This window comes from Trachypithecus francoisi, unplaced genomic scaffold, assembly GCF_009764315.1.
Source record: "Trachypithecus francoisi isolate TF-2019V2 unplaced genomic scaffold, Tfra_2.0 Contig01585, whole genome shotgun sequence".
Taxonomy (NCBI): Eukaryota; Metazoa; Chordata; class Mammalia; order Primates; family Cercopithecidae; genus Trachypithecus; species Trachypithecus francoisi.
Window position 1 is genome coordinate 9,398,930 of NW_022681444.1, and position 286,927 is coordinate 9,685,856.

The 286,927-nt window shown below is 49.7% G+C and overlaps 2 protein-coding genes across 12 annotated transcripts in view; one reads left to right on the top strand and one right to left on the bottom strand.

The window, feature by feature from the left end:
- The window catches only part of PRRT1B (proline rich transmembrane protein 1B), a 5,177-nt gene extending 3,823 nt beyond the window's left edge, over nucleotides 1-1,354 (top strand). Inside the window, exon 4 of the mRNA XM_033190133.1 lies at nucleotides 1,162-1,354. Coding sequence (XP_033046024.1) covers nucleotides 1,162-1,311 — 150 coding nt within the window. The 3' untranslated portion in view covers nucleotides 1,312-1,354. The remainder of the gene's footprint in view (nucleotides 1-1,161) is intronic.
- A 21,741-nt stretch (nucleotides 1,355-23,095) lies between these two features.
- RAPGEF1 (Rap guanine nucleotide exchange factor 1) lies at nucleotides 23,096-189,704 on the bottom strand. 11 transcript variants are annotated; one of them, XM_033194513.1, is made up of 27 exons: nucleotides 189,443-189,704; nucleotides 101,653-101,792; nucleotides 100,972-101,085; nucleotides 93,516-93,694; nucleotides 88,450-88,606; nucleotides 79,434-79,522; nucleotides 78,302-78,454; nucleotides 77,747-77,870; nucleotides 77,114-77,297; nucleotides 74,973-75,473; nucleotides 70,525-70,727; nucleotides 67,811-67,966; nucleotides 52,481-52,738; nucleotides 51,530-51,622; nucleotides 49,621-49,709; nucleotides 45,426-45,537; nucleotides 43,163-43,238; nucleotides 38,832-38,916; nucleotides 36,619-36,711; nucleotides 35,524-35,709; nucleotides 33,976-34,060; nucleotides 33,769-33,863; nucleotides 31,319-31,397; nucleotides 31,112-31,213; nucleotides 29,510-29,607; nucleotides 26,557-26,685; nucleotides 23,096-25,942 (listed from the first exon to the last, which is right to left on the bottom strand). In XM_033194513.1, exons 1-27 carry the CDS (start codon nucleotides 189,501-189,503, stop codon nucleotides 25,792-25,794), a joined length of 3,792 nt encoding a protein of 1,263 aa, XP_033050404.1. In that variant the 5' UTR covers nucleotides 189,504-189,704; the 3' UTR covers nucleotides 23,096-25,791. The 11 variants fall into 11 exon arrangements, with proteins under 11 accessions (XP_033050404.1, XP_033050388.1, XP_033050396.1 ...); XM_033194497.1 differs by having other exon boundaries at nucleotides 67,811-67,969; XM_033194505.1 differs by lacking the exon at nucleotides 189,443-189,704 and adding an exon at nucleotides 157,306-158,230.
- Nucleotides 189,705-286,927: the final 97,223 nt, after the last annotated feature.

Consider the following 286,927-nt stretch of genomic DNA (forward strand, 5'->3'; position numbering starts at 1 on the left):
GGGATTATAGGCATGAGCCACCGCGCCCAGCCCATCTACCATCTCTCTAGCCTCCATCCATCCATCATCCATCCATCATCCATCTACCATTTTCCATCCACTCACCCCACTATTCATCCATCTGCCTACTCAGCCACCCACCAATCCCTACCCATCCATCCATCTCTCCATTCATCCATCCATCTACTCATCCATACACCCACTTACCACCCATCATCTCTCTAGTCTCCATCCATCCATCCATCCATCCACCCACCCATCCACCCATCCATCCACCCATCCATCCCTCTATCCATTCATCTATTTATTAGGCCCTGGGAATTCAAAGATGCCAATGTGATGACACTCTAATAGAGACAGAAATAGGGCTGGGTGTGGTGGCTCACGACTGTAATCCCAGCATTTTGGGAGGCCGAGGTGGATCACTTGAGGTCAGGAGTTCGAGATCAGCTTGACCAATACAGTAAAACCCCATCTCTAGTAAAAATACAAAAATTAGCTGGGCATGGGGGTGGGCACCTGTAGCCCCAGCTACTCGGGAGGCTGAGACAGGAGAATCACTCGAACCCAGGAGGTGGAGGTTGCAGTGAGCTGAGATTGCACCACTGCACTGCAGTCTGGGAGATGCAGCAAGACTCTGTCTTAAGAAACAAACAAACAAACAAAAGCAGGCAAGCCTCTGGGGGCCTATGCTCAAGGCTGACCTGGTCTCAGCCCTGGCTTCACTCTGCTGTTCAAGCCCCCAGCCATAAGCAGAAGGCAGCTCTCAGGACAACTCAGAGGTGGGACGTGAGAGGCTGCTGCCTGCTGGTGAATTCTGGCTCCACCATTAGTGGTGTGCCCCCGGGTAGGTCACTTAACTTCTCTGAGCCTTTGTTTCCACATCTGCAAAGTGGGGTCAGCCTTAGGGCTGCTGCAAGGATGGTAGAGGTTGAAGCTGAGGGCATCTGTCAGTGCTGAGCGTGACAAGCACCCGATGGCTGGCGGCCACCACTGCCTTCACTCCTGCTGCCTTTCGAGCTGTGGGCCTGGCAGGTCCCTGACCTTTTCAGTGTGTCAGTTTCTCAAGTTTGTGGAATTGGGCCTGGCCCTCAGTCGCACTGGGAGGGAGTGGGGGGGCTCCCTGTTCGCTCCCACCACCGCCTCCCTGTCTCGTTGCAGACCCGTGCAGCCCTGGGCAGGGGCGACCTGGTCCAGGCCGAGGAGGCCTCGCGGAAGGCCCGCTCACTGGTGCTCTTCAGCCTGCTCTTCGGGGTCTTTGTGTCCACCAGCTGGGTCATCTACGTGGTGGTGGCTCTCTACCTTCCCTGAGGCTGTGGCTCCTGCAGGGATGCTGGATGCCGGGATGCGCAGGGATAACTGGCCGGGCCAGACCCTTTCTCTGCCGGTGGCCAGCTCTCGCCTGCAGAGGGAATCCAGGGGCCAGAAGAGGGCAGGCTTGGCAACCCTCAACTGACTTGTGGCCAGGCCTCAGCCTTCTCAGTCCCCACAGGTGGCCCACTGGAGCCTCAGTCAGTGTCCTAATCCACGGTGTCTCCAGAGCCCGGCCCCAGCTGTGGGACTGGAGCCCACCAGAGGCCCATTTCCTAGGTGCCTCCTCTCAAGGCCTTCGTGGGACTCCTCTTGCCTTCATCTGTGCCCTTGGGAGGCCACTGTAGGGGCCAAAGCCTTCACTGTCTTCAGAGCCATCTGGAAGGACACTGCAACCTCCACCCCCTACCCAACCTCCAGCCCAGCTGAGGTGATCGGGCTGCCAGTATTACCTTTCCCTGTGGGAGAGTGGAGTATGGTCGGTCGCTCCTGGCTGGTTGTTCCTCTATCTCTTCCCCACCCCAGGAGACAGGGTCCCTCATGCTGACCCTACATCCAGAAACCAGGGCCACAGTGTCTGGTCAATCAACACAAAGTGACACCCCATGCAGAGCTTCACATTGTTACTTTGGGGACACTTCCTGGCTCTCTTCCAGGGCCCACGGCAACATCTGTCCACAGCGGGGCTCCAGGACACCCTACCCACCCCTCTCTGAGATGCTGTTGGCATACAGGCAGTGCTGGCAAGAACCACCAAATGATAGAGGATCAGCCGGGTCCTCGTTTGACGAGGGCCACCTGATTGGGGAGCACTTGAACCAAGATTCCTCCACCAGCCTGTAGAGCTGTACCTATGACCCTGGCATCAGATGCCTGGTACCCCAGTCCCATTAGCTGTGGTCCCAAGAGTTACCCTGCATTTTAACAAGATTCAAAACCACTGCAGATGCTGGGCGAGGTGGCTCATGCCTGTAATCCCAGAACTTTAGGAGGCCAAGGCGGGTGGACCATCCGAGGTCAGGAGTTCAAGACCAGTCTAGTCAACATGGTGAAGCCCTGCCTCTACTAAAAATACAAAAATTAGCCGAGCATGGTGGCAGGCGCCTGTAATCCTAGCTACTCGGGAGGCTGGGGCAGGAGAATTGCTTGAATCTGGGAGGCGGAGGTTGCAGTGAGCTGAGATTGTGCCACCGCACTCCAGCCTGGGTGACAGAGTGAGACTCCGCCTCAAAAACAAACAAACAAAAAACCATTGCAGAGAGAGAAGAGGAAGGGGACCCCCAGCTGAGCCACACAAGATTGATAGCTCAAGCTAAATCGTTTGGTTTCAGAGCAGCCATGGTGTGCTGCTTACAACCCTGGCACTGGGGGCTGAAACAGGAGAGTGGCCCAGCCCAGCCCAGTCCCTCCTGCAGAAAGCTGGAGAGGCAGGCATGAGGAAACACGTGATGAGCAGCCTGGAGACTGTGGATTTTGGTTCAGTAAGCAGAGCCCGAGGTTCTGCATTTCTAATAAGCTTCCTAGTGACGCCGAAGCCGGTACTCAAACCAATAGCTAAGTAAGTGGGAAATTATCAAAACTACTAAAAGACATTAAAACCAAGATCATGACATGGATGCCCCCTGGTGTCTCTATTTGACATTGTTGTGAAGTTCCAGCTAATGCAAAAAATAAAAAAGTGACATTTCTAGTAAGAAAACTAGAAGAGAAAATTATTACCTAGCTAGACTATCCAAGAGTCAATTAAAAAAACATGGAACTAGTAAGAGAGATAACTTAGTAAAGTGGTTGGATACAAAATAAATACACAAAAGCAATAGTAATAATCAGGTACACTTGGAAAAATTTAAAATTCAACTTAGTGATGACAACAGTAAAATTTAGGAATAATTTAACAAAAGATCTGGACACCAAATTAAGAAAATTATTTTTAAAAATTACCAAAAGGCCAGGTGCGGTGGCTCATGCCTGTAATCCCAGCACTTTGGGGGGCTGAGTGGGGTGGATCACCTGAGGTCAGGAGTTTGAGACTGGCCTGACCAACATGACCAAACCTCATCTCCACTGAGAATACAAAAATTAGTCAAGCATGGTGGTGCTCACCTGTAATCCCAGCTACTTGGGAGGCTGAGGCAGGAGAATCACTTGAACTTTGGAGGTGGAGGTTGCAGTAAGCTGAGATCAAGCCACTGCACTCCAGCCTGGGTGACTGAGACTCCACCTCAAAATAAATAAAATAAATAAACAAAAAAGACCAAAAAACAAGATGTTTGTTTAGATGTAGAAGATGTAAGATACAAATAGCTTTTTTATAGATATTTTTAGATTTAATACAATTCTGGCAAGAAAACCCAGCTTTAAATAAATGACAAAAACTATTTTAAAATTAATTTGGGAGGAAAAATATGCAAAGATTGCTAATCATTTTTTTTTTTAAGTTGAATGAGAGGGGACTTTCTTCACCAGATATTAAAACTTACCATAAAGCTACAGTCAAAATTGCCACAGAGTTAAATCAGTGAAAAATTACTGAAAATCTAGAAAACATCACAAGTATATGTGGAAAGTTAGCACTTACTAAAAATGGCATTTTAATTGAGTGAGTAAAAGAAGGTTCCTAATAAGAGTTGCTGTCTGGTTGGAAAAAATTATTATTCTAATATTGTATGCAAAAATAAATTCAATATGGATTAAAGAGCTAAGTATAAAATGAAGCTCTAATTGTAATAGAAGAAGGCTTAGGGAAATATTTGTATAACTTCAGGGTGCTGGGGTATGGAAATGGGAGGCCATTTAAAATCTAGAAAACCATAGAAGGAAAGATTGATTTATTTGAGTCCTATATTTCAGGAACATGCAGATTTAAGTCATGAGATATGATTTTTACCCACCGGATTGTGAAAGAATTAGAAAAGTCGAACACATCTAGAGTTGCAGGGGGACTGCTCACTGTCTCACATTTATTACTGGTGGATATGTATTGCCATCATCTTCGTAGAAAAGAGACTGATGATATCTGTTACTAATGTATGTATGGGCCAGGCATGGTGGCTCACACCTATAATCCTAACACTTTGGGAGGCCAAGGTGGGAAGAGTGCTTGAGTCCAGGAGTTTGAGACCAGCCTGGGCAACATGGCGAGATCATCTCTACAAAAAAAAAGCCAGGTATTGTGGCATGGGTCTGTAGTCCCAGCTACTTGGGAGACTAGACTAGGAGGATTGCTTGAGCCTGATGTCAAGGCTGCAGTGAGCTGTGATCACGCCACTGCATTCCAGCCTGGGTGACAGAGCAAGAGCCTGTCTCAAAAAAAAAAAAAAAAAAAAAGTATGTATGTGAGAGGAATTTAAAATTTTTGCGCTTTTAACTGCTTATCACTATTTGCATATTTATTAATTATATACATACAATGTCCCTGTCATATATGCATGGACATATAACTATGGACATAGGCATGCAAAAAACAGAATCTGAAAGATTTATTCCAAATTGCTGATAGTGGCTGCCTTTGGGGACAGAAGGTGATGAGGAGGGTTTGTGCAATGCATTGCTGAATTTTAAAATAGGATGTATTGTGAATTTTTTTTTTTTTTTTTTTTTTTTTTTGAGACGGAGTCTCGCTCTGTCGCCCGGGCTGGAGTGCGGTGGCCGGATCTCAGCTCACTGCACGCTCCGCCTTCCGGGTTTACGCCATTCTCCTGCCTCAGCCTCCCGAGTAGCTGGGACTACAGACGCCCGCCACCTCTCCCGGCTAGTTTTTGTATTTTTTAGTAGAGACGGGGTTTCACTGTGTTAGCCAGGATGGTCTCGATCTCCTGACCTCGTGATCCGCCCGTCTCGGCCTCCCAAAGTGCTGGGATTACAGGCTTGAGCCACCGCGCCCGGCCTGTATTGTGAATTTTTAAAATAACAGAAAATATGCATGACTTTTGACCCGGAAATTCTAGTTTTAGGATTCATAGTCATGAAGAAGGAAGGATCTGTTTTCCTGGAGCTAGCAGTCCAACATGGGAGACAGACATTTAGCAGATAATGTAGCTGCAAACTTTTCTAAAGCGCCACGAAGGAGAGGTAGCTCCTGCAAATCTGAAATGTTGAGTGCAACTGAAAAAACTCTCAGGCCGGGCGCGGTGGCTCAAGCCTGTAATCCTAGCACTTTGGGAGGCCGAGACGGGCGGATCACGAGGTCAGGAGATCGAGACCATCCTGGCTAATACGGTGAAACCCTGTCTCTACTTAAAAATACAAAAAACCAGCCGGGCGACGAGGTGGGCGCCTGTAGTCCAGCTACTCGGGAGGCTGAGGCAGGAGAATGGCGTAAACCCGGGAGGCGGAGCTTGCAGTGAGCTGAGATCCGGCCACTGCACTCCAGCCTGGGTGGCAGAGCAAGACTCCGTCTCAAAAAAAAAAAGAACAAACTCTCATTAGACTGCATCCTGATTTAAGAGATATGAAAATATTTCTTAGAATCATTCAGAGGTGGTTGAGAGAGTGGTGAAAAAAGGTTATTCTAAGCATAAGTTGTCAGTATATTAACATTAAAAGTCAACGAGATGCTGCCAAACTACATTCCAAAGCGGTTGCATCATTTTGAACTCAGTGAGTGAGAGTTCCAGCGGCTCCCATCTTCATCAACCCCTGGGATTTGTCGGTCTTTTACGTTTTAACTCTTCTGGTATGTGTGTAGTGGTATTTCAGTTTGGTTGTAATTTGCATCTCTCTGATGCTCTGATGACTAATAATATTTAGGCTTTTATCTTTTTTTTTTTTTTTTTTGAGACGGAGTCTCGCTCTGTCGCCTAGGCTGGAGTGCAGTGACCGGATCTCAGCTCACTGCAAGCTCCGCCTCCCGGGTTCACGCCATTCTCCTGCCTCAGCCTCCCGAGTAGCTGGGACTACAGGCGCCCGCCACCTCGCCCGGCTAGTTTTTTGTATTTTTTAGTAGAGACGGGGTTTCACCGTGTTAGCCAGGATGGTCTCAATCTCCTGACCTCGTGATCCGCCCGTCTCGGCCTCCCAAAGTGCTGGGATTACAGGCTTGAGCCACCGCGCCCGGCCTTTTTTTTTTTAATTTAATTTTTTAAATACAGACAAGGGTCTCACTCTGTTACCCCAGGCTGGAGTGCAGTGGCATGTCCACAGCTCACTGTAACCTGTATTTCCTGGGCTTAAACAATCCTCCTGCTTTGGCCTCCCATGTAGCTGGGACCACAGGTGTGCACTGCTACATCTGGCTAATTTTTAATTTTTTTTTATAGAGACAGAGTCTCTGTTGCCCGGGCTGGTCTTGAACTCCTGGCCTCAAACAATCCTCCTGTCTTGGTCTCCCAAAGCACTAGGATTATAGGTGTGAGCCACTGTGCCTGGCCTAGCCTTTTATCATGTTTATCAACTATTTGGAGATCTCTTTTTACGAGGTGCCTGTTCAAGTTTTGTGCCCATTTTTATGTTGGACTGTCTTTGTTTTAGAGCAGTTCCATATGTATTTGGGATGAGTCCTATGTTAGATACAGTATCGCAAGCATCCTTTCTCACTTGGTAGCTTCCCTTTTCACTTTTTTTTTTTTTTTTTGAGACAGAGTCTTGCTCTTGTTGCCCAGGCTGGAGTGCAATGGTGTGATCTCTGCTCACTGCAACCTCCGCCTCCCAGGTTCAAGTGTTTCTCCCACCTCAGCCTCCCTTCCTTTTCAATCTTAATGGTGTCATTTGTTGTTTTTTTTTTTTTTGAGACAGAGTCTCACTCTGTCACCTAGGCTGGAGTGCAATGGCACAATCTCTGCTCATAGCAACCTCCACCTTCCAGGCTCAAGCAATTCTCCTGCCTCAGCCTCCCGAGAAACGGGATTACAGGCGCCTGCACCATGCCCGGCTAATTTTTGTATTTTTAGTAGAGACAGGGTTTCACCATGTTGACCAGGATGGTCTTGATCTCTTGACCTCTTGATCTGCCCGCCTTGGCCTCTCAAAGTGTTGGGATTACAGGCGTGAGCCACTGTGCCCAGCCAAAAAGTTCTGTTTTAATGTAGCCAAACTTATCTTTTCCTTTGTAAATAGTATGCGTGTAGGGGTATTTCAGTGGCTTCTGTGGCTTAATAAAATTTCTGTACTCATAGGACATGAAGATGCTCTTATAATACCTTTTAGATCTAGAAGCTATTGCTTTATTTTTTTATTTTTTTTATTTTTGAGTTGGAGTCTCGCTCTGTCACCCAGGCTGGAATGCAGTGGTGCCATCTCGGCTCACTGCAACCTCTACCTCCTGGGTTCAAGCAATTCTCCTGCCTCAGCCTCCCAAGTAGCTGGGATTATAGGCGCCTGCTACCATGCCCAGCTAATTTTTGTATTTTTAGTAGAGATGGGGTTGCACCATATTGGCCAGGCTGGTCTTGAACTCCTGACCTCGAGTGATCCGCCCACCTCAGCCTCCCAGAGTGCTAGGATTACAGGCGTGAGCAACTGTGCCTGGCCTCATTGCTTATTTTCACATTTAGATCTGCCACCAGCCTAGAATAGATTCCAGAGCTCTATTTATTTATTTTTTTTCTGAGACGAAGCCTCACTCTGTTGCCCAAGATAGAGTGCAGTGGTGCAATAATAGCTCACTGCAACTTCCACCTCCTGGGTTCAAGCGAATCCTCTGCCTCAGCCTCCAGAGTAAGCTGGGACTACAGGCACGCACCGCCATGCCCGGCTACTTTTTTTGTATTTTTAGTAGAGACGGAGTTTCACTATGTTGGCCAGGCTGGTCTTGAACTCCTGATCTCACAATCCGCCTGCCTCGGCCTCCCCAAAGTGCTGGGATTACAGGCGTGAGCCACCACGCCCAGCCCTATTTGTCTATTTCTTTGCCACTATCACACTTCATTATGGGGTTTTATATACATATATATTTGACATATTGTCTTTCTCTATTACTAAGGCTGGAGTGCAGTGGTGTGATCACAGCTCACTGCATCTCTAGCCTCCTGGGCTCAAGCGATCCTCCCACCTCAGTCTCCGGAGTAGCTAGGACCACAGGTGTGCGCTACCACACCTGGCTATTTTTTTATTTCTCTGAAGAGATGGGGTCTCCCTATGTTGCCCAGGCTTTTTTTTTTTTTTTTTTTTTTAAGATAGGGTGTCAACCATGCTGGAGTACTGTGGTGTGATTGATTGTACCTCACTGCAGCCTCAAACTCCTGGGCTCAAGGAATTCTCCTGTCTCAGCCTCCCAAGCAGTTGGGATTACAGGGCATGAGCCACCATGCCCCAGAATCACTTCTCTGTTTTTTTTTTGAGAAGGATTCTTACTCTGTTGCCCAGGCTGGAGTTGCCTCAGCCTCCTGAGTAGCTGGGATTACAGGCGTGCTCCACCACACCCGGCTAATTTTTGTATTTTCAGTAGAGACAGGGTTTCACCATGTTGGCCAGGCTGGTCTCAAACTCCTGACATCACGTGATCCTTCCGCCTCAACCTTCCAAAGTGCTGGAATTACAGGTGTGAGCCACGGTACCCGGCCCCAAATTCACTTCTTAATTCTGATAATTTATCTGTAGATTCTGTTGAGTTTTCTATATATATAATGTTATCTATATATAATGAGTTTTTTGTCTTCCTTTTCAATTCTTACCCACCTTGGGTATTTTTCTTGCCTTATTGCACTAGCTGAGAACCCTATTATAATGCTGAATAGGAGTGCTGACAGCAGGCAACCTTGTCATTTTCCTAATCTCAAAATTAAGGCTTTCAACATTTCATCTTGTTAAAAAAACAGATTTTTAAAAATCAGGTTAAATACCCTTCTATTCCTAGTTTACAAAGAGTTTTAAAAAATTATGCATGGATATTGAATTTTATTTTCATGTATACTGAGAAAATGATCAGATTTAATCCATTTCAAATGTTAAAATAGCTTTTCATTCCTGGAATAACTTCATCTTGATGAGGATGTATTATTATACTTTCTGTATTTCACTTTGCTAAAATTTTGTTTAGGATTTTTGCATTGTGTTCACGAGTAAAATTGGACTGTAATTTTCGTTCTTGTTATGGTTTCAGTATCATAATTATGTTGGTCTCATCACAAGAGTTGAAAATGTTTCTCATTTTCGTTTTTAAAAGTGTTGTATAAGATCTGACATTTTTGGGGCCAGGCGCGGTGGCTCACAGCTATAATCCCAGCACTTTGGGAGGCCAAGGCAGGTGGATCACGAGGTCAGGAGATCGAGACCATCCTGGCTAACACTGTGAAACCCCATCTCTACTAAAAATACAAAAAATTAGCTTGGCGTGGTGGTGGGCGCCTGTAGTCCCAGCTACTCGGGAGGCTGAGACAGGAGAATGGTGTGAACATGGGAGGCGGAGCTTGCAGTGAGCCAAGATTGCGCCACTGCAGTCCAGTCTGGGCGACAGAGCGAGACTCCGTCTCAACAACAACAACAACACAACAACAACAACAAAAATATCTGACATTTTTCTTTTTTTTTTGAGATGGAGTCTCACTCTGTTGCCTGGGCTAGAGTGTGGTGGGGCCATCTCGGCTCACTGCAACCTCCACCTCCCGGGTTCAAGCGATTCTCCTGCCTCAGCCTGCCGAGTAGCTGGGATTACAGGTGCCTGCCACCATGCCTGGCTAATTTTTTGTATTTTTAGTAGAGACGGGGTTTCACCATGTTGGCCAGGCTGATCTCGAACTCCTGACCTTGTGATTCACCTGCCTTGGCCTCCCGAAGTGCTGGGATTACAGGCATGAGCCACTGCACCTGGCCAAAATTTGATGTTTTTCTATTCCTCAAATGTTTGGGAGAGAGGTGTTAGCACTTCCCACTGGAAGCATAGATTTATCCATTTCTCCTTGTAGTACTGTCAGCTTTTGCTTTACATATTTTGAGGCCATGTAATTAGGGGTATACAAATTTAGAAATTGTTAAATTTGTTGAGTGTAATTTGTATCTTTACAAAGTGTTTCCTCTGTAACTCTAGCAATGCCTTTTACCTTAAAGTCTGTTTTTTTTCTGATATTAATATAGCTATGCTTTGGGGGTTTTTTTGGTGGACCATATTTGCAGAGTGTATCTTTTTCTGACATTTTACCTTCCACTTTTTGGTACTGGTAACTTAATTTTTATTTATTTATTTAGAGACAGGGTCTCAGTCTGTTGCCAGGGCTGGAGTGCAGTGGTGGCAATCACGGTTCACTGCAGCCTCGAATTCCCAGGTTTGGGCGATCCTCCTACCTACCTCGGCCTCCCCGGTAGCTGGGACTACTGGCACTCACCACGACACCTGGCTGATCTTTGCAGTTTTTGTAGAGATGGGGTTTTGCCATGCTGCCCAGGCTGGTCTTGAACTCCTGGGCTCAAGCGATCCACCCGCCTCAGCCTCCCAGTGTTGGGTTACAGGCGTGAGCCACCGCGCCCAGACAAGACATTTTCATTTGCCGTTTTACATAGCGGGTGTTCCTTTATCCACCTGTTTACTCTTTTTGTTGCTCTTCCATTCTCTCCTGCCAGGTGTGGTCTTCCATTTGGGATCATTTCCCTTCTGCCTGAGACAGTTTAGTCTCTGCTTAGTGCGGGTCTGCCAGTGGTGAATTGTCTGTTTTTGTTCATCTCACAATATCTTGATTTTGCCTGCATTCTTGAAAGGTATTTTCAGTGAGCACAGAATTTTGGGTGGTGGTCCTATTCTTTTGGCATTGAAGAGGATACCATTCCCTTATCTTCTGGACTCAGTCGTTTCTGTTGAGGAGTCTAATTGTGGCTCCTTTGAAGGTAATGGGCCCTTTTCCCCCTTATGGTTGCTTAAAGATTTCTTTTCCTCTTTGGTTTTCAAAAGCTTAACCATGCTGTGCTTTGGTGGATTCTTCTTACTATCCTGCTGGGGGTTCATGAGGCTTCTTGAATCCAAGGCTTGATGCTTCCAGGCAAGGACTGATCAGGAGACATACAGAGTAATTTGGACAGGAAAAGATTAATACAAAGAATAACCTGAAGAGAAGAGAAACTGTGAGTGCTAAAGAATGCTCTAGGGCTGAAGGTGAGTACCCAAGAAAGAAAAACTTAGGCTGGGCACGGTGGCTCAAGCCTGTAATCCCAGCACTTTGGGAGGCCGAGACGGGCGGATCACGAGGTCAGGAGATCGAGACCATCCTGGCTAACACGGTGAAACCCCGTCTCTACTAAAAAATACAAAAAACTAGCCAGGCGAGGTGGCGGACACCTGTAGTCCCAGCTACTCGGGAGGCTGAGGCAGAGAATGGCGTAAACCCGGAGGCAGAGCTTGCAGTGAGCTGAGATCCGGCCACTGCACTCCAGCCTGGGTGACAGAGCGAGACTCCGTCTTTTTTTTTTTTTTTTTTTTTTTTTTTTTTTTTGTGAGACGGAGTTTCACTCTGCGCCCAGGCTGGAGTGCAGTGGCCGGATCTCAGCTCACTGCAAGCTGCCTCCCGGGTTACGCCATTCTCCTGCCTCAGCCTCCCGAGTAGCTGGGACTACAGGCGCCGCCACCTCACCCGGCTAGTTTTCTGTATTTTTTTTTAGTAGAGACGGGGTTTCACGTGTTAGCCAGGGTGGTCTTGATCTCCTGACCTCGTGATCCGCCCGTCTCGGCCTCCCAAAGTGCTGGGATTACAGGCTTGAGCCACCGCGCCCGGCCGAGACTCCGTCTTAAAAAAAAAAAAAAGAAAAACTTAGGACGGCCCAATCCCCATGGCTGGGATTGAGAAGTCACAGAGAAGGTCTGAGTGCAGCCCACTGGGAGGTAGCACTCACTGGGCCCCAGGGCCAGAGCTGGCTCACTGGGCTGGGCAAGTCCCTTTGAGGTGCAGGTGGGCTGAGGCTGGCGGGCAGGCATGCATTGGGAGCTGGGGTGTTGGGAACCTCCTGGCCAGCAGAGTGGCACAAGGGTGAGGTGTACATTACCCATGCCTGGAGGGCCCCAGCAAGGTGGCCACCCTACCAGCACCAGAGCCAAAGTGACAGGTGCATGGTAGGACAGGTCTCCACACATGCCTCTAGCAGACACTGAGCCAGAGCAAGGACAAAAGGCCAGGGCCTTCCTCCAGCAGTGTCTCTCCAGCGTCTCTATTGACAGAACTTAACGTGCTCACTGCAAAGGAGACGTCTTCATTGCAGAGCAGTTAATGAAGGGTGGACTCGGACATGATAACTGGGCAGTGGGTTTAGAAAAACTTTTTAAAAGCCGGGCGCGGTGGCTCAAGCCTGTAATCCCAGCACTTTGGGAGGCTGAGACGGGCGGATCACGAGGTCAGGAGATCGAGACCATCCTGGCTAACACGGTGAAACCCCGTCTCTACTAAAAATACAAAAAACACTAGCCGGGCAACGTGGCGGACGCCTGTAGTCCCAGCTACTCCGGAGGCTGAGGCAGGAGAATGGCGTGAACCCAGGAGGCGGAGCTTGCAGTGAGCTGAGATCCGGCCACTGCACTTCAGCCGGGCGACAGAGCAAGACTCCGTCTCAACAAAAAAAAAAAAAAAAAAAAAAAAAAAAAAAACTTAAAAAAAAAAAAAACAGCTTTATTGAAGTATAATGTATATATCACAAGATTTACTCATTTAAGTATATGATTCAGTTATTTTTAAACCTGCAGAATTGTGCAACTAGCACCATGATCCAATTTTTAAAAGTTTCTATCATTCCCAAAGATCATTCATGCACCCCTTTTGAGTTGGAGTCTCGCTCTGTCACCCAGGCTGGAGGGCAGTGGCGTGATCTCGGCTCACTGCAACCTCCGCCTCCCAGGTTTAAGAGATTCTTATGCGTCGGCCTTCCGAGTAGCTAGAATTACAGGCGTGTGCCACGCCGGGCTAATTTATATATATATATGTGTGTGTGTGGTATATATGTATTCTTTTTTTTCTTTTTTTTTTTTTTTTTTTTTGAGGCGGAGTCTTGCTCTGTTGCCCAGGCTGGAGTGCAGTGGCCGGATCTCAGCTCACTGCAAGCTCCGCCTCCCGGGTTTAAGAGATTCTTATGCGTCGGCCTTCCGAGTAGCTAGAATTACAGGCGTGTGCCACGCCGGGCTAATTTATATATATATATATGTGTGTGTGTGTGTATATATGTATTCTTTTTTTTCTTTTTTCTTTTTGAGGCGGAGTCTTGCTCTGTCGCCCAGGCTGGAGTGCAGTGGCCGGATCTCAGCTCACTGCAAGCTCCGTCTCCCAGATTCCCGCCATTCTCCTGCCTCAGCCTCCAAGTAGCTGGGACTACAGGCGCCCGCCACCTCGCCCGGCTAGTTTTTTGTATTTTAGTAGAGACGGGTTTCACTGTGTTTGCCAGGATGGTCTCGATCTCCTGACCTTGTGATCCGCCCGTCTCGGCCTCCCAAAGTGCTGGGATTACAGGCTTGAGCCACCGCGCCCGGCCGTATTCTTTTTTTTCTTCTTCCTGAGAGGGAGTCTCGATCTGTCGCCCAAGCTGGACTGCAGTGGTGTGATCTTGGCTCACTGCAACCTCCACCTCCTGGGATCAAGCAATTCTCCTTCCTTGGCCTCCTGAGTAGCTGGGACTACAGGTGCCCACCATCATGCTGAGCTGATTTTTGTATTTTAGTAGAGACAGGGTTTCCTTTTGTTTGCCAGGCTGATCTTGTACTCCTGACCTCAAGTGTCACCTCAGCCTCCCAATGTGCTGGGATTACAGGCATGAGCCACTGCGTTAATTTTTGTATTTTTAGTAGAGACAGGGTTTCACCTTATTGACCAGGCTGGTCTCAAACTCCTGACTTCAGGTGATCTGCCTGCCTTGGGCTCCCAAAGTGCTGAGGTTACAGGCGTGAGTCCCTCATGCCCTTTTTCTAGTCTGTGTTTCCACTTCCAGACAACCAGAATCTGCTCTCTGTATCTATAAATTTGCTTTCTCTGGACACTTCATATTAAATAGAATCATGTGATACTGTACCCTTTGCATCTGACTTCTTTCATGTCCATGTTTCTTTTTTTTTTTTGAGACAGAGTCTTGCTCTGTCGCCAGGCTGGCGTGCAGTGGCGCAATCTTGGCTCACTACAACCTCCACCTCCCAGGTTTGAGTGATTCTCCTGCCTCAGCCTCCCAAGTAGCTGGGACTACAGGCATCCGCCACCATGCCCCGCTAATTTTTGTATTTTTAGTAGAGACAGGGTTTCACCATGTTGGCCAGGATGGTCTTGATCTCTTGACCTTGTGATCCACTCGCTTCGGCCTCCCAAAGTGCTGGGATTACAGGTGTGAGCCACTGCACCCGGCAATGTCCATGTTTTCAAGGCTCATCCATGTTGCGGCATGTGTCAGCTCATTCCTCTTGACTGCTGAAGTGTTCCACTGTATGGACGTACCTCATTTTGTTCATCCTTGCACCAGCTGATGGACACTTGGGTCCCCTCCCCTTTTTGGCCAGTGTGAATAATCCTGCTGTGAACACTGACGTACACGTGAGGCGTTCTCTGCTTCTGCTGTGACCTTTCCTCTCTGCTGGTCCACTTACCCTCAGGACTTCCTCCTGCCTGGTTTGCTCCATCCTGTGTCTCTTCTTTTTTTTTTTTTTTTTTTTTTTTGAGGCGGAGTCTCGCTCTGTCGCTCAGGCTGGAGTGCAGTGGCCGGATCTCAGCTCACTGCAAGCTCCGCCTCCCGGGTTCACGCCATTCTCCTGTCTCAGCCTCCCGAGCAGCTGGGACTACAGGCGCCTCCACGTCGCCCGGCTAGTTTTTTGTATTTTTTAGTAGAGACGGGGTTTCACCGTGTTAGCCAGGATGGTCTCGATCTCCTGACCTCGTGATCCACCCGTCTCGGCTCCCAAAGTGCTGGGATTACAGGCTTGAGCCACCGCGCCCAGCCTTCATCCTGTGTCTCTTCATGCTGCACTCTACCCCCAGCATCTTTTTTTTCTTTGGAGATGGAGTCTCACTCTGTCTCCCAGGCTGGAGTGCAGTGGCGTGATCTTGGCTCACTGCGATTTCTACCTCTTGGACTCTAAGCGATTCTCTTACCTCAGTCACCGAAGTAGCTGGAATTACAGGCGCCTGCCATCACCCAGCTAATTTTGTATTTTTAGTAGATATGGGGTTTCACCATGTTGGCCAGGTTGGTCTCGAACTCCTGATCTCAAGTAATCCACCTGCCTCGGCCTACCAAAATATTGGGATACAGGCGAGCCACCGTGCCCGGCCCCCCACAGCTTCTAACCTATCTCCAGTTCCCTAATTTGCTCTTTTTTTTTTTTTTTTTTGAGACGGAGTCTTGCTCTGCCGCCCAGGCTGGAGTGCAGTGGCCGGCTCTCAGCTCACTGCAAGCTCCGCCTCCGGGTTCACGCCTTCTCCTGTCTCAGCCTCCCGAGTAGCTGGGACTACAGGCGCCCGCCTCGTCGCCCGGCTAGTTTTTTGTATTTTTTAGTAGAGACGGGGTTTCACCGTTAGCCAGGATGGTCTCGATCTCTAACCTCGTGATCCGCCCGTCTCGGCCTCCCAAAGTGCTGGGATTACAGGCTTGAGCCACCGCGCCCGGCCTAATTTTGCTCTTAAACAGTCACTGAATTCTTTATATGAGGTTTTTTTTGGTTTAGAATTTCCATTTGTCCTGTTTATATATTCCAATTATTTGCCAATTTCTCAGGCTTGTGTTACTCCTAGAACACAGTTAAGCATTGCACATTCACACCCACCTTTGAGAACTCCAAATTTCAGCCTTCGGGGGCTGATTCTGTCAAATGCTTCTATTTTTCTTTTTAAGCAGGAAATGCTTGTGCCCTACTTTTTGCTGTATGTGAAAAATTAAGATATAACTTGAGACCTAGGGTGATGTTAACTTCTCTAGTTTCTTTTCTTCTTCTTTTTTTTTTTTTGTAAGACGGAGTCTCGCTCTGTCGCCCAGGCTGGAGTGCAGTGGCGCAATCTCGGCTCACTGCAAGCTTCGTCTCCTGGGTTCATGCCATTCTCCTGCCTCAGCCTCCAAGTAGCTGGGACTACAGGCACCCGCCACATGCCTGGCTAATTTTTTTGTATTTTTAGTAGAGACGGGATTTCACTGTGTTAGCCAGGATGGTCTTGATCTCTTGACCTCGTGATCCACCCACCTCGGCATCCCAAATTGCTGGGATTACAGGCGTGAGCCACCGCGCCCAGCCAAACCTCTCCAGTTTCTTTGCCTTTTGTTTCTGGCAGGTGCCTGGGTTGCTAGGTCCAGAGTCATCTTTTTTTTTTTTTTTTTTTTTTTTTTTTTTTTTTTGAGACGGAGTCTTGCTCTGCCACCCAGGCTGGAGTGCAGTGGCCGGATCTCAGCTCACTGCAAGCTCCGCCTCCCGGTTTACGCCATTCTCCTGCTCAGCTCCCGAGTAGCTGGGACTACAGGCGCCCGCCTCGTCGCCCGGCTAGTTTTTTGTATTTTTAAGTAGAGACAGGGTTTCACCGTATTAGCCAGGATGGTCTCGATCTCCTGACTCGTGATCCGCCCGTCTCGGCCTCCCAAAGTGCTGGGATTACAGGCTTGAGCCACCGCGCCCGGCCCAGAGTCATCTTAACCCAGTTTCAGGGACTGAGATGATTGGGAGCCGGCTCCATCCTGTTGTTATACTTGTCGTGGGTGCCCCTTCCACCTGCAGGGCACCTCCCTGAGGTTTCAATTCAAAGCCTGGTGAGTTATGGACTCTCCCCTTTTTCCTTAACTACGCTTTGTCTGAAATTCTGCTCAGTTCCTCGGCACCTCATCTGGAATTGTCAGACCCCTTAACATTACATGGCCCCAGGTGTCAGGCTTCCTCTTGTCTCTTCCTGAAGCCTGGCCCAGTAACTCTTCCTTCTCTCCTAGCTCGCTGATGACTTTAGGCGGGTTTTACTATATATATTACATTATTATTTTATTTTATTTATTTTATTTTTTGAGACGGAGTCTCGCTCTGTCCCCAGGCTGGAGTGCAGTGGCCGGATCTCAGCTCACTGCAAGCTCGCCTCCCGGGTTTACGCCATTCTCCTGCCTCAGCCTCCCAAGTAGCTGGGACTACAGGTGCCCGCCATCTCGCCCGGCTAGTTTTTTTTTTTTGTAGTTTTTAGTAGAGACGGGGTTTCACTGTGTTAGCCAGGATGGTCTCGATCTCCTGACCTCGTGATCCGCCCGTCTCGGCCTCCAAAGTGCTAGGATTACAGGCTTGAGCCACCGCGCCTGGCCAGAGTGGTAATTCTTTAACACGTTAGAATTAATTTCATCAAGGACCACACATAAAGTCCTTCTTTGATTTCCTTTGGAATAGTTTTTTTTTTTTTTTTTGAGACAGAGTCTCGCTCTGTTGCCCAGGCTGGAGTGCAGTGGCCGGATCTCAGCTCACTGCAAGCTCCGCCTCCCGGGTTTACGCCATTCTCCTGCCTCAGCCTCCCAAGTAGCTGGGACTACAGGCGCCCGCCACCTCGCCCGGCTAGTTTTTTGTATTTTTTAGTAGAGACGGGGTTTCACTGTGTTAGCCAGGATGGTCTCGATCTCCTGACCTCGTGATCCGCCAGTCTCGGCCTCCCAAAGTGCTGGGATTACAGGCTTGAGCCACCGCGCCCGGCCTGGAATAGTTTTGAATTTATACATTATCTGGGGAAGAAGTGACATCTTTACAAAAGTTGGCTGGCTGTGGTGGCTCATGCCTGTAATCCTAGCACTTTGGGAGGCCAAGGCAGGTGGACTGCTTGAGCCCAGGAGTGTGAGACCAGCTTGGGCAACATGGCAAAACCCTGTCTCTACTAAAAAAAAAAAAAAATTAGCTGGAGGTGGTGGCATGCACCTGTAGTCCCAGCTGGAGGTGGGAGGATCACCTGAGCCCACGAATATGAGGCTGCAGTGAGCCAAGATCACACCATGGTACTGTAGCCTGGGTGATGGGAGTGAGACCCTGTCTCCCAGAAAGTTAATTTTCCTATCCACAAACATTCACACCTCTCAATTTATTAAGGTGTTTTTTATGGTTTTTAATAAAATCTGATTTTTCCTATAAGGTTTCACACATCTTTTGCTGGTCTAGGACCTTAAGACTTGTGATGCTAGTATAAGTGGGGTCCTTTAAGATTACATTTTTTGAAGCCGGGCGTGGTGGCATGTGCCTGTAATCTGAGTTCCTTGGAAGGCTGAGGTGGGAGGACTGCTTGAGCCCAGAAGTTTGAGACTGCAGTGAGCTATGTCACATCATTGCACTCCAGCCTGGGCAACAGAGCAAGACTCTGTCTCAAAAAAAAAACAAAAAAAACACACACACAAAAAACAAACAAACCAAAAACAAAACAGAAAACAACCCCAAATCCTCAAAAACAAACAAAAAAAGGATTACATTTTCTGGTTGCTTTTTGACTGTATATAGGAATATATTTAACTTTTACCTGGTTGTATAGCTAGCCACCTTGATAGATTTTCTTGTTCATCTCTCAGTTATTTACTTTTCTCAACGTTGGCAAGGATCTCCAGTACAATGAACAGACAAGGAGTTACTGGAATCTTTCTCTTGTTTCTGATTTTAAAAGAAGCACTTTGAATATTTCACAATTAAGTATGTCTGTATAGGATCTTGGAAGGGAACCTTTATCAGATTAAAGAGGCTTTCTATTTCTAGTTAACAAAAAGGTTGTTTTGGCTGGCCGCAGTGGCTCATGCCTGGAATCCTACACTTTGGGAAGCCGAAGTGAGTGGATCGCTTGAGCTCAGGGGTTCAAGACGAGCCTGGCCAACATGGTAAAACCTGGTCTCTACAAAGAATAAAAAATTAGCTGGGTGTGGCAGTGCATGCCTGTAGTCCCAGCTACTTGGGAGGGTGAGGTGGACCGCTGGAGCCTGGGAGGTCGAGGTTGCAGTGAGCAGATGCCATGCACTCCAGCCGGCGGGACAAAAGTGAAACCCTGAATTTTTATTATTCATAATAAAAATAATGAATGGATGTTGCATTTTTAACAAAGGCTGTTCTGTGACTATTGTGGTGATTTTATGGCTTTCTTCCTTTAATTTGTTTGTTTGTTTTTTTTTTTTTTTTGAGACAGAGTCTTGCTCTGTCGCCCAGGCTGGAGTGCAGTGGCCGGATCTCAGCTCACTGCAAGCTCCGCCTCCCGGGTTGAGGCCATTCTCCTGCCTCAGCCTCCGGAGTAGCTGGGACTACAGGCGCCCGCCACCTCGCCCGGCTAGTTTTTTGTATTTTTAGTAGAGACGGGGTTTCACCGTGTTAGCCAGGATGGTCTTGATCTCCTGACCTCGTGATCCGCCCGTCTTGGCCTCCCAAAGTGCTGGGATTACAGGCTTGAGCCACCGCGCCCGGCCTCTTCCTTTAATTTGTTAACGTGGTGTATTTGGGGGAGGTGAGGCCATGCCGTGAAAATAAACCCTGAAGTCTCCATGGCTTCAATTTTCTTTTTTTCTTTTTTTTTTTTTTGAGACGGAGTCTTGCTCTGTCATCCAGGCTGGAGTGCTGTGGCCGGATCTCAGCTCACTGCAAGCTCCGCCTCCCAGGTTCACGCCATTCTCCTGCCTCCGGCTAGCTTTTTGTAGTTTTTTTTTTTTTTAGTAGAGATGGGGTTTCACCGTGTTAGCCAGGATGGTCTCGATCTCCTGACCTCGTGATCCGCCCGTCTCGGCCTCCCAAAGTCCTGGGATTACAGGCTTGAGCCACCGCGCCCGGCCGGCTTCAATTTTCATTCACGTCAAGCAAGCCCAGCGTGGGTGAGTGGGGTGGTCCCTGTCCAGGCTCCCCCAATTTGGGGCTCTGCCATCTTACCACCCAGACTCCAGGAGTACTGGGGGTGGGAAAGAGTAAGTATGGAGCCACGCAACAGTTCTTAAACGCCCAGCCCACAGTGACATGTGTCTGCCTCTCAGATCTCAGGCAGGGGCCTGGGAAGTGTAGTCCCCTGTGTGCCCAGGAAGGAGATGCAAACCAGATGTGTAAAGCCGCAGCGTCTGGCATGGGGGTCAGTGACGTTAACTGATTGAAATTATTCCATCCTTGCGTTTTTGAGATAAGCCCAACCTGGTCAGGAAGGAATGATTTTTATGTGATGCTGGTTTGGGGTTGCTAAGATGATCTTATAAATTTTGTATCAGTATTCATACACTGGACTGACTTGTAATTATCTTGTACTGTCTTTGTCTTGATTCATTGTCAAGGTTATATTCCATTCATAAAACAAGTTTAGTGTTTCCTTTTTCCTTTTTTTTTTTTTTGAGTCAGAGTCTCGCTCTGTCACCCAGCCTGGAGTGCAGTGATGCGATCTCAGTTCACTGCAACCTCCGCCTCCCATGTTCAAGCGATTCTCCTGCTTCAGCCTCCTGAGTAGCTGGGACTACAGGCACCCACCACTACGCCCGGCTAATTTTTGTATTTTTAGTAGAGATGGGGTTTCATCATGTTGGCCAGGCTGGCCTCGCACCCCTGACCTGAAGTGATCCGCCTGCCTCAGCCTCCTAAAGTGCTGGGATGACAGGCGTGAGCCACTGCGCCTGGCCTGTGTGATTTTTCGATTAAGAGAAGTGAATGAGGGGCCGGGCGCGGTGGCTCACGCCTGTCATCCCAGCACTTTGGGAGGCCGAGGCGGGCGGATCACAAGGTCAGGAGATCGAGACCATGGTGAAACCCCGTCTCTACCAAAAATACAAAAAAAAATTAGCCAGGCGCGGTGGCGGGTGCCTGTAGTCCCAGCTACTCAGGAGGCTGAGGCAGGAGAATGGCGTGAACCCGGGAGGCGGAGCTTGCAGTGAGCCGAGATCGCGCCACTGCACTCCAGCCTGGGTGACAGAGCCAGACTCTGCCTCAAAAAAAAAAAAAAAAAAAAAAAGAGAAGTGAATGAGGTAAAGCAGTCTGTAAAGTGCTTGGTACCCCAAAATGCTCACCAGACACTGTTCCAAGTATTAACTCATTGAAACTTTGTGAGACCTTAGGAAGTAGAGGCTGTTATTACCCCTACTTCCAGCTGGGGAAACTGGGAAGCAGAGAAGAAAACCACTTACCCAGAGTCCTTTTGCTTAGCTGCAGAGTCAGGACACAGCCCTTTGCAGCCAAGGCCGTATGACCCCCAGACTGCTGGCAGCCAATGAGGGACTCAAATGGCCCGAGCCACATCTTGACTGCTTCCTAAATAATGCACTCCTAGTGAATGAATGAAAAAAAAAAAAAATGGTTTGAATGAATGCTGGGGCCTGCCTCTCACCCCACAGGGGTACAGTGAGCAGTCAGTCATCATACCTCATTCTCCAGCCTTGCACTGCTGGAGGTGGGACCCAGCTTGTCCATCGCAAGGTCAGAGCAGGAGGGAGGCTTGGGGCCCTCGGCTCAGATACCTTCGGTGGGACTGCAGTTCTTGGTTGGAGCAGGCATCGGAGCCTCCTTGGTTACTGGCTAAGCACGCACACTCTCAGGCCCTGGGCGGGGACACTCTGCGGGTGGGGTGGAAGCCAAGGTGTTTCCTCCGTGACCATGGCGGCTCCCTCGCTGAACCTCGCGGTCTCGCTGAATCTCGCGGTCTGCCGGTCACCAAAGACCAGGGTGGCGGCCCTGGTGGGAAGGCTGAGGCCTGAGGTCCGTACCTGGCATGTTCACTGGGGTTGTTGGGGCCAGACCAGGTTCCTGGCGTTGCTGGCAGGGGAGGGAGATGGGAGTGGAGGACTAAGGAGTGAACTGGTCTCTCTCTGGCCTCTGCGAGCTCATTGGTCGAAATGGACAAAAGCAGATAACAAGGAGCCTGAGGCACCAGTGGCTGAGCAATGTGCCGGAGGACGCAATGAACAAAATAAAGAACCTGGGCTTCCATCACCTCCAAGGTTCCTGGAGGCTCCCGGGGTGGTGCCTGGCACATGGCACTCCGCCAACAGCCAAGGGGACAGTGGATGCCTGCCTGATGTGGGGTCCCTTCTATCAAATCTTGTGATCGGTCCGGGAATACTTGGCCTCTCCCTTTAAAGGGACAGACTTAAGCTGCTGCCTTTCAGGGGCCATGAGGGGAGATGCCTCCTCCTCACCAGGTCTGACCGCTGCACAACCAGGTACAGAGAGATGCGGAGATCCTCGGCTTCCCCAGGGGCCGCCGTGGGGCTGAAAGCTGGGGACTGGGAACCAGGGTGAATATGAGGGCTGGCCCTGACTCCCACCATCCCTGGGTGGCTATGCCGGGGTGCTTGGTCTCAGGTGCTAGGGTGGAAACCCTGGGGCACAGGTGGGCCGTGGCGTGGGGGTGGCTCTGGGAGGACAAGGAAGACAGGGAGGTGGTGAATGGTCTCCCAGAACCATTGGGCTCTGTGCCTAACTCTGCATGGAGGGGACACAGCACACCTCAGGGCAGAGAAGGGACTGGAACCTCCAGGGCCTCCTCACTCCGACTCCTGTAAGTGCAGAGGCTCTGCTGTTCCTTGCTGGGGCTGGGCCCCAGCCTCTGTGCGCTGCCTCCTGGGTGGCAGAGGACACACCGCAAAAGGCACACCATAAAGACAGTGCTTCCGGGCCCTGAGGAGCAGTTCTAGAGCCTGCGCTCCCGAATCCCACCCGAGGAATGCCCTTTTCACCAGGACACTGGGGTGGGGAGCTCTTATGCATGAACCGACCTCCGGGGAACGAGCAATTCTTTGCCCAGTTGACTGCTTCTAGGGCACAAGGCCTAGGAGGGAAAGTTCTGGCAACGTCCGTTTCACTCAGCCACAACTACCCCAACGGCAGCGAGTGGGCCTGGGAATGCAGCTGAATGACCCTCAGCTTCCCAGGAGCCCCACCTGCGAGAGGGGTCTCAGAAAAGAGGTGGTGAGGCCAGCCCGGAGCAGGCTGGGCTGTCACTGTAATTGCACACACGCAGCTGAGCGTGGACATGACATTCGGCAGCTTTCATCTGTGTTTATTTTTTTCATATAAAAGTTACATGTTTGAAATGTCTGCAGGAAGATGCCACCATCAGACAGGTTAGCTGGGGCATATATATTACAATGTAACCCTGTGGAGGTCGTGGGGCTGGAGCGGGAGATGCTCCCCAGAATCGGGTTTAGGTCAGACGTGGTGTGTGCCTGCCCCTCCTTGCCACCCCCGACACCTGCAGGTGAGGACTGACCTCTGCAAGGAACGAGTCTTCCGCCTGGCTCCTATCTGTCTGTGAAGATGGATTCCCACAATCCGCCCGGCTCCCAAAAAGGAACAGATGAGCCATGGCCAGGCCGCAGCACTGAGCACAGAGCTCAGCAATAACCAGTGCCAGGAGCAGGGGGCGCAGGGGCACGCCTGCCATCAATAAGTGAGACATACATCGCACCTTGCCGTCCTCACGCAGGGAGCCCCGGGCACTGCTCATGTGCTGCCTGGGCCCCGCTGCTCAGACCACCAAGGGCTCCCAACAAGGGCCTGGGGAGTTGCTTGGGCACACTGGGGCCAGGCACAGGGTCTGTTCTGAATTCAGGGAAGGTGAAGAGACCCCACCTCCACCCGGCTCAAGCCCAAGAACAAAGCAGACAGAGCTGTGGACAGCACCCGACCACAGACACGGTTCCGCCTGCTGCTGGGTGGAGAGGCCTGGTTTCTGAGGCTACAGCATGGCACTGGCATTGCCTGTGCTACAGAGGGGGACTCCTACGAGTCTCACAAATACAGGGAGAATTTCAGTTCGCACAAACCCAAGGGCCCTGTGTGCAGAGAGGCCCTCACACGCGCACAGCAGCATTCAACAGAGCTGGGCAAGGGAAGGGGAGAGGCAAGGATTGAAATGAAGGGACTTCAAAAAGAAGGAACAAACTAAAAACCCAACCCACACACAATACTGTTAATAAGCCAGCGACTCTACACACACACTCCTTAAATAATAAAGTGACAGGCCCCGGCTGGCCCTGCAGGACCACCGCCAGAGGGGGTCCCGCCTGCCACTGCACGGCTTTCCTCCCTCTATCTACAGGACAAACAAAACATGGGAGACGGGAAAAAACCCACATTTTCTTCTTGATAAATGCTCTTCAAAAACCCATGAAGGACTCAAAGTGACATGGTTGTTTTAAAAAAACCTAAATGATCAACAGATGTTGCTTTCTACGTTTTGCCTTTGTTCTGTTTGAACTGGGCTAAGTAAGCATAGTTAGACCCTGCTGTTCACTTGACCACGTCCTAAACCCGGGACAAGTGAGCACTCATTCATGCACAGCAGACCCGGAGGCATGGGCTGGGGCAGCACGACTGGGTTCCCGCAGTGCCCTGCCTGCAGGCTCATGCTGGATGGAGGCCACAGAGCCGGGTGGCACAGGGCAGGTTCTGTTTGCCAAACACCCCACAAGCCTCGCCCAGATTGTCAAGCTCAGCAGCGAGAACGGTTTTGACGAGGAGGATGGAAAGAGCATCTGCTCTGGAAGCCGCTCTGGTGTGGGGAGAGTAGGGAGAGAGCGCACCTGCTGCAGCTGCTACCTTAGGAGGCTCCTCCGCGGCCAGGCCTCTGCCTCCCTGCACCCCGACGGCCCATTCGGGTGCCTCAGGGATGCCCTTCCCTCCCAGGGGCACTGACAGCACTGGCTGAAAGGTCTGAAGAGCCAGAGGAGGAGCCCTGCTGGCCGGCCCAGGATAGGGCAAGGAGGGAGGGAAAGCCAGGGGATGGGGAGGGACAGGAGATGGAGTTTAAGGCACACAGCGAGCGATGGAGGACGGAGGTGCGGGCCTCTCCCCTCTGAACTAACTCCCCCAGGAGCTCAGCTCTGGCCTCAGTTTGGTGAGGTTCAGAAGACTCCCAGCAATAAAAAGTACTTCTTGGATGATCAAGTCCTCCCTTACTCCAGCCTCCTCTGCTCAGCTCCCCAGGTGGTGTGGGAGGGGCCCAGTGGCCTGGGGTGGGGGGTAAGGGGCGACGGGATGACAGACACTGCTGCTGCTCTCAGGCGGGCGAGGGAGGCCCTGATGGCGCCAGTACCGCAGTGCAGAGCACCGGCTGCGGGGCTGCTAAGGCGTCACTTGCGTACCTTTCCGGGCCTGCTGCAAAGCTCACACCATCCTCCATGCAACAGAAGCGGAAGCGAGAAGTGAAAGGACCTCCTCCCAGTCTACTCTGCGTTCTGCCCACCCAGCTGCTCACCCCCATTCCAGGGCCCCTGGAGGACAGCCCACCCCAGAAGGCCTCCACTCATTTTCCATTTCAGAAGATTCAGGGACCCTGGAGCTCAGGGAAGGGGAGCACCCGCCACTTCCTTGGTCTGCTGATGAGGTCTCTACTGCTCTCTCCCTGGAGGGGAGTGGGTGGAAGGGCAAGAGGGGAGAGATGGAAGTAAAAGCAGAAAACAAAACCAAACCAGAAAACCACCGGTTTGCAAATTGGCAACAAGACCTGCCTGCTGGCTGCACTGAGGCCCACGGGTCTGCTCCCACAGAGGAGGGAGGCAGGAAGCGGCAGGCAGGCTCCAGCTCCCGCCCGGCCCCGCTGAGGCCCGGCCAGCCTCGTGGCTCCGAGGCCGGGACTCCTGCCATGCGCCTAACAGGTCCAAGGTCCTCTCCGGTCTGGGAGCTGCCCTCCACGCCCCTCGAGCATTCTCCTCGATCCCGGCGGCTGCTCCTAGGTCTTCTCTTCCCGGTCTGTTTTTCTCCTTGTTATGTTCCTGGGTTTAATTTTCAGAGACAGTTCCCATAGGGCCTCCTCAGCCAGGTGGTCACTGAAGTCATTGAAGAAGTTTATAATGTCGTCGTTCCTCCGGATGTCATAGTGCCTGGTGCAGGGGATGGGGAGCAGTCAGTGAGCACCTGTGTGGGCTGGACGGCCCGATGGCGCCACCCTCCTGGATGGTGCCGTGGGGACCATCCCCACAGCCTCGCAGCACACGGATGCTGCAGGGGCTGCCGTTAACCAACGTGACAGAGGGGGGACACCAGCACTCAGAGACAGTACCAGCACATGGAGCACAAACAGGGCCCTGAGGCTGGGCTGCTCAAAGGGAAGGGGCCCCAGGTGACCCCACTGCCCCCAACAATGCATGTCAGGGCCCGCCCTGGGGGAGCTCTGGTGCCTCAGAGTCAGGCAGGCCAGGGTTTGTCAGGCGCTTCTCACAGCAAGGTGGGCACCAGCTTCTGGTGTGTAAAATGGGAGGACGAGCTGTGCCATCACGGGGTCCAGGCCCAGGGCCAGACCTGGCATGCAGCCTGGTGGGCATGCTCTCAAGTCATCCTGGCAGAAATGGAAGGGCCTGGACTATATCCCTGCTCAGCAGGGGGTGGGTCCCTGGGTCCTCTGTGGCTCCCTCTCCCCTCGGCATCCCGGGCTGTCTCTCCTTGGGTGTGGCCCAGGGCTCAGCTCTGCCCAGCCCCCCGGGGCGGCGGCACTCACGCCTGCTGGAAGCACCGCATGCTGTCGAGGATGTTGAACTGCTGCCACCGCTTGGAGAAGTTCACTTTCCCGTCGATGTAGTCTGGGTTTCCCAGGTGAACGAAGGTCAGGTCCTGCAGGATCAGCCCCCTGGGAGGACGGGTTAGGACGCCTGTTACTGCTACAGGGAGGCGCTGGTTTGGCAGCTGCTCACTGCGAGTCCTAGCGCCTGACACATGACTCTAGCCCTTGCTGCTTCCAAATCCCAGAGCAAACCAAAGAGCCAGTCTGGGGTGCCTGTCTTTCCCAGAACAAACTCCCTCCTCAGCCTCTGGCCTCTGGCTCCACAAGCACCTGCTGGGGCCCTCGGAAGCCAGTACAGCTGATGAGGAGCCTGAGGGTGACGTGGCTGCCATGGCTGCTAAAGTAACATTAAACAAATGAGCAGTAAAAAAAAAAAAAAAACAAAAAACAAAACAAAACAAAAAACCAAAACCAAAACCAGGGGGCAGGGGCAGAGATCTCCTTTTATTAACAGGTGTGGTGGGCTGGGTGCAATGGCTCATACCTGTAATCCCAGTACTACAGGAGGCTGAGGCAGAAGGATTGAGCTCAAAAGTCTGAAAACAGCTAGGCTGGGTGTGGCGGCTCACACCTGTAATCCCAGCACTTTGAGAGGCCGAGGTGGGAGGATCACCTGAGGTCAGGAGTTTGAGATCAACCTGGCCAACATGGTGAAACCCCGTCTCTACTAAAAATACAAAAAGTAGCTGGGTATGGTGGTGCACGCCTGTAATCCCAGCTACTTGGGAGGCTGAGGTGGGAGAATCACTTGAACCTGCGAGGCAGAGGTTGCAGTGAGCCAAGATTGCGCCACTGCACTCCAGCCTGGGTAACAAGAATGTAACTCTGTCTCAAAAAATAAAAAATAAAATAAAATAAAATAAAATAAAAAAACAGTTTGAAACCAGCATGGGCAACATAGCAAGACCTCGTCCCTACAAAAAAATACAAAAATTAGCTGGGCATGGTGGTGTGCACCTGCGATCCCAGCTACTAAGGAGACTGATGTGGGAGAATTCCTTGAGCCCAGGAGTTCAAGGTTGCAGTGAGCTATGATTGCACCACTGCACTCCAGCCTGGGTGACAGAGACTCCGTCTTTTTTTTTTTTTTTTTTTTTTTTGAGACGGAGTCACTCTGTCGCCCAGGCTGGAGTGCAGTGGCCAGATCTCAGCTCACTGCAAGCTCTGCTCCTGGGTTCACGCCATTCTCCTGCCTCAGCCTCCGAGTAGCTGGGACTACAGGCGTCTGCCACTCGCCCGTCTATTTTTTGTATTTTTTTTTTTTTTTTTTTTTTTTTTTGAGGCGGAGTCTCGCTCTGTCGCCCGGACTGGAGTGCAGTGGCCAGATCTCAGCTCACTGCAAGCTCCGCCTCCTGGTTTCCGCCATTCTCCTGCCTCAGCCTCCCAAGTAGCTGGGACTACAGGCGCCGCCACCTCGCCCGGCTAGTTTTTGTATTTTTTAGTAGAGACGGGGTTTCACCGTATTAGCCAGGATGGTCTCGATCTCCTGACCTCGTGATCCGCCCGTCTCGGCCTCCCAAAGTGCTGGGATTACAGGCTTGAGCCACCGCGCCCGGCCAGTTTTTGTATTTTTTAGTAGAGACGGGGTTTCACAGTGTTAGCAGGATGGTCTCGATCTCCTGACCTCGTGATCCGCCCGTCTCGGCCTCCCAAAGTGCTGGGATTACAGGCTTGAGCCACCGCGCCCGGCCGACTCCGTCTTTATTAAACAAAGAAACAGGCCGGGTGTGATGACTCACGCCTGTAATCCCAGCACTTTGGGAGGCCAAGGCAGGTGGATGGATGACCTGAGGTCAAGAGTTCGAGACTAGCCCGGCCAACACGGTGAAACCCCATCTCTACTAAAAAAATACAAAAAAAAAAAAAAAAAAAATTATCCGGGCATGGTTGTGCACGCCTGTAATCCCAGCTACTACTCAGGAGGCTGAGGTGGGACAATTGCTTGAACTCAGGAGGCAGAGGTTGCAGTGAGCCAAGATCATCCCACTGTATTCCAGCCTGGGTGATAGAGTGAGACTCCATCACAAACAAACAAACAAACAAACAAGTGCTTCTGACTGCAGAGGACTTAAGGCCAGATGAGAGAGACGGGGGCAGCTCCTCCACTCAGGGAGAACTCAGCTTGAGGGAGCAGAGGTGGAGCCATGGTGGGAAAGACTGTTAGCGCTCAGAGCAGAAAGCCTGGGGATTTGTATCTCTGTGAGTTGAGGCCTGGAGGGCAGCCCTACAGGAGCCCTATAGGATGTGCCATTGAACACTCAGCCTTGGGATGCTGCTGAGTCTTGGTCTCTTGGAGATTCTCAGTGTCTACAGCACACTAAAGGCTCTCGTAACTCCTGCAACAGACACTTGTTTGGCTTTGGTTATTCCGCTGCGTCCCTTTGTTATGAAACATATTTCCTCCCACCCATGGTCCACACTCAGGAAGCACTTTCTGAATTTCTTTACACCAAGGCTCTCAAGGTTCCTGGGTGGCTGTGCATCCTCAAGTTTTTCTAATGCGCAGCCACGTGTGAGGACACTGGAATACCGTGTGATGCCGTGTGTGGGGACAGGAGCCATACATCTGTCACAAGCATGGCTGCACATGCTCACGGGCAGGCTACGGAAGGAAACGAGAGCGGGGCTGGGGGCTGGGGAAGGAGAACCCGTGTTCTTCACTTGAGCCCTTCTGTTCTGTTTAAACTGTATTATAAGAAGCATTACATATTATATGATATATATGTATTGTACATTACGTATTACAAGAACCTTAAGTAAAACCTAAGTATAAATGTCTCTGTTAGAAACCCCTAAATTAGGATTTCTCTGCTGGAGCCTGACAGATCTTCCCCAGAGCAATGGAGGCAAACCCAGGCGGGGCTGGGGGCCTGGAGGGGCTGCTACTCACAGGTACGGGATGCACGGCGGTTCCACCTCTGAGAGAGCGGCCCGGTAGGCTCGGAAGGAGGACGAGCTGTCAATCAGCGTGCAGTACTCGGCCAGGCCCTGGCAGGACAGGACAGGACAGGACAGGTGTGAGCGAGTGCTGGGGCAGTGCTGGGACAGAGCCCTGGTCCTCCTCACTCACAGGAGGGTCAACCACCCTCTGCCCACCTCCACAGGTCCCACCATGTGCAAACATCCAACCAGGTGTGGGTCCTGGCCCTGGCCAGCAGGGATTCTGTCCTTTTCAACGAGTGTCAGCCCAACCCCTGGTCCCAGGGGGACTTGAGGCCGTTCTGTGGAGAAACACCCCACAGTACTCATTGTGCCTGGGCAGCCAGCGCCTACGTGTGTACGACGTCCCGGAAGATGGGCTCCTGCCAGCCAGACGAGCTTCCCAGGCACACACTGAGTGGCGTCACTCCTGGCTCGGAGCTGCCTTCGCGCTGCCCTGCACTCAGGGAGGACCAACTCGAGACAGCATGTGACCTCGCCCTCCTCAGGGCTGGGGGCTTCTCTCCTGCAGGGGCGGGGGGCTCCTGCCTAGGAGCCTCAGCCAGCCCTGCCCCACTCAGAAGGCCCCTCTCCTACCTCTTCTCCTGTTAGGTGCCTGTCCCTGAAATGCTGCCTCCTCAGGAACCCTCTCGCAGAGAGGCCGTGTGAATTTCCCACCTCTCCCCATACACTAGCTTACAACCATCCCTAAACATGGGCTTGAACAAGACGACCCTGGGTGGCCTGGCTGACACCTGGGTCTCTGACATGACCCCTGGGAGGCCTGGGTCACATTCGGGTTCCTGACAACCCCCAGATGGCCTGGCTGACCCTCGGGTCTCTGACATGACCTCTGGGTGGCCTGGCTGACACTCAAAGCTATGGGTTTTGCCCCCATTTGCAATAATATTTCCCCACACACGATAAAGGCCCAACTCCTCACCAGGCTCCTGAGGCTCTCGTGACCTAGAGCTGGTCCCCTTCTCTGGGGATGTGGTCCCCTGGCCTCCTCCTGTCCCTGGAGGTGCCAATCCCCACCTGCTCCCAGTTGTGCACTCCTTTGTCCCCTTTGATTCTCTTCCCTTCCCAGGAAACTCCTCCTCCTCTACAGGTGGTGGCATGAGTGACACTTCCTCTGGGTTGGCCCACCTGCCCGCCCTTCTTCTTTTAGCGCTTATCCAGCAGAAACCCACCCAACATCATGCTGGGCTGTTCACAGTGCGTCCCCAGCACCTACCGCAGCGCCCGGCCCGAAGCAGACCCTTCAGAAGAACGGGTTGAGGAAGGGCAGGGAGATGGGAACCCAGGGATGGGCCTGCTGGGTGGCAGCAGAACACCAGGACGTGACCACCCCGGAACCAACCTCGGAGCTCCCTGGGGCCTGAAGAGTGGGGATCAGAGACAGGAAAGTGGGAGGGTAGCTGTCCTGGCCACACAGCATGTCGGTGGCAGAGCACGGGCCTAGGTCCAGCCTTTGCTTCAGTGGGAGCACTTTCTGCCACAGCTGGTTGTCTGAGGGCTGTGTGGCCCCCTTTACCAGCCATCCTCCCAACCACGCCCCAAGGCCACTCACCTCTGAGGTCTGCTTCTGCCACTCCAGCCTGCGGATGGGTGCTGAGTCCAGGGCAGAGAGGATGGCCAAGTAGGAGTTGAAGTTATTCAGCTTCCGCAAGTGCTGCCGAGAGAGGGGCGGCGCCGTGAGGCAGGAGGGCAGGCAGATCCCGGGCTCCCCAGGCAGGGACTGATAGTGGGGGCCTGGGGAGGACTTGGCCACCATTACCTTCATGATCTTGATGAACTTTAAGAGCAGCCGTTCCCTGTCCTGGGCCTTTTCCTGTAACATGATTATGGACCGGACCCTGCATAGACCAAGGGAAAAAGAAACAGCTGAGCTGACCGGTCCCTGCAGGCCCCAGGGGTCCTGGTGGAGACAGGACCTGTACGACTTCCATGCCAGTGGTCACCAGCCCACCCCTACTGAGTACCTGCAGCCTGCCCCAGGCATAGACCTACTTTCTGCTCTCCAGGAGCTCACAGCATCCCGGGACAGAGGCAAGACACCACAAGGAAATCTGGTGACAATAAATCTGGTGACCATAAGGAAATGTGGTAAAGGCCCAAAGGGGGCTTTGAATCTGCAGGTGGAGCATGGGAGGATCAAAGCAGAGCCTTTCCCGACAAGCATGGACCCCAAGTACCAGCGGGCTGGGCAAGTTCCTTGTTTGGCACAGGACTGGCTCGGGGAGACCCGCTAGCACGTGACGTAAGAAGTCACCTTTGGCAGCCACGAGGGAAGGAACTTCTGAGAACCTTAGTAGCAACTAAAGCCGAGACCAAAGCCACAGGCCAGTCTCATCTGTGGGATAAATGCAGCAGGGTGTCACGCTGGCCTCAGTTTCCTGTGGTTCACAGGGACCACTACCAGGGTCACTTAGAGGAGGTGCCACACTTTGCACTGCTTCTTTTTTTTTTTTTCCTTTTTTTTTTTTTTTTTTTGAGGCGGAGTCTTGCTCTGTCTCCCGGACTGGAGTGCAGTGGCCAGATCTCAGCTTACTGCAAGCTCCGCCTCCTGGGTTTCCGCCATTCTCCTGCTCAGCCTCCCAAGTAGCTGGGACTACAGGCGCCGCCACCTCGCCCGGCTAGTTTTTGTATTTTTAGTAGAGACGGGGTTTCACCGTATTAGCCAGGATGGTCTCGATCTCCTGACCTCGTGATCCGCCCGTCTCGGCCTCCCAAAGTGCTGGGATTACAGGCTTGAGCCACCGCGCCCGGCCTTTTTTTTTTTTCTTAAGAGACCCATCTGTCACCCGGTGCTGTGAGTATATCTCACTGCAGTCTTGAACTCCTGGGTTCAACTGATCCTCCTGCCCCAGCTTCCGGAGTAGCTGGGACTATAGGTATGTACCACTGCACCTGGCTAATTTTAATTTTTTGTAGAGATGGGGGTCTCTCTATGTTGTCCAGGCTGGTCTCAAACTCCTGCGCTCAAGTGATCCTCCTGCCTTGGCCTCCCAATGTCCTGGGATTATAGGTGTGAGCCACTGTGCTTGCACCTCTGTGCAGCCAGGCCCTGTGGAGTGTGCCCCCAAGCTTCCTGCACCCAGCCAGAGGCTGGTGTCAGAAGCCAGGCTTGGGGCCTTGTGTGCAGCTTCCGTCTGCCTTAGAAACCACATCCTGTTGGGCAAAACCCTACGCTGGATTGCCATGGCTAAACATGCTTTCCCCAGGACGGAGTGCTTCTGTGGGGAGGACGGCAGGAAAAGGGGAGATGATCTCGGGGCCTTTAAAACACATCAGACATTCTCCTGGAGGCAGCAGTGGGCAGTGGGGGGTGCACAGCTGCTGAGCTCTGGGCGGGGTCCTGCCTGATGCTGAGCTGCTGTGGGGGCTCTGTCGCCTCTTGAAGAGACAAGAGCTCTGCTTTATAAACACACTACTGGGATTCATTTTGCTTTAAGAATTAAAGAGTAGGCTGGGCGCAGTGGCTCAGGCCTGTAATCCCAGTACTTTGGGAGGCCGAGGCGGGCAGATCACAAGGTCAAGAGATCAAGACCATCTTGGCTAACACGGTGAAACCCTGTTTCTACTAAACAATATAAAAAATTAGCCGGGCGTGTTGGCGGGCGCCTGTAGTCCCAGCTACTTGGGAGACTGAGGCAGGAGAATGACGTAAACCAGGGAGGTGGAGCTTGCAATGAGCTGAGATTGCGCCACTGCACTCCAGCCTGGGCGACAGAGCAAGACTCCATCTCAAACACACACACACACACACACACACACACACACACACCACACACACACAATTAAAGACTAAATACAAACATTAATATTATAGAGCCCACTCTTGTGCTGTTTTGTCAGGCAGAGTCAGTGTGAGTGTCAGCCTGAGATTGCCTGGCACTGACAGGGCAGGAGGGCAAACTCGACGCCCTTCCCAACACCACCTATGGCAGACATTGCTCCTCGACCCTGGCACTCTTCCCCGCTGAGCCTCCTCGACCAGGTGGCCACTTCCAGCAAGCCCCGTCCTGTCCCTGCCCTTGTCCTCTGCCTGCCCCTGTCCTCTGTCTACCGTTCGTGGTCAATGCTCGCGGGGCCCCCAGGAGCTTAGAGGAATGAAAGAGGTGGCTCCTTCTCCTACCATTCGAGCTCCCTGCAAAGGAAAACGCAGAGCCCACCCAGACGTGCCACCAACCAGAGCAACAGGGCTTGGCGCTGGGCCCCTCTTACCAGTAGGACATGTTGTTGAAGTGCTCCGTGAACTGGGTCAAGTTGGGGCTCTTTTCCTCATTCTGTTCTTTTGCCCAAAGCAAAACCTCAGGAATCTGCAAAAGGAAAGAAGGCAGCTAGAGGTGGAGCCCCCGGCTTTCCCGTAATGGGGGTTTCTCTCATTCAGGTACAACCAGTGTGGCTCCCCATGGCAGGAGCAGCCTGTACCTCTATTTTATAGAAGAGCTCAGCATCCAGCAGAGTTAGCTGCTCCGCGATCTCATGACTGTGAAAGTCGTGCAAGGTCCCCGGCCTGGAAGACAGAGGCGTGAGAAGAGCCATCAGGGGTGGGGAGGGCGGTGGGGAGAGGTAAGCAGGCCCGGGCTGCAGGTGTCAGAGCAGGAGAGCCTCTCTGCCCAGTAGGCGCGTGGAGGCTACGTGGCGGGTAAGCCCCAAAAGGCTCCTTGGGGCCCTATGGGCCTCCTGCCTCTCTCCGGGACAACACCGTCTGCCTTTCTCTCCTGCTTCTGCCGAGCGTGTCCAGCAGCTTCTGGAATCAGGAGACTGAGTCTCCCTCATGAGCTCATGGACAACTGAGATGCCAAGAAGGCTTGCTCATGGCTGGAGCCCGCTTCCAGGTGGCCAGCAAGAACAGAGATGGTGCCAAAGAAACGAAGGCTATGCGCTCACCGGAAGGAGCCCACTACTCAAAAGACATCTATAGCTGCAAATGGCACTCACCGTCGGTGTAGAGGGGGCGGGCCACAGACAGGAATCTTTTTTTTTTTTTTTTTTTTTTTTTTTTTGAGACGGCGTCTGGCTCTGTCACCCAGGCTGGAGTGCAGTGGCCGGATCTCAGCTCACTGCAAGCTCCCCCTCCCGGGTTTACGCCATTCTCCTGCCTCAGCCTCCCAAGTAGCTGGGACTACAGGCGCCCGCCTCGTCGCCCGGCTAGTTTTTTGTATTCTTTAGTAGAGACGGGGTTTCACCGTATTAGCCAGGGTGGTCTCGATCTCCTGACCTTGTGATCCGCCCGTCTCGGCCTCCAAAGTGCTGGGATTACAGGCTTGAGCCACCACGCCGGCCTAGACAGGAATCTTTATGCAGTTTTTTTTTTTTTTTTTTTTTGAGAGGGAGTCTGGCTCTGTCGCCCAGGTTGGACTGCAGTGGCCGGATCTCAGCTCACTACAAGCTCCGCCTCCCGGGTTTACACCATTCTCCTGCCTCAGCCTCCCGAGTAGCTGGGACTACAGGCGCCCGCCACCTCGCCCGGCTAGTTTTTTGTATTTTTTAGTAGAGATGGGGTTTCACCGTGTTAGTCAGGATGGTCTCGATCTCCTGATCTCGTGATCCGCCCATCTCGGCCTCCCAAAGTGCTGGGATTACAGGCTTGTGTCACTGCGCCCGGCCTCTTTATGCAGATTCTTAGGGATGGTCAGGGTAGCCCGGAGGGCCGGACTAGCATCAACCACTGCCATGTTCATGCTGGGACAACCCAGAACTGACCCAAGCCCAGGGTGTGTGCACTCCTGCCCTGTCCTCTGAAGCCCCATGCCCTGCCGCCCACTTCCTACTCACAAGAGGATCACCACCCAATATGCGTCTCCTGGAGAAAAGGCCCAGCCCCCAGGGACCCACAGGGCTGTTCCTGAGGCATCTCATCAAAGCGCCTGTGCAGAACCAGGATGGGGCTGTGGGGCTGGCAGGGGGGGAGGGTAAACTGAGAAAGGCACGGCTCCTGGGGAAGAGGTGGGGCTGGAGAGGTGGGCTCCTCACCTGGCTGCTACCCCCCGGGCCGCCAGGGGCTGGCCAGAGGTGGCACACCTGAGCAGCTTCTTCTGGTCCACCTTGTCCAGGATGTTCTTCCGGAGCACGCGGGCCAGGCTCAGCTCCCCGTTGCACACCAGACGGAAGACCAGTTCCATCAGCAGCTTCAGGATCTCTTCTGTCAATTCCACCAGGCTGAAGGACCAAAGAGCACAAGGTGAGGAGCAGGAACACAAGGCCCAGGCAGACTCTGGCTTTGCCTTGGGATACACAAAGGGCACAGGGCCATGACTGGCACAGAGCTGGCTGGGAAACTTCTCATGGGAAGAGAGCAGGAGACGAGAGCCTGGGATGGCTGCCTGCATTCTTAGAGGTGTTGGGATGGTCATACCACCTGCCACACACACAAGAGCCATCTGTTGGCACTGGACAAGCGCCAGGGACTCTGCTGGGGCCTGGGCTGCAGGGACAAGTCCCACACGAATCCCGCCCTGGGGAGGTGCTGCTCCCATTGGGCGATGAGACACCAAGACTTCCTGACCTCTCAGACTAGATGCCTGAGGGATGCTCCCCAACTTGCCCTGCTGAGAGCTGTCCACGCGTGGCCATTTCCCAGCCGCACAGCCACTGACCACGGTCATCTCCCCCAGCAGGAGGAAGACAGTCCACCTGATGGAGATTCGTTAGCGGAACCGATATGGCAAGTGCCACGCCGTCAGATGGCCAGCCATGGAAACACTGAGGAGGGAAGGAGAGAGAGCCTCTCCCATTCCAGCCTCCACACAGCCTCCACCATGGCTGGTGGCTGAAAGCATGCCTGCTGGAGACTGGACCTAAGATACCCATGGGAGCAGGTGGGTGTGGCGGGTTCTCTCCTGAGGGTCCACAAGGGACCTCATGAGGAAATCCAGGGCCTGGGCACGGGGTGGAGAGACACCTCACCCACCTCACCCTGGCCTGCTGGGGACAGGCCATTCTCTCAAAGGACCAAGATAATGCAGGCAAGAGCCAGTTCTGCCCAGAGCCGATGGGCAGGAGAAGCAGGTGGATTGGAGCCTTTGCCTCCCCATTGGCCCCCTAGGACCCCAAGGGTGAAGCACTCACCAAAGCTCATCCACCACCCGCACCAGCACGAAGAATGTGTTCTTGCTGACGCGCTTCTTGAATGTGTCGGCGAAGGGAGAGAATTTCTCGTATGTGGAGCACGGGTTAAAGAAATAGTCACGTGGTCGGCCGGGGGTGGCGGGAGTGGAGGACTGACTCCTGGGGACCATTTGCTGAGCGCTCACAATGTGCCCGTCTCCCTGCGTGTAAAGCACTGGCATCCAGAAATGAGGGCACGGGACTAGCGCTAGCGCGGGGCAACAACTGCAAAGCCAGGATTTGAGCACAGGCATCTGACCCCAGGGATGCCCCCGGCTGCTGTCCTCTCCTGCCTGCCATGCCATCTCTGCTGCACCGTCCGGGCCTGCCTTTCTGTTGGGTTCACCCCGAGGTGCCCGTGAGACTACAGACATGTGGAGAGTGCCTTGCTGAACCTTAGGTAGAGAACGGTGGGCCCAAACCAAACACCCTTAAAACCCCAGCTCGCTGGGCAGGTGTGTAGGCCAGAAGTGTCTCCTTCCAGTCTTTCTGTGAGTTTCCATCCTGAGGCTGCCTCCCTGGGCTCTGCAGGGGAGCTCTCGCCTCCGTGACACTGGGCCGGGTCTCTCTTCCCAGAGCTGCAGCACGCTCCACATTGGCTCCCTGTCTCCAGGGCAGCCCTTCTAGCACCCGACCAGCTCTGGCTCATGCCCTGAGGTTGGGCTCTGCTTTGCGGTCAGGGTTTCCTGCCCGGCTGTTGTGCTTGCCATCAACTCTCCAGACCTCTCTGATACCCTCCTGCTCTCTCTCTAGCGATCCTGGACCTTCCAAGTCATGGGGCTCGGGACAGAGCAATGTAGCAGGGACAATGGCTTGGCCCACAGCACAGGGGTCGCCAGCCAATCAGGCCCAGACCTTGATGCTGCACCATTTCCATGATGGCTGAGCCGGGCAGAGGCGGAGAGCCTGGGTGCTGGCAGCAGGGGGCAAGTGGCATATGGCTGCTTTCCCACCAAGCAGCCACATGGGTCAGGTCCTTCAGGTCTCTGAACCTTGGTTTCCTCAATTACACAATAGGAAATTACAGAGCAGTGGCCCCATGTATAGTATGGTCATTTTACACACATCCACACACACGTATTAAAAAATGGTCATAGAGCTAGGTGAAAGCACACATGTAAAGCACATCTCGCCTGACCAGCAAGTCCTCAACATGTGTAAGTGACAGCCATTCGCTGAGCCAGGCCTGTGAGCAGGCGCTCTGAGTGACAGAACTTGCCAGGGACCCGAGACTCTGCCAATGGAAGATGTCCACATCTGTCTTGATAGAGTAGGAATTCTAAAGGCCACCACGAGGGGAGAACGGGAGGCCAGGAGGTCTGCAGGAGACCCCAAGTGGAGCCGTGAAGGCTCAGGGCACACAGGAAGGGGCGAGGGCGCTGGTGGACTCAGGATTTCCTACCCTAGGTGGTGGCGGCTGCCCAGCAGATGGCAGCCGTGGGCTATGTGCTAAGAGGTGGCTGAGGAGCAGCCGACCCAGTCTGCCTTCCTGGAGCAGCAGCTGCAGGTCAGCCTCGTAGGGTGGGCAGGTTCGAACTTGAAGCAACGGGTCACACAAGTGGGTCCTTTCAAGCCCCTGGGGTCCTTCTCAGCCACTACTGCAGAGGGTGACATTTACTGAGGGTGGGCCTGTGAGGTAGATCTGGGGACAGGAGCCCATTCCAGTTGTGGATGTGGCAGTCGCAGAGTCCGCTGCGGGGGAGGTGACCGTGCTGACCCCTGAGGTTTCTATTTGGGTCTTGGTGTCCATCGTGCCCAATGTCCTGGGGCTCAGCTCTGAGAAGCTGCCAGAGCCGACCACGGAGGGGCTCTGCAGGGGCGTCTGCAGGACCGGCACACTCGCTCCCTCCCAGTCCGGGGCATATCTAATTCTTTTTTAGAATCATCCAATGACTACAACTGCCACCAGGTACACATTCCCAGACTACGTTCCAGCCTCTTCACATCATTTCACTCGACCTTTTAAGAGATGAGGAACTTGCCCGAGCTCAGAGCTGGAATGCAGGAGGGTAGAGGTGGGAACCTTGGTCCGTGGGGCTCCTGTGTCCCCACTTCAATCACACTGCCACCCAACATGCTGCTCAGCTTCCCCATGAGGGCTGAGGGGCAAGAGGGCCCTTCTCTCTCTGAAATGCCCATGGCACAGGGCCCGTGGGTCAGGCAGGAAAGGATATCTGTACTGCAGCTTCTTGATGAGCTCCTCTGGGGAGATGAAGGTCCTGTAGGTGGTCAGGAAGGCCTCGCAGTACAACACCAAATCTAGAGGGAAAAGCAACACAAGCTGCTTGTCAGGGTGCAGAGGGCTGAGGGTGGGAGCTGGGGTGGATGTGAGTCCTTGCTCTGAGAGAGGCAGGGGAGACGGCACGGGGAGTGGGACAGGCGAGGGAGCCAGGGGCCTGGGAAACCACTCTGGTGCCTCCGCCTGCATGTCCCAGAGAAGTCACACATCCTCTCTGTCCATCTCTCAAAGGAAATGGCAGATCAGAGAGGGAAAACAGGAATGAGTTTTATCTCATGGGCACTTTCTACCGATGATGGTGCTGCCTGGAGAACCATGCTGTGGGAGCTGAGGCCAGCTCTGGTCCCAGCGGAAGAGGGCACTTAGGCTGACAAGTGATGCCTGCCCTGGGCATCAAAACCCGGAGGCATGCCTGTTCCAGGTAGGAGCCAGCCCTGGATTAGACTCTGAGAGGCTCTGCCTGTCCCAGTCTAATGCTTCAGAAGGTCTTCGCCATCATGGGCACAAAGGAAATAATCTGTTCAAACTTGTCAGCAGGATCCTGAAACGAAATCCTAGGCAGTACTTTTATTTTTAAATTATTATTATTATTATTTTTGAGACAGGGTCTCACTCTACCGCCCAGGCCAGAGTGCAGTGGTGCGATCTTGGTTCACTGCAACCTCTGCCTCCTGGGTTCAAGTGATTCTTCTGCCTCAAGCTTCCAGAGTACCTGGGACCACAGGAACGCACCACTACGCCTGACGATTTTTGTATTTTTAGTAGAGACAAGATTTCACCATGTTGGCCAGTCTAGTCTCAAACTCCTGGCCTTAAGTGGCCTCCCCAAAGTGCTGGGATTACAGGTGTGAGCCACTGTGCCCAGCCAGTACTTTTAGATGGTAGGGTCCAACTCAAAAATCTGGGGAAATTCCACGTTTTGGGTCCTAAGGGATAGGCTGAAGAGGCACAGCCTGGGCCGGGTACCAAGGAGGGGCGTGGTGCCAGCCACTGGGCAGATGTGGGCTGGCAGCTCCAGTCCACCCCTCACTTCTCCACGCCTGCCTCCTCTAAGAGGAGGCTGGTACCAGCCAGGGACTCCCAGACTTCCCAGAATTACAACAGCCTTATTTATTTGCTGTGGTGACACCTTCTCAACTGTGCTATCTCTGATATTACAGAAAAAAGTGGAATTTTAAAACGTAGGACACTGCCTGAGCCAACAGGTGGCCAACAGGCGGCCAGACTCACTCCCTGCAGCCACCCCCCATGGCTGCTGAGGTGTGAGACCCAAGGAGGCTTCGCAGCCGTGTTCCTCACTGTGAAGCTGGGCACACACATGCACGGCTTAAATCTTGTGCTCTGGGCACAGGCCACCTGCTCCCACCTTCTCACTCATTCCCGAGCTGCTGGGTAGAGGAACCTTGACGAACCAATGTCTGCAGATGAGCCATGCTGGCTTGGCTCCTGCCCCCACCCTTGCCCCATCCCCTTCTGCATCAAACAAGAGAGGAAAACCCATGTCTGCTCTTGCACTGGAGGCTGCATGGGGTGAGGCCGGCAGGTGAGGGAGGCTCCAGGCTGGGAATCACAGCATGGCCCATGCGCACCACGCTCGGGCTCATTCCGGGGCCCCCACACCCACTCAGTTCACTGTCAAGCTTGGATTTCTATTTCTGTTCAAAGAGTGCTTCAGGAAGGAAGCAGAGATGGCCAGCATAGACCCACATCTGCTTCTGGAAGAATGGGCCCAAGTCAACTGCCCTTTGCGGGTGCATCATTGCCAGTAGCCATGGCGACTTTGTGGGACTTACTGGTGAGCACTGGGCCACGGCCTGAACATATGCCACATCCTTCAATGCCCAGAGCAATCCCACAAGGACAGAGAGGCCTGTTACCCCACCAAGAGAGGAGGAGCCCGGGCACGAGGCCACACTACCACACCGGGTCTGCGCCCATGTCTGCCCAATTTCAGAGCCCTCCCTCCTCTGCTGTGCCCTGGATTATGGCAGATGGGACAGCACCTGGCTTCTGGGACGGGCAGTGCCGTGCCACTCCTCTAGCGATCACAGGACTCTCGGTGTGGCCCTGAGCACTCTGTGCACCCTAGCTCACCTGGTCTTCGTGACAGCCCTAAAAGGCCCCAAAATTGTCCCTCATTTTCCTCCCAAGGAATTGGAAGCTCTGGGGCTGACAGGTCTGGCACACAGTTGCCAAGGGATAGACAGGATCTAAGCTGAGGCCTGAGGCCAAGGCTGACCTGACCTTCTCCCATGCAGGTCCTGACACCTGAGAGCAGAGCCGCACAACCACAAAGCACCCCCACATGGCCTCTCCCTGCCAAGCCCTGCTCGGCAGGCTGGGTTCCACAGCCCTGAGCCACGGGGCTCCCAGCCACTCGTGCTGCTGGGGCAGTCTATGGCTTGCAGGAAGCACCTGCCCAAGGAGCTTGCTTTGTTACCTGCCACAGGGTGCTTCACCCTCCCAGCGGAGCCAGGGCTTCTGCCTCAGTAATACTTTCCTAGGTACAACCTTAGTTCTGGGGAGCCTCCAACCCTCCTGCTAATAACATCAGGCACAGCTCCCACCGGCACAGAGCCTCCTCTCAGCAGGTCCAGCTAGCAAAAGCCAGAAGCCTCTTGGCTGTCCTGTCTCGGGGCTGTGCCCGACAGGACAGTGGAGTTCACCCTTTGGAGCTGAGGTCTGAAGCCAGCTCCCATTTCAGCCCCTCACTGTGGACAAAAAGGAGATGAAAGTCACTCCTGTGCCCGGCTGAGGATGGAGCCCCACTGTGTCAGGCAGGGAGGGGATTCACTGCAGAGAAGCCAAGTGAGGGCTGTGCTCAGGATGGTGCTGATCACGCCCCCAGCACCGCTGACGTGCAGGGCAGGTTTCACGCTCCCTCACGTAATCCGCACAACAACGGGCACTGTTCACCCCTTCAACAAGTGGAGTCGGCTCAGGCCGAGAAGTCTGGGGACTGCCCAGGGGCCCTCCGAGCCTGTCATGGCACAGCTGGGGCTAGGATGCAGCATCGCCAGATCTGGGCCCTGCCCTGGTCAGAACAAACAAAGGGTAAGGGAACAGTGAAGGGAAGGGCGGAACAGTGGCTGCGGTGAGTTTGTGGGAGCCATCTCTTCTTTTTCTCTAATTTTCTGCAATGTAAATATTTTTTAGTACTACCTCCATAATTCAGAAATTCCCCGAGTCATTCTAGGTCACATGTGTTGGGAAACGTGTTGAGGAAACACAGGGACAGAGTCCTTTACAGAAATGAAACAGTGGGAGGCTGAGACAGGGGAACGGTGTGAACCCGGGAGGCGGAGCGTGCAGTGAGCCGAGATGCGCCACTGCACTCCAGCCTGGGCGACAGAGCAAGACTCTGTCTCAAAAAAAAAAAAAAGAAAAAAAAAAGAAATGAAACAGGCTGGGCTAGGATTTCAAGGTGGGAGCATTTTCATTCCCTCCACAGTTTACTTTACCATTGCTCTGACATCATCTTTTAAATCATTGTTTTCAATGTAAAAAGCAAAGCAGTGTGTGGAGAGATGGGCTGGCCAGGTGGCGCTGGCCCCTGGAGGGCAGGCAGTGAAGGGGGCTGCGGCCGCGCCCCACCAGGTCACTGGCACCTCCTTTCCAGAACATGACTGGGAATGACAGCTCTTTTGCTAGCAGAGTCCACCCAACAGGGCGTTTTAGGGATTAGGGGATGGTCCCTGCTTTTCCAGCCCTCTCAATCAGCACACTGAATGCGTGGTGGGGTGGGGCAGCTGTGTGCTGTGAAACTGAGGCCACTGCTACAGAATCGAAGGTTCCTGGACGGAACAAACTTTCAAGAATTTCCTCGTGGAGTACGTGAGTGAAGTCTGGTCTAATGGTCTGGAATAATAGAGTGACTCAGCAGTCAGGAAAGGGATCAAAAGGTACCTGCATGTTATCTTAAGTTTGGTACTACTGGGTGACATGCCACCATTCAAGGCGCTGTCTGTGGTGCACCTACTATGCGCTGAGCCCCTCAAGGACCCTGGAGGCCCTGCGGTCATTACCTTGTACCAGTGGACGACAGACGCCGCACATGCCTGGAGTTGAACATGATCTACTTGTCTCCCAAGGTGGGCTCTCTCAGCTCTGACTCAGGTGCCCCAGGACTGCTGATCAGACCTGCTCAGGGCTGGCTGCCAGGAGGGGACAGGAGAGTGATGGGAGGCCGAGTGGCACCTGGGGCAGGATCAGCCCCAATCTAGTGAGCTTGCTGACACAAAGGCCGCTGTGGAGAGGGCACCCTACCTTTCCTGTCAGTCTCAGTAGCATGGACCAATAAGATGTCCCCAGATCCTCCGCGGACATCCGGCCCGTCATCACCCTGTAATGAAAACAGCCAAGGAAGGTATGAGGCAGAGTATGCCCTTCAGAGAGTCAGTTTAGGAAGAAATAGGCAGGAATGAGATGACAAAGAAAATGCAATGCAGGAACCCCAAGTCCCCTCTCCTGTGCTCCTCTGCCCAGGAGCATTGTGACTGCACTGCAATGCCAGGGGTGCCCTCCAGACTCGCCTTGTGCTTGGTGACAGGCACAAACTGGACTGAGTCTGGGAGCTGGATGGCCTGGGAGCTGCCCCGGCACCAGGGCACCAGGACATGTCACTGTTTTGAGTACACAACTTGGGTCAGGGGACACAGCGCCATCCATCCTTCTCTGCTCACCAAACCACAAGTGATGCAGGACCCCCCGGGGGCAAGACAGTTCCCAATCTTGCCCAGGATGCCTGTGGAGGCAGCAGGACTATTTCCAAGCATGTTCATGTTCCCCAAAACTGCAGCAAGCTGCCCTAAATCTAAATCCGTCTCCCCAGGTGGAGGTAGAAGTTACTTGCATTGACACAGGTTCTTCCATGGGGCCCTTCATTAGAGGAGAGCAAAGCATTACAGAGAGAGCTGTTCAATGACATCTGATGCTGCACACCTGCCACCAACCCCACCTACCTGTTAAGAAGCAAGTCTTGCTTCCGTGCGGGCAAACAGAGGTCACCCAGCATACAGCCAAAAAGAGCTGTGACCAGGGCCAGGAATGGAGGTTCAGGACAAACCCCCAGGCCTGTTTCTGCCCCTGCCCCTCAATGCTCCTTGCTCTGTCACGCTCGGGGGGACAGAACCAGCCCTCTCAGCTGTGGCACACACTCTGAGACTCGTCCACCTTTTTATTTTGGGGCTTTGGTATTTTACCTCCTGACTCCAGAGGCCTGAGATTGTCTTGGGTTTACCTCTAGGAGTGGGAGTTATGCCTCTGACCTGATTTTAAGGAAGAAATTTATGGCAAGGATCATGAAATGACACTTCTCTCTGCAGAGGAGCCCAGCTGTGTGAGCACCCCCACCAGCCCTGCCTGCGTGTGACAGTCCAAGGCACAGACACCTTCCTGGGCTGCTCCCTGCCATGGCCAGAGCCAGCGCATTCTTGCCTGGGAGTGTGCAAAGGACAGTATCTGCTCTTTTGTCTATGTGTCATCAAATCGAAGCTCCAAAAGAGTTGCCTCCTCGTGCGGGCCAAGGCTGCTTTATGAAGCTGATCCTTTGCACTTCCCGCACTGCACGCCAGGAGGGAGAGGCAGGGCACTCTCGGTCCAGCTTCCTCTCCACTGTCATAGGTTTGGGCCCTGTTTTCACCAACGAGGTTCTGCAGGCAAGGCACAGGACCAGGGAATCCACAGTGTCCAGGCCTGAATTTTCTTTTCTTTTCTTTTCTTTTTTTTTTTTTTTTAGAGATGGGTCTTGCTATGTTACCCAGGCTGGTCTTGAACTCCTGGACTCAAGCTATCCCCCTGCCTTGGCCTCCCACGGAGACACCCAGCTGGTGTCTCCCAGGCTGAAGCTACAGTGGGGCTATATTTTCAACAACAGAAAAAGTTTCCCATTAGTGAGGGCCAAACACACACAGGCTCTGTCTGCAGAGCATTTACATGGATTTCATCTCCACACCCTCAGGAGTTCTGGCATCTTTTGCTACAGAGGCTGCAGAACTTGACCTGTGTAAGATCACTTTCTTTTTTTTTTTGTTTTTTGAGACGGAGTCTCGCTCTGTCGCCCAGGCTGGAGTGCAGTGGCCGGATCTCAGCTCACTGCAAGCTCCGCCTCCTGGGTTTACGCCATTCTCCTGCCTCAGCCTCCCGAGTAGCTGGGACTACAGGCGCCCGCCACCTCGCCCGGCTAGTTTTTTGTATTTTTTAGTAGAGACGGGGTTTCACCGTGTTAGCCAGGATGGTCTCGATCTCCTGACCTCGTGATCCGCCCATCTCGGCCTCCCAAAGTGCTGGGATTACGGGCTTGAGCCACCGCGCCCGGCCAAGATCACCTCCTAGAAGCATCAGGAGACGGCACACTTCTCCTGGAGTCTATCCCTCCAGAGTCCACAGCCCAGAGGCTCCCCAGGGGCATTGAAGAGTTGGTCTCTAAGCCTCCTGGGGATGTTCTGCTTATGACAAGATCACGTTCTCCTCAGCCCCACCTGCTCTCTGTCGGGCCAGGCTGCAAAACCCCGGCCTGGGAAGTCCTCACCTCCTGCTTGAGCGTCAGCCTGGACATAATTTCGTTGTGGTCGATGAGGGACAGCTCATCCACTTCCTCCTCCGACTGAGCAGACTCCAGAGCATCTGGTGACTTTGGGGCCCTGAGGGGAGAAGTGGTTTGTGTTGCAAGTGTCAAACCAGCCCAGCTCCTGATGCCTGGAGGCCAAGGCAGTGCTGGTGTGCACCGCTCAAAACTGCTCCCGGAACACGCCTGCCCCGATGGCAGCTACATCACTATGGACTGGATCCTCAGCTTTGCTACTGATTGGCTGTGTGGCCACAGGACATTCCCTGCTGCCTCCGGATGTCCCATCTGTCCACGGAAGTCATTCCGCTGGGAAAATAAAAAGGTTCCATTAAGCTGTTTGAGCGATGGTCTCAGCCACTCTCTGCCAAGGCCCATTGCACAGTCAGCATTTAGAGAGTCGTCTAAAGGTTAGGAGGAGCAAAGGGGCAAGCAGAATGGGAGAGAAAGCCGCACTGCTGTTGAGGCTGTTCCCCATCTTCTCCAAGGACCGACTCGCCACGGGACCCTTTGCTTGGCACTAAGAAAGAGCTGTGAATCAAGCAGACATAGCCTCTTGTCCCTGAGGGTTCAGTCTAGCAGGAGACAGAATTTATTTATTTGTTTTCTTTTTTTTTTTTTTTTGAGACGGAGTCTCGCTCTGTCGCCTAGGCTGGATTGCAGTGGCACAATCTTGGCTCACCGCAACCTCCACCTCCTGGGTTCAAGTGATTCTCCTGCCTCAGCCTCCTAAGTAGCTCGGATTACAGGCACATGTCACCACATCCCGCTAATTTTTTTCTTTTTTTTTGAGACAGAGTCTTGCTCTGTCACCCAGGCTGGAGCGCAGTGGCGCAATCTTGGCTCACTGCAAGCTCTGCCTCCCGGGTTCACGCCATTCTCCTGCCTCAGCCTCCTGAGTAGCTGGGACTACAGGTGCCCGGACCATGCCCGGCTAATTTTTTTGTATTGTTTTTTAGTAAAGATGGGGTTTCACTGTGTTGACCAGGATGGTCTTGATCTCCTGACCTCATGATCCGCCCGCCTCGGCCTCCCAAAGTGCTGGGATTACAGGCGTGAGCCACTGCGCCAGGCCACTAATTTTTGTATTTTTAGTAGAGACAGGGTTTCACCATGTTGGTCAGGCTGGTCTTGAACTCCTGATCTCGTGATCCTCCCACTTTGGCTTCCCAAAGTGCTGGGATTACAGGTGTGAGCCACCGCGCCTAGCCATTTATTTGTTTTTTTGAGACAGGGTCTCCCTCTGTAGCCCAGGCTAGAGTACAGTGGCGTGATCTTGGCTCACTGCAGCCCTGACCTCCTGGGCTCAAGCCATCCTCCCATCTTAGTCTCCCAAGTAGCAAGGACTACAGGCACAAGCCCCCACCACCATGCCTGGATAATTTTGTTCATTGTAGGGATGAGGTCTCACTATGTTGCTCAGCTGGTCTTGATCTCCTGACTCATGTGATACTCCCGCTTTGGCCTCTCAAAGTGTTAGGATCACAGGCATGAGCCACTGCGCCCAGTCTTTTTATTTTTGAGACAGAATTTAAAACAAGTGGTCACGGTAGCACAGAGAAAGGAGAAGCCCAGAAGGGTACCACAAGCACAAGCAGGGGGTCTGGGCTCGTCTAAAGGTTAGGAGGCTTCTGGAATGGGATGGGTGAGCCGAGGCTTGCAGCACTGAGCCCAAGTTGCTGGCGGAAGGATGGGAGAGAACATTCCCCACCAAGGGGAAGGTGGGACGGCCGGGAGTGTCCAAGATGAGTCTCCCAGGTTAGGGTGTTCTGGGGAGAGTGGAAGCTGGGCCTGCAGATATACCTGGCTTTCCCCTGGCATTTTCTTCCACGTTCCTCTGTTTTATACTGGCCAGTCTTGTGGTCATAGGTCAGTTTATCCCGAGGTATCTGAGATGTAAAAATATGTCTTTATGCCAGGCGTGATGATGGCTCACGCCTGTAATTTCAGCACTTTGGGAAGCCGAGGCGGGTGGATCACTTGAAGTCAGGAATTCGAGACCAGCCTGGCCAACGTGGTGAAATCCTGTCTCTAAACCCTGTTTCTAAAAATAGAAAAACTAGCTGGGTGTGGTGGCGCTCGCCTGTAACCCAGCTACTTGGAGGCTGAGGCAGGAGAATCACTTGAACCCGGGAGGCGGAGGCTGCAGTGAGCCGAGATGGCACCACTGCACTCTGCCTGGGTGACAGAGCGAGATTCTGTCGCAAAAAAAAAAAAAAAAAAAAGTGCCTTCAGTAAAAGAATATGGATGGGTCATATTCAAGACCCATGCCCAGTCTTGATAAGAACCCTGCTCCATATCTCGTCAATGTTTAGCCTGTGGTTTGGCCTTGATGGAGGGACAACATCCCACAATTATTTCTGAGCAGTCAAAGTGTTCATCCTTCTCTTTCACGAGAACCATCTGGAACTCTGAAGATGATACCTTGGGGTCCGGTGAAGCTGGTGGCACCCCCATGAGCTGCATTTGCTTGGCCCACACACTTTGCCCCAGGTATTAACCTAGAAACCACACCATTCCTGGCTTCACACCTGGGGAAACCTCAGTCTGGGCAGACAAGTCAGAGAGACAAGTCAGAGAACACAAGAGTGGCCAGGAGGCAGGCTGGGCAGGTGGCCCTCTTCAACAGGTTCCTATGCAATGCTTTCTCATTTCTTTTTCTTTTGCTATTTTTATTAACTGCCTCTTCAACCTGAGCCCTGAGCCCTGATAATGACAAGTGGGCACTCCCTTGCTCTAAGGTCACCAAAGACCCCAGAGATGGCTAAAGCTTGACCTAAGGATGGAGGAAAAGCTTGAACACGTGGAACATTTCACAGTGAAGGGGAAGTCAATGTGAAGTTGCAGTGGGAGTGACCATTTGCAGACCCCACACATCATATTTCACAAGTGCATACTGGGGAAATTCACTACATATTTCTATACTCAGTCAGGTTTGCTTTCTGCTAATATTGAAAAATGTGGCTGGGCGCGGTGGCTCACGCCTGTAATCCCAGCACTTTGGGAGGCTGAGGCAGGTGGATCACGAAGTCAGGAGATCGAGGTCATCCTGGCTAACATGGTGAAACCCCATCTCTACTAAAAATACCAAAATAAATACCAAAATAAATAAATAAATAAATAAGCCGGGCGTGGTGGCAGGTGCCTGTAGTCCCAGCTACTCAGGAGGCTGAGGCAGGAGAATCGCTTGAACCCAGGAGGCAGAAGTTGCAGTGAGCTGAGATGGCGCCACTGCACTCCAGCCTGGGCGACAGAGCGAGACTCCGTCTCAAAACAAAACAAAACAAAAGTTATAAGACATTAAAGAGCTATAGTGACTAAATGCAATGAACAGCTCCTGATCTTGGCTGCAAAAAATTAAGATACACAAGACATTTTTGTTAGCAACACAACATGCACACGTATGTCTAGAAATGTCCCTGATAACAAGTTTGTAGGTGGAAGGGTGTCTTTTATGCTCCCTATCAACCTGAAAGAGGCCAAGACCAAGGAAGGTTGGCCTGGGATTTGAAAAAGACAAGACAAAGCTATTGTGGGTAATCTGTAAGGTAGATAATCTAGATGCAAACAACGAAGAAGTAATGGCAAACTACATGTGAAGGCCTTTGCAGGGTGGGGTAATTAGTGATTTTTCTTGCTTTCGTGCAGTTTTCTATGCTTTTCAACAGTCTCTACCCTGAGCTTGTATTATTTGAGAATCAGAAAAAAAGGAAGAGGGTCAGGTACAGTACAGTGGCTCATGCCTGTAAGCCCGGCACTTTGGGAGGCTGATGTGGGAAGATCGCTTGAAGCCAGGAGTTGGTGACCAGCCTAGGCAACACAGCGAGACCTCGTCTCTACAAAAAACTAAAACAATCAGCTGGGTGAGGTGCTGCATGCTTGTAGTCCCAGCTACCTGGGAGGCTGAGGTGGGAGGATCGCTTGATCCCAGGAGTTAAAAGTTATAGTGAGCTGCGATTGTGCCACTGCACTCCAGCCTGGGTGACAGATCAATACCCTGTATCTAAAAAACGAAAAAAGGAAACAAGGAAAGAAGGAAGAGTTTCAACTTGAGACACCCTCAGGCCTAGGGGCCAGCTGGGAGGGGCCGCTCAGGCAGGCCTCATGAGTGGGTACGCTGTTCTCGGGGGACCCAGCTCCTCTGGGTCCACTTCCTACCTCTCACTGCTGTCTCTGCTGTCCTTCCCAGGGACGCTGCTGACCGCTGAGGGGTCTCTGGGATGTCCGTCTTTCCCAGCCGGTGGTTCCTGGAAAGAGGAGTGGGTGCTGAGTTCTGGACAGGGGCCCACTGCGGGGCTGCTCTGTCTTCCCAGCATTCCTGCCTGCAAGTGGCCGTGGAGTGCAAGTTCCTATGGAGCAATCTGAGATGTGAACAAATTAACAATGAATGCCGTTAATCACAGGAAACACAAGCCCTGGAGACTAGCATCTTGGGCTTTGGAGAAAGTGAAAGGTGCCACTATTTGTAACATCTGTAAGCTGCCAATCTAGGCAAAGCCACCTCAACCACCTCTTCAAAGAAGACTGTCATAGCCACTCCTCCTGACCACAGCCAGGTGCTGGGCTCAAGGCTCTGTCCGCTTCCACTCATCTGACTTTGTTAGTGAGCTAACACCATCGTCCCCACTCCACGCACAGAAACAGAGGTCAGAAGTCAAGGACCCTGCGCAAGACCACACAGCTCATAAACAGCAGAGCTTGGATTTGAACCCAGGGCTATCTACCTGCAAAGCCTGTGCCCTTAACCACTGGGCCCTGCTGTTGTGAACCACACTCTGCCGATTTAAAGTTAAAGAAGTCCTCAGGGCTGCAGTGCTCAACTGGGTTCGGTCCACAGAGGGCCAGCTGCTCAGGCCCTGGGGTGCCAGTCCCCTCTTCCTCCGGCAGACTCACTTCCTCCTGGGTCCCTGGGCTGGCCCTACTCAGTGACAACATGGCCCTCCAACATCCCTGGTCTGCTGCTGAGGCCTGATGGAGAACTGGGGCAGGACAAATACAGAAATAGTGCTTCGAGGCAAGGAGCCAGTGAGCCCTGGAAGCATCACCGTGGAGGGAGAGAGCCGTGCAAAGCTGGCCTCTCCCTGCGCATGGACTTCGCCATGGGGAGGCTGAGCCGGGGGGTGCCAGAGGCACAGGTCAGCAGAGGAGAGAGCCCCCACGGACAGTGGGTCAAATCCTATTGGAGTGAACACTCTTCAGTGTTCTACAGCTTGCTAATGTCTGAAACAGGGCTGGCTCTGTGTGGGTCTCTGAATCTGTAAGGTGCTGAGAGAACCACCTTAACGGGTGTGACCAAGCTCTTCATGGGCAGGGCCCTGCCCTGGGGTGGATCACGGGGAGTCTTCCACTCCTTATGGGCCTCCCTTCAAGGAACTTGTCCCACCTGGGCTCGTGGGGAGAGCAATTTCTGAAGCTTTGGAACTTGCTCATGTTTGGCTGAAGCAAAACTTGGAAAGTGGATTGCTCAATAGAACTGGTGTACCTCGACGGTCGGGAGCTGGGACAGCAGCGTCACGAGGGTGCTGACGTCAGGTACCTTGCGCCTCCCTCAGGAGGGGGTGTGCATAGCCATGGCAGGGGCCATGGGCCAGACTCGACTCACCCGCTTCCTCGGAAGCAGTTAGTGTTGGAGCAATGGGACATGCTGGGGAGGAGGGAGATGAAGGTCTGAAAGGCCCTATGGGGAGAAGAGTCCCTCCCTCTGCATGAGGGACAGAAGATGAAGCTAACACCAGAAGATGAGGAAGGAACCCCACAGAGAGCACCGGATACACAGCTGGGGCCCGTGCCATGCTGCTCCCAGAGATTTCTAGAAGACCCATCTGGCCAGGCTCTGAGGAGTGCCACACGCATTGAAGCAGGAGCAAAGGGCAGACCTCCACCTGGAAGCCATGTCCTCTCCCAAGGGCCGAGCTGGCTCCCAGCAGCCTGCAGGAGCCCAGTCTGCTGGTGAAAAGGAGGGGGCTCAGCCCAACAGAAGCAGGTGCGGGGGAAGCGGCCTCGGGAGGGCAGGGCCCAAGCCCTGCCAGGCCAGGCCACATGCAGGAGGCCGCCCGAGGTTACTTACTCCTCGAGAGGGAGCCAGCTCCTCGCTGCTCTGGCCAGAGGAATACAGATTGACATATTCACCCTCACCAGCTTCCTCACTGGCGTTTTCACTCTGGGGGAGATAGGATGAGAGGAAAGACACATGGGCCAGGCCCTCCAGCCAGCCCTCACAGCTGGTCAGGGGACGCCACGGCCTGCACTCTGCTCTCCCCAGGTGCAGAGAGCAAAGCTGCTTTTGGCACCTCTTGCCTCTGCGCTAGAGAGGACCCAAGTCTCCTGCAGCTGCTTCTCCAATGGTGTCCGGGGCTAAATCATCCTGGAGAGACGATCTCACTGTAGCGGAGACGGCAGGGGTCCCCAGTGTGGCGGGAAACGATTATGCAGGGAGAGAAGCAACACATCAAGACAATCCCACACACTAGGGAGTGGGGTCCGCTGCCTGCACTTCCTCTGCCCCATGTACTCGTCTGCTCCCATCAGCAAGGCAGCATGTCTCTGAGGTGGACAAAGCGCTACAGGCACTTTAATAGGCTTCTGTCATCGGCACCACATGCAACCAAACAGACGCTCGCCCTCAATCTGTCACCTCCACACTTACAAAGGGGTGTGTGACACCCTTTCCCTAAAAACAGACAACTAAATGGAAAGCTAGTAGCACTTTGTATCTCATGCGTCTGATAACTTCATCACTAAATGGCCACTCATCTATTTGTGGAAAATCAGATTCCTAGATTGATAGAACTTTGAAGAGTCAGTTCTGTTCTGGCAACAGATGGGCTACCATTGCACCTTGTGACCCGCAGTGGCTGTCGGCTCAGCAATGCCGCCAGCAGGTGTGCGCTGGCGCCCCCTGACTGCTAGTGAAGGGGAGGCAGTGTCTTTCAGGAACAGTGAAACCGCTTTTTAAAAAACCATGCAGCCCCACGTGCAGAGGTATGTGTGGGTGTGTGTGTGCGCGCCGAGTTCTCACCGGGTCAGTGAAAGAGGTTTCGGAAGGAAGGCAGACAGTATTCCCATGAAAGCTGCTCTCCTGAGAAGCTGAGAGAGGCCCGTCCACGGTGCTGGGAGGTGGACCGGCCATGGTTGGCACGGCTAAGTCAGAGCTCTGAGACTGGTGGGCAGGTGGGAAATGTGGAGAGGAAGAGGAGGTAGGCGGAAGGAAAGGCGGAACGGAAGCTTGGTGGTGAGGCACGAAATCCTGGGAGTAGGACCTAAACACAGACTTATACTACAGAATCCAGGTGGAGAACAAACAAAAACGAGAATACGGGAAGAAAACAGAAAAGAGAAAAAGTAATTAGATTGGCAGTAGCTGAGCAGTGACAGGCCGTTCATAGTAACTCTAACGGGGCCACCAATCACGCCAAGCGACCCCCAGTCCTCTGGCCACTGTGATACCCACACCCAGCACCTCCTCCCTTGAGAAGGGCCCTGAGACTGGAGAGTGAACAGCGCTGTCCTCGGGGCTGTCTAAATGGCCCCATGCTCCGCTGGGACAGAAAATAAAACCTGCGTGGTCCATCGCTGTCTTGCCTGCTCAGGAACCTCACGGCTAAATTCAATGTCACTGTAATTACTCATTTTGAATTTTTGGACGAATCTCTCAGGTTTTATTCCTTAAGCGTCAAACACTGCAACTTTTAAACACTGAAATCCACCTTGAACGCTTTTGGAAAGGAAGGGCTCAAACCCTAAGTGTGGCTGGCAAGCTGCACTATGGAAATGCTAACGATGTCTGAGTCCATTTCTCTTCCTAACCCATTTTCTTTCTTTTTTTCTTTTCTTTCTTTCCTTTTTTTTTTTTTTTTTTAAAACAAATGAAGTAGGCTGGGCATGGTAGCTCACACCTGCAGTCTTAGCGCTTTGGGAGGCTGAGGCGGGTGGATCGCTTGAGCCCAGGAGTTTGAGACCAGCGTGGGCAACATGGCAAAACCCCATCTCTACAAAACACACAAAAATGAGCTGGGGGTGGTGGTGAGTGCCTGTAGTTCCAGCTGCTCTGGAGGCTGAGATGGGAGGATCACTTGAGCCCAGGAGGCAGAGGTTGCAGTGAGGCAAGATAGAGTCACTGTACTCCAGCCTGGGTGACAAAGCAAGGCCCTGTCTCAAATAAAAACAAATGTGATCTTACACCTTTGATGCCACCTTGTAGCCACAAGGCTATACTCCCCCAGATGCTCATCAGACAGGAAAGTCTGACACTGCTGAGAAGTGACAGCAAATCCCATGGCTTCTGGGGTCCAGTGAGCACCCCAGGCTGGGGCTCTGCTGCTGAAGGAGGGACAGAGGCGTTCTAGGACCACTGGTCAGCAGCCTCCACATGGAGAGAACCTAATGATGTGATGTCATCGTGTCCTACAAAGGCCTGCCACCATACTGCTACCATCATGGGGAGCCTGGAGAGCGCTGTGGGGCTGGCCACGTCCAAAGTCCTTGCAGATATGGATGAATGAATGAGTCACAAAATCAAACAAAACACAGACCTTGCCAGGCTCACTGGCCCACTACAGAGGTCAGGACGTGAGGAAAGTCAAGCCCAACACAAATGTGCGTGCCACTCACTGAAACATTCTCTGTGTTTGCTGTGGTTGGGGATTTTCAGAACCCACAGAAAAGAGGAAGAAGAGGAAGACAAATGAAGTTTTAAACTAACAAGAGGTCAAAGCCACTCATCCTTAAGTTGTTTTTTGTTTTCACTTTTGAGACAGGGTCTCACTCTGTCACCCAGGCTCACTGCAGCCTCGACCTCCTGGGCTTAAGCAATCCTCTTGCCTCAGGCTCCTGAGTAGTTGGGACCACAGGTGCATGCCACCACGCCTGGCTCACTTTTTGATTTTTTTTGTAGAAACGGGGTCTTTCTATGTTGCCCAGGCTGGTCTTGAACTCCTGAGCTCAAGTGATCTGCCCGCCTCAGCCTCCCAAAGTGCTGGAATTACAGGGATCAGCCACCATGGCTGGCCCTTAAGCAGTTTGGCAAAGCTACCCTTTAACCTGTACAAAGAGCTACTATAACTCGAGGGACAACGCAACCCTCTCATTTCCACCCGTGTGTACAGCTGTGGCCCCTTCCTGGCTGCACTGACCGGAGTTTCAAGCTCCTCCCTCTTCTCACTCCTGTGAGCTCCAGTGGCTGCTAGATCTCACACCAGATCCATGACATCTGCCCTAAGAACTCACTACCACTTACACATCTGCTTTCCCCATCTAACCCACAAACTCAAGGCCAACCCTCGGCCATGGTCAGATGAATCAGTGGAAGTGTCATACACGCGACCAGCACTGAACACTCAGGTACCTGCACAAGTGAAGTTCCCTTCATATCCTTCTGTCAGGAGAAGCTCGGGGGGGCAGACACCCTACTTGGTACACCCTGGCTTGCCACCCTTACCTAAGCCCTCACAGCAGGCTCCACGCAACACTTCAATGTTTCACAGCAATTACCCAGGATGGCGCTGCAGGCCTGGGAGCTCACTCTGAGCCTTCCTGGGATGGCAGTGGGGTGAAGGGCTTGGCTTTCTGGGTTTTCCATCTCATCTCTGGAGGATGCCTGCACACAGCAAGGCTCCCTCGCTGGCTGGGAAGGTCCACAGAGAAGACAGCGAGCAGGATGCACTGGCTGAGCGGTGGGACGGCGTGCTGCCTTCAAGAAACCCTTGCACGACTGTTTCAGGGAGTGGCTCAATCTTTTGCAGGAGCCCAAATTCTCAGATCTGCCAGATGTTCGTTCCCAACACCCAGACACTGCCACGAGATTTGCTAAACACTTCTCTCTCACCTTGTCTTGCTGCCGCCTAGTTTAAGAGTCATGCTCCACGCCAACTCCTTCTGGAGTCTTGACACAGCCTCATTGGCGCCATGTAAAGTCACTTTGTGCTTACATGTGCCCTGCAATAACTAGCACCTGATTTACACATACACAAATGGCTTTTGTGTCATCACAAAATGTACCAATTTGGAGAAGTGTCGTCCTAACCAACCACACGGTGTGTTTAGCGGGTTTTAATTCAACAAGGTGAGGGGCAGACTCCCAAAGTGCGGTGCCTCTTCCGGGAGATGGCACAGGGCAGCTGCTGACTGCACGATCTCCAGTTGCCCCTCGTGGCATCTCTGCCTGTGTGCCCTAGTAGAAGTGACTGAAGTTCTCGAGCCTTAGCTCAAGCTGTTCATCTTTAAAATGGGGATGAAAACAGCCCCTCTCCCATAAGGTTTCTGCGGACGTTCCGTGAGACGCACAGCACTACATGCAAATCCTCCGCAGGGTGCTGGTGTGGGCGACCTCTCGGCCAGCAGCAGCTGTCTTCTCCTGCCCTCCAAATGATCCAGGAACTGCTCTAAATAACAGCACTGGGGCATTCAGTAGGGACCTAATATGGATTTGCTGACACGTATTTTAGTAGGCACCTAATACATAGCCTAGGCACCGTATTATTAATTAAGGTGCCTAGAATATTGCCTGACTCACAGCAGCGGCTCAGTTTTGAGCGTGGATGGGTAAGAGACAAACTTCACCCACTGCATGGGTTCAGGTCCAGACACTGGGGAGGGAGGCTCAGGGAGACGACCAGGGGTGTGGACTGCCAAGGAGGGGGCAGCTACCAAGGAGAAAGGAAGGAGAGTCGGCCTCTCTTGGACAAAGGAGCCTGGCCTGGCCTGGCCCTCCCTCTGCAGCTGTGAGCTCACGCTCTGGTATTCAAGCTATGCAGTCATGCTGGGACAAGAGCCAAACTGGAAAGGTACCTTCACGGGACAGGGAGACACAGGGAAAGCCTTCTGATCACCATGAAGCCGTTGTTGTGCCCCTTGGGCTCTGCAGATGCCAGCAGCTGCATCAGGGCTCATGATCACACCATTTTCAACAGGCCCTCATCTCTACCGATTCTCCAGAGCAATACTTCCAGCCCCTTATGATCATACTTACCCACAGGGGCAGGGAGAAAGGCAGGGAGGGCCGTTCCACAGAAACGCCGCCTCACCACAGCCGGGGGTTTATTTCAGGATCTGGCTCGTGCCCGGCTTTGCTTCTGACGAGCTGCTGCTCTCTGTGTAGCAGGAACTTTTATTTATAGCCAGAATACGACTGTTTGGGCTGAGGATTTTAGAACGGGAAGGGCTGCCTGTCTGAGACTTGCAAACTTCTGCAGAAGATCTAGGGGGTGCCAGTTAGGAGAGGGGGTGTATGGCCCCCAATGTCAGCCCTGGTCACACAGTCAGTCGAAACACAGCAGGGATTGCCTCACGAGGACGAGAACAACTACTCCTACTATATCTTCCTGCTGGGCAGATGAGGCGTTGTATGAATCATCTCAATTAACCTACTCACAGTGCCTTACGGTTCTCATAACTGATGAAAATACTGAGGCTGGGAGGGGAGACCACGTGCCTAATAACACAGCTGGTAAGAGGCAGCGTGGGGATGGCTGATATCACAATCAGTTTCTGTTTTCTGAAATACTGAGTGTATCCCAGACATAAGACAGGCCCTAATCATGCGATCCCACAGTTCTGCAGGGTACAGCCTCACCAACTCTGCAGAGAGTTCCTTAGCTGAGTGCTTTATGACGCCAGGCATGCAAAAGCCCAGTGAGCTGAGACTTGATCCATAAGCCAGGATGCAGAGAGGGGTGCACTGGCCGGAGTGCGGCAGGACAGGCAGGGAAAAGGTGGAATCAGCAACCAGCTCCTTTGGAAACACACCCCTGAAAGCAACTGGGCCCCGGAGTCAAAACGATGCTGGAGGCCGATGACCTCATATGCGAGCGTGTGGCCAATTCATTAAAAGGCAAAGCTGCTTGAAGCTGGCCAGGCAGCAGTTTTTTTTTTTTTCTCACAAGTAAAATACTTAGAAAAGGCACCAGTTTTCGGTGACACCTTCTCTCTATTATAGTCCTGGCATGGAAAAAGGACTAGGGGTGGGCCCTGTGTTGCCTTAGCAAGAAAGCAGGAAAGATCTTTTTCTTCCTTTCTTTTTTTGAGACAGGGTCTCGCTCTGTCACCCAGGTTGGAGTGCAGTGGTGCGGTCATGGCTCACTGTAGCCTCGACCTCCTGGGCTCAACTGATCCTCCTGCCTCAGCCTCTCAAAAAGGGGGGACTATAGGCATGTGTCACCAGGTACAACTAATTTTTTGGATTTTGTAGAGATGGGGTCTTGCTGTGTTGCTCAGGCTGGTCTCCTACTCCTGGGCTCAAGTGATCCTCCCACCTCAGCCTCCCAAAGTGCTGCGATTATAGGCATGAGCCATCGTGCCCAGCAGGAAACAACTCTGAATCCTCAATATAACAGCCACTCCACTTAATTCCTCTGCTGATCAGGAAGACCGTGTGCCAGAGGAGGCTGTCTACTCATCAGCGGCTGAGGGTTAGGGACACAGGCCGAGGGACCTTGATCAGAACGGTTGCTCCACAGTGACTTGAGCTCCAAGCCCTGGAGAACTGTCAGCTCCACCAGTTACAGGGAAATGTGGTCATGTAAATGGATGGATTCATTGGCACGGTGAAGTGTTTGGGAAGAGAAGTTGCCAGAAATTGGTTATTACTGTATAATCTTGGCTCAAGCAAGGCTTATGACTTCAGAGTTTTTGGATGCTACTTAGCAAAATAGATAAGCTATTGGACAGCTGGTTTTCGGGTTTAAGTTTTTATTCCTCATTTGTGAGAAAACACATTCAGGGGAAGCTGCTTTTCTAGTGTGGTCTGGGCTTCCTTCCCCAGTGGAGAATCAATGGGAGCTACAGCTCAGCGCCGGCGGTGGGCTCAGAGCACATACGTCCTTCAACTACGGACTGTGAGCCTCACAGTGTGGGCCCTAATTGATCTATTCTGGAAAGAAGTTGAGCTTTTAACTGCTGACGAGGCCCACATGATTGCCTGGGGAGAAAAGCTTATCTGATTTGATTCTTACAGAGATGGGGTACGAACACTCCCAGGACACCCTCCTGCCTCAGGAAAGGTGCTTGGTAACACTCCTTGTTACTCCATTTGGCAAACTATTAGGGAGACTTCTGGCTTTGTCTTCTCTTTCTTTACAGTCCCAATTAACTACTGGTTTACAGAAGGGTCTACCTTACTTTGGTAGGGTCTACCTTAGGCCCAGGAGCAACTCCTCTTCTTTGATGCCCTTGTGTTAATTTGTAACAATAACTACACTTTACATAATGTCAAAAGATGAGTTCCAAAGCCAAGTGGTAGGTTCTGAGGCCAATGCCACCAGCACCTGAACTGAGATCTGCCACAGACCGTTTTGTGTTTGATCCTGGTAAGGAGGCAGTCATCCTTCTCCTCAAAGAAGGGTAACATTAGCATTACGTTGGGTCCAAAAAATATCTTCTCCCTTTTCAAATAAACTTCTTAGTGGAGCTTATTTTTAAAAACCACTTGAATATCCTAAGAAAAAAAGGATGTAAAAGAACAAAAACGTGTTGCTTGGGAGAAGATGGGTGAATGTAAAAGTTCCTTATTAACTTCCTTCTCATGTGACATATTTTTACAACTGGAATCACAGTATCTCCCTTGAAAATACTACGTTTTGGCCAATGGCTTTATGGCAAATTACACTCTTGCAAAACCTCCAATACATTCTAGAATGCTCTGTAATTCACTAAGTGTTGATCTGAATAGCATCAACCCTTTATAGAAAGATTTAATACACAATGAAAAATGATTCAAATTCAGCTCTAGAAGTCTGACAACTATTTTTACTCAGTTTGCATTTCAACAGCCTGACAGGGGCTCTAATTTATACTTATTCTTAGAACTCTATTTAGAGCCTGTAGCTACACTTTGTAACATGTCAGACCATGAAGGACAAATACACGCCTCTCGATGTCCAGCCTACACACTTCTCTTTTGACTGAGCCTTACGAGATCTCAAAATTTATTTGGCAATTAAGCAGTTCAAAAATGTTAACCTAACACTGTATTTTTCATGATGGGGATCTGGATTCCAACCATGGCTCTAGCTTAACTCGGAACAAATGGCTCAGCTTCTCTCTCTTGGCTTCTCCATCTCTAGAACCGCAGTGAATCTCGATCACAGAGTAGTAAGGAAGGCCCTCGATAGGGGGACGGCAGCCCGATGTGGAAGTAAAGGCAAGAGGCACTGGATGTGGAACTGGCCCTCAGGGTGCGTGTGAGCGCATGACCTTTACAAGGAATGGGGGTGCTTTTGGTACCGGCCTTCCAAGAAGGTTTGTTTCTATTTCCTATAATTTTATCTTAAAATTTCTCCTCCGTAATTTTTCCCAGCACCCTGACTGAACTCCCACCTGACAGTCTGCCTGTCACAGATGGGAGTCAGAGGTACAACCACGGCCAGGTGCTACAGTGACACTACTGCGCCTGAAGCTGGTCCAGGGGCACCGACCAGCCAAAATGCCAGGCTGTAAACAACAAAGATTCTCAAAGTCTAGAACCAGGGGGCGGAAACAGCTGCATCAGACTGGTTGCTTTTGAAAGCCCCCAACACAAGGCACTCTCAGCTCTGCTCCTGCTGTCAGGGCTGTGACCAGTCCCGCTCTCGAGATGGGCACACTCCCTACCGCCCACAGTAAGGCAAGGCAGGCTCACTCCTGGGCTCAGGAGGTAACACCGTCTCCTCCAGAGCTGGACATTTCTCCAGAGGTGGCTCTACAATACCCCCTGAGGGTCGCAGTGACCTGGAAGGGGCTCTGGTCTGCATGTACCTCTTTCCACAAGACCGGGTCAAGCTGAGTAGGATCTAATCCAGTCTTCACTCTTCAGAGTAGCACTGGGTCTATCAGGAAGAGTGGAAAAGCACAGGGGGAATGCACTGCAGGAGCCAAACTGTGTTTCAAGGGCTCTGCAGACAGGTACTACCCGGGAAACTCTTGACCCAGACACAACAGCAAGAGCCTCAGGTTAGTAGGGAAGGAAAATGAGGAAGAGAATGGATTCTTGGCCAGAGCCTGGGATCAATGCATCTGTTACATGGGAGCTAGAGGCTAGGCTGCACCAAAGCTGCCAGTTCACAGCTCATGCCTGCTCCTCAGGGGACATGCAATCCTGAGAAGATGAACCGGAGCATTACACAGGAAAGCAGCAGCCTCCCCCATGTGGTGAAAGATCTGATGCTAATACCTCCCTTTCCATGAAATGTTGGTTGTGCATCTCGTACTACATCATGTGGGCTCTTCATCCTTATAAAAACCTTGTGCTCCCATTGCACAGATGAGGAAAGGGGGGCCCAGGGCATTGGGGCGGGGCGGCGTGCTCAGGTTCATACAGCAAGTAAGGAGAAAACATGGTGCAGAAGAAGACGGGGTTGAGCAGGAAGCAGAAACTTGTATGTGGGGAAGGGATGAAGGGAAGGCAGTGGAGGTGTGAAGGGGACAGGCTCACGGTAGAGTGGGGAGAAACAGTGTGAGGGCCTCCTAAGAGCCAGGGAAGCTGGCCCTGGTTCTGCAGGGATGTGGTGACATTTTAGTCTAGCTGCAGGGTTGAGAAGCAGGGAGGGCCTCTGACTGCAGAGGCAGGAAGGCCAGTCAGGAGCTGCAGTGCATCCAGGTGAGACACGGGAGTGGGGAGGAAGCGAGTGGTCACAGGCTGGAGAGAAGTGGACCCACTCAAGGCTAATGCCCTGTGCAGTATCAGTAGGACGTGGTGGGACGGGGAGAAGAGGGGCAGGACAAGAGTGAATGGGCACTGCCTGCCTGTCTGCTATGTGCCAGGCATGGGGACTAATTTTTGACCTCAGGGAGCCCAGGGTCTGGTGAGAGAAGCCTGCATGCAAACAGCTGGAGATCCGCAGAGACTCAACCTTGGACTTGTAGATTCTGCCTCAAAGGGGATGAACTTGTAGACTCTACCCCTAAGGGCACAGATTGGTAGATGCTACCCCTAAGGGTATGCACTGGTAGACTACACCCCTAAGGGCACAGACTGGTAGACCACACCCTTAAGGGCATAGACTTGTAGACTATATTGTGCTGCCAAACCTCCAAGAATGGAGGAGAGTCTAGGAGTCAATGGTGTGAAATAACCTGAAGCGCCTATGTACTACATGAGCTACGCCAGGCCAAGGAGGACCATGTACCAGTGGGAGGCAGAGGCCTCAAGGAGGCTTCGCAACATGGAGACAGCGGCACAGTCCTTTCCCCAAAAGAGGAGCGCTCCATGCAGACCGTGCAAAGGGAGGGTCCGACCAGCCTGTGCACCACCAACACCCCCACCCCATCCAGGGAGGAAGGGCTGCCTTGAGAAATCCCTCTCCCACCCTCGGCTACTGGGTTCTGCCCACAGATGCTCCCTGCTCTTTCTCTCTCAATGTGATCTAGCTCTGACCAGGACAGAAAGCCAGTAAGACAAGATGGCATCAGGGAGGAACGAGAGACAAAGGTCAGGATGGCAGAAACTTATTTTTTCCAACAAAGTTTCCAACAGGTGCCAAGAGCCCCACGGGACTGTCTTCCACTTCCCTCCCGTGGGCCATTTCGTTTTCCTCCTCCTCTCCTTCTCTCTCTCTCTCTCTCCCCTTTCCTGTTTGGCCTTTAGGCCCGTCAGCGTGCCCACGGTCTCTGTGATGGCTCATCCTTGGGGATGGTTTGTGGCCAGGAGGTTGGGGGTGGGGAGCGAGAGAAAGAGCGAGCAAGGGAGAGGCAGACACATGGGCAGAGTGAAAGAACCCTACCACGGGTCCCGAGGAGCTGGGCCTGGCATTTCCCAGTGAGGGGACACCATGGCATGGGGACCGAGCGTCTGCATGAAGCCCAAGCCTTCTGTTGAGAGCACGTGTGCTGATGCACAGAAACCTGGGCCCATCTCAGAAAACGACTGTTTCACCCAGAATGGGATGCCAGCTGCTCTGCAGACCCTTTTTAAAAAATTAAAGTCCTCAGGATGATACACACTTAACTCTCCTTGCCTGAAGTTTTTTTTTTTTTTTTTTTTTTTTTAACAGATGACAGTTATTACAGGCATTTCAATGTAACTTCTACTCACAACTTGGGTCTGCTAGCAGTTTTAATTATCCAGATTCATTCTGGAAGCCAAGATGGTAAAGAAATATTTCAACAGATTTCTAGCACCCAAATAGATCTTTTTGTGACAGTAAATGCCCATAACTTTCAGTTAGCAAAGAAAGAACGTACAAGAAAGTAGTGTGGGGTACGGAGGAAGGTGTTTTTTCTTTTTTTTTTTCCTTCTTTTTTTTTTTTTTGAGACGGAGTCTGGCTCTGTCGCCCAGGCTGGAGTGCAGTGGTGCAATCTCCACTCACTGCAAGCTCCGCCTTCCAGGTTCACAACATTCTCCGGCCTCAGCCTCCCGAGTAGCTGGGACTACAGGCACCCGCCACCATGCCCGGCTAATTTTTTGTATTTTTAGTAGAGATGGGGTTTCACCATGTTAGCCAGGATGGTCTCGATCTCCTGACCTCATGATCTGCCCGCCTCGGCCTCCCAAAGTGCTGGGATTACAGGCGTGAGCCACCGCGCCCGGCTGGAGGAAGGTGTTTTTTCCAATGCCAACCCTGCAGCACCAGCAGGGCACAGGCAGCCCTAATGGTTACTGAGAGATTGTGCATAATATCTTAGTCAAGGGCACCGTGAATAGGAACCAAATCTACAACTTTTGAGATGTGCAGAAGCAGAGAAAATGCAAGCCAGAGAAGGGACATGCAGAGGAGAGGGCCATGGGAGTCTGCTGTGGAAGGTGGGAAGGAGTAGGGTAGAGAAAGCAGATGGGCAGCCACCAGGCAGGGCCACCATGGGAATACACAGGCAGCCCAGGGAGCAAGAACCTGGAGAGCAGTCAAGAGAGAAAACACGGGCAGCACTGCTCCTTCTGGGAGGGATGGTGAGGCTGTCACTCAGACATGGAGCCATGCCCCCACATAACAGCCACAGGCGGGGCCTGGCCCAATCAGGATGGCAGAGGCTGCACCCATCTCTTTATATCTTTCCTGCCTCACGGTCATGCATACATTCTTCTCAACACCTTTCTTTTATCAAGCTGGTCCGAATGCCCCCGAGACCACATGTCAGGGTTTGGAGTCCTGTCTGTGTTCAAGTCTCCTGGGGTTAAGGCCTAAGTCAGGCAAGAGGCGAGTCTATGGACCAGGAGCTAACGCCTCTGGTGAATGAAGGGCCAAGCAGACAGGACTGAAGCCTGTGCGGGGGACAGTAGGAGGGACCCCCTGGGACCAACTCGTAGGCGGTGCTGGTGAGAGAGAAGTCCAGCAAACAGTCGAGTCCAGGCCCGGCAGAGCCTGCGGGTGGGGAGGACTGGCTTTTCCTGGAGTGGAGGTTCTGGGGAGATGGGAAGGAGGGCTGTCATCGTTGCCCTCATGACCTTATTCTAAGTGCTTACATTTGAGATGACCTTCCCGAAGGGACACTGGGCTTCCTGGCCTCCATGCCTCTGGCAGGTCCTTCTGCTTGGAACATCTTTAACTTGCTTTTCATGCCCTTTAGCTCCTAAAATATCCCAACTGTCTTTCAAGCCACAGCTCAAGCTCCACCCCCAGCCCCCACGACCCTGTCCTTGCTCCACCACCCACAAAGTTTCTTTCTTTCTTTTTTTTTTGAGACGGAGTCTCGCTCTGTCGCCCAGGCTGGAGTGCTGTGGCCGGATCTCGGCTCACTGCAAGCTCCGCCTCCCGGGTTCACGCCATTCTCCTGCCTCAGCCTCCCGAGCAGCTGGGACTACAGGTGCCCACCACCACGCCCGGCTAGTTTTTTGTATTTTTTAGTAGAGACGGGGTTTCACCGTGTTAGCCAGGATGGTCTCGATCTCCTGACCTCGTGATCCACCCGTCTCGGCCTCCCAAAGTGCTGGGATTACAGGCTTGAGCCACCGCGCCCGGCCAACCCACAAAGTTTCTATGCCTACAACTCTCATGTCATTCCTCACACATGCCTTAACATGGTGTGAACTTGTATTTTACATGAAAGATGTCTTAAGACTCCTATATACCCCAGGGATAAAAACCATGATGTGGCCTGGTGTGGTGGCTCACGCCTGTAATCCCAGCACTTTGGGAGGCCAAAGTGGGCAGATCACCTGAGGTCAGGAGTTTGAGACCAGCCTGGCCAACATGGTGAAACCCTGTCTCTACTAAAAATACAAAAAATTAGCCGGGCGTGGTGGCGGGCGGCTGTAATCCCAGCTACTCTGGAGGCTGAGGCAGGAGAACTGCTTGAACCCGGGAGGTGGAGGTTGCAGTCAGTCGAGATCATGCTACTGAACTCCAGTCTGGGCAACAGAACAAGACTCCATCTCAAAAACAAAACAAAACAAAAACAAAAACAAAAAACAAAAAACCATGACGTACTCAGACCCAAAATTAATTAAAATGTGTGCAGATGTTTTTGGTTCTGCAGCAGGCTTCGTGCCTGTCTTCCTCTGCCTGCTGACCTGCAGCCCTGCTTTGGCCGGGGCCATCTGCTTTGGCCGGGGCCATCTTCCTCAGCTGGATGTCTTTTGCAATCTGGCCCAGAAAAGTTGATGTCCTGAGCTTGCTGAATTAAAGCCATCCCTAGGATCAGGGGAGGAGTGAATGAGAATACTTCTCAGTATCCACTTCAATTTAAATTGTTCCACACAGGTTTAGTGCCCTACAAATTCCCGTGGCAAGAGGTTGTCAACGGTTAAAATCTTTTAGTAGAAGTAACCGTCCACTGTGTCAAGAACCATATGAGTTGTCTTCAGATTTGATGACTGCTGTGTTTCCTAGGGGCACCCCTTCAGAGTTCCATGCTGGACAAACGACACAGGCCCAGGAGCAACGAACGAAGAAATTCAGGCATAAAGGGCGCTCTGATAGTAACCCAAAGCCCTGTGTCTGGGGTTCATCTTAGAATTTAACCAACGGATATATGAAGAACGTGTTGGCACTGTACTAAATCACTTTTCTGAGGTTTCAGTGTACTGGATGTTGAATGTTCCAAACGTGGCCATTACTAATGGTTCCTAAGGTATTCTCCTTTTAATGACATAAGGCATCTTATAAGGTCCTTCCCTCGGGGTCCTTGTTGCTAAGAATGCAGCGTTTTACACACAAGATGTCTTAAGGCTCTTGTGTGTCCCAGGGATAAAAACTATGACGTACTCATAACCAAACTTAATTAAAATGCCCTCAAATTTAATTTTGTAGCAAACAGTCCAGTTCATTCATAGTCCTCTAACCCTAACTGCTCAAAAGGGATATTGTAGAAACTCTAAGGGGAAAGAAAACAAAAACAAAAACCTAGCTCAGTCAAGAGCTTGGATTGTCTACAGGCCAAGTTTCGCAAGATTTGTGAAAGGAGCTTGCCAGAGGTGCCTCTGAGGAAACCATGGGCTTCTGTGTGGCCAGAGCAGGGTGCGGGGAGCCTGTCTTCCCAGCATGAGTAGGGCTGCTGGGGGCTCTAAGGAGTGAGGCCTCGGTATCCAGTGGGAGAATGCACTCCAAGGTCCTCACGATAGGCAGGACCGTCTTGGTCCTGGGCACTGGAAGTCACTGGGCATTGGACTGCCCACCCTGGGCACAGATGGAAACCAGACAAAACCAAACTGGAAACCTGAGTTTGGATAAGTCTTTAAAAATCGCCCGGTCCGGCCGGGCATGGTGGCTCACGCCTGTAATCCCAGCACTTTGGGAGGCCGAGGCGGGCAGATCACGAGGTCAGGAGATTAAGACCATCCTGGCTAACACGGTGAAACCCCGTCTCTACCAAAAATACAAAAAATTAGCCAGGCGTGGTGACGGGCGCCTATAGTCCCAGCTACTCGGGAGGCTGAGGAAGGAGAATGGCGTGAACCAGGAAGGCGGAGCTTGCAGTGAGCCGAGATCGTGCCACTGCACTCCAGCCTGGGCGACAGAGTGAGACTCCGTCTCAAAAAAACCAAAAACCAAAAAACAAAAAACAAAAAATCGCCTTGTCCAAACTCATCATTTATAGAGGGGGGAAAATGGCCAAACAGGTTAGCTCTCATGTGTAAAGTTAGAAGCAGAACAAGACAAGGATCCAGAACTCTTATTACTAAGACAATGAGAGCAAGAACAGTAATAAGCTAAGCATACTACATACCCAGCCGTTTCACATAATTTTACTTAATCCTCACAATTACAAAATACGATGCAAGTAAAATCCAGTCCCAAAGGAAAGACGCTGAAGCAAAATTGTTCTAGAGTTCTTTCCCCTGTGCGAAGTTTCATTTTAACAGACGAAAGGGAGAATGTGGCCATTTTGCTTCCTGGACATGCACAGGTGCCAGTGAAAGACTCCCCTCTTCAGTGCCAGTCCCTAGGCTTAAAGCAGTAAACTCTTTAAACAAATGGCTGCAGCCCATTCCCTTCCTGGACCCACGGCCCGTGCAACACGACTTAGCAGCAACTACCATAAAGAGGCAGAAACAACTTCTGTGTTCCCTGAATCTGGGCTGGCTTTGTAATTTAACTGAGCAAATGCAATGGAATAGGCATCACACCACTTCTGAGCTTAGGCCCTAAGGGGCCTTGCACGCTTCCATTTGTTTTTATTGGAAGCCCGCCAACTGTCATGTGAACAAGCCCAGGCCAGCCTGATGGAGGTGACAGACTACATGGGTCCCAGCCAAATCAGCCCCATTGTCCCAGCTCAGGTCCCACAGATGTCAGTGAGTTCAGCCAAAATTGGCCAAGTCTGGGCCAGAGCAGCACAACCATCCTGCTACTCCGTGTCCTAAGCAGTGACAAATGGTCACTATTATTTTAAGCCATGAAGTTTTGGGTGGTTTGTTATGTAGCAAAAGCAAACTAACACAGCCCTTAAGTCAAATCATCACGTGCTGGTGAAGCCTGCTCTTCTCAACCTGGCTTTCTACGTGAGGAATAGTACCACCCATCTACCCATCCATCTCATCTATTTTATTCATTTTGAGACAGGGTTTCACTACGTTGCCCAGGCTGGACTTGAACTCCGGGGTTCAGGCGATTCTCCTGCCTCAGCCTCCTGAGGAGTGGGGACTACAGGTGAGTGCCACCACACCTGGTTATATTCCTTTTTAATCCTGGAACACAGAGGGCTGACCCAAGTCCCAAAGGGAGATTGGGATAAAAAGGTCAAAATGTGTTTGTCAGTTTATGCCAGACTGGTGATGCTCCCAAGATGGCCACTCACATTTCCCATGCCTACCCCTGCCTCACCTGGACGCCTCATGGTCTTTAAGGCCCCAGAGAACCAACCATTGATAACCTTCCCATCTATGTGTAGGGACCCGCAGAAGGGCAGGGCCCTGATGGGCAGAACACAGAGCTGAGGCACACGCTACCAAGGAATGGCCCTGTTCACGTGTTTCCAAGTAAAGAACAGCAGGGAGCAACTCACCGAGGGCACGGGCAAGCTGCCGTGCCGGCTGAGAAAGGAGTTAGAGACGGACACACTGAGGCCCTGAGCGGCACTGCCGTCCTCGGGGGTGAAGGCCACTTTAGTTTGCTGGACACAGTAGGAGACAGAGGAGAAGGAAGAAGCAGCACAGGAGGCCTGCTGGACAGAGGGGAGGAGAGAGAAGGCAGGGAAGGAGGGAGAGAAGCAGAGAACAGTCAGGTCCGTGCAGGGAAAGGCCATGGAGGTCGCTCTCCACATCCTCTCAGAGACATTCTGGAGAGGGACGGCTTCTAGGCCCAGTTCAGGGACTAAAACCAGCTGCCGAAGCCTATCTGCAGGAAAGGACACCCTCCTTCACTTCCTTACTCTAGATCCTAAAATTTGTTTCCACAGGAAGCAGGTCGGGTGGAAGGAGGACAAGGTGGCTGGAGCTACACAGACACGGGCTGACTCCGGGCTTGGAGCTGCTCCTCCGTGGGGAGTGGATCCATGTGTCATTAACACGTCTTCAAAACTCAGATGGGGCTCCGGCTGCCTGGGTTTGAGTCTGGATCCTGCCATTTCTCACGGGTTTGGCCTTGGGCACTACTTAAAGGTCTCTGTGCCTCAGGTTTTCTGTCTGTAAAATGGGGAGAACCCTGGTGCCTCCTGTACAGGGCTGTTGGGGGGATGAAATGGGATGATATGTGTGAAGCACCTGGAATCTTGCTTATCACACTGTACACGGGCCAACAGGCATGTGTAATGAGCACCATTTTTGTCTGTGAAGTGTGGATAACACTTCCGGCATCTGCATTTGAGAGGGTGCGACCAGCAGCTGGCAGGACTTGTCAGGTGGTATGCCTGGGTTGTCATTAGGATTGGGCCTGGCTCCCAGGTCTTCTGTTTCTAGCTGTGGGCTTGGATTAAGGTTCACTGGCTCTGTCAGCCTCAATTTACTTATAATGGGGATGCCAGGAGTTGTGGCAGGGACCATATAGAGCCAGATGAGAGCCCTGGTGCTTACCTGGGGAGGTGTTCAACACAGATGTTCCTAATAGGCCTCCGGGGGCTGAGCTCACCACTGCCCCACAGGTGTGGTGGAACAGGTTCTGATTCCACTCACTCACTAGGGGTGTCTCCCCAAATATTCAGAAGCCTTTGGACTCCGTAGTATGGAGAAGATGCCCAAGGATGGCCAATGGGCCAAACATATTTTCAATAAATCTGGCTCAGCAATGGCTTTTTTGTTTTTGAGACAGGGTCTCACTATGTTGTCCAGGCTGGTCTTGAACTTCTGGGATCAAGTGATCCTCCACCTCAGCCTCCCAAGTAGCTGGGACTATAGGCATTTGCCACCACCACTCCTGGGTCTCGGCAATAGTTCTAACCAAACATTTTAGGCAAGGGGTCTCTAAATGAGGCATTTATATTTCCATGGTGGGACCCTTTTTGAAACATCTTCAAAGCAATTGAGACTCATATTCTCAATTGTGTCTGCGGGGTGGGCAGGGCAGGTGAGGATCTGAGACTCTGAAAATGGCACGTGTGACACGGCTAACGAGTGGCAGGACTGGTATTCAGGACTCCCAACTCCAAGCTTGGCCTTTTCTCTACTGGACATGGCCTTCTCTGAAGGGGCTGAGTGTAGTTTTTGAGTGGAAACAAAACAGCTTGCTTGGTCAGCCAGAGCCCACTGAGTATAGGAAGCTCAGGGACTCCTGGGACTGGGCTGAGCCCCAGGTGATTATATGGAGTAATCCAGGGACATCTGTCCTCCAGTCTGCAGCTGCCTCCCAGAAGAATCAGACAGCCCTTCATGTCCTCTCGTAATGGATAAAAGATGGCCCTGTGCACTCCAGTCGCCTCCTAGTAGAAGCCGCCAGATTGGCCAGCACATGAGCACAGCAACCCAGGCAGCTCTGAACAAGCCTGGAGCTCCCTGTTGGGGAGCTTCCTCTTCCTGGGGAGCAGGGCTGGACAAGAGGCTCAGATCCTCAAACCTGACTAGGGTCCTCCATGTTCATTAACTGGCAGCAAAGGGAGAAAGTTTGGAGGGATGCCACAGGCACCCCCGATCTGCCCACCTGCCCAGTGCCTGTGCAATCCCGGAGCCTCATGGGGTGCCCACGGTGGAACAGCCTGCCTTCTGTGCTGACCCGTGCATCCTTACGTGCACGGGAGTCCTCAGCACAGGAGTGTTTTCTAGAAGAGGAAGGTGCTGTGTCTGAAACAGAGTGGCTCTGTTTAAAGCCATCCCCTGCTTCAATGGCGCTTGTTTCCCTTGGGCCCTCCCTGGCCAAGGCTGGGTTGTAAGTCACTCTACACAGTTAGGCCCATTATGCCAATCAAGTCCACAGATGGCCATGCACAGACCATGTCCTGTGCTTTGACTGAGTCCCTCCCTTCTGGGAGGTCTATGTTGAAGCCAAAGAAGAAAGAAACAAATACAAGAGACTGTCAGCAGAGAGAGCGAACACCCTGAGTACAAGCCTGTCCCTGCTGCATGCGGCTGCTGTGGAAAAGAAAGGTCCCTGCACCCCCGGATGGGGAGGTGGCGGAGTGGGCACTGGGCTGCTGGTGAGCATCTCAGGAAAAAGTAAAAGCATCTGTGTGGGAGATGGTGCCTTTCACACCCAAAACTGGGGCCCTGCCACGGCAGGGGGAGGCTCGTTCTGGTTCCTAGAGACCTGCTAGGATCGGAAGTTCTAGTCACAAGGGAGGGTGTCACTCACCAGCTGCCGCTGCTTGGGGGGTAGGGCGGGTGGCGGGGCCAGCTCCTGCACGGAGTCCACTCCGCTGAAGGAGTCACTGAAGCCGTATACCTCCATGAGGAGCTTGTTCTTCTGCTGGTAGATGTGCTCGTTCTGCGGCGTCTGGTAGAACATGGAGGGCTGCGGCTCCGAGTAGTCCTCCAGCAGCTGCATGTAGGCCAGCACTGTGAAACGGAGGGACAGAGCTGCAGCAAGGCTGGGGGCTGCCACGTCAGGGAACCCCTCCCCACATTCTTCCCACAGCAGCTAGGGGGCTTTCCACCGAAAGCACCTCAGGGAGGGACGAACAGGCGGAGCGCAGAGGCCTTTTCGGGCAGTGAAATCACACTCTGATGCGCTAACGGAGGAGACACGTCCAGACCAGCAGACGCGCAACACCAATGGGGAACCCTAATGTGAACTCAGGATTCAAGCGAGGGACTCAAGGGATGGCAAGTCTCAGCCACCTCCTGAGCAGGCACTTTCCCCTCAGGGCATGGCACTTGTGAGGAGCACCTGGCCAGGTGGAGCTGAGATTCAGATACCAAGAAAAAGTGGTGGCTCTGCAGTGCTAAATTTTGTATCTTCAAATAAGCACAAAGCCAGAGGCTTTTCTGCAAACCTCAACTAGTCAACAAATCAAGGAAGGAAGGCCAGACACTGAGCTGAGGAAGACAATCACAGAGGTAGGGAGTTTATGTCTTCCCTGAGCCGCACTGGGGGTCCAGGTATAGAGGAAATGCTCTCTCTCCAGGAGTGTCACTGAAGGAAAGGGTTCAAAGTCACCTTCTTTATTTAAAATATTATGTAAGAATTTCTTACTAGCTCCAACAAGCATAGAGCAGAACTTGGTTGGAAAAGATGCACAGGAAGAGATGGCTGCCCCCGAGGTCAGCTGCTGCTACTGAAAGGGCAGCTCGCAGCCCCTTGAGCTTGTCTTACACTTCCTTTTTTTTTTTTGAGACTGAGTTTCACTCTTGTCGCCCAGACTGGAGTGTAATGGTGCGATCTCGGCTCACTGCAACCTCCACCTCGTGGGTTCAAGCGATCCTCCTGCCTCAGTCTCCCGAGTAGCTGGGATTACAGGCATGGACCACCACGTCCAGCTAATTTTTGTATTTTCAGTAGAGATAGGGTTGTGCCATGTTGGTCTGGCTGGTCTCAAACTCCTGACCTCAGGTGATCCACCTGGCTCCGTCTCCCAAAGTGATGGGATTACAGGCGTGAGCCACTGCGCCTAGCCCCACACTTCCTCTTTAATGCTGCACAACCATAGTTACCAGGCTCCAGAGGAAGAGGCGAGCCTAGGAAGGTGATCCCAAGCACCCACAAACTGTTCCCTAAAAAGACTAAACGTGGCCGGGCACAGTGGCTCATGCCTATAATCCCAGTGCTTTGGGAGGCTGAGGCAGGAGGGTCACTTGAGGCTAGTTCAACACCAGCCTGGGCAACATAGTGAGACTCCCATCTCTAAAAAGAAAAAAGAAAAGAAAAAAATTAGCAATGGTGGTATGTGCCTATGGTCCCAGCTATTCAAGAGGCTGAAGTGGGATGATCCCTTGAACCCAGTTCAAGGCTGCAGTGAACTATGGAAAAAAGAAAAAGACTAAACACAACCACCTCTGCCTGACTTTTCTGTGAAACTGTGATCTCTTCAGGAGGTCTTTCTGAACTCTTGATGTTGAAGTCCTTGTAGAGACCTGCTAGCCAAGCATAGAGAACAGCAGTGACATTCCCAGCCTTCTAGAAATGAGGAGGACCTGGTCCATTTCAAAAGCAGCCCAGTGGCAGGCAGCCCAGAGGCCAGGCAGCCAGCATTGCTGGGAAGGCTCGGCCGCCAGTGCTCAGGGCCTGGGACTGGGGATTTCAGGTGCCGGACAGTGATCACAAGGCTCGTCTGGTGCAAGGGACTCACAGGGTTGCCCCTGGCAGGAGGGGCTGGGGACCCTCATGATATCAGTGCATCCCAAATGATGAGGATACGTCGTGACATTGGGACTGAGCGTGCGTGAACTCAGGCCAGTGTCAGCCACGCGGCCAGGGTGATGATTCTTTCCTTCTTTCCCTCAAAGCAATTTTGAGGCATTTTCCACAAGGTCACCTGAGGGTCCCCTCGGGGAGTGAAGAGCAGACTGGGGACTAGGACTGAGGCTCAGGCAGGGTACCTAAGTTTGGGGGCTCTTTCACAGAGTATGGAGAAGACCACCCCCTGCATAGGGGTCAACACTGAAAACTGGATGGGATCTCAAGGAAGAAGGGCTGAATCCCTTCCTCCTTGGCCCGGGAGGAAGTGTAACAGGCTTGTACAACTCAGGTCAGGCTCTCAGTCCCAGATCCGTGCCCCACTTGCTTGTTGATCTTGGGCAATACTCAGTTCTTCTAAGCTCCAGTTTCTCTACCTATGAAATTGGAACTAATAGGGCCTGCCTTGCAGGTGGCTGTCAGGATGACCTTCGACAGGGCATGTGAAGCTTTAGCTCAGGGCATGCCATGGCTGCAGCTCAGGAGTTTTTTTAGAGGTTTGCAGGCTCCAGTGCTGGAGACACTGATGAACGGGTTAAAGCCTCAAAATGGTGGCCTAAATTACTGGGGATTTTCAGCCACTTGAGACTGTTTGAAAGGAAACACTGGCTACCCCTCCCTTTCCTTCTCCCCTCTACAGACCCTGCATGAGGACCGCCGCCCACACTTGTTCTAGGAGCTGGAAGGGTAAGGCTCTCTGGCGTCTGCCGCAGTTTGCAAGGATGCCATTCTGCCCAGTGTCTGAGTTCAGAGGACCCCTCCCCTAGGGAAGGAAAGGGGGTGAGCCTGAGTGGCATGTAGCCCAAGATAACAGGGGTGGAGGGGGAGGCCAACAGCTTTTTAAACACTTGTCCATGCAGAGGGAGGGGAAGAGAAGGAAATGCTTCTGGCATTGCCATTGCACACCCCTCTGCGGGAGCCCTGGTTTCTGATGAGCGAATATACATGACAGATGGGGATGACATCATTAGTCCCACAGAGCCAGCTCTCCCTCTAGCTGGGGACCACTGCTGAGGCCATCACACAAGCTGGGCAACACCCACTGAGGAGCTGGGGATACATGATACCATCTCAGCCGCAGCCTTCTGGAGACCACACAGCCGGCCCTCAGGGCGATCCCTGTTGGACTGAACCAAGCCAGGTCTTCCCTTCTTTGAGAATGGGGCCCAGTTCTAAGCTGGGCTCAGATGCTCTCATTTGGGAATTTGGAGTAGAGATTCCATTTCTAGTTCATAGAAGTTCTCTGTTGGATATGTCAACTGAGGCCAGGGAAGCCTGGGGCTGTGGGGCTAACGTGACCACACACATTGAAACGGTGACAGCTGCGCTGCCAAGAAAATCGAAGCAGAACTATGCTAGTGAAGCGGGGAGAGGGCGGGGACAGAGAGGGCCAGGCAGCTCCCAGAAGTGTGGGGCAGTTTGGGCAGCTAGGAGAAAACAGAATTTCCAGGAGAACTCTCCTTATTACTTTTATGGCAGATTTACAGTTGGAAAATATTCAAAACTTCAGCTCCACCCCTGGGCTCCAATAACATCATATATTAAAATGTTTGGTCTAAGAAGTGTCCTCAATTACTCCTGCTGGGCAACCTCAGCTCCCAAGTCATTCTGGAAGCATGAACAGAGACAGCGTGCTCTAGACAGGGATCCTCAGACAATCACTCTGTGGACACTAGGTAAGTTCTGCTGAAATTCACATATCCACCTCGCTCTACGCAGATGTTGTTGCAATGCTGTCCTGCACGCCAGGACACTCGTTCCCCTCTGTCACTGTGATCAGGCCAGAAGGTTAACTGTTGCCATCTAAAGAGGAGAAGCGGCCAGGCGTGGTGGCTCAAGCCTGTAATCCCGGCACTTTGGGAGGCCGAGACGGGCGGATCATGAAGTCAGGAGATCAAGACCATCCTGGCTAACATGGTGAAATCCCGTCTCTACTAAAAAAAATACAAAAAACTAGCTGGGCGCGGTGGCGGGCGTCTGTAGTCCCAGCTACTAGGGAGGCTTAGGCAGGAGAATGGCGTAAACCCAGGAGGCGGAGATTGCAGTGAGCTGAGATCTGGCCACTGCACTCCAGCCTGGGCAACAGAGCGAGACTCCGCCTCAAAAATAAATAAATAAATAAATAAATAAATAAATAAATAAATAAAGAGGAGAAGCCCTTGGGATACGTGGAGAACTGGCCTGAGACTGTACAGAAACTGTAAAGGAGAGATCAGCTGATCAGGCTTTAAAAACGATCACCTGTAATGAGAAAACCTGGCTCCCAGAAGTGTCCACATACCTGGCTGGCCTATCTTTTATGAAATAATGAGGCCACTGATTTGATTCTGGTCTAATGCTGACAGAAAACATCCTGCCATTTCAGGTTATAAAATGCACTTCCTGACAACAGTGCAACAAAAGCTTACTGTGTTTGTTTTTCTTCTCTGGTAGAGGAGGTGGTTTTTCTGGGTCACCCGTTGATTCAGGAGCAGTAAAATCACCCACAAATTCGACAGGAGCTGAGGAACCTCCATGCTGAAAGGGGAGAATAGCAGCAAAGGGCGCGTAGGGGACGGACTGGATTGGGGCCGTGCTTTGCAGGTCCTCCCCAGAGACGTTGTCGTACTGCGAGGGATGCCGCTCGTAGGACACCCTGCAGCCAGAGCTGTCCGCCGTCTGGGAGGCTGCACTCCTGCGCTTCTTCTCGGGGAGAGCAGGCGGCGTATCTGTCTGCTGCCCTGGGGCCAGAGGTCCGTCTGGCTGGGGATGGCTGCCAAGAGGCAGCTGGAAAGGATGGCCAACAAATGGAGACCCAGACTCCCCCAAAGACTCTGGCAACGGGCTAAGGTTCCAGGCCGTCTGCTGAGGTATCTGGTCTGCGTTAGAGAGGTCTTGCTGGAGGAATTCATAGTCGGGATCATAGTGGTCTGCAGTTACAAGAGGGAAAAAAAAGACCCTGTCAGCCACAGGCCCTGCAGGAGCAGTCACCCCACTGCCCACCTCTCGCTGGCTTGCTCATGGGTGTGTGACAAAAACATGTCTCCAGGGTTTCGTTTATATTTACATGTTATATTCTTCTTTCTTCTCCCTGATTATAAAAGCAAACCAGATGGGAATATGGCTGTTTGCTATACTTTTCTTATTTTTTACATTTCTTACTTAAAAAAAAGAAAAATACACAACCATTACAGAAACCATGGCAAATTATATCAAGAAAATAAAAATCACCCACAACCCTGTAATCTAACTGTATTTTCTATTTACATTTTGATGTATTTCCTTAAATGCCTTTTTTGTCTCTAGGATTCCTTTTTGAAAAAGCCCAACTGAGGGCCGTGCGGTGGCTCACGCCTGTAATTCCAGCACTTTGTGAGGCTGAGGCAGGCCAATCACTTGAGGTCAGGAGTTCAAGACCAGCCTGGCCAATGTAGCGAAACCCCGTCTCTACTAAAAATACAAAAATTGGCTGGGCGCAGTGGCTCACGGCTGTAATCCCAGCACTTATTGAGGCTGACATGGGCCGATCACTTGAGGCCAGGAGTTCAAGACCAGTCTGGCCAATGTGATGAAACCATTTTCTCTACTAAAAATACAAAACTTGGCTGGGCACGGTGGCCCACGCCTGTAATCCCAGCACTTTGGGAGGCTGAGGCGGGTGGATCAGTGAGGTCAGGAGTTCAAGACCAGCCTGGCCAACATGGTGAAACCCCGCCTCTACCAAAAATACAAAAAAATTACCCGGACGTGGTGGTGCACACCTGTAGTCCCAGCTACTTGGGAGGCTGAGGCAGGAGAATCACTTGAACCTGGGAGGCGGAGGTTGCAGTAAGCCCAGATAGTGTCACTGCACTCTAGCCTGGGTGACAGAGTGAGGCTCTGTCTCAAAAAAAATTGAGAATACTATGTAAATACGTAAATGGTCCTGTACTTTTTCAAGTTATCAATATATTATGAGCAATTTTTAATAGCTACAGATTATTCCAGCAAATGAATGTACCATAATTCACCTGATTTCCTACCAATGAAATCTTGCTATTAATCGCTGATTATGCTCCTAGGATACATTCTCAGAAGTGAAAATATCTAGTTCACAGGATACAAACAGCTTCCTGCTCTCTGAGCCCCCCTGCCTGGCAGACTGGAGAGGCCCACACAGCACACATTCAGCACTGACTAACGAGAAGGCTGGCTCGTGTGGCTCTCTCCCCCTCAGCCTCTGTCAAGTGTTGTCAGGACCCCCACCCCTTCAATTAAAGCTTTCAACACAAATGGCTCTTAATTTTGGTAAAGAGAGTCAAATTACCCACTGACAGATGAACTAACAACAGTTACCGCTTGAGTATCTAGGCTGTGGTTTTACATTGTGATTTCATTTACATGCTCAACTTCCTAGGGAGGCAGATAGTTATCCTTATTTTGCAGATGAGGAAGCTGAGGCTCAGATTTTAAACAAGTTGGCCAAAGTCACGTAGTCAATGATTGCATGACCTGGGACTCCCATCCAGGACTGTATGGCCCCAGAGAAGCCACCAAGACAGGATGGAACAGGAAGATGCTGGCGGCTCACCTAGTGTTTCACAGCTTGTGTTCCGGGAGCACTGCCCACTGTCCCTGTCCAGAGAAGACAGCTGCTCGTCTGACTTGCTGAGCTTGCCTATGCTGCTGCAGGGGGAGAGGCGGGGCGACTCTCCACCATATGAGTGGCTGCCTCCTGACAGTCGCCTCTGTGCATAACAGTCAACGTCAAAATCCTCAAACGGAAAAAGAAAAACAAAGCCAAGTCACTTCTGAGAAACAGTGGCAGAGACCAGGGGTGAGGCAACTGATGCATTTACTTAGAGAAGGAAATACTGTCAGGCAAACTCAAAAACCACCTCTGACATCAGCAATTGAAGGACACATACAGCCGAGAAGCAGCCGTCTGGAGTTGGTGGGGGGTGTGGCCAGGGAGGGCTCTGGCGCTCGGCTCACCTATCCCCAGGAGACGCCCTTTGGCTCTGGCCTCCCTGCCCTGACCCTTATCCCCATATGGGAATTTGGATCATGTCCTGGAATGAGAGGGGTACAAGGTCTCGCACCCCTCGATGTGACAAAACACCAGCGCCTGAAGACCATGGGTTTCTTTCAGTTTCAGGAGCCAAATCCCTGAGCCTCCTACCCGCTCCCTGCCTTCCCAAGAAGCGAACACGAGCTGCATTACCTGCCTATTGATTCCAACAGGCAAACTGGAGCCACTGGTGGCTCGGCTCATGGGGGCCACCACAGCCACTCGGGTAGGGGACGGTGCCGACTGTCTTTTCTTGGGTGGCAACGCTGGTGGAGGACTGAAACAGACCAAAACGTCCAGGCAGACCAAACCACACTCACCAAAGCTCTTCAGCATGATAATGGGGTACAGGATGTGGGGCTCTTTCATTACTAGACTCTCCACACCCAATGTTCACACTTCAACTCCTGCCTACTCCCCTCCCCCAAAATAAAACCTGTAAATACCAAATGAACGAAAAAGAACAACCCTTTCTTTTTCTTTCATAATAAATCATACCAGGTCTCCCTGGGCTGAGGGCACAAGGTGGCCTTCAGGAGAGCTCAGGGTGGCCAGGGAGGGCTGGGCGGGGGCGGGGACAGCTCCAGAGTCAGCCTCCCAAGGGGAGCCAAGCCCCCAGCACTGAGGGGAAAGGGCCCGAGCCCTGCCTTCCTCCCTTTCTTGCTCATTCTACCATGGGAAGCACTGGACAAACAGGAAGGTAATTACCTATTATCAACCACCCGAATGCCAGGCAGAGGGGGCTTGGGGGGCGCGACCTCTTCATCTGTGGCGTCTGGGAGGAGCTCAGTTGACTGTGACATCCCGGTCGTCTTGTTTAGGATTTCTACCTCGCAATCTGTCAGGGGGAGCTCTGCTGGGCTAGAGATTTGGGAAGAACTTGGGGTTACAGGAGGTCACAGACGGGACGAGCACATACAGGCCGTGAGAGGGTGAGGATGTGACCGGGTAGAACATGGTGGGTGAGGTGGGGCTGAGGAGTAGGCTCCCTGGATACAGAGCCCTGGGGTTCTGGTTTGGTTGCTAAGGAGCTACTGGAGCTTGGCTGTGCCCCCAACTTTGCACCTCAGTTTCCTCATCTGAAGATGATCTAAGGGCTCTCTAAAATGCTCCAGGCCGGGCACAGTGGCTCACACCTATAATCCCAGCACTTCGGGAGGTCAAGGCGGGCAGATCACTTGAGGTTAGGAGTTTGAGACCAGCTTGGCCAACATGGTGAAACCCTGTCTCTACTAAAAATACAAAAATTAGCTGGGCATGGTGGCGTGCACCTGTAGTCCCAATTACTTGAAAGGCTGAGGCAAGAGAATCGCTCTAACCTGAGAGGAGGAGGTTGCAATGAGCCCAGATCGTACCACTGCACCCCAGCCTGAGCAACAGAGACTCTGTCTCAAAAACAAAACAAAAGCTCCAAATTTATGTTTTATATTTTTACCAGGAGCTTGGAGTAGAGATGAATATAAACCCTTACAACCATCGATGTCATCCTCAGTTTACTCTGGATCAAGCAAGAGTGCTCTCAAGTCAAAGCCCCCAAACCCAAGCCCTTAAAAGTTCTTTGTAATTATGAAACGAAGTTGCCCAGGAAAAGCACTGGTATGTGTCACTGGATGCGCTCACACATGATCCTTGGAAACAGTCACACTGAAGAGTAAACTTGAGATGGGCAATACTTCAAGCCTGTGTGAAATATACACAAAATGCTAACCACTGAAAAAGCAATATGGGCCTCCAGCAGCCCACCCTCATGCTGCCCACCCCCCGGGCCCTATCCTTGTCAAATGTAGAGACTTTGCCACTGAGTGTGACCCCCGCGACAGGAGGGTTAGTCAGCACCTACCCATCAGGCTTGCCAGCAGGGGAACTGGGCTTCACGGGGCTCGTCGGAGACGGACGTCCCTGCTTCTCGACGGTGAGCCTGACCAGCTCCTACCCCCACAAGAAAAAGGCAATGAGCAAAGCTCCTGTCACCACTGAGTTTCCACAAGAAGGCAGGCAGGTGCTGTCTATCCTCTGCTGCTGAGTCTCATTTCTGTGCCTACAGATTCCCCACGCATCATAAATGCAAGAATCACTTGCCTTAGGTAATCTGCATGACTTCCCAAATGTCCTCGGCCCTCCAAAAATACCTTCATGGCATGTCAAGAAGTTTCAAATGCGTAAAGGCACTTCCTCTTGGAAGGGGAAATGGCAAACCCCAGAGTCTCAAAATGATTGTTTATCACACCAATTAAAATACCCGGCAGAAGAGATTCCCAGTCAGTTTGTTGGGGAATAACCCTGTTTCTAGTTCTCTAAAGTCATGAGATCGTATGCATGACGATGGCACTGGGCGGCTTCCCAAGGCGAGCTGGCCACAGGTGTGGTGGAGCAGCTAGCTGGTGGGGGTGGGTGGGGGCTGGTTGGGATCCTTGTTAATGGAGAAGGAGGTAAGGGGAGATAACCCAGCAAAGAAATCACTTTAGAACCATTAACTGAGAAAAAAGAAAAGAAAAATAGCCTTTTTCAAATCATAGCAAAAGAAAAAAAAGGGAAGACCTAAGGGCCCATGTGTTTTTCTAAAAAAGATGAGAATGCATTTTCTCCCAGTTTGATGAGTTTTGACAACCGCATATACCCAAGTAAGTGCCACTAAAAACACAAAGAACATTTCCAGCCAACCTGCCCTGCCCCAACCGTTTTTTAACTTCCATTATCATAGATTACTTTTGCCTGTCCTAGAACTTTATATAAATGCAACCATATCATATATACACTTTTGTGTCCACTTTCTTTTTAAAAACAGCTTTATGGATATATAATTCATATGCCATCAAATTCACCCATTTAAAGTGTACAATTCAGTGGTTTTTAGTCTGTTCACAGAGTTGTGTGACCATCAACACTATCAATTTTAGGACTTCTCATCACCCCAAAAGGAAACTCCACATTCCCCTCGACCCCCAGCCCCTGGCAGCCGCCAATCCACTTCCTGTCCACACATCTTTGCCTGCTCCATCCCCCAAGCTCAGCGTCAACTGCTGTGCTTCGTGTGTGTGAGGCGCCTGCTGCTCGCTGCCGGCAGTGTTCCCACAAGTGGATGCATCACAACTTCTCCCCCGGCCTTCCTGTCGATGGACATCTGGCCAGGGCCTACGTGTTTCAGCAGGAAGCTGTTTACAAGTTATAGAGGAGGTGGCAGTGGATGCCAGTGGGCAACACAGTAACCAGAGACCCTGAACCAGAGGCTGCCAAGCCTCTCCAGACTCAAAAACACCACACACAAAAACGACAGTGTATGCTGCAAATAAGTCAGAGTCAGTTATCATCCTTCCCAGTGCAAGGGTTCTTTCAAAAACACAAAAACTAGAAGGTGAACATGCCAAAAAAAAAAATCAAACAAGAAAGTCACGGATACCAATGGTCAATAATCATAAGACATTCATCACCTTGGATGGTAATAAAATAGAAACTTTCAGATATAGTAGGTGAGAGCACCACTTCAGACAGCCTCTCCAGAGGGATGACTTATCAGTATATATCAAAAGCCTTAAACATTTGCATCATGAGAATTTTGCACCAGGTGCAGTGGCTCATGCCTATAATCCTAGTACTTTGGGAGGCTGAGGCAGAAAGATGGCTTGAGCCCAGGGGTTCAAGGCTGCAGTGAACTGTAATCACACTCCAGTCTAGGTGAGAGATTAAGACTCTGTCTCTTAAAAAAAGAATCTTGTCCTAGAAAAATGTCATGAATGTGTGCAAAAATTAAACCACAAAAGATGGTCATCACAGAATATACATAAGATTATGTATCATTAATGTGATAATTTTGAATAGTTCAATATCCCACAATTAAATATTTGATAATATGTACTGATTACATAAGTCATGACAGAACCAGACAATGGGCCAACCATTACATTGTTATTAAAAACAAAGTCACAACAAGAATATGCACTGTATCATGGAAAGATGCTGTAATACATTAAGTGGAAAAATAGTTCTAGGTGATATGCTGGTATATATTGCATGTTTTGTAAACAAAGCCAAATCAAGAATATATGTAATACAAAAAATATGGCTATGAAATACCCCTTTATTTTGTTCTTTTTCTATTTTCTAAATTTTCTGAAATGAACACATATTACTTCTGAAATAATAATTAAACAAGCAAATCCCCCCCAAAACTAAATGCATCTATCAAACTCTTGGGCTCAAGTGATCCTCCTGCTTTGGCCTCCCAAAGCATTGGGATTACAGGTGTGAGCCACCATGCCCAGCCAGGCATATCCACAGACACAGGTTCAGTGTTACCCTACTCTGTGACAGTTGTTACCCCATTCAGATGCCTATTCTTGAAGAACTGTGGAGAAGCAAAATCTCTAAGAGCCAAGTACTAGCAAGAAAGCAGAACCTTAATACTTAGATGTGCTGGGCGCGGTGGCTCAAGCCTGTAATCCCAGCACTTTGGGAGGCCGAGACGGGCGGATCACGAGGTCAGGAGATCGAGACCATCCTGGCGAACACGGTGAAACCCCGTCACTACTAAAAAAAATACAAAAAACTAGCCGGGCGAGGTGGCGGACGCCTGTAGTCCCAGCTACTCGGGAGGCTGAGGCAGGAGAATGGCGGGAACCCGGGAGGCGGAGCTTGCAGTGAGCTGAGTTCCGGCCACTGCACTCCAGCCTGGGTGACAGAGCAAGACTCTGCCTCAAAAAAAAAAAAAAAAAATACTTAGATGTTAGCATAATTTAGAAGTTAATATTTAAGGAGCAGTCATCTAGCTGGTGATTACAAACAGGACGAGATAGAGGATGAGAGACTACACAATCAGGGAAGAGAGCAATTAGGACAGAGGCAGCTCCCCTGCACCCTATCGCCTGGAGGAGGGGGGACAGTGGGAGACGCAGCTCTTCCTAAAAGCGCAACGCCAGGCCCCAAAGAAGAGCATCACGGCCTTAGAGGGAGTTACAGAGTGCCAGAACACAGTGCCCTGGACACTCCACTTTCAGATTCACTCTTCTTTACAAGCAGGGCCAAAGGAACAGAAAGAAGTCTGTGTTGTTTGTATCTGTTGATACAGGAAAACATTCCCGACTCTTCATTGATTCATGGGCAATTATAATTAGATAGTCATTTTTCTGGAGAGGCAGCTGTAAACTCAACTAATGAATGATGGCAAAAGAATCCTGGAATGACAGGCACACATGTGCAGGCAGGCGCCCGAATTCAAAGATGATGTCATGATCCCAATCACGCTCCCTACACTAGCTCGCATGGCCTAGGCTTGAAAAGAGTATAAAATGGGGCGGGCTGCTTTTTAAACTTATCACCTATCTCCCTGCCTAGACAGAAGGTCTTTAGTCTTGACTTGCCTTAACTATCACAGAAGAGAAACCCTAAAATGTGCACATATCTAGCTACTGTGCTAACACCCTAATCTCATTGAAAGCTGACCATTTATAATTTGGCATGAGCCCAACACCTCCTACTGAAGGTAGAATTTTTTTTTGAGAGGGATGTCAGACTTTTTAATTGTCCTGAGGCACAAGTTAGAAAAGACTGAAAGACCGGGCGCGGTGGCTCACTCCTGTAATCCCAGCACTTTGGGAGGCCGAGGTGGGTGGTTCATGCGTAGGTCAGGAGATGGAGAGCATGGTGAAACCTTGCCTCTACTAAAAATACAAAAAATTAGTCGGGCGCGGTGGCGGGCGCCTGTAGTCCCAGCTACTCGGGAGGCTGAGGCAGGAGAATGGCATGAACCCGGAAGGCAGAGCTTGCAGTGAGCCGAGATGGTGCCACTGCACTCCAGCCTGGGCAACAGAACGAGACTCCGTTTCGAAGAAAAAAAAAAAAAAGACTGATAAAAAGGCCAGGCGTGGTTGCTCATGCCTGTGATCCTAGCACTTTGGGAGGTCGAGACGAGTGAATCACTCGAGCCCAGGAGTTCAAAACCAGCCTGGGCAACATGGTAAAACTCTGTCTTTACCAAAAAACAAATAAATAAATAAATTAGTTGGACGTGGTGGTAAGCACCTGTGGTCCCAGCTACTCAGGAGGCTGAGAATGGAGGATCACTTGAATCCAGAAGGTGGAGGTTGCAGTGAGCACAGTTTGTACCATTATTGCGCTCCAGCCTGGGCGATAGAGTGAGACTGTCTCGGGGAGAAAAAAAAAAAAGAAAAAAGACTGTAAGAGACTACTCTAGAGTCTACGTCTACAACAGTGACTGGAAACTGCCGACTGGTCACTGAACATCAGTTTTCAAAAGTCAAAAACGGTATTTGGAAAAGTAGCTCTCCAAATATGTAATACTTTACTTTCATGTTCATTTTATTCATATTGAAAATGATTATAGGCCGGGCACAGTGGCTCACGCCTGTCATCCCAGCACCTTGCGGGGCCTAGGCGAGCGGATCACTGGAGGTCAGGAGTTCAAGACCAGCCTGGCCAACATGAAACCTTGTCTCTACTAAAGATAAAAAAATTAGCCAGGCGTGGTAGTGGGTGCCTGTAATCCCAGCTACTGTAATCTCCTGCTGAGGCAGGAGAATCACTTGAACCCTGGAGGTGGAGGTTGCAGCGAGCTGAGATCATGCCTGGGCAACAAGAGTGAGACTCCGTCTCAAAAAAAAAAAAAAAAAAAAAAAAGAAAGAAAGAAAGAAAGAAAATAATCACAGAGAAGGAAGGGCTTAAATGACCTTTGACAAGTCAAAATACAGCTCTGGTGCTCAAGTAAGAGAGGAAATTAACTGGTGAAGTTGGGAAGAGGTGGGGTACTGATTTCAAAAGGTCATGCTGGGATATCTCTTTGACCTTGAGTGGCTCAGCCCCCAACAGCCAGGTGCTAGACTGGGACTGGTTTTCAGAGAAAAACATTGAGGGTCTTTAAATTCCTCAGATTTCCTTCCTTCAAGAGTCACAACCACCTCTGAGCTACAGGCTCCCGGTGGAAAAGCAGCCCCAGAACCAGACGAGGTGACAGCGGTCTATCTCTTACCTGAGATTATAAGACTACCTGGAAAAGAGCCATAATCACCGTCAAAAATGGTCACCGTGAGCCATCAGAAATGAACCCTTCTCCAAGTAACACTGTTTCCCCACTGCCTCCTGGTTACCTAGTTCTTACCAGTTACTTTATATACTTTATCTTACTGAATCTCTCCTCAAATCTTCAGGGCAAATATTTTAAAACCTACTTGAAACTCAGGGAAGTAACTTGCCCAAGGTTCTACAGCTTGAACAAGTGGCATTTATGTGGAGGTTTAAATGATAAATGCTACTACCCATTCAGGGACAAAACCAAAGTAATCCTGTTTTATAACACATGTTCAATCATTCAAAAAAAAAAGAGGAAAGACTCCCTTGAACAACTGAATGGGTTATGTAAACGATGGTGAGTCAGTGTAAAGGAGCGTGCAGCCCCTCCTCCAGTGGGCTGCCGACATCCTCGTGAGTGCGTTTCCCCCTGCACAGCTCCAGCCCCTCCCAGCTGTGGGAGGCTCTCTCACGCCACCAGGGCATGGGCTTGTAAGGTGTCCCAGGCCTGAAGGGTCAGCAAGAGATGTTGGAAGTCACAGCTGGCTTGTGGATGGGAGTGCAGAGAATCCTGTCCTCCCGTGGGAGGTAGCTCGGATGACATGGCGCGCAGGAGCCGGGAAGGGGGCAACGGGTTGGGGTGGGAATCATGCCCTTGCCACTGACTCTACTGCTCCACCTGGGCCTGAGTCTCCGCACCTGTGAAAGGGGTACGGGGCAGCCATTCATTCCTACTATGGAGGGTTGTCATGAGTATTAAGTGAGGATGATGTACAAAAAGCACTCAATAAATGTTAGCTATTATTACTATTAGACAATAACAACAAATGCCAACATCATAGTGTCTCGATCACTCTCACTGCCTGTAATCACTCCAGCACGAAAAGCTCCCAGCCACAGGCAGCTCCTGTCCATCCTCCAGATGCCGGCCTGTCTCTTCCTTGGGGAAGCGTCTCTGATCACCCTGAGAAAGGAAGATCATCATACCCTTTCATTGCACACTGTGCCATCTCCCCTGGCAGCGCTATACCACATGGGTGTGCCTTTGTGTTTATGGTCCTGTCCTCCTTAGACTTTAAGTGCCATAGGGCAGGGTCTGGGCCAGCTTTGCTCATATTCCCAATTCTCTCTCACTGCCTGGCACACAGAAGGTTCTCACTAAATGCTTCTTGAATAAATGAAACAAAACTGAATTTATAAAGCTTCTCACCTAGAGAATCTTTGTTCTGGCTGAACTTTTTTTTTTTTTTTTTTTTTTTGTGACGGAGTTTCGCTGTGTCGCCCAGGCTGGAGTGCAGTGGTGCGATCTTGGCTCACTGCAAGCTCCGCCTCCCAGGTTCCCGCCATTCTCCCGCCTCAGCCTCCCGGTAGCTGGGACTACAGGCGCCCGCCACATCGCCCGGCTAGTTTTTTGTATTTTTAGTAGAGACGGGGTTTCACCGTGTTAGCCTGGAGGGTCTCGATCTCCTGACCTCGTGATCCACCCGCCTCGGCCTCCCAAAGTGCTGGGATTACAGGCTTGAGCCACCGCGCCCGGCTGGCTGAACTATTTTTAAAGCAATTGTGGAAAGTTATTTGCTCCGACATTGACAGGTTCATAATCTATAGGTTTCTCTCTCTTGTTTTTTTGTCCCAGTCACTTTGAAAAATCAAGGAAATTTTTCTTTCAGACATGCCTTTCAACTAACGAAGTGGTGCTGTAATGACTCCACAGAGGAAATGTACTTGGGACTGTCACAAAGCTTTGTGAGTGGAAACTCACTCTCCTCCGTTTTGGCTACTCTAACTTGTGAACATCTCATCAGAATCAATTTGATAGAAGGAAACCTTAATAATGTTACCTGAAAAATAACAATTTTCAATAATAGCATTTTCAGAAGCCTGGACAGGAACAGTAGGAATGGGTGAGCCAGAGTGACTCGGGGCTGCTGATAAAGCCCCAGGCCATGTCCCACTCTGCCCTACTGAACCCAATGTGCTACTGTGAGGACCAGACAGGATAACGTACGTGCCTGTCTTCCAAATCCTGGAACGGGCCATCTGGTCTGATCACAACAGCCACCCTGGGCTACATCCTTGAGTCTCGCTGCCCTAAGCAGATACTAGTAACTTTTTGGAATGAGGGGAACATGGGCAGGCTGGGTGCAGTGGCTCATGCCTGTAATCCCAACACTTTGGGAGGCCGAGGTGGGCGGATCACCTGAGGTCAGGAGTTCAAGACCAGCCTGGCCAACATGGTGAAACCCCATCTCTATTAAAAATACAAAATTAGCTGAGTTGTGGTGGCTCACACCTGTAATCCCAGCATCTCGGGAGGCTGAGGCAGGAGAATCACTTGAACCTGGGAGGCAGAGGTTGCAGTGAGCCAAGATTGCACCACTGCACTCCAGCCTGTGCGACAAAGCGAGACTCCATCTCAAAGAAAAAAAAAAGGAGAACATGGGGGAATTCAGAGGAAAATACTGATGTCATCCAGGCAAGCCCCCTTTACATGAACTCCATGACCCCAGCAGACACATCAGCCTCCCCTTAAATGCTGCTGGGGGTGGAGGGCCACCCAGATGTCCTGGCAAACACACATTTCATTTTGGAGCAATTTTCAATGCTGAGCAATGGTTTCTCAGCCTCTCTCTGTAATTTAAGCCCTTTGGGGGTCCTTATTCTACTCTCCAGAGCTGCTGGGGAATGTTAAGCCAAGGAGACGGCTTTCAGGAATTTGTTAGCCTGGTTGAGTGGGAAGGAATTGTTTTTGACCTGGGGTAAATACCTCAGCTGTAATTGTGGACTGAGGGGTTCAGAAGAGAGAGGGACGCAGGTTTTTCAAGCCAAGAGATCTGTTTACAAAGCATGCATCTAGCACCACATAATTAATAATAAATAGCAGCTAAGGCCTGACTGCTCCGTATGTGCCAGGTGCTGTTCTAGAAGCATTATGTGTATTGACTAGTGTAATTTTTCCTATAACCCTGCGATGCACAATGCTATTATTATCCCTATTTTATCAATGAGTTACTTAAGGTGCAGAGCAGCTGAGTAAATTGTTCAAGTTCATAGACTTATTCAAGTTCATAGCAAGTGATGAACTTGGGATTCAGATCTATCCAGGCGCTAAGGCTGGCCCCCTTTCTACTACATTATACGGCCTCACACAACAGTGGGGTTTCCACTGCCCTGCTGCCTGCAGCCCTGGCCCTGACCCAAAGAGACCCAATGGTTCATGTCCAACGTTCTGTCTTGCTCCCCATCCACTAGGACTTATTTTCTCTATTAGGATTTGTCCCCCTGATCCCAATTCCAGACCCTCTATGGCCTTTGCTTCCCATCTTAACTAGGATTCATAATTTCTTACGCCGTTTCTGACTTCTCTGGATAGCAAATACACAGACCACATCATGGGTGTCAAGTAAATATAGAAAGTTCCATTTCTTATTCAACTCACTCCTGCTTTTCTACCAAGAATCCTAGAAGTTCCCAGAATATGAAAAGGTAGCACTGATATGACATGCTGGGAGCTTTGCTTAAAGTCATTGTGAAAATGATCTCCATTGCATTTTGTCTAGCTGGTAGGCATGCTCAGCTAGCACAATGCTACGAAGGCTCACTGAAGATTTAAGGCAATGCTCAGTAAGGGCTGACGGCTCTGGGCAGCTTTTCCATAAGAGCCATTTGCACCAGTCCTGAGAGAAGTAAGTAGTTATGGGATACAGCGCACCAACACCAGAGACGCAGAAAGACATTCTCATGTTTGAAGGTTAGGAGCAAGATCGTATGTGACAAGCACCAGCAGGCAGGCTGCTCTAAGTCCCTGACCGGGACTGTCTGGAACCTGCACCGGTACCTTCACTCCATCCAGCACGGCCTTGATGACCCCCTTCACAGTCGTCACCATCTCCTTGTCTTCTGAGTTCACACCTTCCAGCATCACTTGGTCAGACCAGCGAATGAGGTTGGCGAGACTTTGGTACACTCGGCTATAGCAGGAAGAGAGGGCTGAGCTACAGGGAAGAGAAGAATGGAAAAAAAAGAAAACCTAAAGCATGACCATCACTTAGCACAGAGCCAGCTTCTCGGTGACGAGGGTGTGTTTCCCCATCTTTCTTTGTGCAAAATCCACACCGCCTTTTAATAAGCAAACTTCTCCCATGAGCCTTTTTCCTTACATCCAACAAAGATTTTGTGGAGCTTTATATTCTAATCTGCGTTTCAAAATTTTTTCATTTTCAAAATGGAACATTACAAAAATTCCACCACGATAGTTAAGATGCTTTTTCAAACTTCACATCCTTCTACAAGATTCTGATCACATGTCTCAAGGAGTGCCCCATCTTCCCTTCCTTCTAGCTGCTAATCACTAGACTAGGTCCAGGGAGTGTATACTGACTTTCAGCAATTAGAATAAAATCTATTTTAGATGTGCCACAAGGAGCCGACAGGTTTGCGGGATTTTAACAGTCATGAGCTCAAAACAGGTCTGCAGTTTATTGGAACTCCTCCGTCAGGGGGCCAGCTTCATCATCCTCTGCATTATAACCATGAGACGGACGTCAGGAGCGCACGAGTGAAGACTATTTTGAGGATAGTAAATCAGGGGCGAGGGGGCCTGTGATGGTGGTGGGGATGTGAGGGTGGGAACGCAGATGAGTGAGTGAGTGTGTGTGTGTGTGTGTGTGTGTGTGGCACCACACTACCAGTTATACCGTGATGCCAGCGCCCACGAACAGAAGCCCTGAGTGCCTCAGTGATCGTAGAGTAGCAGTCAAATGGAGGTGCTTACATCTTTCACACATTTTTAAATAACTAATTTCCCTAGGAATTGTGGAAAGGATTATTTTTCCATTTCAAACAATTATAACAGAGGAAGAGCAACAATATGGAAAATTTATGTGCTGAAACCTCCTCTAGTCCAAAAAAAAAAAAAAAACCAAAATGATGCAGACATTTAGGAGCCAAAGATGTAACTTTGAGGAAAATATATAATATTGTAAGATAGGATTTAAACAAGTTCTAAAAACAAAGCCACTTAAAACAGAAATGTGAACCAAATAGGGCTTTAATGAGAAGCTCTTCAGAATCAGGTACGGAGGAAACAATTATTGCAAGGGATCTAAAGTTTCCATTTAGCCAGGCGTTCCACTCTGCATGTTCCAACAGAAGGAAAGGGTCGGAAGCAAACTTTCTTTTTCTTTTGAAAAGAATGAAAGCAAACTTATCAAGTCCATTAGAAACAAACAAACAAAATTCCCAAAGGAACCCTGAGAAAGCCAGGATTGGGCTACTTTCGAAGATGATATGGATGGAAAGTATTTGTTGTTGGAACTACTCTCTTAGGAAAGAGGATGGAGAGGGGAAAACAAAGACCCCACAGTCTCTCCTGGGGTTTTGGACCAGAGCTAATCTCATCCTGCAGGGGAATGTGCTTCTAACGGCGGGGCTGGACCTCGCTCTGCTTCCTGGCAAGGCCAGGTGAGGCCTCTTGACAGAAGCCCGCGGCCTTCCCGAGGTGCTGCAGGAGGATTCCACCGGAGAAAGCATCTCACTGTTACACTGCTGGTAACGGGGAGGTGAAAGAGGTGAAACGCCTTTTTTTTTTTTTTTTGAGACGGAGTCTCGCTCTGTCGCCCAGGCTGGAGTGCAGTGGCCGATCTCAGCTCACTGCAAGCTCCGCCTCCCGGGTTCACGCCATTCTCCTGCCTCAGCCTCCCGAGTAGCTGGGACTACAGGCGCCCACCACCTCACCCGGCTAGTTTTTTTGTACTTTTTAGTAGAGACGGGGTTTCACCGTGTTAGTCAGGATGGTCTCGATCTCCTGACCTCGTGATCCGCCCGTCTTGGCCTCCCAAAGTGCTGGGATTACAGGCTTGAGCCACCGCGCCCGGCGTGAAACGCTTTTATTCACTACTTCCTTTCTGCCTGCATTGGATGCTAACGTTTCCCTGAAGGTGCTGGAAATGTCCAGCCTTCCTGTCATTAGCTTGGAAGCAGAAGATTCCTGTGTCAAGGGTCTAAGACATAAGAAAGGAAGGAGAGTTGAGGACTATAAAAATGCCATCTGAGGCCCAGCTGCTGGCTCATTTCCACAATGGAGCAAAGCCCTCCGTGTGTGACGAGTGTAACTGTTGCTCTCATATGGGCCTCCGGGTGCCTCACTCGGGAATCCTCCATTCACAGCTCATGCTAAGAGCCAGCTGCTTGTTGGAAGCCAGCTTATCACCGTCCCAGGAACTGAGGTGAGGGCGGCAAAGGGCCTGCTTGCAAGGACCCACCTCGCAGAAGAAACGGGAAAGGACCTTCCAGCTAGCAAACTGCCCTTAGGGAGGAAAGAGATAATGCAAAGCATCTAAAAGGAGCATCTGAGGAGGTATTTCCAATCACTGTGGGAGACCAAAAAGCCACCTCCACTAGCCTGAAAGAATTTCAGAAGGAAAACCCCTTCAACAGGATTAGTCAAAGGACTACCAGAAAACAAACCATATTTCATGGGTCCTTACAGCCACACCCAGGCACTTCCCATTTTCTCCTCTAGGAAATGGTTCTAGACATTCAATGTCAATTCAGAGCCACCCCTCAACAGACACAAAATACCCCCAGCCATTACCATGTGACCTGATCAATTCTTACCCAGAGTTTGCAAGTGACCTACCTCCAAACAGCGCCCTGGATCCGGGAAGCAAGACTGCTAGCAGCACCACACTCTGGGTGTGAGGGTCCAGGGGACACTATCCTGGACTCTCCCAAAGAGGCTTAGCGCCTGAGGGTGCAGGGTGAAGTGATCACTCCCCTCTTCCCACTGTTCCCCTCTCATCCACGCCCTAGGACGTATACCCTCTGCCCATGACTGCCCGAATCGCTGCCCTCCCCTCCCTGGGACACACCAGGCCCAGTGGCCTCAGTTCCTTTGCTCTTGTTCTCCTGCCCCCACTGCTAATCCAACTGCTGCTTTCCCTCAGGTCGGGCTCCAAGAACTACCCAGTCGAGGTTTCATCAGATCAAGTCCAACACCCACGTAGCTCTCCTTTCTTCAGACTCCAACAGAGCTTCCTCTCTGTACCATAAAACAAGGGCTGTATCACAGAACAGAGGGAGCTGATTTGTTTCAACTAGGCTTTAACTCTTCCAAGGCAGAGACCACCACTTGAGACCAGGTCCACTAGAACATGTTCTAAAAGGGCATCCATACATCTGACTGTGGCATGATGTCGCCATTCACTTCCAGGAGCCCAGCACCGAACCCTTCTACGAGCTGAAGCTTGATTGACTCTGGGAAAGACAGAGTGAAGACAAGCATGTCCTGCTTCCTCCCTGTCACCAACCAGTGCCAGCGAGCTTCTGGCCAGAAGACCACAGTCTCCACGGGTCAGCTGAAACTCCAGGGTGGAAGCGCCAGGGCAGAGTTTCTTGTAAATAAAGACATTATTTGCTTTATCCCCCAGAAGAAGAAAACTATGAACTTCATTGCCAAGTTCTGAAAGCAGTTCATAAAAGCTTAGCCTCACGGGGCTAAATGAACACTAAGCCATCTTGGGGAATTGTGACAGAGAAGCATTTATCTTGAACAGGTACCATGGAAGAAAAACAAAAAAATGCGCCAGCCTCTTCAGAAAAAGCTCCTGCTAGGCTTTCATTTCAGATTACATTTGGCACTGCTTTTCTTTTCACATTTAACAATAAATACAGGACAAGCTGCTAACTAACCTGTAAGAGGAAAATGCACTCCAGCAATGAAAGTATTACCCAACAAAAGCTTCCTGGGGTAAAGGCTCGCTCCATGTCCCCTGCACGGAGTGCTTGTAATTTTATGTTGCCTCAGCATCTGTTTTAAAATATGTTTAGCTTTCTCATACCAGAAGTAGGGCTCACGAACCCTTGACAAGGTTCCTAATACTACATCCCACCTGACTGGCTCTAGCCGGTGGCCAGACAGAAACTACAGGCATCTCTGCCCGCCAGCAGGCTGGCTCCCGGCTTACCTACTGCTCCTTTAAACAGACCATTTGCCTGAGAACTTAAAGTAACCACCTCTTAGTCACAGGCTGCGCCTCCTGAACGCATGCCTGCTTGCTTTAAACCCACCAATTAAAGCTCACTGCAGGAGGCCTGTTTGGATAAGGCCCGCCCTGGACCCAATAACCCCAGTAATGGCGCTGGTCCACAGGGTCCCTCCTCTCTCTCCCAGCTTATGCTTCTTTGCCTCCCCGTGCAGCCTCCAGGCTGCTGTGTAACCCCCAAGGTCTAAGGTACTAGAAAACTCTTAGCTTGTGAGCCTGCAGTCCAGCTCCTGCCAGTGAAGCCTGCGAAGAGCCTCATGCAGGTGGAGGCCCTGCTGGTGCTCTTCAGTCCGGGCCTCGGGTGATGACTGGAAACAGTAGCTTCCAGCTGACAGATAATGAAACTCAAAAAGTTTCATTCAAAACAGGCTCCCCCCACCTGCAGTGAATCCAGGCTCCAAGTCTGGGAGGTGTCCTGGCTTGACACAGTTAAGCGCTGCGCGGCCCACACTCTAACAGGGCTTCCCTACCTGCCTCTCTTGGCCTAATCATCTAAGCAGCTGGACACTGATAGGACTGAGTGGACATGTTAGGTGATTGACGGCTTCAGGAGAAACGTATCCAAACCAATGTGACTACTGCCAATGAGCTAAGGCAAAGAAATGACCACAAACTTACACTGTGGCCACATCCCTAGGGATGGCAGAGATGTGTCCCGGGCTTCAGGAGTAATAGTGACCTCAACTCTGAGATGGCATCAAGGGACAGTTGTGGGGGGATGGGTCAGGGGAAGGATGAGAGGTGATGGAGTCCTTTTCCTGACTGTTCCTAGGAACCTTGAGTTTCCAGTGCCACCAAACCAAGATGCCTCCAAGGCTTCCATTGTTCTGATACAGCCAAGGACGTCAGAGCCACTCACCTGTGCTGAATTCGAGGATCGTTTTGCACCAGGGGTAAGATGGCCTCCAGCACCTTGCTGGCTGACCCTGGAAGCATCTCCAGTACCTTCTTATCAATTGCCATTTTGTCCACAATGGTCTTAAAGTAGCGCAGGGCACTGACAACTTCCTTCTCTTTCTCCTCCAGCCAGCTCAGGTTCTGAAAGGAGACGTTCAGCATAAGGAGGAGGAGAGAGATTAAAGGGAGCTATTTTGAAAAAATAAAGGAACATTTTCTTTAAACCAGCCTGAGATCGATAGGAATGGAAAGGCTCTTGCTACAGAAACCAAGCCAGGTCATTTTTCTAAGGACTGTAATCAGGAGACGGAGGGTAGAGCTGAAGGAAGAAGGGGGCTTGGACCAAGAAAGCTCATCCAGAAATTTCTGAATTCCCTTTCCAGACTCTGAGGTCTTGAAAACCACTTCTCCTGTCTGTCCTCATCAGCCACACTGACAGACCACCACTGACCCCATTAAGTAGAGTGAGGACTAGTTTGCTGATAACTTGGAGAAGCAACAGTCAAGGTCCATGGTACATCTGTATCCTGTAAATCACATCCAGAAACTCCAGGCTTTTGTTTCAAAGATCTGAGGGACTGTGTAAGACCAGTCCAGGGCATGAAGGGCTGAAACCCATTCCCTGAGGACTCCTCACTAGGTTCTCAGATTGTTCACCCCACTGAAGTCCCCACAGCTAGAAGGGGCAGGAAGTCTGGGGAGAGAAGGCAGAGAAGCCAGAGTAGATGACACTGCTTCTCAAGATTCAATGGCTACTCATGCAGCAGGCGCCAGCAGCATTCATGCTCCCTCTGCTCCTGAGAGAAAGAGAAAATACAGAGCCCTGCGCTTTCCAGTGCTTAAGCCACAACCCCAAGCTTTTCTCCCTGACCGTGGGGGGCCGTGGATCCAGTTGGTGGGTCTACACACCCCTTTTGTTCTTCTCTCCAACTTCCCCTCTACTTGCCCAGATGTCAATGATCCAGGTCTCAGCTGGCTGGCAGGGGAAGGAGGCGGAGAGTAATCTACAGAAATGGAATCTCTGAACCTGTTCTGGTTTGGGAGGTTGTCCTTTAAAAAAAAAAAAAGAGTAGTCTACAGAATGGATAAATCCCAAAATGGACAGTGTACTCAAGTAGTCAATTACATGTCTAGTGCAAATTAAGAGGGGCGTGTATGAGGCAAACAGCCACCTGCAGGATCTCAGAAGTCTAGAGGATGTAAATAAAAACAACTGAGGGCAAGAAGATAATTTCTAGAAAAAGGTGATTTAAACAATATAAATATACAAACAAATGGTAGAAATTAATAAAAAGTACTTATGATTCTGAACACTAGCTCTTTTCTTCTAAAACAGTGCAGACTGGCCAGGTGAGGTGGCTCACACCTATAATCCCAGCACTTTGGGAGGCCAAGGCGGATGGATCACTTCAGCCCAGGAGTCAAGACCAGCCTGGGCAACATAGTGAGACACTGTCTCAATTAAAAAAAAAAAAAAAGTTTAAAAAAAGGTGCAGATATCATTTTAAGTATAAAACAGTTCAATAGTGGAGGCTTTTATTTCATGGGAATGTCAAAAGAAAAATCTATAAATGGCTACTTTTAGTCAGACAATGTGCAAAAGACCGGGTCATTTCTTCCATAGAGTCTTTCCCAGAAGGTGTCCCATAGACCAGAAGACACAATTCTCCGCGGGTGGCGGAAGTGCCCCCTCCTCATCCCCATCCCTGGGTCCTGAGCCCTGGCTTTATTCTTCTCTTTTCACTACCTGACAGATTTGTTTATGGTCTGTTCCCAAGAGGCTGGGCGCTTGCTTTTCCACCTTGTGGACCAGAGCTCTCTGCTTCATGTCATCTGCCTGGGGCAGGGTGGAACCTGAGGGTGAAGGAGTCGCAGTGCCAACAGACCTCAGATGTGCCTAAAGCCACAGTCAGCCAGGCAAGAAGAGGACTATGACAGTAACACTGCCACCTTAGCACATCAGAAAGTGTTAGAGACCACCAATGATGAAACTTGGTGAGGAACAGGAAACATTTTAAGAAAATGCGTCATCAGGTTTGCTGGGGAGAAAGTGGCTAATCTGAAGATGGGAGGCACTCGAAAGCGGCTAGGCACTTCAGAGCAGAGAGTTTTTCTGCCATTGCGGAGAGATCAAATCAGCCGTTTAAGAGTCAGGCTGCTTGGCCGGGCGCGGTGGCTCAAGCCTGTAATCCCAGCACTTTGGGAGGCCCTCATGGGATCATGAGGTCAGGAGACCGAGACCATCCTGGCTAACACGGTGAAACCCCGTCTCTACCAAAAAATACAAAAAACTAGCCGGGTGACGTGGCAGGCGCCTGTAGTCCCAGCTACTCGGGAGGCTGAGGCCGGAGAATGGCATAAACATGGGAGGCGGAGCTTGCAGTGAGCTGAGATATGGCCACTGCACTCCAGCCTGGGTGGCAGAGTGAGACTCTATCTCAAAAAAAAAAAAAAAGGGTCGGACTGCCCTGGGCTCCTCCTAAAGGAGCCAACAATGTAATGTAGCACAGCCAGGCTGCCTCCGAGAACTCAGATTCCATTCCCAGAATTAATGGCCTCTGAGTGTTGTGCATTCTCCAGCCTTTCAGCTGTCAAGCTGGGGCTCCTTGTGAATGCAGCTGGCAGTGAGAGTTCACAGCTACACACCCACATCCAGCACTGGTTCGGACTGGGGACTCCATGCCTTGGCTTTGCTGAAGGTGCCTCGTTGCATAACCCGAGGGCAGGTGCGTTCACCTGTGCACCCCTCCTGCTGTGAGGGATGGGTTGCCATCATTGGTCCACATAAGCCTGGAAACTAAATCAGGCTGTCTGTGTCTGGGGATGGCTTAGAGACAAGGCCAACTACTGGGCTTCGTGCTTGTCATGCACAAAATAGGGAGAATAACATCTGCCCCATGTAACTAAAGAGGTGACTGTGGCGGACTGAATGAGAATGCATATGGAAGTGGTTCACAACATTTAACAGACACTATACCAACACCAGACACCATATACCTGGCAGTAATAAAGCAGAGAAAGAGGGCCTAGGATGGGAACATCTGAAAGGGAAGAAACAGGCCAGATCGTAGCTGCCATTCATCGGGGACATGGAGGCACCCACCGTGCTATGGATTTTACACAGGCTATTTTGTTTGAAGGTTACAACCACCCTGTGAAGTGGATACTATTATTTCACAGGTGGGGAAACTGAGGCTTGGTGGGGTGTGGGGGAGGTTAAGCAACTTGCCCAAGGACACACAGCTGTAGTGACAGATACGGAATTTGAACTTGGTCTGACTGAGTTCAGAGCCTGGAGAGATGGAGAGGAAAAGAAAGACCAGATCAGAAATGTGCTGAAGTTCAAAGGTTGATTTGAGATCCCCTGGTCTAAAGATCTCATTTAATAAACGAGTAAACTAAGATCAAGATGGCAGAGGTGGACAGAAAACCTCCATCGCCTTTCCTGCCCTGTGGGTCATATTCATTCCTGACGCCCAGGCTGTGGCTCCACAGCCATGTGCTGTCACAGGAGATGGCGGGGTGAGGAACACTGGCCTCCTCTCCAGATGCTTCTCTCCCCACAGCTGTGCTGCATCCGGGACACTCCAACTTGCCCTGTCACTCTTTGTCCCATCTGCAGCCCTGGTGCCTCCCCTCTCCACAGCAACGCAAGCCTCATTTCCACACTATAGGACAGTGTAACCAGAAAATGTGGGTTAAGCTGGAGAGTGAGGGGAGGGCAAGTCACAATCAGTATAACAAAACACTAGAATTGTAGGATTTAAAAAAAAAAGACAAAGCAGCATCATTCTTCTCCATTAGCCCAGGACAGTGAGGCCTAGGAAGAAGACATGGCTAACACAGATATTGGTTACAATGAGAGCACCAAATCACCACCTGCCACCAGGCTGTCCGGCAGCAGCAGCTCCCTGCTTCTATTTCATGAGATCTGAAGAGCTGAAGGGGAAGGGCTTTCAGGAATCCACCCAAGAGCCCTGGGATCCAACTTCTGTCCAAATGCCCTCAGAGATGGGGCACTCACACCTCCCAGGACCCCCTGCTCACTGCTCACTGTAATTATACCTTTGGACTCCCAGTATGTGGCTAAATTTCCTCTACCACTTTAGCACTGCAGCTTACGGCTAGACTTGTTAAAAGGTTGCAAAAAAGTTTAGAAGCTCATCACAATGTACTCTGAATTTTAAAATTCACTAAGAAGATGCAAGAGACTGCTAATATGGAATCAGTCTGGGAAGACAACAGAATATAGTGAGAAAAACAGATTTTGGGCCGGGCGCGGTGGCTCACGCTTGTAATCCCAGCACTTTGGGAGGCCGAGGCGGGCGGATCACAAGGTCAGGAGATCGAGACCATGGTGAAACCCCGTCTCTACTAAAAATACAAAAATTAGCCGGCGCGGTGGCGGGCGCCTGTAGTCCCAGCTACTCAGGAGGCTGAGGCAGGAGAATGGCGTGAACCCGGGAGGCAGAGCTTGCAGTGAGCCGAGATCACGCCACTGCACTCCAGCCTGGGCGACAGAGCGAGACTCCAACTCAAAAAAAAAAAAAAAAAAAAAAAAAAGAAAAACAGATTTTGATGAAGAAAAGGTGCACCAGGGCCAACACTGTCTGCACAGTGGAATAATAAAAGCTTTCCCACACAATTATGGTGAGGAGTAAATAAGACAGCATGTCTGAAACCACCCAGGACAGGGCTGGGGCAAGGAGGAGCCCTTGAGAAGTGGCAGCGAATCTGAAAATGTACTTTCATCTCCCTGCACTTCCATTTCCCTCGTATCTGAGCAGGGAAAGCCATGTATACGACCTGAAGTAAAATAAGAATGTATGTAATCACTCCCTAAGTGGTAAGAGAGCTAATGAATAATCAACGAGGGCAGCAGATGACAGACCCACTGCAAGGTTTCTTGGACATAATCCTCTAAGTCCACATACTCTGGCAGGTTTCTCAACGCTTCTGGTTCTGTCCATGGGCCTCCACAAAGCAACAGGTTTGCATTTACTTGTCCCATACAGGTGGCTTGGGACAGAGCACAGTCATCCAGCCCTTCCTAATGGGCAATGATGAAAAAGGGGATAACATTCCTTCTTGGGTGAAGATCGCACCTATAGCTCCTTGCTACAGAACAGATTTCTCTTGGCACTACTGACATTTTGGGGCAGAGAATTCTTTGTTGTATGTGGGGACTGTCCTGTCCTGTATATTGCAGGATGTTTAGCAGCTTCCCAACCCCTACCCACTAGAAGCAGTAACATCTGCTTTGCCTTCCTATGGCAACAACCAAAAATGTCTCCAGACATTGCCAAATGGCCCTTGGGGTTTACAGGCACCCCACTAAATGAGGGGTATACTTTAGCACTGAATTTTTCTCCATGATCTCTCTTGGAAAAATGAACAAAGGGGAAAATCCCGGCCGGGTGCGGTGGCTCATGCCTGTAATCCCAGCACTTTGAGAGGATGAGGTGGGCAGATCACTTGAGGTCAGGAGTTTGAGACCAGCCTGGCCAACATGGCAAAACCCCGTCTCTACTAAAAATACAAAAATTAGCCAGGAGTGGTAGAGGACGCCTGTAGTCCCAGCTACACGGGAGGCTGAGGTGGGAGAACTGCCTGAGCCTGGGAGGCGGAGACTGCAGTGAGCCAAGATTGCTCCACTGCACTCCAGCCTGGGCGACAGAGACTCTTGTCTCAAAACAAACAAACAAACAAAAAACAACAAAAACAACAACAACAAAAAGCAGGGAAATCCCAGGAATTGAGTGGCTGAACAGTTTCATATCAGAGTTCACTAGCAGAATAACGTTGTTAGTAAGTGAATCATTTTACTCTGCCTGCCTGGACTAGTGTTGGATGACAATTACACTCTACTTGTAGTTAATACTAACTCGGCTACAAGAGGTTATAAACAGGTTGTAATAAAAAATAACTGTGGCACAGACCAAATCTACTGTATTATTCTTCAATCTGGAATTTAGATCAATCTGGCAAACACTGACTGTTTCCCTCTTGTCAGCCACCTTTTGTTAAAAGAGGGGGCAAGAAAAACTATTTTTCAACAAAAGACTATTAGATTTAAAACCTTTACTTTCCTCCACTTTTAACTAAAATTTTAAGATATTCTGCTGGTCAACATAAAAACCAAAAATAGATGAATTGCAAAATTCAAGAATTATGTATTTAAATAACAGGCTAGCTTGTACCAGCTGCGTTAAACTGATGGCTGTGACTGTAGTTCTGCTACACAGAAATTATACTTTGGATAAGCACTAAAGGATTAATAACATCTGTCTACAAGGTTTGTTTTATTTTACATTACTAAGTTTAGTTTTATTTTATTTATTTATTTTTTGGAGACAGAGTCTCACTCTGTTACCCAGGCTGGAGAGCAGTGACACGATCTCGGCTCACTGCAACCTCCGCCACCCGGGTTCAAATGATTCTCCTGCCTCAGCCTCCCAAGTAGCTGAGATTACAGGCGCCTGCCACTATGCTTGGCTAATTTTTTTTTTTTTTTTGTATTTTTAGTAGAGAGGGAGTTTCGTCATGTTGGCCAGGCTGGTCTTGAACTCGTGACCTCAAGTGATCCACCTGCCTCAGCCTCCCAAAGTGTTGGGATTACAGGTGTGAACCAGTGTGCCCAGCCTAGTTTTATTTTTATGTAACGAGTCAGGATTAATATTTAAATTCACGACATATTAAAAATTCTGTCTTTCATAAAGAGGAAATGTAGCATCTCAAGAATTCAGACTCTGACGTCAGACAGCCTGCATTCAAATCTTAACTTCGCCAACATTTTGCTGTGTGACTTTGGCTAAATGCTTAATATTTCTATAGATCCAGTTTCCTTTTTGGCAAAATAAGTTTCCATACATCAGGGTTGCTATGAAGATAAGTAAGAGGACACATGTAAAGCACTCAGCACTGGGCCAAGAAAAGGCTCCACAAATGTTAGGGACACAGGTGTCTGTGGCTCTGAGAGCACTTGGTTATGCGGCGGTCTCACTGCACTCCACCAGCCTTGAGAGATGGCTAAGAAAGCACTCGAAGGCTTCAGAAGCCTCTTCCCTTCTAAACTATTCAGATCATCTTAGCAATTCAAGGAACAGCTGGTCTTGAGAGATGAGACTCGCCCACATCCCCCGGAACCCGTTGGACCCAAGCAGCACACCCAAACCAACCCCAGAAAGAATCCCTGAGCTTCTGCCACAAAGCTCTCTCCAAAGATCATGGGACCTTGCATAAACTCTCACTTTTATCCAAGGTCCCTTGGACTCTTTCCTGAACAATTCAGCCCACAGTCACCACCCAGTTGAACATAATAATAGTGCAACAGATTTTTTTTCCATCCCCAAAACCATGGACCAGGATTCTGCAGTAGAAGGCAAGGCAAACCCAATTGTTCTTAATGTTACACTGACCTTCTGCCTTTGAGACCTGGAAGCCACAGCACTGGTGGACATAAATTCTACTGCCTGCTGCTCCAGATCCAAGGGGAGAGGGTAGCCCTCTGGTAGAAATCTGTCTGTTGCCTCCTGGAAGAGAGGAAACCTGGATTCCTACAGAGCTTGAAATGGCTGTTTGAGGCTGAAGGGAGGGGTTGATGAAAGTCAATAGCTGTTTCAACATATCTGGCTTGACTGGCCCTGCTGAGGCCACTAACTCTTGAGGACATCTTTGGCTGGGTCTCAAGGGGTTTGCATGTTTCAGAGCACAGGCCCTAAAGCCGAATGATGGATGTTCTGGACATCACAAAGTTCCCTGTGTTTGAGTGTGCGCCAAGGCAACGTAGGGAACTGCAGGGCAGGGAGGCAGCAGCCTGGGGTGTGGACATGATGTGCTGAGCTGTTTTAAATGCCCAGAGGATGACATAGCTGGAAAAGGAGAACTGTCCTAGTCAACTGAGCTTGGCTAACATGGCAAACACTCACCATCCTAATGGTTCTTATTTTATAAGGACACCAAAGGTCCCGCCCATGGAATGCTACCAAGTAGGTATGAATCACTGAAAGCTGAATCCCCAGGGAAGGAACATACAAATCGCACAAACTCATACTGCTTGAAGCAGGTGAGGCCAGGAGAAACACCTAGAGTCAGCTTACTTTGTTCACAGGCTTCTCTGGAATCTTTACGGACACCTCAGCTGGTTTTCCCTTCTTTGATGGCGTTCTCTTGATTTTGGGTGAGTGGAATTTGTCCATCAGCTTCATGGTGAAGGAAGAGAGATGAGAACGCTGAGAGTCTGAAAACAGAGAGGGTACTGACTGTTAGATGGGAGTGGGAAGAAGCGACGGTTCACTGACCTTTTGTGGAAATGAGCAACGTCCCCAAACCCATCTTTTTTCTTGGCTGTTGAGGGTTTCAAAGGAAAGGACGTATGGATCCATTACAAAACATTTCTGCTTACATGCTTCAATTTTTGCAATTTTCACCAAGGAATTGTGGAAATCAAAGGCAGTCCAAATAAATATGGAAAAAGAACTTGCAAATATTCCCAAGTGTCCATAGAGAGTTTGTGTGATGATCTAACTAATATCCAAGGGAACTGGCTAAGACAAAAGAACACCCAGTCAAATCACAGATGTGTAGGAGGTGAGAACTGGAAAGGAAGGCCCTTTCGAATCAATCTCTTCACTCTTTAGGAAACTGCAACAAGTGACAGGTGCAAAGCTCTGGAGTTGGCAGCAGTGACTGAACAAGAAGAAAGGTGTTCAAAACCCTTGGTGAAACCCTTGGTGAAAAACCCATGGTGAAAGACTGAAGGACTTGCCCCAAAGATCAAGAATTAAGACTAGGACATCTGTTCTCGCCACTCCTATCTGACATTGAACTGGATCAGACCTAAATGTAAGAGTTACAACTGTAAACCTCTCAGAAAAAAAAAAACAGGAGTTTTTGTGACCTTGAATTTGACCATGTTTTCTTAGATACAAAACCAAAAGCACAAGTAACAAAATTAAAAAACAGAAAATTAGACTTCATCAAAATTAACACCTTTTGCACTGCAAATACTACTACTAAGAAAATGAACAAACCCACAGGATGAAAGAAAATACCGTCGTGTACTGCTCAAGGACAGGAATAAGTTCTGAGAAATGCATCATTAGGCGACTTCGTTGTGCAAATGTCACAGAGTATACTCAAATGAATCTTGATGGGATAGCCCACTGCACACCTAGGCTATATGGAGTAATACCCATTGCTCCGAGACCACACATCTGTACAGCACGGTACTGTACTGAGTACTGCAGGCAACTGCAATATAATGGTATGTGTGTATCCAACCACATCTAGATGTAGGAGATGTACTGTAAATGGTATACAAGATTAAAAATTCCACCTGTGAAGGGCATTATCATGAATGGAGGCTGCAGGCCTAGAAATTGCTCTGAGTGAATCAGGGAGTAAATGTGAAGGTCTAAGACACTCCTGTACACCAGGGTAAATTTTATAACCGTGGCACATTTAACCTACACTAAATTTATTTTTAAAATGTTCTGTCGTCAATAAGTTAACCTTAGCTTACTAGAACTTTTTTACTTTATAAACTTTTAATTAAAAAAGTTATTCTTTTGTAATAGCTTAAAATATAAACACATAGTACAGCTGTACAAAGTATTTTTCTTTTGTTTTTTTGAGACGGGGTCTCACTCTTTGGCTAAGACTAGAGTGCAGTGATGTGATCACAGCTCACTGTAGCCTGGAATTCCTGGGCTCAGACATCTTCCTGCCTCAGCCTCTCGAGTGGCTAGGATGATAGGCAAGTGCTACAATGCCTGGCTCATTTTTAAACTTTTTTGTTGTTGTTGTTGAGACGGAGTCTCGCTCTGTCGCCCAGGCTGGAGTGCAGTGGCCGGATCTCAGCTCACTGCAAGCTCCGCCTCCCGGGTTTACGCCATTCTCTCGCCTCAGCCTCCCGAGTAGCTGGGACTACAGGCGCCCGCCATCTCGCCCGGCTAATTTTTTGTATTTTTTTTAGTAGAGACGGGGTTTCACCGTGTTAGCCAGGATGGTCTCGATCTCCTGACCTCGTGATCCGCCCGTCTCGGCCTCCCAAAGTGCTGGGATTACAGGCTTGAGCCACCGCGCCCGGCCTAACAATGCCTTCTTTTATAACACTTCCTGAAGGATCTGCCTGAGGCTGTTTTACAGTTAATATTTTGTTTTTAGTAAGCAGAAGCATACTCTCAAATAATGATAAAAAGTACAGCAAATCCATAAACCAGTAACATAGTCATTTATTATCATTATCAAGTACTATGTACTGTACATAACCATATGCGCCGTGCACTGACACCAGCATCACCATAAACACATGAGTAATGCATTGCGTTGAATGTTATGATGGCTACATCAGGCGAGGCGACAGGAATTTTTCAGCTCTATGATAATCTTATGGACCATAAGATTATGGCCGGGCGCGGTGGCTCAAGCCTGTAATCCCAGCACTTTGGGCCGGGCGCGGTGGCTCAAGCCTGTAATCCCAGCACTTTGGGAGGCCGAGACGGGCGGATCACGAGGTCAGGAGATCGAGACCATCCTGGCTAACACGGTGAAACCCCGTCTCTAAAAAACTAGCCGGGCGAGGTGGTGGGCGCCTGTAGTCCCAGCTACTCCGGAGGCTGAGGCAGGAGAATGGCATAAACCCGGGAGGCGGAGCTTGCAGTGAGCTGAGATCCGGCCACTGCACTCTAGCCCAGGTGACAGAGCAAGACTCCGCCTCAAAAAAAAAAAAAAAAAGATTATAACGTGGTCTGCCTTATATATGTTATAATGTGGTCTGCCTGATATGTGGTCTGTCACTAACTGAAATGTTGTTATGCAGAGCATGACTCTATTTGAAAATCATATGAACCTTAGCATCCTCAGGGGCTTGGTTCCAGGATCCCCTTCAGGGATCAAAATCCACGATGTTCACGTCTCTTATATAAAACAGCGGAATATTTGTGTATGACGCACACACATCCTCCACATGCTTCAAATCATCTCTAGATTACTTATGATACCTAATACAATGTAAATGTTATGTAAATAGTTACTTTATTTTAAAATTTGCATTATTGTACTGTTATTTTTATTGTTTTTCCCTGCATATTTTTGAACCATGAAAATGGTTGAATCAGAGGCTGCAGAACCCATGGGTATGGAGGGCCAGCTATACCTGATAAGGGACTTGTATACAGAAAAAATTAAAAAATTCTTACAGCTCTAGAATAAAAGGCATATAACCCAATGTAAAATGGGCAAAGAATTGGAGCAGACATTCTCCAAAGAAGATATACAAATTGGCAATAAGCACACAGAAAGACGGTCAACATAATTAGCCATTAAGGGAACGTAACGCTTCACGCACACTAGGTCTAATAAAAAAGACAGTATCAACTGTTAGTGAGGACTAGAGAACTGAAAGCCCCACACATTGCTGGTAGGAATGTAACATGGTTTCCCTGCTTTGGAAAATGTCAGGCAGTTTCTCACACGATCACAGAGTTGACACGTGACCCAGAAATTCCACTCCTGGGCACATTTGCGAGAGAAATGAAAGCCTAAATCCATGTGACTTGTACAGGTAAGTCAAAGGAAAGTTCACAGCAACATTATTCATAATAGCCAAAGGTGGGAAAAACGCAAATGTCCACATGTTTGTGAATGACTAAATAAAATGTATTACATCCATACAATGGAATATTATTTGGCAATAAAAAGAAATTAAGTACTAATCAGCCACAACACAGTTCAACCTTGAAAACATTATCTAAGCTAAAGCAGTCAGCCACAGAAGACCATGTATTGTATGGTTCCATTCATTTGAAATGTCCAGAACAGGCAAATCCATAGAGACAGAAAGTAGACTGGTGGTTGCCTAAGACTGGATGGGGCCGAGAGATGGAGAGGGCTGCTGTAATCAGTATGGAGTTTTTTCTCCTGGTGTATGAAGTATTCTAAAATTAGAATCTGGTGATGGTTGTAGGCCCAGTGAATTATAAGGAAAAAAAAAAAAAAGAACTGTACCCTTTTTGAATGAATTGTATGATATGTGAATTAAATATCAATAAAGCTATTAAAAAAAAAAAAAGCCCACTGGCAGTCTTCCTTCATCTCAGCATTATTACAACCTGTTCCAGAGTCTGAAAATATCTTATTAATTGATTTATTTACACCTGTCTCCTCACAAGAATGCAAGTTTGGCTGGGCGTGGTGGTTCACACCTGTAATTCCGGCACTTTGGGAGGCTGGGGCGGGAGGACCACTCGAGCCCAGGAGTCGGAGCCTAGGCAATAGAGTGAGACTTTGTCTACCTATTAGCTGGGCATGGTGGTGCACCTACAAAATATTAGCTGGGCATGGTGGTGCACACCTGTAGTCCCAGCTACTCAGGAGGCTGAGGTGGGAGGACTGCTTGAGCCCAGGAGTTAGAGGCTACAGTGAGCACTGCACTCCAGCTTAGGCAACACAGCGAGACCCTGCCTCAAAAAAAATTAAGGCTCAGGGGACAAGTTCCCTGAGGACTGCACCTGTCTTGTTCATGCCTGTTTTCCCAGTGCTGACATGGTAGTTGGCCCACAGAAGATAATCAGTAAACACACATTCAACAAATGAAGAAATCAACCAACAACAAAAATATCCCAGGAGGAAGACTGCTTCTTTAGTAACAGCAGAAAATACTTGAAATTGGCTGAAAATTAAGGAAGAAAATACTGTCCTACGCAATGGAAAAATAAATACCTATAGTTTTAAAAATAAAAAGAACTCCCTCTGTCAAGTTTTTCCAGCAATTTAGTACAACCAAACAAAACAGAAAACAAAACCACCCTCTGAATAAACAGCATAGCACCTTGCACTACACAGCTCTCACTGTGTCTACTACTGCTGCACGTGACTTAACAAGGCTGAAGTTCAATTCCTTTGTTAAAGACCTTCCAGGTGGCCAGGCAGGATCAGATAAACTATCTACCCTTTGCAAATTACCTAGGCACACACGGTGCTCTGGACCAAAGAGAAAAGCCAGGGCCTGACCCACATTCACATGTGGTCAAACCAAACAGCTTCACAGCTGTGTGCTGGCCAGAGCTGCAGAAAGCCCTTCTTAGTCCCCAGATGGGGACACAAGTCAACAGGAAGCTGCTGCACCTGGCTAGCTCACCTGGAACAGCTCAACAGGGTCAGGAGGCTCTCAACACCAGCCCTCATATGTCAGCAGTCATCCCTGGCATTCAAGTGAACTGGGATGGTGCCACTTGTCCCGCTCCCCTCTGTCCTGCCTCTTCTCTCTCTCTCACCCAAGCAGGGTGGATCCCATTTATAGTTTATAATTCCTTCTTTATACTTCAACATGGATGTGAACAGTCTAATCCTTCACATGATGCTTAAGAGGGTGTGCACCTGTTAGCCGGGCCTGTTGGTACATGCCTGTAGTCCCAGCTACGTGGGAGGCTGAGGCAGGAGGATTGCTTGAGTCCAGGATTTTAGCACTGTAGTGTGCTATCATTGTGCCTATGAACAGCCACTGGACGCTAGCCTGGGCAACATAGCAAGAACCCATCTCTTTTAAAGGGGTATGCACTGGAGTCAGAATGCTTGCATTAAAATACTTAGATATCATCTCTCTAAATCTTTCCATTTTTTGTCTGGAAAATGAGTGAGATAACATTGTATTTCTTGAGATGGCTGACGTGATGTAGATTAAATGAGATATTTACTGTGGATAATGCAATAAGGTATTTCACAAAATGTCTGACACATGGCACCTGCTCAACACAAGGAGCGTGGATGCATAGCAAGGTCGATCGATTCTGAATTCTTATTTCCCAACTGCTTCCAGATCTTCATCCAGTTAATTGGCAACACTGAATATTTAACTCACTATCCTAAGTAAATGAGGACCTTATAAATGCCCACTCTTCTCTTCCTTTGGCACTGAACCAGAAGTCTCAATCTGGCCTTTAGCCTATTAGTCTATTTCCCTCTTTGGTTTAACCTGCCTTCCTGCATATGGATCCTATTGCTGTCCCTACCCCATGTCTTCTGATGGCGGCCCTACAGTGTCCCTAAAAGACACAGCTTCTTCCCTCACCAGGCAGGTTTCCAAGTCAGATGGGCTGTCAGAGCAGTTTCCTAATCCATGCGACTTCTACCCTGTTAAGTAAGACTGAAAGCAGGGAAAGCAGACACAAATGGGGAAGTCTGGGCAGGATGCATGGGTTCTCTGGCGGTCAAAGATCTTCAGGCTGGGTGAGCCAACTTCCGCTTTCTCCACTGTCTACTGCCCTGAGTTGCTGTTAGGGCAGGCATGGGGCTGAGGCGGTGGCAAGATTCACAACTACACCATCATGACCAGGGCGGAACTGGGGTCGACAAGTGAGGCGTGGAGATCGATCACCAAAAACCCTCTCAGGTTCCGGCAAGGGCAGGGACCATCCAAGGGCACCTCTGCCCATGAGCTGTTGACGGAACTCAGGAGGGTTATTATTGCACTCACAATTCTCGTCTGCCTTGGGCACAGCTGGGAAACCATGTCAGCACCTAAAGACAGTGCAGTGCCTACCAATACATCTCCCTCTTCAGGGTATCTGCCTCAGAACACTCAGCTCTAGCACAAGAAGTCATAAATCAGGCAGAGAGGAGAGATTCTTTCAAATGACAACCAACCTTCTCAACGCTGGAAATCGAGGATAGCACTAACTAGGACAGTATACTTGTCACATTCTTCTTGAAACCTTGGGTTAGCAGCACAGGCTTCAGGTGATTTTCAAGGTCATTCACACTATGCCTTTGAGTGCTGAGGAGGTACTATAATGCCTTGCAACAGCAGGGTGGGGAGGAAACCACAGGTGCCCTCGCATGAACACTGCTGCGAGGGCAATCTTGCCAGCGGCTCCAGACAGACAGACAGACACACTCTCCCTGCCCCTGTCTCATGCATGTCAATCATCTGGGGTGGAGGGCGACGTGAAGGGAGTGCTCCCACATGACTGCTGCATCTCAGGCAGTGCCACTGACCACTCTCTTGCTATTTCCCTGCTTTTCACACTTAGGAAGTTACACTGTCGATTTTGTATATGCCTCTTTTTAGTAATTTTCTAGAACTGAAGTTAAAACAAAAAATTTAAAGATTTTATACAAATAAATATATACAAGTTATACAGAATGAATCAAATCCAGGCACCCACCATCTGGCCTATCAAACAGAACCTTCTGCAGCGATGGAGGCAGCCAGTACCTGAACTGTCTAACACGACAGGCACTAGTGGCTACTGAGGCCTGCCTGTGGCTGAGGCACTGAACTGTGAGTTAACTGTGTAATTTAAACAGCCCCTGGGGCTGGTGACCGGCACGCTGGATGGTGCAGCTCGAGAAGCAGATGGATTCCTTCCACTGGTGCCGCCACGCGATCCTCTGCAGCCACGCCTCTTCCCTACGGGCAGCCCGACTCTAACTTTCAGACTTACCATCCCTTACTTCTCTGGATAGTTTATATTGACACATACAGTTTAACTTATAAGTCTGTGAACTTTACAGAAGTGATGGCATATTGTAAAGATTCTCACGCTCTTGCTTTTTTTCCTCAACAGCAGGCCTGACACTCAGGCATGCTGGAGTGTGTCAGTGCTTTCGTTTTCAATGCTGAGAAATTCTGTAGATTCCATAAGCCCAGCTTTATCTATCTGCTCTCCTGTCAGTGGACACTGGGTTGCTTCCAGCATTTTTGCTTTCACAAACAATGCTGCTCACACATGTCTCCTGGAACACATGCCAAGAGTCCTCTAACAGCAGAATGGCTGGACTGTAGGGCATATGCCACACTGATTCTTACAGATTTTGCAAAACGATTCTCCCAAGTGGCTCTTCCATGTTACAGTCCCACTAGCAAGGTTAGGAGAGTCCTAGTTGCTCCATATTCCTCCCGATACCTGGGGTTGCCAGACATACACACTTTCCCACATGGCCATGTCTAAGAAAGGACACGAAAGTCCTCCTTCACCTGGAAATGCCATATGCTGGTTTATTTTATTGTGATCTATCCAATCTGTGAGAAGAACTTCAAATTCACCTGAACTTAAGAACAGAAAGCCTCAGACTCTTGCTCCATGTGACATTTACCCCGAGGTCAGAGACACCCAATGACTAATCTGCTAGTCATTCCTTCCAGAGGCAGGGTGGCTTATATGAGCTCACAACCAATTTCTGTATAAATGACTGTGATGTTAACAACAGCAGCCACTTTCCTGGGCAACATCGCAGGCCACAGATCTGGCTGTCGGATGAAAGTCCTTCTCTATGGCGAGAGAAAGAGGATGGGCTGGAGGAGAGGATGTAGCCTGCTCACAGAATCATGTCTCAACAGAAAACCAAGCAGAACAAAAAGACACCAAAGCCCAACCCAATGTCTTCCAAAGTGGTCTGCCAGATGCCAATATGCCAATATTTCACTGTTAAATTTTTAACTTGCCCTTCGGCCAGGCTTCACAATCGTCTCTGCCTGTTGCTGACAAATGTGGCTATCAACTGGCCTTCTTTCTGTGTCACTTGTAGCAGCAGCTGGGATCCCAACTTAGCAGTGGTTTCTGTCTCAGCTTAATCTCTCACCAGGGATGGCGGGGAGTCTCTAAACATCAACCACACGGGATCACAAAGTCAAGGGCAAGGTGGACAACTTTGAGGCAGCCAATCTTGAGAAATGCTGTGACTGTTAATTCCTCATTCCCTGTCTTCTACTGGGCTCAGAAGTAGAGCACTGGGGAGGATTTAGAGATCACTTACTTAATCCACATTCCCCATTTTCCAAATGCATAAAAAGGACAAACGGAGTGGAGGCGTGATTGAGGACATTAGGAAGGGCTTTTTTAAAGATAAGGATTTCAGATTTTTTAACAGTCTTTTCACATGTCTAGGATTTTGTGCACTGCAAGGTAAAGATGGAGACAGAGGGCTGTGGGCATGGTAGGCAGCACAGCTTAAGTCTGTGGCTTTTTAAAAAAAATTATTAATTTATTTATTTTATCTTGAGACCAGGTTATGAGACTGGCTAATTTCTGTATTTTTGTATGTTGCCTAGGTTGGTCTCGAACTCCTGAGCTCAAGGGATCCTCCCGTCTCAGCCTCCCAAAGTGCTGGGACTACAGGCATGAGCCATCACACCAGGCCTATGTGTCTTTGTTTTCACTTGAGCTTGGCCACTAACCTGGGCAAACTTTTCACCCGACACTCCGGTTCCTCACCTACAGGAAAGCCATAGCCACAGACCTAGCTCCTCCTCCTCTGGTAATTGTGAGGATTAAATGTGACCTGTGTGTAAAGCATGTAGCCAAGGACCTGATATATAGAAATACTTACTACATGGCAGCTATTATTGTCACGTGATAACCTTGTCAGGTCTCTGTCGACACTTAAAAAGGCAAAAGCTAAAAATAACCCCAGTCTAGTCGAGCCAAAAGCAACCTGGAATTATATTTTTCTTTTTTTTTTTTTTGATACGGAGGCTCGCTTTGTCGCCCAGGTTGGAGTGCAGTGGTGCGATCTCGGATCACTGCAAGCTCCACCTCCTGGGTTCACCCCATTCTCCTGCCTCAGCCTCCTGAGTAGCTGGGACTACAGGCGCCCATCACCATACCCGGCTAATTTTTTGTATTTTTAGTGGAGATGGGGTTTCACCGTGTTAGTCAGGATGGTCTCAATCTCCTGACCTCGTGATCCGCCTGCCTCGGCCTCCCAAAGTGCTGGGGTTACAGGATTGAGCCACCGTGCCCTGCCTGGAGTTATATTTTTCTAACAACTTTCACGTCGAAAGATCCTCTGTCTTACCTAATATAGAACTATTCCTGTTAAAACAGAGGGAAAACAGTATTTGAAGTTTTGCAATTCCAAAGACTCTTTTGTCATGAAAATTCATTCCTACTACCCAATGGTTCAGGAAGTCTACCGGATAACTATGACACTATTAATGGGAATACTAAGCCTATCTTTTAAAAAAATTTTCAAACAATCTCATTATAAAAAGCCAAGCACTGTAAAAATATATAATGTAGAAGGTAAAAATTTCTCATAACTCCACATACAGCAGAACTATTTTTTTCATTTTTTTTTTTTTTTTAAACAACAAGCCATTGTGGGCATTTTCCCATGTGAGCGCCGTTAATGGCTGCATGATGCTCTGCTGGACGGCGACCACAGTGTATTTATGCAGTCAGGGCCCTGACTGAATAGATTCTAACTTCTGCTCTTCAAACAATGCTGCGTTGATGAACACCCTCACGCTGGCCTGTCTGCGCCCTTGTATGGTGAGACAGACTCCTAGGGATGAAGTGGTTCTGTCACAGAGGACAGGCATGGGAAGCTGGATGCGATATGGTCAAAATGCCCCGCACTGAGCTGAATGCGGCCAGCACTGCCTGCCCCAGAGTAGGGCCCTGGATGGCAGCAGAAGGGGTGAGGAGGGATTCTGAGCCCTGGGGCCTTGCTGCCTATGCAGGAAACCAGGCTTCACCTTGGATTTAAGATCTGACAGGCCGGGCGCGGTGGCTCAAGCCTGTAATCCCAGCACTTTGGGAGGCCGAGACGGGCGGATCACGAGGTCAGGAGATCGAGACCATCCTGGCTACTAACACGGTGAAACCCCGTCTCTACTAAAAAAAATATAAAAAATTAGCCGGGCGAGATGGCGGGCGCCTGTAGTCCCAGCTACTCGGGAGGCTGAGGCAGGAGAATGGCGTGAACCCGGGAGGCGGAGCTTGCAGTGAGCTGAGATCCGGCCACTGCACTCCAGCCTGGGCGACAGAGCGAGACTCCGTCTCAAAAAAAAAAAAAAAAAAAGATCTGACAGAATCACCTTTTTCATTTTATTTGTGTTAACTGGTAAGCACTATAAAGAGATTCAGAATTGGACACCTCACAAAAGGCAACATTCAAATGGCCAATAAACATACAACATGGGGCTCAATGACATTTGTCATCAGGAAGCAATACATTAAAACCACAGAGCTACCACCATGAACATGCTTGAATGGATAAAAAGAAAAAACAGGGAACACTATCGGTGAGGATGAAGAGAAGGGGAACTCTCTACCCTGCTGACTGACAGCCACCCACTTCCTCTCCAGCCTAATAACTCCACTCCAAAGAATGAGTTCACCATCAGACACGTACCTGAATATCACAGCAGCGCTCGGCGAATGCCTGTAACAGCAGGACGGGTGAACCGTGGCACCTTCGCACAGTGGAATACCATGCAATCTACACCCATGACGGGGATGGTTCTCATGAGTGTAGTGAGAAGCCAGATTCAAAAGAGTACATTTTATACGATTCCATTTATATAAATGCAAAAACAGACAAAATTAATCTATTATTTGGGGATTTAAGATAGTGGTTATGCTCGCGGAGTGGGGGTGGTTAACTGGCAGGTGACATGAGGCAGTGGGTTCCTGAGGTGACGTTTATGGCCTGTTTCTTGATCTGAGGATTGGCTGTACCAGTGTGTTCAACTTGTGAAAATCCCGCAAGTTATCTACATAAGGTATGTGTATATACTTTCTGATGTATAGTATATTCCAATAAAAAGGTGAAATAAACTAGATACAAAGGTCTAAGATTCTTCTGAAAAAGAGCCCACATGATTTGTTTTTTCTTTTCTTTTTTTTTTTTTTTTTAGACGGAGTCTCACTCTGTCACCCAGGCTGGAGTGCAGTAGCGTGATCTCAGCTCACTGCAGACTCTACCCCCGGGGTTTACGCCATTCTCCTGCCTCAGCCTCCCAAGTAGCTGGGACTATAGGCGCCCGCCACCATGCCCGGCTAGTTTTGTTTTTTGTATTTTTAGTTGAGACGGGGTTTCACCGTGTTAGACAGGATGGTCTCAATCTCCTGACCTCGTGATCTACCCGCCTCAGCCTCCCAGAGTGCTGGGATTACAGGTGTGAGCCACCGCGCCCAGCCCCACATGATTTTTATATGGGTCAGATTCACAATTGCAAAGTTCATTTACAAGTTAAGGAAATTCTATTCCCTAAAACAAACAAATGTATTTGCCCATGAATATCTTCCCTAAGAACTCTGAATTGACGATCTCAGGAAGAGCCTGTGAATATCTCAGGAAATTTTTGTTTCACCTTTTAAAAAATAACAAAAGATAACACCTACACAAATGTATACATTCTGAGGATCTTAAATCACCAGTAAATAAACATTTTCCAATCTCTTCTCCCTCATTGTGTGAAAAATTCTAGGAACTTAATATAAGTACAATTGAATCCTATAATTATCTATGTTTAACCAAGATTGAATCAATATATTTTTAGTAACAGTACCTATTTCATGAGGTTAGCCTAACAATTAAAACCAAAACTCATTCAATGACTTTTTAGGCATCTCATCTGTGCCTTACATCAGCAGTGGGGCCCCACCCACCAGGCCTGCTCACACACTGCACCAGCCATTCTCTCCTCTCCCCACCACTAGGTTTCCTTCTGCTGTGCGTCACTTCACGTATGCCCATACGCATAGTAGATCTCCCCCATCTTAAAAACCCAAGTCCTTAAGCCCACCTTCTCCTCCAGCTACTCCTACATTTGTTTCTCTAAATAGCAAAACCACTTGAAAGACTTGCCTATATGCTGTCTACAGTTCCTTTCCTCTTATCCTTTATTTTCCCCCAACATTTTTTTTTTTTTTTTTGAGAGAGGGTCTTGCTCTGTTGCTCAGACTGGAGTACAGTGGTGTGATCCCAGCTCACTGTAGCGATGACCTCTGGGGCTCATGTGATCCTCCTGAGGAGCTGGGACTACAGGCATGTGCCACTATGCCTGGCTAATTTTTTTTCTTTTTTTAGATGGAGTCTCACTCTGTCACCAAGGCTGGAGTGCAGTGATACGATCTCGGCTCACTGCCTTCCTGGTTCAAGTGATTCTCCTGCCTCAGCCTCCTGAGTAGCTGGAATTACAAGCATGCACCACCATGCCTGGCTAATTTTTTTGTATTTTTAATAGAGACAGGGTTTCACCATTTCAGCAAACCTGGTCTCGAACTCCTCATCTCAAGTGATCTGCCTGTTTCGGCCTCCCAAAGTGCTAGGATTACAGGCGTGAGCCACCACACCTGGCGAAGTTTTGTTCGTTCTATAGAGATGGGGTCTATGTTGTCTAGGCTGGTCTTGAGCTTCTGGGCTCAAGTGATCCTCTTGCCTCTGCCTCCCAAAGTGCTGAGATTACAGGTGTGAGCCTCGATGCCTGGTTCCAATGTCGTATTTTGGAAAAAAAAAATCAAACCTATTGATGTGCTGAAAGAATATTATGAAGCAAACGTCCACATACCCTTCACCTAGATTCACCAACTGTTAACATTCTGTCATGCTCGCTTTCCCTCCCTTTTCATTCTCTCACAGATACATACATGCAAATTTATTTTTCATCAAAGCAACTGAAAGTTGCACGTTATAACACATCTCTAAATACTACCAGCTGTCTCTCTCCTAGGAACAAGGACATTCTCCTACATAAATAACATAATAACATTATCATACCCAAGATATTTAACACTGACATTAATATTTGCTCCATAAGCAAATTTCTCTAATTATGTTCTCTGTAGCTTTTTTTTTTTTTTTTTAATCCAAGACCCAATTAAGGAGCACACATTGCACCTGGCTGTCATGTCTCTCCAATTTCCCTTATCTAGTCTGGAGGTAGGAGGGAGGGGATTGGTTTTTGGACATTGAAAAGTGCCTGCTGGTTGTCTTGGAGGAGGTCCCCTGTAGGTTGGACTTGCCTGTTCCCTGTCATGAGATTCAGGTAATACATGTTCGGTAAACATAGTTCCTGGGTGGTATGTGCTTTCTACTGTATTATATCAGTTATTGATAACGCTGAGTTCGATCACTTGGTCAAGGTGGTATCTGCCAAATTTCTCCACTGCAATGACACAGTTTCTCTTTTGTAACTAACAAGTAATCTGTACTGCAATTTGAGATTTTAAGCATCTTGTTCCCTAACAAATTTTCTTTTCTTTTTCTTTTTTTTGAGACGGAGTCTTGCTCTGTCGCCCGTGCTGGAGCGCAATGGCCAGATCTCAGCTCACTGCAAGCCCCACCTCCTGGGTTTACGCCATTCTCCTGCCTCAGCCTCCCAAGTAGCTGGGACTACAGGTGCCCGCCACCTTGCCTGGCTAGCTTTTTGTATTCTTTGGTAGAGATGGGGTTTCACCGTGTTAGCCAGGATGGTCTCGATCTCCTGACCTCGTGATCCGCCCGTCTCAGCCTCCCAAAGTGCTGGGACTACAGGCTTGAGCCACCGCGCCCGGCCAACAAATTTTCACTGAAATAGTTTGGCATCCACTGATGTTCCTTATGTGAATCTTTATTTTACTAGTGGTTACACATTGGTGATTTTTAATTATTCCTTGGCATCTATTGGCTGGCATTCCTTTATAAGTAACAGACCCCCACCCCTCACCTTTTTTGGTATTACTATGGACTTGGGTGTTCATTTATTATTCAGTATGTTAGAATCCATTATAATCATGCCCTTTGATGTTCAAACTTCCAAACTTGGCCAGAGGGAGCCCTTTTAACCCATCTCCAGTGTTACTGAGGAGTCTCCATCAATCTTTGAACACTTCTTTGGTTTTTGATGCAAAAGAAGCTCCAGAATCACCTTGTACCTTCCCTACCCCATTTCTCAAGGAAATCAGCCTGGAATCTGTCACTTCTTTAACGTGCCCTAGCTCCTTTTGGTGGGGAGTGGTATTCAGAAACCAAGATCTGGGCATCAGATGTGCTCATTGCCACTGGGATGTCACTGTTCCATGTCCTTTCAGTGGACACAGCTAGGAGAGAAATACATACGTATATTTAATGTAAATATATATAATTAAACACGAGTGTGTGTGTATATACTTTTTTTTTTAAATTAGAAGTTAATACTGTTACTTCTTATTGCAAGCCAACACCACCGGGTTCTTCCTCCTTCCTTGATTCCATATTTGCAGCCCCCTTCCACAACAGTGAGAACCCTGGTTTCTAACATCATCAATCTACTCATTTGCTTTATCCTATAATAAACACACAATTTCTTCAGAATTGCTACAGCAATATCATTATCAACAACTACTGAAGGCAAAAGTTCAAGATTTCTTAGCAATTCTTTTAGTCCTTAGAATATATCCTGTGATGGGCATACAGCGAGTACTGTGTTCAAAAAGATACTCTAATTCTTTTTTCTGTGTGGGTTATATTATCATTTAATATACAGTTAGGTTTGTTTTTACTGATATTCAATTTCAGGATTTTTTTGAATTTGTAAAACATTTATACAGTTCAAAAGTTAAAAAAACTATATAACTTCTGGTTTATCCCTCATTTACACAGAAATAAGTAGTATAGCCATCCTTATTTCCTCTTCCTACAAATACCATATTACATATCCACAGGAGCCTGAATTAGGCAGTTCAAGAGGAGTGAAGGCACTCGATGAAGGCTAGGGGTATATATTTGGGAGCTGCCGGCATATACACAGTATAGGAAGCTAGTAGACCAGTGGAGGCCCTCAGGGACATGTGTAGATAGAGAAGAGGGGCCAGGTTACTTCACTGTTGGGTGGTCTCTTTACACAACACAAGCTCTTGGTGATTCCCTTGGACATTTGGCAGGCAGCTCAAACACAAGTCTAAAGCTGCATCTCTGAAGCTTCCTCCCAAACCTGCTTTGACCGCATCTTGGTAAACAGGACATTTCACCCTTCCAGCAGCTCAGCTTAAAATCCTCGATTTTTCTCGTTTGCTTGAGTCCATCCTGCAATCCTTTGGCAAATCCTGTGAGTTCTACCTTAATGGTACATTCAGAATCCACCACTTCTCACCACGTGCACCACGGTCAGCCTGGCCAGTGCCATCTTTATTCCACACCTGGATGACTGCGATGGCTTTCTAACTGTCCCCTGCTCCTTGCCCTCCCCATTCTCAACTCTGCAGTCAGAGTAGTCCTTATAAGAGCTAAGTCTGGCCATGTCACCCTTCTGTTTGAAACCCTCTGATGGTGTCTCTTCTCCCTTAGAGAGGCCCTGCGGGATCTGCACCCAACCAACCTCCTCCCTACCTCTGAGAGTAAGCCCTCCATGATAAGCCTGTTTGATGTCCCCCAGATGGGGAGGCCTGACAAGTGCAAAGCCACTATGAGTGGTTGGGTAATGTTGGTCTAATCCTGGGACTCAATCCTGGGAAGCTCACTGCGCTCTTAGAACAAGCTGCATTCTTCAAGCAAGGCTTTAGAAATCAAGGTCCCTGTCTATCTACCTTACTGTCTTCTTTTCCAACTTTCAGAATTCAGGGGAGAAAGAAAGGTTCTACCTAACTAGTCCTTTGAGACCCCAATGAGAGAATCAAATCTCATTCATTTTGGAATCTGGCACTTAGCCCAATAACTGGCACACCATGAAAATAAATAAGTGCTTGTTAGCAAACACACAGATAAAAGAATCAATGAATGAACCCTGTAACAACTAACAGCTATGACATTCAATCCACACCAGATCAGAGATGTAGAAAGGATGGTTTATAAGGATTTTTAACATAATCCTCTAAGTAGTTCTAGCACACGAGTCAGAGACAACTCGATCAGGAACCTTCTTTGGTGGGATTCTTCAGCCTGGGTTACTAAAACATCTATTGTTCAAGCTACCTCCAGGGAATAGACAAGAAAGATTATACTGTTCACCCTCCTCCTCTAGGTTCTAAAGCATAATGGACTCTCTGGGCCAGCGCTATCCAATAGAAACATAATGTGAACCACATATGTAATTTACTTTTTTTTTTTGAGACAGAGTCTCACTTACTCTGTCCTTCAGGCTGGAGTGCAGCGGCAGGACCTCAGGTCACTGAAACCTCCACTTCTTGGGTTCAAGTGATTCTCCTGCCTCAGTCTCCCAAGTAGCGGGGATTACAGGTGTGCATCCCCACGTCCTGCCTAATTCTTGTATTTTTAGTAGAGACAGGGTTTCACCATGTTGGCAAGGCTGGTCTCGAACTCCTGACCTCAAGTTATCCGCCCGCCTCAGCCTCCCAAAGTGCTGAGATTACAGGCGTGAGCCACTGTGCCTGGCCTTAAAAATATTTTTTAATTAACCCTATTTATCTAAAGTATTATTACGACATATAATATAAAAACGATTAATGAGTTATTTACTTCTTTTTCTTTCATATTAATCTGGTGTGGATTTTACCCTTCAGCACATCTCAGATGGCACTGGCCACATTTCCAGTGCTGCTGGACTAGACGCACAGCCTGGGCCCTCACCTCCTGTGATGGGGACGGCTGGGACATGAAGCAAAGAGCCTTGGCCTGGTTGGATCTGCCTGCTTCAGGGTGGTGTGCTGAAGTCTTGAAGGTGGTGCTTCCTGTTCACCTTCAAGGCATTCTTTTTTTTGAGACAGAGTCTCGCTCTGTCACCCAGGTGGAGTGCAGTGGCACGAACTCGGCTCACTGCAACCTCCGCCTCCCGGGTTCAAGTGATTCTCCTGCCTCAGCCTCCCTAGTAGCTGGGACTACAGGTGCCTGCCACCACACCTGGCTAATTTTTGTATCTTTAGTAGAGATGGGGTTTCACTATGTTGGTCAGGCTGGCACCAAACTCCTGACCTCCAGTGATCTGCCTGCCTTAGCCTCCCCAAAGTGCTGGGATTACAGGTGTGAGACACTGTGCCTGGCCAAGGCATTCTTATTACCACTCAACAGATGAGGAGACCGAGTCACTGGCGACTTCCTGCTGGCCTTGGGCAGGGCTCAGGGCAGCACTGGAGTCCCAGGCTATGGAGCCCTCCCACATTCTCTTCCTACACAGAGGTACTGCCCCATTTCCTCCTCCACGGTACCTGGTACAGGGAAACAGAGGTTGCTGGGTGATGACATCAAGAAATGTCACTGTACAAGGCCTGGAGATGGAATGCATGGAAAAAGAGGCAGTCTTCTATTGTTTCAAGAGAAGAAATCTTTTCAGTCATAGCTTCCCAACAATGCAGACTGATCTTTTCTGAAGGCAGGGACCATGGTCATTCAAGGGGGAACTGCCGCCATGTCCTATGGCTATGATATGGGGCAAACAGGAGCGGCACTCATCTCTACACGTGGGCTAGGGCAGCCTATCCACGTAGTCCCACTCCACCCATGTCTCAGATGGAAGGAAAGGGGCCTCATCTTGTGTGATGCTGAGTCAGTTGGCCTCCCTGGGGCTTGCTTTTCTCTGCTGTAAAATGGGAGTAGTGATCTTTACCTCACTGGGCCACTGGGAGGATGTCATACGGTACTGCACATACAGTCACTTAGCCCAGTCCTGGCACTTAGTTAACATTCATAAATGTCATCTGCAGCCACCGGACAGTTCAAAGATATACTCCTTTTTGGGATAAATGCCACCATCTTTAGTGGACAGTTGTTATTTCTTAACACAACTGGCTTTAAAAATAGAGAAAAATTCCGGCCGGGCGCGGTGGCTCAAGCCTGTAATCCCAGCACTTTGGGAGGCCGAGACGGGCGGATCACGAGGTCAGGAGATCGAGACCATCCTGGCTAACACGGTGAAACCCAGTCTCTACTAAAAATACAAAAACTAGCCGGGCGAGGTGGCGGGCGCCTGCAGTCCCAGCTACTCAGGAGGCTGAGGCAGGAGAATGGCGTGAACCCGGGAGGCGGAGCTTGCAGTGAGCTGAGATCTGGCCACTGCACTCCAGTCTGGGCGACAGAGCGAGACTCCGCCTCAAAAAAAAAAAAAAAAGAGAGAGAGAAAAATTCCAATAACTTAAGCATCTCCTAGGATTTAAACAGAACCCACAGCCCCTGTCAGGTAAACTTTTCCATGTGAACAAAGCATGGAGATGATGTCCTGGGAGTCCCTCCCCTACCTGCCAGAGACGTGAAGAGAATTTCCAGACTCACTCCCCTAATAAACCACAGACGCAGCTCGAGGGGATGGAAGGGAAGCCTCTGAGACTCAGAGCGGCTTCCCTCCTGGAGCCCGATCAAGTGGTTAAATCAGCAGCAGCTGTTTTTAAACTTCCCCTCAGAAATTTTTTAATTAGATGCTAAAATTTAGATTTTTAAAAAACTTACAATTTTAGAAATCCCCTTAGAAGCCAGGAGTGGAGGTTCTAATATGTGGGGAGCTCTTGGCATAAAAAAAAAAAATATGCCTGGTCCTCATGCTAACATCAGAGGGGAGGTATTCTTATTACCACTAAACAGATGAGGCGACTGAGTCACACAGGAGTCATGGACCTTGGCCAAAGTCACACGGTTAAGTTTAAACCTTCCCACCCCTCCCATTTTCACAGACAAGGTGACTGCAGCCCTAGCAGGTGTCCTGAACCACTCAAGGTGGCCTGTCCCCACGGTGGCCTACTCCCAAGGAAGCGTTTCTTTTCCATGACTGTTAGGCACTGACCTAGAGATTAAAACCACAGACTTCATAGGCTTCCTGAGATGTGAATTAGTCATTTCTCAGCTTTATTTTCAGAGGCAAAACGAAAAAAAGGGTGATGGTAAAATAGCAGTTTATTCTGAGTAAACCACAGAGCAGAGGCCAGGGCACATTCATCACCTGGAGACACAGCCCTCCCCTGGCCTCTGTCTTTTAGGTGGAGTTGTTTGGGGCAGTCTCCGTGGCTCAGAGGAACCTGCCTGTTAGGACGGCTGCCAGCCTAGGAGGGGCAGGTGGAGGCAGCATGCCATCTCAGCACTCCAACAGTACTCTGCTGGGGCTGCAGCCTCCTGCTCTCCAGCGCAGTGCCACCAGCAAAGCAGCCAGTCTGAGGGCAGGAAGGCCTGTCTAGCTGGGGCTGGGTCATGGTGATGGAGCCCTATGGGCCTGCAGGCAGGAGGTGGCAGCAGACGGCCCCCACCTCTGCTGCGCTAGCCCTGCTCAGAGACTCTGAGAACTCACAGTTTGTCCGGCCACCCTCTGGGCCTCCAGAGGAAAAACAGCATTTTCGTTTGTCAATGAGCACATACTTACGTATTTATCTCCCAGACAACAGGGGAAGGAGCTGGCAGCCACAATCCCTAGCAGCCTGGGACACTGCAGAAGGAGCTCATGGGCAGAGAAAGAAGACAGTGAAGGGACAGGAGTCACCTGAAAAGTCCTTCCCTGTCACCTTAGGGAAGCAGACTGTACTGGATAGTGCAGGTCAGACACGGCCTGGCATCCTCACTCAACCACCCCTTCACTCCATAAACGTTTACACGCTGAGCACTCGCAAGGTGCCGGGGTCAGGAGGAGGCCCAGTTTACCACCCAGGCCCCCTGCCCCCGAACAAGGGCAGTCCAGGCTCCTTCCTCCGAACTGGCGGAGAAAGTGTCAACTCGCCTCCCTCAGCCCTTTCTCCTCCTCATGCAACCATTCTGACATGACACCCAAGTGTGCAGAGGGCCGGGATGGAAAAGCACACCGCGGTGCTACTGATACCAGCTGACTCCTACTTCGGAGTTACTAGCCTAACCCCTATGGGAGGCTCCTGAGGGCCCCTGAGGTTCTGGGAAAGTTGGAGGTCCTGCTGGTTTAGGCACAGCCAGAATTTCATTGGTTTAGAGGCTAAAATTCAATCCACTTCATTTCCAGTCAAATGTATTGGCCCCCACTATGTACAGGGAGTTGTATCAGGTGCTGAGCAACACAAGGTCCTGCCCACGTGGAGCTGGTAGCGATGACAATGGCCACACAGCAATGACTAGGACCACTTCTTGTGCAGCGAGCAGCCAGCATCACTGCAGGCATTGAATAGGCCTCATCTCACTGGAGCCTCGAAGTGACCCTCCAATACAGGTACCCCTGTCTTCACGCCACAGACAGGGAGAGTGAGGCTGAGGAGTCAGTGACAGACCCTGGATTTGAATCAGTTCGGCTTCACACACCAGCCACACGGTCTCCTAATTTAGTAGAGAGAGGAGTAAGTAAGTACCCTAAGGATGGTTCAAACAAAGCAGAAGCCAAGTTCAGAGGAAAGAGGGCTCCCATCTGCTCTCGTCCCTGGAAGACTTTCTTCATTTCCTCTGGGTCAGTGTTCCACTTAAGTCAGCACCCACTCAGCGTGGGACGCTGGGCTTGGCTAGGATCACCACCATCCTGTCCCCACCCTGGCTTCCAACGCAGATGCCACAACCTTGCTGTAGATTCCTCTTCCCCTTTTGAAGCCAAAGACTAGCAAATAAGCTGTTTATTAAGTGTGTTCACAACCTTGATCACCAGGGGAGTAAGTCACTGTAAGAGTAGAAGAAAAGACTTTCTGGCCAGGACTGCTTGTAAAAGCGAATTACACCCTTCTGGAAAAGCCCAGGACCAAGATGGCTCGTTCACAGCAGGCGCACATCAAAGGCCTCCTGGCTGTGCTAGCACCTCGGCTAAAACTACTCTCGGCGCAAAACCTCGGGACAATCTCCTGGCCTCAAGCAAGAGGCCAAAGTTATACACTGGCTCTCTCGACTTGGGAGGTGGGATTATGGGTGCAACCAAGACACTGTTTTTAAACAACCCCAAAAATAATGGGTTGGAGAAGAACATATATTTCAGTGATGCCTGGAATTGCCAACATTTGGCTAGAAAGCGGGGAAGGGGATCTCCCTAAATCAGAAAGTCCTCCCTTTCTCACTGCCTTTATGCCTCAGCAGTCTGTATCAGTTACAAAACGGCCTCGCCATACTGATTAAAAAGGCTCCCCAACCAAGTGTTTTTGAAAGACAGCCATCCCTCTTCCCTGGATCTTGGACTCAGTCAAATAGCATTCCTCTAACTCCCTCCAAATTACCTCTCTCATTTAACACTCTCTAAACCCCACACCATCCGGGGAGTGCCCTTAGGAAAAACCAGGGCCAACCCAACTTCAAAAACTCAGTTGCTTTATTCTAGAGTCCTCAGAGCAGGAAACTGATCGTTTTTCAAGAGGGAATCTCATTTTTCATTGCTCTCCCTCAGCAGCTGTAGCCTTTAAGTCTCCTGGAGCTGAAGTTCTATTTTAAAGGCCCAAATCCTCCACAGGAGGCAGTCTCCTGCCGTCTGTCTGAAGGCCTACATCTCAGCCCGCCAGGGAGAGGGCATGGGCCACATGGCGGAGAGACAAAGCAGAGATCTGTTTTCTCCAACTCAGTTGCTGGAATCAGAACACACTTTCCTGTTGAAACAAAGTTAAAAACCAAGTCCCAGTTCCGGGCCCGCCCGCAAGGCTGGGGTTGCAATGTGGCTGAGAGCCTCCAACCAGCCCGACAAAGCGGGGTTCCGGGGGCACAGGAACGCAGGTGGTCTGCACTCAGGTGGTCTATAAGATGACAAGGAAGTCAAGCCACCAACCCAGGGCTATGGCACACTGTGGGGTGAGTCAAATGCTGGGGACATATGGGGTCACTTTGTGAGAGATTCAGGAAAAGTCCATGAACGGAGGCCCTAGAACCGAGACTGGCAGATGGCGAACGATCTGGCTGTGGTAAGTGCAGGGCAGTTGAACTGGGGGAGAACAGGTGCCCTGCAGAGTTGTGGGAACTGGTCCTGGCCACTTGAGGGGTGGATTTGTGGATTACTCCAATGCTGATGCTTACTATGCACAACCCATTTAGCACTTCCCAAAATCAATGTGATAGATGAAAACATGAAACAGAAAATCTCGGAGGCCATGCATGTATTAAGGCTAATATCATTTCATGAAACTTACTTCAATCACAATCAACTTGAAACACTTGAAGACCCTTCTCCCTGGAGTGTGGGGTGGAGAAACCCCCTCATTGGGCCAACAGGTGCTGCTGTAGGTTAGGGGTCATGTACGGTGGTCAAGACCGCAAACCTAGCCCTTAGCCAAAAGTTGCCAAGACACTGGTTGGCTTCCCCTCCTGAGCCTGGAACTAAGGACCATGCACAGGTGCAAAGGCACAGGTGGGCATTTCAGAGAGGGAGTAGCAGCTAAGGCAGAGGTTAATAACCTTTCTGACCCAGTAAGAAACGTATTTTATATTACAACCAAGTACACAAAATACGTCAAAAATCTAAAGATTTAAATTCTATATTACTTTTTCACTACTTGCGATTTCAATTAATCAATCTAAGGCAACATTGTGTCCTCATCCTTTGTTCAGCTGAGAAGAGAAGGGGCTGGGCATCAGATGAGAGCATCAGCGTCACAGGTGAGGGGGTCCGGATGCCAGCTCTTTAGCCCTGGCCCAAATCTAATGAATCTGATGAACTGGTGTCTCTGGGCCATCAGATTCCCTGGGGTCCCTGGGAAGGGACCAGGACACTGGGCTTCAACAAGTCCCCCAGGTGGCCCTGCAGTGCTGGAGTGTGAGAAGCACTGTTTCAGAAGACAAAGGTCTGAGGGAACTGGTTGAGCTATTAAGATTTTCCACATCTTGGGCCAAGGACAGGGAGGGGCTGATGGCAAGCCCAGCAGAGCCACATGGGAAGTGACAGGCAGATGGGACCCTTTGACTTTGACAGCAGGGAAAGTTCCAATCTCATCTCATCTCAGATCAGAACCTGCCTCAGGATAAGCCCTTCCTGGTTGGGAAACAAGTCTGTAAATGCTGAACCTGGAAAAGGCCCGTGTAGGGGAAGAGGGGATGACCACTGTTTGGACGAACAGAGGCAAGATGGCGCAGTTCCAGGTTCTTCACCGTCAACTTTCCCGTGCCCGGGAAAGACATGGGTTGACTGCACAGGCGCAACCCGACCTCCGACGGAGAAGAACCGGAACCCGCCTAGCCACGCCTACCTCCCCGCCCCCGACCCGCCTATGTCCCGCCCACTGCCCACCCACTCCCGGGCCCAGGACATAAAAGCCGCTCCCGGCGGGCGAGCGGTGCGAACTTCCTCGGCCCCCCCTCATACGCGGGACCCAGGAACCTCCTCCGAGAACGCCAGTGCGAACTTCCTTGGCCCCTGCTCCTGTGCGGACCTAGGAACCTCGCCCGAGAACGCTGGAGCTACTTCGTCGGCCTCTACCGCTGGAGACCGGTGAACCTCGCTCCCTCCTTCACATTGGCTTGTAAATAAAGTTTTTTTGCCTTGCCTACTTGCCTTTTCTCTGGCATTTGCTCTGGGGGTCGCATTAAAGCAAATCAACCACCAGTTCCAGCCACCAAATTCCAACTAAGCCGTCACCCCTACCAAGGAAATTTAGGTGAATCAGGTTCTTCTGGTAAAAGGCTCAGAGCACCAGTCAGCCAGTATCTCCTAAGCCCTACCGTGTGTGTGTGTGTGTGTGTGTGTGTGTGGAGTGACAGACATAAGAACCAGGGGGCCAAAGCCACCACTGAGCCCTGCTCTTCCTTCTGCTTCAGGGCTTTCTTGTTTATATTTGTCTGTAGACTTTGTTTAGCACTACTTTGTGCTGGGAAAATATGTGCTTTTTGCCCTCAAATAACTGCTCTTAAGTCAGTGATTCTCAGGAGAGGAAGGAGGTGGGTCAGAATGACCTGGCATCTTCTGAAAAAGTGCACCCAAAAAAACCATACATGTTCCTATTTGCAATCAGAAGAAAGGAAATCTGAACAAATCATTTTGTCTCTCTCATAGGAATACAGAGTAGATACAACGATTTTCAAATCAGAATTCCTAAGAGGGAGGGGCTGAAACATCAGTGTGTCCCAAATCAGAGCTGGATGAAAAGCCACCACCATGCCACTTGGCCTGTTAGGAGCAGGCCCAAAAGCTAGAGGTTGGGGTCCCAACTCCACTGCTGACCCTGCCCTGTAGATGAACTGTGTCCTGAGTGGAAAGCAGTATCTTTAAAGTTCTTTGAACACATTCTAAGATGATAACCACCTTTTACATTTAAGATGAACTTAGGGTGGGTGCAGTGGCTCAAGCCTGTAATCCCAGCACTTTGGGAGGCCGAGACGGGCGGATCACGAGGTCAGGAGATCGAGACCATCCTGGCTAACATGGTGAAACCCTGTCTCTACTAAAAATACAAAAAACTAGCCGGGCGAGGTGGTGGGCGCCTGTAGTCCCAGCTACTCGGGAGGCTGAGGCAGGAGAACGGCGTAAACCCGGGAGGCGGAGCTTGCAGTGAGCCGAGATTGCGCCACTGCACTCCAGTCTGGGTGACAGAGCGAGACTCTGCCTCAAAAAAAAAAAAAAAAAAAAAAAAGATGAACTTAGAATTTTCTAAACAGCTAAACCAATTGAATCAATTGTAAATCAATTAGAAGGGAAAGGAATTTGCTGAGGACCTTGTGACCCAAAGCAGAGGTCCTCTGCAGATGGATAGAAAGCTGGACATTCCTATCAACTCCATCTGTGCCGGGCTACAAAAGCCCCCCCCGGCCAACAGAGAGGAAAGGAGGGGCCAGCAGAAAGTCCAATGGTGTTGAGTCAGAAATTGCCAAGAGCCACCAAGTGACCATGAAGAAAAACAGGCTGCTTCATTTTCCGCCAGGTAGACAGGGCCCGTCGTGTACTCATCATGGCCTCTGTTTCCTAAAAGACAGTTCCATTCTGCAGCTGGTGTCTGCCAGTCCCCGTGTCCTCAGATCTAAGGGTCCCTTGATAACAGAAATATGGAACTCGGAGAGCTAGTAGACATGTTCACAAATGCATAACCATCCGTGGACTGAATCTATAAACGGGTCTCTAAACTCTGTAAAAAGCAGAATTATGGGGGCAGAGAGTTATGCATATTGTTCGAAGCCACCTTTTAAAGCATTTTTGGTGCTAACTTTTGCTTTACAAACTGAAGCACCACCGGAGAGCAGGGATTGGGATGTATCTAGTTTCTTTATAATAATATTTTCGTATTCTTTGTGGTGGGGGTTGAGAGCAGTGTTTTTAAATTTTTCATCAAAACAAAAATATTAGCACAGAACTATGTGTCCTGAAGCTTGGTTAAAATCCGGGGTGCTTCAAATGGGGCTTGCCGCTTTCAACATTCCTTTCTGAGGGCAATGAAACAACTACGTAAAGACCAGTCTGAAAATGCTGAAATAGGCGGCTTGCAGGGCATGATTTTGCTTTAAAATTCTGCCCTCTTACCCAAAGCAGTCAGCCTGACTTGAAAAGGAGCTCAGACCTCTGTGTTATGAACGGGCCCTGGTCCAGTTCCCCAAGGCGTGAGAAGCCACCACTGTGGTCCCTCTCCCTCAGGTGCAAGGAAATCTAGGTCTCCACACTTGGCTCAGGAGAAAACTGTTGCCCTGCATCGTTTCGGGCAGCTAGGGCTGGAGCTCTGACTGCTTGGGCCTGGTGGGCACGTGGGGGTGGGAACCGCCGGGTAGAGTCCAGTCTGGTGATGGCCTCCCTGGCACAGCCCACCTGCTCCAGTTCAGACGGCCTTCCCAATCTGAAGAGGGATCCCTAGAAGGAACGTCCAATCTGAGCTGGCTGCCTGCTGAGGAAAAGCCTCTGTCCTGTCCCCTACTCCTCAGAGAACAAGAAACCCTGTGGAGGTGCAGGGAGGGCAGACCTGAAGCATCGCTACTGTGGTCGGTGGACAAGTGCTACACAAGTGAGGCCAAAGACCCCTAACCAAGTCTGGAGAGAGGGGTGGGGGTGGCCTCCCCCACAAGGTGAACGCTTAAACCGTGGTCCGGTTCCCCGGAAGCAGACTCCTGGGACGTGCAGGGACACTGGGGGGTTGTGGAGGAGCAGCTGGGAGGGAGAGAGCGGAGAGAAGGCAAGCGTCACAGCCCTTTCCACAGACGGTGGTGGGGGGGTGGTGGTAACTATGCTTACCACCAGGAGGAAACTGGCTTAAGCAGAAGCTGGTGAGATTTGCTGCACTTGGCTGGATTTGCACGGTATTTCTGGTGGGGATGAGGTATGGACCAAGGGGAAAATGCTCCCAGCAGAGGGTGAGCATGTCTGGAAGGCCCCAGCCCAGCAGGGTCAGCTGAACAGGAGACCCGACTCAGGGAGGGCGAGAGCCAGGGGCTGGGCGAGGCTGCGGAGGAGGGCTCTGCGGGAGTAAGGAGCCCGGCAGCTTCCTGCGGGTGCTAGGACACGCCGTCCACAGGGTTCACGATGTTTTTCTTCACCAGGCATGAGAAAGGATTAATTCAGAAATCTAAAAATGGTCCCCAACAGGCTGAGAAGCTAAATACCCACAAGCCACCTTCCACTAAGAGATGAATTACCAATGTACTGGTGGTCCTGATGTTTAGATAAAAATGAATGCCCCCAACCTTGTCTTACAGCAAACTGCCACAATGCAAAATCTAAAGTAAGCACACACCATTATCCTGCCCCTGTACCAGGAAAGCCCCTGAGAGAAGAGGAATTTAAGGCAAGGGTTAGGCAGGACCTAGTCTACCTCTTGGTCCTCAAAAGATAGCCTGTAACTTACTGAGCACTTACTATATGCCAGCCCTGACAGGCAGCCATTAACTGCCATTTTGCAGATGAAGAAACTAAAGCTCAGAGAAAAGAACTAAGTGCAAAGTCACAGCATGATTGGGAAACAGCCTGAACTCGCACTGCTCAGTTTGACAACAAATTCACAGTCTTTTTTTTTTTTTAATCTCACTCTGTGGCCCACGCTGGAGTGCAGTGGCATGGCTGCAGCTCACTACAGCCTCGAACTCCTGGGCTCAAGGGCTCCTTCCACCTTGGCCTCCCAAAACGCTGGGATTATAGGCTGGCCTCACAGTCTTAATCACGACAATAAAGTGCCTTCCTTAAGGGGAGCCACTGGCCATGTCTTTTAGAATGGGGAGGTGGGCACCAACAGTGTAATGGAAGGGATGTAAAAGAAAACCGCAGACAGGAGGCAGCCACAATAACCTCCTTCTGCCCCAACTGACCAGCTTCTGAGGTGGGCATGGGCAGCCGCTGGGGGCAGCGCACCCTGAGGAAAGGGGCAAGGGCTGTGAGGAAGTGAAGGGTTCCTCAAATGTGCTCCCCTCACCCCAATCTCAGTGCCCACCATGGTATTGGGAGTCACCTGTGTGGGGGACTGACTCCCCTTCAAGGCAGCTGAACCCCAAGCACCCCAGCTGGGCTAAGATCTCCAAGATGGGCAAGAAAATCTGCGGACACAACTGCCAAACGATGAGAAAACTTAACTTGGCTCCAAGCCCAACCACTTCCTTTGATGGGCAGCAGATGCCACAAAGAGTGGCTGGTGCAGCTGACACATACCTGGAACGACACCGCCTGTCCTCTTGTTCTGTCCCAAGGTTGTCAGGCTGGGATGAAATCCCAAGAAAGAAACTGGGGCATGTGGTCACTACCATAGCAGACTGCCAGTTAGGGACATCAGAATACATTTCTCTGTCCTCAAGTTAGGAAGTGAGAGGACAAACCTGGCCTTCTGTGTTGGTTCAGCTACTAATAGGTTTTGTTAATTAGGCAACACACAATTTCTCCAAGCCTCTTTTCTCACCCACAGCTATTAGCCTAGTCAGCGGTTCTCAAAGTGTGGTCCTGAACCGACAATGACCGCAGCCTCACCAAGAGACTTCTTAGAAATGCAAATTCTTGGGCCCCAGGCCACACCTACAGAAGCAGACACTCTGGGGGTAGGCCCAGCAATCTGGTTTCACAAGCTCTGCAGGTGATTCTGATACCCACTAAGTTGGAAGACCACTGGCCTAGCTGATGGCCCTTTTTATTGTTTTAGAAACCATCCTTCCTTACGGTCTCCTACCTGTAGTGCTACTGACTTCATTTACCCAACAAATATTTACAAAGTTTCTACTATGTGCTAGGAACTGGGGACACCAGGGGAACACACTCACGTCTGCTTTGTGTTTAAGCTGTCATCACAATGAACGTGCACGCAGCTTGCTGGCTGTTTACTGAGTAAGCAGCACAACTGTATTTTCCAGCAACTTGCCTCTTTAGCCATGATCTTCTCCCAAAACTTATTGTACTTTTAAAATTAAAGAGCTCTGCATTCAAGTAGATATGCAATGTGCTAACAAATACAATGTTACTGTGTTGCTGTTGATGAAAGAAAGAGATTATGGATGTCCAATTAACATAAGCACAGAAAATCACCTGGAACACTTCTAGAACGAAATATAGAAAAGAGTAACACAGACAACATTCCTTTCTCCTAAAACTATTTTCGTGACTCACAGTGCTCACAGGTCTTGAATGTTATTCTAGGCACAAAATAACAAACACCAAGTGACATTTTTAGCAGTCCATTTTGCTTCAGGACACACACACAGGAAATGCAAAAGCAAAAACAAAAGTTAAAATGCTCTACCCTAAGAGGAAGGACGCAACCAAACCACCACAACATGAAAAACAGGACTAAAATTAGCTTCCTCCCTTACGCTTAAGGGTCTTGCTAAAAACATCTGCCAACAGCTTTTCTTCCTCTCTCCTCTGCTCAAGCAGACCAGGGAAGGCAAATGAAACAGGCTCAGAAGACAAACAAGCGGCCAGCTGCTGCAGAGCTCCGCGTTAACAAGAGTCTTGGTCTGCATCAATCCCACAAAGATTCACTCCAGGCCAGAACTAAATTCTCCTAAGTCAAAAATATATCATGGGATTTGACCCTTTTGAGTAGAAGCAGAAATCAGAGTTCTTACCCAGAGCACAGGTCAACAAGCTCCTGTCTGCACTAGTTAAAACAACTCACCTAATAATTAATATAACATACTCACAGCTGTTTCTGCTTAGAATCGAGGTCAACGCAAACCACAGGGCTAATGTGCAAAGTTACAAAGCAATTCCTCCCCTAATGGTAGGTATTTATTTAGGCAACACTAAGCAAGCAGCAAATGAGACACTTTAAAAGCAAACAGAGTCAGAAGCTTAGAACTCAAGATTTACTGCAACTGAGTTGTATTCATTTGGCTCTAAGTTTCCTAGTGGCAAAGGTAAAAAGGTAAATAAGATGGGTTTTGTCCATTAAAAGAAAATAAATAAAGTCAACAGAAGAGGGACTTTTCCTGGCACATTCCAGAAGGAATTTCAAGAAGAATGTAAAGTAACTTGGAATCTGGTCTTCAACTTTGCTTTTACAAGATCTAGGATGTTCTTCAAATAACAATTTAATATTTACACTCTATAAAAAAATCAATAGTCTGATAACTTCATATCAATACACATTTCTTAGAGAATCTAAACCACTGGTATAAGCCAGTGTACTGTTTTCAGGAGCTCTAACTTAATACACTACTCTCAAGAACTTAACAGAAATATGTTCTTCCCCATCTATTTCTGGCAGAAGTGAGATGGTGGTCACATCGACACTGAGCTCTGAGGCCCAATGTTTGCAGCTCAGAGCGGTTAAGTGCTGATGACTAAGGGATGACACACACCCGTGCCTACAGGGATTGTGAGTACTGCAGGTACTAGCAGGACCTCAGGGGTGCAAAAGGACACCTAATCAAACAACACACCAGGAGGCCAGCCTCCATGATGGGGTGTGCCAGGGGCACAGGCAGCCCTCTTCCTCCTCAGAGCACCTCTCTTCAGAGAACCAACAATCAAATGGGACCCAGGACTGCACAGGGGAGGCCGGAGGGTTTGGTTTGACCATCTCCCCCTGCTTTGTTTTTATGAGTGAAACTGGATACGGTTTAGAAGGGCAGTAGCTAGACAAAACAGGCCAGCAGGAGCAGGACAGATAAAAAATGCAGGAATTCCTCAGCCCGGAGAAGCAAGGGCTAAGAGGTAGCAGTGACTGGGGGTTGGGGTAAATGAGGAGGAGAATCCTAGGACAAATATGGCCCCAGGGTGCTGGAAATGCACACGAGGAAATCCCAGCGGGGAACTCATTATTGACAAGCGGGAGGAGGGGCGGGGGGGCGGGGGCAGATAGATTATAAATGTCTCAAGATGCTACCTCCTTGGAAGCTGCAGCTGACTTCAGGGAAGACAAGCCCAACGGACCAGCCCCTGTCCTCCACGTGTCCTTCTGTAAAAGAACACTGGGCCAAATGATGTGGGATGCCCCCTCTTCCACTATGACCAAGGAAACCTGTCAGTGCTACAAAAAGGACCTCAGGAGCCATTTTCGGCTTTGCCTCATGGGAAGAAAAAGGGAACAGTGGATTAGAAGCTCACCAAGGCTGTGATTCAGATGTTCCCGTCCTAAAGTGATCTGACTTGGCTCGGATTTTTGTAACATTAAATAAGTACCAGTAACAACTTGTGTAAGTCCTGAAACGTTTCGTATCGCCGCATAACGAAGCACACAAACTCAGTGGCTTCCAATACACATTTATCCTCTCCTAGCTTTTGTGGGTCAGGGGTCCGGGTTCATGCACAGTTTAGCTGGGTCCCTGCAAGGCTGCAATGAGGGTACTGCACAGCGGGGACTCTGCCAGGGAAGGGTCTTCATTCAAGCTGTCCACTTGGGGTGTGGGCAGAAGAACTGATTTCCTTGCAGCTGTAGGACTAAGGTCCCCTGCTTGCTGGATGTAGGCAGAAGCCACCTTCAGCTCCCTGCCACAGGGGCCTCTGCCTCAAAGCGAGCCAGGACGAAGGGCCCCAGAGGGAGTCAGCTGGCAAGAGGAGTTAGAAGCGGGAAGCGAGTCACAGACCACATCCAACTCTAGGGGAGACAATGGTGTCAACTCCAGGAGGCAAGAATCTTAGGGGTCACCTTAAAGTCTCTCTGCCATATGCATCCAGCTCCTTTACAACTGTAAAATCAAACCACATTTATAACTAAACGCAACTAAAACTAACTCCCATCCCCAAATTCTGATTAACAGTGCTCATTTATAAGGGCATGTCTTCTTGAGACTGCAGTCAGTTCCAATGTGAATCCAGTGTAGGGAGTTACAGTTATATTGGGGTTCAATATGCTTAACTGTGTGTCACAATGACAGCTCATTCTCTTACCACGTTTTGCTACTGAATCACTAGACATCATTTTAGCTTTCTGTCGGCAGAAGTGCCTCATCCACATTATTAAACCTGGTTCTGCTCTTTTCTCATCAGCCTGTCCACTGCAACTGAAGGAGGGGGAAGGGCATACAATGGAGTATGGAGAAAACTCAGGCGAATTTAGCTACGTGCATTTGGACAGACAGAGAGACAGACAGAGAGGGCAGGGAAAGGAGGAAGGAAACACATTTTAGGCAAATCACTCTCCGATTGAGTCAGAGCACATATGATCCCAGATGAGCATCAGATGGAGAGGTGAGGTGGCGGCTTCCTCAGTTCCTTCATGTGTTCTGGGGTGTGAACATCTCACCTCGCTGCTACGATTCTGGTGTTGAAAGGCAACGATTTTCTTTTTACAACATAGTGCCCAAATATAAAACAAATTCCTTCATTTGCTCCAAAGCAGAGGGCAGCAAACTTTCCTTGAAGGGCAACATACAAGACACTGGACTTCGTGGGCCATACAATCTGCTGCAAATATTCAACTGCCATTTTGGTGAGAAAGCAGCACCAACAATACGTAACTAAATGGGTATGGCTGCATTCCAACAAAACTTTATTTACAAAAACAGACAGCCAACTGGATTTGGCCCATTTGCCATCCCCGCTTTTAAGAAACAGCATTCTGTTCCAACGCTGAAGACAACCGGCTTTGTGGGTCTCCGACAAGGATTCTCTGTTTGATTATGACTATGGGCAACTGGTGCTGCGTGGACTTTTCAGACCCAACCCCCGACTGTACGGAATGCAGCTCCACGACACAACTGGGCAGCCATACAAGGAGCTGCCCAATCGGCCTGAAATCAACACAGTCACCATCCAGGCCGTCCACAAGATGCTGGGTTCCCTCCTGTTTGAATAATTATTTTCTCCCACAGAGCTTCCTTGACCTCCTAGACTGGGTAATGAGGTCACAGCTTTCTGCACAGCATTCACCTCTCTGTACTGTAGGTTACATCTACCGCCTTTGTTTTCCACCCGGCAGTGAGAGGATGCCTCCTGGAAAAGGCAGGCAAAGCCTCTATTTTGCTCAGTGCCTAGCACAGTACCAGAGACTTAGATAGTCCTCATTAACATCTGCTGATGAAGAAAGTGGGTTTCAGTGTATGTTTTCTCAGCCCCAGTGTTTTACATTCAGAGTACTTAAATGTAACTACATCATCATACTCTAATGATTTAGTTGAACTATGATGGAGTTCTGATGAAATGGAACATGTAAAATAAGTTGACTGCTGAGGTGTTGAGGTTCAAAACCATGCAAAGATAATAAAATAAAATTACCAATAGGATCTGTTATGTTAAGTCAAATGTTATGTTAAATCAATACCAGCCTCTGGCTTCTTGACAATACTGGAAAATTTGAGAATGCAAGCCTGGACAACAGACTCAATTCATAATCAATCAGTAAGCTTTCTGAGTGGCCAATCAAGTAACTTGCATACAGTTTCTTTTTCTTTTTTCTTTTTTTTTTGAGATAGTCTTGCCCTGTCCCCCAGGCTTGAATGCAGTGGCATGATCTCAGCTCACTGCAACCTCCACTTTCCAGGTTCAAGCAAATGTCCTGCCTCAGTCTCCCAAGTAGCTGGGACTACAAGCGTCTGCCACCACCACTGGCTAATTTTTTCTGTATTTTTAGTAGAGGCGGGGTTTCACCATCTTGGCCAGGTTGGTCTCAAACTCCTGGCCTCAAGTGATCTGCCTGCCTTGGCCTCCCAAAGTGCTGGGATTACAGGCTGAGCCACCATACCCGGCCTTGCATAGAATTCCCATTCACTCCTCCCCAAAAGTCTGTTCTCAACTGAGCATGTTTTCCTCAGATTTCATTTTTTAAAATGCCAAGAGTAAGGTGGTCCTTGGCTTTTAATGGAAAGAAGCAAAGGAAATGCATGGAGGCAATGCAGCCACTTGTACAGCCAGCCTCCTGTGATTCCTTTAGAACTCAGAGCAGTTCCTAGGTTGGTGCTAAGCAGGACAAGTTTAAATGTAGCTGACAAACACTAAATGCTTAATCTTCTCTCCCTCCATGCCACACATCCCAGGATCCTCCACCCCCATGCCTTAAAAAAATCAATTTTCATACACTTTTCTATATAAATGGGAAATTAACCTGTCAATCTTGATACTCCACTATCACATGGGTCCCAAGAGTTTAATAACAAAACGGTGCAGGCTGTGTGGAACAAGCGCGTTACCCACGTGAAGATACACAGCAGTTCTTCCATAAATCATGGGAGTCGCTCATGGATGGAGGCTCCCTGGAACCTCTGAATGAGAAGCGTTTGCATTAGGAGCCCAAGTACCCAAGAAAAGAAAGAAAAATGAGCCACAGCCAGGTCTCTTGACTTTTCCAAGGTTAGTTCATGCACAGTTACCTGCCTGGGCAGAGGTGCTTAGAGGAGATGCGCTGGAGACACCGTGCCAAACGAAAGGGAGATCTCTCAAGGTAGAGAATTGTCACCCCAGGTCACTCCCTTTAAAAGCCCCCAAATCCCACAAGCTAAGAACTTTGGGAAGAACTGAAGTCAATGATTCCGAGTCTGTGAACACCTCCAGTCAATGGTTTAAACTCTGTTGGTGAATAAAAATGGAAAAAGCCCTAAAAGAACCACAATTCACTGTTTATACATAAACCAGTGTCAGCAAGTGTCCTGTGTTTCTTCTCCCAGTGGATGTTAACTACCCATGAACATAAGCCAGAAACCTGGTGGCATCCTTGACTCACTTTATACTGCTAAAGAAAATGTACAGGGGGCTATATTTCTGGCATTCAGCTGGCTACTCTGAAACTTTGTAAGAAATTTACATCTATAAAGGAAATCTCCATTTTGTAAGGGCTCTGCCTGTCTGCACCCTGAATCACTAGAAACTATTACAATGAAGAAAGCAAGACTCAAATCTAAATAACAAGCCTGTGGCTGGGCGTGGTGGCTCACGCCTCTCATCCCAACACTTTGGGAGGCCAAGGTGGGCAGATCACTTGAAGCCGGGAGTTTGAGACAAGCCTGGCCAACATGGCAAAATTCTGTCTCTACCAAAAATACAAAATTTTAGCCAGGTATGGTGTAATCCCAGTTACTCGGGAGGCTGAGTCAGAAGAACCACTTGAACCTGGGAGGTGGAGGCTGCACTCCAGCCTGGGCCATAGAAACGAAACTCCGTCTCAAAATAAAAATTAAAAAAAAAAACAAAACAAATAATAAGCCTCACCTTGGACCACTGTGTCTTAACTGGGCTTCCCACTTGACCCCTTTCTTTCTTTTGACAAATAATAGTGTTTAATTTTATGCCTCTGAGATGTCAGTTTTTAAACTCATTTCACCCAAGAGTCATCTTTTTGGAAGGACAGATTTAGGGTTGCCTAGCTAACAACTGCTTAGGGTGATGGAACAGAAAATGGAAAGATTAATGGTTTGAAATAAAAAGAATCATGTTTAACTTCTGTTTCTTTGATTCTGTAATTTTTTTTATACCTGTCTTGTTTGTCAACAAAAATAAAATAACGTAAGATGATGGGGCAGAGGAGGGACTCATGACAGCTGAGTGCTTCTGAGAATCTGTCTTTGGGCAGGTACGAGTTCAGAGAACGCCTCTCCCTGCATTCGTTATATTTCAAGTACATGCAGCTGGAAGCGATCAATATACTAATGCGACATATTCCCGAATGGCATTTCCTGAACTCCTTCACTGACTAGTTTTAAGAAGCATTTTAAGCATATATATTAAGAACGATGGCTGGGTGCGGTGGCTCAAGCTTGTAATCCCAGCACTTTGGGAGGCCGAGACGGGCGGATCACGAGGTCAGGAGATGGATACCATCCTGGCTAAAACGATGAAACCCCGTCTCTACTAAAAAATACAAAAAACTAGCTGGGTGAGGTGGCCGGCGCCTGTAATCCCAGCTACTTGGGAGGCTGAGGCAGGAGAATGGTGTGAACCTAGGAGGCAGAGCTTGCAGTGAGCTGAGATCCGGCCACTGCACTCCAGCCTGGGCGACAGAGCGAGACTCCGTCTCAAAAAAAAAAAAAAAAAAAAAAAAGAATGACTAAATTAGGTCAATGTAAAGGGGATAAAGGTTTATAGATGAATTAAACCATAGTTTCAAAAATCCTTTTCAGTAACTTGAAAATCTTTTTTTTCTTTTCTTTTTTTTTTGGAGACACAGTCTTGCTCTATTGCCTGGGCTGGAGTGCAGTGCTGCAACCTCGGCTCACTGCAACCTCTGCCTCCTGGGTTCAAGCGATTCTCCTGACTCAGTCTTCCGAGTAGCTGGGACTACAGGTGCCTGCCACCATGCCCGGCTAATTTTTTGTATTTTAGTAGGGATGGGGTTTCACTGTGTTGCCCAAGCTGGTCTCCAATTCCTGAGCTGAGGCAATCCATCCGCCTCGGCCTCCCAAAGTGCTAGGATTACAGGCGTGAGCCACTGCGTCCAGCCAGTAACTTGAAATCTTAAAGTCGAGTTATGTTAAATTAAGTAATAGTTATGAAATGTCTGAGTTGTTTCTAAATAAGTTAAAATACTGAAACATTAGTATCTGAATATAAATGTAAAGTATATGTATTTTAGCATCTTGTTTTTATATGGCATAAATTAAGTACATGTAGGCCTTGAGAGTCTGTTAATAAACATGAAAAAACTGTATTACTAGGGCACATGTTCCTAAACATTAAGAAATGGTGCTCATGTACAAAATGCTGATATAAAACAGTTTAAATCCGCTCACTCCCTAGTTTTCACTAGAAATTAAGGCTACCAAGAGTTAAAAAGTCTAATTAATAGATGACCATTAAAACTAGAAGGAAATAACTCTGTATGTGAGGGAAATAAGAGACGTTTTAAATAGGAAGTTATAAAGTATGAGACTTTGTTAAGGGAAAAAGAAAGTAATTTTTTCTTTCTACAGTAGAGTGATGGTTCTTCCAAAATGAGAAAGAGGAACATTAGAGGACAAATGGAATTGATCAGGAAATGGTAAAAGGTTTGTGGAAGATGAATCTTGTGAAAGGAATTTTATGTTTGATCAAACTAAAATTAAAAGGAAATTATTTATAACATCCAATTTTATCTAAAACTTTTTTTTCTAAAAATTGAGCATTAATATCAAAAGTACACTGATGGGCCAGGCACGGTGGCTAACATCTGTAATCCTAGCACTTTGGGAAGCCAAGGAGGGCAGATCGCCATAGCCTAGGATTTGGAGACCAGCCTGGGCAACATGGCAAAATCTCATCTCTACCAAAAAAAGTATACAAAATTAGTCAGGCGTGGTGATGTACACCTGTCATCCCAGATACTCAGAAGGCAGAGGTGGGACCCTGGGAGGTGGAGGCTACAGTTAGCCGAGATTGTGCCACTGCACTCCAGCCTAGGTGACAAAGCGAGACTCTGTCTGAGAAAAATAAATAAAATAAAAAGATGTTAAACAGAATTTGGTTCTCTCTGTTAATACGAGGTCATCACGGTCATTTTAAGTCTTGTTATCTACAGTTAATTGCTTTATTCTGATGCTTTTCTCAAGGCTTTCTTGGAGTATTGATTTACTCTTTTTTTTTTTTTTTTGAGACGGAGTCTCGCTCTGTCACCCAGGCTGGAGTGCAGTGGCCGGATCTCAGCTCACTGCAAGCTCCGCCTCCCGGGTTCCCGCCATTCTCCTGCCTCAGCCTCCCGAGTAGCTGGGACTACAGGCGCCGCCACCTCGCCCGGCTAGTTTTTTGTATTTTTATTTTTAGTAGAGACGGGGTTTCACAGTGTTAGCCAGGATGGTCTCGATCTCCTGACCTCGTGATCCGCCCGTCTCGGCCTCCCAAAGTGCTGGGATTACAGGCTTGAGCCACCGCGCCCGGCCTGATTTACTCTTAATAAGAAATGGCGAAAGGTTTTTCTTTCCTTCTAGATAATTGGCCTAAGAAATAAAGATTTTGCATTTTATCAAGACAATTTTTTGTGCTTTGTGTTTTCTTTTATTAGGCCTTTGATTACTTAAGAAACGTGAGTCTTCTCAATATTAAAGGAGGTAAGTTTTGCTGACAACTATGTAACTTACTTTGTCTCCTGAAGTCTTTTAATTATCACTGGTTAAATGAACAACTATTATTTCCACAATGACCTGTGATACTATTTTAATTGTTTTAAACCTGTTGATATTTTTGACAAACCTCCCAAAATCAATTTTAGATTAAGTCTCTCTGATCTCAAATTCACTCTGAGGTTTCTCAGCTGGGCCAGCAGAAAACATCCAAGGACGAGTCCCTCACCTTGAAAAAGAGAGACATTACTCCAATTAGGCTTATCTGATCATCTGATATGTTGGCAGTCATAATTCTGGTTATCATGATAACTTGTTGTATGCCACAGGAACAGCCAAATTTCCTTGTCAACTGAATTATTATAATGAACCCTCATCAGATCTCTAATCATGGTTGCTTTAAGTCTTGTTATCCACAGTTAATTGCTTTATTCTGATGCTTTTCTCAATGCTTTTTGCAAGCAACTATAATCCTAAAATGTTGTGTTTTCACGGAAAGACGTCTCTGATAACTTTAAGATCATACCATTGGACTGGGTAAACGTTTCCATAACTCTAATAAAGAAACTGATGGGCTCGTGAAACTACTGACCAAGATCAAGCAGAACAAAAATTAGTGACATGAAACGGAATAAAATGATAAATAATAATTGTGGGTTTTACGGTTTGTTTTTTTTTTTTTTTGAGACGGAGTCTCGCTCTGTCGCCCGGACTGGAGTGCAGTGGCCAGATCTCAGCTCACTGCAAGCTCTGCCTCCTGGGTTTACGCCATTCTCCTGCCTCAGCCTCCCGAGTAGCTGGGACTACAGGCGCCAGCCACCTCGCCCGGCTAGTTTTTTGTATTTTTAGTAGAGATGGGGTTTCAGCGTATTAGCCGGATGGTCTCGATCTCCTGACCTCGTGATCCGCCCGTCTCGGCCTCCCAAAGTGCTGGGATTACAGGCTTGAGCCACCGCGCCCGGCCTACGGTTTTTAATTTGACCCATTGCTGGCATTTTATTTCTTAGATTAAAAAAAAAAAAACCTTTTTCCTTATATTAGCTTTCAGCAATTTGGTAAAGTTATACTCTTATGAACAAAAACTAAATATTTATGTTTTCTCCCTACCTAATCTCTCCAGAATTAGGAAATTATTTGTGACTCTTCTTATCTTTGCGTTAGTATTGTTATTTCCATTAAGTTCAATATGAGTCTGCTGTCATAACAGAATATAGTTGGAAATATCAGTTTGGCTTCCTAGCTTTGAGAGTCCTTTAAAAGTTCAATCTGAGATTTCTTATCCAAAGTTCCAGCAAAGCAAACTTTGTGATCAATCACTAGCGTTACTGGAGTTGTGTAATCAGGTCAAATTTGACGAGACTAAGCTTATTTTGCAAAAAAAAATTCACCTTGCTTTGATTATCTTTAGTAGAAATGAGGGTGACTGTAGGGAAAAAACTATGTTTCAGAAGAAAAACTATAGTACACCTGTTATTAGATTGTAGCCCTGTTCGTTGTTTTTGAGTTTTTACTATTTGTAGACTGAACTGGATCCGGAATTCTTCTACTTTCCTATTTGGAAACATCTGGCTACAACTCTCCAAATACGAACAAGAACTGCTCTGTCCCAAAAGCCCCACAAGCTGGAGCTTGACAACTCCATGTATATTGTGAGGGACAGGTCTCATACGTGATATGTAGGCCACGGAGAGTTCACCCAAACACCAGATGTTATACTCACAGACAGTCAAACTGCAAACCAGGACAAGAAGCTGACAACTTCATGCTGTGGACAGCTTTTCCCAAGACATCAGAACAAGATGTTTTATCATAATGAGACTCTGACTCCTCTTGATTTTTCCTTGCTTATGCCTACCTTTTTCACTTGGCAGGATAATGCTATATCGCTGGAATTGCACAATCAGTAGCTTCTACAGAGACTTGATGAAAAAAATGGATCTGTCATGCCAAACCTAGTCATGGGATGGTAGGTAACAGAAATGTTACCTTCTAGCCGAACAGGAAATAATCTGCACAGTTGCTAATGCTTCTTGTTGCACATGGATAAACCGAACAAATAAGCTGCTTGGCTAAAACAGGTAGATTCCCCATCTGGCTCATTATTTGATCTAAATGATTTCAGCTGGTTTGGTTCATGGGGACCCTGGCTAAGGGGCATACTCCAGACTCTTGGTATTATCATCCTCATAGTCATTAGCCACAACAGTAGTCTCCCTGGTGCACTGTATCCTCTCAAAAAAGTCTTAAATGTGCATATGCAGCATCTGCTGAATGGTAAATGTTCTCTCTCTGGCTGGAATAATGGAAACTCCAAGAAATGCATGATAGTGAGGACACCCATGAATGACGTGTTAAGATTCAAACCCCAAAATAATGATGACGGAGTAGTGCTGATGCCCTAAGCTTTGGTCACACTGTCTCCTAGGTGACAGCATGACAAAAAGGGAGAAATTGTTAAATTAAATTTATAGGAGGTCATTGGTTTGAACTGAGCTCCTGCAATAGGCCCAACAGACCAAACCAAAATGGCGCCACTCACGCTGAAGTTCCATACCACTAAGCCGAAATAAGATTTTTATCTGACCTTCCGAGAAATCAGGAGAGAGAATAGCCAAATCCCCAAACAGGTCAGTTGTAGCTGGATGATAAGAAAGTTCCCTCTGCTTTAACCTTTATAAGAAAAGTAACTCTGAAACAACCAACCTGCTTTTTATTTTCTGTTTCTGCTTTCCTCAGTTCTTTTCTTTCTATAAAAGCAACCTCCTCTGCGAGGCCCATCAGAACACTCAATTCTATTCAAGTGTTGCCCAATTCTGGAATCACAAGTAAGAGCCAATTCAGGTCTTTACATTTGTTGTAATGCTGTCTTTTGACAATACCTTTTCAAATCCCAGATCCCATCCATTCCCAAGTCCTCTTGGAGTTTCCATGATATCCAGGGAATCTGTCCCACTGCCACCACCCTTATCCAAGCTGCCATCGTCTGCCTGCAAATACAAGGTAGCCTAAGAATTCCATTCTTGACTTTCCGAGGCACTCTCGCTCTTGCTCGCTTCTCTCTCTCTCTCTCTCTCTCCTCCCAAACACTTAATGGCTATTTAGCTTGAGCTTGAGTTTAAGTGCTCTTAAACTCAAGGCTTTGACAGGCCCTACAAAATCCATCTCACCCCCTCTCCCACCTCTCCCTCAGGTCTCTGCCCACTGTTTTCTCACCTAGACAGTATCCTCTCCCTCCCCAAGGGCCCACCTCACATTTCACCTAGTTAACTCTGACTTACCCTTCAGATCCTACTTCTGATCTTTCATAGTATTTACTAGTCTGTAATTACAGGGCAGGGGCTGGAGGAGGAATTCTGCCTTTTTCAGTCAGGGTTCCAGCAGAGAATGAGGCCTAATACCCTAGGGCATGCACTGGATGTACTGAATGAATTTCTCTTCCACGCATCCAGAAAGCATCAGCTGTGTCACACTCCTGGAAGAGCTGAAGAGCTGAATAGTCACAGAGTTCTGTATTATGTGGTTCAGATGAGGAACCCACGTTTGAAAAGCTTTGTGCCAAATACTACTTGACACAGAGCAGGTGCTCAAAGGTTTGTTAAAATGAAACAGAAATGTAATCTTGCAATGACCTCCAAGGCTGGCACGCTCTCGCTCACTCTACTCCAGTCACACTGGTCTCGTGCTGTTCCTTCAATACCTACCAGGTCCCCCTGCCTGGCATGCCTGTGCCCCAGTTATCTGCTTGGCCAGCTCCCTCACCTTCTCAAGACTTGATGCAGATCTCACCTTTCAATGAGGCCAGCCCGGACACCCTCTTTAGCTCTGCAACCTGACCCCACGATCCCTGGAATTCCTGCTGCCCCCTTATCCTCCTTCCTACAGCACTCATCACCTTCACACTTTCTTTACATGCAGCTCACTCATGGATAATGTTGATTGTCTATTGTGTATTTTCCCCTACTAGGAATATAGGTTTCATGAGGAGATCTGGAACCCAAGTGGCTAAAACAAGGCCTGGCATGTGCCTTATCAATGTTCATCAGACAAATGCATGAACGTGCTTCTTCTGAGTTACTACTCTCTCATAATTTGGAAGCACACAGAGGCTGCCTGGTTCCAATCTGTAGATTCTTTAGCTCAAATCCCCGCCAATGATTAGAATGCCTCTCCGTGTTCGGTTTCAAATTTCTGAGGCAGAACCAATTGACCCAGCTTGTCTTCCCAAAGCAGGCCACACGATAGAGGTCAATGGTAGCTACCCATGGATGAGCCATTTAGTGTAGAAGGGCCTTTCGGCGTAACCGAAAAAGAGCAAAGCCATCTGAAGCTATTCAATGTGGAAGCAAAAGCTCTCCCCAGATCGCAAGCGCACTGCTGTGTTACAGCAGAGGCCACACTGGGTATCAGTGGAGGCGGGGGCATCAGGAGTGAGTTGGATCAAGTTAGATGTTTAGCCACCAATCCTGACCTTAGTGGGGGCTGCTGCCAGGACTGAGTGGTGTACCTCAATGTCTGGCTCACCCAGAAGAGGTGCATCACTCCCTCAGGAAACTTAACTTAAATGTCTATATGCAGCCATCTGCTGAATGGTAAATGTTCTCTCTCTGGCTGGAATGATGGAAACTCCAAGAGATGCATGATAATGAGAACACCCATGAATGACGTGTTCCCATCGCATCTTCTCCATAAACAGATTTGTGGACAAGTGTAACCAGCAGACACTTAAATAAAAAATCAAAGTAACTCTGCAGGCAAGCAGGCATTCTTTAGAACTCCTCATTGCACCCTGTTCCCTGCTGCGGATTTTATAATGAACTGAAAGGCAGAGTGGCTGACACAAGCTGGATAGTTCTGGCTCAGGAAGACGTCTCGTGAAGCTGCAGTCACCTGAGGCCTGACTGGGGCTGGAAGAGCTGCTTCCCTTCCCTGTGGGCTGCTAGTTGGAGTCACAGACCCTCACCTGTGGCCTCGCCTCACCACAGGACAGCTGGTCTCCCCCAGGGCAGGGGATCCAAGAGAGACAGGCTGGCGGAAGCTACAACATCTTGTATGACTTCTGCTGTATTCTACTGGTCACAAGACCAGCCCCGATGCAGAGAGGGAGGGGATGACACCTGCGTGTGAATACCAGGAGGCGGGGACCCCTGGACCATCCTAGAGAAGACATACCACACAGTCTGTTCATGTAGACAAAGGCCTGTTTTTTAAGGGCCCAGAGTTAACAAAAGGTTTTTCCATCTTAAAGGGCTATAAAAAGGAAAATAAAGAAGCATATGTGACAGAGACCACATGTGGCCTACAAAGCTTAAAATATTTACTATATGGTCTTTATAGAAAAAGTCTGATGACCTCCGATGTACACTGTACTTTACGGACGATTTAAGGGATCTTTCAAGGCTAATTCTTCCTCTGTGCCATGTTCTCTTTATGCACTAACTTTAGAATCTATCTCTCCAGTGAGCAACTCTATTGAAACAGGTGCTCAGTGAACTGTAGCTCTGAATATCATAGTGGCAAGTGCTAAGAAATGAACAGCTTATCATAACCTGAACAGAAAGATAATAATCAAGGGTTCCTTGTCCATAAGGTGTCTGATAAATACCAACTCAGTGAATCAATAGCTAAATGGATAAGAAATACTACAAGGATGCATCTTGAAAGTACGGAGCTATCACGACAATAAAAACATCTTTAACCAATGATTTACAATATAAACACAACAAAATGTGAAGGTTCTATAATAACAATGACAGCTGAAATTTATCGAGGGCTAACTCTATGCCAAGTATTGTCAAGTATTCTTGCATTCACGCCTCATACGCTAAGGCAGGTACCTTCATTTTACAGATGAGTAAATTGAGGCTGACAGAAATGAAGTAATTTCCCCAAGATTACATTGATACATAAGTAGCAGGACTATTTTCTCGTAGCAAGCTACATAAAAAAGTAAGGAGCAACTCTGCATCCTGAATGTCATGCCTGAGATCAGTTTGCTGAAAGCGCAGCAGAGACAGCAGCCCTCCACTGGCTCAGGCTTCTCCTCCATCCCTTCTCGCTCCCTCCCTCCCTCACACTCAGCTGGCTCAGATCCCAACCCAGGGACTCCAAGAAGGGCCCAGTTCCGGGCTCCCTATATAACCAGGGTCACAGAGACTTGAAATGGGTGATTGAACCTAATTACTCACTGCTCTGCTCCCTTTATCCAAAGACAGTTGGAAAACATTTTCACTGAGGTCTTTGCTGAGATTGTGGACTCAGCACAGGACCTACCTCCTGCTTTCCTAAATGAGCGAAGTGGCTGGCAGCTGCTCTAGCTCTGGGGCCAACAAGGTTTTGACACTTGAATTAGGAGAGGGCAGAGAGAAGGCTGCAGCTCTTGCAGCAAAATGCAGGGCTGTCAGGTATACACCCAGGACACAATGCAGCCGCTGCAACAGAACTGAGCTCTAGGCCAAGGGTTTCCAAGGCAGACATAAAGAGATCTTGCTCTCCCTGAATGGCCTTGGAGATGGCTCAAGGTGCCCACTCTTCCCAGATTCGTGAACCTGAGGGTACAGGACCTGCTCAAGACTTATACAACCAGTGGCAGAGCCAAAGTTCCCTGATGCTAATTCAAATTTTCCCACATTTTGGATTCTGCTCTTGGAAAGTGTGAAGTCCACTTAGTTGAAAAGACAGTTGATTATGACAAGTTCTGGAGGGAAGAGGACCTGGGCAGAGGGAACCTGGACTAGAGGCTGAGTGTACCTGTGTCAGGGACAGAAAGAGGGGCCAGGGTAAAGGCAGAGGAAATCAGAGGCCTGGAACAAAGTGGGGCGTGAAGGGGAACATGTGTGACTATCTGGACAGGAGAGTCAGCTGACCAAGGACAAGGGCAAAGACTGTCAAAGAGCACTGAGGGACCAGCTGAGAGCAGAGACATGAATCTCTGTCAGTAACACACCACTGTGACCTCAATGGGATTCTCATAGAGTTGTCCAATCCCTGTACAGTAAACATGCACGCCACAACAAGATGACCACTTCCCTCAGTCCACCCTGATTATGAGATAATCATCATCCACCAAAATATTATTCTCATGCCTGACAAGCAAAGGGAGGAGGGGCCCTCTAGTCTGCCCTTGTAAACAGACACTTGCAGGAAGGGAGAACAGGAAAGAAAGGGGCTTTGACGTCGGAGACCAGTTTAGGTCCCAATTCTGCCACTTACTAGCTGCATGATCTTGAACAAGTTACGGGACACTTGGTGACCTGGTTTTCTCATCTGTAAAATCAAAATCATACTACCTACCCCAAAGAACTCTTGTGACGATCGAAAGCAACACGCTTAGTTCACAGACAGCTGTGACAGATTGTTTGCAGTAATGGCCAAATGATTCCCTGCTCCTTACACCCACAGCTTGGCTAGATGACTCTGCACTCTCCTGTTAGAAGGACGGGTAAAGGGAGGGGGCAGGTCTCTCTCTCCCTTCCCCTTGAATCTGGGCTGGCTGGCCTGTGGCCTGCTTTAGCCAATGAAAAGAAGTGGAGGTGACTGTGCGGCTTCTGACCTGGGGCCTCTGCCCCCCACCCCGCCTCTGAGGTGAGCAACCCCACCAGGGGAGGGAACCTGGGCTAGCCTGAGGCCCAGGGATAAGCCCTCCCATCTGCTGATTGTAGACATCTGAGGGACCCTAGGCAAGACCAGGAGCCCAGCAGTCCAGCCTGAACTGCCAGCTGCAGAAGTGTAAACTAGGTGCCCAGTTGTTCTTTAAGCTCCCTAAATACCGGGGTGATTTGTCAGCAATGACTGGAGTAATACTCGATGCGCCGCAGCTGATAATCAGGACTTCTCTCTTGTCCGGCCAGTCTCCTGGTCTTGAGCGATGTTTCCATCTCTACCAGGTCATTCCCATCAGCACGCAACCTTGCCATTATTTCACCCTTTATAAATAAAACTTTCCCTTGACTCCAATACCCTTAACAACTACCACCTTGTGTCTTCACTCCTGCTTTCAGCAAAACTCTAAGAAGGGCCCACGCTCCCTGTGGCCAATTCTCCTCTGCTTGTTCTTTAACACTTTCATATTCAACACTCCACTGACACTTTTTTTTTTTTGAGGCGGAGTTTCGCTCTTGTTGCCCAGGCTGGAGTGCAATGGCACGATCTTGGCTCACTGCAACCTCTGCCTCCCAGGTTCAAGTGATTCTCCTGCCTCAGCGTCCCAAGTAGCTGGGATTACAGGCATGTGCCACTATGCCCGGCTAATTTTGTATTTTTAGTAAAGATGGGGTTTCTCTATGTTGGTCAAGCTGGTCTCCAACTCCCGACCTCAGGTGATCCGCCTGCCTCGGCCTCCCAAAGTGCTGGGATTACAGGCGTGAGCCACCGCGCCTGGCCCACTGACACTTCTTGTCGAGGTCTCCAGTGACCACTATGTTACTGAATGCCAAGGCCAAGTCTTGGCCCTCACGTGACTTGACGCAGTCAGCATCATGTGTCACCGCAGCCCCCTCTCAGCCTCCTCCTCAGGAACACTTCCTGCAGTTGGCTTCTGAACACCAATCTACTGCTTTCCCCCTACCTTCCTGGAAGGTCTTTCGAGGTTTCTGCTGGTGCTCCCTCATCTCCTCCACCTCCTAATGCTGGAGTGCTCTGGGGCTCAGGCTATGGCCCCCGCTCTTCTCTGACTCACTTGCTGGTCATCTCACCCAGTCTCATAGCTTTAAACACCGTCTTTATGTCAACAACTCTCAAAAAAGCCTACATTTCTTTTCTGAACTCCAGATTTTAATGGCCTAATGGCCACCTCCTTGATCTCTGACAGGCACCTCAAACTCACTCTGCACCCACACAGCCCCAATCGTCCCCCACAATCTGTGCCACTGGAGCACTCCTGCTTCGAACGTCAACCTTCTGATGCTCAGGCCAAAACCACTGGGGTCGTCCTAGACTCCTCTTTCTCTCTTGCACCCTATACTCAACCCCTCAGCAAATCCCACTGGCTCTCCCTTCCAAGTCCTTACAGTCATCTCAAGGCCTGGCCTCATCTGCCATGGGTCTCCAGCCTCCGCCCTAGTCACACACTCCCAGCTCGGGACTTCTGTGCCACCTCTTCCTTTTCCGGAGCACGCCTGCCCAGCCATCTGCAACACATAGGCTTCTGCTCCTTATTTCTGATCACTCTCCCTTTCCATCACACGTAAAACTAACAACCCTCTTCCCCCGGCATCCTGTCCCCTTCCCTAGCTCCTCTATAGGACACCTGTCATCCAAAAGCCTACAATGTTATACTTGTTCACATGTAAACTAAAAACTCCAGAGGGCAGAGTTGTCTTATTTTCCTCATTAGGTACCCCCCGTGCCTGGAACAGTGGTGACATAGGACCTGTTCAATAAACATTTGTTGGATGAATGAACATCCAATCAATAAATGAACAAATATAGAAACAACAGAATTTTTTTTAGTACAGTGTCCCATTTAATGGTAAAGGAAAAATGCTGAAAGCCTCTATAGTTAATCACGAGGTTCTACAAAACTTCCACTGTCTATTTCTCCTTACAGTGGTGAGAAGGAGAAGGAGGTCTCCATTTGCATAGATGGAGACCTGAATGTGTGTGTGCCAGGCTAGCTGAACGACCCCAGTCAAACAGGAGGCAGCTTGGGGGCGGGGGGGGGTCATGGTTCAGTCGTCTTCTGGCCCAAAAATCACAAGATTCTTTGACCTTTTTAAACTGATGAGTGACCTGCTTCTGGATTCCAGAGTAAGAATGACTGCAGAGAACACCCGAACCAAAGCCACACTGCAGGTCAGGGACTGGCAAACTCCTGCCCATAGCCCAAGTTCACCCGGACCTGTCTGTGCAGGCTGCTTGTTCGTAGCCTGCAAGTGAAGAATGGTTTTCATATTTTTAAATGATTTCACTTTAAACGGTTTTATGGGTATCTATATAATAGTCTTTTTTTTTTTTTTTTTTTTTTTGAGACGGAGTCTGGCTCTGTTGCCCAGGCTGGAGTGCAGTGGCCGGATCTCAGCTCACTGCAAGCTCCACCTCCCAGGTTTACGCCATTCTCCTGCCTCAGCCTCCCGAGTAGCTGGGACTACAGGTGCCCGCCAACTCGCCCGGCTAGTTTTTTGTAGTTTTTAGTAGAGACGGGGTTTCACCGTGTTAGCCAGGGTGGTCTCGATCTCCTGACCTCGTGATCCGCCCATCTTGGCCTCCCAAAGTGCTGGGATTACAGGCTTGAGCCACCGTGCCCGGCCTATATAATAGTCTTAATTTTGCTTCTTGGGCCTGTAAAGCATAAAATATTCACGACTTGGCGCTTTTAGAAGTTCACCAACCCCTGGGGGCAAACTCCTTGGTAGTCCATGAGGCCCCTGAAACAGCCACCCAGGTATTTCAGCAAAAAGTAACATCTGAAATGAAATGCCTTAGAAGCAATCAGCGAAAAGTGATTAGAGATAAAGTGGCCACTGGCCATGGCTATTATCTAAAATAATGGTGACACCCTCTACACAGCTGGGAAAGAAATAGCCAAACACGGAAATGTATTTTACGCATGTTCCCAGGGTAAAGCATATCCGAAAGCCAATGGCTACGATAGATATTGTTCTAAATTTGGAGGTATCTGATGACAGAATGAAGTTTCCTTCCCTTTTCTTACCCACACCCAAAACTACACCCACACTTCTCATGAGAAAAATTCTGTCACACTTAGGGTTTCCATTTCCAACATCTGATCTTTCACTTAAGAAAAAACCCATTTCTGGGACACTTTAGTTACCTATCAACTGCTCCCAAATGGAAGCTCCTAATATAAACAGACCTTTCAGTGCCACGCCTGGCAAAGAGGAAGCCACAGGCATCATTGTAATACTGTATCCCAATATGTTATTATTGTATCATTGTTACATATATTATTGTATCACATATTATATACAATACAATACATAAGGGATTGCATATACAATGTATTGAATATTCTGTAACATGTAAATATAAAATCATAACATACAATATGTTGTATGGCTTTATATTATTACATGCATTACTATATCACTGTTATATTGCTATCCTAACTTAGGAGACACAAAGCCACACACTAGCTGCAGGGCTTCAGACAAGTTACTTCACTTCTAGAAGCCTCAATTTCTTCACTGGCAAAATTAGGGAATAATTTGAGATTTTTACTCTTCTCTTCTAGCTCAAGACATCTGTGACTCCAAAGTTACGTTAAATAATCTTTTGTTTACCTTCTTCTCCTACCCCGAACCAGTTTATGACTACATCCGAATATGGCTTCTAAGCTCACTGATGAACCAATGGCCTTGTCCATTATATTCACTCCAACACCCTGACGCTCTGCACTAGCTGATTCAAACCACCCTCCCAGCAAGCTGTTTAATGTATCTATTTTCCTAACAACGAAATTGATGCTCTTGTCATACATATGCAGTTGGGGAAATGGTTAGCCCTCTACAGAAGCAGCGAAGAGGGATTGTTGGGTCATTAGTCACACTGCCTAACAGTAAGCATTACATTAACAATGTTAATAACACTTCTGGGTTCACTCTGTCTCTTTCATGTGAAGAAACTAAGTATTTAATAATCACTGCTCTCTGGGAGGCAGAAGACAAAAAGTTGTGATGGTAATTGGGTATGCTTAAATAAGGCCTCAGGTCTCTTTTCTACGAAACTCAGCACTTCAATGAGATTGAGTCAAGCCCTAAGCAAATGACTGTGGGAAATTAGAATTTTCTAACGAAACGGATTCTTAACACTGATAATGGCTTTTGAACTTCCCATACCCTTTCTCTGAGTCCCATGCCATCAGATAATTCATCAAAATGGCGTTTGTAAGTGTAGTTTACGTTTTACAAGAGGAATGATTTCAAAATAATATTCAGCACTGATGTGCTTGTGAATAACTGGTAAATTTATACATCACTCATGAAAATGCATCACTTTTGGAAAACAACAAGGCAAGATCCTTAAAGCTATTTCTATGTTCCTGGCTTGGGAACTTTACACTGGGAACTTATCCTAAGGACATGATCCAACAGAATCACAAAACTATATTAATGAAGCTACTTACTGCTGCCTGACCTGTAAAAAGTGGAAATAATTTCAGTATTCAACAGCGGGTGAATGATTTCATAAGTTATGGAACAGTAACATGATGGAATGTCACAGTCATAGTAGATATGAAGACCACATAGAAGCATAAAATTAAAAGAAAAAAAGCAAAATTATTTGCACATGTTGACAACTCTATGAAAAATATGCATCGTGTGCAGCCACTCTGAAAAAGAATAATGGCACCAACTAACACTTTAGCCGCCTTACTATGTTTTAGGTCATTCATTCATTTTAAGACAGGACCTCAGCTCACCCAGGCTGACACACAGGGAGGATCACCTAAGTCCAGGAGGCAGAGGCTGTAGTGAGTCATGATCATGCCACTGAATGTGTGCCACCACGCCCAGTTAATTTAATTTTATTTTTAAAAATTTTTGCAGACAGGGTCTCACTATGTTGTCCAGGCTGGTCTTGAACTCCTGAGCTCAAGCAATCCTCCCACCTCAGCCTTCCAAAGTGCGGGGATTATAGGTGTGAGCCATCATGCCCAGTCTTTTATGTCTTTTAGGCTTAGACACTCAACATGCATTTTCTTGTTTGCATTGTGTCCGTTTGCTCCAATGTTTTTCTTTAATAATGTAACATCATTTCAACCAAAATCAAACGTAACTTCGCTGTATGTGACCTAAAAGTAATAACAATAATAAACACTGACTGGATACTGACTGCAAGCCATGCACCGTCCTAAGCACTTTGCATGGACAGACTCCTTCATCCTCACATCTCCCTAGGAAGTGGGCACTATTTGCAGATGAGGAAATTGAGGCCCAGAAATTAAGTAACTTGCTGAAGGTCAGCCAACTAGAAAGTGGGAGAACAAAGACTCCACCCTGGCACCTGGGTTCCAGAGTTCTAAAGAAATTTTCAAAGAAATTCAACACCATAAAAAGCTCTCCTGTGATCTCTCAGCTCAGCCAAACTGAGGCTGTCTAAGCAGGTACTGAATGCTCCAAGGAGCTAGCAGATCTGAAAGGCAGTGTGACCAATGCTGATGGTCATTGATGCAAGGCCTGCAAGGGGTCCTTCAAGACGAGTGGGCATGTGATACATTAAACTGAGCGATGGAAACAGGTGGAGAATTACCCAAACTCATACAGCCACTGGGACTGGGATGAAGACAGGCAGATAATCCATGTCCATGGATCTGGTCAATCCAAGGTTCTCTCTACTATGCAACGCATAACAAGAATCACTATTATTCATTAAATGCTCACTGTATGCTAAGGGCTATAACCCCTTCATGTGAATTATCTCATTAGTGCTCACAGTAGTCCCTCAAAGTATGTATTATTATTAATCTCAGTTAGAGATCAGGAAACAGGCCTGGAAATGTGAAGTAATTTGTCTTGCCTTACTTAGAAGCTCGAACGCACTGAGCTGGTGGTTATTGCAGCACCCAGCCCTTGTGCATTCCGGATCAATATTAATTAGCTGGCACATGGGCATCCAGTTGCACCAGATGCTACTTTGCCATCTAGTCTGCAGAGGCGAGTCTAAACACCTTTGCTGGCTGGAAAGCAAACATTTCTAAATATGCCCCTATGGCAGAAGAACCACTCGCATTCAGAACTGAGGCAAATCCTTAACTCACCCCCTGCCACCCCCAGCCCCAACTGGGCCTGCCAATCTGCTTATAGCACAGCAAACCCCACAATCCACCAAGGCCTGTGGGCTGAAGCTTTTTATACTCAGCTCTTCTACTAAGGGTGTTAATTTCATTCGCTCACACCCACACTGTGTACAAACATGCAAATCATTAACATTTCCATTTACCAGGCTGCTATGGCCTGGAGCTGCTGGGATTTTTGAAGGAGATAACAATTCAATTTGCAATTACTGCTGCAATTTTTAATTCCCAAGGAAACTTCTGTCAGTGCTGTACTCCCAAGAGCCAAAATGAACACTGTAAGCAACTCTTCAAATTATTTTGAAAGAGAGAAAGAAAAAAAAAAGAGAGGAAAGGAAGGAATAAAAGGAAAGGAAAGAAGGAAAGGAGCCAGTCAGGCAGGGTGCCTGCCTGCCTGCCTACCTCTGGGAGGGTAGGATTATAAGCCTATTTCAGACAAGCTCAATTTAGCTCTAAATTTCAAAGTTTCCTCCAGTTGTATGAATCAACGACTAAATGTTGACTCTTTAAGAGGGGCTTTTGTGAAGCAATATTTGCAACTGAACAATCATCAATACATTTACTGTTTGTAAACTCAGAACTGCTGTGGGATAGAGGAAGGTGTACCTATTTTCATTCTCCAATGTTTCTACTTTGGGCAATGAAAGGCTAAGAATGAACATTTCCAGGTCCCAAATAACCACCTGCCACCTTCTAAGTCCCAAATACACCTGCTGGCACTGGTAACCACTATTTATTGCATGTCCACTGTGCACTGTGCACCAGGAACCACCATGCCCTGCATACGCCTACCCTTCTTTATACCAGCAGCGAAACTACAGCCAGAGAGCACTCACAGAGGGCACATGTGCCAGGCACCGTGCAAGTGCCGAGGACAAAACAATGAACCCTGCGACTGCCTGCCCTCAGGTGGTTTACAATCAAGTGGTAAACAGATCAATAATAATAATAAAAAAAACCTGCGGATGTAAATTAAATAACACAATAAGATGCAGTCATTTGGAACAGGCCACTGTAGACAAGGAAAGCCTAGTTACGGTTAACAATCAATAATCACTGCTTCTCCCACCTGTACCCACTATCTTAGTTTGTTATGGCTGCTATAACAATGTACCACACATTTGGGTGCCTTTAAATAACAGTAATTTATAGTCTTATTGTTCTGGAAGCTGGAAGTTTGAAATCAGTGCAGACAAGGAAAGCCAGGGCATTTGGCATTAGAAAATGCATCTGTTCAAGGTCGGAGAGCGGGCTGGGCCAGAACTCTGGTTGGAACTCTCAGGATCACACTTGAGCCACTGCCTCGTGCCACTTCCCATCTTATTTTTTTCTGTTTGGGGCCTGCTGGAACTCACTATGGTAATACAAATGAGTCAGATTTCTCAACCACGAAGAGCATCCATTATCGTAAAACACATTTTCTTCTGTGTGGGGTTGGTCCTGAGAGCTATCAAAAAATAAAAACCAGAACCATAAGTCAGACAGTATAGTGGTCTCCTCATCGGGTATGTGTCCCACACTGTCTCAAATCACTAGAGAAGCTTCTCTAGCAAGCATAAAATGCAGGTGGAGGCTGTGAGGGTCATGTTTTTCACACTGGTGTTCCGCCCCTGCGGCTTTTCAACTCCCCAGGTGTATGACATGGAAACACACGTAAATGATCTAAATGGCAGATAACAGTTTCCTTTAAATTTGCCTTTGGAACGCACTCTGGGCCTGCCCTTCCTAATCATGATCATCTTTGGCTCTGGTTAAAGTCTTATTCTCCGAAGCACCTAAAACAGGGGCACCGGGGCAGAAATCAGGGGCCGTCTGGGCTGTCCCAACTGCCTGTAGCAAATCCACATAACGATATGCCCGGGATTCCCATTCGCCTGTCCCTAAACTAGACACAGACAGTGCTACTTGCCCTGGAACCTGGGGCCATCATTCATTCATCAAGATTTCACAACCACGTTGAATGTGGGCTGCAGATCAGGGTCATGGTGGTGCCCTGGGATTCTTTTTTTTTTTGAAACGGGGGTTTTGCTTTGTCACCCAGGCTGGAGTGCAATGGTGCAATCTCGACTCACTGCAACCTCTGCCTCCTAGGTTCAAGCAATCCTCCCATCTCAGCCTCCTGAGTAGCTGGGACCACATGCGCGCGCCACCATGCCTGGTGAATTTTTTGTATTTTTGGTAGAGATGGGGTTTTGCCATGTTGCCCAGGCTGGTCTTGGTTTTGAACTCCTGAGCTCAAGTGATCTGCCTGCCTCGGCCTCCCAAAGTGCTGGGATTACAGTATTGTTTTTAATTGGAGAAAAGGCATACAAATTTATTAACGTGTACACAGGGAAAATCACAGAGTGATTGTGATTTTAGACAGTAAATGATAGACAGCATAACTCTTCACCCCTAAATACTTCAGCATGACTATTCAAAAAAGCACATACTCCTACATGACTCAGCACCGTATCACACATAATCACATGAACAACAGTTCCTCATTATAATCCACCCTGGAGTTCATATTCAAATTTCCCGAACTGTCCCCCAATGTCTTTAATAGCTGTTTTGTTCAAACCAGGATCCAATCAAGGATGGCTAAGGAGTACCCTTTCCAAAGTAACATGTCAGACAAAAGAATGACTCATGGAAAGTCAGAAGGGCTGGAACCTGACAGTAAATTAGCATCCCACCTACTTGCTTTTCAAGAGAAAAAGATCTATCATTTGACAAACAGCAACTGCTCTTAACATTTCCATGCATTTTCTTCCAGTTATTTTTTTTTTCTTTTCATAAACACACCCATATATGCAGCTGTGAACAAACTGTCTTGCTACCGGTCAAATGCTACTGCAACTTCTTCTGGCAAGAGGAGACAAAGACCTGGTGAAGTGTCACATGTGTCATCTCTGGCATGTCTGCCAGCCAGCCGGCCTCCTGGGTCAGTAACTATGAAAAAAGGCCGCTGAGTGCATCAGAAGACTGCCCTGCACTGACACACTATTAAAGGTCCTTGAGTTCCAAACGTACTGCACTGCTCTGTGGCCCTGCCAACTTCCTCCTTCTCAAGCTGACATGACCCCAAACCCTAGAAAGACAGAGCAGGTGTCAGGAGAGGTTGCTATCCCACTCCCTGGGTGTCCAGGATGGATAAATGTTAAGATTTTACAGAAAGTACCTTGAAAGTACTTTGGAACTTTTGGGAGTGCTATATATTTAAAAGCTGTTAATAACATTCTCTAAACCAAAAATATCACAAAAGCCTCAAACTACTAGATATCAAAGCTTTGACTTGGAATATCTCTTTTTCTTTTTTTTTTTCTTGTTTTTGAGACAGTTTTACTCTGTCACTCGGGCTGGAGTGCAGAGGTGCAATCTCAGCTACTGCAACCTCCACATTCTGGGTTCAAGCGATTGTCCTGTCTCATCCTGTAGCTAGGAATACAGGTGCCTGCCACCACATCTGACTAATTTTTGTATTATTAGTAGAGATGGGGTTTCACCATGTTGGCCAGGCTGGACTCGAACTCCTGACCTCAAGTGATCTGCCCGCCTTAGCCTCCCAAAGTGCCGGGATTACAAGCGTGAGCCCCTGCACCTGCCTGACTTGGAATATTTCTAAAAAAGTAAAAATTTTCGGCCACGCGCATTGGCTCACACCTGTAATCCCAGCACTCTGGGAGGCGGAGGCAGGTGGGTCATGAGGTCAGGAGTTCAAGACCAGCCTGGCCAAGATGGTGAAACCCCATTTCTACTAAAAATACAAAAGTTAGCCGGGTGTGGTGGCGGGTGCCTGTAATCCCAGCTACTCAGGAGGCTGAGGCAGAGAATTGCTTGAACCTGGGAGGCGGAGGTTGCAGTGAGCCGAGATCGTGCCATCGCACTCCAGCCTGAGTGACAGAGCGAGGCTCCGTCTCAAAAAAAGTAAAAATTTTCAACAGACACATACTGCACTGAATGAAACATATCAAGTTGAACCTAAACCGTCAGCCAAACCAAGCCCTCATATTGAGAGAGGAATCATCTTATTCCTCAGAAGAACTGTGAATTTTCTTGAAACCATGTTGGACTACCAGTGCTTTCTGCTCTGGAAAGTGATTCCCCAGGCACTTCAGCTCTGGTGCTGGGCCAGTCTCTCAGAGAAAACTGCCTTCTTGCTTCTTCCTGGAAAGGAAGCGCAGGGCTTTCTTACCTTGTTTCCAGGGGTACAGATGACTTCGTTTCAAGGGCTTCTGTTTTTCAATAGCATTGCCCATTTTAAAGCAGGGCACAGGGCCCTTCCCAGCCCCAGCGTCTTTCTGGAACAGCAACTGAGGACAGAGTCACTGGCTGAAAGGGGATCATCTCTTGGACATCCCAAATCACCCAGCAGCAGAGCCCAGGCAGCCTCACAAGGGAAGCTTGAGGAATCTCATTCTGAACAGTCTTTGCCTTCTGCCTTTCAAAATCCCTTCGGCCCCAGGGAGGAAGTCAGAAGAAAGGGCTTGTTATCGCTCTACCGGTGTGTCTCAGGCATGGTCTATATTAAGAAGCTCTTTCCTCGTCATCCTTTTGACACTTTATTACTCACCAGCACAGCAGCGGCTGGAAAGATGAATTTTATGTCCAAATACTTTTAATACCACTTTTCCCCGCAGGAGAAATGGGGAATCAGGTGATCAAAAAAGCTGAAAGTCATCAATGAACCATTCTGGGGCATGCCAGGAGAACCATTTTCACACAGACCCTTATGCCACGCCTTCTATTTCAGAGTCCCACGATCAGACCAGTGTGCACCATGTAACAAGTACTGTCAGAGAAAACAAGCTGATTTCACTAATGCTGTGTTTCCAAGGGCAACACAAAACAAAACAAGACATCAAAAAACACTGCTACACCTCAGTCTCCAAAGAAGAAAACACCTTGGGGACAAACACAGCTAAGAATTTATAACCTCACGTTCCAAACTTCCACTGCACTGTGGGAAAAATTGTGCTGGAGAAAGTGCTACACTATCTAAATTCTGAACGATGGGTTTTCTGGAAGAAAAGAAGGGAATGAAATCAATCATATATTCTTGGTAAAAAGGAAGACAATGTCGAGGTGGATGAAAAGATTTCATTTATTTTAGTCCCAGAGTTTGAGGTTATAAAACTCCTAAAGAATCCCCACAGCATGGTATGGGTAAGAACGCAGGCTCTGAGCTGGGCGAGGTGGCTCACGCCTGTAATCCCAGCACTTTGGGAGGCTGAAGTGGGTGGATTACTTGAGGCCAGGAGTTCAAAACCAGACTGGCCAACATGGTGAAACCCTGTCTCTACTAACAATACAAAAATTAGCCAGGCGTGGTGGCACAAAAACTGTGACTTGGGAGGCTGAGGCAGGAGAATCACCTGAACCTGGAAGGGGGAGGTTGCAGCAAGCCGAGATCACGCCACTGCACTCCAGCCTGGGTGCAAATCCTAGCTCTGCCCCTTGGCTTTGCCAATTGAGCACAGTAGCCTCACTTTCCTTATCTGTTAACTGGGCATAATTCCAGTCCCACCTCCTCAGCTGTAATAAGAATCAAATACAAGAGAACATTTGTGAAGTACCTAGCATGCTGCCTGACACTCAGGAAGTCCTTGGTGAATATTTATCTTTGTTTTGGGGGGAGGGCAGGAACAGGGTCTTGCTGTGTCACCCAGGCTGAGTGTAGTGGCACAATCATGGCTCACTGCAATCTCAACCTCCCGGGCCCAAGCAATCCTCCTGCCTCAGCCTCCCAAGAAGCTAGGACTACAGGTGCATGCCACCTTGCCTGGCTAATTTTTAAAACTTTTTGTAGAGATAGGGTCTCCCTATGTTGCTCAGGCTGGTCTCAAACTCCTGCCTCAAGTGAAACTCCTGCCTCAGCCTCCCATAGTCCTGGGATTACAGGTGTGAGCCACTGCACTCTGCTTATTTTATTTTATTTATTTTTTGAGATGGAGTCTTGCTCTATCACCCAGGCAGGAGTGCAGTGGCGCAATCTCAGCTCCCTGCAACCTCTGCTTCCTGAGCTCAAGTGATTCTCTTGCCTCAGGCTCCTGAATAGCTGGATTACAGGTGTGCGCCACCATGCCCAGCTAATTTTTGAATTTTTAGTCAAGATGGGGGTTCGTCATGTTGGCCAGGCTGGTCTCAACCTGACCTCAAGTGATCCATCCACCTCGGCCTCCCAAAGTGCTGGGATTACAGACGTGAGCACCATGCCCAGCCCTTCATCACTTTTATAATTGTAGACTGAAAATATATTAGCTTAGGTGGCAGATGTCTGGCTTTGGTCAATTTAGCCAAAAGCACCAAAGTAAATTTATTTTACAGAGTTGGATGGTAAAAAATGGGAGTAAGTATAGAACTGGAGTAAAATTTGAGACAACATTCCATAAAAGACCCACAGAACCAGAGAGACTAAGTTTAAGAGGCAATTAACGCCCTGTTAGTTTCTGGGCGCAGTGGGTCACTGTGTTATACCAGGCCCTTCCTTTCTAAAGGAGGGGGAAATAATCTTTCCAATTTATGCAAAACAGACGAAACCAAAATCCAAATCTCTACAAAATCTTAAGGCCTCATATTTTGATCTACCAATACAGAGGTCATTTTTGCAAAATCACGGCCTGAGATTCCAAACTTGGCAAAGCAAATAGTATGTGTCTGTTGCACCCTCTCCAATGAGGCGGCAGGAAGGAGCATGCGTGCAGAGGCTCCCCGTTTCCCTCACAGAGCCGCAAGCTCCTCCCCAGATTAAACTGCAGCCACAAACTGGAATAAAGCACAGGGAACCCCCACCATGCTAGAGGGGTCCAATGAAACCAGCTGCACAGCAGAATACCTGGCACACAGTAGGTGCTATTTATATAGCTCTCTGTTGAATAAATGGGTGGATAGGTGACGGAATAAACCAATGAGAATTATCCCCAACATACACACACTGATTGTCCTCTCCCCCTGGAATGTGTTAACCAGAGTTTCTAATCCATAAAATAAACTCTCCTCTCCTAGCAAGAGTCAGAGGGTGTGGATGGCTGGGGCCTGTTTCCTCCACTTCCCCACTCCTTAGCTCAGGCCACTCCCAGCCCTGGAGTTTCTTCCCTCTCAGGAGTGCAAAGCCCCTGAAGTCAGGAGCCGTGTCTGGGGCAGCTCCTTGAGGCTCCTGTGCCCACAGAGAACAATGGGTCACCGTCACAGAACCTGGGCTCAGGTGGGCGCTCTGTCATTTCTTAGCTGGGGGCCAACACATTCGTAATGGTGTTTCCATGAAAAAACGCATCCTAGGTTCCAAACAACTAATTTACTGATGCACCTTTAGAATGAACTGGACATTTCCCTGAGAGAAGAGCTTTGAAATGAGGACCCTGTGGTCCAACCACTTCTCAATCATGGCTCCCCCAAGGTAACTCCAATGTGATCTGCTCAGGGGGAGAGGGAGGGGGACAGCAACAGAATAACCTAATCTTAAGAATTCCTCTCTAATCCCCAGCTCAGAAAGCGTCTTTTACAGTCATCCCCTCTGCAGTGTCCCAGACTAAGCGAGCAAGCAAACAAACAAACAAAAAAACACAGAGCCATCCCCAAAGACCAATATGCCTGCAATCCAAGATGGGCAAGCGACCCACCTCCAGTGCACATTTCAGGGAGACAACACAAACTTTTTTGATTCTTCACAAATGGGAAGCAGAGGGCTGACTGCACAGCCACTGTGACAGGTTTCCAAGCCTTGCACAAATACGCCGAGAACGCTGTAACGGTATGAACTGCCTTCAATCAGACCCGACTTGGCTGTGTGTTATCAAGGTCACTCCTTCAGGGATGACTACTCCAAGCCCCAAATCTCCGTAAAACCCAAGGTGATCCACAAGATCATCTGCTCCAGTGAGCCCCTCCCCCATTTCACAGATTCCTCAGAGAGGGGCAGGGATCAAGGCTAGGCATTTAGTTGGAGGGCCAGATCCAGCCCCCAAATCTTTATCCTTGGCTAGGAAAACCTCTGCTACCCATTTCCTCATGACCGGAGGAGGCAGGAGGACAGTGTGAAGGAACTGGCTTTGAAGGCCAGCTGGCCTGGTTTGAATCTCTGTGGGCACTTCCTAGCTAAGCAACTTTGGGATAGAAACTAAACCTCTCCACACCCTGTATTTTCATATACGTTCACGTGTACAATTATGTTATATACTTCATGGGTGGTTTAAAGGTTAAATAAGAATTTAGATTGGGAGGCTGAGGTGGGAGGTTAAGGCAGGAGAATCATTTGAGCCCAAGAGGTCAAGACTGCAGTGATTTGTGATCACACCACTGCACTCCAGTCTGGGCCACAGAGCGAGACCCCATCTCTAAAAAACTAAAATAAAATAAAGATGTTTCAAATTTGTTGGTACACAGCAGACACTCAATGAGAATAGCTACTGTCACTGTTTTAATTATTATTACCTATAAATCTCCAAGCTTTAGATACAATACATTGAAAAAAAACTATTTACTCTCACTTGGGATTTTCTCCCCCATATCAGAGTAAGATCCACTGCAATATTCTAGTAAATAATTCATTATCTTAGTATAATTAAAATAAAATTTATCTTACAAACATCTGTACCTCAGGAATAATTTTTTGTTTAAGAGACAGGGTCTCCCTATATTGCCCAGCTGGCCTCAAACTCCGAGAAGTGATCCTCCTGCCTCAGCCTCCCGAGTAGCTGGACTCCAGGAAGAATGATACTTTGATTGTGGAACATGACATAAGCCAGAGGGGTAATGTTGTAGCCACTGAACCAGGAACATTTTAAGGAGCGCCTGTCCCTACACACAAGACGCTGTTGGCTCCAGACAAACTCTGAGTCAGGGTTCGTCTGCAAGGCGGTGCTCACTTCTTGAAGGAGATTTTTTTTTTTTTTAAAGATAGAAATGGCTCAGAAGGGCCGGGCGCGGTGGCTCAAGCCTGTAATCCCAGCACTTTGGGAGGCCGAGACGGGTGGATCACGAGGTCACGAGGTCAGGAGATCGAGACCATCCTGGCTAACACGGTGAAACCCCGTCTCTACTAAAAAAAATACAAAAAAAACTAGCCGGGCGAGGTGGCGGGCGCCTGTAGTCCCAGCTACTCGGGAGGCTGAGGCAGGAGAATAGCGTGAACCCGGGAGGCGGAGCTTGCAGTGAGCTGAGATCCGGCCACTGCACTCCATCCTGGGCGACAGAGCAAGACTCCGTCTCAAAAAAAAAAAAGAAATGGCTCAGAAGGGAAGGGCTCGTGGATCCCTGTAATGTGCACATTCACCCACCCAGAATCAAAGAAACAGAGGCTGGGCTCTCAGGCGGGTACCCGGTAGCTGACACAAAGCTTTGTGTATGGAATTTGTCTGCTGGGAGGAAAGTCTGATGTCGGTCACTTCCCTCCTGGAGAAAAATACAACAATACGAGGAAGCGTCAAGCACTGTGGGAATGTTCCAAGTGCGAGTTCCAGCTCAGCCCAGAATATAAACAAAGGCGATGACCAGCCTGGAGGTCAGGCCCAGCAGAGCACTGAGGCAGAAAGTCTGGGAGCCACTCTTCTGTCTTCTGGGTCCTTAGACTCTGCCTTTTTTTTTTTTTTTTTTTTTGAGACAGACTCTCCCTCTGTCGTCCAGGTTGGAATGCAGTGGTGCAATCACAGCTCACTGCAGCATCCAACTGCTGGGCTCAAGCAATCCTCCTGTCTCAGCCTCCTGACTAGCTGGGACTATAAGCACTTGCCACCATGCCTGGCTAATTATTAAAATTATTTTTTGTAGAGATAGCATCTTGCTTGGTTGCCAGGCTGGTCTCAAACTCATGGCCTCAACTGATCCTCGAGCCTCAGCCTCCCAAAGTGCTGGGATTATTGGCATGAGCCACCGAGTCTGGCCTAGACTGCTTTGAAGTAACTTTCCTGTCCAGGCCTAGAGGAAATCATCGAAGGCAAAGGCCACCATGTGTTGAATGTCATAGGAAATACAAGCTCAGGGACTCTCCTATGACACACCTGCAAACTCATAGATCAGTCTCAGAATGTCATAGCTGGAGGGGCCTCAGAGATTTACTCAACAAATACCAACACGGGACCTGGGGAGAGTCGGATAACATGCACGAAGAATTACTTAGTTATCCCGGTGATCAGTGCTAAATTCAGAGCGGCGGGGCGTATGTCTAGCAGGGCGACCTAATCTAATCTGGAAGTCAGGGAAGGGTGAGACCTGAAGGATGAGCAGAGCTGGACCAGGCAAAGGTGCAGCGTGTATGAAAGCCCTGTGTAGCTGGAGGTACGTGCCCAGGGGAAGGTTGGTGGTCAGACGGGACAGGGCCTTACAGATCCAGGGCTTTGTCTCATGGGCTTTGGGGGTTCCTAAGGTGTTGGCAAACCAAATGTGTTCGTTTTTCTGGGAAGAGAGGTCTATGACTTTCACCAAAGTCTTAAGGAGTTTTAAGAGGTTAAGAATGGCGAGGCCGGGCGCGGTGGCTCAAGCCTGTAATCCCAGCACTTTGGGAGGCCGAGACGGGCGGATCACGAGGTCAGGAGATCGAGACCATCCTGGCTAACACAGTGAAACCCCGTCTCTACTAAAAATACAAAAACTAGCCGGGTGAGGTGGCGGGCGTCTGTAGTCCCAGCTACTCGGGAGGCTGAGGCAGGAGAATGGCGTAAACCCGGGAGGCGGAGCTTGCAGTGAGCTGAGATCCGGCCACTGCACTCCAGCCTGGCGACAGAGCGAGACTCCGCCTCAAAAAAAAAAAAAAAAAAAAAAGAATGGCTCAGCACAGTGGCTCACGCCTTTACTTACAATCCCAGCACTTTGGGAGGCGAGGCAGGTGGATCACGAGGTCAGGAGATAGAGACCATCCTGGCCAAGATGGTGAAACCCCATCTCTACTAAAAATACAAAAATTAGCTGAGCATGGTGGTGAGCACCTGTACTCCCAAGCTACTCGGGAGGCTGAGGCAGGAGAATCACTTGAACCCGGGAGGCGGAGGTTGCAGTGAGCCGAGATCACGCCATTGCACTCCAGCCTGGCGACAGAGCGAGACCCTGTCTCAAAAAAAAAAAAAAGAGGTTAAGAACTACTGAGCTAGCCCAGCTCATTACAATAAAATGGAGAAACTGAGGTCCAGAGAAAAAAGATCTTTCACAGGAGGCTAGAGGCCCCAAGTCACCAACTCCCAGTGCAGTGCTCTCCCACAGCTAGCCCACCGCCCCACTTCTTTTTTTTTTTTTTTTTTTTTTTTTTTTTGAGACGGAGTCTCGCTCTGTCGCCCAGGCTGGAGTGCAGTGGCCGGATCTCAGCTCACTGCAAGCTCCGCCTCCCGGGTTTACGCCATTCTCTCGCCTCAGCCTCCCGAGTAGCTGGGACTACAGGCGCCCGCCATCTCGCCCGGCTAATTTTTTGTATTTTTTTAGTAGAGACGGGGTTTCACCGTGTTAGCCAGGATGGTCTCGATCTCCTGACCTCGTGATCCGCCCGTCTCGGCCTCCCAAAGTGCTGGGATTACAGGCTTGAGCCACCGCGCCCGGCCCGCCCACCGCCCCACTTCTACAGGGGATGTGTCAACAACTACATAAGCTGGCTCCCATCCCACTCGCCATTGCTGCTGGATCCCACACGAGGCTGCTTTCTCTATCCAGGCAGGCCTCGAAGGACACTATACAGAAATGAACTGCAAAGTCAACAGCCCATCTTTCTTGTGCTAACCTGACCTACAAAATACAGGGACTCAGAACCTGTCCCCTGCTTCAGATTTCAAGGACCCCCCAATGAGACACCTTCTGGCTTTTCAGGGATCTTCATGGATGAGGCTGGTTCACGGAAGGGCAATCAGGCTCAGCATCCAGGGTTCTGAAGAAGCTGCTTCACTTGTTGTTCTTTACAAAGTCAGGACTTGGCCAGGAACTAAACGTAGCCCTCAGTACGGGAAAGGGAGAAATGTAGAAGACTTGGAGGAAAGTCTAAATATGTACAGAGAATGCGTCTTAAATCCCTGATGTGGCCAGGCACTGTGGCTCACGCCTGTAATCCCAGCACTTTGGGAGGCAGAGGTGAGTAGATCACTTGAGCCCAGGAGTTTGAGACCTGCCTGGGCAACATGGCAAAACCCCATCTCTACAGAAAAAGGAAAAACATAATTAGCTAAGCATGGTGGTACGTGTGTTTGTAGTCCTAGCTACCCGGGGGGCTGAGGTGAGAGAACGGCTTGAGCCTGGGAGGCAGAGGTTGCAGTGAGCCAAGACTGCGCCACTGCACTCCAGCCTGGGTGACAGAGGCAGACCCTGTTTCAAAAAAATAAAATAAAAAATAAAAACCCCTTGATGCTTCCTGTAATATTAAAAGTAGAAATCCTAAGTACATGAATTGGCATTTGAGGCCTTTTAGAGTCTGGCCCCAAATTACCTCTCCCACCTTCATCTCCCACTTCTTCACATGAAGACTGGACACTGGGCACAGCCCTGCACCTGCTGCCTGTGCTGTAGTTCAGGTCCCTCCTCTGAACTGTAGTTCAGCGAGTCAAAGGAAACCTGACAGCCAACATCCAGTGGACTCTCAAGGACCAGTGTTGAGGGTCCTACGGCCTCTGCTTCACTTGGACCATGGCAGTACTGGAAGAGGCAATGCCTGCGCTGGGGAAGACTCCGGCCCCTCTCCCGGCCAGCCCGCTGACCTCAGGCTCCAGGCTGTGGTGCCTCTGCCCTTTACAACTCCCCATCTCCAGATAAACTTGACCCAGCCACTCATTGCTGATGGCCCTCTGCACTGAGCTGTGAGAGTGTGAACACGGTCACAGCCTGCACTCCGGCTGTGCTCCTCAAGCTTGTAAAATGTACCCCTGTCTCCCTTAAGAGATCTGGAGTCCATACTCAATGGGTACTCACTATCCATTCAACAAAAATTAGTGAGCGTCAGTTATGTGCCAGGCACCATTCTGGGCTTCGGTGAAACAGTACCTGACAGGGAGCTTACCTCCCAAATAGGGAAAAAATCATAAAAAAGCAGCAAATAGGCCAGGTGCGGTGGCTCACGCCTGTAATCCTAGCACTCTGGGAAGCCAAGGCTGGCAGATTGCCTGAGCTCAGGAGTTCAAGACCAGTCTTGGCAACATAGTCCCTGTCTCTATTAAAAACACAAGATATTAGCCGGGCATGCTGGTGCATGCTTATAATCCCAGCTACTGGGGAGGCTGAGGCAGGAGAATCGCTTGAACCCAGGAGGTTGCAGTGAGCCAAGACTGCACCACTATACTCCAGCCTGGGCAACAGAGTGAGACTGTCAAAAAAAAAAAAAAGCTACATTTACAGGGGGGAAAAAGAGCAGGGGTAAGGGAGGGACAGAAAGTGATGGGCACCCTGTCTGCTACTGTGGGCCCAGTGGTTAGGGCTGTCCTCTCTGGGTGGCATCTGAACAAAGATATGAGGGAGCTAGGGAGCAAAGGACGCAGGAAGAGGAACTCATATCTCCCCAGTACTTCCGATCCAGTACTCCCCAGCAGGAACTCCCCACAACCCTACCGCAGGATCCATCCTATCAATGAGAAATTGATTTTTAAAAGGAGGTGGGTAAGCAAATTTTCCCAAGGTCACGTGATCGGAAAATGGTGGCGCCAGTAGCCTTTAAATCGCGGCTCTTGTCCGTGCCTTCTCAGCAGGTGCCCTGCAATATTTGGGGAATGAACATTCCAGTAAGAGAACAGCAAGTGCCAAGGCTCTGAGAGAAAGGAACACCTGGAAGAAGAGCACAAAAGCCAGAGTGGCTGGGACACAGCGCCGGGGAGAGGGGTGTCGGGGAGTGAGTCAAGGGCCAGAGTCCACGGCGCGCACAGGCCACGTCGAGGACCTCAGATTTCTTCACACGTGTGGGGAAGCCCCGGGCAATCATAAACAGGATCCATGTGATCCAGTTCACACTCTGGCTGTGGAATGCAGAATGAATGGCTCTGAGTCGGGAGTAGAAACCAAGAAGCCGGTTAGGAAGGCATGGAGCAGTCCAAGGAGAAGGGCAGTGGCCTGGAGTAAGGGGTCAGCACAGGAGGTGCTAAGAGGGACCAGTCAGGATTTACCGGAGTAAATCGCGGGGGCTTACTGAGGGACTGGATTTGCACCGGGAGAGAGGAGGCAAGGACACTCTCATTGTTTTCTCATCTAAACCAAGATTTGAGCCTGAACAACTGGGTCAAAAATGGCACTATTTACGGTGATGGGGGAACCCGAGAGCAGTTACCAGGCAGAGAGTGAAGGGAAGAACCAGAGCTCTGGTTCAGGCACATAATGTCCTAAAGAGGGGCTGGAAACATGCGTTTGAGAAGGACCACTGTTTAGCTAACTGGCTTAGTGTCACGGGACTAGACTGCCAGTTCCCAAATGGAGAATTCAGGAGACAGAAGAGCCCAAAAAAGAGGGCTGAGATGAAACCCTTTATAGAGCACATACACCTGATGCTGTAAAATTACTCATGTGAGTACTGCGTGACTTCAGATATAATTTAAATTTTAAAGAGGTTGTAGGCCGGGCGCGGTGGCTCAAGCCTGTAATCCCAGCACTTTGGGAGGCCGAGACAGGTGGATCATGAGGTCAGGAGATCGAGACCATCCTGGCTAACACGGTGAAACCCTGTCTCTACTAAAAAATGCAAAAAAAGCTAGCCGGGCGAGGTGGCGGGCGCCTGCAGTCTCAGCTACTCGGCCGGCTGAGGCAGGAGAATGGCGTAAACCCGGGAAGCGGAGCTTGCAGTGAGCCGAGATAGCGCCACTGCACTCCAGCCTGGGCAACACAGCAAGACTCCGTCTCACAAAAAAAAAAAAAAAAAAGAGGTTGTGGGTTTCTTTTTTTTTTTTTTTTTTTTTGAGACAGGGTCTCACCATGTTGCCTAGGCTGGACTTGAACTCCTGGGTTCAAGTGATCCTCCCACCTCAGCCACCAGAGTAGCTGGAACTACAGGCACATGCCACAGTGCCTGGCAAAATTTTAGTTTTTTCTTCACATTCTGGATGCTTAGTTTGTAAATGTCTTGCTTATTGTGACTAATAGGTCATCCAAATTAACCAGCTAATATCGCAAGGCACAATATACATTCAGAGTGAGACTCACCAAAGAGTTTTTTTCCCAACTGCTCAGCTTCTGGCCATCTCCTGTCAGGGCCCATTAGATCGCTGTTGTTTTTCCCTCGCAATACTGCCGACAAGAAGCATGAACTGGAAGCAGAAGGGTCACCATTTTCTTGTTCACGCGTACTTATACTACTAGAAAAGTCTTCAGTTTGTGATGTCTTTCTGGGGCTATGAATAAGCTACTTCTCCATTTTATAAGGGTTTGTTTCAATACTGAGCAGCGGCTTCCACCCAGCTCTCCCAACCTAGCTCTTCAACCCAGCTGGACAAGTCACAGAAACCCTTCAGGGCCTTTTTTGTTGTTTTTTGTTGGTTTGTTTGTTTTGTTTTGTGTTGAGACAGAGTCTTGCTCTATCGCCCAGAGAGATAGTAGTAGCTGATGTTCATTAGGCACTTAGCCCGTGCAGTACCAGGCTCCTTTCTGTGTATTTTACACTTGTGGTTGCGTTAAATCTTCACAATAAGAGAAAGATACCGTTACTGTTCTCATTCTGCAGAGGAGGAAACTAAGACACAGAGCGCTTCTCTGAGATCTGAAAGAGTTAGGATGTGTACTTAGTCATATACTGAGTTGGGGCAAAGTTAGGGGAACAGCCCATCTGACTACCGCCCATGTAGCTATGTTTTCTTCTTTTCTTTTCTTCTTTTTTTTTTGAGACAAGAGTCTCACTCTGTCACCCAGGCTGAAGCACAGTGGCATGATCTCAGCTCACTGCAACCTCCCCCTTCCGGGTTCAAGCCATTCTCCTGCCTCAGCCTCCCAAGTAGCTGGGACTACAGGCATGGGCCACCATACCCAGCTAATTTTTGTACTTTTAGTAGAGACGGGGTTTCGCCATGTTGGCCAGGCTGGTCTCAAACTCCTGACCTCAGGTGATCGGCCCGCCTTGGCCTCCCAAAGTGCTGGGATTACAGGCGTGAGCCACCGCGCCCAGCCTTGGGCCTCAGTTTTCTCATCTGTAAAATGAGGCCACTGTGACCTCCTTCCAGTCCTTCTGGGAGGATTAAATACATGTAGCACAGCTCCTGGCATTAATGCACAGAAATTCTTTGTTATGCCATCATCATCATTATTATTATTATAAGGGCAACCTTTTATCTTATAGGTAAGTCCCTATGACCCTTCCAATTCCTCTCCAGACTTTGAGCGGTGGTTCCAAAGATACCCCCCACCTCCACCAGCAGTGTCACCAGGGAACTTGCTAGAGATGCCCATTCTCAGCCTAACCACAGGCCCTACTGAATCAGAAACGAGGCGCCGGAGCCCAGAAACCTCCAGGTGCTAACGTTTGGGAGCCACCGAACAGGCAGCCAGCATTCTGGGTACCCAGCAGGTCCTCAGGACAGCGACCACCTGGCCCCAGATGACCCTGTCAGCAACACCTGCCAACATCACAGGCTGCAAGTTATCAATTTGTCACAAACATCAAGCTTCCTACCTGCTTTCTGGCTGTTTCCTTTAACCTCCTCCCACCAAATATGCAGTATATCACTTGCATAAAAAACGAAACTTCTTAGAAAAATCCTATGCCTGTACCCTTTCCATAGCAACAGAAAAAAAAAAAAAACTGTCCAAGTTAACCAAGACTAGTGTCCCTATATAATTATTTTTCCAACTTTCTCTATAAAACTTAAATTGACAAAAACACTAATATCCTTTTCACCCATTCCAAAGAATAACAATTTGAGATTTGGTTGATCTGATTTTTACCTTAAGATAACGTGCACTGGTTGTTGTATGTACATGTTTATGTTTCTTGAACCAAACCATCCCAGATTTTGATGCTTCTGGGAGTGACTGGAACATGCCAAGTAGCAGATGCCCATGGGAGAACGGAGCCCCAGCCAATCCCACCGACCCTCCTGCAGACTCCATGGGTTTGACCTGTGTTAGAACAGGCTGTGGACCTGAAGCAGTTCTCTCACTTCAAACCCAGACCCTCTCCAACGCGAATTTGTGGAACGCGACAGATGTCAATGATTACTCCCCTCAGTGTTTTCTCATCCAAACCAGGACACTTCGAAGGGGGTAGGGAGGGCTCCGTTAATAACGATGCCAGGACAGCAGGCGGAAGCCGGGAAGTGTGATCATCACGCCATCTGTCACGCGCTCTGTCAGCACGGTGATCCTCAGAGCAATTTTCCTCTGGTGTCCAGATATCTAACTGAGAGGCTAGAATAGAGGTGCATTGACAAGCAAAAATCCAGAGTCCAACCCTTCAGTCAAAGGCGAAGTCTTATTTGGAGGGGTGAACTTGGACCCAGTCACAGCAAGCTCATGAGGGCAGGAGACCTGACTTCTTCTTTATCAGCGTTCCAGGCATCTATTGCCACCGACTGTACAGAACAGGGGTCAAAGAAATCAGCTTGAAGTTGGGTCAGTGGCTTATACTGTATCTCCCTGATTCTAAGTCATATACAGTTGGCCCTCTGCAGCCATGGGTTCTGCATCTGTGGATTCAACCAACCGAGGATTGAAAATACTCAGGAAAAAAAAAATGGATGGCTGTGTCTGTAACTGAAACACATACAGACTTTTTTCTCGTCAATATTCCCTAAGTAAGATGGTATAGCATCTATTTATATAGCATTTGTGTCTGTAACTGAAACACATACAGACTTTTTTCTTGTCAATATTCCCTAAGTAAGATGGTATAGCATCTATTTATATAGCATTTCCACTGTATTAGGTATTGTAAGTAATCTAGAAATAATTTAAAGTATACGGGAGGATGTGCATAGGTTATCTGCAAGTACTATGCCATTTTGTACCAGGGATTTGAGCATCTGTGGATTTTGGTATCCACCAGAGGTCCCAAAATCAATCTCCCTTGGATACTGTAGTTTTTCACAGCTTCACTTTTGAAATCAAGGTGCGTTTTATAATCCACCTGCTAATGTATTTTCTCCTTTGTTTCCTGAGAAACATTAAATCGATAACGCCTTACATGTCTTACATGTGTTGGTGTCTTAGCATCAAAAAAACCCAAAGGGAATTGGTTATCACCCAGATTCGTAGAGATACACGTTCATGATACTTGCAGGAACAGAGACCCTATCGTGGCCAAGTCCAGGTGGTGCTCCCACTCACACAGCGGCACCAAGCCACCTAACAGGGCCTGCCAGGCTGGAAAATTGTCGGAGAGGGCCTTGATCTTGCTTTTGCCTACATCGTCCTCTCTTTTCCCCTCCCCCAAGCCAGTGATACCTTCTCAAGAATGTGGCGATAGCCTGGAATCCTGCCAAACAGCTCTGGAGTAAGTGCCATCTGGGTTGTCAACTCGGAGAGAGTAAGTGCCGCTGATGGATCCAGGCAGAGCCCTCGGAGGGAAGCCACTGCAGAGCCTGAGAGTCTTTATTAACAGCTGACATGAGCCAAGCACTAACTACGCGCCAAGCTGCATCACCACCAGGGGCTAGAGCTCAACTAGACATTTAGGCTCCCAGGGACTTCCATCGGCCCCTGATGGGAATGGGAGCTTGCCAGGGGACAACAGGGACCCAGCACCACTGAAAGGCCCAGGTACAAGATGACCGGGTCCCCATCCAGAGGTGCAGGATTTGCCCTGGAATAAAAGCTTCACGGGCTGGGCAAGGTGGCTCCCAGCTGTAATCCTAATACTTTGGGAGGCTGAGGCGGGAGGATTCCTTGAGCCCAGGAGTTTGAGGCTGCAGTGAGCCATGATCACACCACTGCACTCTAGCCTGGATAACAGAGCAAAACTCTCTCTCCATTAAAAAAAAAAAAAAAAAAACAGGGCGGGGGGCAGGCATGGTGGCTCACACCTGTAATCCCAGCACTTTGGGAGGTTGAGGCTGGCAGATTACTTGATGTCAGGAGTTTGATACCAGCCTGGCTAACATAGTGAAACCCCGTCTCTACTAAAAAAACAAAAATTAGCCAGGTGTGGTGGTACACGCCTATAGCCCCAGCTACTCAGGAGGCTGAGGCAGGAGAATCACTTGAATCCGGGAGACAGAGGCTGCAGTGAGCTGAAATCACACCATTGCACTCCAGCCTGGGTGACAGAGCGAGACGCCGTCTCAAGTAAATAAATAAATAAGTAAATAAATAAATAATTTAAAAAGATACTTAAAATTATGTAATTATATAAACATTGAAAAAGTTGTGGTAAAGTACATATAACATTTGCCATCTTGATCATTTTAAAGTGTACACTTCAGTGGTAATAAGTAATATTCATTAACGTGCCACCACCACCAGCAGCCATCTCCAGAACTTTTCTACCTTATGAAACTGAAATAGTCTCCATTCCTCCCTCCATCCAGCCCCTGGCAGCCACCTCAGCATCCTACAGTTGCTATAATTTTGTCTAGTGTAGGCACCTCACGGTCTAGTGGAATCATGTGGTATTTGTCTTTTTGTGACTAGCTTATTTTACTTAGCAGAATGTCCTCAAGGTTCATCCACATTGGAACATACGTCAGAAAGTCCTTCCTTTTTAAGGCTGAATAATATTCCACGTATGAACATCCCATGTTTCTTTTTTTTAGAGACGAAGTCTCGCTCTGTTGCCCAGGCTTGAGTGCAGTGGCGCGATCTCGGCTCACCGCAAGCTCCACTTCCCAGGTTCACACCATTCTTCTGCCTCAGCCTCCCGAGTAGCTGGGACTACAGGCACCCGCCACCACGTCCGGCTAATTTTTTTGCATTTTTAGTGGAGACAGGGTTTCATCGTGTTAGCCAGGATGGTCTCGACCTCCTGACCTTGTGATTCGCCTGCCTCGGCCTCCCAAAGTGCTGGGATTACAGGCGTGAGCCACTGCGCCTGCCAAACAGCCCATTTCTTTATCCATTCACTCGTCACTGGACGGACACCTGGGTTGCTTCCATCTTTTGGCTGTTGTGAACGATGCTGCTACAGAGACGGTGCACAAACGTCTCCTCAAGTCCCTGCTTTCCCTTCTTTTGCGTACACACCCATAAGTATGTATATACTTTGCTGGATCACGTGGTAATTCTATTTTTAGTTTTTTGGCGAGCTGCCATACTGTTTTCCACAGTGGCTGCACCATTTTACAGTCCTGCCAACAGCACACAAGTGTTCAGATTTCCCCACATCTTCCACAACACTTATTTTCTGCGGGGTGTTTTTGTTGTGGTGGCAGTGATTGTTGCTGTGGAAAGAGTTTGACTGCTTTATTACATTTTGCCATTAATATTTTATAAAAAGTAGTGAAAATGAGAAAATGGAATAGTTGATATGAGTGAAAAACACAGGTTGCATAAACTACTACTGCTGAGAGAAGGCAGAGGTGAGTGGCCATGCCAAAGCTGTAGATCCTCGTCCTTACTCAGGTAACTCATCGGACTGTGTGCGTGTCCGGCTGACAGTGTATTGTTAAGATACAGGTTTGATATTCAATTTTCAGACATGCTTTCAGGAAGGCCGTATACACATATGAAGCAGCAGACTTCCCATAGGGTTCATGGTAAAAAAAAGTCCACTCCTCTCCTAAAACACCAGGATTGTTACTTTCAGCATCCATGGCCTGGTAAATCCAAGGAAGGCTAAAGATGATTAAGGCACTTAGAAAGAAAGCCTATAGCAACCCTGATGGATGAAATGAGTTCTAACCAGCAATACTGAAATCTGTCACAGGAAATGTCAAGGTCCCTCCTAAAGATCTTGCGATTCTGCTCTCCCTTGCGATTCTGCTTTCCCTTGCAGAAAGTCGGCCCATCCTCCGAAAAGACACGAAGATACTGGCAAATCCCGTTTAAAAACAGCAGCCACAGTCTGTTAATTCCATCTGCCTTGTGCTTACCCGTTTATCAAAAAGGATATTACAAAGGACACAGATGAAGAGTTGCACTGGGCAGGGGCTGCGAGAAGGGGCACGGAGCTTCCACGCCCTCCCCAGGTGTGCCATCTGTTCAGCTATCTGCAAGCTCTATTTTCTGTGTTTTTGAAAACAGTCATCCTCATGGGTGTGAGGTGGTATCTCCCTGCGGTAGGTAGGGATGTACTTAAGTATGTATGTATGTATATACGCATGTATGAATGAATGAGATGGGGGTCTCACTATTCTGTCCAGGCTGTAGTGCAGTGGCTGTTCACAGGTGAGATCCCACTGCTGATCTGCACAGGAGTTTTGACCTGCTCCACTTCTACCCTGTGCCAGTTCACCCCTCGTTAAGCAACGTGATAGTCCCAGAGTTCACCATATTGATGCTGAACTTAGTACAGACACCCAGTAGGCACGGTGCACTACAGCCCAGAACTCCTGGGCTCAAGCAATCCTCCTGCTTCAGCCTCCCAAGTGGCCGGACTACAGGCTTACACCACCGTGCCTGGCTAATTTTCTTTTTCGGGGTTTCACTCTGTCACTCAGGCCAGAGTGCAGCAGTGCGATCAGAGCTCACTGCAGTCTTGACCTTGTGGTCTAAAGCAATCCTCCTACCTCAGCCTTCTGAGTAGCTGGGACTACAGGCATGCACCACTGCACCCAGCTCTGTCTGTAGTTTTGATTTGCACTTCCCTAATGATCAGTGGTGTTGAGCACATTTTGACATGTTTATTGGCCATTTGTATATCTCCTTTGGAGAAATGCCTATTCAAGTCCTTTGCCCATTTAAAACTTGGGTTGTTTTTTGTTGGTCCTGTGCCGTCTTTGCTATTTCTAGCAAATGGACAGATAGTTAGCCAAGGTCAAATTCTCATGCAGATAAGCAGTTATTATGTCAATGCAACAGAATACTATTCAGCAATAAACAGGAATGAACCAGTGATAAAAAGGACAATTTGATGAGTCTCAAAGTTAGTACAGAGTAAAAGGCCGATCACACACTCTATGGTTATATTTACATGGTATCCTGGAAAATGCAAATCTATAGGTATAGATAAAAAACAGATTAATGCTGGCTGGGCATGGTGGCTCATGTCTGTAATCCCAGCACTTTGGGAGGCTGAGGCGGGCAGATCACTTGAGGCCATGCATTAGAGACCAGCCTGGCCAACATGGTGAAACCCGTCTCTACTAAAAATACAAAAATCAGCAGGACGTGGTGGTGGATGCCTATAATTCCAGCTCCTCGGGAGGCTGAAGCAGGAGAATCGCTTGAGCCCAGGAGGCAGAGGTTGCAGTGAGCCGAGGTGGCGCCACTGCACTCCAGTCTGGGGGACAGAGCGAGACTGTGTCTCAAGAAAAAAAAGAAAGAAAGAAGGCAGATCCATGCTGCCAGGGTGGGAGAAGGGTATGACTGCAAAGGGGCGGCAAGAAGGCTTTTCTCCCCAGGGCGATGGAATTGGCCTGTATTCTGAATGTGGTAGTGGTTACGCAAATCTACACGCGTTAAAGCACACAAAACTTTATACCCCACTAGTCTGGCAAACATAGGGAGACCCTGTCTCTACAAAAATAGATTTTTAAAATGAAAAGGGTGTGGTGGTACACACCTGTAGTCCCAGCTACTCAAAAGGCTGAAGTGGAAGACTCCTTGAGCTCAGGAGGTCGAGGCTTCAGTGAGCCATGATTGCACCACCGCACTCCAGCCTGGGTGACACTGTGACCCCATCACAAATGAAAAACAAATACAACTGTATATCCCCACAACATCAATTTTACTATACATAAATTTTTTTAAAACCTCACCTATAAGGGAGAGGTTCCCCCTTTTATCCCTGCAGGATATCCCCAAAACATCAATTTTACTATACATAAATTTTTTTAAAACCTCACCCATAAAGGAGAGGTTCCCTCTTTTATCCATGCAGGCTTTACACCCAGCAGCTTACAAGCCCCATTTCACAGAATCCTTACCAAATTCCGGGAAGGCATAATTACTGTCACTCGGACTCAGATCTGACTGAACTAAGTCCTGATTGTTTCAGACAACAAAAATTCTGTTTGATCTTTCCAAGACCCTGGGTATTTGCAAATCCTCATTTGTCATATAGTAGTGGGAATTTACAGCTTGGCAGAAACATGTCCACACATAATGAATCTTTCTCCCTGGGGACAAGGTCCACAGAGCTTCCATCAGACTCTTGGGAGACCTATGATCTTAAAAAGCTCAGGAACCTCTGTTCCAGTTCAAGGCCCTCAAATTATAGAGTGGGGTTCAGAGGCCCAGGAGGGAATCCTGGCTTGCCCCAGAGGACACGGTGTGTCTGTGGCAGTGCCAAGCTGGTTCCCTCTTCATCGCCCAAAGATGTCACAGGTCCAAGCATTTCTGACGATCGTGACTCACCTGCTCCCCATGACTTTAGCCTACAGAATTTCCTCAGCAGTACGTGCATTTCTCCCGCCAAGCTGAGGCCAGGGAACTCAACACCCCTGTAGCAAGGGCAGTCCCTAGCCCGAGTCTCGGTAATCCAGGTCCCTAGTCCAATTCTTACTTGTCAAATATAAAAGCTTCATTCTATAACCTTGCATATTTAGGGTAATTAATAGAGAAAGCTCCTCATGAACAGAAGAAAAAAAGGACAGATCATGCAGAAAAGCATGCTTTTGATCTGTGCCTTTGGTTTTCTGATGAGCTCAGAGAATTAATATTTGGAAGGCACTCTTGACAAGCTGAGGCAGAAGCACAAATTAGTGTGGTTATGCTAATTGAGAGGTTCTGTAGCTCCAGGACCAAATGATTACAGAAAGTGAAAAGGGTTGACTGGGCTTTGGTCTCTCTGCAAATAGCACTGTGCTTCATGCTAGCTGCATGGACAAATTTGCAAGGAGACTACACACATTTACTTTCACGTTCCCGAAATTCCCAGTGGAGCAGGGGTTAAGGAAGACTCAGAACACCACAACAGCATTTCTGAATTTATCTTTACTGTGAAAATTAATCAAGAAAGAAAAACAAAGGGTATGAAATCCCCCTTCTTGCAGCGCTCAATGCAATTTGTACGTTACTTTGTACACGAGGACCTTGAATGTCTTGTGGTTTTTAACTGTCACAAACGCAACACTCTGCGATCATTTCACCTCCAGAGCTGAACGAAGCCGATTTAATTAATCCCCGAGAGTCACTCCGCAAGGAGAAACTGGGGAGGTGTCTCTTGAGACAGGGCAAAAAATATACCTGTTGGTGTATCAGCCCTGCTGTGGCTCTGACATAGACCACAGCCTGCAAGCACAGGCCCATTCCTTCCAGAGAGACTCAAATTAAAATCAGGGCCTCGTGGTCTGCCTGCATGCACTGGGACACGTGTAGCTGAAACGAATTGCCCTCTACTCATCCTATGAGTGATCATTTCAAGTGATCACTTCAAAAGTTTATTACTTAATTGTAAAAACCTCCTCCCTGGACTTTAGCTTTCTTAGAGAGAGAAAGAGAAAGAACAAACCAGCCTAAAAGGAAATACCTCAACAACCAGGGGCCTCCCCTTCCCTGTGAGTACTGAGGTTTGAATTTTAGTTACCAGATTACCATTGTTAAAGAAACGCTCACTTTAGAGTAGAAGGCCACCTGAGGTAAGCACAAAAGCTAAGGTTTATCGAGCACTTCTCATGTGTCCAGACTCTGATTAAATGCTTTATGCACATCATCTCATTTCATTCTCCCTCCATACCATAAGGCAGGTACTGTTAGGATTTTCTCCATTTTACAGATAAGTAACTGAGGCTTAGACAAGACAGAGTGACATGCCCAAGATCCCACAACAATGACACAGGAGGGCTGGTATCTAAAGCCATAGCTGGAGGACCTGAAGCACATGCTCTCAAGTCACTGCTCTGCACCAGCTCACCGCACAGATGGAGAGACAGGGTTGGGGAAGGGCACTGAGCCAGTGCCTGGGTGCAGACCCAGGGGCCATAAGGCAGGTCTCCCAACTCGCAGCTCAGGCTCATGCTGCCTGTAACATGGTTGAGGGTGTGAGAGTCAACATCAAAAGTCTCCTGTGCACAACACAGGTGGTGGCTGATTGTCAGTTCCCCAAGGGCACTGATGCCTCAGCCTTGTCAGTACCCTCTCCTCCCCTGGCAGGTGGGTGGATGGACGGAACAAGAGCCACTTCCCACTGTTGTGCCATCTGGTGAGAGGTTTCTCCAAAGCAGATTCTCATGCAATATTTTCAGCAAATGTACTTTTTAAGCCACTTCAATAATGGAGAAACCAGGGGCTTCTTCATAAATCTGTAGGCAGATGTGGTGCCACCTTAACAGTCCTACAGAAGGCTGGAAAGCCCCAGGGGGAACCCCAGAGTACATTCCAACCCAAGGCAGTGGTGGTGCCGTCAAGTCAGTCCTAGACCCCAGGAAGGGAAGAGAACTGAAACTCCAGTTCTCAGCAATACACAACCCACCCCTGGCAAGTCACTTCCCTCTTGCTGCCTCCCTTTCCTCAACTGTCAAATTGGCACAATACCTGCCATTGCTGACTCTTTATAAGGACAGAATTAATTAAATCACATACATATCTGAAGGTAAAGCTCCTAAGATCATTCCTGGCACACAGGAAATAATAAATGTGAGCTGCCATCATCCTCATCCGGGAAAAATCTTGTGCAACTCCAATACCTTATGATAAGAAACAAATTGGCCGGGCGCGGTGGCTCAAGCCTGTAATCCCAGCACTTTGGGAGGCCGAGGCGGGCGGATCATGAGGTCAGGAGTTCGAGACCAACCTGGCTAACATGGTGAAACCCGGTCTCTACTAAAAACACAAAAAAATTAGCCAGGCATGGTGACAGGTGCCTGTAGTCCCAGCTACTCAGGAGGCTGAGGCAGGAGAATGGCATGAACCTGGGAGGCGGAGCTTGCAGTGAGCTGAGATCACGCCACTGCACTCCAGCCTGGGTGACAGAGCAAGATTCCCTTTCAAAAAAGAAAGAAAGAAACAAATTAACAAAGCCCAAAACAACAAAGAAACTAATCTGTACAAAATGTTTCAAAACCTATTTTGATAGTTAGTTAAGTGCTGTCCAACATTTACTACCATTAAAAACCATCAACAAAACAACCCTCAATAAGTCCACCCCACATACTGCAGTCGAGACTCACAAAGAACCAGCCTTAGGGCCGGGCGCGGTGGCTCATGCCTGTAATCCCAGCACTTTGGGAGGCTGAGGTAGGCGGATCATGAGGTCAGGAGTTCGAGACCAGCCTGGCCAGAGAGAACAGCCTGACCAACATGGTGAAACCTCATCTCTATTAAAAATACAAAAATTAGCCGGGCATGGTGGTGGGTGCCTCACATCCCAGCTACGTGGGAGGCTGAGGCAGGAGAATTGCTTGAACCTGGGAGGGGGAGGTTGCAGTGAGCCGAGATCACCCATTGCACTCCAGCCTGGGTGACAGCAGGGTGAGACTCCATCTCAAAAAAAAAAAAGAAGAAGAAGAAGAAGAAGAAGAACCAGCATTAGAAAGGGCTCTGGGGTGAGGCCGGGCGCAGTGGCTCAAGCCTGTAATCCAGCACTTTGGGAGGCTGAGGTAGGCGGATCATGAGGTCAGGAGTTCGAGACCAGCCTGGCCAGAGAGAACAGCCTGACCAACATGGTGAAACCTCATCTCTATTAAAAATACAAAAATTAGCCGGGCATGGTGGTGGGTGCCTCACATCCCAGCTACGTGGGAGGCTGAGGCAGGAGAATTGCTTGAACCTGGGAGGGGGAGGTTGCAGTGAGCCGAGATCACCCATTGCACTCCAGCCTGGGTGACAGCAGGGTGAGACTCCATCTCAAAAAAAAAAAAAGAAGAAGAAGAAGAAGAAGAAGAACCAGCATTAGAAAGGGCTCTGGGGTGAGGCCGGGCGCAGTGGCTCAAGCCTGTAATCCCAGCACTTTGGGAGGCTGAGACGGGCGGATCACGAGGTCAGGAGATCGACACCATCCTGGCTAACACGGTCAAACCCCGTCTCTACTAAAAAATACAAAAAACTAGCCAGGCGAGGTGGCAGGCTCCTGCAGTCTCAGCTACTCGGGAGGCTGAGGCAGGAGAATGGCGTGAACCCAGGAGGCGGAGCTTGCAGTGAGCTGAGATCCGGCCACTGCACTCCAGCCCGGGCAACAGAGCAAGACTCCATCTCAAAAAAAAAAAAAAAAGAAAGAAAGGGCTCTGGGGTGGGTTTATCCATCCTACCAAATTACAACAAAGGCAGCTGAGGCTCAGACAGATTAAGCAATTTGCCCACTGTCACCCAGCCAGAAGCAAGGCTTCCGCAGTCCCGTGAGCTCCAGCAGGACAGCCAGGAGGAGAGCTGTCTTCCGAAGGAACCCTCAGGATGATGGGGTATCCTGTCAGTGCAGCAGCTGCCTCTGTGGCAGAGGGGTCCCTGGAAACGCGAAGGCTCATTTTCACCCAAGTCACAAAGCCAAGAGAATAATATCAGAATCAATGGAAATACAGATGCATGGGGAATAGTCTGATGGGCTTTAGTCCTAACTTTGCCCCAACTCAGTATAAGACTATGTGTAAATTTTAACTCTTTCAGATCTCAAAGACTAAGCTCTGTGTCTTAGGTTCCTCCTCTGCAGAATGAGAACAGTTAACAGTACCTTTCTCCTATTGTAAGGATTAAATGCAACCATAAGTGTAAAACACACAGAAGCGAGCCTGGTACAGCACGTGGTAAGTGCCTAATGAACATCAGCTACTACTATTATTTGTACTTATTATTGAAAGGAGGGGTTGAGAGTAGCCAATTCCATGACTCATGAACAATCATCCATCTATTTATTCAGAACCATCACTCGAAGGAGGATGGGAGCATGTGATAACCAGCAAATAAACACAACCACTGTTTCCAACCAGGGGTTTTGTTTGTTTGCTCATTTGGGGTCAGCTAAGTGGCTATTTAACACGGTCACATTCCACTGGCTATCAGCTGTCCTCTCTTCTCATTCCATGTCCTTCCTTCTCTCAATTACTGCCAGCGTCACACTCCTGCTCTGTTTTTAACAATACAGTGTGTGGCTGGGAATCGCATCTGCCAGGTCCACACCAATGGCACAAATTTTTAAAAACTATAGAGCAAATGCCTGAAATCCGGCCCCCTGAACCCAGCCCTGGGCAAACCCACACAGCATCCTGTGCTCAGTGCTCCATTTCTATGCTTTAAAAGCACTGCAGAATTGCCTGATCACAAAACTTAATATGCGGTAAAGTCACTATGTGGTTCCGGCAAGCCAGTGAAAAGCAAAGAGAAAGTCTGCTGCTAAGGGACTGATGGGGACAGAGGTCTAAGCTGTTACAGGAGTCATGGTGTTCCAGGAAGCAGCAGTCCAGACTGCAGGGTGGGACGTGGGTTCAGAGAAGTGCCATCTGTCTTTCAAACTACGCATGGAAGAAGAAAGTGGGAGAAAGAGGAATTGTGACCAGCAGACAGCAGAGCTCTAATACACTCAGGTGAGCCTCTCCCCTGTACCTCACGGAAGAAGGGGAAGTAGCAAGTAAGACTGCCCATGCCGCTTGACAAAGAAGGAAGGCGGAGCCAGAGGCACACCAACAGCCTGCACCCCAGCCCTAGACAGCACACACCGCACAGTCATCCCGGGAAAAGACAGTAATGCTGCAGAAAGCTAGTCCTAAATCACGTTCAAAGGCCAACTGAAAAAAAAATAATAAGTAGGGACAAGGATTTCTGGGACGGTGATCACTATGGGTGTCAGGCTGAGCAGAGCTGGTACAGGCCTTGGTTTGTAAATACAGGGCAGAATGAGCATTGCCTACGAGTGCTTTGCTCCTGCGTATCCCAAATAACCAGGCAGTCACTACAAGTGGAAGCTCAAAGAACGGGCACTGACTGACAGATGCGGCGTCAGAGCCGGCTCAGCCTTCACGGTGTCCTGGCGTTCTCCCAACAGTGTTCTGGGAATTTGATCCTAACTTCATCATTAATGTTCAGAGGACTACAGGAAAACACTGACCAAGGTGTATGGTTAACACAGAACCCCCAACTAACTGCACACCACTCATCAGATATTGGTCCTATTAATGTACCAAGAAACATCCTAATTGGCTATTTAAAACCAGAATAAGCTACATCTAAAGATAATATGAGACTTGGAACCAGAAACTGAAATTCATTCTATGATAATATTAACTAAATCCACTCATTCTTTTAGTAACTATTTATTGAGCACCCATTGCGTTCGAGGCCCCGTAATGGCACCGCAGTGGTAGACAGGCACACTCCCTCACGCAGCTAATGATCTCTTTAACATTTCACTTGTTGATTTTTAACTTGCAGAAAGGAAACTGGGGCTTTGATTTTGAATGAGTTAAACATCATTCTACTCAAGCATTGATCTGGGGCATTTCCATGGAATTTAGTACCTGTTAGAGGAAGAGAAGACACAAAGAGCCCAGAGGAAGTTGATTTTGGTAGAGGAGGCTGTGAGAGCATGCAGGAAGTGGGTTTTCACATTGTGTTTAGGGCGGAGGGTCCAAGGAGGAGCCTTGGCCACGGCTAAGCAGGAAGGACGGCATTCAAAGAGGCTTCCCCATTAGTGGTTACCTAATGGTCTTCTTATGTATAAAAAAGGGCCTGCAGTCACGCATGCAGGGCTTAAAACCTAGATGATGGGTTGATAGGTGCAGCAAACCACCATGGCACATGTATACCTATGTAACAAACCTGCACGTTCAGCACATGTATTCTAGAACTCAAAATTAAAAAAAAAAAAAAAATGTCGGTGGGGCGGGCTGCAGCTTAAAAACACAAACAGAGAAGCACTCCTTTTGAGTCCCACTCCTTCCTGGCACTAATGGGGAAAATAAGCCCCAGGAAAACATACGAATCACACAAGGACACAACTCAGACGTTCTCAAAGATGACCAGAAACTAAGATGACTGGCCTGCTGGATGACAGATCCCTTAATAATTCACAAACGGTGGGTTTTATTTATTTACTCATAAAACAGCCTTTGGGGCAAGACGGGTGACGAGTCAGAGGAACACCTGTCCCGGCGGCGAGGCGGCCGCGGGGTGGGGCAGGCGGCGGGTTGTCAGGCCCCTCCTCTTTCTAGAGCGTGATCCTATCCTGGCCACAGGGAACACGCTCAGCTGGCCTGAGGTAAGACCCAGCCTGGCACTCAAGTCAATCTCCGATCCAGGCTACTTTGGGAGATATTTTTCTGCAAGCTCACACATGACTCATCTCTACAGACCTCCTACAAGGCCTCTTGGCTACAAGGAATCCCATTCAAACCGCCTCTGCCAACAGCTGCTCTGGAGACCAGGAAACATATGGGGTTGCTGTGGCTCATTTTTTCTAAAAACACCTTTAGCTGGTGTTAGTGTTATTTCTTATCTCTCTACAGCATTGTTAATGTGATTAGTATTATGAGTATCAGACGCAGCCTAAAGACTGTAGTGGCCCTCCCTTAATTTCACCGGTAGATCTTTTTTTCAAACATCAGAAAAGAGATTGAGAAGCCTGAAGAAGAATTAAGACAGAAAGCTACTGTGTCCCCAGCAACGAGGGAGGCTCTAACAAGTGCTCTGTAAAGGCAAGAAAGGGGCCGGTTCCCTCTTCCACTTCTCTAGGGCATGACCTTGGGCAAGCAACCAAACTTCCCTGGGCCTTAGCTGCCCTCAGGGGCAAAAGAGGGGTACTCAGCCCTGCCCTCACCCCCTGGGCTGTTGTGAGGATGAAATGAAATGAGGTAGTCTATAAGTGCATTCTGAAAACCATAGGAAATTACAGAAATGTTCAAGATCGTTCTGATTCTACCCCTGGACTGTGGTCTCCAGGGACAGGTTCCTGCTGGCTCCCTGCCATGAGGCATCACTTGGTGTTTGCCAACGAGGAGGCGCTCCATAAGTGTTAAAAAGGTGAGCGAAAGAAAGTGGAGTAGGTGCCATCAAAATGTCGCACTGCTTGACTGAGTATACTTTGACCACAAAAATTCCTAACTATGGGAAAAAAGGAAGTACAACTTTGAGGAGTTTAAAATTGATCGAAATACAGTGACTGCCAATCTAAGAGGACCTCTTTCTCAGGCCACAAAAATGTGCAGCCCCACATGACAGGACTTGTCTTCTTAGTATCTGCTCTGAGAAAATACATCAAGACAAAAATGTGACCACGAATGCAGTCACTGTAAATTTCTTTTTGATTTACAATAAAAACATCTTCACACATTTGAAACCATAGCACATTGAGCACGAGACACCGTATTTATTCTGTCTTCAGGCAGCACGCTGGGCAAGCCTGTGGCCGCTTTACCAGTCCCAGTGAACTGCTCCAAGGTGACGGGAGCTACAGCGCTGGCAGAAGGGTCCAGTAAATGATGAAACTCCCAGCCAGCCTGTGGTTCACTGGGAGCACAAAGAGGAAGGAAAGGGACTATAAAAATATATATACCAAACTGCTTAACTTATGGCCGGCTCAGTTAGAAGGTATGGCCCAGGAGGCCGAGATCTTTTCTGTGTTCCAAGAACTAGAACAACTCCAGGCCCTTAGGAGTTTGCTCTGTGAGGTAGGCGACAAGTGAAGCTACTGAAAGAAGGAAGAAAGGAATGAGTGACTGAAACTGACGCATGCAGTCCAAGGACCTTCTTCCCTCCAGGTAAGGAGGCCTCGGTCTGCTCCCACCCCAGGGGACTGGTCCTCTACTCCACAGCCTGTGCCCAGCTAACTGGACCCATCCTCTGCCTCTCACCTTAAGTCCCATTTTGTCACAGGAGCACAGGAGTTTCCTGACTATCCCTCCCCACTACAAGTCTGATCCCTTGCCACCTTCCTGCCCACCCTGTGACACACAGAGGATGCCTGTATTCAGGGCAGGCAGCGCAACATCTGCTGAGTTTACCACTGAGTCCCCAGAGCCTTGTATGGAGCCTGATGGAGCCGGTGCTCAATCCCTGATGAATGAAGGATGGAGTAATGAGTCAATGAAGGGATGGGGCAAAGGTTTCAAAGTCCAGATAAAAACAAACAAACGTGAATCATTTCTCTGGGGAAGGGATGCAAACACAAATGTCAAAAGTCCAAGTGGGCTGTCGGAGGTATGGCTGGCTGTGGGAGTGGTGAGGGGCTCCGTGGGAGTGGCCGCCACCTGACGCCCGCCCACAGCTGCCTTGTAGTCAGGAACAAGGTCTCAGGGTCACCTGAGATTCTCATTTTTCAAGGGAATCAGGAACCTGGCTTTTGAGATTGTTGAGTGACTTTCTGATTTTTCTTTTCTTTTTTTTTTTTTTGAGACAGAGTCTTGCTCTGTCGCCCAGGCTGGGGTGCAGTGGCCGGATCTCAGCTCACTGCAAGCTCTGCCTCCCGGGTTTACGCCATTCTCCTGCCTCAGCCTCCTGAGTAGCTGGGACTACAGGCGCCCCCCACCTTGCCCGGCTCGTTTTTTGTACTTTTTAGTAGAGACGGGGTTTCACCGTGTTAGCCAGGATGGTCTTGATCTCCTGACCTCATGATCCGCCCGTCTCGGCCTCCCAAAGTGCTGGGATTACAGGCAACTTCCTGAGTTTTCAATACTGACCATCGATTCTTCTGTTTTTTTCTCAAGAACACACACCGATCCAACCCAGCATACCTGTGGACTGAATCCAGCCCGCGGCTGCCAGTCTGCGCTCAAGCTCCAGAAACATGAGGGTATCAACTCTCCTCGCTCAGTGTCTCTATTGGAAGACACATGAGCAAACAGAACCACAGTAACTGCTTGCACAACCAGAACCACGCTCATTTGTTCTCCGAAGCAGCCGCTACACAGTTGCATACATCTCCCATCAGTCTTCCAGAGCAAGTCCCTCTGAGCTCCTAGGGAAGAGCCTCTTCTCCGCTGCAGACCTACCCACAAGCTCACCCTGGGAGCCCTAATCTGTCCATCTCTCTTCTACTCCCCACCTTCTCGTCATCTCTGGAAGCACTGTGGAGTTTAGAAAAGCCTCCCCTGCACCCTAGCTTCTTCCTGGCCCTCCAAATTCAACCCTTCTCCACTAGGCCTCACTTGACAGGCTCCCACCAGCTCAGCAAGTTGTCCCTGTGCCACCCTCTGGCCCAGACTGTCTTGATTCTCCATGGCACTTGGGACCCCCAGACATGAGGCCTATGACCTGGTGTGTCTTCTGAGGCTATACATAGGTATGGATGAACCCCTCAAGGCCCTGCCCCAGCCAGGAACTGCTGCATGAGGAAGAAAATGTCCCAAAGAGGCCGGACGCGGTGGCTCAAGCCTGTAATCCCAGCACTTTGGGAGGCCGAGACGGGCGGATCACGAGGTCAGGAGATCGAGACCATCCTGGCTAACACAGTGAAACCCTGTCTCTACTAAAAAATGCAAAAAACTAGCTGGGCGAGGTGGCGGGCGCCTGTAGTCCCAGCTACTGGGGAGGCTGAGGCAGGAGAATGGCGTGAACCCGGGAGGTGGAGCTTGCAGTGAGCTGAGATCTGGCCACTGCACTCCAGCCTGGGTGACACAGCGAGACTCCGTCTCAAAAAAAAAAAAAAGAAAAAAGAAAATGTCCCAAAGAGCAGCAATGACTCAAAAGATCTCCCCCAGGGGTTAAGAAGAGTCCTGCCCAGCACAGAGTATCAGGCAAGGCAAGGGGGCGGGATGAGGAACAGGCTAGAGCTGCACTCTATACGGGATGTGAAGGAGTTTCCTGTTCACCCAAAAAACCTTGGATGCTTTAAGCATTGAGAACTGAAAACACTGGTCCTTCTACTTCCAGGGAGAAGAGATTATGAACATATTTAAGCAACATTTCTGTTGCTTTAACAGAAAACAGCAAAACTCCCGTCACAATTGTTTGCCAGGTGTCAGGCTCTGTTGCCACTTCACCTAAGGGCCTCCCCTCTGAATCAAATACTCCTCTGGAGATTGAATAGTGGGAAGTGCATTAAAAAAACTCCAACAGAAACCTAACAAAATCTCATTGAAATGCAAAGGGAAGTTCACTGAGAATGACCAGCAGAGACCACCAGGAAAGGTCTTCCTCACTCCAGGAGCGCCCCAGTCTTCCTTGGCAGTTGTTGTAATCTTTTGCTACGACTCCTATGAACCACAGCAAAAGACCTTCTGCAAGGAGGCTGGACCTCCAGCCAGCTCCATGTCTGTGATCCCCAATCTGCAGGCGAGGTCCTGACCCTGGTCTTGCCAATCTCAGAACTGTCTTACTTTTTCTGCTTCTCACAAAATGCATCTTCCTCCCGCACCTTCCGCAGATCCTGGTCACCCCTTCCCCTCTCTCCTCTTTCTCCCTGTCTCCACCAGGTATATCTCAGCCCTCTCTTCAGAGTCTAGTACAAACATTGTCCCCTCCAAAGTCTTCTTCATTCCCGCACTGATGAAGGCCCTCTCTCACCGTGCCCACAGCAGCACAGTCACTCGGCCCGGCAGCCTGGGTAGCTTAGGAACTGTGCTAGGTCAGACAAGCTTCTGTGGGAGCAGGCACTTGCATCTACAACCCCCTAGCAGAAGGCAGTGCCCAGAAAAGGCCCAAGGACAACCTATGCTGAAATGAACTGGCCTCAGGTCTTTCTCCCAATAGCAGAGAACTCGAAGAGTCATTTCATTCCCAGTGGTTTGGGCTGTGGAAAGCATCTCATGGGATGACAGGTAATTTTTTCCTTTAAAAAAAAAAATATATATATATATATATATAATTTTAAATTAGCGATGAGGTCTCACCATTTTGCCCAGGCTTGTTTCAAACTCCTGGACTCAAGCGATCCTCCTGCCTTGGCCTCCCAAAATGCAGGGACTACAGGCTTGAGCCACTGTACCTGGGTGACAGATGATTTTCAATGTGGTTCATTTTACTTTTCTGTGATTTCCAAGTTTTGATAATGAACACAGAATATTCTTATAATCAAATAACCCAGTGAATGTTCTTTCTAAAATAAACTATCCACGTTTCCCAACAGTACCATTCTGACAGACACTATACAAGAAGTTCCTGAGAAATGCTGCACAGATGAACCCAAGTTATTTCTGGAGCAGCAGGTGTACAGGATGGCGACTCATGGTCACTGGGCAAGGCTGTGGGGGCTCAAATTCAGTGAGAAAAATACTCAAGAAATGGCACCTGAACCCAAGCGCCCTGTCCCTCATAAAAGCACCCCAGCTTCTGGTCGGAGGGCCGGGAATTGAATACCCTAGGGGCCTGCCGCCCTCTTGCTGGCTGGACAGCCGGAACTCACTGAACCTCTCTAAGCCTTTAAAACTGGGCCCATATTCTTTCTCACAGACTAGCTTCAAAAATTAAAGAAGCAATGCCTTTTAGGTGCTAAGAGTTAGATATATAGCAAACCCTCAATAAAGCCTACAAAAAATGTCCTTCTGTGCTTCAACCACAGCCTGCAAAAGTCATATTGCCTTGTGGGTTCGCTGCAGGGGTGCACCCCACAAAAGTATCCCAGATTCAAACCAGGAAACATAAGCAACTTCCAAAATCAAAGCCACAGACCTCCTTTGCAGCTCCCCAAAAATCTGCTTTCCCTAATTCAGACGCCAAGCTAACCTGGTACCTGGCTTATGACCACAGGGCATGCTCCCAGTACAGGAGCCCAGGAACACCCGCCCACTTCACCTTAGACCCAAGCATTCGCATTTGCCCTGCAAGGTGCCGCAGGCTAATGAAGCCAGGGGCCCCATATGCTGGACAGTCATTGAATCTTTGGAGACTCTATTTCCACGACAGGCAAACCCAGGGTCTGGGAAGGTAACTCCCCTAGATTTCTAGGAACACACAAAGAGACAAGGTCTGCATCAGGATTTATCATCTACACCAAACCACCGGGCCCCCACCTGCCCTCCTTGCAGGGCTGAGCTTGATCGGGGTGGGGAGGGGAAACTTGACTGTGTCCTCAAAACGCCTCCACTCATCCAGCCTGCTTCCTTTGAAGCCACCGAAGTGGACGCGTCTGGTTAAATTTAAACTCGAGGCTCGTTAGAAATGACACATTTTACAGCTCAGCTCGGTTCACCTTCCGAGCGCCGAGCCCAGGCCGGGCACGGAGGGCTGCAGCCGCAGCAGCACGCGGCCCGGGCTGTTCTTCCCCTGCCTGGGGCTCAAGCCATTTTCGGAAGTTCCCGGGGACCGCGGAGCGGCTCGCGCGCCCGGCCCCGGGTTGCAGGGGCCACGCCCGGCCCGGCCCCCGGCGTCCCCGCAGCGGCCGCTTCCCCCCGCGCCCGGCAGGGAATGGGCCTGGAGGAGAGTCTGCCAGGCGTCCCGACGAGGCCTCGGTGGCTTCACCCCGCCCCGGCGCACGCAGGGCCGCGCATCCCGGGGGACCTGCGCTCGGCCCGGGGAGCGACGGAGCCCCCGGGCCGGGCCCGGCCGGAGGGAGCCGCCCCGCGCCCGCGCCTCACCTGCTTTCTCGATCTTGCCGGACATTTCCGGGCTGCGCCGGAGGCCGAGGCCGCCGCTCATCGGGCCCGGGCCGGGCTGCCGCGGGGCGACAGGGGCGGCGCGCCCGCCGCTTGCCTCGGCCCTGGCTCGCCACGCCTCAGACCCGCGCCGGCATGGCGGGCTCCGCGCGGCCGCGGCCCTCCGCTCGGCGACCGCGCTCCAGCCCGCCCGGGCCCAGCCGCTCCCGCCGCGCCCGCCGCCGCCGCCGCTCCGCCTCCCGCGCGCCCGCCGCCGCTCCCCCGGCCCGCGAGCCGGCCGCAGCGCAGCGCCGCCGCCCGCCCGCCTGCCGGGCCTCGGCCGCGGCCACGGCCACAGCGCCACCTGCCGGGCGCCCGCCGCACCGCCACAGCGCCCCCTGTGGGCCCGGAGCCGCCCGAGCCTCCTGCGCGACGCGCGAGACGCAGCGCCCCCTGCCGAGCCGGAGTCCCCAAGCCGGGGCCTGGTGGGGCCTGGTGGGGCCTGGTGGGGCCGACCCCACCCGGGACTCCGCATTCCTCTGCTGTGGGACTAGAGTCACCAGGTCCAGACCTGGGACTGACAGCTCCAACCCAGTGTCCTCCGTTGCCCAGAGCCTGGCCTGCCCCCTCACTGGAGACACAGAGACCCCTCCTGGGTCAGATTTTCCACCCCAGGACGTGGAACTAACACCCACCCAACCCTAGCATCATCCCGGACCCAGCATCCCCTGTGGGCCAGAGGCTCCACGCCAGGGCCTAGAACTCACTCTCACCAGGACCCAACAAGCTCTGATGGCTGGGAGCCTGTCCTGACACACCCAAACCAGAGACGCAGCACTCCTTTTTGTGTGTTGGTTGGTTTGTTTGTTTTTTGTTTTTGAGACCGTGTCTCGTTCTGTCGCCAGGCTGGAGTGCAGTGGTATGATCTTGGCTCACTGCAACCTCTGCCTCCCGGGTTCAAGCGATTCTCCTGCCTCAGCCTCCTGAGTAGCTGGGATTACAGGCACATGCCACCATGCCCAGCTAATTTTTGTATTTTTAGTAGAAACAGGATTTCACCATGTTGGCCAGGCTGGTCTCGATCTCCTGACCTCGTGATCCACCCACCTTGGCCTCCCAAAGTCCTGGAATTACACACAGGTGTGAGCCACCGCGCCCTGCCCGCACCCCCTTCTTAATGGGAGACCCCACACCAGGGCCTGGGAGTGGCCTCATAGGACCTCCTGCCAGCCCAGAGGCTCCAGGCCAGGGATGACTCCACTCTGGCATGAAAGCCCTCTGCTGACCCAAGGTCCATGCCAAGGCGGAGGATTCATTCCCCACCCCAGCCCCCCATGTGGGATTCAGCCACCCTGTTAGCGAGAGCCACCTGTCCAGGGCTGGGATTGGCCCCACTCAGGCCTAAATGTCCCCTGAGACCTAGAGCCTCCATGCTGGCCTGGGCCCAACTCCCTCAGGGACACAGCACACCCTGCCTGTCCTGCTTATTTGACACCCAGATGGGCTCCCTGGGGCTCAGCTGTGGAACTTTTCTTTTTTTTTTTTTTTTTTTTTTTGAGGCGGAGTCTCGCTCTGCCGCCCAGGCTGGAGTGCAGTGGCCGGATCTCAGCTCACTGCAAGCTCCGCCTCCCGGGTTCACGCCATTCTCCTGCCTCAGCCTCCCAAGTAGCTGGGACTACAGGCGCCCGCCATCTCGCCCGGCTAGTTTTTTGTATTTTTTAGTAGAGACGGGGTTTCACCATGTTAGCCAGGATGGTCTCGATCTGCTGACCTCGTGATCCACCCGTCTCGGCCTCCCAAAGTGCTGGGATTATAGGCTTGAGCCACCGCGCCCGGCCCAGCTGTGGAACTTTTCTAGTGTGCAAATGAGTTCATTAAAAGTTGTGGCTGGGGGTCGGGCGCGGTGGCTCAAGCCTGTAATCCCAGCACTTTGGGAGGCCGAGACGGGCGAATCACGGGGTCAGGAGATCGAAACCATCCTGGCTAACACGGTGAAACCCCGTCTCTACTAAAAATACAAAAAAATTAGCTGGGCGAGGTGGCGGGCGCCTGTAGTCCCAGCTACTCGGGAGGCTGAGGCAGGAGAATGGCCTGAACCCGGGAGGCGGAGCTTGCAGTGAGCTGAGATCCAGCCACTGCACTCCAGCCTGGGGGCAGAGCGAGACTCTGTCTCAAAAAAAAAAAAAAAAAAAGTTGTGGCTGGGCACAGTGGCTCACGCCTGTAATCCCAGCACTTTGGGAGGCCGAGGCAGGTGGATCACGAGGTCAGGAGATGGAGACCATCCTGGCCAACATGGCGAAACCCCATCTCTACTAAAAATACAAAAATTAGGTGGGCATGGTGGCACGCACCTGTAGTCCCAGCTACTTGGGAGGCTGAGGCAGGAGAATCGCTTGAACTCAGGACACGGAGGTTGCAGTAAGCCAAGATCATGCCACTGCCCTCCAGCCTGGCGGTGTCAGAGCGAGACTCCATCTCAAAAAAAAAAAAAAAAGTCGTGGCTGGGCAAGGTGGCTCACGCCTGTAATCCCAGCACTTTGGGAGGCTGAGGTGGGTGGATGGCTTGAGCCCAGGAGTTCAAGACCCGCCTGGGCAATGAGTGAAACCCCGTCTCTACTAAAAATACAAAAATTAGCCAGGTGCGGTGGCACCTGCCTGTAGTCCCAGTTACTTGAGAGGCTGATGTGGGAGAATCACTTGAGCCCTGGAGGCAGAGGTTGCAGGGAGTCATCACTGCACTGTGACAGAGGAAGACCCTGACTTAAAAAAACAAAAAGAAAGAAAGAAAAAAAAAGAAAAGTAATTTAAGAATCAAAGGATTGGCCAGGCGCGGTGGCTCACGCCTGTAATCCCAGAAGTTTGGGAGGCCGAGACGGGCGGATCATGAGGTCAGGAGATCGAGACCATCCTGGCTAACACGGTGAAACCCCGTCTCTACTAAAAAATACAAAAAACTAGCCGGGCGACGTGGCGGGCGCCTGTAGTCCCAGCTACTCGGGAGGCTGAGGCAGGAGAATGGCGTGAACCCGGGAGGCGGAGCTTGCAGTGAGCTGAGATCTGGCCACCGCACTCCAGCCTGGGTGGCAGAGCGAGACTCCGTCTCAAAAAAAAAAAAAAAAAAAAAAGAATCAAAGGATCTGCTAAGGCTAAGTACTATTTCGGGTGCTGTGGGCCCTACAAAAATGGGCACAATTGGTGCTTCTCTCCAAAGAGTTCACAACTTAGCTGGGAAGTCAAAGTTAAATCCTATAATACAAGTAGTAAATAACAACAAATGAGTAACACAAGTGATGTTCCAGTGTGGGGAAATCTGCTGCCTGCTTGCTCTTGTTGGTCCAAGATGGAATACAAAGAAGTAGCACACACCATCTGGGCTAGGTTTTCCTCCTATTTCCCCAAAAATAAGTAAATTAAATAGCCTAGTGATGGGGACAGGATTTGGGGGAGGTGCAGGGAGGAGGAGAAACCTGTTAATGCTGTGAGAGATTCTTACTCCCATCTCCCCTGGACAGTCTAAAGGGTCACCCATTCCACAACCAAGAGCTGGTCAGGCCGGGCGCCGTGGCTCACGCCTGTAATCTCAGCACTTTGGGAGGCCAAGGCGGGTGATCACTTGAGTTCAGGAGTTCGAGACCAGCCTGGCCAACATGGTGAAACCCCGTCTCTACTAAAAATACAAAAATTAGCCAGGCGTGGTGGTGCACGCTGGTAATCCCAGCTACCCAGGAGGCTGAGGTAGGAGAATCACTTGAACTTGGGAGGCAGAGGTTGCAGGGAGCTGAGATGGCGCCACTGCACTCCAGCCTGGGTGACAGAGCAAGACTCCGTCTTAAAAAAAAAAAAAAAGGAGCTGGTCATAGATGGCAGCCAAATTTCCCATCATCATTTCATCGGTTGCAGTCCTCTAGGGGTCAAAGGCAAAGCCAAAGATTGACAAATTCATTTCCCTCTTCTAGCTGATGAATGGATGCTCTGAGCCAGGGTGGCTCTCTTCAGCCCTCTTGGCAGATGCATCACCAGGCAAAACTGGCCCCTGGCCCCAGGCCCAACTCCAAAACACTCTCAATGCTGTCCCCAACCCTTCTAGGCTTCTGAGCTGAGAAAAGCCAATATTTAAAATCCAAAATCCTGGGTGAAAAGTAGAAAATTAGACTACATGAATACTAGGTGCAGTCAGGGGTTTGTGAGAACACAGTCAAATATATTTAATAAATTAAGACATATCCGATGACAAGAGATTTGCAAAACACAAAGTAATTTGCAAATGGACATTATGGTAAATCAGGGTCACAGAACTTATTTAATAAAGGCTATTCATCAAATAGGTTTATAGCTATAGTAGAACACACACAAGATAATGAAGCAGGCCGGGCGCGGTGGCTCAAGCCTGTAATCCCAGCACTTTGGGAGGCCGAGACGGGCGGATCACGAGGTCAGAAGATCGAGACCATCCTGGCTAACACGGTGAAACCCCCGTCTCTACTAAAAAATACAAAAAAAAAAACTAGCCGGGCGAGGTGGCGGGCGCCTGTAGTCCCAGCTACTCCGGAGGCTGAGGCAGGAGAATGGCCTAGACCCGGGAGGCGGAGCTTGCAGTGAGCTGAGATCCGGCCACTGCACTCCAGCCTGGGTGACAGAGCGAGACTCCGTCTCAAAAAAAAAAATAAAAAAAAAATAAAAAAAAAAAGATGATGAAGCAAACGGATTCCCACAGCCCTGTTCTTGCTGGCTTGGAGCCTTCTCATGAGCTGCTCCTGCTGTCCAGAATGTTCTCTCCCCTCCTCTCCACCTGGCTGGTTCCAGTCATCTTTCGCTTCTCGGTTTCACTGTCATGTCTATAGAGAATCCTTCCCTGACATGCCCCAACAGGGTCATCCTCCTGTACTGGTTAGGAAACTTGATTTCACTGTCAGAAACCTAGCTCTGCCTGCTTAGAGCATGAAGGGCATTTTTTGAAGATCATAATTAGTAAATCAGGTATACAGCTAGGTCCAAACACAGCTAACCCCAGGCTCTGGAACAAGGCCACTGGTCCTCTGTGTTGGTTCCCTTTTCAGGCTATCTCTCTCTACAAGGCAGCAAAGGGTGAAGGTGGGTACCAGCAGTCCTGGGCCTGTCACCTGCCTGCTTAATAACCGCAATGGACAAAGAGGATCTCTTTCCTCGTTGTGTCAAAGAGAGCCCCATGGCAGACTCTAATTAGCTCAGTTTGAGTCACACGTCTATCCCCAAGCCAATGACTGCAGGAATGGGGTAGAATATGTGACTTGGCCAGCCTAGGAATTGTGCCAATTGTAAGAAAGCTTGGGAGCAGAGGCTGTGGAACAGCCTAGCAACTCAGGAAGCTGAAGCAAGAGAATCACTTGAGCCTAGGAGTTCAAGCCTGGCGGGTGCTATGATCACACCAATGAATAGCTACTGCACTCCATCCTAGGCAGTAGAGTGAGACCTGTGTCTAAAAACAAAATAAATTGTAAGATAACAGAAAATAAAGCCCTATTAATACAAGGGATCACGCCGGGCTCTTGTACTGCAGCAGCACCAACTCCAGCAGAGGGAAGGGGCTCAAGTCAGTGCTTGGATGTGTGCTATCAGGCCTTCCTCCAACATCCCAGGGAAGTATGGGGTGAGCCAGGTGACCACTCCACCTTAGCAGCTCTCCAGACGCTGCGGTGGAAGATGGAAGAAATAGTTAGGTGGTGGCCGGGCGCAGTGGCTCAAGCCTGTAATCCCAGCACTTTGGGAGGCCGAGACGGGTGGATCATGAGGTCAGGAGATCGAGACCATCCTGGCTAACACGGTGAAACCCCGTCTCTACTAAAAAAAATACAAAAAACTAGCCGGGCGTGGTGGCGGCCGCCTGTAGTCCCAGCTACTCGGGAGGCTGAGGCGAGAGAATGGCGTAAACCCGGGAGGCGGAGCTTGCAGTGAGTCGAGATCCGGCCACTGCACTCCAGCCTGGGCAACAGAGCGAGACTCCGTCTCAAAAAAAAAAAAAAGGCCGGGCGCGGTGGCTCAAGCCTGTAATCCCAGCACTTTGGGAGGCCGAGACGGGCGGATCACGAGGTCAGGAGATCGAGACCATCCTGGCTAATATGGTGAAACCCCGTCTCTACTAAAAAATACAAAAAACTAGCCGGGCGACGAGGCTGGCGCCTGTAGTGAATGGCGTGAACCCGGGAGGCGGAGCTTGCAGTGAGCTGAGATCCGGCCACTGCACTCCAGCCTGGGCGGCAGAGCAAGACTCCGTCTCAAAAAAAAAAAAAAAAAGAAATAGTTAGGTGGCCCAGAGCCTGCTCATTGGAGACTATTTTTGATGGGGCCCCTTGCAAAAGCGCCACATCCTCTTCTTGTGTTTGCAGACAACACTCAGCTATTCAGACAACAGGAATTCCACGAGACTAGGGTAGAAAACAGCCAGAGTGAGGCTGGTGGCCAGAGGCCCACCTCAGCTTGGATTGATGGGATCTGTTGGCATGCACCTGCCTGAATTCCCAGACACCACTGTCCGTTCCCTGTGGACAGAGAGTATTGCTTCATTACATCACCACTGTAGATCAGAGGAGGAGGTGAAACCATTACTAACAGGAGTCATGGCAATGAGGGCTGACGCTTCCTGAGGGCTGCCTGTGGCTGGGCCCTGCTCAGTCACTGCCTCAATCCTTACACGAATCCTGGGAGGGCGGGGTCGAGATAAGAGAGTGTTTGTTTGGTCACGGGTTGTAGATACCTACTTAATGTTGGCAAAGGGGAATGTATTGGAAAAAGAAAAATGAATGTCTCATAGGTAGAACCAAAGGGCAGGAAGTTCAACACCTGCCAGAAACTGAACTGCACACAACAATCACTTTCCTACACACCCTGAGGCCGCTTCCTCCCCCAGCTCAGCCATGAGACCAGACCCACTAAGGATGCTCCATCCAACCCCAGGTTCCAAGAGAGATGAGCTGATTGGCCCGGCTTGGGTCCATTCCTGGCCCAACTGGGTCTGGCCAGGTGGGTGGGGTTGTTCAGGGAGCTGAAGACCTGAGGGACGTGACCAACTCAGCATTCCACTGGAGGCTATACGATCAAACAGCAAAGTGTTTATCATGAATGCAGGATGTGAGCAAACTCATCAGACCGTTCCTGCCAACAGAAGGTTTGCTGGATGCCATCACTCCTTGGAGCCAAGGTTATCTACTGCGACATCTAGAGCCTGTTGTTTGAGGAATGCAGTCTTACAAGCCTACTCTGGACCAAGCAGCCGACCCCTTCTTCCATCCCTTTCTCGCTACCTCTTTTGCTTAATAAATACGGGGGGCTGTGTAAAGCTCAGAGCCCTTGTCCACTAGAGGCAAGGTGTCCCCGACCCCTTCTTCCAAATAGGCTCTTTTGTCTCTTGTGTTTTATTCCCGAGTTTGCCCCCTTTGTTCAGTCCCCCTAGGTCTGTGCAGGTTACACAGTGGCGTCCCGAACAGTGACAGAATCGGGCTCCCAACATGGTTACACAGTACAAACACAACTGCTAGAGTCTACACTCGTGGGTCCAGTTCTCAGCAAAGGAGGGCTTAGCGTGGGCATACACCTACGTCCTCTATGGCTCATGTTAACTCCACGTGGCTTAGTGGGAGACACGAAGATACATTTCTAGTAAGCGGTGGGGCTGGAACTCACACAGGTCAGCCCACTCAGAGCTTGTGTTTTAACCACCGTGCTACAAATTCCCTAACTCAAACTTCTCTTTATACCTCTTCCCCACAGTGTTTTACATATATGCCTGATCTTGGGTTCAATTCAATTCAATCCACATCGATTGTATGTCTTTAGTGTACTGGGCTTTATGAGAAAAACAAAGATAAATAAGACCTACAGGCCGGGCGCGGTGGCTCAAGCCTGTAATCCCAGCACTTTGGGAGGCCGAGACGGGTGGATCATGAGGTCAGGAGATCGAGACCATCCTGGCTAACACGGTGAAACCCCGTCTCTACTAAAAAAATACAAAAAACTAGCCGGGCGAGGTGGCGGGCGCCTGTAGTCCCAGCTACTCCGGAGGCTGAGGCAGGAGAATGGCGTAAACCCGGGAGACGGAGCTTGCAGTGAGCTGAGATCCGGCCACTGCACTCCAGCCTGGGCGACAGAGCGAGACTCCGTCTCAAAAAAAAAAAAAAAAAAAAAAAAAAAGACCGGTCTCCAAGAGCCTCAGGGGTGTTTGGAGGCAGAGATTTCAAATCTCAGCGGACTCTTCCAGGAAACCAGCTGTGAGGAATGTTCCAGCTACGGGTGCCTACCATGCTGTCTGAGTGTGTAGGTATTCATTTCAATTTGGAGCCTCAGGCAAGTCCAAATAGAGAAGGCAAATGTTTCAGTGACTTTAAATGGGATTAGTGACGTCGTTTTTTCGGTTGTTTATTTGTTTGTTTGTTTGAGACAAAGTCTCACTCTGTCGCCCAGGCTGGAGTGCAGTGGTACAATCTCGACTCACTGCAACCTCTGCCTCCCAGGTTCAAGTGATTGTCCTGCCTCAGCCTCCCAAGTAGCTGAGATTACAGGTGCATGCCACCATGCCTGGCTAATTTGTATTTTTAGTGGAGATGGGGTTTCACCATGTTGACCAGGCTGGTCTCGAACCCCTGACCTCAGGTGATCCATCCACCTCGGCCTTCCAGAGTGCTGGGATTACAGGCGTGAGCCCCCGTGCCCAGACGATGCTATGCTTTTATGGAGATTTTGCTCATTGTTTATTACGGAGAATATGAGGCTCCCACATTCCCCCATGCCCTGGGCCTCCAAACAGCTGAATCCTGTTCTGGTGTCCATGCCCATGAAATTGAAGAGATGTCCACAGAGATCCTTAGAAAGGCCAGGAGAGATGTCTGGGTCATCACTCCACTATCTAAATGTGGGATCTTTCAGGCTGACTCCAGCAGAACAGGCGATAGATAAGCTTCATGGTAGTTTTGGCCTTTTTTCTCACAAGTAGGGATTCAGGCCAGTTAGCAGACCTCTTAGATCTCTGTGTACTCAAAGGCTGGTGTGAAACAGACACATTTTTGATAATGACCCATAAGGCAACCACACAGCCTCGAGGATCAGGTTAAAATGGAACAGTGAAATTGAAAGACAGAAAGTAACATGGTAGTTGTTCAAGGTTGGGGGTATGGGAGTATGGTGAGTGACTGGTTAATAGGTATAGACTTTCAATTTTACAAGATATGAAGAGTTCTAGAGATGGATGGTGGTGATGATTGCACAACACGAGTGCACTTAATACTACAGAACTATACACTTAAAAATGGCTAACGTGGGCCGGGCGCGGTGGCTCACGCCTGTAATCCCAGCACTTTGGGAGGCCGAGGTGGGCGGATCATGAGGTCAGGAGATCGAGACCATCCTGGCCAACATGGTGAAACCCCGTCTCTACTAAAAATACAAAAATTAGTTGGGCATGGTGGTGTGTACCTGTAGTCCCAGCTACTTGGAGGCTGAGGCAGAATAATTGCTTGAACCCAGGAGGCAGAGGTTGCAGTGAGCCAAGATCATACCACTGCACTCAAAAAAGGCTAAGCTAACCTGGGCATGGCACACCTGTAGTCCCAGCTACTTAGGAGGCTGAGGCAAGAGGATCCTTTGAGCCCAGGAGTTCGAGACCAGCCTGGGTAATATAGTGGGATCCTATCTCTACCAAAAAAAAAAAAAAAAAGACTCAGATGGCAAATTTTATGTAATGTATATTTTACCACAGTAATCAAAAATTGGTGAAAATATGAGATTATTGGGCCCACAGCTGATGTCTACTAGTGTGAGAGGCCTGAGTGCTGTCATTTCCTTAAACAAGTCTGTAAATCTTACAGATGACCTAATGAATGGGGCAATTGTGCCAGTAACCTGGTCAACAGTGATAAGCAAACAGCGAGTGCAAGCGCACACACACACATCTCTTCTGCCCCCTAGTGAACATCTAGAATTCTAAACTCCATTTGCTTAACATCTAAAGAGCAATGTACTATCATTTTACAGTTCTTTAAATTGTTAAATCTCACAGGAAATATGTGCTTATTATTTTAAAAAAAAAGGAAACACATATATAAAATAAAAACTGGAAGTCCCACTTTGACTCATGAGAGTTAACAGTTTAATGTACTCCTTCCAGATTTTTGTCTATTAAAAATATATCCATGTATGCTTTTTTTGTTTCCTTTGAGACAGGGTCTTGCTCTGTCTCCCAGGCTGGAATGCAGTGGTGTGATCTTGGCTCACCGCAGCCTTGACCTTCTAGGCTCAAGCGGTCCTCCCACCTCAGCCTCTTAAGTAGCTGGGACTACAGGTGTGCACCACCATGCCTGGCTGATTCTTAAATTTTTGTAGAGAGGGCGTCCCACTGGGTTACCTAGACTGGTCTCAAACTCCTGGGCTCAAAGTGATCTTCTTTCCTCAGCCTTCCAAAGTGCTGGGATTACAGGTGTGAGCCACCGTGCCCAGCCCCATGAACACATTTATCGTGTTTTGTATGAATGGGTTTATTTTTTTAATTTTTTTTTTAATTTTTTTTTTGAGACGGAGTCTCGCTCTGCCGCCCAGGCTGGAGTGCAGTGGCCGGATCTCAGCTCACTGCAAGCTCCGCCTCCTGGGTTTACGCCATTCTCCTGCCTCAGCCTCCCGAGTACCTGGGACTACAGGTGCCCGCCACCTCGCCCTGCTAGTTTTTTGTATTTTTTAGTAGAGACGGGGTTTCACCGTGTTAGCCAGGATGGTCTCGATCTCCTGACCTAGTGATCCGCCCGTCTCGGCCCCCCAAACTTCTGGGATTACAGGCTTGAGCCACCGCGCCCGGCATGAATGGGTTTAAATGGTACACATCAGTTAGCGAGACAGAGGCTGGCTAAATGCTCACCAAACCTATTTTTGGGGCACACAGCTGGACTTGTCTCCCAGTTAGGTGTGGCCAGGTGCTCTGAACAATAGATGAGGGTAAAATAATGATTGCCACTTCCGTGCCCCACCCATAAATTTCTCCAGTACCTGATGGTTGACATTTTCCTTTCTCTTTCGACTTTGATGATGTGTGGAGACAGAAGGAGCCTGGGTCCCTGAATGACTGTCTGGAGTAGAGCCGCCCCCTCCCAATGGACCTGCTTTGGGCTGTGACATCAGAAAGAAATATAGTTTTACTGGATTTGTTATAGCAGTTCACCTATCCTGTACAATGCAATCTACAACTTGCATTTTTCATTAAGTATATCAATATATTGAACATCTTTTATGCTGGTACGTATATTTCTGTTGGATATTTTAAGTCATTCAAGTGTATGAATGTATAAAAATGTATTTAAGCATTCTCTGCTTTTTATTTTTATTTTTTTTTAAAACTAAGTCTCACTTTATTGCCCAGGCTGGAGTGCAGTGGTGCAATCTCAGCTCACTGAAACCTCTGCCTTCCAGGTTTAAGTGATTCTCCTGCCTCAGCCTCCCCAGTAGTTGGGATTACAAGTGCACATCACCATGCCTAGCTAATTTTTGTATTTTTAGTAGAGACGGGGTTTCACCATGTTGGCCAGGCTGGTCTCAAACTCCTGACCTCAAGTGATCTGCCTGGCTTGGCTTCCCAATCCCCATGCTGGGATTACAGGCATGAGCCACTGCGCCCAGCCTCTCATTCTCTTCTTGATGGATACTCATATTAAACTCCTGGACCCAAGCGATCCTCCGATCCTCCTATCTCAGCCTCTGGAGTAGCTATGACCACAGGTCTGTGCCACTGTACCCAGTTAATTTTTTAAAAAGTTTTTTTGGGGCTGGGGGTGGTGACTTACTCCTGTAGTCCCAGCACTTTGGGAGGCCAAGGCAGGCAGATCACTTCAGGTCAGGAGTTCGAGACCAGCTTAGCCAACATGACGAAACCCCATCTCTACTAAAAATATTTAATACAGAAATCAACCATGTGTGCTGTCTCATGCCTGTAGTCCCAGCTACTTGGGAGTCTGAGGCACAAGAATCGTTAAAACCCGGGAGGGGTTCCCCTCTGGGGTTTCCTCTCAGGAAATGTCACCTCCTTCCACAGGTTGCTCAATTCAGAAGACTGGGCTTGGAATCCACCCAGCAACACCTCCAGCCCTTGGTCTGCCCTCCAGCCCTACCTCCACTCTCCTTGCTTGTCAGGCATTGTGATCTTCTGCCTGAATCACTTCTAACGTGGCTCCACCTCCCTTCTTGCCTTCTCACAATTTCTTCTCCACTTTGTGACCAGGGGGGTCTTCATGCTAAACCAACAGTGGAATCACTCTCCAGGTTCAAATGCCTTTAGGGAGGGGCACGGTGGCTCCTACCTGTAATCCTAACACTTTGGGAGGCCGAGGTGGGTGGATCACAAGGTCAGGAGTTCAAGACCAGCCTGACCAACACCGTGAAATCACATCTCTACTAAAAATTAAAAAATTAGCCTGGTGTGGTGGCACGCACCTGTAATCCCAGCTACTTGGAAGGCTGAGGCAGGAGAATTGCTTGAACCTGGGAGGCAGAGGTTGTAATGAGCCGAGATCGCGCCACTGCACTCCAGCCTGGGTGACAGAGAGTCCATCTCAGGGGGGAAAAAAAGCTTTCAGAGGCCGGGCGCGGTGGCTCAAGAATGTAATCACAGCACTTTGGGAGGACGAGGCGGGCGGATCATGAGGTCAGGAGATCGAGACCATCCTGGCTAACATAGTGAAACCCCGTCTCTACTAAAAATACAAAAAAATTAGCCAGGTGTGGTGGCGGGCACCTGTAGTCCCAGCTACTCGGGAGGCTGAGGCAGGAGAATGGTGTGAACCCAGGAGGCGGAGCTTGCAGTGAGCCGAGATCACGCCACTGCACTCTAGCCTGGGCGACAAAGAGTCCGTCTCGGGAAAAAAAAAAAAAAGCTTTCAGATACTCCCCATCTTTACAGCACAGAGCCCAATCCCATGGTGGTCTTCAGTCTCCTCTCTCCTACCAACCCCATGAGGCTCATGCTTTTCCTCCTGGTCATGCTTAACCAGTGGAGCTCTCTGTGCTGGGCCCACCCCCACTGCCTTCCCATCTTCCATCATTGTCTAGATGGTCCCTCCTGTAGGGCTCACTTTAAAGGTAACCTGTGAGAAACCTATCACTTTATGCAGAAGGAGCAGCATTGGAGGAAAAAAGAAAGAACGAGAAACCTATTACTTTAGCTTATCACTCAACCAAAACAATTTTTTATCAAGTTGAGTCTAATACATGCCCAATAAACGGCATCAATTGAAAGTATACAACGTATTGCGTTTTGACGAATGTCTACTCCCATGAAATCACTGCTGTCAGTCAAGACGCAGAACATATTCATTCCTCCAAAGGTCTCCTCATGCCCCTGGGTCGCTAAACCTTCTTGCACCACCAGCCCCAGACAACCACAGCTGTGTTTTCCGTCACTGGAGATGAGTTTGCATCTTTTAGAACGTGACATAATGGAATCATCCATTTTTTTGGTCATATGTCAATTTTATAATTTCTTTTCTTTTCTTTTCTTTTTTTTTTTTTTGAGACAGTCTCGCTCTGTCGCCCAGGCTGGAATGCAGTGGTGTGATCTTGGTTCGCTGCAACCTCCGCCTCCCCGGTTCAAGCAATTCTACTGCCTCAGGCTTTTGGGTAGCTGGGACCACAGGTGTGCGCCACCACGCCCAGCTAATTTTTGTATTTTTAGTAGAGGCTGGGTTTCACCATCTTGGCCAGGCGTGTCTCGAACTCCTGACCTCAGGTGACCCACCTGTCTTGGCTTCCCAAAGTGCTGGGATTACAGGCGTGAGCCACTGAGCCTGGCCTAGAATTTCTTGGGTTGAGCATCTCCCCCAGCATAGCATAAGATACACAAGGACAGTGTCTGTCTTTTTTTTTTTTTTTTTTGAGACGGAGTCTCGCTCTGTCACCCAGGCTGGAGTACAGTGGCCGGATCTCAGCTCACTGCAAGCTCCGCCTCCCGGGTTCACGCCATTCTCCTGCCTCAGCCTCCCGAGTAGCTGGGACTACAGGCGCCGCCACCTCGCCCGGCTAGGTTTTTTTTTTTGTATTTTTAGTAGAGACGGGGTTTCACCGTGTTAGCCAGGATGGTCCCGATCTCCTGACCTCGTGATCCGCCCGTCTCGGCCTCCCAAAGTGCTGGGATTACAGGCGTGAGCCACCGCGCCCGGCCGACAGTGTCTGTCTTATGCACATTTGTGCACAGGACCTGGTACATAGTAGGTGCTGAGTGAATACATGTTGAGTGAATCCGTAAATACTCCACTCTTTGTTTATCGGAGGCAGGAGCTATTTGGATCAGGAAGATCCTGAGTCTTTTTAGCAAGCTGAGAGACAAGGCACTTGCTAGCATAAAGGTGTCTTCTGGCTGGGTGGTGTGGCTCACCATGTAATCCCAGGGCTTTGGGAGGCTGAAGTGGGAGGGTCATTTCAGCCCAGGAGTTTGAGACCAACCTGGGCAACATGGAGAGATCTCGTCCTACAACAAAGTTTAAAAATTAGCTAAGTGTAGTGGCACATACCTGTAGTCCTAGCTACTCGGGGAGCTGAGGCAGGAGGGTTACGTGAGCACGGAAGGTCAAGGCTGCAGTAAGCGCTGATCATGCCACTGCACTCCAGCCTGGTGACAGAGCAAGACCCTGTCTCAAAAATAAAACAAACAAAACAAAACAAAACGGTGCCTTCTTGTTTCAGGGGTCTAGTATCCCTGGAAGCCCAGGCTTCCCCTCCCACTCACACCCACTGTGACAGCTGCTAGCCCCACAGTTCTCAGCATGAGGCGTCCTTTTTTTTTTTTTTTTTGAGACAGAGTCTCACTCTGTCGCCCAGGCTGGAGTGCAGTGGTCGGATCTCAGCTCACTGCAACCTCTGCCTACCGGGTTCATGCCATTCTCCTGCCTCAGCCTCCCGAGTAGCTGGGACTACAGGCACCCGCCACCATACCCAGCTAATTTTTTGTATTTTTAGTAGAGACGGGGTTTCACCGTGTTAGCCAGGATGGTCTTGATCTCCTGACCTCGTGATCCGCCTGCCTTGGCCTCCCAAAGTGCTGGGATTACAGGCATGAGCCACTGCGCCTGGCTGAGGCATCCTTTTGAAAATCAACTACTTTTTTTTTTAATAATAAAGAATTTACGTTGTGGTAAAATACACATAACCTAAAATTTACTATCTTAACCCTTTGGTTTTTTGAAGAGGCAGGGTCTCCTTCTGTCACCCAGTGGTGTGATCATGGCTCACCGCAGCCTCAAACTCCTGGGCTCAAGTGATCCTCCTGGCTCAGCCTCCAGAATAGCTGGGATTACAGGCACGTGCCACTAGGCCCAGCTATCTTAGCCATTTTTAAGTGTGCATTCCAGTGGCATTAAGTACATTCACATTGTTATGCAACCATCACCACCATCCATCTCCAGAATGTTTTCATCATCTTAAACTGCAACTCTTTCTCCATGAAAACACCACCTCCCCATTTTACCCTTCCCCAGCTCCTGGCAACTGACATTCTATATCCTGTGTCTACCAATTTGACTATTCTAGCACCTCATATCAGTGGAATCATCCAGTATTTGTCCTTTCATGACTGGCAGCTTGTTTCACATAACACACATCCCCAAGGTTCTGTATTGCAGCACGGGTCACAACGTCACTCCCTTTTCAAGGCTGAATAGTATTCCTTTGTATGGATGAATGGACCACATTTTGTTTATCCATTTGTCCATCAGTGGACACTTGGCTTTTGGCTACTATAAATAATGTTGTTACGAATATGGGTATATAAATATCTCTTTGAGACTTTACTTTCTTTTTTTTTTTTTTTTTTTTTTGAGGCGGAGTCTCGCTCTGTCGCCCGGACTGGAGTGCAGTGGCCGGATCTCAGCTCACTGCAAGCTCCGCCTCCCGGGTTTACGCCATTCTCCTGCCTCAGCCTCCCGAGTAGCTGGAACTACAGGCGCCCGCCACCTCGCCCGGCTAGTTTTTCTATTTTTAGTAGAGACGGGGTTTCACTGTGTTAGCCAGGATGGTCTCGATCTCCTGACCTCGTGATCCGCCCGTCTCGGCCTCCCAAAGTGCTGGGATTACAGGCTTGAGCCACCGCGCCCGGCCGAGACTTTACTTTCAACTCTTTTGGGTATATACACAGAAGTAGGATGACTGGATCCTATGATCATATGATAATTCATTTTTAATTAATTAATTTGTTTTTTGAGATGGAGTTTCGCTTTTGTTGCCCAGACTGGAGTGCAGTGGCACGATCTCAGCTCACTGCAACCTCCGCCTACTGGGTTCAAGTGATTTGCCTGCCTCAGCCTCCCAAGTAGCTGGGAATACAGGCGCCACCATGCCTGGCTAATTTTTTGTATGTAGTGGAGATGAGGTTTTGCCATGTTGGTCAGTCTGGTCTCGAACTCCTGACCTCAGGTGGTCCACCCATCTCGGCCTCCCAAAGTGCTAGGATTACAGGTGTGAGCCACTGTGCCCGACCTTAATTAATTAATGTATTGAGGCAGGGGTCTCACTCTGTTACTCAGGCTGGAATGCAGTGGCGTGATCCTGGCTCATTGTAACCTCAACCTCCTAGGCTCAAGCGATCCTCCTGTCTCAGCCTCCTGAGTAGCTAGGACTGAGTATAGGCACGTGCCACCACACCCAGCTAACTTTAAAATGTTTTAAATTTTAAAATTTCACTATGTTGCCCAGGCTGGGTCTCAGCCTCCTGGGCTCAGGTGATCCTTCCACCTTGGCCTCCCAAAGTGATGAGATTACAGGTATGAGCCACCACATCTAGCAGATTATTCGATTTTTAATTATTTGAGAAACCACAGCACTGTTTTCTCAGCGGCTGTATCAATTTACATTTCCAACAGTGCATCAGGATTTCATTTTCTCCACATCCTCATCAACACTTTATTTTCTGCACTTTTTTTTTGTTTTTGTTTTGAGACAGAATCTTGCTCTGTTGCCCAGGCTGGAGTGCAGTGGCATGATCTCGGCTCACTGCAATCTTCACCTCCTGGGTTCAAACAATTCTCCTGCTTCAGACTCCTGAGTAGCTGGGACTACCGGCACGTGCCACCATGTCCAGCTAATTTTTGTATTTTTAGTAGACATAAAGTTTCACCATGTTGGCCAGACTGGTCTCAAACTCCTAACCTCCAGTGATCTACCCACCTCAGCCTCCCGAAGTGCTGGAATTACAGGCGTGAACCACTGCAGCCAGCCTATTTTCTGCTATTTTATAATAGCCATCCTAATGGATGTGAGGGAAAGCCGACTTCTGAGGACTGGCTTTTGTTTTGTTTTTTGAGATGGAGTCTCACACTGTTGCCCAGGCTGGAGTACAGTGGCACGATCTTGGCTCACTGCAACCTCCGCTTCCTGGGTTCAAGTGATTCTCCTGCCTTAGCCTACCAAGTAGCTGGGATTATAGGCAGCCGCCACCACACCTGGCTAATTTTTTGTATTTTTAGTAGAGACGGGGTTTCACCATGTTGGCCAGGCTGGTCTCAAACTCCTGTCCTCATGATCCTCCCACCTCAGCCTCCCAAAGTGCTGGGATAACGGGTGTGAGCCACCGTGCCCGGCCGAGGACTGGCTTTTTACCTCTGCAAGGTGTGCTCCCCCAAGAACCCTGGTCCCTTAAATCACACAAATCTCAATGCTGGGAAATCTCAGCTCTGTCTCAACAGCGATTCCTCAGCCTGAGAGACATCAGTGGAAACCTGGGGCCGTCTGGACTTTTTAGTGTTAAATATGCATTCACTCCATGCTTGTGAGAGCCTGTTCTGGGTGCACCTGGCCGGGGAGGGGGGTGCTGCCTGCTGACTCCAGTTCCTGCTTTGTTCCTCCCCCTGCCCCCACCACTGGGAATTCCAAACCAACAAGGCCTCTGGCTCAGCTCACCTGGATATCGAGGAGGGGCCGAGAAGACGCCTGGTTGCTGGCTCCAGTTGGCACCCAGCCTTGTTCTCCTCTCTTCTGCCAACTGCTTTTAATTTTATACTCTCTTGTCTTATTTTTATGAGCACTTGTGAGACATGCTTAATTGTTTTTCTTCTTCCAGAACAAGGAGGGTATAAATAAATAAATGAGAAATTCACAAAAGAGTGGGCTGGGCACAGTGGCTCACGCCTGTAATCCCAGCACTTTGGGAGGCCAAGACGATGGGGATCGCTTGAGCCCAGGAGTTCGAGACCAGCCTGGGCAACATGGCAAAACCTCTTCTCTACCAAAAATACAAAAAACCAACCAGGTGTGGTGGCATGCGCCTGTCGTTCCAGCTACTTGGGAAGCTGTAGTGGGAGGATCATCTGAGCCCAGGAAGTTGGGGCTGCAATGAGCCATGATTGCGCCACTGCACTCCAGCTTGGGAGATAACAAGACCCTGTCTCAACAACAAAAAAGAATGGTCTGTGGATATAACTAGCAAGGGTCTCTTCCACACGCTGACTTCATAAAAAATCGACTCTTCAAAGTCTCCAGGATGTAACCACCACCAGCCTTACAGTTGACTTCACATCCCCTCTTCCCCACCCCCCAGCCCCGATGTCCGTGGCATTAGGACCGGCTTCCTCCCCGGGGGCCTGCTGCCTTCCCTGGCAGTACAGTGAGGTCTTACTGAGTGCTGCGGATGTCAGCCTTTGCTGTCACCTGGTGGCGCTGTGGAGCCCTGCAAGAAGCCCTGTGGCTTCTGGTTCCCCACTTCCTCGCTCCCCTGTCCTGGGAATGAACTACAGGTGCTGTGTGTTTTCTGCTTCTCCCTTCCTCCCGGAGATTCTTTCCCAGGTTTTCTTTCCTGCTCCTATGCCACTGGCACCTTGTGGCCCCCGCCACCACCCTCAACTTGTCACAGAAACATGTGTTACTGTGTGTTCTTTGTTTGTTTTTTAGAGATGGGGTCTTGCTATATTGCCCAGGCTGGACTCGAACTCCAGGGCTCAAGTGATCCTCCTGTCTACAGGTGCATGTCACCATGCCTGGCTAATTTTTGTAATTTTTGTAGACATAAGGTTTCACTATGTTGTCCAGGCTGGTCTCGAACTCCTGGATTCAAGCCATCCACCCTGCTTGGCCCCTCAAAGTGCTGGGATTACAAGCACGGGCCATCGCGCCTGGCCCTTTTTAGTTTTTTTTTTTTAATTGAATAATACCGTTATAGACTTTTTTCAGTTGACAGAAAAACTTAGAAGGAGAAAGTAAAGACCACTCCGAATCCCACAGTTGTGTGATAACCACTGTTAACATTTTGGCAGAGAGGCTTTCTGACCAGCTTCGCAGAGTATGCCCCCTGGAAGACTAGCCCTGAGAAATGCTCCTTAGGGGGAAGACGTGGGGGATCCCTTAGTCAAAAGGTCCCGGGAAGAGCTGCATTCTTCTCATTGAGCATCACACATTGGTAAAATAAAGGCTCAGAGTTCTGCTTTGTCGAAATCAGTGAGCCCCTCAGAATTTTCCAGGGGAATCCCTGGGAGTGCAGTTTGTAAAATGCTATTCCAAGTTCTTTGCTATGAGTGGACCCCATGTATAGCCACAAAAGCACACTTCTTTAAAAAAAAAAAAAATAGAAAGTTTTGGCTGGGCGCAGTGGCTCATGCCTATAATCCCAGCACTTTGGGAGCCCGAGGAGGGTGGATCACCTGAGGTCAGGAGTTTGAGACCAGCCTGGCCAACATGGCGAAACCCCATCTCTACCAAAAATACAAAAAACAAAATTAGCCAGGTGTGGTGGCACACACCTGTAATCCCAGCTACTTGAGTGGCTGAGGCAGGAGCATTGCTTGAACCCAGGAGGTGGGGGTTCTAGTGAGCCGAGATCGCGCCACTGCACTCCAGCCTAGATAACAGAGACTCCATCTCAAAAAAAAAAAAAAAAAAGTTTTACAAAAATTAGAATATACCAAATAACCCTCTTGTAATATTTTTTCTACTCAATATGCTGGCATTTTTTTCATATTAATAAGCATAGCTGTATATCATCAATACAGTTTTTAAATTAATTTTTGATAGATAGTACATCCACATGAACAGAGAACCCAGAAAGGTAGCGCTGCAGGTATGCCCAGCTAATTTCTTGACAATGATGCAAAAAGAATGCAATAAAGTGGCTCATGCGTGTAATCCCAGCACTCTGGAGGCCAAGGCAGGTGGATCACTTGAGACCAGGAGAGTTCAAGGCCAGCCTGGACAACATGGCAAAATCTTGTCTCTACTAAAAAAAAAAAGAAAAAGAAAAAAGAAAAAAATTAGCCAGGTGTGTTGGCATGCACCTGGAGTCCCAGCTCTCAGGAGGCTGAGGTGGGAGGATCACCTGAGCCTAGGAGGTGGAGGTTACAGTGAGCCGAGATCTTGCCACTGCACTCCAGCCTGGGTGACAGAGTGAGATCCTGTCTCAAAAAAAAAAAAAAAGCAATAAAAAGGAATGAAGTATGATCTATTGATACATGAAACAATCTGATGAATCTTCAGAGAATTATGCTGAGTGAAAAGAGTCATCCCGTAAAGGTAATATATTGTATTTTTCCATTTATATATAATTCTTGAAATGACAAAATTGTAGAAATGGGAAACAGATTAGTGGTTGCCAGCAGCTGAAGAGGGGGCGGGAGTGGGAGAGAAGTGGGGTGGCTAGAAAAGGAACCAGGGAGGATACTTGTGGTGATCGAATGTTTTGGATCTTGACTGTATCAATGTTTTTTTTTTTTTTTGAGACGGAGTCTCGCTCTTCCGCCCAGGCTGGAGTGCAGTGGCTGGATCTCAGCTCACTGCAAGCTCCGCCTCCCGGGTTCACGCCATTCTCCTGCCTCAGCCTCCCGAGGAGCTGGGACTACAGGCGCCCGCCACCTCGCCTGGCTAGTTTTTTGTATTTTTTAGTAGAGACGGGGTTTCACCGTGTTAGCCAGGATGGTCTCGATCTCCTGACCTTGTGATCCGCCCGCCTCGGCCTCCCAAAGTGCTGGGATTACAGGCTTGAGCCACCGCGCCCAGCCGACTGTATCAATGTTAATAGCAGGGTTGAGATAGCTTTCTATTGTTTTGCAAGTTGTTATCACTGGGGAAAGAGTAGCAGAGATCTCTCTATTATTTCTTTTCTTTTTTTGTTTTTGAGATGGAGTCTTGCTCTGTCACCCAGGCTAGAGTGCAGTGGCACATTCTCGGCTCACTGCAAGCTCTGCCTCCCTGGTTCAAGCGATTCTCCTTCCTCAGCCTCCCGAGTAGCTGGGATTACAGGCACCTGCCACCGTGCCTGGCTAATTTTTGTATTTTTAGTAGAGACGGGGTTTCACCATCTTGGCCTGACTGGCCTCAAACTCTTGACCTCGTAATCCACCCGCCTCGGCCTCCCAAAGTGCTGGGATTACAGGCTTGAGCCACCGCGCCCAGCCTCTCTGTACTATTTCTTACAATTGCATGTGAATCTACAATTATCTCAAAGTAAAACTTTTTAAAAAATCACAAGAGTACTTAGACGATGAAAAGTACATTTCTTCCCCTCCCTGGGAGCAACCACTGCGCTCAGTTTCTCCATCCTTGCTTCTAAAAGCTGTGCTGTATTTCTCTGGGTGACTGTGCCATATTTTATTGGATCAATTCCATATTGTTAGATGTTTAGGTTGTTCCTAATTTTCACCATTACAGACGGTGTTATTATGAGCATCCTTGTATATATCTTTGCTAGAAGTGAGATTTCTGGGTGGAGAAATACGTATGTGTGAACTGTTGAAATGTTGATACATGTGGCCATATTGTCCTCCACAAAGTGTGTATCAATTTACACTTTGCCTGAGCGGTTTATCTTCTGACTCTAACAAGCTGTTAATACTTTTCTGCCCCACTAATCCATACTTTAAATTGAGAAAGGGTGCCACCCATAAAAATCCCGGAGAAACCTTTGTCTGTAGTATTACACACAAACCAGGGAGTCAGAATGGGAAACAAAGACCTAGCTTCCTGGCCGGGCGCGGTGGCTCAAGCCTGTAATCCCAGCACTTTGGGAGGCCGAGACGGGCGGATCACGAGGTCAGGAGATCGAGACCATCCTGGCTAACCCGGTGAAACCCCGTCTCTACTAAAAAATACGAAAAACTAGCCGGGCGAGGTGGTGGACGCCTGTAGTCCCAGCTACTCCGGAGGCTGCGGCAGGAGAATGGCGTGAACCCGGGAGGCGGAGCTTGCAGTGAGTGACATCCGGCCACTGCACTCCAGCCTGGGTGACAGAGCGAGACTCCGTCTCAAAAAAAAAAAAAACAAAAGACATAGCTTCCTTATTTACCAAATTTCTAAAAGGCAAATACATCAACTCATCGCATAGACTTTTTTTTTTTTTTTAAACAGTGAAAGGACAACGCCGTAGACTTTAAAAGATCAACCATGCCTAGTTTTGCTCTAACATTTCCTTTAATCTTCACCTAAAAGAAGCCTTCTTGAAATCCTTTCTATCCTCACTTCCACTGCTCTGAAAAATAAACTCCGTAACCTCTTATTTCCTAGGGAGGAAAAAACTTGATTTTCACATTCTAACATGCCCAGCTTAGAACAACAACAACAAAATGGAACAGTCAATGCCAGACGGAGCATGAGCTCCATGGTGGGAGCTGTGTTCTGGGCCAGAAAGCTCTGGTTGTAACTTGCTGCACTGTCACTTACGGGTTAGGGGGTTTTGGGCAAGTTATTTAAATGCTCTTAAACCTGTGCTTTTGAGTGTAACATGGGGATAATAATGGTGATTGACCTTGTAAGACAGGGATATATGCTTCTACTACAGCTTCCAGGAAGGATGAGCCAGGTAGAGGTGGGGGTCTGCAGAACACCCAGGCAAGAGAAGGGTCAGGACTGGACAGTGGAGCTCCTGACTGCCACCCAGGGTCAGCCATCTAAGCCACTGTCACCAAAGCCACTATAAGCCAGACATTTACTAGCTGTGTGGCGTGCACCACATCATGCTTCAGTTGCTTCCTCTTCTAAATGAAATTGATAGTTGTACCTGTCTTCTAACTTGCTACAAAGCTGAGAAGGGAAAGTCTGCAAAGCACTTAGTTGAGTAAGCAATTAAGGGAGGGCGCAATCTGATGATTCATGGAGACAGCTACTCTTGCATTTGTATCAATAAAAAGGCTGCTACCTCCTAGACAGGAGAAGCAGGCAGAGGCAGTTTTGGCCAAAAGGCTCCAAACCCCCCACTCTTTCCCCGACTCAAATAACCTTAATGCTCTTAGAGTCTGCCTTTCTGCAAACTCCACAAATCAGAATCTGCACACACAGCTTTTCCCCTTTAATTAAAATAGCTCTTATTGCTTTTTTTCATGTCACAAAAGTTTTAACACATTTATTGTAGAAAAATGCAAAAATACAGACAAGGAAAAAGAAGGGAGGAGGGGGAAGCGACCATCCTATTCTGTAGCTTTGAACTAGGAAATTAAGTATGTTTCATAAAAAGGAAGATGTCTAGGAGGACCCTCTGGGGTTTTGAAAATAATGATCAGAAGCCAGTATGCCTGGGACTTCTCTGTGCCTGTACTTCACCAGCATTATCTCAGTGAGAGCCTACAGCAATCCTAAATCCACTCGATCACAGCCCTAAGTCCCCTCTGCTCAGAGCTGCCGCCAGCAATCAGCCCGGCACCCCTCCCCTTCCTTCATTGTCTCTGGGTTTTTCTTTTATTTCTAGATTGTTTTTAAAGTTTTTCTTTGATTTTTTTTTTTTTTTTTTTGAGACCGAGTCTTGCTCTGTTGCTCAGGCTGGAGTGCAATGGTATGAGCTCGGCTCACTGCAACCTTTGCCTCCTGGGTTCAGGCGATTCTCCGGTCTCAGCCTCCCGAGTAGCTGGGATTACAGGCTCACGCCACTGTGCCCGGCTAATTTTTGTATTTTTAGTAGAGACGGTATTTCACCATGTTGACAGGCCGGTCTTGAGCTCCTGACCTTGTGATCCACCTGCCTCGGCCTCCCAAAGTGCTAGGATTACAGGCATGAACCATTGTGCCTGGCCTGATTTTTTTTTTTTTTTTCTTTTTTTAGAGATAGGGTCTTGTTCTTTCACCCAGGCTTGAGTGAAGTGGTACAATTATAGCTCACAGCAGCCTCAAGGTCCTGGGCTTAAGTGATCCTCCTGCTTCAACCTCTCAAATACCTGGGACTACAGGCACCTGCCACTATGCCCGGCTAATTTTTTGTTTGTTTGTTTTAATGTAGAAACGGACTCTCACTATGTTGTCCAGACTGGTCTCAAACTCCTAGTCTAAAATGATCCTTCCACCTTGGCCTCCCAAAGTGCTGGCATTACAGGCATGAGCTACCATGCCTGGCCATTTTTAAGATTAGCAGACATAAAATAAAGCGGGATAGTCTTACATGTATAGCTTGGTGAGATTTTACCCCTAGATAAACACCATCCAGAACAAAATCTAGAACCTTCCCAGTATCCCCCTCCCCCACCCACCAAGGCACCCTTATACTGCTTCCAGTCAGAAGGCCTCACCCTGCTGGAGTTAATCATTAGTCTGATGTGTATCACCATAGATACCTTAGGCCTTTTTTTTTTTTTTTTTTTTTTGAGACAGAGTCTTACCCTGTTGCCCAGGCTGGAGTGCAGTGGTGTGATCCCAGTTCACTGCAACCTCCGCTTCCCGGGTTCAAGTGATTCTCCTGCTGCAGTCTCCTGAGTAACTAGGATTACAGGTGCCCAGCACCACATCCAGCTAATTTTTTTTTTTGGGACAGAGTCTTGCTCTGTCGCCCAGGCTGGAGTGCAGTGGTGCAATCTTGGCTCACTGCAAGCTCCGCCTCCCAGTTCACACCATTCTTGTGCTTCAGCCTCCCGAGTAGTGGGGACTACAGGCACCCGCCACCACGCCTGGCTAATTTTTTGTATTTTTAGTAGAGATGCGGTTTCATGGTGTTAGCCAGGATGGCCTTGAACTCCCAACCTCAAGTGATCTGTACGCTTCGGCCTCCCAAAATTCTGGGATGACAGATGTAAGCCACTACATCTGGCCCTTAGACCTGGTTTTGAACTTCATGTAAGTGGGAAGTTTGCGTCTAGCATCTTTTGCTCCACATTATGTCTGACATCTGCTTATGCTATTGCCGTCATTCTTGTTTTTTTTTTTGGTCTTTTTCTTTTTTTTTTTTTTGGAGACAGGGTCTCGTTCTGTTGCCCAGGTTGGAGTGCAGTGGTGCAATCATAGCTCACTGCAGCCTTGATCTCCTGGGCTCCAGCAGTCCTCCCACCTCGGCCTCTGGACTAGCTGGGACCACAGGCACATGCCACCACACCTGGCTAATTAAACATTTTTTTTTTTTTTTTTTTTGGTAGAGACAGGCTGACACTAGGTTGCAGGCAGGTCTTAAACTCCTGGCCTCAAGTGATTCTCCCACTCTGGTCTCCCAAAGTGCTGGGATTACAGGAATGAGCTACTGTGCCTGGCCAACATGTAGTTCTTTTTCACTGCCATGTAATATTTCATTATATGAACTATATATGACTACCACAATTTGTTCATCCAATCTACTTTTTTTTTTTTTTTTTTTTTGAGACAGGGTCTTTCTCTGTCATCCAGACGGGAGAGCAGTGGTGTGATCTTGGTTCAGTACAGCCTCCATCTCCTAGGCTCAAGTGATCCTCCTGCCTAGGCCTTCCAAAGGGCTGGGATGACATGTATGAGCCACCATGCCTGGCCCATTCTACTATTTTTTTTTTTTTTTTTTTGAGACACAGTCTCGCTCTGTCTCCCAGGCTGGAGTGCAGTGGCTGGATCTCAGCTCACTGCAAGCTCCGCCTCCCGGGTTCACGCCATTCTCCTGCCTCAGCCTCCCGAATAGCTGGACTACAGGCACCCGCTACCTTGCCCGGCTAGTTTTTTAATATTTTTTTAGTAGAGATGGGGTTTCACCGTGTTAGCCAGGATGGTCTTGATCTCCTGACCTCGTGATCCGCCCGTCTCGGCCTCCCAAAGTGCTGGGATTACAGGCTTGAGCCACCGCGCCGGGCCGCCTACTATTTTTTTTTTTCTTTTGAGATGGAGTCTGGCTCTGTTGCCCAGGCTGGAGTGCAGTGGCACAATCTCGGCTCACTGCAAGCTCTGCCTCCCAGGTTCACGCCATTCTCCTGCCTCAGCCTCCCAAGTAGCTGGGACTACAGGCGCCCACCACCAATCCCAGCTAATTTTTATTTGTATTTTAGTAGAGACGGGGTTTCACTGTGTTAGCCAGGATGGTCTCGATCTCCTGACCTCGGAATCCGCCCTTCTCGGCCTCCCAAAGTGCTGGGATTACAGGTGTGACCCACCGCGCCCGGCCCCATTCTACTATTGATGAGTATTTGGGTTGTTTCCAGGTTACAACAACCTGTGCCTGTCTTTTTTAAGTGCGTGCGTGCGTGCGTGTGTGTGTCCAGATTTCCGTGTGCACACCCAGGCATGGAGCTGCTGGCTCTCAGGGCACACGTATATTTCACTTCAGCAGCCAAACATTTCCCGAGTTGTCGTCGTACCAATTTACACTCCTGTGTGTTTCCTTGGCTTTAAAAATGTGCAGTGATGATGTTGGTAGCTGCAAAACATACACCAGGAAAGAGTCCCAACATTTCCCCAAATCCCCGCTCAGTATGGCATTGAATTTGCAGGTGACAGGGTACACAGTTTGCACTGGAATCCTGCCTTGCTGTTTTCCTTCTCACCTATTTATGCTGTCTTCACATGATCCTGATACAGGAGCACACACGCACGCACACACACACACTCACACACACGCTTGCACGCTTGGTCCAAGGCATGTAAGTGGGGATTCAGCGTTGCCCCTTGACCCAGCCACTGGGAGGGTGGCACTGGTTTCGCCCTGGCCCCGGCGCCTGGCGAGGCCTGTAGGCTGCCCCGGCAGTGGCTACCATCTGTTCCAGGCCGGGCGGGGGCCATCGTGTGGACGTCTGCAGCTCTAGGGTGAGGAGGGGCTAGGATGGAACAGTGGCGGCCAAGGGCGGGCGGCCCTCTGGCGGGCCTGCCTGCTGGCGGAGTCCTGTCGTGCAGCCACCAGAGGGCGGCACAGCCCCACAGAAGACAGCCCTGCCCGGCGCCACCCAGGAGCCACCCGGGAGGACCTGAGAACCAGCGCCGGACTACGCTGTGAACTGGGTGTTGGGAGCTCACGTTCCTCTGGCCTCACACCCTGCTGAGCCCGGGGGAGGAAATCCAAAGGCCGCTTGGCTTCTCTCACTCACAAGCTCTGGGACGTTGGGAAAATGATTCGGCCTCTCAGTGCCTCAGTTTCTGCACCTGTAAAATGGCAACACTGTAATGATAATGCCCCACCCCACTGGGGTCCTATCCCGAGGCTTAGTACCGATAACAGTGTTAGAATAATGATGACGGTCATTGCTGAAAACATTGCAGAGCTGAAAGCTAAAATAAAAATAAAAAATAAAATGATAGTGATGGCCAGGCATCCTGGCCCACGCCTGCAATCCCAGCACTTTGGGAGACCGAGGTGGGAGGGTCACTTGAAGCCAGGAGTTTGAGACCAGCCTGGGCAACATGACCAGACCCCATCTCCTCAAAAAATACAAAAATCAGCCGGGTGTGGTGGCTCCGGCCTGTAATCCCAGCTACTCAACCAGACAGAGGTTGGAGGATCCCTTGAGCCCAGGAGGTCAAGGCTGCAGTGAGCCATGATCATGCCACTGCACTCCAGCCTGGGCAACAGAGCGAGACCCCATCTCAAAATAATAAAATAATAATAATGATAATAATAATAATAATAATAAAAACTATAGTCTATTGAGCGCCTACTCCGTGCCAGACGCTGGGCTGGTGCTTCCAAAGCCTTCGCTTATTTAATCCTCACAGCCACCCTCTGAAGATGTGAAGGCAGGTGGGATGGGAGAGCTTCAGCATCGGTGCTGTCTCCACCCCGAGCATGCCCCCAGCTGTCCTGCCCTCCTGGGTCTGTCTTTCTCTCCTGTCTTCAGATCACAGCCCACCCCAGAGGACACTGTGATTATCCCCACTGGACAGACGGGCAGACAGAGGGCAGAGGGGCAAGCCAGCCTGTCCAAGCTGCAGAAGCCAGGCTGGGGCTCCCTGACTCCACCCCACACCGTCTGGCCAGAGCACCTGGTCAGAGTCGCTGGGCAAGAGTCAGTGGCCATTGGTAAGGCCCGAGGCACATGCAGATATGTGGCTGCCATCTCCCTGGGAGAAGTGAGCATGGAGTTGGCCGGCCTAGGGCTCCCTTCCCCTCCCTCAGCCTCTGCTGCTTCCTCTGTAATGTGAGGGGTAGAAATCAGTGCTTTGTGGCCAGGCTCTGTGGCTCACGCCTGTAATCCCAGCACTTTGGGGGACCAAACTGGGCGGATCACCTGAGGTCAGGAGTTCGAGACCAGCCTGACCAATATGACGAAACTCCATCTCTACTAAAAATACAAAAATTAGCCAGGCGTGCACATCTGTAATCCCAGCTACTCAGGAGGCTGAGACAGGAGAATTGCTTGAACCTGGGAGGCGGAGGTTGTAGTGAGCCGAGATTGCGCCATTGCACTCCAGCCTAAGCAATAAAAGTGAAACTCTGTCTCAAAAAGAAAGAAAGAAAGAAAGAAGGAAAGAAAGAAAGAAAGAGAGAGAGAGAGAGAGAGAAGGAAGGAAGGAAGGAAGGAAGGAAGGAAGGAAGGAAGGAAAGAAAGGAGGGAGCGAGGGAGGGAGGCAAAGGAAATAAATCAATGTTTTGCACTCATTGCTTCCTGGAGTGCTCAGATGTTGGGGAGTAAGAAGGGCAGTGAAGGTGGGGGGAGTCCCATGAATGTTGAGCCCTTTCCACCCCACCAACCCAGGCATGCCTGCTAGCGTAGCTCTTTTTTTTTTTTTTGAGACGGAGTCTCGCTCTGTCACCCAGGCTGGAGTGCAGTGGCCAGATCTCAGCTCACTGCAAGCTCCGCCTCCCGGGTTCACGCCATTCTCCTGCCTCATCCTCCTGAGTAGCTGGGACTACAGGCGCTGCCACCTTGCCCGGCCAGCTTTTTGTATTTTTAGTAGAGACGGGGTTTCACCGTGTTAGCCAGAGATGGTCTCGATCTCCTGACCTCGTGATCCGCCCGTCTTGGCCTCCCAAAGTGCTGGGATTACAGGCTGGAGCCACCGCGCCCGGCCTAGAGTAGCTCTTACAGGCTTTGCAATTTTATTTTATTTTATTTTTATTTTGAGACAGAGTCTTGCTCTGTCGCCCTAGCTGGAGTGCAGTGGCTCCATCTTGGTTCATTCGACCTCTGACTCCCCAGTTCAAGTGATTCTCTTGCCTCAGCCTCCCAAGTAGCTGGGACTACAGGTGCATGCCACCGTGCTCAGCTAATTCCTTTGGTATTTTTAATTGAGACAGAGTGTTACCATGTTGGCCAGGCTGGTCTTGAACTCCTGACCTCAAGTGATCTGCCCGCCTCGGCCTCCCAAAGTGTTGGGATCACAGGCGTGAGCCACTGTGCCCAGCCTGCAATTTTCCTTTGAAGAAAACAGTCCTGATGGTAACATTTTATTTTTTATTTTTAATTAATTAATTAATTATTTTTTTGAGACAGGTTCTCACTCTGTTGCCCAGGCTGGAGTGCAGTGGTGCGATCACACCTCACTGTAGTCTCGACCTCCTGGGCCCAAGCATTCCTCCCACCCTAGCTTCCCAAGTAGCTAGGACCACAGGCATGAGCCACCGTGCCTGGCTCTGATGCTAAAATTAACCAAAAAAATGTTTAAAACCACCAGACTAGATAATTCCTGAGGCCCTTCCTAGTTCTAAATATTTTATGAAAACTTTCTTGAACCTATTTGTATTTTTGGCTGGTAAGTTCAATTTACTTTTACCCTACTGGGTCCAGACTTCCTCCTACTCCTCGTCCTCCTCCTCCTCCTCCTTTTCCCCTCCTCTTCCTCCTTCTCCTCCTACCTTCTCCTCTCTCCTTCTCTTCCTTCTCTTCTTCTATCTGAAAGATTATCTTTCTCAATTTTTAGGTACTCGCCATTCCAATCCCAGTTTTGACATTCCTAGGTTTTCTGTTAAGTCTCCTTTCTACCCTGCTTAGCTCTGTTTCCGTGGCCTCACTCATGCCCGTCCTTCCCTCTCAGTTTCCTCTCTGGATCAGCTTTCTAGCTTTTCCCTCTTTACCATTATCTGTCTGATCCTTCCCTGGACAAGATCTGTGGCATTTCTCAAAGAAGATGGCAACTAGGAGACCATGTGGTGTTCTGGGAATGGGTCACCCGGGTCTGGGAGGAGTGAATTTGTTATTAACAGGTGAGACAGAAAAGAGCTGTTCCTGTGACAAGAAGGAAAAAGAGCATCATGTACAAAAGCACGCTTTTTCATCATCATCTTCTGGTCTCTGCTTCCAGCCTTTTCTTTTGAATGTAGAGATAAATCCACTCTATTTTAATAAACTCCACGTTTTACGCAGTTTTCAAGGTGTATTGGAAATAGGGTGAATTTTGATGCTAGCATATCTGAAAGCATTTCTAATAGCACCTATTCTGCTGGGGAATCAAGTAGTACGGCAAGAAACACTACTTTGCCTGTCAATAAACTACCTTCCATCCTAATCTGTAGCCCTGCTCTGAAGGAGAGCCTGACGCTTTCTACACAACACTGGTGGAGATGTCCACATCTTCCAGAGGACTCAGTGTCCTTCAGGATGACATATCCCCTTCTGCTGCATAAGAATGAGATGATCAATCAGTATCAGCTAGTCAATCAATCAATCAATCCAGGAATGTTCCTTATCTGCTTAACATGGACCTTGTAGGGTTACAAGCATCGGAGAGGGGCAGGAGATAAAAAAACTAAGCATCACCTGTAACTCCTGCTCCCAGTGCACAGAAACACGTGTCTCCAGAGCAACATCAGCTTCAGCTTCGGGTGCTGCTGTGAAATGCAGCGTGAACAATGACAGAAGAGAGTTTAGAATAAAATCTGTATCCTGCCAGGCGCGGTGGCTCAAGCCTGTAATCCCAGCACTTTGGGAGGCTGAGACGGGTGGATCACGAGGTCAGGAGATCGAGACCATCCTGGCGAACACGGTGAAACCCCGTCTCTACTAAAAAATATAAAAAACTACCCGGGCGATGTGACGGGCGCCTGTAGTCCCAGCTACTCCGGAGGCTGACGCAGGAGAAGGCGTGAACCCGGGAGGCGGAGCTTGCAGTGAGCTGAGATCCGGCCACTGCACTCCAGCCCCTGCGACAGAGCGAGACTCCGTCTCAAAAAAAAAAAATCTGTATCCTTGCCCTGACCCCCAAGGCTGTGCCTAACCTCCTCCTCCTGGGTGTCTCCATCTTTGTTCCCCATGCTCTGGCCACACAGCCCTCCTTCAGCCCTTGCTGGACCAACCTCCTGCCCCCAGCCTTGCACATGTGGAGTCCTCAGATTTCAGCTCCTCTTCAAGCTCTGTCTCTGCTTGGCAGGATCAGGATCCCTCAGAGATTCCCCAAAGGAAACCAGGTCCCAGCATTAATTCCCTTTTTCAGCACCCTTGATCCAAGTGGGTGATACATTTTTTTTTTTTTTTTTTTAAGACAGAGTCTCGCTCTATTACCCAGGCTGGAGTGCAGTGGTTTGATCTCAGCTCACTGCAACGTCCACCTCTCAGGTTCAAGTGATTCTGCCTCAGCCTCCTGAGTAGCTGGGACTATAGACACCGGCCACCACGCCCAGCGAATTTTTTTTTTTTTTTTCTGAGACGGAGTCTTGCTCTGCCGCCCAGGCTGGAGTGCAGTGGCCTGTTCTCAGCTCACTGCAAGCTCCGCCTCCCGGGTTTACGCCATTCTCCTGCCTCAGCCTCCCGAGTAGCTGGGACTACAGGCGCCCGCCACCTCGCCCGGCTAGTTTTTTGTATTTTTTAGTAGAGTCGGGGTTTCACCGTATTAGCCAGGATGGTCTTGATCTCCTGACCTCGTCATCCGCCCGTCTCGGCCTCCCAAAGTGCTGGGATTACAGGCTTGAGCCACCGCGCCCGGCCCTAATTTTTGTATTTTTAGTAGAGACGGGGGTTTCACCATGTTGGCCAGGGTGGTCTCGAACTCCTGAACTCAGGTGATCCACCCACCTTGGCCTCCCAAAGTGCTAGAATTACAGGCGAGAGCCACAGCAACCGGCCGTGATTACATCGGGTTCATTTAATTTTGGCCTCCCTGGCTGGACTGTGAGTTCCATGTCTGTCTGTGTCATGGTATCCTCAACGTCCAGCTCCGTGTCCGCACAGGTGTCCTGTGAGTGTTTGCTGAATAAACGAGAGTGTGTGCTGAGGCTCGCTGAGCAACCATGGGGGCAGAGCGTGGGTGTAGCAATCAGTCCTCCCGGGCAGGAACTGCCAGGCAATTACCCCAAGGGATAAATCCTGCCTCCAGCACAGGGATTGGCCCCCCAGGGATGTGGGGGAGAGGGAACAATGGTGGGCAGGGGGAGAATAAGACAAACCATGGCGGAGGTGGTGAAGGCCTGAGAAGGAGACGGAGCCGTCGCAGGTGTGCCAACTGTGGCTGTGTGCCAGGGAGAAAGAGATGAGTCCAGCTTCAGGCTTAGGGCAGGTCCTCACCACAGCAGGGGCATCAAATAATCCAGCTAATGTTATTGAGTGCCTACTACGTGCCAGGTACAGGCTCCGAATGCGTGGATACAGCTATAGGCAAAGTCCCTGCTTTCATGGAGTGTTCGTTCCAGGCAGGAGAGAAAGATTACATGCAAGTAAATATCCATTTATCTCTGTTGATGAATATTTGGGGATTTTTTTTCCAGCTTTTGGCTATGCCCAATTAAAAAACCTGTGGTTTATTCATTTCCTAGCAGAGTGGTTAGCAAAAAAAAAAAAAAAAAAAAGACCGAACTACAGGTACACACAACATGGAGGAATCTCAGAATAATGATAATGTTATGTTCAGTGAAAGAAGCCAGACCAAAAAAAAAAAAAAAAAAAAAAGAGTAAACAGGGCGCAGTGGCTCACATCTGTAATCCCAGCACTTTGGAATGAGGACAGATAACCTGACGTTGGGAGGTCGAGACCAGCCTGCCCAACCATGGCCAACATAGTGAAACCCCGCCTCCACTAAAAGTATAAAAATTAGCTGGGCGTGGTGGCGGGCACCTGTAACCCCAGCTACTCCGGAGGCTGAGGCAGGAGAATCACTTGAACCCAGGAGGCAGAGGATGCAGTGAGCTGAGAAAAGAAAAAAAAAAAAAGTACATATTGGAGAATTTTTTTTTTTTGAGATGGAGTCTCACTCTGTCGCCCAGACTGGAGTGCAGTCGTGTGATCTCAGCCCACTGCAACTTCTGCCTCTTGGGTTCAAGCGATTTTCCTGTCTCAGTCTCCCAAGTTGCTGGGACTACAGGCACCTGCCACCACGTCCAGCTAATTTATTTTATTTTTTTAATTTTTAGTAGAGATGGGGTTTCACCGTGTTAGCCAGGATGGTCTCGATCTTCTGAACTTATGATCTACCAGCCTCAGCCTCCCAAAGTGCTGGGATTACAGGCATGAGCCACCGCACCCGGCCTGGAGAATTTCATTACATAAAATTCTGGTAAATGCGAACTAAACTACAGTGATGAAAAGTGGCTCCGTGGTTGCTTGGGGACGTTGGGGGCTAGAGGTTAGTACCTCCAGGGTACCACAGGGCATGAGGAAATTTGGGGGGAATAATAGCTATTGTACTAGTTTGCCAGGTCTGCCATAACAACGGACCACAGACTAGGGGGCTCAAACAACACAAATTCGTCTTCTCATGGTTCTGGAGGCCAGAAGTCCGAGACGTTGGCAGGATGGGTTCCTTTCAAGGGTCGTGAGGGAAGGATATGTCCAGGCCTGTCCCAGCTGGTAGACAACCGTCTTCCCCTGGTCTTCCCTCCGTGTGTCTGCATCCAAATCTTCTCTTCTTATTTTTAGTTTTTACTTATTTATTTATTTTGAGATGGATTTTCTCTGTTGCCCAGGCGGGAGTGCAGTGGTGCGATCTCGGCTCACTGCAACCTCTGCCTCCTGGGTTCACGTGATTCTACTGCCTCATCCTCCCAAGTAGCTGGGATTACAGTCACCTGCCATCACGCCCAGCTGATTTTTTTGTATTTTTAGTAGAGGCGGGGTTTCACCATGTTGGCCAGGATGGTCTCGATCTCCTGACCTCAGGTGATCCACCCACCTCAGCCTACCAGAGTGCTGGAATCACAGACATGAGCCACCACACCCAGGAAAATCTTCTCTTCTTATGAGGATACCAGTTAACATTGGACTAGGGCCCACCCAATTACCTGATTTTAAATTAATTACCTCTGTAAAGAACTTGTCTTTAAATACACTCATATTCTGAGGTACTGGGGGTCAGGGCTTCAACAAAAAAAATGTTCAGAAGATCTCATTTCACTGCCTAACAGGCATATTCACTCTCTTGACCCTAGTGATGGTTTGACGGGTGTATACATATGTCCCAAAGTATCAAATAGTGCACTTTAAACATGTGATGTCAATCACGCCTCAAAAAAGCTGTTAGGAATACAAGTCAATGAACATATCAACCATGGGGCAGTGCTTCCTATGAAGGGAGAGGGTTGCCAGCATTGGAGAGGGCTGGTGGGAGGCTCCATCTTTCTCAGATGGGGAAGAGGTGGAGCATTGCCTGAAAGGGAACGGCAGGAGGGCCTCGAGGTGGGAGCCATGGGGCTCATTCAAGAATGGAAGGAGGCCGGGCGCGGTGGCTCACGCCTGTAATCCCAGCACTTTGGGAGGCCGAGACGGGTGGATCACAAGGTCAGGAGATCAAGACCATCCTGGCTAACATGGTGAAACCCCGTCTCTACTAAAAATACAAAAAATTAGCCGGGCGTGGTAGCGGGTGCCTGTAGTCCCAGCTACTCGGGAGGCTGAGGCAGGAGAATGGCGTGAACCCAGGAGGCAGAGCTTGCAGTGAGCCGAGATCGTGCCACTGCACTCCAGCCTGGGTGACAGAGCAAAGACTCCGTCTCAAAAAAAAAAAAAAAAAGAATAGAAGGAAACCCAGAGAAGCCACATGGACAGGAGTAGTGGGGACTTCTGGGGAGGTCAGAACTGGAGATAGAGATTGGAGATTCATTTCTATCCATAGTTCTCTCTCTCTTTCTTTCTTTCTTTCTTTCTTTCTTTCTTTTCTTTCTTTCTTCTTTCTTCTTTCTTCTTTCTTTCTTTTTCTTCTTTCTTTCTTTTCTTTTCTTGACAGAGTCTCATTCTGTCATCCAGATTGGAGTACAGTGGCATGATCACAGCTCATTGCAACCTCTGCCTCACGGGTTCAAATGATTCTTGTGCTTCAGCCTCCAGAGTTGCTGGGACTACAGGTGCACATGACCACATCTGGCTATTTTTTGTATTTTTTTTTTTTTTAAGTGGGGACAGGGTTTACTCATGTTGGCGAGACTGGTCTCGAACTCCTAACCTCAAGTGATCTGCCTGCCTCGGCCTCCCAAACCGCTGGGATTAAAGGCGTGAGCCTGTTTCATAGTTTGAATGATGAGAAGCACTTCATAGGGAAGAGGGAGCAGCCTCAGGACATCCTGAGCAGGGGGTGGAGGTTCCCAAAATGCCAGGGGAATTCGGTAAGTCGTTCAGATCCCACACATGCCTTTAGTGTTCTTACTGTTACTACCATTTTGGCTAGAAGAACAAGAAGAAGAAGAACTTTTAAAAACACCCATTTCCATAAATACGTTTAAAGGCACACGTTAAACAAACTCAAAGAGAAGAAATGTAGAGCTTATTAGAGGTGATGATGACTTTAAAGAAAAACTCACCACTGCTTGTCGCAGGACTGGCAAAATGGTTCATCTTGCATTCCAACTCTGGCTCATTCACTTCTTCAACAAATGTTTATGAAACACCCACTGTGGACCCAGGCACCATTCTAGGATGTGAATGAAATGGACAGAGTCACCGACTGTGTGAGCTTTTTGGCTAGCTGGTCTGGAAGACGGGTTGAGACTGGCTGCCAGGAGGGCCCCCTTTAGCCAGGACCATCGTTATGGCTGTCATCTCGGTGTGATCACTAACAGCACCCTTTTGCCTGTTGAGACTCTGGCTTCGAGGTTGGTGGCAAGGCAGTTTTCCCGTCCCCGTTAGCTCAGAAGAATGCTACAAAATGCAACGCCCTCTGCAAAGCCTGGAAGGCCTAAAAATCTTCCTAGTACCTTAAATCCCTGTGATCAGTCACCAGATTTAGATTGTTCTAGATTTAAGTTAATTTTGTTGATTGTATCCTTTAGACCCAAACTTGAAGATGTCTGTCTCAGGGGGAAAAAAATCCAATCAATTGTATATTGAAAACATTATTTTGAGGATAATGTCATGGGGAAGGAATTATGAACTGCATGTGGGAGACTGACCAAAACAGTCAGGGAGAAGATGTAAGGCATGTTTTTGATTTGTAGTATCTTTTAAAAAATTAACATTTGTTGCTTTTAAAAAATTGATCACCTGCTCTGTGCCAGACCCTGTGCTAGGTACCGGAGCATCACATTTAATTCTCTTAAAAGTCATCTGCGGTATGCATTTTTTTTTTTAATCAAAGGGGAGCCCATGAGGCTTGGAGGAGGAAGTGAGTGAGTCAGAATTTGAATCTGGTTTGCCAGGCTCAAAAGCGTGATCTTTCCATGCGCAACACAACCTCTTGAGCCTCGTGGGAAAGACCATATTTCCCAGGGAATATCTCACTTCCCCTCAAAACTCCAAGCAAGCAAGTCATTATCTCTCAGGCACTGGAGACTTTTAGTCTCATTATTTCATCACCTACAAGCCCCTGCTTCATAATAACAACCCCTAATGCCTGGGATGGAGCCTCCTCGCTTGCTAAGCTAACTCGTTTATGATGTGCAACTTCATTCATTCAGGCACTGGATGCCAGATGTATAGGGGTGTACAAGACAGATGTGGGCCCCACCCCCAGGGAGCCCATATCCCAGTGGAAGGGACAGATAGTTAAATGGAGAATCCCCTGTGAGGGCTACTGGGATGCAGAAAACACAGGTGCTGCAGGGCATGCAGCAAGAGTGCTTAACCCGGGAGTGCTTCCTGGAGAAGGTGACACTGAAATTGAGACCTAGAAGCTGGGTAAGACTTAGCTGGGGAAAGAGGAGCTGGGGGAGTATTCCACAGCACATGCACAAGCCTGGAGGAGTGCAAGAGCATGGAAGCTTCCAGAAGCAGAGGAAAGTTCAGGGTGGCTAGAATGTAGAGTGCAAGTGAGAGAGTAACAGGAAACAAGGCTGGAGGTGTTACTTTAAGAGTAATCACTTGTTGGGCATGGCTCACGCCTGGCCTGTAATCCCAGCACTTTGGGAGGCCAAAGCGGGTGGATCATTTGAGGTCAGGAGTTTGAGACCAGCCTGGACAACATGGTGAAACCCCGTCTTTACCAAAAAATACGAAAATTAACCAGATGTGGTGGTGCCTGTCTGTAGTCCCAGCTACTCGGGAGGCTGAGGTAGGAGAATCACTTGAACCTGGGAGGCGGAGGTTGCAGTGAGCCAAGATTGCACCACTGCACTCCCACTTGGGAGACAGAGCGAGACCCTATCTCAAAAAAAAAAAAAAAAAAAAAAAAGAAAAGAAAAGAAAAAAGGACTCACTGATGATGGATCAGTAGGCCCTTCCAGTGAGTCAGATACACTCATCATCTCATTGCTTCTTCCTGTCTGCCTGTGAGGAAGTACTTTTATTATTCCCACTTTATGGGTATAACTGAGACCATGAGGTGGAGTAGACTGCCTGAGGATTTAACAAAGGTACGCTTGGCTCCAGAGCTTGCAGTCTCCACTTGGCACTGTGGCAGGCCCTGGCTTCATCCTGAGGCACTGTGCAGCAGATGCGTAGCCACGAGGCCGGCATGCCCAGCCTGCAGACCCCTGGCCCACGCCTGTTCTGTTCCTCCCACTTGGCTTGTGCTGAAGCTCCTGTGGCATCCCTGAGCTCCGCCTAAGCTGCAGCTCAACTCTGCAATGGCTTCTGGCCCTCTGTGGGGTCCAGCTCTTCTTTTCTGGCCAGCAGAACCACAGCTGCACAAAGGCACTTGGAGGCCCTCCCCACCTCTGCCCGGAAGCAGGGCTGTTGCTGCACTGGAAGAATAACCCCCATCGATTGGGGTGTCCCCAGGGACCTGCCTTTCTCTGTGGCCAGGAGATCCTTCAGTACAGCCGACGGGATGTGAAGGTGACCCCAGGCTGCCTGCAAGAGGACTCTTCCAAACAAAAGCCTGACCAACAAACAGCCATGCCAGCAGGGAATACAATCAATATTCCAAAGTCATAAAAACAGGCTCTGAAGCCAGCAGTGGCTGGGAAGCCAGGATGACGGGCCATGGAAGGTTCTGCTCACTCCTGCTCTGTTGCCAGGGCCCAGTGGCGCTGGCGAGGGGAGTGGCAAAGGCGGATGGTAAAATGGTTAGGCTGGTGGAGCTGACATGGGGCCCTGGAATCAGAAACCTGCTCTCTGTACACTGAGTTCAAAAGAGGAGAAAAATGAAGAGATTGAATAAAATGCTCTTTCTGGGGTCTGAAGAGATTAGGTAATTCCCCTGAGGTCCCCCAACTGTGAAACAGAGCCTGTTCTCAAACTCGAGTCTGACTTCTGGGCCCACGCAAGCTGTCCATGGTCAGGCTAGATGGAGCCATGTCAGAAGCCGCCCGCAACATGTGGTCCGGGGTCAGAGCCCTGCCCAGCACTGGCTGGACCAGGTCTCTCTGATGAGGAAGACGAGGCATGGCTGGAGGCTCTCTGCAGGTGGAGAGTTGGAGGAGAGCCTGTCAGCGGGGACAGAGTGGGTCCTGGGGCTGACTCACCGCCATGCCAGTACCCTTCCTTGGGGAACGGCCCTTCTTCTGAGGGGTCAGTCGCTGCCCAGGAGTTTGGGCCCAGACATCCATCCTCTGTATGAATCCTGCCTTTTACATTCTGCATTTTCATTGCTTTGACATCTTGGGGCCTTGCTGACTCTGGAGGGACTGCCCCCCAGCAGGGCCAAGTCCTAGGGGTAGAAGTCCTAGGAGCATGCCTTTTGTATGAAAACTATGCAGTCTGGTGATTACACCCCAAAAGTCCCCTTTTCCTCACTCTGACACTCTGGGCCACTGCCTACCCATCCCAGTCACCCCAGGGCCAGGTACCAGACAACTAGAGATGGCCCATATGCCCCAGAGAACCTGAAATTATTCAAGTGAGCCGACCCCAACCCTGTTCACCCCTGTTCATTCCCACGCGAACCACAATAAAGGCTCTTGGCCACACTTTCCCCTGGCTCCCTCTGCCTCCTGACTGACCTCGGTGTTTCCCTGTGTGGCACTGTGTGATGTGGTGAGCCCCTCCTCTCGGGATCTGTGGGTATAACAAACCTTCTTTTTTTTTTTTTTTGAGATGGAGTCTTGCTCTGTTGCCCAGGCTGGAGTGCAGTGGTGCGATCTCGGCTCACTGCAAGTTCCGCCTCCCAGGTTCAAGGAATTCTCCTGCCCCAGCCTCCTGAGTAGCTGGGACTACAGGCGCCCAGCCCCGCGCCCGACTAATTTTTTTTTTGTATTTTTAGTAGAGACGGGGTTTCACGGTGTTAGCCAGGATGATCTCTTATCTCCTGACCTCGTGATCGGCCTGCCTCGGCCTCCCAAAGTGCTGGGATTACAGGCTTGAGCCCCCGCGCCTGGCCAACAAACCTTCTTTCTAATGGCAGTCCCTTGATCTGTTAGCCTCATCCATACCTGAATGATAATAAAACATACATTTTAGAACGCCTTCATATGTGAATGCCCACGTTGGTCCCTCCTTGGATAGCCTGGGAGAAGAGCCTGCTCCTGGGGCATTGATGTAGTGGAGGGAGCCCTGGATGAAGGCTAGGTGTCTGAGGATTTGAGTCCCACGCGTGGCTGTTTGGTGCCCCCTCGCCAGCCTCACTGTGAGGCAGGGCAGCCTGGCAGGGGCTATGAGTCCCTTTGCTACATCAGAGACCGGAGTGACTGTCCAAGGTGCTGAACTGGGCTGGTCCGCCCACCCTCTCCCACTCAGTTCTTTCTGACTCCCAGACCATGGCCATAGGCCCTTATTGGGACACCTGTGGGAGCAACTTCCTGCTCAGGATGAAGGGCGTTGGGAATGCCCCTCCCCTCACTCGGAGGGTGGGGGTTCTCAGCTAAGAGTTCAGACTGTGGCCATAGCTGATTGGACGAGGTGAGCACATGACCAAGGAGGACCAATCCATTTACTCTCCCAGGTACTTGCAGGCGGGGCCAGGAAGGGTCTGTAGGTCCAACGGGGGTTGGTGAGTGGCCATTCTTTTCCCCGTGGTTTGGAGAATACAGAGAGGAGTGGGGCAACCCCTCCAAGGAGGGTTCAGCAAGAAGCCAGGAGCCTAGGGGTTTGATGTCTAGGCCTCAGATTCTGCTCTGTCCAGAGGCCTGGCTGCCTCTTGCTCCTGGGTAATGGAGGACACTCTGGTAACTTACAAAGTCCCCCTGCCCAAGGGCTCTGGCTCTTTGCCTGCACAGCCTCCTCTGTGGAACCCCAGGGCCCCATCCCTCCCCTGCAGCTTCATGAAAGCCCTCATTTCACAGATGGCCTGAGACACAGAGAGGTTAAGCTGCCTCCCCCAGGGTTTGGGGGCCCCAGGGCAGCTGGGGTGGCAGTTGTGGAAGGGGCACTGGAAAAGGAGTTGGGCAGTGGCTGGGAGCTGGCAGCTACACCCTGTCCAACAGCTCAGGGCTCACCAGCCTTGCTGCGAGCCCAGCCTTGCTGAGCCAGCACTCTGGCCGAGCCTGAGGGAAGCTGGGGCAGTTTGTGAGGTCTCAGGAGACTCCCAGCAGCAGAGAGCTGGCTCCCCCAAGCTCCCTGCCTGGGGCCCAGGCTGTTTGCTGTGTCACTGCAACCACCCCAGCTTCTCCTAGGGAGGAGGACAGACAGAACAGCAGCCAGGAGAAGGCAGGCTGGTCTGCCAGATCCTGGGATGGGCTGGGAGGTCTCAGCCCTGTTTGAATGCGGCTACCTTTTAGGAGGCAAAATCCACCCGAGGCAAGGCCAGGTCACTGGCACCACAGACTTCGGGGCCCAGACCTCTTGCCCATGCGTGTCACGTCACAGCCCATCTGTGAGTCCCCCTTCACTGCTTCTGTTTCCTCTAACCTTCTCCTCCTCTGTGTTAAACCAAACACCTTTCAAAGGAAGTCAAAGCAGAGAGAGGGTTTTTTTTTGTTTGTTTGTTTTTGTTTTTCAAAAGCAACACCAGGCTGTTTAATTAAAACTCTCCATAAGCTCTTCCATCCAGAGAGCTTTCCCGGCTCATCTGAAAGTCTGGCCCCATGCCTGACCTTGAGGAAGGGATGACCTCTGACCTGGGGGGAAGGACGACCTCTACTTTTGAGGCTGTGAGTGCCTCCCTGCCACCTCCTCCCTCTGTGTGGGTGGCACCACCTGTCCTTGCCACCTTCCCACATGCCTCAGATTGCACACCTGTGCCCAATGCAGCTCTGCCCCGTTGAGAAACTCTGCCCACTTGGCTGCTCCATCCTGACAGAGAACTTAACCGTTTGCTGGGCAACCAGAGGCAGAGTGACCCTGGTCTTCTGGAAAGCCACAGCCTAGGGCTAGAAGGAGGAGTGACAGGAGGGCAACAGCTCATGTAGGTCACAGAGCTTGAAATGGACTTGAGAGACCATTAGGACCACTGCCCCTTCCCTGCTTCTCAGAAGGGACTTCCCCAAGACCAGCCTTGAAACCAGTAGATGAATTTATCAGTTGAATAATTTTAACACCCACCACTTACGTGTTGGATACTTACTGCACGGTATGCACTTCACTGGGTCCTATTATCTGTTAGCACCACAATGAGCTCATGAAGTGGGTGCCCCTTTGTGCGGCTGAGAAAGTGGAGGCTACAGGAGGCTATGCCACTTTCCCAAGGCGTAATCTCTGGTTAGCAAGAGAGAGGGTGGGACTCGAACCCAGGGATGGCAGATTCCCAAGTGCAAGTCTGAAAGCTGCCCCACCCAGCCCACCTCCTGAGAGATGAGAACACCCAGCCATGGGAGCCTCGTAAGAATTCAGCAAAGGTACAATTCCTGGTGTCCCAAGCCAGCCCCAACTCCCTCCCTGCCCTGAACAAGGACAGAATGCCTGCAGTTCCCCACGGAGTGGCAGGATGGCACATCCCTGTGGGGTGCCTGAAGCCTTGGGCCTCAGCCACTGGGTCTGTGCCAGCTCTACCACGGGCATCATTTGAGAAGGTCAGCGAGGCCCTCACTCCCTGCAGCAGGCTTGCGGGCTGTTTATGCCAATATTTTTGTGGGACATCCACTCTGCCCAGATCTGTACTTTGTGCTGACCCCTGTCCTTCAAATGTCAGCCATCCAGTCCAGAAAAAGAGCCCAAGACCCTTGACAATCCATTTGGGATATAAAGGATCTAAGAAGGCAGCCAGCAGGAGCCCTGGAGACCATCTGATCTGTCCTGCCCATCTTTCAGATGGGGAACCTGAGGCTGGGAAATAGGGTAGGACTTGCCCAGGGCCGCACAATCCACCATTGGGCAGGCTGGGATGTGAACCTCAAGCCTCAGGCGGTGCAGGACCCTGGACAGCTCCCAGGCCCCCAGGGACTCCAGGCCTGGGTTCCTGGTGAAGCTTAGGCCTGATCCACCCAGCAGGGAGGGATTGCACACAAGTTCCCCACCTGGCCTTCTAGTGACGAATCATAGGATGTGCAGTAGCGGAACAGCACAGGTGACAGTCCAAGAGCCAAGTCCCTTCCTCAGGGAGAAGTGGTACCAATGGTCAGACTGTGAGGAAAGAGATGTGACACCAAAAAACAGAGAGGTCAGGCGTGGTGGCTCACGCCTGTAATCACAGCACTTTGGGAGGCAGAGTCGGGTGAGTCAACTGAGGTTAGCAGTTCGAGACCAGCCTGTCCAACCTGGTGAAATCCCATCTCTACTAAAAATACAAAAATTAGCCAGGCATGGTGATGTGCACCTGTAGTCCCAGCTACTTGGGAGGCTGAGGCAGGAAAATCGCTTGAACCTGGGAGGCAGTGGTTGCAGTGAGTTGCGATTGTGCCACTGCACTCCAGCCTGGGCGACAGAGAGAGACTCCATCTCAAAAAAAGAAAAAAAGAAAAGAAAAGAAAAAGAAAACAACAACAACAACACACACACACACAAAACAGAGAGAGCCCAAAACAGTAGACGCACCTCACAGCCCAGAACAGGAATGCATCAGGTCAAAGGCTGCACCGTGAAACTGATAACCGAGAACATAAGTGGTGCAATGCAGAGAGACTTGACTTTTCACCCTCTTCTTCCTCTTCCAGCCCATTATATTTCATTCCTTCAAGGAGGACCTTCAGTTATCTAGAAAATACACCGTATGACAGGGCACAGTGGCTCATGCCTATAATCCTAGCATTTTGGGAGGCCAAGGCAGGAGAATTGCTTAAGCCCAGAAGTTTGAGACCAGCCTGGGCAACATGGTGAAACCTCGTCTCTACAAAAAATACAAAAATTAGTGGAGTGTGATGGTGCCAGCTATTTGTGGGGGCTGAAGCCAGAGGATCGCTTACACCCTGGTGGTCGAAGCTGCTGTGAACTGTGTTCGTGCCACTGCATTCCAGCTTGGGCAAAAAAACAAGACCCTGTCTCAAAAAAAAGGAAAGAGAATGCACCATATGAGGCCTCTCTTTTCTCAAAGATGCCATGTGCCCCAAACACTTTTCATATCTGCAATTAAATGATTATGTGCTTAACACCTAACTCTTGCCAAACCACTAGTCCTACAAGGGCATGGGCCCCATCTGCCTCTTTTCCAGCTGCATCTGAGTGCCTGGCACAGGGCCTGCCCCAGAGTAGTTGCCTGATCAATGTGTCTTGGGTGAAGGAGTGAATGGAGGAAACAGTGCAGTGCCCTTCTGACAGGCTCAGCAGCTTGAGGGGCAGCTGGGTGTCCACTGCCCCTGGAGTTCTTGCAGCTCTCTAGTGCCATGAAGCTAGACATAGATGCAGTGTGTCAGCTCCCTAGACCTCATGCAGGGATTCCTGCTGGAACAGGGAATGCTGGGTTCTAGATCCCAGCACCCCTTCCCAGGGAGTGACCCTATTAGGCTGGCAGGGGATAAAGGTTGACAAAGGAGCCAGGCAAGGTGGCACACGCCTGTAATCCCAGCACTTTGGGAGGCTGAGGCAGGTAGATCACTTGACGTCAGGAGTCGGAGACCAGCCTAGTTAACATAGAGAAACCCCATCTCTGCTAAAAATACAAAAATTAGGCCGGGCTCAGTGGCTCATGCCTGTAATCCCAGCACGTTGGGAAGCCGAGGCAAGTGGATAATCTGAGGTCAGGAGTTTGAGACCAGCCTGACCAACATCGAGAAACCCTGTCTCTACTAAAAATACATTATCTGGGTGTGGTGGTACATGCCTGTAATCCCAGCTACTTGGGAGGCTGAGACAGGAGAATTGCTTGAACCCAGGAGGCGGAGGTTGCAGTGAGCCGAGACTGCGCCATTGCACTCCAGCCTGGGCAACAAGAGTGAAACTCCATCTCAAAAAAAAAAAAAAAAAAAAAAATTAGCCGGTGTGGTAGTGCATGCCTGTAATCCCAGCTACTTGGGAGTCTGAGGCAGGAGGATCACTTGAATCTGCCCATCTTTCAGATGGGGAACCTGGGGCTGGGAAATAGGGTAGGACTTGCCCAGGGCCGCACAATCCACCATTGGGCAGGCTGGGATGTGAACCTCAGGCCTCAAGCGGTGCAGGACCCTGGACAGCTCCCAGGCCTCCGGGGACTCCAGGCCTGGGTTCCTGGTGAAGCTTAGGCCTGATCCACCCCAGCAGGGAGGGATTGCACACAGAGGTTTCAGTGAGCTCAGATTACACCACTGCCCTCCAGCCTGGGTGACAGAGTAAGACTCCATCTCAGAAAAAAAAAGAAAAAAAAAGGGGCCTCACCCTGACACTGGCATGAGGTCAACCTGATTGGGTGTCAGCGCCTCTGCCCCAGATTTCTCTGAGCTGCTCTGAGGGAGTGAAAGGGGGATTTCCTTCCTTCATGGGCTTCTCATAGCCTCTCAGTGAAGTCTGAGCTTTCTTATGGAACCTTCTGTCATTTGTCTTTTCCCCACCCCTCTCCACTCACTGGTGACAAGCGTAGTCTTTGGAGGGAAGACAGTTGTGGGAGAGAAAACAATGCTCCCCTCCAAGATGTTCCTGTCCTAATCCCTGGAATCTTTGAATGTATTCCCTGACGTGGCAAAAGAGACTTTGCAGATGTGATTAAATCAAGGGTCTTGAGGTGGGAAGACGATCCTGGATTATCTGAGTGAGCCCAATAGAATCACAAAGGTCAGAGCCAGAGAAGGAGGTGTGATAACAGAAGCAGAGGTCAGAAAGAGACAGGAAGAGGCTATGCTGCTGGCTTCAGAGATGGAAGAAGGGGCCAGGAGCCAAGGAACACAGGCAGCCTGTAGAAGCAGCAGAAGGCAAGGAACAGATTCCTCCCTGGAGGCTCCAGAAGGAATGCAGCGTTGCTGACACCTTGATTTTAGGTCTTTTGACCTCCAGAACTGTAACACATTTGTGTTGTTTTAAGCTGCCGAGTTGTGGGAATTTGTTAGGGCAGCAAGGGGAAACAAATAGAACAGCTATGCAGCTTTGGATTTGCCTCTCGCTCTTTATTTTCTTTTTCTTTTTTTTTGAGACAGAGTCTCACTCTGTTGCCCAGGCAGGAGTGCAGGGGCACGATCATGACTCACTGCAGCCACACCCTCCTGGGCTCAAGCAATCCTCCCACCTCAACCTCCCGAGGAGCCGGGACCACAGGCAGGCTCCACCATGCCTGGCTAATTTTTAAATTTTCTCTAGATATGAGGTCTTGCTACATTGTCCAGGCTAGTCCCGAACTCCTAGGTTCAAGTGATCCTCTCATCTTGGCCTCTCACAGCGTTGGTATTACAGGCATGAGCCATCATGCCTGGCCTTTGTTTCCATTTTATAGTGAGGCGATACAGTGTAGGATCCTGGTATGGGACCCTGTGGCTTCACAGGTGCCCTTAGTCTGGCTCTGCTGCTTTTGCAGATGTGTGACTCTGAGAAACTGCTTGACTCCTCTGAGCCTCCATTTTTTTTTTTTTTTTTTTGAGACGGAGTCTCGCTCTGTCGCCCAAGCTGGAGTGCAATGGCCGGATCTCAGCTCACTGCAAGCTCCGCCTCCCGGGTTCACGCCATTCTCCTGCCTCAGCCTCCCGAGTAGCTGGGACTACAGGCGCCCGCCACCTCGCCTGGCTAGTTTTTTGTACTTTTTAGTAGAGACGGGGTTTCACTGTGTTAGCCAGGATGGTCTCAATCTCCTGACCTTGTGATCCGCCTGCCTCGGCCTCCCAAAGTGCTGGGATTACAGGCTTGAGCCACCGCGCCCGGCCGAGCCTCCATTTCTTTGCTGATAAAAGGGGAAGAGCAATCCTCATCCCATTGCACTCTTGCGAAAGTCTCATGAGACAGAGTGTGCAGAGGGCTGAGAATAAATCAGATGTGTTGTGAGAACCCATATCTGGTTGGTGTTCTTTTTTTTTTTTCGAGATGGAGTCTCATTCTGGCACCCAGGCTGGAGTGCAATGGCATGATCTCAGCTCACTGCAACCTCCCCATCCCAGATTCAAGCGATTCTCCTGCCTCAGCCTCCCAAGTAGCTGGGATTACAGGCATTTGCCACCGTGCCCAGCTAATGTTTGTATTTTTGGTGGAGACGGGTTTTGTTTAAAAAAAATTGTTTAAAGGCTAAATTGTTTAAAGGCTGTAGAGCTGGGCAGCTGATCACAGACATCGGTAAACTTCTCCAGGCCTCAGTTTCATCAGCAAAGATGAGAGGCTGTAAACTGTGGTTCTCAGGTTGCGGTCAGCCTGCAGACAGGTATTGTCTGGCCCGTGCCATGGTTTTAGAAAGTAAGAATTAGTTAACAGTGTTTGAAAACTGGGAAATACCAGCTGAGCATGGAGGCTCATGCCTGTGATCCCAGCACCTGGGCAGCCTGGGCAGCATGGCGAAGCCCTGTCTTTATGAGAAATGCAAAAATTAGCTGGGCATAGTGGCATGCGCCTGTAGTCCCAGCTACTTGGGAGGCTGAGGTGAAAGGATCACTTGAGCGCCTGGGAGGTCAAGGCTGCAGTGAGCTGTGATAGTGTCACTCCAGCCTGAGTGAAAAAGCAAGACCCTGTCTAAAATAAATAAATAAATAAAATGAAAAGAAAAAAGAAAATTGGGAAATTTCATATTAAATTTCGATTTACACTTTTTTGAGAAAAATGAGATCTGACCCCAGTGGCCCAATCTTCCATTGCAGAGGTGGCTAGAGCTGAGGGACAGCTGCATTTTTAGACTGAATCTGTGGTCTCCACTTTGCCATAGTCCCCACCACTCCCTATTACCACACCCTCTTGTTTCTCTCCTTTACATGAGCTGTCCACCCCCATAAAGGCGTTCATGCTTGTGACCCCTGGGTTATATGCTTTGAAAAATTTCAGTTCTGCCCACTGTGATCATCAGCTATAAACCAGCAATGAATCTGTGGTCTCTCATTTCTCAGTGATGCCATTTCTCTGAAGCACTTTTCATAATGGCTTTAAATTTAAGCAAGTTAGATTTGCTTAACGTCTAACTCCTTTGTCAAACCAGAAGTCCCATGAGGGTGTGTGCCCCACACTAGATGGCCCAAGCTGGTTCTGCTGCTGCAGTTCTCACAGCCACGTCTTATACACCCTCTATCCTGCTTCTGGTCTCGCTGGCTCTGGTCAAGTTGTGCTGTCTACAAAGTCTCCTCTCCACAAAGTTCCTCTTCACTGCTTCCAGCCTGCCAGGGAGAAAAAAAAAGAAATCCCAAGCTTCTTAGAAATGAGTCTCGAATGAGTCTCAATGACTCATAGGGACATCTCCTATGGATCAAGTTCATGAACTTTCATGCAAGGGTTTCGAAACCTTGAAAGGACTCCTTCCAAGGGTTGTTGCTTTTTTTCGTTTGATTTGCCTGATGTGTTTTAGTTATTTGCATTTCTTTTCTTTCTTTCTTTCCTTCTTTCCTTTCTTTCCTTCTTTCCTTCTTTCTTTCTTTCTTTCTTTCTTTCTTTCTTCTTTCTTTCTTTCTTTCTCTCTCTCTCTCTCTCTCTCTCTCTCTCTCTCTCTCTCTCTCTCTCTTTCTTTCTTTCTTTCTATTTTTTTCTTTTTCTTTCTTTCTTTCTTTTTGAGACAGAATCTCCCTCTGTCATTCAGGCTGGAGTGCAGTGGCACCATCTCGGCTCACTGCAAGCTCCACCTCCCAGGTTCACCCCATTCTTCTGCCTCAGCCTCCCGAGTAGCTGGGACTATAGGTGCCCGCCACCACTCCAAGCTAAATTTTTGTATTTTTAGTGGAGACGGGGTTTCATCGTGTTAGCCAGGATGGTCTTGATCTCCTGACCTCATGATCCACCCACCTTGGCCTCCCAAAGTGCTGGGATTACAGGCATGAGCCACCGCGCCCAGCCATTATTTGCATTTCTTCTTCTTCTTTTTAACTTTTATTTCAGGTTCGGGGGTACATGTGAAGGTTTGTTACATAGGTAAACTCGTGTCACGGGGGTTTGTTGTATAAATTACTAAATCAACCAGGTATGAAACCCAGTACCTAATAGTCATCTTTTCTGCTCCCCTCCCTCCCTCCTCCCACCCTCTACCCTCAAGTAGACCTCAGCGTCTGCTGTTCCCTTCTTTGTGTTCATGAGTTCTCATCATTTAGCTCCCACTTACAAGTGAGAACATGTGGTATTTGGTTATCCTTAGTTTGCTAAGGATAATAACCTCCAGCTCCATCCATGTTCCTGCAAAAGACATGTTCTTTTTTAATGGCTGCATCATATTCCATGGTGTGTATGTGCCATATTTTCTTTTTCTTTTCTTTTTTTTTTGAGGGGGTACAGAGTTTCACTCTTGTCACCCAGGCTGAAGTGCAATGGCGCAATCTCGGCTCACTGCAGCCTCCGCCTCCCCGATTCAAGCAATTCTCCTGCCTCAGTCTCCCAAGTAGCTGGGATTACAGGGGCCTGCTAACCATGTCTGGCTAAGTTTTGTATTTTTTTTTTTTTAGTAGAGACAGGGTTTCACCATGTTGGCCAGGTTGGTTTCAAACTCCTGGCCTCATGTGATCCACCCACTTCAACCTCCCAAAGTGCTGGGATTACAGGTGTAAGCCACCATGCCGACCACATACCGCATTTTCTTGATCCAGTTTGTCATTGATGAGCATTCAGGTTGGTACCATGTCTTTGCTATTGTGAAGAGTGCTGAAATGAACATTTGCATGCATGTGTCTTTATGGTAGAATGACTTAAATTTCTTTGGGTATATATCCAGTAGTAGGATTGCTGGGTTGAATGGGAGTTCTGTTTTTAGCTCTTTGAGGAATTGACACACTGTTTTCTTTCTTTTTTTTTTTGAGACGGAGTCTGGCTCTGTCTCCCAGGCTGGAGTGCAGTGGCCGGATCTCAGCTCACTGCAAGCTCCGCCTCCCGGGTTTACGCCATTCTCCTGCCTCAGCCTCCGGAGTAGCTGGGACTACAGGCGCCTGCCACCTCGCCCGGCTAGTTTTTTGTATCTTTTAGTAGAGACGGGGTTTCACCGTGTTAGCCAGGATGGTCTCGATCTCCTGACCTTGTGATCCACCCACCTCGGCCTCCCAAAGTGCTGGGATTACAGGCTTGAGCCACCGCGCCCGGCCAACACACTGTTTTCTACAATGGTTGAACTAATTAACACCAACAGTGTATAACGATTCCCTTTTCTCCACAACCTCACCAGCATCTGTCATTTTTTTGACTTTTTAATAATAGCCATTCTGATCGGTGTGAGATGGTATCTCACAGCCGTTTTGATTTGCATTTTTCTTTTTTTTTTTTTTTTTTTTGAGACGGAGTCTTGCTCTGCCACCCAGGCTGGAGTGCAGTGGCCGGATCTCAGCTCACTGCAAGCTCCGCCTCCCGGGTTTACGCCATTCTCCTGCCTCAGCCTCCCGAGTAGCTGGGACTACAGGCGCCCGCCTCGTCGCCCGGCTAGTTTTTTGTATTTTTAAGTAGAGACGGGGTTTCACCGTATTAGCCAGGATGGTATCGATCTCCTGACCTCGTGATCCGCCCGTCTCGGCCTCCCAAAGTGCTGGGATTACAGGCTTGAGCCACCGCGCCGGCCCTTGATTTGCATTTTTCTAATGATCAGTGATACTGAACCTTTTTTCATGTGCTTGTTGGCTGCATATATGTCTTCTTTTGGAAAGTGTCTATTCATGTCCTTTGCCTACTTTTTTTTCTTTTGCCTCAAAAAATGATATTTATTCAAGGAAAAAAAAATGACAAGATGTCCATCCCTTGGCTCCCTTCCTTCCCCTCTCCTGCTGCTCCTCAGCCCTCCGAGATTGAACACTGACTGGGGCTAGGGAACAGGACAGCCCCTCAGTTGAGGTCAGGAACATTGAGGGGAATTTCCTCAATGGAGGTGCTGTAGAAGGTCTCGATGTCTCGAAGAGCCCTTTTGTCTTCTTCTGTCGCCATGTTAGTAGCCACATCCTTACGGCCAAACTACCCACCTTGACTGATTCTGGATACAGTTTTCCCTGTTGGTGGGAAGGTCATAGTTGACTAAAGAAACCTGCTGCACATCAATGCCTCTGGCCTAAGTCAAGAAAGACAACTCTTCAGCATGTGCACGAGATCTATCCCAAAGGGAAGAGACTTAGGTGTCCACGTAGGCAGCCAAGGAAGGCAGAGGAAATAAGCATCCATGTTCCCCAAAGATCTTACTTTGCCCACTTCTTAATGGGGTTGTTTTTCTCTTGTAAATTTGTTTGAGTTCCTTATAGATGTTGGATATTAGACCTTGGTCAGATGCATAGTTTGCAAATAGTTTTTCCCATTCTCTTTGCCTGTTACTCTGTTGATAGTTTCTTTTGCAGTGCAGAAGCTCTTAAGCTTAATTAGATCCTACTTTCCAATTTTTGCTTTTGTGGCAATTGCTTTTGGTGTCTTTGCCATGAAATCTTTGCCCATTCCTATGTCCAGGATGGTATTGCCTAGTTTGTCTTCCAGGGTTTGTATAGTTTTGGGTTTTACATTTAAGTCGTTATTCCATCTTGATTTGATTTTTGTATATGGTATAAGGAAAGGGTCCAGTTTCAATCTTCTGTGTATGGCTACTCAGTTATCCAAGCACCATTTATTGAATATGAAGTCTTTTCCCCATTGCTTATTTTTGTCAGCTTCGTCAAAGATCAGATGGTCCTAAGTGTACAGCCTTATTTCTGGGCTCTCTATTCTGCTCCATTGGTCTATGTGCCTGATTTTGTACTGGTACCATGCTGTTTTGGTTAGTGTAGCCCTGTAGTATACTTTGAAGTTGGGTAACGTGATGCCTTCAACTTTGCTCTTTTAGCTTAGGATTTCCTTGGCTGTTCAGGCTCTTTTTGGTTCCATATGAATTTTAAAGTAGGTTTTTACTAGTCTGTGAATACTGTCATTGGTAGTTTGATAGGAATAGCATTGAATCTGAAAATTGCTTTGGGCAGTATGGCCATTTTAATGATTTTTTTTCCTATCCATGAGCATAGGATGTTTTTCCATTTTTTTGTGTCTTCTCTGATTTCTTTGAGCAGTGTTTTGTAATTCTCATTGCAGAGATCTTTTACCTCCCGGGTTAGCTGTATTCCTAAGTATTTTATTCTTTTTGTGGAGATTATGAATGGGATTGCCTTCCTGATTTGGCTCTTGGCTTGGCTGTCGCTGGTATATAGCAATGCTAGTGATTTTTGTACATCAACTTTGTATCCTGAAACTGTGCTGAAGTTGTGTATCAGCTGAAGGAACTTTTGGGCAGTTTTTTTTTTTTTTTTTTTTTTGAGACAGGATCTCACTCTGTTGCCCAGGTTGGAGTGCAGTGATGCAATCACAGGTCACTGCAGCCTTGATCTCCTGGGCTCAAATGCTCCTCCCACCTCAGCCTCCTCAGCCTCCTGAGTATCTGCACAGGTGTGTGCCACCAAGCCTGGCTAATTTTTGGATTTTTTGTAGAGAGGGGGGTCTCCCTATGTTGACCAGGCTGGTCTTGAACTCCTGGGCTCAAGTTATGCTCCTGCCTTGGTTCCCCAAAGTGCTAGGATTACAGGCGTGAGCCGCTGTGCCAGGCCTCAAGGAGCTTTAGAAAAACAGACTTTATTTTTTAGAGGAGTTTTAGGTTCACAGCAAAACTGAGTGAAAGGTACAGAGATTTCTCATACACCCCTGCACCTGCACAGCCTCCTCTATCAACATCCCCCATCAGAGTGGGACATCAGTTACAATGGATGAGCCTCTGTTGACACACTGTTGTCACTCTATGTAGCTTACATAGAGTTCTCTCCGGATGTTGGGCACCCTGTGCATCTGGACAAATGTCTAATAACACAGACCCACCGCTGCAGCATAATATAGAGTTTCACTGCCCTAAAAACCCTTCGGATGACTGAGGCAGGGGTCAGAGCTCTCTGGTTTCAGGACATGACTCCTACTTTGCCCCCAGGTTATGCCATAAAATAGCTGGCCTTGGAAAGAGCACAAAGAGGGAAACTGAGGCACATCCAAGGGAAAGCTGGTGAGAGGCACAAAATACCACCCCCTTCCCCCAGCCCCTGCCTCCCATTGCTCTTTCCAGGTCTCCCTCCCTGTTCTGTTTAGGACTGGGTCCCTCATGCTACCAGCAATGACAGGGCAGGCAGAGGAGCTGCAGTTTGCAGGGGCTGCAGTTTTCAGGCGCTCCAGTGGCCTGGCAACCTTGGGGAGGGGAAATGAGAGTCTATCCCTTTAAACACAGATTAGCAGCTCTCTCTCGTGCTTGCCTTCCTTAAAAAGAGAACTTGTCAAGGTTTACATCAATAATAGATAATGGTGCATCACTGTGGCAGGTTCCAGCCGGAGGCTGTTTTGATATTTTCTAGAGAATTTGTCAGCAATCGCGAAGTCAAGAACAGTGGGGGATGGGGAGGCAGGGGCTGAGACAGCGCCTTCATTAATTTTTCCTCATTTGCATTCTTGCTGTTAAATAATGTATTGATCACTCTCTAAGTCTTTAGCCCTCCCTCCTCGCCGAGCCGCCCCTCCTGGTCCTGGAGCCCTCCCCTCCATGAGGGATGAGCTTGTCACAGGCCTTTGACAGGGGGCAGAGGGGGCAGGGCTGGGATGTCTTGTTTCCATGAGGCCCCCAGATCCCCACTGGGCCTGTCCCCTGGATCCTCATGGAGAGCATCTCCCTGCTGTCTGGAGTATCATTTTCTACCATTTAAGTCTTTACTATCAGCTTGTCCTAAACTAAGTGGTTTACAAGGAAGCCTCCCAGACATTTTTGTGCCATGAGGTTGGTGATGTCATTAAATCTGTTTTACAGATGAGGAAACTGAGGCTCAGAGAGGTCAAGCGCCTTCCCCAGGGGTCACATAGCCAGGAAATGGTGAAGCTGGACTTTGAGCCTAGGACAGGCTGACTCTAAAGCCAAAGCTCTTTCTTTCTTTTTTTTTTTTTTTTTTTGAGACGGAGTCTCGCTCTGTCGCCCAGGCTGGAGTGCAGTGGCCGGATCTCAGCTCACTACAAGCTCCGCCTCCCGGGTTCACGCCATTCTCCCGCCTCAGCCTCCGAGTAGCTGGGACTACAGGCGCCCGCCACCGCGCCCGGCTAGTTTTTTGTATTTTTAGTAGAGACGGGGTTTTACCGTGTTAGCCAGGAGGGTCTCGATCTCCTGACCTCGTGATCCGCCCACCTCGGCCTCCCAAAGTGCTGGGATTACAGGCTTGAGCCACCGCGCCCGGCCAGCTCTTTCTTTCTAAATCTGCAAATCTCATACCCCACTGTGGCCCTGAGAGGCTTGCCATGATAGTGGGGAAGTCTCCTCTCTCTCCAACCAAGAGATCAAAAAGATGGGTGTGTGGGATGGGTGCAGTGGCTCATGCCTGTGATACCAGCACTTTGGGAGGCCAAAGTGGGAGGATCACTTGAGCCCGGGAGTTCAAGACCAGTCCAGGCAACATGGTGAAATCCTGTCTCTTTACAACAACAACAATAACAAAAATACAAAAAATCAGCCAGGTGTGGTGGCATGTGCACCTGTAGTCCCAGCTACTTGGGAGACAAAGGTGGGAGAATTGCCTGAGCCCTGGAAGTCGAGGCTGCAATGAGCCATGATCGTGTCACTGCACTCCAGCCTGGGTGACAGAGTGAGACTCTCAAAAAAAATAAGATGGGTGTGAGGATTGGTTTTGGGGTGGAGCCCAGGAGGCCGAGGCCGAGGGATAGACAGTGTGTGTCATCCCAAGTGCAGAATTGACACCAGTGTGAGGAAGGGCTTGGGAGGCAGATTCAGCCTTGACCTCAGGAAGGATTTCCTAACCCTGGAGCTGCCTGCAGTTGGAATGTGACTCTCTTGTGAATAGCAAGCCCCTGTCACCAGGGATGGTTCAGAGAAGCTGGATGTCTGCCTGTCCAGTCACTTGTTTCCAGTGAAAAAAACACCAATCGTTAGCTCTTTACCCCAACTGGGGATTGATTGATTCCATTAGAATCCATCCATACAATGGATTCTTACATAGCCAGTAAAACAATGTTGGAGGTGCATTTTTTTTTTTTTTTTTTGAGACGGAGTCTCGCTCTGTCACCCAGGCTGGAGTGCAGTGGCCGGATCTCAGCTCACTGCAAGCTCTGCCTCCCAGGTTCACGCCATTCTCCTGCCTCAGCCTCCCGAGTAGCTGGGACTACAGGCGCCCGCCACCTCGCCCGGCTAGTTTTTTTTGTATTTTTTAGTAGAGACGGGGTTTCACCGTGTTAGCCAGGATGGTCTCGATCTCCTGACCTCGTGATCCACCCGTCTCGGCCTCCCAAAGTGCTGGGATTACAGGCTTGAGCCACCGCGCCCGGCCAGAGGTGCATTTTTAAAGCTTTATTTATTTAGAGACAAGGTCTCACTCTGTCACCCAGGCTGGAGTGCAATGGCACAATCTTGGCTCACTGCAGCCTCAACATCCTGGCCCAGGTGTTCCTCCCACCTCAGTCTCCTGAATAGCTGGGACAAAGGTATACATCACCATGCTTAGCTAAATTTTTGTAGAGATGGGGTTTCGTCATGTTGCTCAGGCTGGTCTCAAACTCCTGGGCTCAAGTGATCCACCCACCTCAGCCTCCCAAAGTGCTGGGATTACAGGTGTGAGCCACTGTGCCCAGCTGGAGGTGCATTTTTATTGATGAAAAACAGAAATCAAAACGTCCACAACACAGTCACATTGTCATGTGAACAACACTGGGCCAAAACCCAATGCAGAGCATGATCTCATGTAGGTAAAATTGTACCTGCAAAGCCATGCATGAACAAGGTGCCTGGAAGGACGGTGGGAAGGCATGCTCTGGAATACCACCAGCAGGTGCCTTGGGATGGTGGGATTCAGGTGATTTTTCTTCCTTCTTTGTATTTTCCTACAGTTTCTCATTTCTGACACCAGCATTTCTGGTGTCACTCTTAGGTAAGGAGATCTGTACATATGGGGGCTTTGGAGGGTCAAAAGGGAGTGAAAACAAGGGCCCTGCAGGGATCTTGCCCCAAACATCTGGCCAAAATCTGACATTACATCTCTGTGCTCCTCTTATGACCAAAGTCACCCTAAGCAACTCTTCTGTGCCTCAGTTTCCCCACCCTCCTTCTCAGTGAAGAGGATGGTCTGGTTGGGACTGTCCTTCACTCTTTACCAAGTCTGTAGCAAGGGTCCTACTTGTGCCAGACCTTGGGGAGGGACCTGGGATCAGGCAGACAGACAGACAGCATCCTTGCGGTGCTGGGTGCAAGGCAGGCCCTGTACTTACCATCTCCTGAGGAGGAAATGAACTTCAGAGATGTTTAGTGCCTTACTCGAGGTCACACAGCCAGGAAAGGGTGGAGCCTTGCAGACAATTGTGGGTCCTGCGCTTTGCGGGCTGACGGCACCACCTCTGTGCTCCTCCTCAGTGCCAAGTGACATGACCAGTATTTCTGGGGCCAGGCCGTGGACTGAGGGTCCTGATAAAGGCCTTGGCATTGTTGTCATCATTGGGAAAGAGAAGTGACCCTCACCACATTCACGGTCCCCCTCAGCCCAGAATGGTTTCATACTCTGCATTTGGACATTTTCAAAGCCCTGATTTCTGCTCTCTCCTGCTGTCGAGGGGCTTCCTTCTCTAATCTGCTTTCTGAAGCTAATGTCTGCCCCTCCCTGCGGCTCAGCCCTAGTATGTGGGATTCCCCTAGGAGCCTCATTTTCAAATTAGCCTAGGGCTGTATGGTCTGAGCTGAAAATACTCTTTGCAGCTGAGAAGGACTCTGGAGGCTGCCCGGGCACAGGGGGTGGGGTGGGGATAGATAAACTAACTCTGTGCTGGGAGACCCACCTCACTGGTGAAACCTCTGGAGCCATGCAGGGTCTGTCTGATGGGTCCATTCCTCTGAAGCACCAGGCTCAGTGCTTTACACACAAAACCTCCCCTGGCCCCACGGATACCCCAACAAAGCAGGCATGAGTATGAACCATTTCACAGATGAAGAAACTGAGGTCTGGAGAGGGTTAGTGTCTTGCCCAAGGTCACAAAGCAGAGTCAGAAATCGAACCCCGCTGTCTCATTTCTGAGCCTAAACTCTACGTAATGCCTGAGTCGGAGGGAGACACACACTGGGAGGGGAGAAGAAACATGAGAAAGAGGAGGTGCAAGCCTGGCTGGAAGCCTGGCGGAGGTTGCTGACCTGTCACTTCATGGGGGGCCCAAGGACCCGTGGGTTGACCAGTGCTTACACCTTCCACGAGCGCCTCCGGGAGCTCAGCACAGCTGACAGAGTGACAGGCATGTTAGTCATTTTGTCTATGAATCTCTGTAGATTTAATAGAGATAGGCATAAATAGGAGGTGGAAATGGAGTTTATAGATACAAACAGGTATCTGGGCTGCAGCTACAGCTGTAAATATAAAGACGTGGCAATCATTTCCTCATTTGTCCATTCAGTAAACATCTCAGCCTCAGGAGGGAGGCTGGGCTCAGGGACACACAGATGAAAAGGCGCAGCAGCCACCTGTGGCCACAAAGGGTTCCCTGCTGGGAATGCCAAGCAGCTGGACAGGTGGGTTCGAGCTGGCAGGTGCAGGAAGAGATGCTCACTGAGGGGAGCGTGAAGGAGGAGCCCCTGACTCAGCTGGGGGTGGGGGTGGGAAGGACTCTCTGGAGGAGTAAGGCCAGGGTTGGGGGGGTCTTTACATACCATACACACACGTGCATACATACAGATACACATATGTACAATGGAGGTATTATTAAGGCACAGTAAAATGCCCAGGTCACAAGTGTTCTTTTCAGCAAGTTGTATACACCCCTGTAACTGCCTCCCGGAACAAGACATAGACCATTTCTGTCACTTTCTAGTCAATACCCTCCTCTGCTGTTCTGATTTTTAATACCATAGATCACTTTTGTCTCCTTCCTTCCCTCCTTCCTACCTTCCTTCCTTCTTTCCTTCCTTCCTTCCTCCCTTCCTTCCTTCTTGACAGGGTCTTGCTCTGCCACCCAGGCTGGAGTGCAGTGGTGTATAATCTTGGCTCACTGAAACCTCGAACTCCCAAGCTCAAGTTATCCTCCCACCTCAGCCTCTTGAGTAGCTGGGACAACAGGCACACACTACCACACTCAGCTATTTTTAAAAAATTTTGGGGGTGGAGATGGAGCCTCACTATGTTGCCTAGGCTGGTCTTGAACTTCTGGCCTCAAATGATCCTCAATAGGCCTCAGAAAGTGCTGGGATTACAGGTGGGAGCCACTGTGCCTGGCCTGGGATTTCTTTTGAAAGAACCATGCCTACTCACTGAGCACATCTCAAGAGCCTTCCATGTTGTGGTGTGAACCAGGAACAACATGGACGTTGTGGTGTTGTGGTGTGAATCCTTTCTATTGCTGAGCTATATCCCATAATAAGGATGTGCCACAATTGGCTTAACCATTTGTCTGTAGATGGACATTTGGAGTTATTCCTAGTTTCTGGTCAATACAAACAGAGCTGCTATGATCATTCCTAAGCAAGTCTTTTTGTGAACATGTGTGTGCCTTTTCCTTGACTAAATACCTAGGAGTGGAGTTGCTGGGCTGTAGGGTAGGTGGATGCTTAACTGTGTAAGAAACTGCCCAACGGTTCTCCACTGAAGGCATGTAATCTTACGCTCCTGCAGAATGCATGCAAGTTCCAGTTGCTCCTCCTCCTCACCAACATTTCGTGATGTCGGTCTTTGGGATCATAGCTATTCCAGTGGTGCTGAATGGAGTCCTGGAGCATGACTTGGGGTTATCTAGGAAACAGAGAGGGGCCAGAGACAGGGCACTCCAGGCATGGGGGTGAGAAAACCATGGGCAGGTGTGGCATCTAAAGAGACTTTGTGGGGGAAAAATAAAGAGCCTTTGGGAAAGGTGGGAGTGCTGGGCAGTCTGGAGGTGGGGTCTGTTGTGCCCAGCCAGGTCAGTGACTCTGACCTCTGGGGGTTTTCTCTGGAGCACCCCACATGCCTCCTCTGGGGCCGGGCTCTGTGGGGGACCCCAACGTGGCCTGGGGTTCGGGCTCCTTTGGCAGTCAATATTTCCCTTGGTCCCTACTGGGAGAGTCAGGGAGGCCCATGACTGCTGACCCTAATTAGACCGGAGGGTCTGATGTAGAGTTCTGTGGCTGAACTGTGTAAGAAACTGCCCAACAGTTTCTCTGGTGTCTCCCACTGCATGATGCCGCCTTCCTGCTCTGGGACCCCACAGCTCTGCACCGTCCTAGGCTCCCCGAGGAGGCAGGAGAGTTAGGATCAGGGCCAAGTCTCAGCCAGACTCAGGCTGAGACCACACTCAAGAAAACCCAAGTGCTGTGGCTTGAACAGTGGTCCTCAAAGATAAGTTCAAGTCCCAACCCCCAGTGAAGTCCTCACCCCAAGTGAAGTCCTCACCCATGTGGATATGACCTTATTTGGAAGTACAGTCTTTGCAGGAGTCATTGGTTAAATTAAAATGAAGACCTACTGGATTAGAGTGGTCCCTGAATCCAACGGCTGGTGTCATGATGACAAAAAAGGTGAAGAAACAGAGACACGGAGGGAAGAGGGCAGGGGAGAGACAGAGGCAGAGATGGGAAGAGTGCAATCATGAGTTGAGACACACCCCAGCCACCGGAGGGCAGAGGCTGGAACAGATTCTCCCTCAGTGCCTCCAGGAGGAACCTGCCTGCCAATGCCTTGATTCTAGACTTGTGGCCTTTTGTTTTTTGAGACAGAATCTCTTTTTTTTTTTTTTTTTTTTTTTTTTTTTGAGGCGGAGTCTCGCTCTGTCGCCCGGACTGGAGTGCAGTGGCCGGATCTCAGCTCACTGCAAGCTCCGCCTCCGGGTTCATGCCATTCTCCTGCTCAGCCTCCCGAGTAGCTGGGACTACAGGCGCCCGCCACCTCGCCCGGCTAGTTTTTGTATTTTTTAGTAGAGACGGGGTTTCACCATGTTAGCCAGGATGGTCTCGATCTCCTGACCTCGTGATCCGCCCGTCTCGGCCTCCCAAAGTGCTGGGATTACAGGCTTGAGCCACCGCGCCCGGCCGAGACAGAATCTCATGCTGTCACCCAGACCGGAGTGCACTGGCACGATCTTGGCTCACTGCCACCTCTCGGGCTCAAGAAATCCTCCTGTGTCAGCCTCCCAAGTCGTTGTGATTACAGGCACGTGCCACCATGCACGGCTAATTTTTGTATTTTTAGTAGAGACAGTTTTTCGCCATGTTGGCCTGGCTGGTCTTGAACTCCTGGCCTCAAGTGATCCACCTGCCTTGGCCTAGGACTTTTGGCCTTCTGAACTGTGAAGAAATGGAAGTTGTGTTAAGCTACCCAGTTTGAGTTAACATGTTACAGTGGGCCTAGCACCTGAATATACGAAGCCAGGAGGGCCACTGTGCCTTCTGCCCCATGTTTCCCTCTGGATCCGTCCATTGGCATTCTTTTCTCCCTGGAGAATCACCTTCCAGCATCCTCTCCAATTTACTCACTGACCCCTCCAAATTCTAGCCCCCGAGCAGAGCTCCCCAACTGATGTGAGACCCACACAAGGCCTGTGTCCCCCTTGTCCATGTGCAGAACCTGACACCCTGAGCCTCTCAACCAGCATTTTTTGAATGAATGAATGGATACTTGCATTCTGCAGCAGTTTGCAATCCCTCAAGAGGTTCTGCTGCAGAACCATGTTTCTGCAAAGCAAACCCGACCCAGAAGGCACAAGTATGTGAGCTGGATGTGGGGTGACAGCTCCCCTCTCCGCAATGGAGCACGGAGATCATTTTACTTCAGCCAGCCCCAGCTGGGCGCTCCCCTGCACAGGTGATTAGCAGGCAGCTTAATTGGCCTGGCAGAGCCGTGGGCTAAGCGGTGGGGAGGGCAAGCTTGCTCATTACTTCCCTGACCCGCTGAGACCTTCCAACCACAATGCAGGACAAGCAGCGATCTCTGCAGGGAGAGGCAGGAGCCTGCGGGTCCCCAGAGCACTAGATACCTGGAAAGGACCCAGGGCTGGGAGGTTCTGCATTGTGGCTGTAGGGCTCTCTGGCCACAGGTCTCCCATCCTGTCAGCACACAGCCTTGGCTCTCCATGACTGCAGGGGCTGGTCTACTGGTTGCCGTGTCCCCAGTGTCCAGCCAGCACAGGCCGAGGCAGGGCTACTGCGTCACAGAGCCCCGGGGGCTCCTTCCACCTCAGCTTCTGTGTGAATGGTCCCCCTTGGACTTGTGCATCTTGGCAGCCCTGGCTCCCAGCACCCACCAGGAACTCAATGAGTGTGCACAGCAGTGGAGGGCACAGGCCACCGTGCTCAGACTCACAGCACTGACCAGCTGGTCCAGGGGCCGGGGGCACAAATGCTTTTCCCCTAATGCAAGCTTCCGGGTCCTCCTGAGCCCAGCCCAAATGCCAGCTCCTTCACGGTGCTCCAGTCAGAGCCAGTTTCCCCTTCTTCCTGCCTGCATACAAGCCCCTACCCCTACTTTCTGTGAATGCCACTGTGATGGTAACTGTCACCAAGGGTTTGCTGCGTGCTTACTGCTTGCCAGGCACTGAACCATGGCACTGAGCGAGTGGCCGCATTCCATCCTCATGCAACACGGTGGGGCATATGCTATCACCCCATTTTAGAGATGCCAAAACTGAGGTCCTGAGAGGTGGAACAGTCTACCCAGGTCATGCAACTTGTAAGACGCAGAGGCAAGAGGCTGACCCAGCTCCAACCCAGCCCCGCCTTCCAGCATGCTGAGTGCCACTGTGGCAGGCACCTGGGGTCTGTGCCTGCTGTGCCACCCTTGAACCCCTTGAGGGAAAGGAGAGGGTGCCCTGGTGCTCTCCCCAGGCTCCAAGCACAGAGACTCACTTGGTGTTTGGAGAACAGAGGCTGTCCAGCTGCAGTCCCAGGCTCCGGCCCCTACTTCCTTTGAACTGTTTACTTATGACCTCTCTCTTGACGTTTTGCCCCCCAGATGCCCAGTGCCTAGCACAGGACCTGGCACAAGGAATGCCCAATGAAAGTTGGTTCCATTCAACCCAGTTTGAGTCATGAGCCCAGAATTGGGAGTGACAGGGAAGGCTCCCCTGAGACCAACAGCAGTCTGACATCCCCTTCACCCTCTGGGACCCCACCTGGGTCTTGGTCTGTTTTCTCTCTGCACGAGCACTGGCGTCCTTCCAGGCTACGCTTGTTGCTGTGACAGTAGCCCCTTCCCCACACGGCAGGGTCTGTGACATCCCAGCCATGCCCACTGCAGCCTTTTCATGAGAACTGGAGGGAGAGAGAGGGCTTTCTTGGTTTTTGTTTTTTGATAAAGGGTCTTATTCTGTTACGCAGGCTGGAGTGCAGTGGTGTGATCACGGCTCACTACAGCTTCCACCTTGCAGGCTCAAGTGATCCTCCTGCCTCAGCCTCCCAAGGAGCTGGGATTACAGGCATGCACCACCACACCTGGGTAATTTCTTTTATTTTTTATTTAAAATTTTTTTGAGATGGAGTCTCACTCTGTCATCCAGGCTGGAGTGCAGTGGCGTGATTTTGGCTAATTGCAACCTCTGCCTCCTGTGTTAAAGTGATTCTCCTGCCTCAGCCTCTTAAATAACTGAGATTACAGGCGTGCACCACCATGCCCAGATAAATTTTGTATTTTAGTACATGTTGGCTAGGCTGATCACGAATTCCTGACCTCTGGTGATCTGCCCACTTTGGACTCACAAAGTGCTGGGATTACAGGTGTGAGCCATCACAGTCAGCCTATTTTAAAATATTTTTTATTTGAGGCCTCACATGTGCCCAGGCTGGTCTTGAACTCCCAGCCTCAAGTGATCTGCCTGCCTCGGCCTCCAAAAGTGCTGGGATTACCGGTGTGAGCCATTGCGCCCAGCAGAAAGAGAGGTTTTTACGAGGTAAGAGCAGGAGACACCAGAACACGTGAGGGTGTGTGAAGTGGCCATGGATGGCTGCTGACCCCCAGAGGGAGGGTAGGAAGAGGTGGGGTGACTGGGGGTCAGTTGGTGGCCTCTGGAGCAGGCCACACTCCAACTATGCTCCTGTGGGGCCCAGATGACCATGGAGGAATCCCCAGGGAATGGAGGGTGGAGTCTAGCGGCTCCTGGCAGTGGCCCCATTGGTGGGGACACTGCCATTCTTCTAGGGTCGGAGGGAAATACCCCAGGTCTGGACTGTGGGCAGAGGCCAGGACAGCAGAGGGGAGCAGGGTGAGGGGCCATGCGGTGGCTGCGGATGAAACCGCTGTAGGGGCATGCATGATGCCCACTTCAGGAGCTCCGGGAGACCTCTGGGAACCTGGGGTAGGTGAGGTGGGCAGGGTCCTGACACCATGTGGGGGAGGCCGAGCCCGTGGGCACTAAGCATTCCCTAAAGGAGAAGGTCCTGGTTGAAGGCATTCACATCCTTTGATTCTGAAACAGATGGGAGAGACAAGGAAGGGAAGGGGTAGAGCAATGGAGTGCCAGGGAGAAAGTCAGAACGGAGGCACCTCCAGCTAATGAGTAGAGAGGCAGAGACACGGGAGAGGGCAGCGTGGGAAGAAAGGCAGAGACGAAACGTGTTGAAAGCGCTCAGTTAATGGAACTACTAAGTGGTTCATATTTCCCAGCTAATAAGACCCCCTCTGCAGGGAGGAGGGGACGCGACAAGAAAGCATCGTGGCTCGAATGACTCAAGGCGCTGGAGCTAATGAAGTCACCAGAGACTCAGAATTCCTTGGGTACATCGGACACGGCTCTGTGGCAATGTTATTTTAATTCAGTCTGAGGATGACAAAAGGAAGGGAAGTCTCCTGCTAACACGACGAGCTTGGGGTATAGGAATTGGGGGTTGAGGGGACAGGAACTCTGCAGGGGGTTGTCTGACAAGGGACAAAGGACTCAGGATGGACGCAGAGACAGGGAGGGGTGAGACACGGTCCTGGGAAGCAGTGAGCACACGACAGACACACTCAGGGTGAACTGCACTCCTCAAACACATCACAACAAAGCCCATCCGTCCATCAGCTAGTATTAATCCAGAGCCGCAGGCGTGGGAAGGGCAGTGACCAGCCAGACTTGGGTCCCATGGGGTTGACCTCTCTGATTCCCAGCTGGAAGCAGCATGCTGTTCTTTCAGCAGAACGTCCAGACTCCTCTGGGGCAGGGGAGTCTTCCTCTGCCCACCTCTCAAGAAGCATCTGGTGTTACCTCCTCCCTCCCCAACGTGGCAGTCCTCTGGCTCTTTCCTTCCTTCAGATCCTCTTTCCTGCCTCAGGGTCTTTGCACCTGCTGTTTCCTCAGCCTGGAATGCTCTCTGCTGCTAACTCCTATACCTCCTTTAGCTTTCAGGCCTCTGATCGAATGCCACTTCCTCTAGGGAGCTGTCCCTGATGCCCCAGACCAGGACAGAGCCTTGGACATTGTGTTAGTTTCCTGCGGCTGCTGTAACAAATTATCACAAACTCGTTGCTTAAAACAATGGAAATTTATTCTCTCACAGTTCTGGAGGCCAGGAGTTCAAAATCAAGGTGTTGGCAGGGTTGGATCTCTCTGGAGGCTCAGAGAGAATGTATTTCGTGCCTCTCCTGGCTTCGGGCAATCCCTAGTCTTGCTCGGCTTTTGGCCGCATGGCTCCAATCTCTACCTGTCTTCACACAACCCTTTTCTCCATGCATCTGTTTTCTTTTTAGTCTCTTAAAAGGACACTACCATTGGGTTTAGTGTCCACTCCAATTCAGGATGATCTCATCTTCAGAGTCTTACCTTAATGACATCTGCAAAGACCCTTATTCCAAATAAAGCCACTGTCCTAGGCTATTCTTGCACTGCTATTAAGAAATACTTGAGACTGTAATTTATTTATTTATTTATTTTGAGACGGAGTCTCGCTCTGTCACCCAGGCTGGAGTGCAGTGGCCAGATCTCAGCTCACTGCAAGCTCCACCTCCCAGGTTTACGCCATTCTCCTGCCTCAGCCTCCGGAGTAGCTGGGACTATAGGCGCCCGCCACTATGCCCGGCTAGTTTTTTGTATTTTTTTAGTAGAGACGGGGTTTCACTGTGTTAGCCAGGATGGTCTCGATCTCCTGACCTCGTGATCCGCCCGTCTTGGCCTCCCACAGTGCTGGGATTACAGGCTTGAGCCACCGCGCCTGGCCCGAGACTGTAATTTATAAAGAAAACAGGTTTTTTTTTTTTTTTTTTTGAGACGGAGTCTCGCTCTGTCGCCCAAGCTGGAGTGCAGTGGCCGGATTTCAGCTCACTGCAAGCTCCGCCTCCTGGGTTCACGCCATTCTCCTGCCTCAGCCTCCCGAGTAGCTGGGACTACAGGCGCCCACCACCTCGCCCGGCTAGTTTTTTGTATTTTTTTAGTAGAGACGGGGTTTCACCGTGGTAGCCAGGATGGTCTCGATCTCCTGACCTTGTGATCCACCCACCTCGGCCTCCCAAAGTGCTGGGATTACAGGCTTGAGCCACCGCGCCTGGCCAGAAAAGAGATTTAATTGGCTCACAGTTCCACAGGCTGTACAGGAGGCATGGCTGGGGAGACTTCAGGAAACTTACAATCAAGGCAGAAGGTGAAGGGGAAGTAGGCACATTTTAGATGGCCTGAGCAGGAGGAAGAGAGAGAAGGGGAAGGGGAAGGTACAACACACTTTTTATTTTTTTTTGAAATGGAGTCTTATTCTGTTGCCCAGAGTACTCTTGACTCACTGCAACCTCCACCTCCTGGGTTCAAGTGATTTTCCTGCCTCAGCTTCCCCAGTAGCTGGGATTACAGGCACGTGCCACCACATCCGGCTAATTTTTGTTTCACCATGTTCAAGGCCGGACTGGTCTCAAACTCCTGACCTCAAGTGATCTGCCTGCCTCGGCCTCCCAAAGTGCTGGGATTACAGGTGTGAGTCACCGTAGCTGGCACAACACACTTTTATTTTATTTTATTTTATCTATTTTTTTATTTTTTTTTGAGACGGAGTCTTGCTCTGCCACCCAGGCTGGAGTGCAGTAAACAACCAGATCTCTTGTTTAAAAATGTGGCACCCTCCCTTTCTCTCTCACTCATACTCTGCCATGTGAGACACCTGCTCCGCCTTCACCTTCCTCTATGATTGGAAGCTCCCTGAGGACTCCCCAGAAGCACAAGCCGCTATGCTTCCTGTATAGCCTGCAGAACTGTAAGCCAATTAACCCTTTTTTTTTTTTCATAAAAAAAACCCCAGATGTCTTGAGAACTCCATATCATGAGTACAGCAGCCAGGGGATAGTGCTAAACCATTAGAAACAGTTCTCATGATCCAGTCGCCTCCCACCAGACCCCACCTCCAACAGGCCTGACCCAACTGAATTGGGTCATGGCCCTGCTGCATCCATGGTGTCCAGCAGCCTTGCAACTACTGCCAAGTGAGTGATGGGACTGTTGGGCCCTTGGGAAGCCTGGTGGGAGCAAGGGGGAAAGGGCACACCCAGGGCCACCCCACCCGATGCCGTAGCTTTTGGTCCCACAGTGAGGAGCAGCCAGGAGGCCCCCACAGACAGCCAGAACTGGAAGGAGCTGACAGGTCAGCCAGCTTAGCGCCTGTGTTTACAACTGCGGAGAACAAGACTCAGAGGAGGCCAGGCACGGTGGGTAGCTCATACCTGTAATCCCAGCACTATGGGAAGCCGAGATGAGCGGATTACCTGAGGTCAGGAGCTTGAGATCAGCCTGGTCAACATGATGAAACCCCACCTCTACTAAAATACAAAAATTAACCAGGCGTGGTGGCGTGCGTTTGTAGTCCCAGCGACTCGGGAGGCTCAGGCAGGAGAATTGCTTGAACCCAGGAGGCGGAGGTTGCAGTGAGCCAGTATCACACCACCGTACTCCAGCCTGGGTGAAAGGGTGAGACTCTGTCTCAAAAAAACAAAAAGACTCAGAGGAGACCAAGGGCCTCTCTGAAGGACACAGTGTGACCACATCGCATCCTCAGCACTCTTCCTGTCCCCTTGTACTGTGTCCCCTGCCCACAGCATGGATCTGAAACTGAGGGCCAATTCTCAGGACAGGATAGGGAAGGCATGGGTAGGAGCCGTGAGATGCCAAGGACAAGGTGTCGTTGGTTGGAGTCACTCCCTCATGCTTAGCCTTCAGAGGTTTCCTCTCAGTGTCTTCAAAGAACTCCAGTTTTCCTTAAGTAGTTTCATTTTGCCTAATTATCCTCCAGCTGCAAAGCGAATAAGAGGCGTGAGGGATTAAGGAGAACCAAGAGGAACAGGCATTAGGGCTGTGAGCTGGAAGTGGGGAGGATGGGGAAGCCAGGGCAATTGGAGGGTCAGATCAAAGCATACACAAGTTGCACTCCCTTTGAGAAACTGTATGGCAGAGTGGCTTAAGAGAGTGGGCTCTGCACTCAGCCTGACTTGGGTTTGAGATCCATATGGCCACTGGCTAACTCAGGGACCTTGGGCAAGTTCCTTGACCTCTCTGAGCCTTATTCCACATTTGTAACTTCAGAATAATGATGTCTACTCCAAACATGGATGGTCAGGATTTACTGAGAGAATGGCACCATGCCTGGCTCTCAGTAAGGCTCAATAAATGATAATGATTATGCACAGAGGTCAGAGACGGGAGAGGAACTCGGAAAGTTATAAAAAGGCTCAGCATCTCTGAGTTTGATTCTAAACGTCTTTGCAATCTAGTCCAGGAAGGCAGGGTCATGTCTGTCTTGTGACTACTGCCCTGGTCCCAGCAACCAGCACAGGTTCCTGCCTATTGGAGGGCCTCCCTGGCTCCTGATTGAAGGGAAGAATCAGTGAGTGGGTGAGTGAATGAAGGGCAACAGCCTTTCTTCTTTGCAGTTGCAGAGGCTGGGCAGTTATTGGGCCATGCAGGTCTCAATCAGTCTGCCCTTTCTTGCTTCCTGGTACCCTCCAGCCTCGAGGCCACGTTTAGACCATTGATATTCACAGAATAGTTTTCACCATTGATTACTGAGACGGAACACCCTCCCTCCCAAGCTCCACCACCTTCCTTAGTCCTCCCCATCACGGGCAACTCCACCGAGTTTCCTGATTAATTCCCCTCCATAAACATTCTGATGAAGCTGCCAGCTCTCGCCAGGCAGCCTCCCAGAGCAAGGATTATTTCACAAAGCTGCTTTTCTCTTTATGACCTGTGTTCATTAGCTTCTGCAAGGGTCACAGTCTAGGCTGCATCAGTAGGGCCACCTCTGGGTGGGCAGTTCCCCTAGAGGAGAAGCTCCTCCCAGCCTGCCCAGGGTGGAGAAGGTCACCCCTGCCTAGACCCAGTGGCCTGGAAGCCATGGGAAGAAGCAGATTCCTGGCAGGGGAAGAGATGCTCTCAGAGGAGAAAATACTAGGTGGAGGCACATGACACTTCTGATATTCAGCCATTTGCTGACCCACGTAAATGGCAATTCAATTTAATAGGACCCTCTGTGGTTGAGCCTAGAGAGAGGGAGGGGAGAAAGGAGTGAGGGGTCTGGAGTCAGAAATACAGGGAGTCCTGCTCTGCTACTTCTCAGCTGTGTGGCTTGAGTAATGTGGCCTCATCCCTCTGGGCTGTCTTGTCAAGTGTTGATAGTCACAGCACCGCCTTGCAAAGGAGTGTGCAGTTTCAGTGCAATCATTACATCACAGCCTGCTTCCGTGGCTGCTGCAACATCCCTGTGCCCTCAACAGCAGCTATTTTAGCAATAACGAGTGAGTCGGGGGCACTGGGAGGGTGCAGCTGCCCACTGACTGGTTCCCCAGGTGCCTACATTCACTTCTTCGGAGTCACTTCTCTGGCAAAGGCACCCAGGGATCCAGGAGACTTTGGGGACACTGGATTTTAGTGGCAACCAGAGAGATCCTCCGTATCCCCCTCCCATGAGTGGATAAACACGGTGCCTGGCACAGACGGGATCCTCAACAAACGGGATTGAATGAGAGAAGTGTATCAGCTGATCTCTTAGAACACAGAATTCAGCTTTGAGAAGTAAAAGATATTAAAAAAAGTCATAGGAGGTTGGAGAGTGGGCATGGCAGGAGAGCAGCAGCCAGCTTCTGGGGGTTGGTTAGCAGGTGCTTTTATGGGGCCCTGGAAGTCACTGGCACTTTGAGCCTAAGGTTGTGGCAAGTGCCTGGGGCGCTGTCCGTGGTGCTGAAGCACCATCGCTGGTGAGGGCAGCTGTCCTTTCTGTGCCTGTGCTCAGCGGAGGCCTGTCCACCTCCTTCAGGAATCCTGAGTCCAGGAAGGAAAGGAGTGGTGGAGAGGGGAGCAGAGAGTGAGAGGTGAGGACTGCACAAAGGTTATTGGTCAGACAATCACTGCCAGACTGGAGGAGGCACGTTTGTTTTCACATTATTGCAGTCACCAAACACAAATTTCCTCCTGAGGGAAACGTCAGCATCTCTCCCACCAGTATGCTTCGAATGCCGTCCTTTTTTCATTGCTGTGTAGTATTCCATTATATGAACTATATATGACTATCACTATTTGTTAATTCGTCTATTTTTTTGTTTTGTTTTGTTTTGACAGACTCTTGCTCTCACTCAGGCTGGAGTGCAGTGGCACGATCACGGCTCACTATAGCCTCAACTTTCTAGGCCCACGTGATCCCTCTGCCTCAGCCTCCTGCAAAGCTGGGGCACGGGTATGGGCTATCATGCCCAGCTAAGTTTTTTTTTGTAGAGATGGGGTCTTCTTATGTTTTCCAGGCTAGTCTTGAACCCCTGGGCTCAAGCAGTCCTCCTGCCTTGGCCTCTCAAGATGCTAAGATTACAGGTATGAGCCACTGCACCTGGCCCCAATGCCATCATTATGGCAAAAGTCAAATCAATCTTGTGTCTCCAAATTTGTGATGTGCACCCACCCTCCTTCCTCTTGTCTGGAAGCTCTCTGCAGGCCACTGCCCACTGCTTCTTCCAGCTCCAGGCCTTTTGCCCTTCCTACTTTCCATCATCTCATCTGACCCATCCTTTAGAGCCTGTCTCCAGATTCTCCTCTTCCAGGAAGCCTCCCTTGGCCACTTCAGCCCACTCTGCCTTCTTGCTCCTCTGACCTCCTACTGAACTTGGAGCCAAGTTTAGCAAGCACGGCTTTTCAAGATATTCTCCATAAGTGCTCTTTCTCCCCACTCAGTTGTGAGCCCTCAGGGGACCAGTTCTTGCTTCTCTTACCTCCTTCCAGCAGAGCCAAACCTGAACTCTGCATGAATATCAACATCAGCAGCAGTGGCATCAGCCACCATGAATGAGCACTAAGGCTGTGCTAGGGCTGTGCTGCACTTCCTGTGCTTTATCTCACTGAAAACCCATGGTAACTCTGTGAAAGCAGATCCTATGATTACCACCATTATAATAGGAAGCTCAGAGGGATGAGGTAACTTGCCCAAAGCCATACATGCACGAGAGCCAGGGTTCAAGCAAAGGTCTGCCTGACCTCAGGGTCTAGTTCTTAACCAGCAGTCCCTCTGATTCATAGCAGTGACCCATAATGGCAGCACACATCTGAAACCAGCCCGGCTCTGCTGTTTACTTATGTTGGGGCTGTGCCCCCAAAGAATCAGGGCTAGAAGAATTGGGGATAGCAAGGTTTTTTGTTTTGTTTTGTTTTTTTTATCAGTACAGAGCAGAGAGCACTGCATTCTTTTTCTGCCTCTAAGAACATTCTCATTACTTACAAATTACATTAATTTCTACAAACACTTATTGACACCCACTGCCTGCTGTGCACCATGCGTTATGATGAGTACCGGATTAGACAGTCATAAATAAAACACACACTGGCACAGTCAGTCCGTGATAGAAGCTTTTAGAGAGAGAATTAGAAAGGGCTCTGTGGCTCAGCCCCATCCTGGGGGCCCAGCCAATAGATGACACCAGCTTCTATGCTTTTAGAAAGACCCTGGAGTGTCCTGAACACCGCTCAGACTCCTGGAGAGACAGGAGGGACATGTGGGGCTGGGGCTCTGGAATTTTCAGGAGACAGTGAATCTTAGACACCTCTTACCTGCTGGCTGCTTTGCTTTGTCAGGTGGTTGGATAATATCAGACTGCCCAAGAAGCCAAGCTGGCCCATCAGGATGTGTTTCTGTGTATGCGTGTGCGTGTGTGTGTGCGTGTATGTGCACATGTGTGTGCGTGTGGGGGGTGAGGGGTGCACATGCATGCCTATACACTTCTGCATTCCTTTTCAACTGGAAATATATCAGTGCTGACAAGGAACAGGGGTAGGAGCATGATATAATCACAAGGTTGCTGGAGCATGGGTGCACGGTGGGGAAAATAAGTGAAAATCAGTTTTCCCCTGGATCTGTGTGTGTGTGTGCATGTGTGTGTTTGTGTGCATGTGTGTGTGTGTGTGTGTGTGCATGAAACTCCAGCCAGTGAGACAATGTTCACTCCTCTGAACAACACACAATGCTAATGCTGGGCAGAGCCGGGGCTTTCTGGGGAGCTCTTGGAATTGCAAGATTGGGGTGAACAGGGGTGAGAAGAAAGCTTTATGAAAGGCCTGGTCAAGCTTCTTTCCCCCCACAGTCCCCAGAGAGGTCCCTCTAGGCAGCTTCTTGGTTTCACCTGGTGTCATCTTGGCCTGTACCAAGCAGCAGCCCCTCTGCTCTGAGACTTCCCTCCAACCCTCCTGAGCTCCACCCTGCATCCTCTTCCCTACGTCTTTCCCAGAGGGGCTGTCATTATGTCAAAAAGCCCAGTGATTTAAAAAGATACTTTCCTTCCTTGTGCTTTGATTCTGCCCCTGTTTTCCCTGGGTCTGCTAGAGAACAAAGGGCATGATTGAGTGGTAATGTGTCCCCAGTGTCTGCCTTGATTCCAGGCTCCTGTTGCTGGAGAGAATTTTGATCTCTAGTGCAGTGACTTCCTCTTCTCCCTGTTGTGAGGGGAGAGTCAATGTCCCTATGTGCTTCCTGGGTGTAAGAAGGGCCTCTCAGTCACTGCAACTCAAAAGCAAGACCCTTTCACCCACTCAACAAATACTGACACCTACCGAATGCCAGACACTATCACAGTTGAGTGGAGTTGGCGTTTGTCAAGTCTTTAGACAAAAACTTTGGCCCTTGTCTTAGTCCATTTTTTGCTGCTATACCAGAACACTGGAGACTGGGTAGTTCATAAAGAACAGAGGTTTATTTTTTGTAGTCTGGAGACTGGGCAACCCAAGGTCAAGGGGCTGCATCTGGTGAGGGCCTTCTTGCTGTGTCATCCCATAGCAGTAGGTGGAAAGGCAGGAGGGCACATGCAAGAGAGATAGTGGAAGAGCCCCTATGACCTAATCACCTCTTAGAGGTCCCACCTCTCAACACTGTTGCATTGGGGATTAAATTTCCAACACACTAACCCTGGGGGACAGCAGCCCTCATGCAACTTGTGCTCTAGTGTAGAGTACAGTGGCTACAGAGATACAGGGGCACATCCAGGCTCTACCATTTGCCAACTGTAAGACCTTGAGCAAATTAATTAACATCTCTCAGGCTGAGCTTTTCCATATTCAAAAGGGAGAGAACAAGAGCGTATTAGTTATCTACTGCTACAATAATGCTGCATAACAAACAACCCCCAATTCCGGTGGCCTGCAACAGTAAGCATTTGCTCCTCATGCATCTGCAGTCAGCTAGGGGAGAAGGATCACAGGTCTTACAGTTTTGTAGGCATTGGCTGGGCTCACTGCCACATTTGAGAGTCAGCTGGCTGTTGGCTGGGGTGACTTCGGTGACTTGGCTCTGCTCCACGTCTCTTTGGTTTTCTGTCAGGTTAGCCTGGGTGTATTCTCCTGGTGATGACAGAGGTACAAGAATGAGAGTCAACCCCATTACACACATGGTTTTTGAGCCTTTGCTTGTATTAGTTTCTAACATCCTATTGGAAAATGGAAGCCTCTTGGAGGATTCCAGAGTGAGAGTGGAAGGAAACTACAAATTCATATGGCAAAGATGTGAATACAAGGAGGGATAAAGCGTTAGTTTCATTTTTACAGTCTACCATGGACTTTCTTCCTGGGACTGTTGGGGGATAAAGGAGAACGGCAAAAAGTCCTTGGTTCAGCCCTTAGTTCATAGCAAGGGGAACATCAGGAGCTAACTTAAAAAGAACAGAGGTCTTTGGGTGAATGAGGGCAAGGTTCAGATAGGTCTTTTTCATTGTTATATCCCCAGTATAATAACCGCTGAAGGAATGAGCTGACCACAAGGTAAGTTGTTCTTGAGATCAAGGCAGCTGATTCCAGCAATTGTTCTATCGCACCTGCTGGAGGCTAATGGTTTCCCCTAGAAGGCCTTGGATGGAGCCATTCTTTGTCCACTATGGGGCTTCTCAGCCCTCCCAGAACTCGGTATTTGGGTGAGAGGAATAGCTCCAGGAGTGTACTGGGAGATCATTCTCACTGTCAAAGCTTCCAAAGAATGAGGAGGGAGGCCTCCTATCTGGAAATGATTGTTGTATAGACCAGAGGTAGGAGGAGGGAGCAGGTGACCACTCGGATTCTCATGCACACAAAGGAGAACTACATTTCCCATCTTCCTTGGCAGGGAGATGAGGCCACATCACTGAGTTCTGGACATTGGGGTATGGGTGAAAGGGATGTATGTCACTTCCAGACCTGTGCCCCCCAAAACCTCCTGCACAATCTCCCATAGCTCTCTCTTTCCTGGTCTTCTCATCAGAGGCAGAGGGTCCAGAGAGGAACTCCAAGGCTCTAGGACAGGGGTCAGAAAACTGAGGCTCACAGGCCAAATCCAGCTCTCTGCCTGTATTTGTAAATAAAGCTTTATTGAAACACAGTCTTGCCCATTCATTGCTAGGTTGTTTATGGCTGCTTTTGCACCACAATGACAGAAATCATTAATTGTCACTGAGTGGCCTGCGAAGCCTAAGGTATTTCCCATCTGGTCCTTTAGGGAGAAAGCTTGTTGACTCCTGCCCTGGGGCATGGTGGAGCCACCATCCAGGATGGCAAGGAGCCTGGGGCCCTGGATGACTGTGTGGAGTACCGGCTCCTCCTTCCCAAGCATGTGCGCTGGACAGTGACACAGCAAGAAAGAAGCTTTCACTGTGCTGAGCCACTGAGATTTGGGAACTGATTGTTTTAGCAGTCAGTCTACCCTGGATACACACAGCCCAAGAAGCTCTGACTCTGGGATGAGCAGAAACATGGCTTCCTATTCATCTTCACCCTCTCTGTGCCCTGCACACCTAGGAAGCCAACTTGTCTCCAGGCCAGGGCTCATGCAGGAACCAGTCTGACATCCCACAGTCGCTCAGACCTGGTGGCCCTGAACTGCCATCTGGGTGAGGTTGCTTTGATGGAGTGGTAGGGGTCCTTCTCTCCTCATAGAAGGATAAAGCAATAAGAAGACCAGAGCCAGGAACAGGAAGCCCCCGGGAAGCCCATGCTGGTGCCAGCCTGGTGGTCCTAGAAAGGCAGCCTTGCTCTCAGACCAACCGTTTCAGGAAACTTGAGCTTGAGAGTTTGTAGATTAATGACTGTGCAATCCTAGATAAGTTACTTAACTCTGCCTTCCCAAGCTTCTGTTTTCTTATCTGTGAAATGTGATCAAGAGTGCCTATATCCTAGAGTTGCTGGTAATAGCAAGATCTTCCGCAGTTAGGGATGCCCCCGCCCTAGAGTGCCATTTACATGCACAGTGCCGTTTCTCTCTTACTCTTATTCTCCATGTTCTGGGCCCTGGAGCCATGTCCCTCCCCAGGGAACCCCGCTGCCTGCAGCCTTGGCTTCCCAGGCATGGCCCTGACACCTGGCACAGCTACCTGCACCTGCTGCTCACCTGCGCTGGTTTCTCTCTTGAGATTTTGACCAAGAGGAATTGGGGGTGTGGGTGAGCTCAGAGAGTGCAAGGCAGCCCTGCAGCTGGGGGCTATGCTGGGCCACGTACCAGAGGAGCAAGGAGAAGAATCCAGCTGTTAGATGAGGGAAGTCGTCCCACAGAGAGGAACACTCTGGTCTCCAGGAGACAGGCTGCCCAGTGGAACGTTCTACGTCTGCACTGGCAGCCAGGTGGGGTGAGCTCTCTCAGGCTTGGTCTTGGTTTATGACACGTGGCTACTGAGTACTTGAAATGTGACCAGTACCACAGAGGAACTGGACAGTAAACTTTATTTACTTGAAATAAATTTAAATTGGATTCAGTTTTGTTTTCTGAGATGGAGTCTACCTTTGTTGCCTAGGCTGGAGTGCAGTGGCGTGATCTCAGCTCACTGCAGCCTCTGCCTCCCAGGTTCAATCGATTCTCCTGCCTCAGTCTCCCCGGTATCTGGGATTATAGGCACCTGCTTGATAATTTTTTTGTATTTTTAGTAGAGACGGATTTTCATCATGTTGGCCAGGCTGGCCTTGAACTTCTGACCTCAAGTGATCTGCCCGCCTCAGCCTCCCAAAGTGTTGGGATTACAGGCGTGAGCCATTGCGCCTGGCTGGACTTAGTTTTAATTCAAAGTGGCTAGTGGCTCTCATCTCGATCCGCGTACAGCTAGCGCTTCCTGGTCATCCCCTCAAGGCTCTAGGTACACTTGGGGTCTTTCCTGCCCTTATGCCAGGAGCTGTTTCACCTTTACAAGGCCCACCTCCTTTGACTTGAGCCACCCTCAGTGGGGTTGCTTCTGAAATCTGGAGGTTTACGGCTGAGGTCAGCCCCAGCCTGGGTTCCTGGGGCTTGCCAAGGCTGCAGTGCTGTGTGTGTGTGCATGCATGCATGTGCACATGTGTGTACCTGCGGTGGGAGAGAATGGGCAGATCGTGACAGAAAGAGCCAGGCAGGTACGATGGAGATGCAAGCCAGACGCACGCTTTCCCCTTGGTGGGCGTGGCCTTGAACCTCAGCTTTTGCCTGCAGTTTCCATTGCACGAAGCTCTCAACAGCAGAACGTTTGAAATGAGCTCTTCTGGGAATGTGTTTCCCAGGCCATGCGTTCCCGAAGCAGCATTATTTATCCTGTTCCTTCTCAGACCCACTTTTCTTTTTGCCTCCCGATCTGGCAGCTCCAGAGGTGTCAAAAAGAACAGGTGGAAGAGGAGGGGATTCTCAGATTTGCAGGACACCGCGGCACGCAGGGGCTATGCCACCACAGACTGGAGCAGAATCACGCGAGCTCCAGCACCAGTGGTGCCACTGGTTTGCTGGGTGACCTTGGGCAGGTCAACGAACCCCTCTGGGTCTTCGTGGCCCCATCTGTTGAGAGGGTTAAGTGAGGGATAAGATAGGCCTGTGAGGAAGGGAGGGGCTGGTGTCATGGGTGTCTTGCCACACATCTCCTGCTGAGCCCAGAGACACCAGGAACTTGCTTCCAGGGAACAAACGCGGACTAAGTCAAAACTGCCATAACCCGGTGGCTTGTCACTTGGAGAGCGAAGGAACTCCTCAGCTAAGTAAGATCTGAAGCCAAAGCGAATGCATGAAGGGGGAAAGGCAGTGGGGTGGTGAGGAGGGGCTGAGGAGCCAGGGTACCTCCCAGCACTGTGGGGAGACCTAGCCTCTGGCCAGAACCATTGTGGGGCTCTTGGGAAGAGGATTTGGAGGTCCAGAGGCTGTGTGCCCCTACCCCCGCCCCAACTTGGCTAACCTGTTGGCATATTCTGTAACCCTGCTGGAGCCTCGGCTTTCTCATCTGCAAAACAAGGATGACGACAGCAACTGGGTCCTGTGAGGGCAGCTGGGACAATTCAGTATGCTATTGTAGCTGAAGCCTGGCACACAGTAGGCGTGCAAAAAATAAACAACTCCAGCTTGTGCAGAGAAGAGGGCTGTTCAGAGAGGAGACTGGGATAATGGGATCTGCTTATACCTGTTTTAAATAAAATTTTTTGGTCTTTTTTCTTTATGCAAACCATTCATTCCACAAGCTTATACTTTTTTAAGAGCAGCCCTTAAGCTGAGAGAGAGCAGAGGAGCCTGAAGTGGGAGAGGTGCCCAGAGTAAAAGCCCCTGCCCTGGCTGTGACCTTGGGCGACCCTTCCCCTGCAGGGCCCTGGAGCTCTTCTCTAAAGGGAGGGGTTGAGCCAGAACACCTGGAGGTCCCTCCAGTCTGAAGGCTTCCATAGGTCCCCTCCCTGCCTCCCCCACCTCCCCGCTCTAAGAGGGAGCCTGGAGGAGAGCGCCGGTGGGGGAGGAGGCCTTCTGGCTTCCACCCAGCCTTGCCCTGGGGTTCCCAAGTACCTTGAATTCATTAGCGACTGCAGCTCTGAGCGTTGATTAAAAAGATGCTGGTTTTTTTTTTTTTCCTTCTCTTTTCCCCTTGGTTCTTTCCTGGAGCAGTGATTTCAATTTGCAGCCGGCTCCCTCTGGGATGGAGGGGAGGGTGGGGCTGGGAGCTTGGCCGCGTCTAGCTGGGGGCGGGGGCGGGGGTGGAGACCTAGGTGCCCTCTCTTACCTTTCTCTGCTCCTCTCCTCCCTTCTTCCCCTCCACGCGCCTGGCTGTCCCTCCACTCCCCCTCCCTCAGTTGCAGGCCAGGATCTGACACACCTGCAGTGCACATTGATTGCCTGATTAAGGGGAAATTGATTGGTCCCTGCTGTCATTAGCATATAGTTAGCGGTGACCCCTCTGCTTGGCCTCCAGCCTGCGCTGACCTGAATGGCTCCAACAGCTCAACAGGAAATGGGAACTCGGGAGAGGAGGGGCTGGTCTGGCCTGGTCTGGCTGTCAGCCCTGGGCCAATAGGGGATCCCTAGAGCTCTCTAGCCTGGCTGGGCCCTGGACCTTCCGCGGGGATCAGTGGACTATTTTCCTTTCTTCTGAATGGGGAGGTTGAATGCAATGCTTCCTAAGTGAGAAGAGAGTTGTGCAGCCTTACCTCCCCAACCCTGCACCATCTTCTCCCGACCCTCCCAGTTCCTCCGCACACCTTGTACTGGAAGCCCCTTTAACCCGAGCTTTCCTCTCCTTCTTGGAGACTTTTTTTTTTTTTAAAGAGACAGGGTCGGCCAGGCGCGGTGGCTCAAACCTGTAATCCCAGCACTTTGGGAGGCCGAGACCATCCTGGCTAACACGGTGAAACCCCGTCTCTACTAAAAAAAAAAAAATACAAAAAACTAGCCGGGCGAGGTGGCGGCGCCTGTAGTCCCAGCTACTTGGGAGGCTGAGGCAGGAGAATGGCGTAAACCCGGGAGGCGGAGCTTGCAGTGAGCTGAGATCCGGCCACTGCACTCCAGTCTGGGCGACAGAGTGAGACTCTGCCTCAAAAAAAAAAAAAAAAAAAAAAGACAGGGTCTTGCTCTATTGCCCAGGCTGGAGTGAAGTGAACACGACTCACTGCAGCCTCAATCTTCTGGGCTCAGGTGATCCTCCTGCCTCAGCCTCCCACATAGCTGGGACTGCAGTCGTGTGCCACCACATCATCTAATTTTTAAGTTTTTTTGTAGAGACTGGCTCTTGCCAAGTTTCCCAGGCTGGTCTCAAACTCCTGGGCTCAAGTGATCCTCCCGCCTCAGCCTCCCAAAACACTGGGATTACAGGCGTGAGCCGCCTCACCCGGCCTCTCTGGGAGACTCCTGCTTTCAAAGCACATTCACTCTGGTTTCCCACAGGGAGAAGCAGCCAGCTGCTGGGTGTGTCAGGAGGTCCAAGTCCTCCCTTGGGATCTCACAGCTCCTCCGTAGGCCACTTGCTGCAGAACTTGGGATTTTTCTGTTGAATGATCATCTCCTGCTTTGAGTCGCAGAGAGTGGGGAACCTGCTGTATCTGTATCTGTGGCCCAGCACAAACACCAGAGGTTAGAGTGCATATCTCCCCCTCCCCACCCATTTCCAGGGGAAAACTATTCTGAAACTGTCAAGAGTACATAAAACTAGCTCTAAACACTGAAAGGAAGCCACAGTTCTATTTGCTTGGTGGCTGTAAAAAGGTCTAGTTTTTGGCCGGGTGCGGTGGCTCAAGCCTGTAATCCCAGCACTTTGGGAGGCAGAGACGGGCGGATCACGAGGTCAGGAGATCGAGACCATCCTGGCTAACATGGTGAAACCCCGTCTCTACTAAAAAATACAAAAACCTAGCCCAGCGAGGTGGCGGGCGCCTGTAGTCCCAGCTACTCGGGAGGCTGAGGCAGGAGAATGGCCTAAACCCGGGAGGCGGAGCTTGCAGTGAGCTGAGATCCAGCCACTGCACTCCAGCCTGGGCCACGGAGCCATACTCCGTCTCAAAAAAAAAAAAAAAAAAAAGTCTAGTTTTCTCTTCTAACAAAACCCAGCAATGCCACATACTTTGGGAGGGGTCAGGTGGATGACCCCAGAGCCCCGGGTCCAGCTGAATCTCCCAGCCACGCCTACTAGGACGGTGAGGTCGCTGCAGGTGGGAGCGCCTGGGTGGGGCTCATTCATTCTCCCTCCCTGTCCTGAGAACCCCACCCTGTGCAGAACCCATGGCCGGAGCCTGGAGCCGGGACATACCTTGAACACAAGCTTCAGGGCCAAGTTTGAATCCGACTCAGTCACTTAGCAGCTTTGTCACCTTCTGCAAGCTCACCACCTCTCGGAGCCTCATTTTCCTCCTCTCTGAAACAGGATGACAGTAATTGTCCTAGAAGGATTGCTAAAAGCTTCAATTGAGATAATCTATGTGCACAGCACATCGTAGGCACAAAGAAAAGGGAAAAGGAAGACTAACGTTTGATATTTTCACTCTGCCATATTATGGTTTGCTTACTGGCCTCCCAAAAGCATGTTATTTGAAAACAAATATAAAAGATATTATAAGCTCTGTCATCACAGGGAATACGCCTCATTCATCCCAGCACCACTGCTGGTGCCTGCACAGTGTCAGGGACATGGCAGGTGTGCAAGAGATGTTGGGTGAGTTGATGGATTTTGGACTCAAGGTGCTCTGGGGCCCTGAGCAGCGCCCCTTGAGAAGGTGCCTGGCTCAGCCCTGTGGGCTGAGATCCCTTGGCCAGGGCTTTTAGAAGATGACAATGATGGATGAAGTCAAGCCTAGGCAACCCCTCCAGCAACTCTGAAGGGAGATTCTCCATCTGGCTACAGTGAGGGGAGCCATGGACCCGCGGATGGCAGTGGGGGACTCTCAGAGGGGTTGGGAAGGAGATGAGGTCTGGTGAGCATCCTTTGGTCAATAAGAGACAAACTGTACCCACTGGGTTTGAGCAGATGTCCATGTTCCCAGCCACATGCTGAAATCCTGAGGAGGTGGAGCTCAGTGACACCAGTAGCCTCCTGGGCAAGGTCACTTTGAGCTCAGGCCAAGGGTGGCACCATGAAGATGGCCATGGTCCACCTTGCTGGTGGGCACACAGGAAACCTCAGGACCCAGGAAGCCGCAGTTCTCCGGTATAGGAATGGGGTTGGAGGGTACCCTGCTGCAATGCCCAAGATACAGCAGCCTCTGGCAGGGCTAGGCAGAGCCAGGCGGTGCGAGCCAGGGGGGCGAGGCAGTCCCAGCTGGCTGGGCCAGAGAAGGCTTCCTGCGAAGTCGCAGCCCTTTGAAACTGACTAATAAGGTTTTCTTCCCTTTCTAAGTTGAATGAGTCAGGAGCTTCATATAGGATCCCATCTGTCTGCTCCATCCCTGCCAGTTGGATTCTAGGCCTCTAGCCAATTAAAAAACCCAAACTAGCTCAGTGGGAATCTGCTTGACTGGTTTGGTGAGAGCTCTGTTTTCCCTCGGTGGAACAGAGGCCTCTTGGCTGCCCTTCTGGGTCGTGCCTGAGAAGGAGTCTGGAATCCTGCAGCCAAGGAGCCAGGATGGCTTGAATTAGGACCAGGAGGTGGGAAGCTGCAAGGAGATGGAGCCCAGCTACACAGAGGAAAGACGTTGTTCCCCAGGCTGTTCATGGCTGGAGCCCACCGCACTCTGGGCCTGCTTTGGTCGCAGTGCTTGGCCAGGCATCAGGGGAGCTCAGCTTGGCCTGGATGTCTTCCCTGCAGTGCTCCAGGTCCTCGAGGACTCAGTGCTGGCTGTACCTGAAATGAATGAACATGTGCCCAGGCAGGGGCAGGGCGATCTCATCACCAGAGCTGGTCATATACGGGCTTTCAATCCCTTGTTCACACCACAGCTGGCCGATTGGATGGGACAAGGCCCCGGGATTCCCTGAGGCTGAACGAGCTGAGCTGCCGGAGATGTGGGCGGGATGGAAAGTGGGTGGCCTGTGTGTCACTGGGATTAGGCTTCCTGGGCCATCATCTGCTTCTCCTCGGAGAGGGGTGACAGCGTGAGGCTCAGGAGGGCAGGTGCCACCCAGAGGCCAGATTCAGCAAAGAGTAAGCAAAATCCCTTGGGGATGGGGTGGGAAGAGTTGCTGCAAAACGTGTGCACTTTGCTCAGACAGGACTATTACAGCTATAAATGAAGGTGTCTGCAGCCAGCCCGCAGCAGAGTAGACGAGCTCTTGAGAAGGCACCTGCTCCTGTTAGAGGTGGACCCTTGGTAGCAAAGAGACAACAGCTGTCAACAAAACAAATGGGGGCTGGATGTAGTGGCTCACACTGGTAATCCCAGCACTTTGGGAGGCTGAGGCAGGCAACATAGTGAATATTCATCTCTAAAACAAAACAAAACAAAAAAGGAGATGGGTATAGGACCGTGCATTTGGGGGCCATTTAGTGCTGGGGAAGCACCAGGCAGAACATGTAGCTATTAATTAATGTGCTTATCATGTCAACCCCTCCCCACATGCAATAGCCCATAAATTCTGTTTTTCCTTTTCTTTTTTTCTTTTTCTTTTTTTCTTTTGAGATGGAGTCCTGCTCTGTTGCCCAGGCTGAGGTGCAGTGGCACAATCTCAGCTCACTGCAACCTCTGTCTCTGTTTCAAGCGATTCTCCTGCCTCAGCCTCCCAAAGTAGCAGGGATTACAGTCTCCTGCCACCAGGCCTGGCTAATGTTTTTGTATTTTTTAGTAGAGATGGGGTTCCGCCATGTTGGCCAAGCTGGTCTCGAACTCCTGACCTCAGGTGATCCACCCGCCTCCGCCTCCAACATGCCGAGATTACAGGCATGAGCCACCGCGCCTGGCCAATTGCCAATAAATTCCACTGTTTTTAGGATCAGGCCTGCCATCCTCACCACGTTCCATCATAGCCTCATCTCATGCCTCCATCTCCAGCCACTCTGACCTTGTTCCCCAAGCCCTGCGCACCTTGCCCACATCACCGAGGGCCTTGGCACACACAGTCCTTTCTGCCCAGTGCTCTCTCCTCCCTTACCTCAGCTGCCGGCCTCTCTCTATGGACACCCTGGGGATCTGATGTCAACCCTAGCCCTCCCTGACCCCAGGGCCAGCCCACGCCGCTTCATTCATTGGGTTGTCACCAATGCTCACCCATTTCCCTCAGAGCGAGCCTTGAGCCTTGAATGCCACCTGGTCTCTCTGGGGTTGCTTGATTCATGCCTTGTCTGCCCCATCTGACTGTAGGACCCTCTGGAGCAGGGATGTCGTCCTCCTTTGTCACTGTTTTACTCTGAGCCCAGCACAAGGCTTGGCTCATAGAGGCTCCCATGAAGCTGTTCTCACCTAAGAGTGACCCCAAAAAGTTCAGGACACTGGCATGGAAAGGGTCACTGCTTCTCATGAGGCCAGAGTCCCTGACATGGAATTCAGCAGTTTAGAGAGGGTTTCCAGACTCAGCCTGAATGCACATTTTCACTCTGGTGCCACTGGCTGGCTTAGCGGTGACCTTGAGAAAGTTGAATTAGCTCTCCGAACAGGTATCGTCACCTGTTCCTTGGACAGGGCAGAGGGAGGAGTCGCTGAGATGACACAGCACACAGAGCCCTTGGCACAAATCCTGACACAGGGGGTGCTTAGTGGCCAGTGGTGGGGAGGCGGGGCAGCGGTTCTGAGGCCTGGACACCTCTCATTTCTGGCTAGGGGTCGGGTGAGGAATTTTCCCTGGCTGCCCCAGAGTCGTCCAAAGCAGCAGCTGCCCGGAGCTGGCAGGGTGGGTGAGGCCCTGCGGAGACCTGGAAGGCGTTCAGGCCACGGGCTGCAGGCACGGTTGGCAGCAGCGGCTCCACTCCAGCCTGGTGACCTCTGTGAGAAGCTGCCTGTGCTCCCCTCTGGCCACTCTCTGTCCACAGCCAGGACAGCCTTCAGGAAGAAGAAGGAGGACCGGAGTTCCTCACAGGATGTCAAGCCCTCCCGGTGCCCAGGCTGCCGGCACCTACCCTGAGCTCTTCCCGAGGAACCTGGAGCTTCCCCAGGACTGCCCTTTCCCCCTCGTCAGCCCCCGATAAGACACCCAGCTGCACGTTAACCAGCGCACTGTGTCCAGTGGCTCACAGCACACGAGACGGAGTCTTACTCTGTCGCCCAGGCTAGAGTGCAGTGGCACGACCTCAGCTCACTGCAACCTCCACCTCCCAAGTTCAAGCGATTGCCCTACCTCAGCCTCTCAAAGAGCTGGGATTACAGATGTGTGCCAACACGCCCAGCTAGTTTTTGTAGTTTTAGTAGAGACGGGGTTTCACAATGTTAGCCAGGCTGGTCTGGGACTCCTGACCTCAGGTGATCTGCCTGCCTTGGCCTCCCAAAGTGCTGTGATTACAGGTGTGAGCCACCGCACCCAGCCCTGCTATTGTTTTGCTTTTCATCACTGAGGGTTGGCAGTACATTTGGCCAATTCATCAACCCCAAACCCTCCTCCCCAGCAGCATAGCTGAGGGAATGCAGCTCTAGGCTTGGGGAGGTGCAGACGTTTCCAGAATCCTAACAACCTGATGTCTTTGAGAGCACACCTCATGTTTGGCCTTGGACTGGCTAGCCGTGTTGGTGGCTGGGTGGGCTTCCAGTGTGGGGAGGGAGGCCCCGTGAGGCCAACTGTGTCCCAGAACCTCTGTTTGTTCATAAGTGAAGCTGCTTCCTCTCAGGGCTGCCCGGCGCTCTCGAGGGCCCGGCCAGTGAGAACAGAGGAGCCCAGGCCACAGCATCAGGGATGGGGCTGGAAATGGAGAGGGCTGCGAGTAGGAGGACTTTGGACATGCAGTATCTCGAGGCCATGGGCGGGTGGGGTTTCCTGGACCCGCCTGCAGGAGCAGTGACCCTGGCCACCCTGTCGCTCACTGTGGGCGTTCTTGGCCCTTCCCCAGAGGTAGCTTCTTAGTGCTCTTAGGTGGAGGGCGCTGGGAAGCCGGTCCAGGCCCCGCAAGCACAGACTGAAGGGGTCGCCTGGTTCCCCAGGTTCCTGAACTAGGGGCAGTGGGGCCACCTGGGCTGATATCTGGGAGGAGGGATCCCCCTGCCGCCAGACCCCAACAAGAGGAGCAGGGCTTGGCCAAGGCAGCTGAGAACTCCAGCCTGAAGTGGGACTCTGAGGACAGAACTGGGCAAGAAAGCACCTCTGTCCCCAGCTCTCCTGCCCACAGGAAGCAGAAAGGCAAGAAAGTCCCAGTGATGTGGAAGGGGCAGGCAGGAAGGTCGGGGAGACCCCTGCCCTGGCCAAGGCATGAGTGAAGGAGGGGGGTGGCTGCGTTCCCATCATACTCCATCAGAGCCCAGGAAAAAGCTCTCCCCATGAAAGCTCTGGGCTTCCTCTCCCCTCCCTGGATACAATTTTTCCATGGGGTTTGCTGCCACCCTGGTGGGAAAAGTAATTAGGTGACCAAGTACCCACTGTCACACACCTCTGACCCCCTCCCAGGTGGAGCTCACCCCTCTTCCTCCAGGAGATTACCTTCACCCCCACTGAGCACCCTTTATCCCTCTGGGGCCCAGTCACCCCTCAGGCGGTTGCCATGGGGTCCTATGGAGACACAGGGGAAGGGGTCAGTTCACATCCATAGAACAGCAAGTCCTTCACGGTGACCCACTCAGCACCGTGAACTCAGAACCATCCAGTTCTAAGTTCTTAGCAGCATCCAGGTAACTTCCCAAGCTCCCAGTCAATATCTGCCAAGGGACCAGCCCTTCCTCTGCATGAGTCAGGCAGGGAAGAGTGGCAGAGGGTGGGAAGAATCTTTGAATCTTTGATTGAATTTGAATCTTTGAATCTTTCTCTTTGGCTGATTCAGCAGCATTAATGACATGAGATGCCTGTTCAGTAGGCTACAGTTAGAAAACAGCAATGCGGGCCAGCCATGGTGGCTCACGCTTGTAATCCCAGAACTTTGGGAGGCCCAGGCAGGTAATCACTTGAGGTCAAGAGTTCGAGGCCAGCTTGGCCAACATGGTGAAACCCTATCTCTACTGAAAATACAAAAATTAGCTGGGTGTGGTGGCTCGTGCCTGTACTTCCAGCTACTCAGGAGGCTGAGGCAGGAGAATTGCTTGAACGCAGGAGGCAGAGGTTGCAGCCTGAGTGACAGAGTGAAACTCCATCTCAAAAAAAAAAAAAAAAAAAGGAAAGAAAACAGCAACGTTACCCAGCATTTTTCGAGCACTTCTTGCAGGCCAGGGACAAGGCTAAGTGCATTCTGTGCGTGCCCTCCCTGTGTTCTGACTGCATCTTTGAGACCACCTACTGTTCCCACTGTTTGGTTATGGAATGGGAGGCTGAGAGGCTCGGAAATGACCTGGGGTCTCGAGGCTGTAGCAGGAGCTGGTGCTTGTCAAAGGCTACCTGTGCCCCTGAGAGGGGAGAGCACTTGAGCCCAATTTAATAACCAGTCTCTCTCCTACATTCATCCCCGTTCTACGGATCAGAAAACGGGGACTGTGAGTTCAACAATCAGCTGGAGATACCACGAGGAACCAGGGGCTGATCTGGAGCTACAGCCCAGGTTCCTGATTCTAAATCTGGTCCTCCTTCTACCCTAAATATTTCCCTGACCCACTCCCATCAGTCACTGTTGCTGCCTGGGGCAGTGGGCTAAGAAGGATTCAGAAGCCATGCTGGGGATCGGTGGGAATGAGCACGGGGATGGATTAGCAATGCCTGCCAAGGGTGTGGGCAGGGGAGTGGCAGACTGCCTGCTACATGTTGCCATCCTGCATGCTACCCTGCTGGCCCTGAGCTGATTGACGACTTCCTGCCCCAGCAGTTGAGAAGTCCATTTATTTCCCTCCAGGGGCCTCACAGACCCATTTAGCCCAGAGCTGTGGATCTGGGGGATTCACAGAGAGACCTGGTGACTGTGCCAGCCTCTGGAAACCTGAGTCGACACTGTCCACTGGGCATTACTGGTGATGCCCCAGGTATTCAAGCCTCTTTGCACTCTAGGTTTTAGACTGAGCCACTGGAAGGAGGAAGCTGGGGTTTTTAGTAAACCTTTCTGGAGAATGTCTTTTGGAGCTGGTCTGTATTAACCTGGAAGAATTCCCCTGGGGTCTGAATCCAGAGGCAAGGGTTTGGGGGGCATTTGGAATCTACTGCATCATTTTCCTAAGAGCCAAGTGAAACGCAAGCTCCAGCTGCCTTTGGGTCCCAAACCGCAAGGTCGGGTTCATTCTGTAGCTTGAAGCTGCAGTAATCAATTTTCCCCTGTGAAACCTACGGAGGTGCTTCTCATCTACTCACCGTGGTTGCAGCCCAGGTTGTTGCAATAGTAAGCGCATACTGCATGTGAGTTGCAGAAAGTAGGGAACGGCTGGTGAACACATTGCACCTGGGTACTGTTTAGCTGTGTTGACCATGTGGGTTATAAAGACTTCATCAGTTTGCTACTTCTGTTGGAGATGGGATATTATCGTACAGGTTTGAGGAAAGGTGAGTTCACAGACCTCATCTAGAGTGGTGATATCTAGAAGCAGAAATGAACTAAAGAGTGAGTAAGGAGAGTGATGGTAATGAGAGTCAGCGTGCTAGGTCCCGTGTGCCGAGGGCTGTGTGAGGCTCGGTGCTAAGTGACGCTTTGTGAATATTCCAGTTAATGTCCACGACAACCCCGTCAACAGGGGTTTAGGCCCATGCTGCAGATAAGGGAGTGGAGGTTCAGAGACGGTATATAACTTACCAGGGTCACACAGCCAGGAAGAGGCAGAGCTGAGATTTGTGCAGCTGGCTTCTAAAGTCCTATCAGCGGTGAGTTGGGCTGCCTGGCTTTGCTGTGCAGAGCCTGCAGTGCCAGCCTGTGTCAGCAGAGAGCCTGGAGAGGCCCTCTCTCCCTTGAGGGGTGTGGGCTGGGCAGGGCTCCCCAGTGGCTTCCCTGTGCTGGTCTTGGAACTGGACGCTGAGCCAGGGTGAGACCCAGCTTTCCCCAGGAGGTTTTGGATTTCTGAATTGTCAGAACCCTTATTTATCTATTTATTTATTTACTGAGATGGAGTCTTGCTCTGTCACCCAGGCTGGAGTGCAGGGGTGCCATCTTGGCTCACTGCAACCTCTGCCTCCCAGGTTCCAGCGATTCTCCTGCCTCAGCCTCCCGAGTAGCTGAGATTACAGGCATGCACCACCATGCGCGGCTAATTTTTGTATTTTTAGTAGAGACAGGATTTCACCATCTTGGCTAGGCTGGTCTCCAACTCCTGACCTTGGTGATCCACCCACCTCTGCCTCCCCAAGTGCTGGGATTACAAGCGTGAGCCACTGTGCCCGGTCCAGAATCTTTATAATGTGGCAAACAACAATGGCACCTGGATCTGCTGGTGGCACAGTGGTGACTGGCTTGTTGGCAGGATTCCAAATCACACCTGGGAACAAAGATGTCCTACTGGAGGCCTCTTGGGACCAGGAGAAGGGGTCTTGGAGATAGCCCAAGTCAGAGGTCACAATGTCAACTGAGTGGCGTATGGTAAGCCAGAGCCACGCCCCATCTTTTTGTCCCCAAATGTTTGTGTTTACTTTTATTTAAGTATAACTGACATAACAGGAAATATGTATTTGTTCTCTGCCCTGGCTCTTGGCTCCTGGCACAGAGCTTCTAAAACCCTTGTAATTTCCTGAGTGATGAGGTGATGGGGGCATCTTTGGCTAATAATTTTTAATAATATTTGGTCTTGTTCCTGGTTCCTGATCCAAGAGCTTCTAAGACCCTTGGCATCTCTGGAGCGACGAGTGTCTTTTCATACGCTAATGAGATGACTGGTGGCTGGGCGCCCCTAGGCAGCTTCAGGGTGGGGGCTGGTAGCCACAGGAACCAACCCTGAAGTTGGAGGGCTGGAATATTCAGTCCCCTCATCTCTGAGGAAGGGAGAGGGGCTGGAGATTGAGTTAATTCCCAATCCTCATTCACACCAGTGGAATGGAACCTCTATAAAAACACTCAGTGCCGGAGTTTGTGAACACACGGAAATGCTGGGAGGGTGCCGTGCCCAGAGCGGGCACGGAAGCTCTGTGCTCCTTGCCCATGTCTTGCCAGGTGCAGCTTTTCCAACTGGCTGACCCTGAGTCGTGTCCTTTATAAAAACTGGTCAATGTAAATAAATGTTTCCCTGAGTTTTATGAACCATTCTAGCAAATTATTGAACATGAAAGGGGGTTGTGGGAACCTCCAATTTATAGTCAGTGGTTCAAAAGTACAGGAGGCCCCAACTTGGCCTCCGATGTGGGATGCAGTCTGTGGGATTGTGGGGTCTGAACTAACTCTGGGCAGCTAGTGTCAGAATCCAGTTAAATGTAGGACACCCAGTCGACGTCTGCCAAGAACTAAAGAACTGGTTGGTGTGGGGCAAACACACCAGACATCAAAACACATGTGATGTCTGAAATGTTGCGAGGATTTAGAAAGACAACTATTTCCCTTTAATAACACACAGAGTAAAGTGCCCATAAGTGTCCAGAGTAGATGAATCAGTGAGTATCTATGAATGGATGGATTTTCACAAACTGGTCCCATGGAACCAGCACCTCTGAAGGCTCCTCATGTCTATGTCCATGCTTCATATAAGTGGGATGACACAGCACGTACCCTTTGGTGTCTGGCTTGTATTTCTCAGCATACATTGGGGAGATTCATCCACGTTGCTGTGTGTTGCGGTAGATGATTAATTTTCCTTGCCGTACAGTATTCCAATGCGTGAGAATACTACACTCAACCCATTCTACTATTGTTGGGCTTCTGGGTAATTATAAATAGTGCTGCTATGAACATTCTGGTGCATGGCTTTTCTTTTCCTAAGTGTTGTTCTCATTTTCCTCCCACCAGCAGTGTAAGAGAGGTGCATTGCTCCACATCCTCACCAACTCGTATTATTATTTTCTATCTTTTTTGTTTTTAGCTTTTCTGGTGGGTGTATATTGACGTTGCACCGTGGCTTGTATTTTCATTTCCCTGTTGGCTAATGAAACTGAGCCTCTTGTTATATGGGGTATTTTTTTGGTCCATTTGGGAACCCTGTTGGCCTCTCTGCCTATCCAGGCCCATTTATCTCCTAGGATGTCTGTCTTTTTCTTATTGGTTTGTAGGCATGTTATAAGTATGAATCCTTATATTGCATTCATTACACTCTATGGATGACCTTTTCACTCTCTTAGTAGGTTCTTCTGATGAATAAACATTCTTACTATAGTCCAATTTTTTTTTTATGGTTAGTTTTGTGTCCTATTTAAGACATTTTGCCAAGTCCAAGATCACAAAAGTGTTTCTTGTAAATGCTTTATGGTTTGCATTTCACATTTAGATCTACAGTCCACCTGGAATGGATATTTTGTTATTTGTGAGATACATTTGTTTTGTTTTATCACAGAGACAGTATCTTGCTCTGTTGCCCAGGCTAGGGTACAGTGGCATGATCACAGCTCACTGCAGCCTCCACCTCCTGCGCTCAAGCAATCCTCCTGCCTCAGCCTCCAGAGTAGCTGAGACTACAAGCACCCACCACCACACCTGGCGAATTTTTATATTTTTTAGAGATGGTCTCACTCTGTTGCCCAGGCTGGCCTCAAACCCCTGGCTTCAAGCAATCCTCCTGCCTCAGCCTCTCAAAGTGCTGGAATTACAGGTGTGAGCCACTATGCTTGGCCTTGTGAGATATGTTTTTGAGATGACCCTCTTTTCCCCATTTATGGCTGGGTTGCCCTGTTGAGTACACTGTGGGGAGGGCAGGTCTCTTTCTGGATGCTCTCTGTTCCATCAGTCAGTTTGTCTATTCTTGCGCCAATCCCACACTGTCCTAATTATTGTGGCTTTTTTTTCCCCACTATCTTGTAGTGTGAGTCTTTCAGCCTTGTTCTTTGTTGTCAAGATCTTCTTGGCTATTCTTGACCCAATGCTTTCCTATATGAATTTTAGACTCAGCTTGTCAATTTCCATGAGAAAGAAACCTCCTGGGATTTTGATTGAAATTGCATTGAATCTAGATATTTAGGGGAAAGCGATATATTTACAGTATTGTAGTTTTCCAATCCATGAACATGGTATATACCTCTATTTGTTTAGATCTTTGTGAATTTCTCTCAATGGCATTTTGTAGTTTTTAGTGTAGGCTGCACATCTTCATTAGACTTCTTTCTACTCTCAAACCTACAGCTAATCTGCAAGAATGGAACAATGAAGACTCTCAGACCTACTCACCTGCCTTAAAGATACAGCTATTCTCCCCCAGAGGGGTGGCAAAATGTTTCGTATTTTTGTCTTAAGCCTTGGACTTTTAAAATCCTGGATTTTGGTGTGTATGCAGAAGAGAACTAAGATAGCATGCTTGAGACCGCTCTCCTTTAAAAGGCCTGCTTCCAAGAGCAGCCTCTGACTGGCATCTGGGAACTTGGATCTCAAGAGAGTTGCCACCATTCTCTAACTATTAATAGTGCTTTGCTGTGCCTGAACTGTTTGCACACAAAGTGGGGTTTATGCAGAACACCTGCTTGCCCTCTGGAGGTCTGGAATTTTGCTCCATGCTGGATAGAGAATGCTATGTGGGCCGGGCGCGGTGGCTCAAGCCTGTAATCCCAGCACTTTGGGAGGCCGAGACGGGCGGATCACGAGGTCAGGAGATCGAGACCATCCTGGCTAACACGGTGAAACCCCGTCTCTACTAAAAAATTACAAAAAACTAGCCGGGCGAGGTGGCGGGCGCCTGTAGTCCCAGCTACTCGGGAGGCTGAGGCAGGAGAATGGCATAAACCTGGGAGGCGGAGCTTGCAGTGATGCAGTGAGCTGAGATCCGGCCACTGCACTCCAGCCTGCGTGACAGAGCGAGACTCCGTCTCAAAAAAAAAAAAAAAAAAAAGACTGCTATGTGACCAGATCTCCATAAAAACCCCGGACACTGAGTCTCTAACGAGGTTCCCTGGTAGATGACACTTCGAATGTGCTGCTACACCACATTGCAGATGGAATCGCTCCCATGAGACTGCCCTGGGAAGGAACTCTTGGAAACTGGCACCTTCTTGCCTGGGACTTTGCCCAATGCACCTTTCCCTTTGCTGATTTTATTTTGCGTCCTTTTGCTGTAATAAGTCATAATTGTGATACAAACAGTATGCTAAATCCCGTGAGTCCTAGTAAATCACTAAACAGGAGGCAGGGGTGGTGTTATGGACCCTCGACACAGTGTGAAGGTTCCAGATGTTTTACGTTGATTCGAAATGAAAACTTCTCAAGCTCACGTGAATTGTATCTGTAGACAAGACATGGCCTATGAGCAGGCCCTTCGGGGCTTCCGAGTGAGCTCGAGCCCCTCACTGGACAGGGGTCAAGTGAGGCTTAAGGTGGGACTTGCCCCGCCCCAGGTGCCCAAGCTGGAAAGAGGGCCGGCCTGGGCTTCCCAGGCCAGAGCTGCTTTCAGGAGAATGTACCTGGTGGGAGAAGTGGTGGAAAGAAGGAAATCACATCTCAGTTTCTGACGGGAGAAGGTTTTCAATCTATGTTGTGTGAAAAAGCAGTTGGTACAGAGACTCTGTACCCATAAGCTGATTTTATTTCATAGGTAGGATCTCTATCTCAGCCTTAGAAAGAAGGAAGAAATTCTGATGCATGTTACAACCTGGATGAAGCTTGAGGACATGATGCTGAGTGAAATAAGGCAGGTCACAAAAAGACAAATGCTGCAGAATTCCACTTCTACGTGCTCCCTGGAGTTGTCAGATCCATAGAGACAGAATGGAGGTTGCTAGGGGATGACAGGGAATGAGGAGTGAGGGCTTGATAGGATGGAGTTTCAGTTTGGAAGATGAAAGCGTTCTGGAGATGGATGGTGGTGATGGCTGCAAACAATATACACCTAAAAATGGTTAAAATAGTAACTTTTATATTATATATATTTTACCACAATAAAAACGTAGTCAGATGAAATAGGCTGTCTCTCTGTTCACATCGCTATGGTCCTGGGAAGACACAGACCAGTGTGCTCATGGTCGTCATCTCTGGATGGAGGGATTGTGGGGGAGAGCTTTCTTTTTGTTTATATATTTGGTTTTAGAGATGGGGGTCTTGCTGTGTTGGCCAGGCTGGTCTTGAACTTCTGGCCTCAAATGATCCTCCTGCCTCAACCTCTCAAAGTGCTGGGATTACAGGTGTGAGCCACTGTGCCCAGCCTGGGAGAGAGTTTTCTTTCTGCTTTTCTATTTTCCATGTTTTTTTTTTTTTTTTTTTTTGGCATGCAATATATATTATGTTTTAATGTTGAAAAAAAAATTTTATTTTTTTGAGATAGAGTCTAGCGCTGTTGCTCAGGCTGGAGTACAGTGGCACGATCTCGTCTTACTGCAACCTCTGCTTCCTGGGTTGAAGCAATTCTCCTGCCTCAGCCTCCCGAGTAGCTGGGATTTCAGACGCACGCCACCACGACCGGCTAATTTTTTGTATTTTTAGTAGAGACGGGGTTTCACCATGTTGGCCAGGCTGGTCTTGAACTCCTGACCTCAAGTGATCCACCCACCTCGGCCTCCCAAAGTGCTGGGATTACAGGCATGAGCCACCGCGCCCGGCCTGAAAAAATTTAAATACAGAAAAGCATGGAGAATAATAAAACATTTATTTATGTATCAAATTTGCAATTTGGAAAAAATCTATTAACAATAAATACTATGAAAAAAAATCAATGTTGTCAACCAGAAACACTGGGAAAAAAAGGACAACCTAATTGTTTATCAGAAACACCTCCAGCCACGCTCCAGTTGGAAAATATCGTGGAATTAGGCCCAGGCCTCTTCCCAGGTACCTGTTTCTGGCCAGGCAGCGGCCATCTGGGTCACATCAGAAGAACTGCGTGGATTCCTGGTCCACCAGGACCTCTGAATCTGAATTCCTGGGGAGGCCCAGATGCTGTCCTTTGCAAACTCTAGGTGGTTCTGCTGTTTTGCTGGACTTGTGAACCACCTCCCGGGGTTCTGAGAAACGAGTTTGACAAGGCTTTCTCTACCCGATGGTGGCTCTGTTCTCTGCTCCTTGGTCTAGCATGGGTCATCATGGTCTGTGCCTCAAGGTCTGAGTGTGAACCAGGTCCCAAGACTCTGCCTATGACCGCACCCCAGGAGATGGAGCCCGGGAGCCACGTGGAAAAGAGGGGGATGGGTGTGACTTGCTAGCAGAATTCCAAGAGGCCATTGCCTCCAACAGTGCCCCTGAAAGCTGGGTTGCAGGTGGAAGGGAAGCGTCTTCACCTGTTCTTCTTATTATCCCTGTGCTTTTGCAGGGAGAGAGTGTGACTCAGGCCGACTGAGTGACCTGCGCAAGGTCACCCAGCTAGTCGTGTGTGCAGGACTGTGGCCTGAGGGCATCCCTTAGGGGCTGCAGCCTCCTCTTGGCTGGCCATCAGGAAGGGTGTGCTCAGGCTTCCAGGGGGCCGAAGGGGCAGGGCCCCTGCAGTCCCCTGTCTCTGAGATGATGGACTGTGCCCGTGGCCATCCCCACAGCCCCGGAGCCTCCCTTGAACTCTTCTCTGCACCCTGGAGAAGCATCTCCAGGGGGCGGCGGCAGCCAGGGGAGCGGCAGAGATAGAGAGGAGGGGTAGGCCCCATCTCCCCGTCCCAGGTCTGGAAAATGACGCCCCGCGCTCCGAGCCCTTCTCTCCCGCCCAGCTCCGTCTGTGTCATAGAAAGTCCTGCTCAGAATTCACAGCTGCTCAGGGGCTCATGAATTATGTATGGCTCCAGATCAATCCGTCAGCGCCCTGTCAGGGAGGAATCAAAGGCCCCGCGGCCGGCAGACAGCTCTTTCTGCGTGGGGCCGCCGCGGAGAGCCCGGCGCCGGCGAGTTGGTGGAGCCCCGTGGGCGCTCTGCTCCCTGTCCCTCCCAGATGCCCCGTCTCTCTGTTTCTCTGCCAGACGCAGATTTGACAAATGTCTTTAAAGGCGGGATGGGGGTAACAACAAAAAGCCCTGGCCCGTGTGTGTTGAACGCGTTCCAAGGTGCTTGACGTGAATAATTGATGCCAGCGCCGCGTCTGTCATGGGAAGGTCACCCTGGGTGCCGTACAGTCTCTGCGCGCACAAGCTCCCGCAGCACTGATGAGACGGCCCCTCCTCGGCCAGGTCACCATTCTGGGGCTGGGCAATCTGGCCATGAGGGGATGGCGGCCTTGCTCCTGAGAAGGGCCGTCCTGCTCTGCTCTGTCCGGGCCTCCAGCCCCAGCAGCGAGGGTTGACAGGGGAGCTGCGGGGAGCCGCAGGGAGCGGCCTGTCGCCCCTGGGCACTGCTGGCTTCTGGGAGGAGCTGGAGGTGGTTGAGATGCATGGGCTGGCTGTGCACCAGCGTCCTGGAGCTGCTGTGACAAATGAGTGCGAGCTGGGCTGCTGAATGGTGATCCCATAGCTCTGCGGCTGGAGGGCTGGAGTTAAGGCCCCCGTGGCGATGGCTCCTTCTGGAACTTAGAGGGAGACTCCGGTGGCCTCTGTCCTGGCGCCTGCTGCCTGTGGGTTGTCCTCCCTGTTCTTTGACCCTGTCCCTGTCTCTGCCCTCAGGTGGCCTCTTCTTCTGTGTCTTTGTATCCTCTCCTCTTGTTATAAGGACACCTGTCATTGTCATCCCGGCCCAGTCCAGGATGACTGCATCTCAAGATACTCATCTTGATGACATCTCGAAGACCTTTATTTCAAATAAGGACAATTCTGAGGGTCTGGGTGGACCTATCTTTTCGGGGCCACCATCTAATCCACTACGGCGGGAGACGCAGCAGCACGAGCCACAATAGGGACAGGGCCACCCAGGCCTGATGGCCGCTGTGACCTTCTCATCTCAAGGCACGACTGGGCCCACACCCCCGCCCAGGACAGAGGCAGGGACCCCCGAAAGAGCGCCCCCTGGAACTACTCCAGCCTGGCTTCCGATGGCACCAGTGTCCCCACCTTCCAGCTGCTCTGGGTTGGCCAGGAGGTTGTGGTGCCCATTTAACAGATTGGCAAAGTGAAACCCAGACGGGGAAGTGATTTTCCCCAGGTTCCAGGACGGGGCTGGCGGGGCCAAGATCAGTGTCCATGTGACTCAGGAAGGTGCAGGTTCTCCTGCGCCAGGTTGCCAAGCTGTGCTTGGGCCCCTCTGTTCTAGCTGGCCCCTCCCACCCCAGCCTCATCTCTCCCCACCCACACTCTCCAGGTCAGCCTCACTGGCATGCCAGTCCACGGGTCTCAATCCTGCTGCACATTTGGGTCCCCAGCTTTGGACATTCAGGTCTCATTTGAGTGAGGTGGGAGCAGGTGTGAACTGTTAAGACTCTCTCCAAGTGACTCCAGTGCACTCCTACAGGCTCCACGCTCCCCCGGCACAGGCTCTTCTCTCTGTCTGAGATCCACTGGTCTGAGATCCACTGGTTTTGGTCCTGACATCTGCTCAGTGGTCACCTTATCAGGGAGGCTGCCCCAGTCTCCCTGCCAGGGTCTAGACTCCCTATTTAATGCAGCATGTCTTACTCTCACCGGATACAGCCCAGCTGGAACATTCATTTCTGTATGTAATTCTTCGTTTCGTGTCATCCTCTTTGTATCAGGTAGAATGCCTTAGGCTGTAATAGCATATCCAGGGAAAAGTGGCTTTAATAATAGGAGCTTATTTTTCTCACATAATAAGAGATTTGGGCCAGGCACAGTGGCCCTGTAATCCCAGCACTTTGGGAGTCCTAGGTGGGAGGATCACTGAGGTCAGGAGTTCGAGACCAGCCTGGCCAACATGGTAAAACCCCATCTCTACTAAAAATATTTAAAAATTAGCTGGATATGGTGGTAGGCACCTGTAGTCCCAGTTACTCAGGAGGCTGAGGCAGGAGAATAGCTTGAACCCCAGGAGGCAGAGGTTGCAGTGATCCCAGGTAGTGCCACTGCACTCCAGCCTGGGCAACTGAGTAAGACTCTGTCTAAAAAAAAAAGAAAAAGAAAAAAGACTTGATTCAGCAGCTCAGTAACAGCAGCAAGGAGCTAGCATTTTACTATTTTTTACTTCCCCAGCACAAAGGCAAGGCCTCACCTCATGGTGACAACATGGCTGCCACAGCTCCAAGAATCACATCACATAATAATAAGGTCTACAAGGAAGGAGGGGAAAATGCTACCCCCAATTCTTCTTGTTGGAGATGCAAAGCTTTCCCAGAGCCCCCCCAGCAGACCTCAGGTCCTAGTGTATAGAACTGGGCCACCTGCCTACGCCTACATGCAAAGGAGTCTGAGGAGGCAGGTATTTCCCAATTTTATCTTCTATGTGGGAGCAGCGCTGTGATAACAAGGAACTCGGGGAGGGTCGTGTCTCATGGGTGGGTCACCCAAAACGTCTCAGTCTCCCTGACTATGGTGTAGACTTCATGAGGGGAGGAACTAGGTCTAAATTTGCTCCCATATAACCCGAGTGCCTGGCAAGGACCTGGTGCTCACCAGATGTGGGCTGAATTACTTCCCTGGCACAGCTGATTCTCCAATCAGCCTTGAGCTCCTTTAGAGCAGGGGCTCCTCTGCTCATGTTCATAGCACGTCCACCTCCCCCATCCCTCCCTGCACACAAGAGGGGACTATAGCTGTGGTCCCGCTGCAAGCAGGGTGCTAAGAGAGGGCACAAGAGAGAGTGCCAGCTCTGACGGACTCCTTAAGCTTCTGTGGTTCTGACACGAGCAAGTCTCCCCTCTAGGATGAGTCAGGGTTATTCTGTCAGCAGCAGAAAGTAACTCTGGCTAATTTCAGGAAGGATAAAGAAGGATTTATGGAAGGAATGAGGCTCACTTAATCAAAAGCAAAGGTGAACACTTCACACCCATTAGGATGGTTCGTATTAAAACAAAATAGAAAATAGCAAGTGCTGATGGGGATCTGAGGAAATGGGAAGCCTCGTGCACCATTGGTGGGAATGCAAAATGAAACAGGCACGGTGGAAACCAGCATGGAGGTTCCTCAGAAACGCAACAAGGAATGATCATGTGATCCAGCAATTCCATTTCTGGGTGTACACTCAAGAGAACTGAAAACAGAAATTCAAAAAGATATCTGTATACCCATGTTCACAGCAGCATTCTTCACAATAGCTAAGATGTGGAAGCAGCCAAGTGCCCATTGCTGGGTGAATGGTAGATGAGGTGTGTTCCATCCATACAACAGAATATGACTCAGTCTTAAAAAGGAAGGGGATTCTGACACAGAATACAACTCGGCGGAACCTTGAGGTCATTATAGTGAAATCAGCCAGTCACAAAAGGGCAAATACTGGGGGATTCATTTCTACAAAGTACCTGGAAAAGTCAGGTCCACAGAGACAGAAAGTCCAATGGAGGTTGCCAGGGGCTGGGGGAGGTGGAGGGGGCAGTGAGTGTTTCGTGGGGACAGAGCTTCGGTCGGGAAGATGAAGTTCTGGAGATGGATGCGTGATGGCTGCATAATGCAAATGTGCTTAATGCTACTGACTTGCACACTTAGAGATGGCTAAAATGAGAAATTTTAGGTCATGCCTGTTTTATCACAATCAAAAATTAAATTAAAAAACAAAAAGCACAGTGAAGAATCCAGGGGTAGAAGGGCAGGTGGGGCAGCATGTCAGCCTGGGGAGCAGGAGCGGGGCCAGGTTCTTCCAGGCCCCTCTGCTTGGAGCAGTGCTCCAGCTCTGGCTCAGTGTCTGCATCACCTAGCCCAGGAGTGGGCATTCCAGGGCAGGGGTCCAGCCAGCATGACACGGGTCTCATGTCCATCCCTCCACCAGGGGAGGGAAGGGGGTCTCCCT

Excerpts from the sequence above, each read along its gene's own strand:
- RAPGEF1 (XM_033194489.1), bottom strand. The coding sequence starts at position 157,369 with ATGGGCAATGCTATTGAAAAACAGAAGCCCTTGAAACGAAGTCATCTG. Across the intron at positions 49,710-51,529 it reads AGCTGGCTCCCTCTCGAGGA|GAACCACCGGCTGGGAAAGA; the intron begins GTAAGTAACCTC and ends TCCTCTTTCCAG. Across the intron at positions 31,398-33,768 it reads TTCAACAACATGTCCTACTG|GGTCCGGTCCATAATCATGT; the intron begins GTAAGAGGGGCC and ends TGGTCTATGCAG.